Below are 204500 nucleotides of genomic sequence, written 5' to 3' on the forward strand. Positions count from 1 at the left end.
TCCATCCAGTTAATCTTCTGTTGATTAGCTTAAAATAAACTGATTAGTAACCTTAATTGCATCTGCAAAATCCCCTTTGCCATGTGCTAACATAATCACAGTCTTGGGGATTCAGGTGGTAATGGGGGGGTGTTTAGGATTCTGCCTACCATTGGTATATTAATAGAAGGGCAGTAATGAAGGGCTAACCTCAGGCATTGGCAGGAGGGATGGAAGAGAGAAAGGAAGCTAAGTGTGGCAAGGACTTGTTACATGGTAAGCACTGTACCAGGCATTTTCACAAATGTCATCTCCATCCTCACATCAAAGCTATAAAGTAGGTATTGTTATCATTATCCTCATTTTATTAGTGGGAACACTGAGTCTAAAGAGAGAGAGAGAGAGAGAGAGAGAGAGAGAGAGAAAGAGAGAAAAGGCACAGCTACTGAATGGCAGCTCTAATTCCAAAGCTTCCTCTTTCTACTCCACCATCCTGGGAAAGAGGAGGAAGGTGATACGACAGATATTGGGGAGATAGAGTGCACAGCTCTTGGCAATTGATTTGCTGTGGGGACAGGAAAGAGAGGAATCTAAGGTGATCTAAAGCTCTGAGTCTAGAGGAGAGGGAGGATGCTGGTGTCATGAACAGACATAAACCGAAGGGCTAATTCAGCCGTGCATATGGGAAGGACACTGGGTTTCTGTGTGGATTTCAAATATTTGGTATCCCCATGCTCTGTTAATTTATTCATTTATCTTCAGAGAATCTGGTTCTCTCAGCAAGGAGAGGCCAGGGCCCCCAGTCTTGGTGCCTGGTGACTGTTTTAAGGCCTAGGCGTAGCTGAGAACCCTGCAGGTGCTATGTTCAAGCAGAGGGAGGGTGAGGAGGTTGGGCTCATCACTAGTCATTGGCAGTATCAGAGCTGAATACAGAAACCCCTCTTTGCCAAGTGTCTGGGCAGCACTTGGTGTTCAGGCTGCCTTGACATTTTTGGACTCTGATGCCAGAGCGCACAGATGGGTCCTACTGTGACGTTGGTGTGAGGACAGGGAAGTTATGGCGCCTGCCCCTGGTACTCCTCTGAACCACCATTTCTGGTAAAGCAGATCACAGGCAACTCGTATTTCACTGTCCCTGTTCCTCTCCTCATCCTGTTTCCCATGACTACAAAGATGCTTGATGGACAATATGGGATCTCTGTAAGGTCAGACCCCTTTCTGCAGGAGGCTTGGCGGATTAGGTGACGTACGTGTCAGTGTGCGTCAGAGTTGCTTCTTGACCTCAGTTTCTCCGCACTATGGGACTTCACCACTCACAGGAGGAGGGAACTTGTCCGTGGCCTCGTCCTTGCCCTGTTTTCGAAGACTTAATCTCAACGATACTAATACACTCATAGAAATTGTTGTAATTAAGAGTTTCAAAGGAGATATGATTAAATTGGATGTTTTCTCTAAGGGCTATTCCAACTACAATTTTCTGTGCTTTGGGAATTTAGTTGAGAGGGGAGGTAGCACTGACAAGGCTGATGACAGGGAGGAGGGCCTCCTTCCTGGGGCATTAAAGGATGACAGGGTTGAGTTGGTTGACAGGGGAAAGGCAGGCCTTCCGAGCTGTGGGGAGAGCTGAACAGAGTTTTTTTTTTTTTTTTTACCCTCACCCGAGGGCATTTTTCCATTTTTTGTTCTGATAGAGTGGGAGGGAGAGAGGAAGAGAGAGAGAGAAACACTGACGTGAAAGGGATACATCAAGTGGCTGCCACCCGCATGACCAACCAGGGCCGGGGCAAACTGCAACCAACCGAGGTACGTGCCCTTAGAGGGAACCAAACCTGGGTCTCTCTGGACCATAGGCCGATGCTCTAACCGCTGAGCCAAACTGGCCAGGGCAAGACCTGCAGGTTTGAACGCATGTGAACCTAGTGGTCTGAACTGAGGGAGGTAGTGCTACCTTAATCTGAGGAAATGACTCTCTGCCCTCTTCCTTCCCCCTTTAACTAAGAACACTTGGGACTTTTTAGCTTCCGCCTCTGTCCTAGGTGTACAGATGGGTTGATAGGGAGCGCTTCTTTCTGCCCAGTCTCAGGGGCACATCTGTAGAATACTGTTTTCTCTTCAGGTTCACTCCTGCCTCCCAGTCGATATCCTTCCCTTGTCCTACTCTGTTTTCTTTAGAAAGTCCTATTTTAACCAAGGAATTTGTCTCATTTTCATTTTCATTTTTTTCAGACAATTGCATTGAAGTCGAATGCATTTAAATGTCATTATATAGTTTATCTAACATTAGTTTACCTCTCTATGGCAACCACGACTCTATTTCATGTTTTATCATTGTACATTCTAGAGGCACATAGGAAGATGGGGCCGGTTTTTGGTCCTAATGGTGTGGAGATCTTTCCTCTTCAGGCAGGTGGGTAACACTGGACAGGAGATCCCTTTCTGTTCTTTGAATCTGACTACAACAGAAATAAGTAACTCCAGTGATCATATAAATCATGAGGAAATGAGTTTACTCCATTATTAGTTAGGGTTCTGTTATTACACACACAGAAATCAACTGGAGTTAGTTTAAGCCAAAGAGTAGACTTTATTTATTTAAAAAATGTTTTCCTTTATTGATTTTAGAGAGAGAGGGAGAGAGATATAGAAACATCGATGAGAAAGAACATCAATTGGCTGCCTCCTGCATGCCCCCCACTGGGGATTTGGCCCACAACCCGGGCATGTGTCCTGACTGGGAATTGAACCGGTGACCTCTTGGTGCATGGGTCGACGCTCAACCACTGAGCCACACTGATCAGACGAGTAGACTCTATTTAAAAGACTCAGAGATATATCATGAGATCAAAGGACAGGAAAACCTGTGGGACTCAGGAAGGGACATGAATGAGGAGCTGGGTAGCCATGAAGAAGCAGTGTGTAGGCACTGTGCAGGTGTGCTGTGGCAGGTGGGCTGTCCTGCCTCCCGTCCACATGTGAGGCAGAAAAGGCCTATCCCTTTCTAAGGGATTCCGTCCATCTAAGAGACTAGCCAAGACTAAATGAAGATCTGTTATTTCAGATTCCAAATGTGTTCTGGAGAATTGCCTTTAGTCCTATCAACAGAGACCAATGTGGGGTCACAGAACACAAAGCCTGGCTGTTGGAGGCCTGGCCTGAGGGTAGGCTTACTTCATCAGAAGGGGCTTACTCCAGGTGTCCATTTGCTAAAACAGACAGATGGTCAACAACTCATTGTTATTGGGATGATTGTCATGTTTCACAATGAACAAGAGACAGTGGTGGCAATGGAGATTGAGTGATGGGAGGAACTACATAAAAGATCCAAATCTGGCTTGTTTCTGGTCCTCGGTTCTTTTTTTTTTTTTTATCCTCACCCGAGGACATTTTTTGTTCAGATAGAGAGGGAGGGAGAGAGAGAGAGAAACATCGACGTGAAGGGACACATCGAGTGGCTGCCACCCACACGACCAACCAGGGCCGGGGACAAACTGCAACCGAGGTACGTGCCCTTAGCGGGAACCGAACCCGGGTGTCTCGGGACCGCAGGCCGACGCTCTAACCGCTGAGCCAAACCGGCCAGGGCTGGTCCTCGGTTCTTTATGGTTTGTCCAATTTTTCAGTAGAAGCCTTGAAAGATATAGAACTTGGTTAAGAAATCAACTTGGTTAGTGTTGCTCCCTAACCACGTTCTTTTTTTTTTTTTTAATCCTCACCCGAGGATATTTTTCTGTTTATCATCAGATAGAGTGGGAGGGAGGGAGAAGGAAGGAGAGAGAGAGAAACATCGATGTGAGAGAGACACGTCAACAGGTTGCCTCCCGCACGACCCCGACCAAGGCCGAAGATGAACTGCAACCGAGGTACGTGCCCTTGACCGGAATCAAACCTGCAACTCATTGGTCCGAGGGTCGACACTCTAACCGCTGAACCAAACAGGCCAGGGCCACATTCTTTTTTTAAAAAAGTGCTTAACTGAATCATTTGAAAGTTTTTGTTGTAAGGGATGCAGGCTTAAAAAAAAAAAAATTGATTCTTTCAAGGCAATTGGTGAGCTATTGGTAGAGAACTGCTAAGAAATTTTTTTTTTTTCATGGATTTGTTGGAACAGGCTTCTACCTGATGGACTAATACATTTTCATGTTTCTTAAGAACTACTGTGTGTGTGTGTTTGTTTATATATGCATTTTTTGTTGTTGTTGTTAATCTTCAGCCGAGGATATTTTTCCATTGATTTTTAGAAGGGGGGGGAGAGAGAGAGAGAGAGAGAGAGAGAGAGAAAGAGAGATCCATTGGTTACCATTGGTTACCTACCACAGGATCCTGACCAGGGCCAGGGATCCAACCTGCAACTAAGGCTCATGCCCTTGACTGGGAATCGAACCCAGGGCCCTTCAGTCTGTGGGCTGAAACTCCAACTGCTAAGCCAAACCGGCCAGGGTGAGAACTTTTTTTTTTTGTAATAGAAATAGTACTTAATACTGGTCTTAGGGACAGAAGACTGGTTTGGGTGGCTGGGCAAATAATTTAGTATCTCTGAGCCTCAGTTCTGTTTCTGTGAAATGGGATCAGTAACAGGATCTACTTCTTTTTTTTTTTAATCCTCACTCGAGGACACTTTTCCATTTTTTGTTCAGATAGATTGGGAGGGAGAGAGAGGGAGAGAGAGAGAGAGAGAGAGAGAGAGAGAGAGAGAGAGAGAGAGAGAGAAACATCGACATGGAAGGGACACATCGAGTGGTTGCCACCCCCACGACCCATCCAGGGCCAGGGAGATACTGCAACCAAGGTACGTACCCTTAGTGGGAACCGATCCCGGGTCTCTCTGGACCGCAGGTCAACGCTCTAACTGCTGAACCAAACTGGCCAGTGCCAGGATCTACTTCTTAGTATCACTAAGATTACATGAATTAATGCATGTTTTGTGCTTGGTATCTTTCTTTGCATATAAGCATCCAGTAAATGCAATCTTACAAAAATAATTGACTAAGCCTGTTTGCTAATAGTTAAGGTTAATAAGAAAAGAACATATTGTGCTTGTTTATTTTTTTTTAAACATACTTTGTGAATAACACTTTAAAAATATTTGCTAAGTAGCCTATGTTTAGCCTATATTTTATTTATTTATTTATTTATTTATTTATTTATTTATTGTTAATACTCACCCGAGGATATATTTCCATTTATTTTTAAAATTTATTTATTTTTTAAATATGTTTCTATTGATTTTTTACAGAGAGAGAGGAAGGGAGAGAGATAGAAACATTGATGTGGGAAATAAATATCGATTGGCTGCCTCCTGCATGCCTCCTACTGGGGACTGAGCCCACAAGCTGGGCATGTGTCCTGACTGGGAATTGAACCGGGACCTCTCAGTGCATGGGATGATGCTTAATCCACTGAGCCACACTGGCAGGGCTCCACTGATTATTAGATAGGATGAAAGAGAGGGAGGGGGAGGAGAACAAGAGAGATACATCGATGTGAGAGAAACATCAATTGGTTGCCTCCCACATGACCCTGACTGGGGTCGGAGATGGAACCTGCAACTCAGGTACATGCCCTTGACTGGGAATCAAACCCATGACCCTTCAGTCTGAAGGCTGACACTCTATCCACTGAACCACATGGCCAGGGCTATATTTTATTTTTAAAAGTAAGAAAAGTGGGCTTTTTGTATGTCATAAGAAAGGCACCCTTTGCTTAAGGCTTTTGGCATGAGATCTTGTTTTTTTAATTGTAAAATGCATATAACATAAAATTTACCATCTTAAACTTTTTTTTTTTTTGTTAATCCTCACCTGAGAATATTTTTCCATTGATTTTTAGATAGAGTGGAAGGGAGAAAAACATTGATGTCAGAGAGATGCATTAATTGATTGTCTCCTGCACAACCTTGACCGGGGCTGGGGATAGAACCTACAACCCAGGTATGTGCTCTTGACTGGGAATTGAGCCCGAGACCCTTCAGTCCGTGGGCCGAAGCTCTAACCACTGAGCAAACCAGCCAGAGCCCATCTTAAACATATTGAAGTGTGCAGTTCAGTGGTAGAAAATACATTCATAAAATATATTTATCTTTTTGTGACTGGCTTATTTCACTTAGCATAATATCATCAAGGTTCATCCATGTTGTAGCATGTATCAGAATTTCTTTCATTTTTAAGGCTGTATATTACCTGGTATGGATAGACCTTTTTTTTTTTTTTCATTCTGGAATGTAAAGCTCTTTTTTTTTTTTCTTTATTGATTTTAGAGAGAGAAGAAAAGAGAGAGAGAGAGCTGGAAACATTGATGAGAGAGAACATCGATTGGCCATCTCCTGCATGCCCCCAACCAGGGATTAGGCCCACAACCTGGACATGTGCCCTGACCGGGAATTGAACCGGTGACCTCCATGTGGGTCAATGCTCAAACCAGTGAGCTACATGGGCCAGGCTAAAGCTCTTTTTAATTAAAGCATAATTGACATACAATATTATATTGGTTTCAGGTGTATAACAGTGATTTGACATTTATATACCTTACAAAGTAATCACCATAAGAAATCTAGTAACCATCTTGTGATATAACTGATTGTATTCCCTATGCTGTACTTCTCATTCCTGCGTCTTATCTATTTTATAACTGGAAATTTGTACCTCTTAATTCCCTTCACCTTTATGTCCATGCCCCCACCACCCAACCCTCTGGCAACTGTGATTTTGTTTTCTGTATCTATGAGTCTGCTTGTTCATTTGTTTAGTTCTTTGGATTCCACACATAAGTGAAACAATACAGTATTTTCTTTCTCTGACATATTTTATTTACCATAATATCCTCTAGGTCTTGGGCAGACTACCTTTTGTTTATCCATTCATCAGTTAGTGGACACTTGGGTTGCTTTCATCTTTTGGCTGTTGAGAATAATTGTGCTATGAACATAGGTGTGTAAATATCTTTCTGAGACCTGCTTTCAATTCTTTTTTTTTTTTTTTTAATCTTTATTGTTGGATGTAAAATGTATTACAGATGTTCCACATTTTTCCCCCATTGACCCCCTCCTCCCCATCCCGCCCCGCTCCTGCCTTTTCCCACACTATTGTCTGTGTCCATTGGTTATGCATATAAGTTCTTTGGTTTATTTCCCCTCCCCCCCAACCCCTTTCCCTTTGAGGGTTGTCAGTCTAGCAATGAATTTGTACTTCTTAATCTCTTCACCTTTTTCACCCATTCCCCCAACCCCCCTTCCAACTGGCAACCAACAAAATGTTCTCTGTATCTATGAGAATGTTTCTGTTCTACCTGTTCATTTTGTTTGTAGATTCCATTGTCGATAGATATGTATTCATTGCCATTTTGTTTGTTCATATATTTTATCTTTTTCTTCAAAAAGACCCTTCATCATTTCATATAATAACAGTTTGGTGGTGATGAACTCCTTTAACTTTTTCTTGTCTGGGAAAGTCTTTATATGTCCATCGATTCTAAATGACAGCTTTGCAGGATAGAGTAACCTTGGTTGTAGGTTCTTGCTTTTCATCACTCTGAATATTTCTTGCCACTCCCTTCTGGCCTGAAAAGTTTCTTTTGAGAAATGAGCTGACAGCCTTATGGGAACTCCCTTGTAGGTAACTATCTGCCTTTCTCTTGCTGCTTTTAAGATTCTCTCTTTGTCTTGAACCTTTTGCATTTTGATGATGATGTATCTTGGGGTTCATCTTGTTTGGGAGTCTCTGTGCTTCCTGGACTTGTATGTCTGTTTCCTTCACCAAGTTAGGAAAGTTTCCTGCCATTATTGTTTCAAACAGGTTTTCGATTTCTTGTTCTCGCTCTTCTCCTTCTGGCACCCCCAAGATGCGAATGTTGGCACATTGAAGTTGTCCCAGAGGCTCCTTACACTATGCTCATTTTTTTGAATTCTTTTTTCTTTTTTCTGTTCTGATTGGGCATTTTTTGCTTCCTTAGATTCTAAATCGATGATTTGCCCCTTGGATTTACGTACTCTATTATTGAAGCTGTGTAAATTATTCTTTATTTCAGTTAATGCCTCCTTCAATTCTAACTGTGCATCCATGATTTCTGACTGGTCCTTTTTTAAGCTCTTGAGGCCCTCGCTAAGTTCACCGAGGTTCTCACTAAGTTCATTGAGCATCCTTTTTTTTTTTTATCCTCACTCAAGGACATTTTTTTTTTTTTTTTTTTTTTGATATTTTGTTCAGATAGAGTGGAAGGGAGAGAGAGAGAGAGAAACATCGATGTGACAGGGACACATCGAGTGGTTGCCACCCACACAACCCAACCAGGGCCAGGGACAAACTGCAACCGAGGTACATGCCCTTAGCGGGAACCGAACCCGGGTCTCTCAGGACCACAGGCCGATGCTCTAACCGCTGAGCCAAACCGGCCAGGGCTCATTGAGCATCCTTATAAGCAGTATTTTGAACTCAACATCTGTTAGGTTGCTTATCTCCATTTTGCTTAGTTCTTTTCTTGGGGTTTTGTTCTGTTCTTTCATTTGGGACCTGTTTCTTTGTCTCCTCATTTTGGCTGCCTCCCTGTGTTTGTTTCAGTGTATTACTTAAGGAGAGGTATGGGGCTAGCTGAGACCAGATGCTGCTCGTTTGAAAGAATTTAGGAAAAACCTGAAGCAGGATCCAAGACAGGCCAATCCTATGGTTAAGCAAGTGGCAACAGCTTGGGTGGACCTGAAAGTTGGGTGGGGCGGGGTGGGGCCTCAGGGAGTCACCAGGGCGGGGCTACCAGTGTGAGCCAGGTTGCTGGAGTCCCAGATATGGTGGCTGTCTGCCACCCCAGGGAAGGGCTCACCAAAGGAACAAAGGCCTCTTACAGCACGTTTGTCCCAGAGAAAGCCCCCTCTCCAACGCCAAACAGCTCAGTTCTTCCCTGTATGTCTCTGGTGCCCCTCGAGCTGCCTCCCCTCCAAGCTTAGAGGGAGAGTCCGATAAGTTCGCGTGGGCCCTTTAAGGAGCTGCCTGGGGCTCCAGCCGCTTCAGCCTCCCTGAGCCTCAGTTCCTGCTGGTTTTTCCAGCCAGAAGTTATGGGGACTTCTCTTCCTGGCACTGGAACCCTGAGTGGGGCACCTGGTGTGGGACGGGGACCCCTCAGTCCTTAATAAGGACCTTCCCAGCTGAGGTATCCTCCTGATTTTTATCTGCCACACTTGGGTGTGGGACCAACCCGCCCCGATGTGGCTGCTGCTTTAATTCCGTAGTTGTAGGACTTCCATTCAGCTTGATTTCAGTCAGTTTTGAATGATGGTTGTTCTGTAGTTTAGTTGTAACTTTGATGTGGTTGTGGGAGGACGCGATACCGCGTTTACCTATACCGCCATCTCGACCGGAAGTCCTCCTGCTTTCAATTCTTTTGAGTTTATATCCATAAGTGAAATGGCTGATAATTCTATTTTTAAATTTTTGAGGAAGTGCCATACCGTTTTCTGCAATGGCCGCACCATTTTCATTCTTATTAACAATGTACAAGGGCTCCAAGTTCTTCACATCCTCGCCAACACTTTGTTATTTATTTATTTTATAGTAGCCAACCTAACGAGTGTGAGATGATAGCTCATTGTAGTTTTGACTTTCCTTTCCTTGATGATCAGGGACGTTGAACATCTTTTCTTGTGCTTGCTGGCCATTTGTATACGGGTCGTGAGATCCTGATGAAGATATCAATGCCATCTGATGCATGCCATGTACTAGTTGTAGGAAAAGTACCTAAAGGGCTAAACTACAATCTTTTTTTTTTTTTTTAATCCTTACCCAAGACATTTTCCCCATTGATTTCTAGAGAGAGAGTGAAAGGGAAGTAGAGGAGCAGAGAGAAAGAAACATCAATGCAAGAGAGACACATGGATTGGTTGCCTCCCTCACGAACCCTGACTGGGGTTAGGATCAAACTTGCAACCCAGATACGTGCTCTTGCCTGAGAATCAAACCTTCGACCCTTTGGTGCTCAGGTTGACGCTCTACTCACTGAGCCACACAGGCCAGGGCCTATGGAGACAGAAGGTAGATTAGTGGTTGTCTAGGAAAAGAAGGGGGAGGGGGAGGAAGGCGGAGGGGTAGAATGGGGAGTGACTGCTAATGGGTATGGGATTTATTTTTGGGTGTAATGAAATATTCTAAAATTAGATAATGGTGATGGTTTCACAACTCTGAACATACTAGAAACGACTGAATTGTGCAATTGGATGAATCTTATGTTTGTGAAGTATATCTCAATAAAACTGGTTCAAAATTCTGCCTTTTTAAAGAAGAACTAAAATAGTAATAGTGATAATAGCAAATGTTACTACTTACTGGCCAACTCTATTGAGTAGGAGTGAATGTTACAAATTTTTGGTGAATTTACATTTCTGCTCAGAATTTCGGTCACTCTCTCTCTCTCCCTCTGCTTTCCCAAATCAGTTCTTATTCCTCAGTCTGATTCTGTCTCATGTAAGTATATCTTAGGTTCTTCTAACCCAGGAAACCTTTTCATTTCATCTGAAGGGGCAAACGAACCTCCTTTGGCAGAAAAACCATTAGACAGGCCCTGGGTGTCTCTGGGCCTCACCTCCTCTGGATTTGCAGAGGCTGACTGGAGAGAGAATATTATGATTGATGGGTCTCCTCAGGAAGGGTAAGCAACTGCCAAAGCTGTGTTACACAGGGCTTTAAAAGGTGCCCTCCCAATTCCCACACCTAAGTTACTCCCCTTCATTTGATGGCCTGAAGTCACACCATTAGTTCCATAGCCCTGGATGTGTTATCATGGCATGAGGCCAGCCCCTAGATAGCCAGGAAATCCCACCCAGACCAGAGCTTTCTCAGGCTGAGAGCCTTTGAGCGTAAATCACAGATGTGCATGTGTATGAGGAACCTTTCTAAGACTTCGCTCTGCATGTATCCAACTTAGCAGGTTTCTCCTTAGTGAATCTGGAGGGGTGCCCCCTTGCAAGCTTATTGGTCTGGTGAGAAAGGTTAGTGGCTAAGTAAGCTAGAGGAAAGATGGCAAATAGTTTAAGGTTGGAGGTGCTAGAAACATATTTGGATAGAATTTGGTAGAGGGTGGTCAAGCCCTTCTCTTCCAACAATGATACTTCTATAGGCTTTAGATATTACTAAAAAAGAGGGTTACCCCTTCACCCACCTTCTTTTTCAAGATGAGGAAACAGAGCCAGAGAGAGGAAATGACTGGCTCAGGGCTGCATGGCCAATTAGTAGTAGAGCAGAGCTCCCAGTTCTCCAGCTGTGCACATTCCACTCCAGCTTCATACATCCGATCTAGCCAAGCCAACTGCCTCTGGCTGCAGAGCCCCCGATGCAGAGGAGCCAGTACAACGGGAGGACACTGATGCAGCCCTCTCCAGAGGGCTTTCTGAGCTACAAATGTCCACATGTTTCTCCTGTGGCTTTCTGTGGAGTGGACTTCTCTCCTGGTTTGCCTTCTACCTTCTCTGCTGTAGCCCCCTCAGTCTTCAGGCCAGTACCATCTGGAATTGGAATTCTGCTAAGGATCTCCGTAACTCTGCCCACCCCCTCCGCCATGTTCTGCCATGTGGGCCTACACCAATGCAGAATTACCAAGTACAGAGCACTCTTCTTTTATTTATTTCTGATTGCTAGGGAGAAAAATGTTACTTCGCAGACTTTAGGGCCTTAGCACGTTAGTGACAATGAAAAAAAAAAAAAAGATTTGTAAAATCTTCTATTTACTATATTCTCTCATGCTCTTCTTTTCTGATTTGCACCATGGTAATGGTCTGTGGCTTAAATAGGTGAAACATCCAAGCCAGGAGGGGCTATTTCTTTTTTATTAAAAAATTTTTTTTTCTTTATTGATTTTAGAGAGAGAGGAAGGGAGAAGGAGAGATAGAAACATCCATGAGAGAGAACATGGATTGGCCGCCTCCTGTATGACCCCCACTGGGGATCAGGCCCACAATTGGGCAAGTGCCCTGAACGGGAATCCACCTAGTGACCTCTTGGTGCATGGGTCGCTGCTCAACCACTGAGCCACACCAGCCGGGCAGGAGGGGCTATTTCATCCCCTGGCCTTACAGCCTGCTCCTCTGTTGCGACGCACATTTTATTCTCTGAGGTCAGGAGTCCTAGAAAGCTCTCTATGTCTTGGAAAGTCTGGCCTGCACTCCTTGTACAAAGGAAGATGCCTCTTCCTCCTTCTCTCCAACTCTTTCTTCCTTTCCTCTCTTTTACGTCCTTTATCCTGCTTCTTTTCTTTGCCCTCTTCATTTCCAGATTTTCTTGCCCTTGTGACCAAAAGTCAACTAGTTACTACCCATCTCATGCTGTATCAGCAATGTGGATATTTTTAGTGTGCAGATTATGATGATACAGTTGGCTCATTCATTGTTGTTTGTGATCTCAACCATCTGCGAATGAGTCAGGTCAGAACCTAGCTTGAGAGGCCAGGCTGTTTCCAGGGTGGGAATCTCTTCTTCATTATTTAACTCAAGAAGTTAGCCAATTGGAAGGTCTTGTTGCCTCTCGATGCAGGGTGTAGCAGGGAAGCCATGCACCCTGAGGTCTGTGCTTGTTTCCATCTTTGCACCTTGCCCCCAATCCACTCTCAGGCAGAAGTCCTAGATTGGCAGAACTCAGATGCCCCTCTATTGTAATGACTCCCACGATGCATTCTGATTTTTTGTTTGCAAGTTAGTCTATACCCCTAGATTCGAGGGAGCATTTGGAGCATGTGGCTGACTGATCATTGCATCCACTGTGCCATCGCACTGGCGCATAGCATGTGCAAGGTGTAAAGCGGCCTCTGCTATTTGAGCTTTCATGGCATTTATTATGTGTAGCCTGCACAGTATAGCACTTGACGCCTCTCGCCTCCTATTATTAGTTTTTTTTTTTTTCTGCAGGTGCCCTACTATGCCCTGCCCCCCAAATACAACTAAGAAAGAGATCTCCAGCCCTCACACAGGGTCTTACAATCACTGGGTCAGTGGTTCTCAACCTTCCTAATGCCGTGACCCTTTAATACAGTTCCTCATGTTGTATGTGGGCGTATCTGCATGTGGGCGGACTTGCCTGGAGACGGACAGAGGAGCGGTGTCTCGGTTCCTAAGACCATTGGAAATATGTGTTTTCCGATGGTCTTAGGTGACCCCTGTGAAGGGGTCATTCGACCCCCAAAGGGATCGCGACCCGCAGGTTAAGAACTGCTGCACTAGCTGGTCAATAGTGCTGAGCCAAATGAAAACGCTGCCATTTGACTGTTTTAAACCTGCAGAATACTATGTGTCTTTTGACAAAGAGACAACGTATTCATTTCTCAGGTAAGTACTGATGCAATTGATGGCAGAGTCCTCAGGCCTCCTTCCAGTGTGGGAGGTTCTTCCCTTCTCTCTCCCAATATGGTCTCCCTTCAGGTGTAAAAAAACTCCAAACTTAAAAAATCTCAAATCCCATGTCAGTTTATTGATTTTCATCAAAAGATAGCCCTGGCCGGTTTTCGGCTCAGCGGTTAGAGCGTCGGTCTGTGGTTCAGAGACACCCGAGTTCGGTTTCTGCTAAGGGTACGTACCTCGGTTGCAGTTTGTCCCTGGCCCTGGTTGGGGTCATGTGGGTGGCAGCCAGTAGATGTGTCGCTCTCACATCAATGTTTCTTTCTCTCTCTTCCTCCCTCTCTCCCTCTCGCTCTATCTGAAGATGAATGCAAAAATGTCCTCAAGTGAGGACAAAAAAAAAAAAAAAAAAGATAAAACTGTCACCCTGGCCAATTTGGCTCAGCGGTTAGAGTATCAGCCTATGGACTGGAGAGTCCAGGGTTTGGTTCCCACTAAGGGCACGTACCTCGGTTTCAGTTTGTCCCTGGCCCCGGTTGGGGTTGCGTGGGTGGCAACCACTCGATGTCTCTCTCTCACATCGATGTTTCTCTCTCTCTCTTTCTCCCTCTCTCCCTCCTGCTCTATATGAAGATACAAGCAAAAATGTCCTCGGGTGAGGATAAAAAAAAAAAGATAGAACTGTCACACTAACCAGCTATCACCTTCTCTTGCAGCAGGAAGATATCCCCATAAGGACAACTTGGCACCCCAAAGTTGCTTGGTGGGCAGTGGCCTCAGATGATCTCTAGACCGCAGGCCGACGCTCTAACCGCTGAGCCAAACCGGCCAGGGCAACCTCAGATGATCTCAAAGGGAGTGTGCTCAGGGCCTGTGCGGGGATGGCTGGCCTGAAGTAGATGATCCCAGCCCAGCTGAGTGCCATCTCCAGCAAGCCCACTGCAGAAAAGGCAGGTTTTCTCTGCAGGACAGAATGTGCCCTGCGAAGGCAGTGAGAACTGGTCAGAGACCATGCTCAGATAATCATGGGGTCCTGGGGTGATCCTGAGCACAGTTTGATCCCCCTGGGGGAAGACAGTGGGGTTGATTTGGATGATTTCCCACTCCTCAAACAACCCATGATGGCCGTGGCTAAAACAAGGAGGAATCATCTCCCAGAATATAGTTTTTCCTCCCTCCTCCCTTGTCTCCTTCCTTTTCCCTCTTCCGTCCTTCCTAAATTCTTTATATCTTTCTTTATTCTTTTTTTCCTGGGGTCTTTTAAAAATTTATAAATTCTTTTTAATGAAGCGCACATATTTTAAATGTACAGTTCAATAAGATTTGACAAATACGTACATTCATATAACTACCATGTTGATCTCCCCAGAAAGTTCTCTTGTGCCTTTTTCATTTAAGTCCCTCCACAAATGTCCATCAGCTGAAATAATAAATGAATAGATAAACAAAATTTGGTCTATCCATACAACAGAATGTTATCCAGCCACAAAAAGGAATGAAGTACGGACACATGTTACAACATGGATTAAGCTTGAAAACATTATGCTGAGTCAAAGAAGCTGAGCACAAAAGACCACATGTTGTATGGTTCCATTTATATGAAATGTCCAGAACAGGCAAATCTATAGAGACAGAAAACAGGTTAGTGGTTGCCAGGGGCTGGATGGGGACTGAGTGCTAATGGGTATCAAGTTTCTTCGGGAATTAAATAGTGGTGATAGTAGCATAACTCCAAACATACTAAAAATGACCACATTGTACACTTTAAAAAGGTGAACTTTATGGCACATAAAATATATCTCAATAAAGCTGTTATTTACTTTGTAAAGTATATGATTGTCAAACCACTACGCTGTACACCTGAAACTAATACAAAATGATATTGAATGTAAACTCTAATTGAAAAATAAAATAAATAAAAATAAAAAGGCAAAAAAATTAGGAGACTGGCCCACAATAAGAGTTATCAATAGAAATGACTTCTTACCTAACTATATGGCAGGGCAAACTAATAATTATTGAACATGTGCTCTCCTCAAAATTACCTTCTGAATCCCTAAGGTGCATTACCTCATCCCTAGCTCAGAATGTCTTACGTACCTCAGTTTCCCTTTCTGTCTCTGAACCTCTCATGTATGTGACTCTCTGACTCTCTCATGTACCCAGGGTTCCCATACATATGTATGTAATTAAATTCTATCATTTTCTCTTGTTAAAAAACAATCTATTATTAAAAAGAAAAAGTGTTTCACATCTACACAATATTACCTTTTAAAAATTATTTATGTTCTTTTCTCTTTTGCTTTTCTGTTTGCAAAAACTTTTCTCTTTTGCAAGCAAAAGATGGGATGACGATGGTATTGGTAATGGAGATGTGTGGTTGTAAAATAGGATTTATCTTAGAGGAATCATCAAAGAGCTATGCCTAAGTAACAGCCAGCTTCTGGAATATAACAATGTGATTTTTACAGTAGGAAAATAACCTTGAAACTCAGTCTCATGTATTAAAAAGGGAAGCCTAAAATTAGTTTTGTTTAGTTTTTATTCCATCTTTTAATTTATTTTTATTTTTTATCTTTTGTTTTTTAAATTAATTAATTAATTTATTTTTGTTACAGATGTTTCTCCTTTTTCCCCCACTGATACCCCCCTCCTCCACCCTCCCCACCCTGTCCCCAGCTTTGTTGTCCATGTCCATTGTTCATGCATATAAGTTCTGTGGTTTATCTCTCCCCCCACCCCCTCTTCTGGGGATTGTCAGTCTGTACCCCACTTCCACGTCTCTGGGACTAACCCATTCCTCAGACTGTTATGTTCATTATATTCCATAAAAAAGTAAGATCATGTGATATTTGTCTTTCTCTGCTTGGCTTGTTTTGCTTAGGAATACTCTCCAGGTCTCTCCATGTCGTCTCAAAGGATAAGAGATCTTTCTTTCTTACAGCTGCATAGTACTCCATTGTGTATATGTACCACAGCTTTTCTGTCCATTCGTCTCCTGATGGACACTTGGGCTGTTTCCAGATCTTAGCTATTGTAAATAGTGCTGCTATGAACATGGGGGTACATATATTCTTTCTGACTGGTGTTTCAGGCTTCTTAAGGTCTATTCCTAGAAGTGGGATCACTGGGTCAAATGGAAGTTCAATTTTTAACCTTTTGAGGTAACACCATATTGTTTTCCGTAGTGGCTGTACCAGTCTGCATTCCCGCCAGCAGTGTACTAGAATCCCCTTTTCTCCACACCCTCAGCAACACTTGTTTGATGATTTGTTGATGGTGGCCATTCTGACAGGTGTGAGGTGGTAATACCTCATTGTTGTTTTAATTAGCATCCCTCTGATGATTAGTGATGATGAGCATTTCTTCATATGTCTCTTAGCCATTTGTATGTCCTGTTTGGAGAGGTGTCTATTTAGTTCCTCTTCCCATTTTTGTTTGTTTATTTATTTATTTTTTGTATATGCCCCTAGCGGGAACCAAACTCAGGACTCTCTGGTCCGCAGGCTGATGTTTCAACCGCTGAGCCAAACTGGCCAGGGCTAGTTCCTCTGCCCATTTTTTAATCGGGTTCTTTGTTTTCCTTTTGTTGAGTTGTATGAGCACTCTATATATATCGGAAATTAACCCCTTATCTGATGTATCATTGGCAATTATGCTCTCCCATAGAGTGGGTTGCCTTTCCATTTTGGTGGTTGTTTCTTTTGCTGTGCAGAAGCTTTTGAGTTTGATGTAGTCCCATGTGTTCATTTTGTCCTTTGTTTCTGTTGCCTTAGGTGTTGTATCAGTGATAGTTCTGCTGCATATGATGTCTGAGATTTTGTTGCTACATTTTCTTCTAGAATTTTTATGGACTCATGAGTCACATTTAAGTCTTTTATCCATTTTTTTTTTTTTTTTATCATCCTCACCCGAGGACATTTTTCCATTTTTTGTTCAGGTAGAGTGGGAGGGAGAGAGAGGAACAGAGAGAGAGAAACATCGATGTGAAAGGGACACATCGAGTGGTTGCCACCCGCACAACCAACCAGGGCCGGGGACAAACTGCAACCGAGGTACATGCCCTTAGCGGGAACTGAACCCAGGTCTCTCTGGACCGCAGGCTGATGCTCTAACCACTGAGCCAAACCGGCCAGGGCCTTTTATCCATTTTGAGTTTATTCTTGTGTATGGTGTAAGTTGATGGTCTAGTTTCATTTTTGTGCATGTAGCTGTCCAATTTTCACAACACCATTTATTAAAGAGGCTGTCTTTACTCCACTGTATATACTCTTGCCCCCTTTGTCAAATATTAATTGAACATATTGTCTTGGGTCCATTTCTGGGTTCTCTATTCTGTTCCATTGATCTATCTGCCTGTTCTTGTGCCAGTACCAGGCATTTTTTTTATTACAGTGGCTTTGTAGTATAACCTGAAATCTGGTAATGTGATTCCTCCAACTTTGTTCTTCCTTTTCAAGATTGCTGTGGCTATTCGGGGTCTTATAAAATTAGTTTTTAATAATCCACTTTAACATGTCATAGGTCAATCCTGGAGTAATTAGTGCACAGATTTTTCTATAATATACAGAAGATAATGATTGTGCCTATTTACTAATAAATAATTTATTTTGTTATTAAGAGAGAGAGAGAGAGGGAGATAGAGAGAGAGAGAGAGAGAGAGAGAAAGAGAGAGAGAGAGGGAGATAGAGAGAGAGAGAGAGAGAGAGAAAGAGAGAGAGAGAGAGAAGGTAATGGAGCATTCCCATCACCCCAGAAAGTGCCTTCACACCATTTCCCAGTCAATTCCCATCCTACTTACCCTAAAGACAACCACAGTTCTGTTTTTTTCCAACATAGATTATTTGTGCTATCTGTTCTAGAACTTCATATAATTAGAATCATATATTTGATACTCATTTGTGTAAGGCTTCTTTCATTCACTCAGCATAATGTTTTTGAGATTTTTCCATGTTGTGACAGTAGTTTGTGCCTTTTTTTTTTTTTTCTTAAATTTTTGCTGAGTAGAATGACATTTACTACAGTTTCTTTATTTTCTTAAAGATGGCTTTTGGTTATTATGAATAAAACTATGGATTTTTTTCTTTGGATATTCTATACAAGGCTTTTTGTGTACATATGTTTACCTTTCTCTTTGGTAAATACCTAGAAATAGAATTGCTGGGCCATACAGTTTTATTTTTAGTTTTATAAGAAACCGACAGACCTTTCTCCAAAGTGGTTTTACCATTTTACACTCATCAACAATGTATGGAGTTTTGATTGTTCCACATCCTCACCAACATCTAGTGTTTGTCAGTCTTTTTTTTTTTTTTAATCCTCACCCGAGGACATTTTTCCATTTTTTGTTTAGATAGAGTGGGAGGGAGAGAGAGAGAGAGAGAGTGAGAAACATCGACGTAAAAGGGACACATAGAGTGGCTGCCACCTGCACGACCAACTAGGGCTGGGGACAAACTGCAACCGAGGCATGTGCCCTTAGCGGGAACTGAACCTCGGTCTCTCCAGACCGCAGGCCGACGCTCTAACCGCTGAGCCAAACCGGCCAGGGCTTGTCAGTCTTTTTTATTGTAGCCATTCGGATTGGAATGTTGGAAATTTTTAATTTTGATGAATTTCAGTTTATTAATTTTGTTAATGGTTACTGCTTTTTGTATTTTTAAGAAATATTTGCCACCTCAAGGACACAAAGATATTGTCCTATGCTTTCTTTTAGATACTATATGGTTTTAATTTTTCTTTTCTTTTTAAAAAATTTTTCTTTATTGATTTTAGAAAGAGAGAAAAGGAGAGGGAGAGAGACATAGAAACATCGATGAGAGAGAACATCGATTGGCTGCCTCCTGCATGCCCCCGACTAGGGATTTGGCCCACAATCTGGTCATGTGCCCTGACTGGGAATCGAACCTCTTCGTGCATGGGTTGACGCTCAATTACTGAGCCACACTGGCCGGGCTGATTTTAATTTTTCATTTAGGTCTAGGATCTATTTCAATTTAAAAAAATACTTTTTACTTCTATTTTTAATATTGATTATAGTGAGAGGGGAAGAAAGAGGGAGAGAGAAAGAGAAACATTGATGTAGAGAGAACTATTAACCTGTTGCCTCCTGCATGCACCCTGTTTGGGGATCGAACCTGCAACTTGGGAATGTGCCCTGACCAGGAATCCTACCGGCAACCTTTCAGTGCATGGGACAATGCTCAACCAACTGAGAAACATAAACCAGGGCAGATCCCTTTTGATTTATTTTGTTATGATATAAGGAATTGTGGTTCAATTTTTCCTTTTGCATAGACAATTATTCCAGCTCATTTGTTGAAAATAATTTTACCCCATTGAATTATCTTGGTATCTTTGTTGAAAATCAATTGACCATATATATGTAGGTCTATTTGTGGACTCTGTTTTCTATTCCACTGATCTGTTTATGTATGCTAGTGCTAATACCAAACTGTCTTGATTACTGTGGTTTATAGTAAGTCTTAAACAGCTAGGCTAAGTATTCCAACTTTGTTCTTTATTAAGATTATTTTGGGTATTCTAGGTCTTTTCATTTCCACTTAAATTTTAGACCGTGCTTGACAATTAAAAAAAAAAATAATGTCTTCTAGAATTTTTATCGGATTACATTGAATCTATAGATTAATTTGGGGAGAACTGGCATCTTAACAATATTGAGTCTTCCAATCCATGAATATGGCACTTCTCTTCATTTATTTAGGTTTCCTTTAATTTATCTCAATAATGTTTGGTAGTCTTCAGTGTAGAAGTCTTAAATTTATTCCTAAGTAGCATTTTTATTTTAATAGAGGAACTGGGAAGTCACAGAGGGGTGAAGGTAAAGTGGTGGATACTCACATGATGGGCTGACATTTGGGGTTGGGGCCCTATTCGGCACCCCAAATAACCACCAGCAAGAAGCAGCTGGGCATGCAGAAGATTCTCACGGAGTCCTCTCCATGTGGATGTCAGAATCAAGACAGTTCTCTGCCTGGGGACATGATAGCCGAGAAGTCTGTGTTTGATTATTTCCTTCATGCACTGAAATGAACACCCTCTTGGTTCTTCTTCTGGACACTGGGGATACTATGCTGGTCAAGCTCAGGCTGGTCCTGCTTCCTATCCCCTCTTGAGAGAAACTGCAATGCCTTCAACTCTGGATGAGTCTCCTCAAGCTGTTCCCTGCAGCAGTGGCCAGTGACCTTGGCAAGGGCCTGGCTTGAAGAACTGTGCTTTGGTGAGCTGGGAAATGTAGCAGAATCAATCACACACTTGGTAGAGCAAGATTAAAAAAGAGATGAGAAGAGACAGAGTACGAGAGAGGAGCTGAATGACTTCAGTGGCAGAGCACTAATGTAGGGGCCATGAATGCTTGAGGGTTGATCAGATAGCCTGCTTTCCCATGATGCTTTGGATTTCCAGTGGCTTTCTGGTTCCAGTGCCTGGGAGGCATTGCTCTCCTGGGATTTCTGCTCTTTCCACAAGGCTCAGATATTTGACTTTTCAGGGGTCTTTGAGGGCTGGCTCTGTGACTAAGTTTCCTCTGTTTCTTATTTCCACAAGTATCCTAACCGTATTGCCTACCATTTGCATGAATTAATGCCATAAATTGCTGCTTCCTACATCCAGGAGTGCCCAACACATATCTGAGAATCCCTTTGGGTCTATTGTGTTACCTCAGTTTGGAGCCTTTTGTTTTCCCCTTGGTTATGAGGTTATGTAAGTGTGTGCATGTGAACACAAATACCTAGGGCTCTACACTTTATCTTTGCCGTTTTGTCACAGGCAGAGGTCTTATTGATAATCTGGAGTGAGCCCATTGAAGGCATCCTGGATGGGTGGGTAGTCAGAAAGGCATATCACAGGGAAGATTTGAAAGAACTAGTGTTCTCAGGAGATGCTTGGGGACTTGCAAGACTGCCTGGGAGGAGCACATTTGTTCCTCATGCTATGGGCAGGAGAAGAAGCTATAGGGAAAACATTTTGGTTTAATGTAAAGAACTTTATAGGAGCTGTACAACCATGGAACAAGATTCTTTACCTGACTGTGATCCCAATATCCCTGGAATAAACTAGTACATGCTGTCAGAGACTCTTGAGCTGGACAGGATAATGTGACCGTCAAGATCCATTTGGTTCTGTGTCTAACACTTTACCAGGAATTGATTGCTGTTCTCATACCAAGAAGATGTCTCCTGGGAAGAGGAGTCCAAAGAGACATTTTGGAAGGTGAAATCTCGGGGAAGACATCAATGTGGAGAGGTGGTTTTGGCCAGGGACTTGCCATTGCCCCTCATATTAGACTGTAGCTGGTAAACAAGACTAGCCATGATCCATTTCACCACGTGGAAATGCCTTCCCTATCAACATTCTCACCAATTGTTTGTTTGTTGAAAGCCAGCTCTCCCAAACCAGATGGGCTAAGCTTCCAGCTTCCTTGCAGCCTCTATCTGTGAAAAAGTGTGGCACAAGGCTGGAGAAGAGAGTGGAAGATGCTGCTGCAGGAGACACCTAACTCAGGCACTTTAGGGAAGGCACCCTTCTCTCAGCATCAGCTTAGAGCTAACTTTTTTTTCTTTTTATGACTCAGTCATCAATAATTAGAAAAGCGTGCCGAGTTTTCTTCATTTCAGTCAGAAGTCCTGCACATGCTTAAGCTGTTGGTACCCTAGGAATTTACTTCTTTCTCATTTAAGGTCTTATAGGAGACTGTCCTTTCCAGTTGGTCCTCTTTGGAGGGACCCCAACCCCTTTATGGTTTCTTTGAGTGGAGGATAACACCCTTTCCTTCTGCTTTAGGTTCATCCCACCACTGATTTATCTTCTCATGTCTGGAGTCTTAAGTGGGGAAGCAGTGTCAGGACTAGAGATGTGGAATGCATCACTCCCTATCATGGAATGAGAAGCATCACGGGCTAAAAGAGCCTTGAAGTTGGACAAGCCTGAATTTGTTCCCACACTAATTAGCTATGTGGACTTGGGTAGTTTATTACCTCATCTAAGCTACAGTTTCTGCATCTATAAACATGAGGTGATGGCATCTCTAATACTTGATTGTTGTGTGGAAGCACCTAGTGTGGTACTTGGAGTTGAGTAGGAGCTCAATGAATGCAACCTCCCTTTCTCTACTTTTCATCACTCTCTGGATCTCTGATCTTTATTCCATCCAACACCTTCTGAGCAGCCATCCAACAGGCACACTGGTGGTCCCGGGTGCCAAAGAAGCAGTTTTATTGGATGAAAAGTATTGGTGCCTTTTAGAACTTGCAGAGAGATTCATAGACAGAGTAAGTGGCCACTTTATACTATTTCGAGCATGACCTGAGGAGTTGATACCTGACTCCATCTGTTACTTGTTTACTTACTCCCTGAGGCGGCCTGAAATTCCTCTCATTAGTCATTTCCATTTTAAAATTGTTTTCTGGAATCAATAGATTCACATGGAGATATAGTCTATAGACTGGAGTATAGAAAGCCATTTTCAAGGGTGGGAAGGAAGGCCAGGTTTGTTGTCTGTCTCTCATCCAGTAGCACATTGGATCCTTTAAAAATAAATTTAGTTGGCTCACACCTTGAAGTGGAGACTCTGTCATTTACCTTTTAAAAAAATCTGGAGCCTTGAGTGCAGGTCTTATCTACAACAGGAGGTCATCAACATTTTTTGATGATCCAGTGAATGTCTTTTTAAAATTATATGATTCTGACACATGCTACACATGGTTTGACCGTGAGAACATTATAGTAAGTGAAATAAGCCCGTCCCAAAAAGATAAATACTGTATTTTCTGCTTATATGAGGTACCTAGAGTCATCAAGGTCAGAGAGACAGAAAGTAGAAGAGTGGGTGCCAGGTGGTGTGGGAAGGGGAAATAGGAATTTGTTTAATGGGGACAGAGCCTCACTTTGGGAAGATGAAAAAGTTCTGGAGATGGAAGGTGGTGATGGTTGCACAACAATACAAGGGATCTTAACGCCATTGCTCTATATGCATAACATGGCTAAAATGGTAAATTTTGGTTATATATTTTTTAACACATTAAAAAATTATGTGGTCCCAGCTGGTGTGGCTCAGTTAGTTGGAGTATCATCCTGTATACCAAAAAATGGTGGGTTTGATTCCTGGTAATAGCACACACCTAGGTTTCAGGTTCGATCCCTGGTCAGGTACATATGGGAAGCAACTGGTCAATGTTTCTCTCTCACACTGATGTTTCTCTCTCTCTCCTCTCCCTTCCTCTTTCTAAAATCAATTCAAAAAATTGTATGTCTGTGTAATCTAATTGGTGTCCTAAATTTTTATTTTATTTTATTTTTTTGTTTTTATATGAATTTTTATTTATTTTTTTGTTACAGATATTTTAACTTTTTACCCCATTGGCACTCCCCCCCACCCCCACCTCCGCCCCATCCCCGGCTTAGTTGTCCATGTCCATTGGTCATGCATACATGCATATAAGTTCTGTGGTTTATCTTCCCACCCCCCCACCCCCCATCCCCTCTTTTTTTTTTTTTTTTTTTTTTTTATCCTCACCCGAGGATATTTTTTCATTTCTTATACAGATAGAGTGGGAGGGAAAGAGAGGAAGGGAGAGAGAGAGAGAGAAACATCGACGTGAAGGGACACATCGAGTGGCCGCCACCCGCACGACCAACCAGGGCCGGGGACAAACTGCAACCGAAGTACGTGCCCTTAGCGGGAACCGAACCCGGGTCTCTCCGGACCACAGGCCGACGCTCTAACTGCTGAGCCAAACTGGCCAGGGCCCCATCCCCTCTTCTGAGGGATGTCAGTCTGTGCCCTACTTCCATGTGTCTGGGTCTACTGTATTCCTCAGACTGTTATGTTCATTATATTCCGTATATAAGTGAGATCATGTGGTATTTGTCTTTTTCTGCTTGGCTTCTTTCACTTAGGATAATACTTTCCAGGTCCCTCCATGTCGTCTCAAAGGATAAGAGATCTTTCTTTCTTACTGCTGCATAGTACTCCATTGTGTAGATGTACCACAGCTTTTTTATCCATTCGTCTACTGGTGGTGTCCTAAATTTTAAAAATTATTTCTCTCTCTTTTTGTTTTTATGCCCACCCAAGGATATTTTTCCATTTATCTTCAGATAGAGTGGGAGGGAGAGAGAGAGAGAGAAAGAGGGAAAGAAATATCGATGTGAGAGAGACACATTGACTGGTTGCCTCCTGCACGACCCAACCCGGGCTGGGCACGAACTGCAACCGAGGTATGTGCCCTTGACCAGAATTGAACCCAAGATTTATTGGTCAATGGGCTGATGCTCTAACAGAGAGCCAAACCGGCCAGGGCTAATCAATTATTTCTCAAAGATAATGCAATGATTTAGCATTTGTGGGTTATAAAAATATTGCTGAATTTGCTCGCTTATTCAACCAACACTCCTCAGCATCCAGCTTATCCAGGTTCTTGAGTTCAGTGTGAGGATCAAAGACTCAGTCCCAGGCTTGCTCTTCCAGACCTAAGTTTTCAGGGTAAAGCTGAACACCTGGCCCATGAACCCCTAATTCAGCGAGCGAACATTGCACTCTGTCAGAGGAGACTGAGGAAGAACTGATTCATTTACCCGGGTGTTGAATGCAGGTTTGGAGGCTGGGGTGGCAGTGGTTTAGCTGGCGCCTGTTGTGTAAGGAGGGTCTCAGAAAGACGGAAGGGCCCTGTGCTGGTAGGGCACAGACAGAGTTGTGATGTTGCCCGGTGAGCCTGAGAGGTGGCAGGAAGTCCGGTGGGGCTCAAGTGGGGGCCTCAGTGTTTGGTGGAAATGAGATGGAAGGAGCACATCACAGTGATTACAGAGTCCTTAAATCTGGTGCCAGCCTCACTCCAGTCTCCTGTCAGCTGGCGACTTTGGCTGAGATTAAAAAGTCTGTAAATCTCAGTTTTCTCATCAATAAAGTACTACTTCCCAAGTTGACAGAAATGAGAAAAATGTGTGGAGTGTTAACTGAGATATATCTATACCATCTATATCTACATTTATATCTGTATATATCATCTATATATCTGTTTCATCTATGTCTATCACACATACACAAATATAGGTCAGGGTGGGAGGACTCTGAAGGTCTGGACACAAGCCTTGATTATTTATAGGCTTCGCGTCTGCATTTTCAACCAGGGTGTCTCAGCTCTGGGGAGTAATGAGGACATCCTTGGTGTGTCTGGTGCCCTCGGTCTCCCCAGCCCAGTCTCTTTGCCAGAGTATGGCTGAGAGTGTGGGACCCAGGTTGGAAGATCTTGGTGGCGCCTGAGGGTGTCAGCAAGAGTGGTTGTTGAAGTTGTGGGACCCTAAGGCTGGTTATTTTGTTGGCTGCTGCATTGATCAGAAGTCCAGTCCCTTGGTGACCAGTTTGATTTGTTGTAATGGAGACCACACTGTCTTGGCTCAGACCCATCCCTCCTACTCTCTTTTTTTTTTTTTATCCTCACCTGAGGACATTTTTCTATTTTTTGTTTAGGTAGAGTGGGAGGGGGACGGGGGAAGAGAGAGAGAAACATTGATGTGAAAGGGACACATCAAGTGGCTGCCACCCGCACGACCAACCAGGGCTGGGGACAAACTGCAACCGAGGTACATGCCCTTAGCGGGAACTGAACCTGGGTCTCTTGGGACTGCAGGCCGATGCTCTAACCACTGAGCCAAACCGGCCAGGGCATCCCTCCTACTTTCTAAAGAAATAGTTTGTGAGGCAATAAGGTCATTTTCATCAATGAAAAATGATGTCTTCACACACCCACGTGGGAGGCAAGTATGGATGACTTAGTTGTGATACAGCCCTCCAAAATGATTTGTTTAAGAGCAGTGAAGGGAACGGAAAGGAAGGAGCAATATGAGGCTCCATTAGCCATTGATAACTCAGTTTGAGTCAGTTTATCAGATGTTACATAGTCATCTCTTAGGACCATAGAAGGTTAACTAGGGGAAGCCAAATATTGGGACCTTGAGAGGTGGGAGAGGAAGCTAACACAGAGGGCCCGAGAATTCCATACACATTTACTGGCAGTGCAGTAATAATTATAGCTAACATTTATTGAGCACCTACTATATGCCCAAAACTGCACAAAGTATATCCATTTTTATGGGCTTTTCGTTTGATGGGAAAAATTATGTTTTTATTTTTAGTCATTCCTCATAGATATTTAGCATTTCCTTCAGTTGTGAGTCTAGGCAACAGACCACAATATTATTATCAAGACTGTGCCTTTGTTACCTTGGAAATCACAGTATTAAATCAAAGAGGACTGACACTGCAAATCGATGAAAGGATCTAGGCTATTTTCTGGAACCTGGGGGTGTCTCAAGCTATGTGTATGCAGATGGCGCTTCCCTGCCATTGCTTTATGAGCCATGTCAGGATAACCATGTAGGGAAGATAGCTGGAATGCTGCCAAAGAGGAGGCACTATGAGCAAAGTGTTCAGATTGTCATTGGTGGAAGTTTTACCATGTGTCTTCAGGCTAAGAGGTCAGGGTAGGAGGTCAATTTACTGGACTCACATGGAAGACCCTAAGGGCTCTGATTAACTAGTCAGTCTTATTTACTTTTTTGTTTGCTGGTTTAGTCTTTCTCCTCTTCATTCACTCTTGTTTCTGAGATATAATTCACATTTCATGAAATTCACCCTTGTAAAGTGTACAATTCAGTGGTGGTTGGTATATTCACAAGTTATACAATCATCACTACTACCTAATTCCAGAACATTTTCATCACCCCCAAAAGAAACTTCCATCCCCTAGCATTAACTCTCCTACCCCAGTCCCTGGCCTGGTAACCGCTAATCTAATTTCTTGTTTATGATGTTTTGTAATTTTCATGGTAAAAAGCTTACTTCTTTTGTTGTATTCACTTAACAAAAGAAGTATTTGTCAAAGGACCTTTTCAGCGAGGGACATTTAGGCTGACAACCGTCTTTATTTTAATAATAACACTGTGATTTTCATCACTTATGAAATGTATGAAGATTCTCAAATTACTCATAGTTCCCATGATTAACATTTTTCATCCAATTCTCAAACTTCAATTACACTTCAGCAATCTTGTCCAATGCAGCAAAAGCCACATGCCAGGGCCATATCCCATAGCTGTACTCTTTAGGGACCAGAGAGAAGGTAAATTAAGACAGGGTATCAGTCTGGAATGCATAAGGATGCAAGTAATAGAAAGTCGTAATTTAGAGGTTGATGCCAATAAAGAATTTTTCCCCCCATGTAGCAGAAAATCGACAGGTAGACACTCTAGGGCTAGATCATCAGGAACCCAGGCTCTTCCCACTTTTCTGTTCTGTTGTTAGCACAGACCTTCATTCTCAAGCCTCTTGTTTCATGGTTGTAAGATGACTGCTGTACCTCCAGGCCTCACATTTATGTTCCTGGCAGGAAGACAGAAGAAGGGTGAGAGAATGAAGGACTTTCTTCTAGAAATTTTATACCTTCTTATTTAGGAGGAGGAGCCCTCCCCAGGGCTTGGGAAAGCCAACCAACAGTGTCTACTTTATAGTAACTATTTTACTTAATTCTTATTTTAATTGTCCAAGGTAGGTAATCTTTCTGTTTCACAGATGTGGAAACTTAGACTTAAAGACATTATGTAATTTATCCAAGGTCACACTGTCAGTGGCAGAGCTAAGATGAACAATAATAACATATTACATTTTCTTTTTTTTATATTTTATTTTTGTTACAGATGTTTCTCCTTTTTTACCCCATTGACACCCTCCTCCCCACGCCCCCTCCCTGTCCCCAGCTTTGTTATCCATGTCCATTGGTTATGCATACATGCATATAAGTTCTGTGGTTTATCTCTTCCCTTCCCCCTCCACCCCTTCTTCTGGGGATTGTCAGTCTGTACCCGACTTCCAGGTTTCTGGGTCTACCCTATTCCTCAGACTGTTATGTTCATTATATTCCATAAAAAAGTGAGATTATGTGGTATTTGTCTTTTTCTGCTTGGCTTGTTTCACTTAGGATAATACTTTCCAGGTCCCTCCAAGTCGTCTCAAAGGATAAGAGATCTTTCTTTCTTGCAGCTGCATACTACTCCATTGTGTATATGTACCACTGCTTTTTTAGCCATTCGTCTACGGATGGACACTTGGGCTGTTTCCAGATCTTAGCTATTGTAAATAGTGTTGCTATGAACATGGGGGTACATATATTCTTTCTGATTGGTGTTTCAGGCTTCTTGGGGTATGTTCCTAGAAGCGGGATCACTGGGTCAAATGGAAGTTCAATTTTTAATTTTTTGAGGTGACACCATAATGTTTTCCATAGTGGCTGCACCAGTCTGCATTCCCACCAGCAGTGCACTAGAATCCCCTTTTTTCCACACCCTCGCCAACACTTGTTGTTTGATGATTTGTTGATGGTGGCCATTCTGACAGGTGTGAGGTGATACCTCATTGTTGTTTTAATTTGCATCTCTCTGATGATTAGTGATGATGAGCATTTCTTCATATGTCTCTTAGCCATTTGTATGTCCTGTTTGGAGAGGTGTCTATTTAGTTCCTCTGCCCATTTTTAAATTGGGTTCTTTGTCTTCCTTTTGTGGAGTTGTATGAGCACTCTATATATATTGGAAATTAACCCCTTATCTGATATATCATTGGCAATTATGCTGTCCCATACAGTGGGTAGCCTTTCCATTTTGATGGTTGTTTCTTTTGCTGTGTAGAAGCTTTTGAGTTTGATGTAGTCCCATGTGTTCATTTTCTCCTATGTTTCTATTGCCTTAGGTGATATATCAGTGAAAATTCTGCTGCGTATGATGTCTGAAATTTTGTTGTCTACAGTTTCTTCTAGGATTTTTATGGATTCATGAATCACATTTAAGTCTTTTATCCATTTTGAGTTTATTCTTGTGTATTGTGTAAGTTGATGGTCTAGTTTCATTTTTGTGCATGTAGCTGTCCAATTTTCCCAACACCATTTATTAAAGAGGCTGTCTTTACTCCACTGTATGCTCTTGTCACCTTTGTCAAATATTAATTGGGCATATTACCTTGGGTTTGTTTCTGGGTTCTCTATTCTGTTCCACTGGTCTATATGCCTATTCTTGTGCCAGTACCAGGCTGTTTTGATTACAGTCACTTTGTAGTATAACCTGATATCTGGTATTGTGATCCCACCTGCTATTCGGGGTCTTTTTTGGTTCCATATGAACTTTTGAAGTATTTGTTCTAGTTCTGTGAAATATGTCATTGGTATTTTGATGGGGATTGCATTGAATCTATAGATTGCTTTGGTTAATATGGCTATTTTAATGATGTTAATTCTTCCAATCCATGAACAAGGTATGTGCTTCAACTTTTTTATATCTTCCTAAATTTCTTTTTTTCAATGTCCTGTAGTTTTCTGCAAATAGGTCCTTTACTTCTTTGGTTAAGTTTATTCCTAGATATTTTAATTTTTTTGCTTCAATGGTAATGAGAATGTTTTTTCAGTTTCTCTTTCTGTGAGTTCATCATTGGTGTATACGAATGCCGTCGATTTCTTGACGTTAATTTTGTATCCTGCTACTTTGCCAAATTCATTTATTAAGTCTAGTAAATTTGATGGAGTCTTTGGGGTTTTCTATGTATAGTGTCATGTCATCTGCAAATAATGACAGTTTCGCCCTGGCCGGTTAGGCTCAGCGGTTGGAGTGTCAGCCTGCGGTACAAAGAGACCCGGGTTCGGTTCCCGCTAAGGGCACGCACCTCGGTTGCAGTTTGTCCCCGGCCCTGGTTGGTCGTGTGGGTGGCAGCCACTCGATGTGTCCCTTCCACGTCGATGTTTCTCTCTCTCTCTCTTCCTCTCTCTCCCTCCCTCTCTATCTGAACAAAAAATGGAAAAAATGTCCTCAGGTGAGGATAAAAAAAAAAAATAATAATAATAATGACAGTTTCACTTCCTCCTTTCCAATTTGGATCCCTTTTATTTTTTCTTCATGTGTGATTGCTGTGGCTAAGACTTCCAGTATTATGTTAATTAAGAGTGGTGAAAGTGGGCATCCTTGTCTTGTTCCTGTTCTTAAGGGAAATGTTTTTAGTTTCTGCACATTGAGCATGATGTTGGCTGTAGGTCTTTCATATATGGCCTTTATTATGTCGAGATATGATCTCTCTATTCTTACATTGCTCAGTGTTTTAATCAGAAATGGATGCTGTGTTTTGTCGAATGCTTTTTAAGCATCTATTGATGTAATCATGTGGTTTTTATTCTTTATTTTGTTTTTGTGGTGTATCACATTTATTGATTTGCGAATACTGTACCAGCCTTGCGTCCCTGGGATGAATCCCACTTGGTCATGGTGAATAATTTTTTTGATGTATTGCTGGATCTGATTTGCTAGTATTTTGTTCAGGATTTTGGCATCTATGTTCATCAGGGATATTGGCCTGTAGTTTTCTTTCTTTGTAGTGTCTTTTTCTGGTTTTGGAATTAGAATTATGCTGGCCTCATAAAACAAGTTTGGAAGTCTTCTTTCTTCTTGAATTCTTTGAAATAGTTTGAGGAGAATGGGTGTTAGTTCTTTGAATGTTTGGTAAAATTCCCACGTGAAGCCATCTGGGCCTGGGCTTTTGTTTGCTGGGAGAGTCTTGATTACCTCTTCAATTTCCTCAGTTGTTATTCATCTGTTCAAGTTTTCTATCTCTTCCCGGTTCAGTTTTGGGAGACTATGTGTTTCTAGAAATTTGTCCATTTCGCTTACATTGTCGAATTTGTTGTCATATAATTGTTCATAGTAGTTGTTAATGATCTTTTGTGTTTCTGTGGTGTCAGTTATTACTTCTCCTCTTTCATTTCTGATTTTGTGTATTTGGGTTCTCTCTCTTTGTTTCTTGGTGAGTCTAGCTAAGGGTCCATCAATCTTGTTTATCTTTTCAAAAAACCAGCTCTTTGTTTCATTGATCCTTTGAATTGTTGTTTTGGCCTCTATGTCATTTATTTCTGCTCTGATCTTTATTATTTCCTTCCTTCTACTTGCCCTGGGGTTTTCTTTTTGTTTGCTTTCTAATGTTTTAAGTTTGTAGGTTAGATAGTCTATTAGAAATTTTTCTTGTTTCTTGAGGTAGGCCTGTAGTGCTAAGAACTTCCCTCTCAGAACTGCTTTTGCTGCATCTCATAGATTTTGTGTTGTTGTGAGTTCACTTTCATTGGTTTCCAGGAAGTTTTTAATTTCTTCCTTGATCTCCTCGGTAACCCATTCATTGCTTAATAACATGCTATTTAGCCTCCATGTGTTCAAATGTCTTTGCATGTTTTTGTTGCAATTGATTTCTAGTTTCATGCCATTGTGATGTAAGAAGATGCTTGATATGATTTCAATCTTCTTGAACTTGTAGAGATCTAATTTGTGTCCTATCATGTGGTCTATCTTTGAGAATATCCCATGTGCACTTGAGACGAATGTGAATTCTGTAGTTTTGGGGTGTAATTCTCTGTAGATATCTATTAAATCCATTTGGTCTAGTACTTCATTTAGAATCTCTGTTTTCTTGCTAATTTTTTGTCTAGAGGATCTATCCAGTGGTGTCAACAGGGTGTTGAAGTCCCCTGCTATGATTGTATTGCTGTCGATTTCTCCTTGGAAGTCCTCCAGAAGATTTTAAATATATTTTGGTGCTCCTCTATTGGGTGCATATATGTTTATCAAGGTTATATCTTCTTGTTGGATAGATCCTTTCAATATTATGTAGTGGCCTTCTTTGTCTCTAGTTATGGCCTTCATTTTGAAATCTGCTTCATCAGATATGACTATTGCTACCCCAGCTTTTTTTTTGCTTTCTGTTTTTTTCCATCCCTTCACTTTCAACCTATGTGAGTCTTTTGTTGTGAGGTAGGTCTCTTGTAAACAACATATAGATGAGTCATGCTTTCTTATCCAATCAGCTACTCTGTATCTCTTTATCGGAACATTCATTCCATTTACATTTAAGGTGATTATTGATATGTACTTATTTATTGCCATTTTTGTTTAGATTGGTTATATTTTTCTTCCTATTTCTTCTACTAATTACAGCAGTCCTTTTAACATTCTTGCAGTGATGGTTTGGTGCTAATGTATTCCCTTAACCTTTTTATGTCTGGGAAGCTCTTTATTTGACCTTCTATTTTGAATGACAGCCTTGCTGGGTAGAGTAGTCTTGGATTCAGATCCTTGTTCTTCATGACCTTGATTACTTCATGCCATTCCCTTCTGGCCTGTAGTGTTTCTTGTGAGAAGTCAGCTGATAGCCTTATGGGGGTTCCTTTGTAGGTAACCTGTTGCTTATCTCTTGCTTCTTTTAGGATTCAGTCTTTGTCTTTAATTTTTGGCATTTTGATACTATGTGTCTTGGTGTGGGCCTGTTTGGGTTCTTCTTACTTGGGGCTCTCTGTGCTTCTTGAACTTGAATGCCTTCTTCCCTCACCAAATTAGGAAAGTTTTCTGTCACTATTTTTTCGAATATATTCTCTAACCCTTACTCATTTTCTTCTTCTTTGGGGACTCCTATGATGCGAATATTATTACGTTTCCAGTTGTCCCACAGTCCTCTTAAGCTGTCTTCCTGTTTTTTAATCGTTTTTTTCCTTTTGGTTTTCTGATTGGTTGATTTTTTTCTACTGTGTCTTCTAATTCACTGATCTGGTCCTCAGCTTCCTCTACTCTGCTGTTTAGACCTCCCAATGTGTTCTTTATTTCTGATATGTCATTCTTAATTTCTTCTTGGTGGTTTTAAATTTCCAATTGGTTGATTTTCAGCATTTCTATGTCCTTACTCATGGTGTTGAGCTTCCTCAAGATCATGGCTCTGAATTCTAGCTTTGTTAACTTGCCTAACTGCTCCATATTTATCTCATCTTTGGTAGAGGTCTCTTGTTCTTTCATTTGGCTTTTGTTTCTGTGTTTCACCATTTTGGCTATCATAGTGGGCTTTGGAGCCTGCCAAGTTTTTTCTGTGGGTTTTGGTGTTCTTCTGTTTGTAGCTCCCTCTTCTGGGTTTGGATGAGTGAGGGAGGACCCACATTAAACACCACTGTTAAGTCTTACTTTCCTGGTTAGAGTTACTAACCCAGGAATGGTACAGTTATCCTCTAGCTTTTTGCCTGGAGGGTATCAGTAGATTACTTGAAGAGTTTTGGGTTGTTAGTTGATTGAAAAACTCCCTCAGGTGCTCAGTGTAAGGGGATTTCCCGAGGGTGGGGCAGATGCTGGTTGTTAGTGAGCCTCAATTTGCATTTCAATGGCCCTCAGGGTGGGGTTGAATCTCCGAGGGAGGGGCCGCTGCCTCTCCCAGAGCCCTGGGAAGGAACAAGATGGCCACTGTCCTCTGTGGCTGCAACTTAGCAAAAGCTCCCTCCAAATCCCTAGTGTCCCCACACAGTTCCAGTTCAGTCTGCCCTCCCTGTGCCGGAGCCCAAGGTGAGTGGCTGTGGCTATTTTAGCGTCTGTCCTGGCTCTGTGCTGTGGAGCTGTTTGGGAGTTTAACCTGAGGGCGCTGCTCACAGCTAAGGCCGCTGCTGTCTGTGGGCTTTCAATCCCCCTCTCACGCCTCCGCAATCCTACCAGGATTGAGTCAGTGTCCCTGGCTATATGATCCTCGCAAGCTGCTTTTCTATTGCTTTTTCCTGTCGATTTGTCTGTGTTTTAGTTGTAATTCCAGTTTGGTCCTGGGAGATGGTGTGTGTAGTTTCTATTCACTCTGCCGCCATTTTGGAATCAACATATTACATTTTCCTAGCCTATGTTTTATCCTTGTATATGAAGCACCTTCTCATTCTTTTTGTTCTTGTTGTTAATCATCACCGAAGGATATTTTTTCCATTGACTTTTAGAGAGAGTGGAAGGGAGGAAGAGAGGGGGAGAAAGAGAGAGAGAGAGAGAAACATTGATGTGAGAGAGACACATCGATTGGTTGCCTCCACACATGCTCCAACCAGGGCTGGGGATTCAACCTGCAACTTAGGCAGGTGTTGTTGACCAGGAATCATATCCACAACCCTTTGGTGGGTGGGCCCATGCTCTAAACATTGAGCCATACAGGTCAAGGCTTATTCATTTTTTTTTCATTTGGGTTTCTCCAAACTCTTTGAAATGGGCAAGGCAGGTATTAGAATATCCTCATTTTATAGAAGAGGAATTTGATACCCAGAGAGGTAAATAATGACTTACTCAAGGCAACCAATCAACAACTTGCAGAGCTGGGGTTTAATCTCCAGTCTGATGTCCTGTACCCTGGACACACTGGCTGGGTGCAACTGAAAAGGTACAAATTGACTTCATATGCTTCAGTTCTGCTTTGGCCCAGCGTTTTGTGGCTTTTCTGGCCTTTCCCTTGCAGGGGGAGGGTGTGTCTGGGACTGTGAAGTGATGAGCCCACACTTTGTCTTTGAATAAACCACACATTACCTTTCTCTACCAACTGGTTTCACTCCTTTGGTGTATTTCCAGCCTTGCTCCAGACATGTATCTGCTGCCTAAAGTAGAGTTTTCTGGACTTAAAAGTTAGACTTTACCTCAAGTATTATCTTCCTCTCCTTGAACACAGGTAACACACAGGAGTGGATGTTTCTTGACAGCCTAATCTCATTACATGGTAAAGGGAAGAAAAGAAAACCAAGTCCAAGTAAATTTTCTGTTGGCCTTGACAGAATTAAATATAGTTAAAAAACAAAACAAAAACCCCCAGTTCATCCATTTTGTTAAAGCTTGTGTGTATGATGACGAATGTGGCTCTGAGCCCCAACCTCGGTGCCTGGGTCGTGGGTCTTTGAGAAAAATCTGTAAGTGATTTATAGCAGAGCAGACATGAAGCTCTAGCTCTGGCAAATAGATGAGCACAATGGATTTCACGCAGCATTTGGAGATAAGTATGCCCATTTAAAAATGAAATTATGCGCCCTGGCCGGTTTGGCTCAGCGGTTAGAGCGTTGGCCTGCGGTCCAGAGAGACCCGGTTTGGTTTCCGCTAAGGGCGTGTACCTCAGTTGCAGTTTGTCCCCAACCCTGGTCAGTCGTGCGGGTGGCAGCCACTCGATGTGTTCCTTTCACATCGATGTTTCTCTCTCTCTCTCTGTTCCTCTCTCTCCCTCCCACTCTACCTGAACAGGGAATGGAAAAATGTCCTCGGGTGAGGATAAAAAAAAAAAAAGAAAGTATGCTATATTGATGTTGTATTAATAACGTGTTGCTAATCACACAGTAAGCAGATTGGTATCATGATAAGGCCTTAATTTGGTCACAATATCGAGACCCATAGTAGGTATTCAATAAAATAGTCATTGAATAACTCTAGGAGTCAAGTGGACTGAATGAATTAATCACTGGACTTTGACACTACAATCAGATAAACAATTTTTTAAAATTTACTGATTTGAGAGAGAGAGAGAGAGAGAGAGAGAAACATCGATTTGTTGTTCCACTTATTTATGCATTCATTGATTTATTCTTGTTTGTGCCCTGGCAGGGATTGAACCCAAAACCCCTGTGGGTTGGGACGACGTTCTAAACAATCTTAGCTACCTGGCCAGGGCCAGATAAACAATTTAAAAGTGCATATATTCTGCCCTGGCCAGTTTAGCTCAGTGGTTAGCATGTTGGCCCGAGGACCAATGAGTTGTGGATTCGATTCCAATCAAGGCCACATGCCTCGGTTGCAGTTCATCTCCCAGCCCTGGTCGGGTCATGTGGGAGGCAATTGATGTTTCTCTCTCTCTCTCCCTCCCTCTCACTCTATCTGATGATAAAGAGAAAAATATCCTCAGGTGAGGATTAAAAAAAAAAACTGCCTATATTCCGTGGTTATTCCATGACTCAAAATGACCTTTTAAAATCAATCGTTGTCCACTAGTATTGCAAATTAGGGGAGAAAAGCCTGAATTTAAATCTGCTTTCATCAAGGAAACCTATGTAGTAATCATTTCTTTCCCACTTTCCCAAGTGGTGTGAAATGTGAACAGCATTTGCTGCTGACATAAGCAAGCAGGCTGCCTGCTGTGCCCCACTCAGCTTTTGATCAAGGCAAACCAATGGGCTGTCCTGGGAGTTAATTGCACAGACACTCGATGTGGTGTGGCCCGCAGAGCACTGCTGGATGTGAATGGAGAGGGAGAGTTTTTAAGTGTTCCTAGCCACTCACTTTCATGGGTGCAGTGGAAGCAACCAAGATAGACTCCCCCTTTTAGGAATACCTTCTCCACCTTCCCGCATGCCAGTTGGCAGGCCAATAATAACCTTGGAGTCATCTTGACTCCTCTTTTTTTTTTTTATATATTCCTTATTGGATCTATGAGTAAAACCTGTTGGCTCTACTTTGAGCATATATGTATAATCTCACCACTTTGAACTACCTCCACTGGTACTATGCTAGACCAAGCTGCCATCATTTCACACCTGGGCCATTGAAATAGCCTCCTAGCTGGGTGTCCTGCTTTTGCCCTTCCCTTCTTATAAGCTATGCTCAACACAGTAAGCAGAGGGATTCTTTTTGAAAAGTTAACACAAATCATGTAACTCATCTCAAAATTTTCCAGATTCTCATCATGCTTATAGTAAATCCTCAAGTCCTTACAGGGACATATGCCCTCATGGCCTCTCTGAGTTCCTTTGACACTCTCTCCCTGGGTCACTCCACTTCAGTCATACTGGCTTTCTCTGTTCCTGGACCACACCAGGCAGCCTCCCCTCTCCATGGCGGTCCTACTCTGATTCTTTGCTCTGCCTAGAACATTGTTTTCCAGATATCCACATGGTTCTCTCTCTCACATCCTTCGAATCTTTGCCCAAATGTTTCCTTCTCAGTGAGAACTGTCCTGGTAACCCTCTTAAAAACTGTAGCAATTCTCTCATCCCACGATCAGCACTCCTGCTGTACAATTTCAGGGCTGCTATTCCCACAGATTAGGGTGTTAATGGTGTTCCCTGAGTTTGTCCAATTCATGGCCCTATTATTGGTTTTATTTTTCTCCATAGAAGACTACACATTTTTCTTTCTTATTTATTTTGTTTATTGTTTGACTTTTCCCCACCTGTGACATGAATGTAAGTAAGTTCCATAATGGTAAGAATTTTGTCTTTTTTTCCACTACTATGTCACCAGTGTTTAGAACACATAGTAGGTGCTGAATACAGATTTGTGAAAGAATAACTGATAAAGTTGTTTCCACCTTTTCAATCTTGTACCATTTATTTATTTATTTCTTTTTATCCTCACCCGAGGACACTTTTTTTTTGCATTTTTATCTTCAGATAGAGTAGGAGGGAAAGACAGAGGAAGAGAGAAAGAGAAACATCGATGTGAGAGACACATTGAGTGGCTGCCACCTGCGCGACCCAACGGGGGCCGGGGACAAACCGCAACCGAGGTACATGCCCTTAGTGGCAACCGAACCTGGGACTCTCTGGTCCGTGGGCCGACGCTCTAACCACTGAGCAAAACTGACCAGGGCTGTACCTTTTATTTTTATAATTGTATTATTACACTGACTGGGACATCCTGAATAACGTTGACCAGAAGCAGTGAAAGCCATTATCTTTGTCTTTCCTGATTTTCAAGAGACTGTTTTTAACATTTTAGCATTATGTATTAGGTTTGCTATAGGTATTTTTTTTTTTTTTTTTGTACAGATAGAGTGGGAGGGAGAGAGAGGAAGAGAGAGAGAGGGAAACATCGATGTGGAAGGGATACATTGAGTGGCTGCCACCCGCACAACCAACCAGGGCCGGGGACAAACTGCAACCGAGGTACATGCCCTTAGCGGGAACCGAACCCGGGTCTCTCCGGACCGTAGGCGGACGCTCTAACCGCTGAGCCAAACCAGCCAGGGCTGCTATAGGTATTTTTGTGTGTACTTTGTTTGTTAATCCTCACCTGAGTATATTTTTCTACTGATTTTTAGAAAGAGTGGAAGAGGGAGGGAGGGGGAGAGAGAGAGAGAAACATCGATGAGAGAGACACATCGATTGGTTGCTTCCTGCATGCATCCCAACTGGGGCCGGGGATGGAACATGCAACTCAGGTACATGCCCTTGCCTGGGAGTCAAACCCATGACCCTTTGGTGTGCAGGCTGACGATCTAACCACTGAGCCACACTGGCCAGGGCTGTATGTACTTTTTATTAAGTTAAGAAAATTTCTTTCTATTCCTAATTTGCTGAAAGTTTAAAAAATTATTGATATTGGACAGCTACTTGCAAAAAAAAATATAACTAGACCACCAACTTATACCATACACAAGAATAAACTCAAAATGGAAAAAAAGACATCAATGTAACTTGTGAATCCATAAAAATTCTAAAAGAAAATGTGAGCAACAAAATTTCAGATATCATACGCAGCCGAATTTTCACTGATACAACACCTAAGGCAAGAGAAACAAAGGAAAAAATAAACACATAGGACTACATCAAACTAAAATGCTTCTGCACAGCAAAAGAAACAATCATCAAAATGGAAAGGGAACCCACTATATGGGAGACCATACTTGCTAATGATGCATCAGATAAGGGATTAATTTCCAAAATATATAGAATACTCATACAACTCCACAAAAGGAAGACAAAGAACCCAATTAAAAAATGGGCAGAGGAACTAAATAGACACCTCACCAAAAAGGACATACAAATGGCCAAGAGACATATGAAAAAATGCTCAATGTCACTAATCATCAGAGAGATGCAAATTAAAACAACTATGAGGTATCACCTCACACCTGTCAGAATGGCCTCCATCAACAAATCATCAAACAACAAGTGTTGGCGAGGGTGTGGAGAAAAGGGGACTCTGGAACACTGCTGGTGGGAATGCAGACTGGTGCAGCCACTATGGAAAACACTGTGGTGTTACCTCAAAAGGTTAAAAATTGAACTTCCATTTGACCCAGTGATCGCACTTCTAGGAATATACCCTAAGAAGCCTGAAACACCAGTCAGAAAGAATATATGTACCCCCATGTTCATAGCAGCACTATTTACAACAGCTAAGATCTGGAAACAGCCCAAGTGTCCATCAGTAGATGAGTGGATAAAAAAGCAGTGGTACATATACGCAATGGAGTACTATGCAGCTGTAAGAAAGAAAGATCTCGTACTCTTTGAGTTGGCATGGAAGGACCTGGAGAGTATTATGCTAAATGAAACAAGCCAAGCAGAGAAAGACAAATATCACTTATTTGTGGAATAAGTGATATAAGGAACTTAAACTGATGAACAAAATTGACCCAGAGACACAGAGGTAGGGTACAGACTGACAAACCTCAGAAGAGGGGATGTTGGAGGGGAAGAGACAAACCACAGAACTAATATGCATGTATGCATAACCAACGGACATAGACAACAAAGCTGGGGACAGGGAGGGAGGGATGGGGAGGAGGGTGTCAATGGGGGCAAAAGGAGAAACATCTGTAACGAAAACAAATTTAAAAAATAAAAAAATAAAAATTATCAATATTTGTTGAATTTGATTGAATGATTTTTCTGCAACTGTCTACTGAGATTATCATGTGTCTCCTTAATATGTTAATGTGGTTAATCACATTAATAGATTTTCTGATATCAAACCAACCTTACATTTCTAAAGTACCCAAACTGGCCATTGTGGGGAATACAAGCACAGGACGGCAATCTCTCCAAGCTTTGAAAACAAACATAGGCATAGGGAAAGGCTAAAACAATTTGAATTTGCATAGCAGAGACCCAGAGTGTATGATTCTATGTAGAGAAAGAGTTCCAGAAATCTGTTTCCAGAGTTCCAGGGACTGTTACTGAATACTAAACCACAGAAACATAGGGTGAACCTCCACGAGGCTAGTCAAAGGACAACTGGAGAACTATACACTGAACAATTCCTAGAGTTCATATCGATCTGGGAAATATTCGAGTTTCAACCAGCTACAGGAGAGAGTCCTCACTGAATTCATTGAATACAGAGGGCGTTCCATAGAGATGCCAGAAGGATCAGCCTTAGTAGTCAGGCTTAACTATTTCTAGAGTAAAGGCTTTAAAGATCAGTCGAAACAAAATTCAAGAACATACCTTGAGCTTTTTCATCCTCTTCGCTTCTTACCTCTTGCTCTGCCGGCTGCACGCTCTCCACACCTTGTAGCCATGCCTCGCAAAATTGAGGAAATCAAGGACTTTCTGCTTATAGCCAGGCGGAAGGGTGCCAAGTCTGTCAAGATCAAGAAAAATAAGGATAATGTTAAGTTTCAAGTCCGATGCAGCAGATAACTCTATACCTTGGTCATCACAGACAAAGAAAAGGCCGAGAAACGGAAGCAGTCCCTGCACCCAGGTTTGGCCGTGAAGGAGCTGAAATGAACCAGACACACTGATCTGTGTTAAAATGTTAAAAATTAAAAAAACAGCCCTGGCCGGTTTGGCTCAGTGGTTAGAGCATCGGCCTGCAGTCCTGAGAGACCCGGGTTCGGTTCCCGCTAAGGGCGCATACCTCAGTTGCAGTTTGTCCCCGGCCCTGGTCGGTTGTGTGGATGGCAGCTACTCGATGTGTTCCTTTCGCATCGATGTTTCTCTCTCTCTCTCTGTTCCTCTCTCTCCCTCCCATTCTACCTGAACAAAAAATGGAAAAATGTCCTCGGGTGAGGATAAAAAAAAAAAAAAATTAAAATTAAAAAAGCAAAAACAAAAACAAAAAAACACCATACCTTGAAAGAGTTAACTTAATATTAACAAAAACAAATTAAGAACAGGCACTAAAATGTGATCCATAATCTGGAGCAAAATCTGTCAATAAAAACAAACTCAGAAATGACGCAGATAATATGATGAAAAGACAAGGGCTTTAAAACACCTATTGTAAATATGCTCACTGATTTATAAGAAATTGCTTGAGTAATGAGAAGTGGAAGAAAAAAAACCAAATGGGACATCTGTAATACTCTCAACAGTAAAAGTTAAAAAAACAAAAACCAGCCCTGGCCGGTTTGGATTAGTGGTTAGATCGTCATCCCTCAGACCAATGAGTCCTGGTTCAATTCTGGTCAAGAGCACGTACCTCAGTTGTGGTTTGGCCCTGGCCCTGGCCCTGGCCCTGGTCAGGGTCGTGCAGGAGGCAACCAGTGATGTGTCCCTCTCATATCAATGTTTTTCTTTCTCTCCCTCCCCCCCACTCTATCTGAAGATAAACAGAAAAACATCCTCAGGTGAGGATTAGAAATACAAAACAAAAACAAAAACAAAAAAACAAATGGATCTGTAGAGCTGAAAAATTTAATACGTGAAATGAAAATTTTATCAGATGAGATTAATAGCAGATTAGACTTCACAGAAGAACAGGTCAATAAACTTGCAAGCATATTAATGGATACTATCCACACTAAATCACAGAAAGAAAGAAGAAAAAACCCCACAAGATCCTCTCAGACCTGTGGGACAATATTAAGCAGTATGTGTAACTATGTGTATGTATAATAGTATGACTGAAGTCTCAGAAGGGGTAGGGTCAGGAAAGAAATATATTTGAGGAGACACTGGCCAAAGTGCTTTCAAATTTGATGAAAACTATAAACCAAAGATCCAAGATACTCAAAGAATCACAAGCAGAATAAACATGAAGAAAACAAAACCCAGACACATCATCATCAAATTTCTGAAAACCAGTGATAATGAAAAAATTGTTTAAAATTTCAGAAGGCTTGGTGATGCTCCATTTTGCAAGAACCAGTGTGTTATTTACTCACTGACAGGGACATTTGGGTTATTTTCACTGTTTGGCAATTATTGATAAAGCTGCTATAAACATTCTCATACAGGTGAAAAAATTCAGAGAAAAAAGATACATTAAATATAACAGAACAACGATTACTATTACCATAGATTCCTTATCAAAAACAAAATAAGGTAGAAGATATCAGAACATCTTTAAAGACTAAAGAAAAAAAATGCCATCAGTCTACACTTCTGTATCTAGTGAAAATACTCTTTAAAAAAACCAAGCATTTTCAAATACACTTAAGCTGAGAGAATTTGTTTCCTACAGATATGCATCATAAGAAATATTAGAGAATGTTCTTCAGGCAGAAGGAAAATGATACCAGATGGAAACTTGGATGTACACATAGGAATGAAGAACAGTGGAAAGGGGAAACAGAAAATAATTTTTCTTATTTAAAGAATTTTTTAAAAAAGGTAATTGACTAAAAGCAAAATAAACCTTCCTGGCCGGTGTGGTTCAGTGGATTGAGCGTGGTCCCATGGACTGAGAGGTCCCAGTCCAATTCCCGGTCAGGGCATGTGCCTGGGGTTTCCAGCTTGATCCCTTGTCGGGGGCGTGCAGGAGGCAGCTGGTGGATGTTTCTCACATCGATGTTTCTCTCTCTCTCTCTCTCCCTTTCTTTCTTCTAAAAATATCAATAAGAACATATTAAAAAAATAAAAGCAAAATAAACCTTGTATTATGGAGCTTGCAACATATCTAGATGTAAGAAGTAGGACAGCAATAGCATGAACGTTTGGAGAGGAGAAAAAAAAAAACCAACATTTCCTTGACACTTTTTCAGATTGATTGGCTATATGACTGTGTTCCGGGAAAATGTGATTTGAACAGAAGTGGTGTATGCAATTCTCAGGAGACAGAAAGAGAGAAGGCATGTCTTTTTATTTTCTCCTCCCCCCCCCCCCCCCCCCGCCCGCTTCCTGCCTGCAATTCTGGCTGGCGCTCCAGAAACTATCTTGAACCAAAAGGGTGACCTTTGGATATTGGACAGTGATTTTTCCTTACTTGGATAATGAAAGAGCAACAAGATCTAAGGAGCCTGGTTGTCCGACACCATGAATTGCCAGATAAAACCTGGATTGAGCCTTTTGGATATTTTTCAATGAAAAAAATAACTTATCTTGTTAAACTACTATTATTTGGAGGTTTTCTCCAACCCAGAGCTGAAATGTAATTCTAACTAATATGGCTAGTTATTTGAAAAAGTAATGCAGTTGGTAAATCTCTGACAAGATTATCTTTTTTAAAAAAAGAGAAGGTCCTGGCCATGTAGCTCAGTTGGTTAGAGTATCATCCTGATATGCCAAGGTTGCGGGTCAGGGCACATACATGAATCAACCAATGAATGCATAAATAAAGGGAACAACAAATCATTCTCTCTCTCTCTCTCTCTCTCTCTCTCTCTCTCTCTCTCTCTCTCCCTCTCCCTCCCTTCCTCCCTCTAGAATAAAAAAATAAAGCCCTGGTTGGTTTGGCTCAAAGGTTAGAGTGTTGGCCTGAGGACTGAAGGGTCACAAGTTTGATTCCTGGTCAAGGTCACATACTTGGGCTGCAGGTTTGATCCCCAGCCCTGATTGAGGTCTTGTGGGAGGCAACCAATCTATGTTTCTCTCTCTTCCTTCCTCCCTTCCACTCTCTCTAAAAAAAAAAAAAAAAAAAAATCAATGGAAAAATATCTTTGGGTTAGGATTAACAAAACAAAAGAAAATTTAAAAAATTAAGCAAAAAGAAGAGAAGACACATAAATAATATGCAGATTTTAAAAGGGGACATAACCATAAATACAGCAAAAGTTACAAAGATAATAAGAGACTTTGAGAAACCTTATAGCAATAATTTTCACATGCAGAAAAAAAATAAATTCTAGAAAAAAATCACCAAAACTAAGTAAAAAAAAAAAAGCAGGCTCAAGACAAATACTTGTACACAAATGTTCATAATGGCTTTATTCACAATAGTCAAAAAGTTAAAACAATCAGAATGTCCACTGACAAATGAATGTGGTCTATCCATACAATGAAATATTATTCAGCCTTAAAAAGAAATGAAATTCTGACACATGCTAAAACATAGATGTACCTTGAAGGCATTATGCTAAGTGAAATAAGCCAGGCAGAAGGATAAATATTGTATGGTTCCTCTTATATAAGGTACCAAGAATGGTCAAAGTCACAGAGACAGAAAGCAGAATAGAGATAACCAAGGACTGGAGGCAAGGAGGAAACTGGGCATTATTGTTTAATGGACAGTTTCTGTTCGGGAAGATGAAAAAGTTCTAGAGATGGATGGTGATATTGCACAACAGTGTGAATGTATTTAATACCACTGAACTATACACTTAAAAATGGTTACAATGGTAAATTTTGTTATATATATTTTACCAGAATAAAAAAATTTTTTTTTCTTTTTAGGTGTTTTGGAGAAGGAGAAATTTTCATAGTATAGCTAGGCTTCCATGTTGCTGGAAATGGAATGCTGGCTCTGACATTCTTTTTTTAAAATTGATTTTTAGAGAGAAAGGACGAGAGAGAGAGAGAGAGAGAGAGAGAGAGAGAGAGAGAGAGAGAGAGAGAGAAGGGGAGAGGGAGAGAGAGGAAACATTGATGTAAGATCAGCATCCTGCATGGCCCTGTGAGGGATCGGGGATCCACAACCTGGGCATGTGCCCTGACCGGGAATTGAACCGGTGATCTCTCCATGCACGGGACTTCGCCCAACCAACTGAGTCACAGTGGCCAGGGCTGGCTCTGACATTCTAGAACATCTAGGTTGATGATTTCTGCTCTGTTCTTGTTCTATCTTGGCATTTATGTCATGGGAAGAAAGAAAGGCTGCACATATATAATTTTATAACGATCAGCCATTAGGAAGGGCAGGCATAACTTCTGTTCCCAGTAGGAAGCCTGTTAATAAAGAAGAGAGGAGCCCCTGGAACTAAATGACTACACTTTGCCACCAGAAGCAAGCCCTAGCCACTTTCTCACGTGAACTGGCAAGTGTAGTCTGCTCAGGCTTACCAACCAAGTTCAGCTTTCAGAGCTTCTGGTGAGGATGACATTCATTTGGCACCAGGCTGTGAGCAGGGCTCCTGGATGAAACCAGCTCCCACTGTTTGCCTTTCAGAGCCTCTGTCTGCAGAATGCTGTTCTTTCCTGATGGCCCCTGCCTTCAGAATCACCTGAGCCTCAGCAATGCACCAGGAATCCACTTTGCAGCACCGCACATTCCAGATCCCTGTGTAGGGCGGCCGCACCCAGATTCCACACAAAAGCCTCAGCGGACCCAGCTCTTTCCCTACACCCTCCCCACCTTTTTGAGTGTTTGTGTCTCATGACTGAGCCATGTGTCTGCATATGTGTGTGATATCATTGTCCCATATGAGAGGTAGGTTTCTTCTTCTTATTAAAATATTTTTACTTATTGATTTTTAGAGAGAGGGAAAGGGGAAGGAGAGAGGGAGAGAGAGAGAGAAATATCAATTTGTTGTTCCACTCATTTATGCATTCATTGCTTGATTCTTGTTTGTGCCCTGACCAGGGATACAACCCACAATCTTGGGGGTATTGGGACGATACTCTAATCAACTGAGCTACTCTGCCAGGGCTGAAGTAGGTTTCTTCATCCCAAGAACATTTCTGCAACCAGCCTGGTGCCACCTTTGGAAGTAGATACAATGATGGGAGTCTGCCAGTGTGCTCTGTGCACTGTTTCTTCTACAAGAGCAGCTCCAGGCACTCACACTTGACCTCAGGAATCTTCCAAAGGCTTTTGAGCCTCCTCTCCATATGACCCAACCTGCCTGACCTGCTTAATTGCCTCACATTCCCACTGCACTGCAGCCCAGCTGGACTGCTTAACCTCCCCAGCACAGCCCACCTCCTAGGGCCTCTATCTGGGACATTTGTTTTTGTGGGTCCTAGCCACAGCATAATGCCCATCTGTGTTAGAGTTATCCAGAGAAACAGAACTGATAGGATGTGTATATAGCAGATAGTTGGATAGATGGACCTAGATCTATCAATCAATCTATCTATATTTGTCCATCTACAGAGAGATTTATTTTAAAGAATTGGCCCACATTGGGGCTGGTGAGTCTAAAATCTGTAGGACAGGTAGCAGGGTGGAGATCCAGGGAAGAACTGATGTTGAGTTCAAAAGATACCTTTAAATCAAATACAGTTAACTCTTGTTTTTTTAATCCTTACCCGAGGATATTTTTACATTTATCTTCAGAGAGAGTGGGAAGGAGAAAGAGAGAAACATTAATGTGAGAGAGACACATTGATTGGTTGTCACCCGCAGGACTCCAACTGGGGCTGGAGACGAACTGCAACCCAGGTACATGCCCTTGGCCAGAATCGAACCCAGGACTCTTTGGTCCGCAGGCCGACGCTCTAACCACTGAGAAAAACTAGCAAGGGCAATTCTTTTCATTTCTTTATTGATTTTAGAGAGAGAGAAAGGGAGAGGGAGAGAGAGATAGAAACATCAATGAGAGAGAACATGGATTGGCTGCCTCCTGCATGCCCCCTGCTGGGGATTTGGCCCACAACCTGGGCATGTGCCCTGACCGGGAATTGAACCAGCAACCTCTTGGTGCATAAGTTGAGGCTCAACCAGTGAGCCACACCAGCCGGGCTACATTAACTCTTTAAACAGTGCTGGACTCACCCTTTCCTGTCCTTCTTGGGTTGAGGTTCTGTGGCTTTCTCTGACTCTTAAGCCTGTGCCCTTTCTTTGTCCCCATGACTCCCACACAGCCCTCCAGCCCTTTTCTGGACATGCTGATTATTTTTTTCCCCTGATGGCATTCACTTGGACTGATGGGAAAAGTCATGGTTTTGTGAGTCAGGTCCAAGTTCTAATGTAGACTGCTCCTTTCCTTGTTGGTGATATTGAAAAGGTCACTTCAGCTCTCTGAGAATGTCTTCTTGTGAAACGGTGATGTGTGCCCACCTATTTTTTACATTTTTGTTAAATTTATTGGGGTGACATTGGTTAGTAAAATTATATAGATTTCAAGTATATAATTCTATAATGCATCATCTGCATATTGTATTGTATGTTCACCACCCAAAATCAAGTCTCCTTCTGTCATCATTTATTCTCCCTTTACCCTCTTCTAAAAAGTATGAAATGCTTCATGAATTTGCATGTCATCCTTGTGCAGAGGCCATGCTAATCTCTGTATTGTTCTAATTTTAGTGTATGTGCTTTACATGTGCCCCTCTTGTCACATGTCAAGTGCCCAGCACAGATTGGACGCTTCATTTACTTGACTTACTTTTCTCTCCATGACCAGGTGGTACCTCCTCCCCTCACATTGTGAACTTGGATTGGAAGACTCAGTATTGGTGTGTTAATCAGGATTCTCCCGAGAAACAGAACCAATATGATGTGTGCTTATAGAGATGTGTGGGGCCTGGAAAGTCTGAAGTCCACAAGGGAAGCCAGTAGACTGGCAATTCCGGCAAGAGTTGATGCTGCAGTCTGAGGCAGTCTGCGGGAGAGTTCCTTCCTCCTCATGGAACCTCAGTTTTTTCTCTTTGACTTTTTGGATGAGACTCACCGCATTATGGAGGGTGATCTGTTTTACTCAAGTCTACTGACTTAAATATTAACCACATCTAAAAATACCTTCACAGCAACTTCCAGATAGATGCTTGACCAAACAACTGAGTACCATAGCTGGCCAAACTGACATGTAAAATGGAACTTCACACTGTCTTCAAGGTTCACCTTTGATGTTGATGGTGTATAATGGTTGGCATTAGTGAGTATTCACTGCAGACCAGCTATACTGTGCTTAGCACTTTCTTTGGCTTGTTTGATTTAATCCTCATAATAGCCACATAAAGCAGGTTCTATTCTGACTCTCAGTTTATAGAAAAGAGAGCTTAGGTTGAGAGAAGTTAAGTAACTAGCCCAAGGTCGCACAGCAAACTGTGGAGCTCGGGTTTGAAGCCAGGTAGTCCCACTGCAGAGCCTGTTAATTTAGCTTCATACAATCCTGCTGCCTCTTCTAGAATCCTCAAGAGACTCTGCCCCTCCCCTGCACCCTACTGGGACTTGTAGGTCTCTGAGACATTTTCTCTCTTCTGCCCATGTCTTATCCTCATCCCTGCGTGTTGAGAGCAGGTAGAGGGTTTGCTGACTAACTGAAGTCCAGAATTGCATGTGGCCCTGCATCTCTGACTTCCACCTTGAGCCAGTGAGGAAGGAGACTGGCCAGCTCCCTGCCATGTTCTTATCCCACCAGCCAGGGCACTCCTGCCTACATGGATGGCCACCTTTCCTGGCTGGGCACCTCCTGCAAATGGCCCTGTGACCAGAGGCTCAGCTGATAAGGAGCCAGGAGGAAGCCCAACTCTGGGCTCTGGAGTCAAATGAGGTTAGTCCCTTATAGGGCACAATGGCTTGGCTGCAGCAGAGGTGCTTAACACAACTTCCGCCTTCTTGGGATACTTGAGTGGCCCAGGAATGCGATTTTAGGCTGTCCTGGCAACACTGCCTTGGCCCTTTAGGATTAGTGTTCTTTTCCAACCTCCCTGAATCTCAGGAGCCATTGATTTTGTGAGCCTGGCTCAGTGCTGTACTCGCTTGCTGCCTTGGGAACAAGCAGGCTGGGCCCTGATTCCTGGATGACAGGCTGCCCAGCTTTGGCCCCGCCTCCATGCCTGCTCAAGGCCTATCCTGTCCTAAGGTTGTTGCAGGAGCAGCAACCACTGCACCCCTGTCCTCGCTGAAGAACAGGATGATACTGTAGGCCTAAATCTGCCTCCTTCCTATAGTGGGTTGAATAGTGTCCCCTCAAAAGATATTCCAACTCCTGATCCCTAATCTCTGATACCTGTGAATGTGACCTTATGTGGAAAAAGGTCTTTGTAGACATCATTAGCCTAAGGATTTTGAGATGAGATTATTCCGGATTGACTGGGTGGGCCCTAAGTCCAATGGCAGCTGTCCTTATAAGAATTAGGCAGAGGGAGATTAGAGATCCTGAGACAGAGGAGGCCATGTGAGGATGGAGGCAGAAATTGGAGCCATGCAGCTCCCTAGCCAAGGACTGCCAGGAGCCTCCAGAAGCTGGAATAAACAAGGAAAGAGCCTCCCCTAGAGCCTTCAGAGGAAACATGGCCCTGCTGACACCTTGATCTTGGACTTCTGGTCTCCAGAACTGTGAGACAATAAATTTCTGTTGTCTTAAGCCACCAAATTTATAATGATTTTTATAGCAGCAACAGCAAACTAAAACATCCCCTAATTATGGGTGTAGGATCCAGGAAGCAAGACTGGCCCTACCCTGGATTGAGAGCCTGATCCTGGCCAGCCTATGGCCTGGCTGTACAGCCCCTCGTATGTACCAGGAACCCAATGCCACTGAGGGAGGGACTGGGTGGAACAGGAGTAAACTGAATGCAGTTGACTTAAAAGGTGGCATTCAGGGACCCACCATTCAAATCCTCCCTAAAGTATTTGTTAGCTAAACCTTAGTTTCCTCAAGAGACAGAGACCACAGTGGTAGTTATTAGGATCTCGGTAAGAGAATAGCATGCTGGGAAGCCGGAGATTCTGGAGCCCTTCTGCCACAGACTGGCTCTGTGACCTCCAATGCCTGCCTCTATGTGAGGGGGCCAATGTGTCCTGTCCCTGTACTTCACAGCACTGTTGTGAGAATCAGAGGGAGGAGTATAGGTGTAAGCCTCTTGCAAACTGTAAAGTAGTTCATAAACCCCAGATATTTGTATTATGATTTACACAGTGATTATCTGTGTCCCAATGAATTTATATTCTAGGCCATTTGAATGTGCCTTTGTGTAACTCAGCAGGGGGTGGCGGTGGGGAGGTGGTTTCCAAGTTACTTATCTCAAAGGGAGTCATGGTTGTCACCTCCGGTGACTTCTGATAGCCCAGATCCTCACCAATTGATTGATTGATGGTGTGTACCTTCATGTGAGAGAGGGCAAGAAAGAGATGATGAAAACTTTCGAGAGCTTTTGCTGAGTTTGTATGGATACATTCTGACTTGTGCTGTGTCTAGTGGAAGTTCTGCACACATCGCAGATGGAGAAGAAACCCTGTAGATATGGCAGCAGCCTGGGTTGGATGGTTGGAGAAAGTCGTTACATCTGTCTGTATCTGGCACCTTTATGCTTCCTGGGGTGGAGGAGGAGAAGAGACCCAGGATTCTCCAGTGACTCTCCTCCAGGTCTTGGCATTGTGAGAACATAGTTATCTTCCTTTGTAAGACAGTCACCAAGCCCAATTGATTCCATTTCCTCTATCCATCCCTTTCCCATGTCATCTTTCCCAGCTACTATACTCCCTTTAAAGACAGATATGGTGAATGATTGTGCACCCACAGCCTAATGCACAGTGCTAGGAACACTGTCCCTAATCTCAGGAAGTATGGAATGACTCATGCTTTATCCTGGAGATGAAGAAGCCCAACTGCTTCCAGAAAACATAAAGGAGAGAAGGGGGTGTGGTGTATCACTACCTGTGTCTAAAAATCTGGTGACTAATTAATATATAAATGCTAAGTCACCACAAATGACAGGTGGACTGAAATGATTTGGGGAGGGGAAGAAAATCACAGACAGTCCATCTCTCAGATTATTGAGGGAAACCAAAAAGTGGAGTATGCAGGGTTGCATTAAATGGGGGAATATAACCAGTGGGAGCTGTCTCGAAGGTCTTCCTGTCTAGTTCGGTCAGGAAGTAGAAGACTGTGGGTGGGATACATGAAGGACCGCCATGGGGCGTTGAGAGTGTTGTCGCTGGAGCCATCAGATGCGATTTTGAATCTAAACTCCGTTGCTAGCCTTTATGTGACTGGGTATGTCACTCTTCAACCTCCAGTTTCACATCTCTAAAATAGAGACAATAATATCTACCTCAGAGGGTTGTGGTAAGAACCAACTAGATCACAAGTGAAAGTATCTAGTGGTTTCTCGCACTTATAACACATTCAGTCAGTGTAAGCTTACTATATTATCTCACTTACTGGGTTGGGCAATGCACTCTTCTGAACCTCAGTTTCTTCATCAGTAAAGATGGAATACCTGAGGGTGTCTGGCACCCAGCTGATGCTCAATAAAGGTTTGTTTTTATTTTTAACTTTTTAAAACTTTTGAAACAATTTTAGACTTAAAATTGCATAAACAGCCCTGGCCAATTTGGCTCAGTGGTTAAGATAGTCAGCCTGTGGTCCACAGAGACCTCGGTTCGGTTCCTGATAAGGGCACGTACCTCGGTTGCGGTTTGTCCCCAGCCCTGTTTGGGTTGTGTGGGAGGCAGCCACTTGATGTGTCCCTTTCACGTCGATGTTTCTCTCTCTCTTTTCCTCTCTCTCCCTCCTACTCTGTCTGAACAAAAAATGGAAAAACGTCATCATGTGAGGATAAAAAAATTGCATAAACACTGGAGAGTCCTCCTTATACCTTATACCCAAACTTCCCCTAATATTAACATCATACATAATCATAGCACAATGATCAAAATCAGGAAATTAACATTGGCACATATAATGCTGATAACTAAACTGTACATCTTATTCCTTTGTCCTTTTCTGTTCCAGGTTCTAAATCAGGATTCTGTGTTCCATTTAGTTGTATCCCTTAATTTTCTCCAATTTGTGACAGTTCCTCAGTCTTTGTCTTTCATGACCTTGACATTCTTGATGAATACTGGTCAATTACTTGGAAGAAATATTTCTCAATTTTGGTTCACCTGATGTTCTCTTATGATTAGATTGAGGTTATGCACTTTAGGCAGAAATACCACAGCAATGATGTAGTGTTATTTTTTTGTTTTGTTTTTCTCCTTTATTGTGACTAAATAACAAAACTTACCATTTAGACATTTTTATTTTTATTTTATTTAAAAAAAATCCTCACCCAAAGATATTTTTCTATTTATCTTCAGACAGAGTGGGAGAAAGGGAGGGAGAGAGAGAGAGAGAAAACTATGTGAGAGAGACACATTGACTGGTTGCCTCCTGCAGGACTCCTGCCAGGGCAGGGACCAAACTGCAACAGAGGTACATGACCTTGACCAGAATCTAACTGACAACTCTTTGGTCCGCTGGGCCAACGCTGGGCCAACGCTGGGCCGATGCTCTAACCGCTGAGCCAAACCAGCCAGGGCTATTTAGACCATTTAAAAGTGGCAGTTAGTACACTCACTGTATTGTACATCTACCACTTCCATCTAGTTCCAGAACATTTCCATCACCTGCCCCACCCCCCAAAAAAACCCTTACCCATTAGCCATACTCCCATGTCTACCTCCCAGCCCCTGACAATCACTAATCTGCTTTCTGTCTCCAAGGATTTGCCTATTCTGGACATTTCATAGAAATGGAATTATACAATATGTGGTCTTTCCTGACTGGCTGTTTTCACTAAGCATCATGTTTTCAAGGTTCATACGGGTTGCAGCATGAATCAGTACTTTATTCATTTCTATGTATGAATAATATTCTATTATGTGGACAGACCACATTTTACTTTATTTTCTAATTCAACAGTGAAACCTGGGATGGGCTCCGCCTGCGGGGTGAGGGAGAGTGAGGAGACGCCTGCGACTGGTGGGAGTACTGTGAGGTATGGGGAGAAGGGCACACTGGGGAGTACAGGACTGTATTTACACGGTGCAGACAATGCTTATGGAGGCCACTGTAGCGCTGTGGACTGTCGATTGCTTTGAAAGTTTCATTTGTGGAAAAGGACAAACAGTTATTCATGAGGAAGTGGAGATGACCCAAGGATGGGAAGGGAAACTCTCTCTGGGAGTAGAAGAGCTAGTTCTCAGCGGCAACCACGGCCCCGGGAGGCCTGCCCAGAGGCTGGGGCTCAGACTGCGGTGGTCTCCCGGGGAGCATGCTCAGGAAAGGGCTAGTGCTCCGGGGGTCATGTGCTCATTGCTTAAAGAGAAAGGGGCGCCTCCCGTTAGGTAAATATAGTAGTTGCAAACTTCTATTTATAAAAAAGGTGTGCCGAGGGGGAGGGCAAACATTTTCATTTCCTCAACTCCGTACCCCAGCTGTTCCTTAACTAGCAGGCCTCCTAGGTTTCCCCGAGCGGATGTGGGGACCGAACCGCGGGAAGAGGTCATCTCCCAGCCAGCCCCCGCGGCCCGGGACAGCCCCTGCAGCCCCTCAGTGTTCACTGGGGCAGCCGGGGCGCGGCGCTGACCCGGAGGAGGGCGGAGCCGCAGCGTGCGCACGCCCCCGCCCGTAGCCCTGCCAGCCCCGTCCACCCAGCAGCGCGCGCACCGTGCGCGTATTCGAGACTGGCGGTGGCGGCGTGCGCGGGCCGCGCGTGCGCGCTGCGGTGGGGCGAGGGGCGGCGCAGGCGGGAGTCTGTCAGTGACAGCAGGAGGGGGTGGGGGCTGGAGAAGGTGGTGGCGGCGGCTCTTCCGACATGAGGCAGTGGCTCCGTGGGGCTTGGCGGTGGCCGCAGCCAGGGCGGCATCTCTAGCTTGGGAAGCTGCCCGGGGCGGGCGTCCCGAACCGGCATCGCGGGAGCGGGCTCTGCGGCAGTGCTGCGCACGGGCCGCCGGCTGAGGGGCCCGCGCCCTGCCCTCGGTGCCGGGCGTCTCCAGGGCCCTGGGCATCCCCAACCGTTGGGTCGCCCCGGCGGCCAGGAGCCGGTGAGCGGGCGGGCGGGCGGGGCTGGGAGCAGCCCCCTCTACACGGGTCGCGCAGAAGAGGGTGGCTGCAGCGCCCCAGGCTCCACAAACTCGCTGCCCGCCTCCCGTGGGGCCGCCGAGCGCGCGGCGGGACGGAGGGGTCCGGCCGGCGGCCTGACGCAGTGGAGGCGCCGCGCGCAGCGCAGCATGAGGGGCCCGCCGCCGCCACTGGGAGAGCCGCGTTTGCCAGAGCGGCTGGCGGCGTGAGAGTGCTTCGAGCCGGACTCCCCTCCGCCGCTGCGGCGGGCGCAGCAGGCGAGTGTGCGCTAGGGGACACGCCGCGGGCTCGGGCGGCGCCGCGGGCTCGGTGACCACCGACTCGCGGACCCTGGGCACTTTGGGCCCGTCCCGGGTGGCTGGGGTCGGCCTCTAGGTGGGACGGTGGAAGCGCTGATTAGAGATTACCGCAGTTTTATGAGCATATGGTGCTTTTGCAAGCAAACCGCTGGGGCCGCCACTTAGGAATGGATAGAGCTCGTGGCCTTCAGGTGCATGTATCTGGATGGGAATAAACACCAGCCTAACTCTGCTTGTCTCGCTGACAGGTAGCGGTGACCCCAGCCCAGGGTGGCTACGAGCGCGCGGCAACATGGCTTCCCCGCCCCACCAGCAGCTGCTGCAGCACCATAGCACCGAGGTGAGTTGTGACTCCAGCGGAGACAGCAACAGCGTGAGGGTCAAAATCAACCCCAAGCAGCTGTCGTCCAACAATCACCCCAAACACTGCAAGTACAGCATCTCCTCCAGTTGTAGCAGCTCCGGGGACTCAGGCGGCGTCCCACGGAGAGTGGGCGTCGGAGGCCGCCTGCGCAGGCAGAAGAAACTGCCCCAGCTGTTCGAGAGGGCCTCCAGCCGGTGGTGGGACCCCAAGTTCGACTCCGTGAACCTGGAGGAGGCTTGCCTGGAGCGCTGCTTCCCACAAACCCAGCGCCGCTTCCGGTACGCACTCTTCTACATCGGCTTCGCCTGCCTGCTCTGGAGCATCTATTTTGGGGTCCACATGAGATCCAAACTGATTGCCATGGCAGCCCCTGCTCTGTGCTTCCTCGTGGTGTGTTTGGGCTTTTTCCTGTTTACCTTCACCAAGCTGTATGCCCGACATTATGTGTGGACCTCGCTGGTTTTCACCCTCCTGGTTTTCACCCTGACCCTGGCTGCCCAGGTTCAGGTTCTGACGCCCCTCTCAGGACGTGTTGACAGCTCCAATCATACTCCCGCAGCTAAGTCCACAGACATTTGCTTATCTCAAGTGGGGAGCTTTTCCATGTGCATTGAAGTGCTGTTTTTGCTCTACACAGTCATGCACTTACCTTTGTACTTGAGCTTGTTTTTGGGAGTGGCATATTCTGTTCTTTTTGAGACCTTTGGCTATCATTTCCAAGATGAAGACTGCTTCCCCTCACCTGGAGCAGGGCCCCCGCACTGGGAGCTGCTGAGCCGAGCCCTGCTCCATGTCTGCATTCACGCCATTGGGATCCACCTATTCATCATGTCCCAGGTGAGATCCAGGAGTACTTTCCTCAAGGTGGGACAGTCCATTATGCACGGGAAGGATCTGGAAGTGGAAAAAGCTCTGAAAGAGAGGATGATTCATTCTGTGATGCCAAGAATCATAGCTGATGACTTGATGAAACAGGGGGATGAAGAGAGTGAGAATTCTGTGAAAAGGCATGCCACCTCCAGCCCCAAGAACAGGAAGAAAAAGTCTTCCATACAGAAAGCCCCTATAGCATTCCGCCCATTTAAGATGCAGCAGATTGAAGAGGTCAGTATTTTATTTGCAGACATTGTGGGCTTCACCAAGATGAGTGCCAACAAATCTGCTCACGCCCTGGTAGGTCTCCTCAATGATTTATTTGGTCGCTTCGACCGCTTGTGTGAAGAGACTAAGTGTGAGAAAATCAGCACCCTGGGAGACTGCTACTACTGTGTGGCAGGGTGCCCTGAGCCCCGGGCTGACCATGCCTACTGCTGCATCGAAATGGGCTTGGGCATGATACGAGCCATCGAGCACTTTTGCCAGGAGAAGAAAGAAATGGTGAACATGCGTGTTGGAGTTCACACGGGGACTGTCTTGTGTGGTATCTTGGGCATGAGGAGGTTTAAATTCGACGTGTGGTCCAATGACGTGAACTTGGCCAATCTCATGGAGCAGCTGGGAGTGGCTGGCAAGGTTCACATTTCTGAGGCCACTGCAAAATACCTAGATGATCGGTATGAAATGGAGGATGGGAGAGTTACTGAACGCCTTGGCCAGAGCGTTGTTGTTGACCAGTTGAAAGGTATGTGTATTTCTTTGCCTAGTCATCTCACTCCCCACTCCTGTTTGTGTTGAAAAAACAAAACAATCTCTTTCCAGTGACAGTATCTGGACTTGTTGTCTGGGGATACCTTACTGTGGGGACATCTCAGAGCCTGAGGACTTTTTCTCCAATGAGTCAAATATCACAGATCTTTTCACACTGTGACAGTGCTGACCTATATGAGACCTTTAGGAGGAAGGAGAACTTTGAAAATGTATGTCCTTGCCAGTTGGCTGTTAATATTTCTGAAATTCTGGGGGCAGGTCTGATGAATGTCAGGGTACGGAAGCCCTGCAGTCAGAACTTTGAAGCACTTTAAGAAGTTGCCTTTCCATTTCATTTGGTTGCCCTTAAGCCCCATTAAAACGTTTCCCTATGCTCCTTTCCAACAATGTGAAGAAGAAAACCTTTCTCCTCTTTAGGCCTCCCTTTGCTGGGACAAGGAAGTCAGCTCAGCCCTGTAGGACTCTGAGAATTAGATGGAATCATATACCCCGAAGTGCACACTCTTTGCCTAGGTCTCTTTTTTAAAAAAAAAATGTTTACAGTTTCAGCTTTCAACTTCATTTAACGATGCTTTCTTATCATGCTATTTGTAGTATTCATATAGCCTGCAGCATTTTAGAAGGTTGAACTTCTCAGGCTGCCAGGTGATTTGAAAGTGATCAATGCTCACAAAGCAGTGTTTAGACCTCCAGCCCCTCAGATTAGTATCTGGTCCTTGGTCCCAGTCTTAAGCTCCTTACTGCTATTCTTGATGTTTTCACTGGGCTTCTTTAATTTTATTTTCATATAGGACAAAAATCTTTGAGGTGTAGGAAGCGATATTTAAATAAGTGGGGCCAAAAGTAAAGATTCTAAATAACACTTTTTAAAAACAGTCCTTATGTTTTGCTAAAATCTTCCAGATTGAGGGGAACATCTATTTAGGAACTATGTAGAGAAAATCACATTGGTTTTTAAAAGCCTAAATTTGCAAAGCTATATTATATGTTTTATGGTGCCCACATGTTGCATAATCACACAGTGAAAAGCTCTAGGAAAGGGAATCCTCAGAAGGAGAAGTAACAGCTTAAATCAGAGATGGGAGAAGTAATAGTGTAAATCAGACAGTATGTGGTTGAGTTTGAGGGCCTGAATAAGTTCTCAGCCTTGTCACAGTCTTATATGCTCAACTGACATTTTCTTTCTCTGCTTCTGATCAGAGTTCCCCATGTCATTTACTTATTGGTTATCTGGTGAGGGTGCTTTATCCTTCTCCTGATTTTTCTTTATTATATTAATTTTGCTAGTAATTGAATAATATGGATGTAGTTGAAAAATATTTTCACCTGATAATTACCTCTACCTAGAGAGTTTTAAATGCTATATTGATGAGGTCAGAAACTATTCTTTGCAGTTCACTTGAGAGATTCTGCTGTGACAAGTGTCTTTCCCTGTAGGAGAATGGCTCTTGCTCTTGACTCTGAAAGTGCCACTGGAGTGGAGTGCAGATGTAATTACTGCTAAACGTTTTGACATCTTTAGGGTCCAAGTGTTGCAGGCTCTGTTCTCAGAGATAATGGGACAGATTCCAGAGAATGGAGCTGTGCTGTAGTATATAAAATTAAGTATGACAATGATAACAGTTCTGTAAATGGTACTTTGAACAGGGTATTACTTGAATTTAAAAAATAAAAACAGATGTAATCATTAAGTATGTCTGAAAATTGCCAAGTCTTTGACTCTTTGGCAATACCCATCTTTGTTAATTTGTGGGTAATTTTATTTTTGGTTTTCAGATCAAGGGTCTAAAGACACAGGCAAAAAACATGCTAGAATGGCTTGTTGATTTTTTTAACCTCAAATAGTCTAAAATTGGTAAATTCACTTTTTCTCTAAATTGTGTACACTCTATATTTGTAAGGAAAGGTTTTACTACTGGATAAAGGTAGGGAAAGACAAGGCTTAGCTAAACCAGTGACTTCTTTATATGGTATTCCCTCCTTTAACTGTTTCCCTGAGACCATGATTTTTGCCGTATTCAGCTTATTTTGAAAGCCTTTGTGGACAGGACTCTACTAATCGAGGATGTCTACACAACTTCCTGTCCCTTTTTGAAATTGCACAGTTCAATTCTCCAGACATTGTACAAATTTGCTAAATTGAGATGATCACATGGTGTATAGAAGACCCTTTCATACATGGTGTTAAAGTTAAATATGTAAGATTTCTTCATCCTGTCTTTGGGTTTGTGGTAGATATTTTCTCTCTGCAATGTTGGGCATTAGCCTTTCTCTCTCATCCCCTTTTCTGATGATGGGGTTAAAAATACCCAGTAGAGGGCTCTGTAGAAATGAACATGGGTAAACTGGGGATTCCAGAACTAGCCTGGCAGTGTGAAAGGATGCTACTCCTCTAATTTATCCGAATAGGCTTTGTGAAAGGGCAGACTTTCATTATTTATGCACATTCACTCACTCTTTGGAAATCTTTATTGTGCTCTTGCAACATGCCTGCCACCAAGAATGCGCAAATGGAGTCATGACAGTTCCTGACCTCCATGAGCTCACGGTTATAAATGAGCACTTTAGAGAGGTGCATGTACTTGGTTGGAGTGGGTGTTAAGATTAAGTAATGGCTCTCCAGGTAAATGGAAGTAGAACAGTTGGTGCAGTGGGAATAGCATGGGCAAAGGCTTGGGATTGTGTTTCTTGGTGGTTTGGGCAATTATAAGTAGTTCATTAGGATAAGGAATGTTGTGGGTCACATGGGAAGGAATTTGGATTCAATCCTGTAGGTAATGGGGAGCCACTGATAGGCTTTTATGCAGAAGGCTTAAGTGATCTGATTTGAGAAAGTTTACTCTTTCAGTTTTAGGGACTGTGTTAGAAGGGTGTGAGACTGGAAATTAGTGAGCTGTTTCAGTGAATCCCAGGAAGGATTGATGGTAGCCTGAACCAAGGTAGTAACAGTGGCGATGGAGATCATGGGACAGATATGAGAGTAGTAAGATCAACTTGACAGGACTTAGAGCCATATTTAAATAGTCAACTGGGGAGGCAAGGGGCTTGCTGGTTTGAAAGGCAAATGGCATTTCAAGTTTCTAGAATTTACCTGGGGACAATTTAGAATCAGGAGTGGGAGAGAGGCCTTTGAAGCTTCTATGGTATGGATGGAGAATGCAGGATCTACTTGCAGAACATGAGAGGCCAGAAACCCCTGGCTTGTTCACTCATTCATTCAACAAATAATTTATTTTGTGCTGGGCACAGTTCTAGGTTCTGGGGATACAGCAGTGAACAAAACAGACAAATATTCCTGCCTTTTGGTGCTTCCATTCTAATACCATAGTCAGACAGTAAACGAATAAGTAAAATATAAAGTTTGTTTTGTGTTAAGTTCTAAGGAGAAAATATAAATCAGGAAGAAGGATAGGGAATGTGTGTGTGTGTGTGTGTGTGTGTGTGTGTGTGTGTGAAATTTTAGATTGGGTGACCAATCACTGAGAGAGAAAGTAGAAAGAATTTTCAGCATAAGACTAGGATTTTGGAAATGATCCAAAAAGTGAGGGGCAATTATTATTAAACTTATTTTTTTTAATCATCACCCGAGGGTATTTTTCCATTTATTTTCAGATAGAGTGGGAGGGGGGAAGAGAGAGAGAGGGATAAACAGTGATGTGAGAGAGACACATTGACTGGTTGCCTCCCACACGACCCAGACCAGGGCTGGAACCAAACCACAACTGAGGTACGTGCCTTTGACCGGAATCAAACTCAAAACTCTTTGGTCCACAGGCCGACGCTCTAACCGCTGAACCAAACTGGCCAGGGCGAGGGGCAATTATTATTAAAAATAGGGAGAAATAATCTGATTTGAGTGATGGGAAGAAGGGTCCCTCCAGACCATTTGGGATGAATCACTGGACCCTGTTCTCTTCTGCCTTGGGTCACAAGCAAAAAAATGAAGCATTTTGTCTAGAACTGTTGGTTTTTCCTATTATAGGTAGAGAGTCGCAAAGAATGTGAAACTGTCAGAGAATACCTACAGACATCTTATTTTCCTTCTCTTAAATATTACCAGGATAAAACAAAGGTGCTCAGTCACTCCACCCACAATCATGTTTTTATAGAAGAGGTGAGCTCTGCTGAGGTAAGAGAGGCTCATTCCCTTGTAATAGGCTGGAAGGTCAAGCCTCCCTCCCCCAAAAGCTGATGGTGGTGGCAGCAATAGCAAACCAGAGGGTGGAAACTGGGACAGGACAGATTTGAGAAGGTGTTGGAAATCTGGGACTGGGATGATAAGGAATGGCCCTGACCGGCTTATGAGCCTTTTTCCACAAGCCAGTGGTTCTCAAACCTTCTGGTCTCAGAATCCCTTTTTATACTTCTAAAAATTATTATGGAAGCTAAAAAAAACTTGTGTTTATGTAAGTTATCTATTGATATTTACCTTATTAGAAACTGAAACAGACTGAGTTTCAAAAATCTTTCCTTGACTCTTTTAGAAATAATAAGCCCATTGTACCCACTGCATGTTAATATAAGTAACATAATATATGTATAATTTTAATCCTTAACTGAGGATATATATTTATTTTTAATCCTCATCTGAGGATTTTTTTTCCCATTGATTTCTTTTTAAAGATAGAGTAGAAGGAAGGAGGGAGAGAGAGAGAGACATTGATGTGAGAGAGACATGTCGATGGGTTACCTCCTTCATGACCCCGAATGGACCCTGCAACCAAGTACGTGCCCTTCACTAGGAATCGAACCTGCGACTCTTTGGTCCACAGGCCAATGCTCTAACTGGTGAGCCAAATCAGCCAGGGCTTGAGGATATTTTTTCATTGATTTCTTTTTAGAGAGAGTATAAGGGAGGGAGGGGGGGAGTGAGGGAGGATGGCGGAGGGATGGAAGAGGGTGGAGGGAAAGAAGAGGGAGAGAGAGAGAGATCTATTGGTTACCTCCTGTATGCGCCCCGACTGGGGCTGGAAATGGAACCTGCAACCCGTTGGTGCATGGGTTGATGCTCTAACCACTGAGTCATACCGGCCAGGGCTAAATAAGATTTTTATACAAGTAACCACTTAAAAAATATTTTCGTGCCCTGGCCAGTTTGGCTCAGCGGTTAGAACATCGGCCTGCGGTACGGAGAGACCCGGGTTCGGTTCCGCCAAGGGCACGTACTTCGGTTGCAGTTTGTACCCGGCCCTGGTTGGTCGTGCGGGTGGCAGCCACTCGATGTGTCCCTTTCACGTCGATGTTTCTCTCTCTCTCTCTCTCTCCCTCCCACTCTATCTGTACAAAAGGTGGAAAAATGTCCTCAGGTGAGGATAAAAAAAAAAAAAAAAAAATATTTTCGTAAACAAAGAAATTTGGTGAGGAAAGTTGCACTATTTTACTTTTTTTTTTTTTTTAATCCTCACCCGAGGACATTTTTTGACATTTTGTTCAGATAGAGTAGGAGGGAGAGAGAGAGAGAGAAACATCGACGTGAAAGGGACACATCGAGTGGTTGCCACCCACACGACCCAACCAGGGCTGGGGACAAACTGCAACCGAGGTACACGCCCCTAGCGGGAACTGAACCCGGGTCTTTCCAGACCGCAGGCCAATGCTCCAACCGCTGAGCCAAACCGGCCAGGGCCTATTTTACATTTTTGCAAATCTCTTTAATGTCTGGATTAACCAAAGACTGGATTTAAAAAATTGTGGTAAAATACATGTAAAAATTTATCTATCATTTTAGCCATTTTAAAGTGTGTCAACTAGATTTCTTAACTGCTTTGACCTTGTTGCGGGATGTTGAAGAATGTGTAGAAAATTTGGCTTTACTTTGATGTAGAGGTAGTTGGAAAATGGAGGAGCATTTCAATAGCCTTTTTAGATCATTGTGAGTATTTGATACCCAACTAACACTCAACAGACAAGTGATAGTTTTTTAAGCATTACTTGCAGTATGAATCTGAAATCCTATTAATCCGTTTCTGTATATGCTATTAAAAAGTCCATTGAGCCCTGGCCGGTTTGGCTCAGTGGTTAGAGTGTTGGCCTGTGGACCAGAGAGTTCTGGGTTTGGTTCCAGCTAAGGGCATGTACCTCGTTTGCAGTTTGTCCCCGCCCCAGTTGGGGTCATGTGGGTGGCAACCAGTCAATGTGTCTGTCTCACATCGATGTTTCTCTTTTTCCCCCTCTCTCCCTCCTGCTCTATCTGAAGATGAATGCAAAAACTGTCCTCAGGTGAGGATAAAAAACAAGCCAACCATTGGATTATTGCATGCATCTTTACCCAGGTGTGATTTTGTAATGTTATGCATTGGTCATTTGAAAAATGTTGGTGTTTTGAATTATAAGGATGTTCCAAATATTGCCAAAGCAAAGTCTTTAATATTGGGAAGATGTCAACTTCACAGTGGCAGATAAGAATTTTCAAAAATTCTGGTTTTCATTTGAAGTTTGAATTTTATCATCATCAACAAATGCTGTCAGTTGTTTTTCTTGAAGTGGCAGACTCATTTTGTTCATTTTTCAGGAACATTCTGCCAAATACTCAAGTCTAAATAAGTAGAGTTTGTCTGTAGGTCAATAATAAATGCTATTCTATAAAAAAAGCAGCTAATTCAGCTTGTAACCCAAACAATTGCATGGATGCTTTTCTTGACAATCATGATACTTCAGAGTGCAATGAAAGTGCTGTAGGCACATTTTCCCTTTAGTTACATAGAACATGAAAAAGACATGCCCTCAAGGTTGAAATTTAACTATTATTCATTTTTACTGTTTCCTCAAAGGACATTCTTAAATGAAACTGACTTTTTTACCTTCTGCAAGTATGTGGTGGTAAAGAACTTGTTGATGACTAGTACAGTTTGGTGCTACAGCTTTGATTCAGGCATCAACAGTTTTACCCATGATTACTTTTGCACCATCAATGCTGAGTCAACACTGCAAAAGGCAAATAACACCATAGCATTATTATGGAAAAATTTTCGTGCAGACATCTCAGGGATCCCTACTGGTCTGCAGACCACACCTTGAGAACTGCTACCCAAACACATTCTCATGTAGATGAAACAACTCAAACTAGAATTATGACAGACATCACATTTATTGTGAAAGTAACAAGTGACTTTTAGTTCATACATTTACTTTTTCTCAAAAAAGTCCTTTGTGATTCTGTCAAATCTTTGTTACTGCTGTTTAGGGGTCATGATGAAGACCATCAACTTTGTTCTTTTATTTTTGCAAGGCTCACCCTTTGGCAGTATAGTTTGGTGGTTGGGTGTATGGAATTTGGTTTCTGATACATTAGGATTTAATTGTGAATTCTGTGATTTCTGAGCCGTGGAACTTTGGAGCAACTACATAGGGACTCTTCAATTTATAGGAATGACAGAACCTCTGTCAGAGGGTTATTGGGAGAATCAAATAAGATGATGATTCAAGTAAAGTGCTTATTAGCATAGTGACTCGATCACTACAGTTGTTCAGTAAATAATAACCAACTCTTCTAGCTGGTGAATCACATTTTGTACTGCACTCAAGGGTGTTTCTTTTTTCCTACACTCTATTTGTTGCACATCTTGTATAATTTGAGACTGAAACTCAGAACACACCAGGGACTGTGATTGTGTCAGTTTCTCGAATTAAAAAGGGCAAGTGCCCAAAATACAAAACACAGATAGCTTGCCCTGGATAAACTATAGTTGCCAAGTTTGGCAGCTTCTTTATTGAAAATCCCAGGGAGTTCAGGCAGTATTGTTCTTGGGCTATTTCTGGTCCCCAGGGCTTAGAGGTACCTAACATGATGTGGCCCCGGTGATAGTTGAGGAATTATAGGGAAATCTTCAATTTTGAAATTCTAGAAATATTGGCTGAGTTTTTAACTAGAGCAGTTACTCAGCTCTACTGTATTTTACTGTAAATTCATTTATTTATTCAACAAATATCAAAGGAGTTTCTACTATTTGAAAGGCCTGGACTAGGTTGTGCAGATAGAGCCCTCTGGCCTCTTGGAGTTTACAGCCTAGAAGGGGTAAGTAGGCATTAATCAAATAATCACCTAAGAAGAGATTAAGAAGTGCAAATTCATTGCTAGACTGACAAACCTCAAAGGGAAAGGGGTTGGGCGGGGAGAAATAAACCAAAGAACTTATATGCATAACCAATAGACACAGACAACAGTGTGGGAAAAGGCGGGAGGTGGGCGGGAGTGGGAAGGAGGGGGTCAATGGAGGAAAAATGTGGAACATCTGTAATACATTTTACATTCAACAATAAAGATTAAAAAAAAAATCACCTAAACAAATATGTACTAGACTTGCTTATCGTATTACAAATAGGGCTGGGAGTTAAGGATACTTATCTCCATTTTATACACTAGGGAACTGAAGCACAGAGAAATTAAGTAATTTGGGATGGTCACACAGCTAGAAAGAGCTGCTAAGTGGTGGAGCCAGTACAGTAGCCCCCCATTATCTGTGGTTTCGCCTTCCGCGGTTTTAGTTATCTATGGTCAACTGCGGTCCAAAAATATTAAATTGAAAATTTCAGAAATAAACAATCGGTAAGTTTTAAATTGTGCCCTTTTCTGAGTATCGTGTTGAAATCTCGAACCATCCACACCATCCCACTCCATCCCACTGGGGATGTGAATCATCCCTTTGTCCAGCATATTCATGCTATGTAACTATGACCTGTTAGTCACTAAGTAGCTGTATTGGTTAGCAGATTAATTGTTATCGTATTACAGTACTTGTGCTCAAGTAACCCTATTTACTTAATATGGCCCCCAAACTAGTCACATAATTTTTATTACAGTGTATTGTTATAATTATTTATTTTATTATTAGTTATTGTTAATTTTTTACTGTGCCTAATTTATAAATTAAACTTTATCATAGTTTATCATAGAAATTAATGATAAATTCCTTTATCATTAATGTATAGGAATAAACCATATAGTATAGCAGGTCCTCGAGTAATGTATTTTGTTCATTGCCTTTTATGCTGTAGGAACTTAACTTGTTTATATCAGTTAACCTATGGTGAAATTTGTTTCTAAATATGTCATTTCACCAAAATCCCAGAATTTATCTGTGATATTAAGTGAGGACTTACTATATATAGTTGGTCCTTGAATAACTTGGGGATTAGAGGCCTCCCTGCAGTCAAAAATCTGTGAATAGCTACAGTTGGCCTTCTGCTTACTTGGATTCCCAACTGTAAAGCTGACCTTTGGACATGGGTTTGAACTTCAAGGATCAATTGGAAAAAAAAAAAAATCAGCATATAAGTGAACCCATTCAGTACAAACCCTCGTTGTTCAAGGATCAACTGAAGTTTTAGGCATCCTCTGGGGTCTGGAATATACTTTCTGAGGATAAGGGGTGACTACTATATTTAAACCCAGAAGTCTATATTAGAAAACACTATTTCCCACTCATAGAATTGTTGTAAGGATTAAAGGAGAAAATGATGTTAAGTACTTAGAAAAGTACTTGGCACAGAGTCACTCTTGAGATAAGATTCATAAACTAGTGTTATTGAAAGTGGGGACAGTTTTCTTAGCAGCAGCAACAGCAGAAACAAATATCCCTTTGTTTAGCTCTTTCCAGTTCAAAGTGTTTTCATGCACATTGTAATCTCAGCCATTGTGAAATCTTAGAATCATGGGAACTGTGTAGGTTCAAAAGTTTATATTTTATTTGCTTGGTTCTTTCCTTTTATATACCAGTTGTCAGGCTGAGTTGGTTTCTTAACATCCTCTGAAGGGGACCAGTGACTTTTTTCAAGACTCAATATAAACACTTGGATTTTAGTTTTTTGATATATTTCACGCCATTACAGATATCTTTTTTTTTTTTTTTTTTATGATCCAGTTGTTCCATCTTGGGCCTGTGGGAACCCCTGAGTCCTTTTCATACAGCCTAGTAGTCTTTGATAGCTTTCTTACTCATTTAGTGACATTTTTAAGGAGTTAAGAAATTACAGGTGTTAGAATTTTATTAAATCTGTTTGATATATTTATTCAGAGACTGAGCTAAAGTTTACCTTTTCCTTCTTTTGAAAAGAAAATTAATAGTCTATGCATGTTTATATGAAGAATTAGTACCACAGAAGAAGCAGTTTGTGCTTCTTAAGCTCTTTGGCAGGTTTAATTTTTATTCTTAAAATCGATAGTTATAGAACAATGCAGCATTTTCTTCTATGAAATCTTCCCACCAATACTTGTTGAGTGACAAGTACCTCTGAATGTTGGTAACCAGGGATAAAGAATAATAAAATGAAAAAAATCCTAAACCAAAATGTAGTTTACCTGTTTGGAGACTCAGGCCAGCAAGCCCCATCTCCTAGGACAGCTGTGGAAGGTTCCAGAAGGCCTAACTCCAGGAATTTCCTTCATAGGAACCTTTCTCTGAATAAGCTTCCTGGAATGATTGCTCTGCAACTCTTTTTCCTATCTTGCATAACGTGTGTTTGACTTATTGACTCCTCTAGAATGTGTCCTGAGAGCAGGAATTTTTGCACGTTTTGTTTATGGCTGTGTTTCTAGCATGAGGTACATGGCCTAGCATATAGTAGATGTTCCACAATATTTGTGGGATGAATCAATGAATGAATGAATATTATAACTACTTGAGCTCCACATATGGGCACTCCATTGTGTGTGAAACCACACTCTACACAGAACAAACCAGAAGGTAGAGAACAGACAACTGGTTTTCTAGGAATGGTTCAGTGGTTTATTAAATACAGGCTATGGGATGGGCATGAAAGGATCTAGGGAAGGAGACAGAGCTGCAAATGCAGTGTGTAGAAATGTGAAATATAGGCCCATGGGTGAGGGAGAGTGGATAGCCTCAGAACCAAGGGTCCCAAGGGTGCTGCAGTGAAGGCTGTGGGGCAGGGCTGGAACTCAGGTGATTGAAAACCCAAGTGTTTGTTTAGGGCCTAGGAAATACAGTTTGAATGGCTTAGTTTAGGCAATCATTTTTAAGTTTTTTAAAATGGAGATTTTAAGAAGTATATTTATCTTTAATAACACAGTAGAGCCTTATAATTCTTACTTGATTTTCACTTATGCACATGAAAAACCAGCATACCTTTTTTTTTTTTTTTTGTTTTGTGTTTTTTTGGCAAAGCTCCTGGATAGTCCTTGTGCATAATTTCCAGGATTTTAATATAATGCTATTAAATTCTGTTAATTTTTTCCTTCCAAAGAAAAATGTGCTAATGAAAGTAGCTTTTGAATCATTTATATTTGTGTTTGAATTGTTTGGGAAATATTAAATTAATTTGGTTACCATGTAGTTTGTAGAGAGGAATAAAACCCACATGCATGTGATTTATTTTCTTTTATATGGATATTAAATATACCATTAAGGCTTTGACATTTTAAGTAGAAGTCTTGCACATTGATTCAGTTAGTTTTGACCTCTTATGTGGTTAATATTCAAAGTGTGGATTACATTGCATTCTGTAACTTCATAAATGAGTTCTTTTTTCCTTAAGAAAATGATTCTTATGGTTATTAATGTTAATTTTTGTTTTGTGAATGAACTGTCTAAAAACCGGATGGTGTGGTAGTTAGGGGATGTTTCTGAAAGGAAAGCACTTTTATAGAATTATCTTATTATTTGTATAAATGAATTTGTTCAGTAAATTAGCTTTTCATCTAAAGATGTTTTCTTTACTAACTAGTTAAGCACTTTTGGGAAAATAATTTAATTTTTCTGGTTCTCAGTTTCCTCATTTGTAAAATATAAAGTTTGAATTAAATGTGCTTTAAATTCCTCATCATTCTCTAAGAATAACTGAGCTCAGATGATTGGGAAATAGTACACATTCTTAATATGAAGAAGTGGTTTTTTTCTTTGTCCATGTGTTTAAACTATGAACCCTCATTTAGTTAAATTTAGTATGTGGAAACTCAGATTTATAGAACCACTATTGCAGGGTATGTGTGAGATTCTTAACTTGCCTAAGGATTTTTACTTCCTTTAAATATAAATAAATAAAGTGAGTTAAAGAAGTATAATTTACACATGATTTTTGGGGTGATTGCATTTGTTGTATAAAGCAGGGTATCATTAGAGGAACCCCATTTGATTTGGAAAGTTTGAGAAATACTTCTGAAATGGCTTGGAGAAAATGCAAAGTGATTAAATTAAAAAAGGGGGGCCCTCAATTCTTGTTTGAACATTATTTTGGAGAGAGATTGGAAGGTTACTTGCCAACAAAACGAATTTTACTGTGTTGGCAAGTTTTTCAGTAGTAGAACAGAGCAAATATTAGATTAATATGTTCTTACTGATTATTCCATTAATAAAAGACTCACTTGCTCCTGATGGTGCATGGTTGGATCTGCTATTTATTTAGTGTGCCAGGGTCCTATATATATTTACTATATATTTAGTGTGATTCTAGTAGTTCAAAAATTAATGCAGCTGGAAAGTATCTACCTTAGACCTTGTAATTAGACATTAGAGGTCACCAATGATAAACAGAGACCCGTGGATTTAATTATAAAGGATTTATGAAAGATTTGAATGGTTTTCTTATCCTTTCTTACGAATAGCAAAGCAGCTCATGGAAAGTAATATAACATTTGCTGTGATTTGCATGGCTGGTGAAACAAAGTAGAAAAGGAAAAACACTCTACTTTGTCCTGAAAGACAGTGTTGTCATTGGGTACATATGTCATCCAACCCGAGAGAGAATTTCACCTCAACAAAGACCCAACTTGTGAAACTGTAGCTTCCCTTAGAGAAACTGTTATTCACAGTCTGTTGGAGTCATATGTTTTCTAAGGACTAAAGTGCCTGACTCAGTGTGTAAGTAATTGCAGAAGGTTAAAAACTTTTAGAACTACCATGCAAACAAAAAAATTTCAAAGGATGCTTCTTGTCTCTCACACACATTTTAAAGAGAATTTCTCAGATGTAATAAATTAATTCTGTTCTTTCTGGCTCCTGAAAGAAATTGTGATAATGAACACTTTCAGAGCTGGTGATTCTAAGATATCAACTTTGTCCCTCTGCCATTTGAAGTTCAGATGGAAATGTTTGCTTTCATAGCTCTAGTCATGATGTTACTTTATTTAGTAGCTATTAAATTACCAATTCCATATACTCCTCTGGAGGTGTTCCAGTTTGCACTAAGGTTTCTGTTCCTTTCAGCAGCATTGCTTATGGTGTGTGAAACTGTCCTGAACAAGGAATATGAACAAGGTTCTTAGAGTGAATGATTTTAAGCATTTCTTTTATATTTTAATAACAGCTCTTTTTAGATATAATCCACATACCACACAATTCAATCATTCCAAGTCTGCAATTCAGTGATTTTTAGTATATTCGCAGGTATGTGCAACCATCACCAAAATCAATGTTAGAACATTTTTAATCACTCAAAAAAGAATCCTATACTCATTAAGAGTCACTCCCCATTTCTCTCTCCCAGCCCCTGGCAACCAATAATCTACTTTTCCATCTCTATAGATTTGCCTATTCTGTACATTTATTATAAATGGAATCATACAATATGCAGCCTGTTATGACTGGCTTCTTTCACTTAGCATATTGTTTTCAAGATTCATCCACATTGTAGCATGTGTTAGTACCTCATCGCTTTTTATGGTTGCAAAATATCCCATTGTGTGGATAGACCATATTTTATTTATTCACTTATCAATTGATGGAAAAGCAATTCTTTTTCAAATTAACAATCAAGCTGGCTGGTTGAAGATAAGTTGAAGATGGAAAGTCCTCTATTGTTAAATAATATACCTTGACTAAAATTTAGTATTTCATTTTCACCAATGTTTAGAAGTTTTCCTGAAAGTCATGATTAAATGTGATTTAATTCTGACTTGTAATTTAATTCACATAATCAGTTTAGTTATTTTTAAAACAGTTGTCGTTTTTTTCTGAGCTTGGTCCAGGTTGATTAAATATTAAATTCTCTGATCCTTTCTCATTCTCTTAGACAGTACCTTAATAGACAGCTTTAGGGGCAGCATATGGGTGAATATGAAACCAGCCTCATTTGATATGTTGTTAGATATAAATATCAATTATAGTAAGTCTTTCTGGATGGTTAAGTTTTCTGAAAAGGTGAGGATTTTCCTTTTTAGTCAGTCAAGCATTTTCCTGTTTTAACCAGCTTAAACATTTGGTTTTACATTTCTGAAATGTACAAAACACTTTCTTACCTTCATAAAAATGAAATATGCTAAATACAATTTAATTTTCTTGATGACTCATTTATCTTGCCTGTTACTTGGCTTTTACTCAGATAGCAACTACACTGTAAAGAAAGGAATTTTTGCTTTATTTTAAATAAACTGAGACTGCTCTGTTTTTCCAGTACTTATGTTTTAAAAACATTTTTTAAATTTTTGCTTGCTCTCTTGTTATCAGCTTATGTAGCTATTAGTATGCTTTCCTGTAATAACTTTGTTCCTGGTTTTCAATTTATTCCAAAGCAAAACAAACATAAATTAGTTAACTCTGTGAAGGTAATTTGATTAAAAGAACTAAGAATTTGGTCTTTGTGCAGTTTTTGGTTGACAAATATATTCTGAATAAGTGAAGTTGCTTGGCAGTGAGTTCAGGGATGAGTAAGATGTTATTACAGTTACTTTTAGTATATTTTTAAAGGGGAGGAGAAAGGGAAATCTGAATCAAATTTGTGTCTTAGTAAATGGAGCATGTTTTCCAAAAGATCAAAGTAGATTTCTTTTGGTATGTAGAAATAGAAAGTGGGAATTATAGATTAGATTTTATAACTAATGAAGAATTAATTAGAATTAATAATTCTATAACTAGTTATATTATAAAGCTACAGTGTTAATGATAAATTGGGGAAATACTGATTGTTGTTGAAATTTACCAGAATTTTGGGAAAGAACTTTGTAGACTTTCCCAAGAAACATCTGGTAGGAGTAATTGTGTAGAAAGTTTGTGTGTTGTGTGTTCTCTAATATACTGCCAAGGCAGAACCGGCCACATTTCTTCCTCTTTGTAAGTTTAAACTGAAGATGTGAGTGAATTTTCATCTTAGAAATTTGTTAGTTTGGCATTTGGTAGCACTGAAACAGTGCAAGTTGGTGGTGGTGGTGGTGTTTTTTTTTTTGGAAGGTTTATTCTTTCTGGAGGGCCTGGCCAGATGCCAGACTGCCTAGTACATGCTGGGCAGGTTTGCAAGTTACATGATCTTCCCACTGCCCCTCACTCCACAGGTTATGTCTGTATGTCTGCCAATCTACCAAGACATCAGCCTTCCTCTTTGTGAGATTGTTCTCTTCAACTTAAAATTAAAATAGATTCAATTCTTAGGAGTTTGGGTTGTCAGTGTCTTTTTTTTTTTTTTAAATATGTTTTTATTGATTTTTTTTTTTTAGAAAGAGGAAGGGAGAGAGAGAGAGAGAAACATCCATGTGAGAGAGAAACATCAATCAGCTGCCTCCTACTGGGGATCGGAGCCCCAAACCCGGGCGTATGCCTTGACCTGGAATGGAACTGGGACCTCTCAGTTCATGGGAGGATGCTCAATCCACTGAGCCACAACGGCTGGGCTGTCAGTGTCTAAGTCAATGTCTTAATTATCAAAGTGGTCAAAACTGGGGGTCTGAGAATTGGTTTCTCTTTGAGGAAGTGAGTTGCCTAGCCTGAAAGGTTTGGGTTAGAATTAAATGAGATAATGCACAGAAGAACACCTGGCACATGGTGGGTATTTAGAAATATTTTGGTTTTTATCCTACTCCCCTGCCCTCAAAACCTGTTTTCATCAATGTTGAAATCTATGTAATTGATGGTACCGTAGCAGCAACTATAAGGAAAGGGAAGCACAAAGGGAACAGGGAACATGAATTCTATAATGCTGAAACCTTATGCCAGGCACAAGCTAGCAGCAGGGAGCTCAGAAGACCCACACTTAGATTTAAGGAAGGAGTCCGATGCAGGCTTCCCTAATATCCAGACAGAACTTGCCTTTTTGTCATTATTGCTTGCCTGCCCTCTGCACATGCTTCCTCCGGCCCTGATCTCAACCTCTTGGGGCTGTGAGCACCAGGCACCACATGATTGCTGTATGGGAGACCATGAAAAACAGATACACAGAAGATGGACACAGTGTCCTGCAGCCATGGGGCTGTACAGAAAAATAAAGCAGGGTGAGAACACAGATACTGATATCAATGACTTTATATCTGATGGGCGAAAGGTGCATTAATATCTCAGAATAATTGTTGATTAATATTATGGCTGATTTAAGACCATGAATACAGCACTTGAATTCCCACTTCTCCCCTTTTACAGAGAAAGAAAAATATATTTTTGCACATCAAGTGCTCAGTTCATACTTCTCTACAGGGAATCACAGGCCACCCACCAGTGCCTGAACTCAGGGGGTTGACATTTCTTATGATAGTTTTTATAAGACTGTCATGAAAAATCCTTGGATAAGGTCTTAGGATTTATCTAAACCTAACTTGACTTCCAGTCTAACCTCTAGGCCTGGTGGTACTATCCTGATTTCTTTCATAAGCTTTCTCTGAAACTGACCTACCCACTGATGTCAGGTTTCTTGAACCATATCTGTAACTTGTAAGGATTCATATTCTGCCACTTTCCCCCACTTATTGTTATCCTACAGTTTCTTTATTTCTTTTATTAATCTTTATTGTTGAATGTAAAATGTATTACAGATGTTCCACATTTTTCCCCCATTGACCCCCTCCTCCCCACTCCCGCCCCCCTCCCGCCTTTTCCCACACTACTGTCTGTGTCCACTGGTTATGCATATAAGTTCTGTGGTTTATTTCTACCCCCCCCCCCCACCAGCCCCTTTCCCTTTGAAGTTTGTCAGTCTAGCAATGAATTTATACTTCTTAATCTCTTCACCTTTTTCACCTATTCCCCCAACCCCCCTCCCAACTGGCAACCAACAAAATGTTGTCTGTATCCATGAGAATGTTTCTGTTCTGCCTGGTCATTTTGTTTGTAGATTCCATTGTCAATAGATATGTATTCATTGCCATTTTGTTTGTTCATATATTTTATCTTTTTCTTCAAAAAGACCCTTCATCATTTCATATAATAACAGTTTGGTGGTGATGAACTCCTTTAACTTTTTCTTGTCTGGGAAAGTCTTTATATGGCCATCGATTCTAAATGACAGCTTTGCAGGATAGAGTAACCTTGGTTGTAGGTTCTTGCTTTTCATCACTCTGAATATTTCTTGCCACTCCCTTCTGGCCTGCAAAGTTTCTTTTGAGAAATCAGCTGACAGCCTTATGGGAACTCCCTTGTAGGTAACTAACTGTCTTTCTCTTGCTGCTTTTAAGATTCTCTCTTTGTCTTGAACCTTTTGCATTTTGATGATGATGTGTCTTGGTGTGGGCCTCTTGGGGTTCATCTTGTTTGGGACTCTCTGTGCTTCCTGGATTTGTATGTCTGTTTCCTTCACCAAGTTAGGAAAGTTTTCTGCCATTATTGTTTCAAACAGGTTTTCGATTTCTTGTTCTCGCTCTTCTCCTTCTGGCACCCCCAAGATGCGAATGTTGGCACGCTTGAAGTTGTCCCAGAGGCTCCTTACACTATCCTCATTTTTTTGGATTCTTTTTTCTTTTTGCTGTTCTGATTGGGCATTTTTTGCTTCCTTAGATTCCAAATCGATGGTTTGCTCCTTGGATTTACGTTCTCTATTATTGAAGCTGTGTACATTATTCTTTATTTCAGTTAATGCCTCCTTCAATTCTAACTGTGCATCCATGATTTCTGACTGGTCCTTTTTTATGCTCTTGAGGCCCTCACTAAGTTCACCGAGGTTCTCACTAAGTTCATTGAGCATCCTTATAAGCAGTATTTTGAACTCAGCATCTGTTAGGTTGCTTATCTCCATTTCGCTTAGTTCTTTTCCTAGGGTTTTGTTCTGTTCTTTCATTTGGGACCTGTTTCTTTGTCTCCTCATTTTGGCTGCCTCCCTGTGTTTGTTTCAGTGTATTACTTAAGGAGAGGTATGGGGCTAGCTGAGACCAGATGCTGCTCGTTTGAAAGAATTTAGGGAAAACCTGAAGCAGGATCCAAGACAGGCCAATCCTATGGTTAAGCAAGTGGCAACAGCTTGGGTGGGCCTGAAAGTTGGGCGGGGCGGGGCCTCAGGGAGTCACCAGGGCGGGGCTACCAGTGTGAGCCAGGTTGCTGGAGTCCCAGATATGGCTTCTGTCTGCAGCCCCAGGGAAGGGCTCACCAAAGGAACAAAGGCCTCTGACAGCACGTTTGTCCCGCAGAAAGCCCCCTCTCCAGCCCTCGCTCCAGTGCCAAACAGCTCAGTTCTTCCCTGTGTGTCTCTGGTGCCCCTTGAGCTGCCTCCCCTCCAAGCTTAGAGGGAGAGTCCAATAAGTTCGTGCGCGGGCCCTTTAAGGAGCTGCTTGGGGCTCCAGCCGCGTCAGCGTCTCTGAGCCTCAGTTCACGCTGGTTTTTCCAGCCAGAAGTTATGGGGATTCTCTTCCTGGCACTGGGACCCTGAGCGGGGCACCCGGCGTGGGTCGGGGACCCCTCAGTCCTCAGGAAGGACCTTCCCAGCCGAGGTATCCTCCTGATTTTTATCCGCCACACTTGGGTGTGGGACTATCCCGTTGCGCTGCCGCCGCCGCCGCCCCTCCTACCAGTCTGGATGTGGCTGCTGCTTTAATTCCGTAGTTGTAGAACTTCCATTCAGCTTGATTTCAGGCGGTTTTGAGTGATGGTTGTTCTGTAGTTTAGTTGTAACTTTGATGTTGTTGTGGGAGGAAGCGATACCACGTTTACCTACTCGCCATCTTGACCGGAAGTCATCCTACAGTGTCTTGATCCTCTGTTCACTTTTTAAAAGTTACATGAAATTCACATAACAGAATATTAGCCATTTTAAAGTTAATTCAGTGGCATTTAGTTCATTTACAGTGTTGTACAATTGTCACTTCTAACTCTAAAACATTTTTATCACTTCAAAAGAAAACCTCCTACCTATTAGCAGTCACTCACCGTTCCTTCCTCTTCCTAGCTCCTGAAAACCACTAATCTACTTGGTCTCTATGCATTTGCCTATGTTGGATATTTCAGATGAATAAATCAGTATGTGGCCTTTTGTGTCTGTTTTCTCCCACTGAGCATCATGTTTTCAAGGTTCATCCAGGTTGTAGCAGGTGTCAGTGCTTCATTCCTTGTTGTAGCCAAATAACATTTCATTGTTTATTCATCTGTTGAAGGAACCCAAATGTGACTATTGTGAATAATGCTCTTGTGAACATTTGTGTACAAGTTTTTGTTTGAGCACAAGTTTTCAGTCATTTTGGGTATATGCCTGGGATTGGAATTGCTGGGTCATATGCTAACTATGTTTAACTCTTTGATATACCTATGCCACTTTTTAAAATGAGAGACTTGTAAAATGTCACAGCTGGCAGTTAGGTATTTCAGAAAACACCCTGCAAGTTGAGAGTCAAGTTGGTAATAGGTAATGTTATGAATTACATGTCTATGATTAGGAAAAAATTATAATATAGATATGATATGTCTAGAGACCTTTTCTTTTTGATAAACATATGGGTTTTGGCTGTCTCCTCCAGGCTGGCATTGGATTTGGCAACTCTGGAATCGTGTGTTAGATAGTCACTATCTAGGGCAAGCTTTAAAAAAGTACTATTTAAATATTGACAAGGAAAAAAAAAAAACCAAAACAACTCTAGGAACTTTCTTGTTCAAATGAATTCATACTATCTAAATACAGCGGGGTAAAATTAGGCTTTCCCTTAGGTTTCCATGGGGCTTCATGAGCCTATGGGCCTCTTGTGCCTGTCTGGGACACTCTCCTCTTGTTAGCTATCCTTAGAGTGCGGGAATGTGGGATACTGTCCACAGAGAGCAGTGTTCCCACAGTGCTGCCTTAATATAGAATGTTTGTCTAAAAAAACGTTGGCTACTGAAAGAGTTCCACTCCCAAACATGGTCATTGGTTCAGAGTTCATTTTTATTTGTTTTTATGTAGTTAAAGCAAGAAAAAGTATGTAAACTTTCAGTGTTACCAAGTATCAGTATTGCTTAGGGTAGAGGAGCAGAAAACTGAGTTTTCAATTTAAAAAACACTGTTCCTCCTTCAGGGCAAAGGAAGACAGTGGTCCCTCTGTGGCCACATGGGGAAGGTTGGAGGTTGGCCAGGCTCAGGCTGCTGTTTCCTGAGAAGGTGAGTGGGTGGGAAATGTTCACAGGTATGAGGGCCATGCTCCAGGGCCAACCTCAATGCTTCCCTCTGATGAGTGATGACTCCCCAACTTTTCTTTCAATTAAATTTATTGGGGTGACATTGGTTAATAGGATCAACCTAACTTTATTAATCCCCCTGAAAAGTTGCCCTCGTGGGGGAGCTTGGAACGCCACATAGGGCAGCTGGATTACAATGGCCACAAGTGGATGGTCAAAAACTGTTAGGCAGCTCTTGGGCCCATGGAATCCTAGCAGATGTTAGCCTTTTGTTAGGATGTTTTTCAAGCCTGTAGGTTGGTAGGTAAAACTATTCAGGATGAGTGTGGTAGTTTCTCCGGACACGAAAGGAGATATTGTTTATGTTAGGATTCCATCAGGGAGGAAACTGTTCCTTGAAAGTACCCTGTTACTCAGCTGTTGCGCTACATTTTTTTTTAAGTCACCTTTGTTGGCATCCATTTGTTGAACAAAGTTTTTAAGTATATGAAGACATATAAACCATAGTCCTTGTCTCAAAAATCTCCCAGATTACTACCCCATCATGCTGGTGGGAATGTGAACTGGAGCCTTCTCGGGCTGTGGGAAACAGCCTGACCACTTCTCAAAAGGTTAAACACAGCATTACCATATGACCCACCAGTTCCAGTCCTAAATGTATACCCAAAACAATGGAAAACATATATTCACACAAAAACGTGTAGGTGAATGTTCACATCAGTATTATTTGTAATAGTCAAAAAGTGGAAACAGCATTGGCCAGTTTGGCTCAGTGGTTGGAGTATAGGCCCGAGAATCAGAGTCATGGGTTCCATTTTGGTCAAGGGCACATACTTCAGTTGCAGTTCTGTCCCGGGCCTAGGTCGGGATCATGTGGGAGGCAACCAACCGATGTGTCTCTCTCACATCCATGTTTCTCTCTCTCTCTCTCCCTCCTCCTTCCCTTCCTCCCTCTCTCTGAAGATAAAGGGAAGAATGTCCTTGGGTGAGGATTAAAAAAAAAAGTGGAAACAACCCAAATGTTCATCTAATGTGGAACAGATAAAATGTGGTCCATCCATATGATGGAATATATTCGCCATAAAAAGGAATGAAGTACTGATACATGCTACAACTTGGATGAACCTTGAAAACATGCTCAGTGAAAGAAGCTAGTCACAAAGGACCGCATATTAAATGATTACATTTCAAGTGTCCAGAAAAGTTAAATCCATTGAAACAGAAAGTAAATTAGTGGTTGCCTAGGGCTGGGGGAAGTGAAGGGAAATGGAGAGTAACTGCTAATGGGAACGGGGTTTCATTTTGAGGCGATAAAAATGTTCTGAAATTGATTGTGGTGATGGTTGCGCAACTTTGTGAATATACTAAAAATCACTGAATTGTATGGTATGTGAGTTATATCTCAATAACGCTGTTAGAGAAAACAAGTCTCCTAGGTTAACATTAACTAACATTGACAATGAGAGTATATTGTAATAAAAAGTAATAAGATTGGAGATAGAGATTTTGTAGTTCATCTGTATAGAGCAGAGGGCAATGAGATGGACATGTTGTTGTGGCCTCTTGGGAGAGCTAGAAGTCATTGGGTAATCAGTTAGGCTTGGGGATCTTGTTCACAATTTTGGAGATTCAGAATCTTCATTTCCATCATTGTTCAGAATTGTACAAATTTAGGAGGACTGATTCATGCCAACCATGAGACTGATGTATAAACTAGGTGCCAGTGTATTAGTTTACATTGGGGAATATGGTGTGCTTTTCCAGTGGCTAGAGTATTCATATCTACTGCCCAGGATACTTCCTCTGTGATATCAAGATATCTGGGAGGCCTCATTAATAGTGATAAGATTGCTTAAGGACGGTAGTAGTCAAGCAAAGGATCTTAAAGCACATGATGTATTTAACTATGGGGAAATCACAGTGAGTATATCTTACCAGGAAATGGAGTACAGATTGAGCATCTTCCCTGAACTGTGTAAATACCACTGGAGGTTTCCTTCATGGTGTTACAAAACAATCAACTATACAAAATAAAATTTTATCATAAAATAGAAAATTTCCTACTTCATAGGAGATGCAAACATATGTAGAAATGCTTACAGATAAAACCAAGTAATTTCAAATTAATAGTGTGTAAGTTAATGAAGACCTAACTAAAAGTTGCTTTAAAAAAGTAATTTATGCCCTGGCCGGTTTGGCTCAGCAGTTAGAGAGTTGGCCTGCAGTCCAGAGAGACCCAGGTTCAGTTCCTGCTAAGGGCATGTACCTCGGTTACAGTTTGTCCCTGGTCCTGGTTGGTCATGTGGGTGGCAGCCACTCAATGTGTCCCTTTCACGTCGATGTTTCTCTCTCTCTTCTCTCTCCCTCCCACTCTATCTGAACAAAAAAATGGAAAAATGTCCTCTGGTGAGGATAAAAAAAAAAGTAATTTATTACCACACATAACAAGAAGTATGGCATTTCCAGGGTTAAGTCAGAGGTTTGATGACATTTCAAAGGACCCACATGTTTTCTATCTTTGCTTTCTGTCATCCTTGCTCTGTGGGAGATGTCTGTCCTTGTGGCACAAGGTGGCTGCAGCCATTTCAGAAACACGATGACATCCAGTGAAGAAGAGGACCTTTTCCTCTGTGCATATCTTATTTTATTAGCAAGGAAACTTTTCCTAGACAGTTTCTTACACACCTCCCTCAGGTCCCTTTAGCCAGGGTAGGACCATGTGCCATGCCCTCACCAGTCACCGGCAATGGGAGGGAGGCCCCCTTGGCCTAGACTTACTTTGCTTTATCCATTGGGGCAAGGTGGGGTGGGGTGGGGTGGGGGTCTCCTTCCTGAGCAGGTGGAAGGGAGATGCCCCAAAGAGAGGCTTCTGCTATTGAGGTAGATTGGAGGCAGGGACATGAAGAGAGAAAATGGCCCTGAGGGATACAAAGCATTAAGGCTGTGACTTTAGTTAAAACATGCAGTGTTTTTCTTTCTTTTTTTTTTTTTTTTAATCTTCACCCCAGGACATTTTTCCATTGATTTTTAGATAGAGTGGAAGGGAGGAATGGAGGGATGGAGAGAGGGACAAAGGGAGACAAGGAGGGAGGAAGGGAGGGAGAGAGAGACATTGATGTGAGAGATATCGATTGGTTGCCTCCCACATGACACAACCCAAACAAGGCTGGGAATCAAACCTGAAACCCAGGTATGTGCCCTTGATTGAGAATTGAACCCAAGACCTTGCGGTCTGCAGGCCAACCCTCTAACCGCTAAACCAAACTGGCTAGGACTCTTTATTTCTTTATTCTTACCCAAAGATATATTTATTGATTTTTTTCCTTTTTTTTTTTTTTTTTTTTGTAGAGAGAAAGGTAGGGGCGAGGGGAGAGAAACATTGATTGATTGTCTTCCATATGTGCCCTGACCTCAGATCCAACCCGTAACCGAGGTATGTGCTCTGACTGGGCATCGAACCTTCAACCCTTTGGTATATGGCCATTGCTCCAACCAACTGATCCACCTGGCCAGGGCAAAACATGCAGTGTTTTTATTTTATTTTTTTTTTTATTTTTTTTTTTTTATTTTTTTATCCTCACCTGAGGATACTTTTCCATTTTTTGTTCAGGTAGAGTGGGAGGGGGAGAGAGGAAGAGAGAGAGAAACATCGATATGAAAGGGACACATCGAGTGGCTGCCACCCGCACGACCAACCAGGGCCGGGGACACACTGCAACCGAGGTACATGCCCTTAGCGGGAACCGAACCCGGGTCTCTCGGGACCGCAGGCCAACGCTCTAACCGCTGAGCCAAACCGGCCAGGGCTGCAGTGTTTTTAAAATGAAAATTTAGGTACTTGTTCTTAGGAGAAATTTGTGAACTTAGATCATGCAACCAACCCACCCTTTGCATTTCTCTTCTCCATTTCTCCAAGATGGTGGTAGCTTCTTACACCTTTCATAGCTGCTCTTTACACCTAGAACTCACATGCCCACCAGCTGAGTTTGGTCAAAGAGCAATGCCTCTCTGGAGCCCTCTCCTCTCCTTACCCTCCAGAGTGGACAGATTTGCATCTTACCCCTATCCTCCTAGTCCCTTTCATCAGCTGTAGCCCTCCTCCCCCACATCCACTGGACGGGGGCTTACTGCATATGCTCTGATGGTGACTGCGTGGGTGTGTACGCATGAAAGGAAGGCATTTAGACTTAATGTGGGAGGTAAAGCACTCTTAAAGGTTTTTGATTGATGCTATGAATGTCAAGATGAATGTGATTATAATGTGTTTAAGAGATTTATTTCTCAGTAATCACCTGTTAAGTGTCTTAGATTTCACTGCTGTGCATTAAAAAAACTTATTAACAGTTATATTTCTTACAGTTTCATCTGAAGCTCTGAGAAGTATTGGTTGTCTTTCAGGGATGATGAAGTGTCTAGAACATAGCCAGTTCTTCTAGAGTTGGGGAGCACTCCATTCCTAAGGCAGGCAATAGAAGGAGGTGGAGATGGTCTCATGGTCTGGTGTGAGCTATTTATAGCATTTTCTTTAATGTTAAGTGAATAGAGTTCTCAAATACCCGATAATTATTGGTTCTCATTTGTTTTTCATGAGAGAAAATATGTGAAGTGCCAGTGGTTCCTGAAATATAAACATGCGGTGAAAGTATTTTCTCTCCCTAGCTCTCCTGTCCCTGCCCCAGGCAGTTCTATCGACATACATTAGCATGTCTGTCTTCCTTTTCCATAAAGCACAGGCCTATAAATATTTCTCCTTAAAAATAGTGTTTTCTCTACCGCGAGTCAAGGTTCAGTTCTCGTCTATCTAATTTTAGTTCCTTGTTTTTATGAACTTGAAAATGTTTTCCTTAACCAGAAAATAGAAAAAAAGTGCACCCAGACACAGAGGAAACTTCTTGCTATGTTTCCCTGTAGCGTAGACATTTCTTTTTTGTCAAACAGATTATTGAAAAACAAAATTATGAAGATAGGAGTTTAGAGAAGGTACAAGCAGAACAGAGTTCTATCTATTGGCTATTTGTTGCTCTGTGGAATGTTTATGGAGAGTAGTGTTAGATACCCTATAGAATGCTCTAATTTTGAAAGTGTATGTGTGTGTGTGTTTACTGTCTCTATTAAACTAATTTTATATGAAAAATTAATTAAACACTAGAAACAAATAATTATATGAAATCTATTACCATAAATGACCCCTATTTATGATAGACTTGTAACTTTATATTCTTAAATACAAATGGTACTTTTTCTTGGTTAAAATTAATGTCAACCAATTTGTATTTTCATTTTCTGATGCTATTTTATGTAGATTTTCTTTGCATCACATATTTTTATTTGTAAGAAGAATATAATATTCTTTTGCATTAATATCATACAGTTTGTTTAACAGCTTCCTGTCTGAGCTTTTAGATTGCTTCAAGTTTTTTGATATAAGGCTTTTAGGCTTTTTCAATGTAGATATAGTTATCTTTTAACAAAAGTGGTGTCATGTTAAACATACTGTTTTAGAACCTCCTTTTTCACCTAATAGATCATGAACATCCTTCCACTGTTCATCTATATATACATCTATATCATCATTTTAAATGACTATAATATTTTATTACAGGGATGTAGTATAATTTATTTGGGAAATATCCCTTGTTGGAAATTGAGATAGTTTCCAGTTTTGTATGACTATATATCATGATACTAAGATGTACATTTTCCAGACATCCATCTCTTAAATTAGGATACATCATACAATATAATGTATGCCATAGTTTTGTTGCAGCACTTTCTTTCATTTCAGTGATACATCTTAAAATCACTGACATCTTGGTTCTTTTATAATGATGTGGCAAACATACTTACTGGTAGTTGTCTTTGTCCCCATGAATTACTAGTGAGTTCTAACCCTTTTTTTTCATATATGTATTGATTACTCTCTTGTATTTCTTCTTATATGAGTTGCCTGTGAATTGAGATGTTTGCATTTTCCTTATTAACTTGTAAACTCTATTTACACAAGTATTTTGATCTTTGTCTTCCATGTATATTGTAAAATTTTCCCCAGTGTATAATTTGCCTTTTAATCATATTTTTTGACAGGTGGAAATCTAAAATTTATATTGAGCATATCTGTCACAGTTTTCTTTTATAGTGTCTAACTTTGGTGACATGGTTAGAAAAATCTTCCCCACTACATGATTATGTAAAATATAAATTCTCTAATGCTTTTATATTTTTGTTCTTTTCTTTTTTAAAAAATTGATTTTAGCCCTGGCTGGTTTGGCTCAGCAGTTAGAGCATCGGCCCGAGGTCCAGAGAGTCCCGGATTTGGTTCCCGCTAAGGGCACGTACCTCGGTTGCAGTCCCCGGCCCCTGTTGGGATCATGTGGGTGGCAGCCACACGATGTGTCTCTCTCATGTTGATGTTTCTCTCTCTCTCTTCCTCCCTCTCTCCCTCCTGCTCTATCTGAAGATAAATGCAAAAATGTCCTTGGGTGAGGATTAAAAAAAATTGATTTTAGAGAGGGAGGAAGGGGGAGAGAGAGAGAAAGAAACATCAGTGTGAGAGAGATACATCAATTAGTGGCCTTCCATACATGCCCTGACTGGGGATTGAATCCACAACCTAGGTATGTGCCCTGACCAGGACTTGAACCCTCGACCTTCATGTTCATGGAATGATGCTCCAGCCAACCAAGCCACATCAGCCAGGGCTATTTTTCTTTTTTTTATACTGATATCTTTACTCCATCTAACATTTATTTCAGTGTGGGGTATGGGTGGTCCAAGTGATTAGGCAATTATTTTACACCATTTATTGATATATACAGTTTATATATAACATATTGATATATACCATTTATGAATAATATATAGAATTCTGATTTGTATGTGAGTGTGTTCTTGCAAGTCTTTTTGTTTTTCTCTTTTTATACATTTATTCTTCCAGATCAAAGTTAGACTTGTTTCCTTATAAATTCCCTTTGGCATTTTTTGTTGTTGTTAATCCTTACCCAAGGATATTGCTTCATTGATTTTTTTTTTTTTTAGAGAAAATAGAAAAGAGCAAGGGAGGGAGGGAGAGAGAAACATTGATGTGAGAGAGCCACATTGATTGGTTGCCTCCTGAACAACGCCAGCCGGGCCAGTGATTGAACCTGAACCAGGAATTGAACCTGAAACCCATTGGACCAAAGAAAGGGTCTATGCTCTAACTGCTGAGCCAAACCTGCCAGGGCTTCTTTGGCATTTTGATTCAAGCTTTTTCAGGTTACCGATTAATTTGAGGTTTACTATTTTGAGCCTTCTCAACGAGCAAACTGATATATATATATATATATCAGCATGTAAAATCTCTTTATATAAGTGTCTTTAATGTCGCTTAGTACAGTTTTTAGTTTTTTCATTAGGTTGTACATATTTTTAAAATTTACTCTTAAGTTTTACTCTTTTTCATTGCTACTACGAATAGGATCTTTTTTGTTTATATTTTCTAGCTAGTTACTCTGTTGGTATGTAGGAAAGCTGCCAATTTTTATAATTCATCTAACAGTAAAACCCACCCATTTTAAGTGTACAGTTCAGTGAGTTTTAACAAATGTTTGCAGTTGTATAACCATTACCACACTTGATATAGTGCATTTCCATCACCCCTAAAAATTCCCTTGAGCCCCACTGCAGTTAATCCCTCTCCTGTCCCAGTTCATGGTAACCAGTAATATGCTTTCTGTCAGTATAGTTTTGCCTTCTGTTCACACAGTATGTAATCTTTGATGACTAATTTCTTTCAATTAAAATAATGCTTTTGAGATTTATCCATGTTGTTGCATGTGTTAGTAGTTTATTTCTTTTTATTGCTAAATAGTATTCCTTTGTAGGTAGAAGAGGTTAAAGGGGAGATAAATGGTAACAGAAGGATACTTGACTTGGGGTGGTAAACACACAATACAATATACAGATGATGTATTGTAAAATTATATATCTGAAGCCTATATAATTGTATTAACCAATCTCATCCCAACGAATTCCACTAAAAAATAAATATTATTGCCCTGGCTGGTTTGGCTCAGCAGTTGGAGCATTGGCCTGTGGACCAGAGAGTCCTGGGTTCGGTTCCCGCTAGGGGCACGTACCAAAAAAAAAAAAAATATATATATATATATATTTTTTTTTCTTTGTATAGATATACCACAATTTTTACAAATCTACTTTCAGCTGATTGATATTTGGGTTGTTTCCAGTTCTTGTCTATGATGAATAAAGCTGCTATGAACATTCACAAGTTTTTATGGACACGTTTTAATTTCTCTTGGTTAAATACATAGGAGTAGAATTACTGTGTTGTATGTAACTATAAAGCTAAAAATGTTATTTTTCTGTGCAACTAGATAATTAATTGAATGCTTATTTTAAAAAATTAGATAGTCTTAGATTTTCTTGGTAGAAAATCATATCCATTTAAAATCCCTTCCTTTTCAGTCTCTTTTTTTAATCCTCACCCAAGGATATTTTCATCTTTATCCTCAGATAGAGTGGAAGATAGGGGGAGAGAGAGAGAAAGAGGGAGCAAGAGAGAGAGGAACATCGATGTGAGAGAGATATATTGACTGGTCATCACCTACACGACCCTGACCAGGGCCACGGACAAACCTCAACCAAGTTATGTGCCCTTGACAGGAATCAGACCTGTGATTCTTTGGTCCACGGGCCGACGCTCTAACCACTGAGCAAAACCAGCTAGGGTCCTTTTCAATCTTTAAATCTCTTATTTCTTTTTATTGAGCTGAACAGAAGGTAAAGGTCAAAATTTTTCTCTGCTTAGAATTACAGCAACAAATGACTATAGTTTGTGTTTTCACTCCTTAAGAAAAGAAAGGGTGATGTAAAGTACAGGAAATGATCATTTTATAAAGGAAATGCTGGCCTATTTCTTAAGTGCTCATTGTCACTAAAATAGTCATTTAATTCCTGAAGGACTTTGGTAAAGGCTGTTCGATGTCTCTCCACAGCCAAAAAGACCTCATAAGCAGGCCAGAAATAAAAACTGTCCTTCTGGCCCTGGCCAGTTTGGCTCAGCAGTTGGAGTGTTGGCCTCCGGACCAGAGAGTCCCAGGTTTGGTTGCAGTTTGTCCCCAGCCCTAGTTGGGTCGTGTGGGTGACAGCCACTCGATGTGTCCCTTTCACATCGATATTTCTCTCTCTCTCTTTCTCTTTCCCTTCCACTCTATCTGAACAAAAAAATGGAAAAATGTCCTCGGGTGAGGATAAAAAAACAAAACAAAACTGTCCTTCTGAATGTTCTCCCTTGTACTCAGGTGGCACTAGGAATTGGACTCGGTGTAGTTTTTGTACATCAGGATGAGGTTCTGCTACTCCATTTAGTTGTGATCTTGGGCTCTTTCCTGTGTGAATTTTAAACAAAACTATAACTCCCTTGAACAAGTTCCTGGATTTTTGGCCCTATTTTATACCCTATAACCCAATCAATTGAGATAGCTTGTCCACATGTTAGCCATGGAAAGTCTATTAGAAAGGATAGTGATTCTTTTTTATTTTTTATTTTTTTTATTTTATTTTTATCCTCACCCGAGGACATTTTTCCATTTTTTGTACAGATAGAGCGGGAGGGAGAGAGAGGAAGAGAGAGAGAGAAACATCGATGAGAAAGGGACACATCAAGTGGCTGCCACCCGCACGACCATCCAGGGCCGGGGACAAACCGCAACCGAGGTACATGCCCTTAGCGGGAACCGAACCCAGGTCTCTCTGGACCGCAGGTGGACGCTCTAACCGCTGAGCCAAACCGACCAGGGCAGGATAGTGATTCTTAATTATCTCTGTTATTTAGAGCTCTTCAGGATGTTACTAATCGATATTTCCTTAATTTGTCAATGTGCCTTAGATGAAATGCACTGAGGGCCCATGGTACCTGTAGCTGCTGATTGGATGCCCTTCTCATTTTCTTGTAACCATTTCAGGTATATTTTTCTCAAATCCTCAGTGTGCTGTACCTTTTGGCAATGTTCACTAGACCACAGAGGTGAAGCTTGAATATTTCTCATCTGCACAAGTGGATTACTCATCCCTCTGTGTGACTTGACAGATAATATAAACCAGCGATTTTCAACCCGTGTTCCGTGGCATACTGGTGTACCACAAGTTTTTTTTTTTTTATCCTTACCTGAGGACATTTTTTTTTTTTTGCATTTATCTTCAGAAAGAGCAAGAGGGAGAGAGGGTATAGAGAGAGAGAGAGAAACATCGACGTGAGAGAGACACATTGAGTGGTTGCCACCCACACGACCCCAACCAGGGCCGGGGACAAACTGCAATCGAGGTACATGCCCTTAGCGGGCCAATGCTCTAAACACTGAACCAAACTGGCCAGGGCTGTACCACAAGTATTTTTAAAACATGCAATGCCTGACAATTTAGTCAGGGGCAAAATCTTTCCCCTTAGATTGTCAAATAAAAAAAGTGACAGTAGTCAACACAATAGCCGTTTGGTGTGAATGAGTCAAAATTATACCTATATTTTTGTCAGATCAGCAAAAATATATTTTTTGGTGTGCTGCAGAATTTTAGTAATTAATTTATGTGTTCCATGAGATGAAAGAGGTTGAAAATCACTGATATAAACCAATGAAATGGGAGATAGAAAAGTTGGAACTCTTGTCATTTGGACAGAAAAGATGCAAAATCTAAATATTTTGTTCTGTCAAATTTTTTAATGGAAAAGTTTATAGACTTACCACCTTAAATCCTAGATTTGACGTTTGCATTTTTCTTTTTAGCTCTGATTAGCTTTTCCAGAAGAGATGTCATAGATGTACAACTAAACATAAACTCAAGAGACTGGGCTCTAATTCTGTTTTGCTTTAGATTTGTCATCACTTTTCTCTTCTCCTAAAGCAGTGGTTCTCAACCTGTGGGTCGTGACCTCTTTGGGGGTCGAATGACCCTTTCACAGGGGTCGCCTAAGACATAACAGTAGCAAAATTACAATTATGAAGTAGCAATGAAAATAATTTTATGGTTGGGGGTCACCACAACATGAGGAGCTGTATTAAAGGGTTGCGGCATTAGGAATGTTGACAACCACTGTTTAAAGAAATACCAGCAGGGTAAGTTTCTTGTAAATACATCCAGTTTCCCTTCATCACTTTGACGATAAATTAATACTCCTTTGGGGCATAAAGTGTTAATTTAGGCATAAAACAAGGGATTAAAATCAAACATTAACTGTACTCAAAATCTCATTTTTGTTTTCTTTAAATTGCATAAATAATTTAAAAAAAAAGTGACTGTGTTGCATGCTTCTCAACATTGAAGGTGCAAACTTTTGGCTCACTTTGTCAATAGTCTACAAAATGGTTCTTCAAAGTTTAACGGTTTTACTAGGTTTTTGTTACTTTTAAAATAATCTTTTACAAAGAAATATTTAACTTCTCTTTTTTCTCTGTCATTTTTTAGGCTTCCTCTTTGTAGACAGTCTGCTAGTACATTTTCTTCTCATGTCCTTGGGCAAGAGGGAGGGTACAACCACTCCTGGTGGGGAGGGTGCTTCCCTCTGTGTCTGGGAGTTGAGTCCTCCAGCAACTAGGGAACGTCTGATAGCGATCACCCACGTGTGCCTGTGTTAACTGGTCTGTTCCCAATCTCACATCTTATTTGTTCAACTGACAGCTGGGTACCTCATTAGGATGACTGGTATACCAGAGTGTTTGGCAAAGTGCTAATCACACAGACATTTCCAATGCCAGTATCAGGGCAAAGAATTATATAAGACCCCTGCCCTGTTTTAGCAAGAGCTAGCTCTTAAATGCATTTGTGACTCAATTCATAAACTCTTGAAATTCAGAACTGTGTTCTATTTAGTGTAGTGACTAAAAGGATTAACTTTAGGGTTAGATGAATCTGGACTTAAATTGCATCCTAGCTTTACTGCTTATAAACTTTGTGGTCACCAGCAAGGGATACCTGTATTTGTATACATCATGGTCATTTTGCAGTGAGTGAGCAGCCCAGCAGTTTTCAAACATAAAATGATTCTGTATGTATAGTGAAATAAGTATTGGATCTTATACCTCTGTTGTGGGGCCAAAATTAATTTATCAAGATAAAGACTCCTTGGTTACTTTTTCTGTCATTAAAAATAAAAAAAGTCAGAGTCCGCTGGATGGCTCAGTTGGTTGAGCATCATCCTGTACACCAAAGGGTTGTGCGTTTGATTCCCAGTCAGGTCTCATGCCTGGGTTTTGGGTTCAGTCCCTGATTTGGGCATGTATGGAGTCAACTGACCCATGTTTCTCTCTAGAATCCATGTTTCTATCTCTCTCTTTCTCTAAAATCAATTTTTAAAAAAAATTAAAAAAATAGCCCTGGCTGGTTTGGCTCAGCAGTTAGAGAGTTGGCCCATGGACCCAAGAGTCTGGGGTTCGGTTCCTGCTAAGGGCACGTAACCTCGGTTGCAGTTTGTTCCTGGCCCTGGTTGGGGTTGTGTGGGTGGCAACCACTTGATGTGTCTCTTGCACATCGATGTTTCTCTCTCTCTCTTCCTCCCTCTTTCCCTCCCTCTCTATCTGAAGATAAATGCAAACATGTCCTTGGGTAAGGATAAAAATAAATAAAAATAAATAAAAAAGTCAGGTTTAGTGAGGCATAATTTACATACACTAAAACTCAGCCTTTTTAGGTGTATAGTCTGGCTGTTAATAACAGGTATTAAGCCTGACTCTGTGAGTTCTTTGTCCTTTTTTTTTTCTTTTTCTCTCTCATTTTGAATTGAGTATTTTTTATGACTTCATTTTTGTTTCCTCTATTAACCTATTGGTTGCATCTCTTTTTCTAATCTATTTTAATGATTTCCCAAAATTTACAATATAAATCTTTAATGTATGATAGTCTACCTTCTAATATTATACTACTTGATCCATTGTTTAAGAATGTTGTAAGAGCCCTGGCCAGTTTTGCTTAGTGGTTAGAACATCAGCCTTTGGACCAAAGGGTCATGGTCTGGTCAAGGTCATGTACCTGGGTTTCAGGTTCAGTCCCCAGCCCTGGTCTGGGTCGTGCAGGAGGCAGCCAATCCATGTGCCTCTCTTGCGTTGATGTCTCTCTCTCTCTCTCTCTCTCTCTCTCTCTCTCTCTCTCTCTCTCTCTCTTCTCGCCCCCATCCCCTTCCCTCTCTCCCTTCCCCCTTTCCACTCTCTGAAAGAGTCAGTGGAAAAATATCCTTCGGTGAGGATTAACAACAACAACAAAAGGTTGTAAGAATACTTAATGCTATTAGTGTCATAATACTATATTTTACTTATGTTATAAACTCTAAAATACATTGTTGTTATTTTTGTTCTATTTTTTACTTTAAACAAATTTTTTATTGCAGTTGACATACAATATTATATTAGTTTCAGGTGTACAACTGAGTGACTAGACATTATATAACTTAAGTGATCATCTGATTAATCTCATACCCATCTGACACCATACATGGTCACTACATATTATTGACTACATTCCCTATGCTATACTTTGTATCTCCATGACTATTCTATAACTATCAATTTGTACTTCTTAACCCTTTACCTTTTTTCACCCATCCCCGCAACCCTCTCCCATCTGGCGACCATCAAAATGTTCTTTGTATCTATGTGTCTATTTCTGTTCTGCTTGTTTGTTTTTTAGATTCAATTGTTGATAGATAGGTATTTATTGCCATTTTTTCCATATTTTTAATCTTTCTTCTTCTTTCTTCTCACGTTAACATTTCATGTAATATTGGTTTGGTGGTGATGAACTCCTTCAGCTTTTCTTGTCTGGGAAGCTCTTTATATGTCCTTTGATTCTAAATGATAGCTTTGCTGGGTAGAGTTATCTTGGTTGTAGGTCCTAGCTTTTCATCACTTTGAATATTTCGTGCCAGACCCTTCTGGTTGAGAAATCAGCTGACAATCTTATGAGAGCTCCTTTGTAGGTAACTAACTGCCTTTCTCTTGCTGTTTTAAGATTCTGTCTTTGGCCCTGGCCAGTATGGCTCAACAGTTAGAGCGTCGGCCTGCAGACCAATGAGTTGCAGGTTCGATTCTGGTTAAGGGCACATACCTCGGTTGTGGTTCGTCCCTGGTCCTAGAGTTATGCGGGAGGTAACCAGTCTATGTGTGCATTTTAATTATGATGTGCCTTGGTGTGGTCCTCTTTGGGTTCATCTTGTTTGGGACTCTGCTCTTCCTGGACTATTTCCTTCACCAGGTTAGGGAAGTTTTCCATTATTTTTTCACATAGGTTTTCAATTCTTTGCTCTCCCACTTCTTTTTCTGCTACCCCATGATATGAATGTTGGTACACTTGAAGTTGTCCCAGAGGCTCCTGCTACTATCCTTACTTTTTAAAATTATTTTTTCTTTTTGCTGTTCTGATTGGGTGTTTTGTGCTTCCTTCTTTTGCAAATACTGATTTGATTCTCTGCTTCATCTACTCTACTCTTGATTCTCTCTAATGTATTCTTCATTTCAGTTATTGATTTTTAAAAATGTTTTCTATCTCTGTTTTTATGTTTCCTATCTCTTTGTTGAAGTTTTTTCCAAGTTCATCTACTCTTCCCCTAAGTTCATTGAGTATCCTTTTAACCAGTGTTTTGAACTCTGCATCTGGTAGCTTTCTTGTGTCCATTTTATTTACTTCCTTTTTGGAGTTTTGTTCTGTTCTTTCATTTGGGGCACTTTTTTTTTTTGTCTCCTCATTTTGGCTGTCTCCTTGTGTTTGTTTCTGTGTATTAGGTGGAGATTCTGTATATCCTGGACTTAGTAGAGTGGCCTTATATAGTAGGTGCCTGTAGGATCCAGTAGTGCAGCCTCCCCACTCACCCACTTTGGGTGCTTCAGGTATGCCCCTCTACCCCCTGTGTGGGCTGTGTGCACCCTCCTATTGTAGTTGAGCCTTGATTGCTGTTGGCACATCAATGGGAGGTATTTACCTCCAGGTTGATTGTCCTCTGAGTCAGCCCCTTGAGTGTGTTGCATGTGGATAATTGTGTGATGTTCCAGCATGGTCTGAAGCTGTCCATTGGGTGCTCTGACCCTGGAGGTACGGGCCAAGATCAGCAGCCATTGTGCCCTGCTCAGGACACCCAGCATGAGTTACAGAGTGATCTGCAGATCGCTGCTATTTGTGCTGGGCTTGAAGGTGCCTGGGAGAGGCCACATTGTGAACCAAGGTCAGCTGCTACTAGTGCTGGGCCTGGGGTCACTTAGTCATGGGGTACGCCAAAGCCGGATGCTGCTTGTTTGGGGTTTGTGAACCTTTGAGAGATTTTAGGAAAGTTTGCAGCATAAGCCAAGACAGGTCTTTTATATGGAAAAGCCACTGGAAATGGCTTGGGTGGACTTGAAAGTTGAGTGGGGCTCAGGGTCTCAGGGAATCATCATCAGGGTGTGGTTAACAGTGTTAGCTAGGTTGGTGGAAACTCAGATATGGTGCCCACCTACCAGCTCTGAGGAAAGGGCTCAGCAAAGGAACAGTGGCCTCTGCCAGCACATTTGTCCAGGAGAAGCTGACCCTCCAACCCTCTCTCCAAAGTCAGACAATTCAGTTCCTCTTGTATGACCCTAGTGCCTTTTGAGCTGCCACCCCAGCGCTGGAGCTCTTAGTGAGTAAGTTCAAGTAAGCCTTTTAAGAGGAATGCTTGGGCCCTATCCGGTTTGGCTTAGCGGTTAGAGCATTGGCCCACGGACCAGAGTTGCAGGTTCGATTCCAGCCAAGGGCACATACCTCAGTTGCGGTTTGTGCAACTGAGGTAGGGGTCGGCCCTGGTAGGGGTCGTGTGGGAATCAACTGGTGGATGTGTCTCTCTCACATGATGTTTCTCTCTCTGTGTCTCCCCCCCACCCCCCACTCTCTCTGGAGATAAATGGAAAAAATACCCTCAGGTGAGGATTAAAAAAAGAAGAGGAATGCTTGGGATTCCAGTGGCCCTCCATCTTCCTCCGTCATAATCCCTGCTGGTTTTCACAGCCAGAAGTTATGGGGACTTCTCTTCCTGCCACTGGAGCCCTGGCCTGGGGGACCTGTTGTGGGGCTGAGACTCTTTGCTTCTTAGAGGGGACCTCTTTATCTGAGATATCCCTCCCGATTTTTAATCACCACAGGTGGGTGTGGGACCAGCCTGTTCTGCATCTCTGCCCCTTCTTCCAGTCTCAAGGTGGCTTCTTCTTTATATCCTTAGTTATATGACTTATGTTCAGCTAGATTTCAGGTGGTTCTGAATATGGTTGTTCTGTAGTTTAGTTGTAATTTTGATGTGGTTGTGGGAGGATGCCAGTACCTGCATTTACCTAGGCTGCCATCTTAACCGGAAGCTTCTGATAGCTCTTATTTTCCAAATGACAAATAGTAAAAAATATGGGAAATGTATATCCTTATTAGCAGTTTATTTATTTATTTAAAAAAATTTTTTTTTCTTTATTGCTTTTAGAGAGAGGAAGGGAGTAGGAGAGAGAGAGATAGAAACATCAATGAGAGAGACCACTGGTTGGCCACCTCCTGCATGCCCCCTCTGGGGATCAGGCCCGCAACCTGGGCATGTGCCCTGACCAGAAATTGAACTGGTGACCTCTTGGTGCATGGGTTGATGCTCAACCACTGAGCCACACTGGCTGAGCTCCTTATTAGTGTTTTAAAAAGTACAAATGAGAATGCTTTCAAGTATTATTATTTGCTTCTTAACTTAAAAAAAAAAATCATTAAGTTTGATGGATGGGGCATATTGTTGCTAGTATACTTTTTCTTTATTTCCTTTTTTTAATCCTCACTCAAGGATATTCTTCCATTTATCTTCAGACAGAGTAAGTGAGAGAGAGAGAAAAAATTGATGTGAGATAGGCACATTGATTGGTTGCCTCCCACATGACCCACTAACCACAACTGAGGTACGTGCCCTTGAGTGGAATCGAACCTGCAACTCTTTGGTCTGAGGGCTGATGCTCCAACCTCTGAGCCAAACTGGCCAGGGCTAGTTCATGTTTTCTAAATAATAGCCATAGATGATTGTCCTAAAGAAACAAAAGAGCAATTTATTCAAAGATAGTAGTACAATTGATAATAGCAAAAATTGATCAGCGCTCACATTCCCAGCAACAGTGATTGCTGCTGTAACTCTGGTGAGCATACCCAGTAGGTTTTTTCAAATTCACAAACCCTTGTTGAATTTCTACTGTGTGCCAGGTTCTGTGCTAAATGTCCTAGGTGCCTTACCTCATTAGATCTTCACAATTTCCCCTGGAGGTAGATATCACTGTTATCCTCATATCACAAACAAGGAACCAATGTCATGGAGAGATTAATTGCCTTCTCGGTGTCACATAGCTGGTAACATGGAGGGCTAAATGTACAACCTCCCTGATAATCAAAAGAACAGATTAAAATGAGAATGATAAAAAGCGTTTGGTTATAGTTGTTGAGTGGGCAGAGAAATCAGGCACTCTGAAATACTATTGGTATTTTGGAATACAAATTGAGAAAACCTTTTTGGAGGGTTTTTGGCAATATCTGTCCAAAATTTTACATATTGTACCATTTGACCTAGCCATTCTATTCTTAGGAATTTATGTTATGGAAATACTTGCCTAAGTGTGCAAAGATGTATTTAGGAGGCTCATGGTAATCAATTTACTTATAATAAAAGAAAACTGGAAATTGCTTGAATATCTATCAAGTGTAAATTACAGTCGGTCTATCCAAATAGTGAAATACTTGTCAATATTTGAATGAAAGAAGTAGATCCATGTGTACCAACATGGGTAAAATAGCCATCATTTTATTGTTAATTGAACAAAGCAAGTGACTGACTATACCACATATGAAACATGATTTCATTTCCCAGATGTATTTGAGAGTATGTGTATATAGAGATGGTGGTATATGCATTAAAGGATATATACAAATCTTTAAATAGTGGTTGTCATTAGAGTAGGATTAGAGGAAGTTCTTATTTTATATTTAATACTTTTTGTTTCAGTTTTTTCTACAACAGACATGTATTACTCTTTTTAACAACAACAACAAAAAAACTGTTAAAATACTTTAAAAGCCATTATATGAGTTATCCTAATCAGAAATGCATGTTGAAGTCATTGAAATGAGTGAATGCAGAACAAATCCTCGCTGTACACTGGGTACAGGTTGGATGTGGACTTGTCTTGCTGTGAGAGTATCACATTCTATACAGGTTTCATTAATTAAGCTTAAATTATAAATTATAATATTAAGACACGTTGTTTTCCCCACGAATAGAAAAACTCTTATTAAAGACCTTCAAATCCCCAAAGTAAGAGGAAAACAGTATTTCTGCTACTTTTTTCCTTCTAGCCTATTTAAAGAAGGAACCAATTTTTCACCAAAATGCATCTATAGAATTAGTTCAATGGTAGAAAAATGGTTCAGAGTATGATTCTGCTGACCTAGTGAAGATATACAAATTCATAAAGTAAATGTTTGAATATAGTAGCTCACAGTGAGAGAGTATGTCTAGGGAGAGGACATTGTACCTACTGGTGATGGAGAGCCCATCATCTTGGTCAACTCAAGCCCTGACTTAACCTCCTCTGGAGGATCACTTGGAGGCAATGTTGGTCTTGGAACTCCTCAGGGGGTCCATTTCAGTTTAAGACAGACTGTAAAAATACAACTGTCTGGGATGTGCAGGGTTACTCCAGAGCAGGCATTTAGCCTTGAAATTGACTCAGCCGCCGTTGCAGATGACTCAGTTGAGCCAGAACTATCTTAATTTGATAACTATCCTAATTTGAACCAGAACTTGTGGGTTTGACCCAGAACCATCTTGGTCTGCAGTGGAATTGTGGTGTGTATAATGCTGTCAGATTATGTTCATTGTTAGAAGCCTGGGGAAAGGAAGTAACTTTACTTGGCCAACACAAAAATAGCTATAGAACAAGAGGAAGGATTTAAAAATTAGCCTTTTACCATGCTTGTGAAGTAGTGTTGGTTATAAATATTATTTCAATCTGTTTCATAAATCCATTTCTTAAAAAACCTGCACTTTGAGCAGGAATTCATGTTTCTAACTTGGGATTTTTTTTCTTCTTCTCATACTCCCCTGCATCAGTTTATTCTAATGGTTTTTTACAAGTTGTTATTTCAGTTCTTAAAACTCTTTCATAAGAGCTGGGCATCAGCAACAGTTTTCTCTAGTACTGTCTTAGATGATGATTTTCCAGTTTAATTGTATAAATGACAAGGAAATTGCATAGTAAAGTTGCATTTGCTTTGTTGTAATAAAGAATCTTTCCAAAAGTACATCTTTTCTTTGAACTGTATGGAAATAAGAAAGTTGGGATGAACAATTTATGTTTGTTCCTACAAGTGGGAATCATTTAAAGCTAAGTGTTTTGATATGAATTATTTATTTTTCTAAAAAGTATTATTTAGCCCTGGCAGGTTTGACTCAGCAGTTAGAACATTGGCCTGCAGTCCAGAGAGACCCGGGTTCGGTTCCGCCAAGGGCACTTACCTCGGTTGCAGTTTGTCCCCAGCCCTGGTTGGGTCATGTGGGTGGCAACCACTCGATGTGTCCCTTTCACGTTGATGTTTCTCTTTCTCTCTCCTCCCTCCCACTCTATCTGAACAAAATATGGAAAAAAAAGAGTATTATTCAGCTTTTTCATGAGTGTTATGGAAATAGTATTGGACATTTGATCTGTCTCATTAAAAAGTAAAATTACTGCTCTAGACCAGGTAGAGAAGAGAGCACATGAAATAATAGTGAAGGAGTAGAAGGGAGTTTGTAGTAGTAGGTCAAAATGAGAAAACCATGTGTGTTTTTTTCTAGACAAAAGATTTATGGGATATTATGTGTTAGAACTGTTTTAAAAAAACATAAAACCCTGAAGTTTTAAGAAGTATTGACTTTTTTTTTCTTTATTGATTTTAGAGAGAGAGGAAGGGAGAGAGAGGGAGAGAAATAGGAAATATCGATGAGAGAGAACATTGGCTGGCTGCCTCCTACATGCCCCCCACTGGGTATTTGGTCCACAACCTGGGCATGTGCTGTGACCAGGAATTGAACCTCTTGGTGCATGGGTCGATACTCAACCACTAAGCTACACTAGCTGGGCCAAGATTATATGTTTTTATTATATATTTTGGGGGGATTCCATGATGATATGTAGAAGGAACTTCCCAATTGCCCATCACAGACATTTCAGGCAAAGTCTTACCCATTCCTAGAATAGGATCTCTTATCTGTTGCTGGAAGTGTCTCTGTGCCTTGAGAGGCAGTGACAGGAAATGGAAGATACATCCCACTTAAAGTCATGGGCCTGGATGGGAGGCTGCATGTTGCTATGTGACTTTTGACTTCTACCATTATTTCAGATTGAACACCTGTCATACTTATGTCTTGGTGGTGATATAAGGCTCTTAAGAGGAGGTGAATGATGCTTTAAAAATGTAAAGTATTATTCCATTAGGGAGGAAAGGAATAAAACTGGAAAGTACCAAATATTTGGAAGGAAACTAACGTAGGGTTTACTTTTCTTTCCGCCAGGGCTTTATAGTGTGCATTTAGGAATAGAAAGTGAAAGGAATTTGCAGGTGTTCCAGTCTGGATGGGAAGGGGTTGATCAGTGAAGATGGCAACTTTAAAGACCTGTATGATTTGATCTTAGAGTACCACTAATTTGTAATTAGCTCACATCCAAGTAAATTACTATGCACTTGACAGAACAATATAGAGGTGTTTTCTAACAGTACTCTGGTAGCTTCCAGTATGGCAGTGGTTCATTAGAGATTGACATGTGTAGTTGTGGAGTCTGTAAACTGCCAAAATTTTAAGCCTAGTGGTGGATTAGACTACAAGAAAGACTGTGGCTAGTGCTTATGATCTTTCATTTATTCTTCCTTTGTCACCTGTTCAGTAGCTGTGTACACAAGAGTGGACTCTGAGCAAGGATCAATTTATAGGTGAATGATGTAAGTAGAGAAGGAAGAGTGAGGAGTATTAAGGCAGCCCTTGAAATAGTAGCTAATTTTTTTCTTTCATCCTGTTCTTAAAAAAAAAAACAACCTCACTACCCCCCTTACCCCCCAAAACCCTCACTTTATTCTGAATAATTTCAAACATGCAAAAGTGAGGAGAATAATAGAATGAACTTTTGGGTGCCCATAACCCAGCTTCAAATATTTATCTACTCATAGCCATTCTTACCAATTTCTATTACAAAAAAACTTACTGGATTGTGTTGATTCTATAGCTCTATTTGGGGAGAAATACTATCTTAACAATATTGAGTCCTCTAATTCAAGAACATAGTATCTATCGCCTTTTAGTTATTTAGATATTTAATATCTCAACAAGGTTATATATATTTTTGGTACAACCATTTTGTACTTCTTTTGTTAAATTTATTCCTAGTTATTAATTTTGATGCTATGTAAATGGAATTGTTTCTTAGTTTTATTTTTGGATTGTTCATTGCTGATATATAGAAATAAAGTTGATATTCTTTTTTTCTTTACTCCTTATCTGAGGATATTTTTCTACTGATATTCAGACAGAGTGGGAGGGAGGGAGGGAGACAGAGAGGAAGAGAGAGAAACATCGATTGGTTGCCTCCTGAACTACCAAGGCTGGAGATCAAACCGCAACCAAGGTATGTGCCCTTAACCAGAATTGAACCCAAGGTTCTTTGGTCCAAGGGCCGATGCTCTAACCGCTGAGCCAAACCTGCGAGGGCTAAAGTTGATTTTTTGATATTGATCTTTTGTCTTGTGAACTTGACAAACTTGACTAGTTTTTTTTTTTTTTTTTTGTAGACTCAGGATTTTTCTGTATACAGGATCATGTCTTCTGGGAGTAAGGAACGTTTTACTTCTTCATTCCAATCTGTATATTTAAAATTTTCATTTCTTGCCACACTGCACTGACTAGAACTTGCAGTACAGTGTTGACTAGAAGTGGTGTTCAACACACAGACCCAGGGAAAGGCCCTGAGATTGAAGCTACCTCTGTAAGTGAAGGGCATGGAAGGACAGAAGAAAGTGGCTGGCCATTCCAGTTTGGTAATCAATAGAGTTTATTAAAGGAAACTCATATATTTCATGTCTTGGGTGGCTGTAAAACAAAGTGGACATTCTCCGCCCTCCTTGGCAGGCACCAAAGAATTATATAGGGTGAAAGGGAGTTGGGATAGTCACAGGCACTAGTATGTGAATGCTATCAGATACAATAAATTACTTTACATGCTTGACCAGGTCAGGACAATGACCTGTTCCAGGAACCAGCGGGGGGCCGGGAGTTAGAGGAGGGGTGCTGATTTATGTCAGAATGACCATCAGTTAACTATCAGACAGTTTCTAAGTGAGGTTTGTGGGAAGCAATCTCCCCTTTCTGGCCCAGGTTCAGCTCATGGGTCAGATAGCAGTCATATCATGGAACAGTCTTTCCTCCACAGTGGTGAGAATGAACATCTTTGCTTTGATTCTGATCAGAGAATGAATTTTTGGTTTTATTTACTTCCTCTGTTTTTTTCCAATTCATTGATTTCTACTCTGGTATTTATTATTGCCTGCCTTCTGTTTGTTTTGGGTTTTGTTTACTTTTATTTTTCTAGTTTCTTAAGGTAGAAGTTGAGGTTATTATTGACTTGAGACTTTTTTCCCTACAGACTTTTTTAAGTTATAAATTTTCCTCTAAGTACTTTCTATAGCTATATCTCATAATTTTGATCTGCTATGTTTATTTTCATTCAGTTTGAAGTATTTTTTCAACTTCCCTTGTGATATTTACTTTGACTCTTGAATTATTTAGACATGTTTTATAATTACCAAACACTTGGGGATTCCCAAATTATTTACTGTTCTTGATTTTCAATTTAATATCATTGTGGTCGAGAACATACTTTATATGATTTTAATCCTTTAAAATTTATTACACTTGTTTTTGTCTTAGCCTATTGTCTATCCTGGAGAATGTTACACGTGTGTTCACAAAGACTGTGTAGTTGGCTGTTGTTGGCTGGAAGTGTTTTGTAGATGTCAGTTAGTTCAGGTTGGTTGACAGTGTTGTTCAAACCTTGTGTACATTGCTGATTTTCTGTTTAGTTATATTAATTAATGAAAGTGAGATAGTAAATTCTCCAAATATTATTATTATTATTTAAATATGTTTTTATTTACTTATTTATTTTAGATAAAGAGGAAGGGAGAGAGATAGAAACATTGATGTGAGAGACAAACTGATTGGCTGCCTCCCGCATGCCCCCTACTGGGGATTGAACCCACAACCCAGTCATGTGCCCTCACTGGGAATTGAACCAGGACCTCTCAGTCCATGGCACGACACTCAGTCCACTGAGCCATACTGGCTGTGCTTCAAATATTATTTTGAATTATCTGTGTCCCCCTTCAGTTCTGTCAGTTTTTGCTTCATATATTTTGGCGTTCTGTTGTTAAGTACTTATATGTTTAGGTTATATTATTGTTATATCTTCCTGATGAATTGACCCATTTATCATTATAAAAATGTTCTCTTTTTCACAGTAATAATTTTTGTCTTAAAATCTATTTTGCTTGATATTAATATAACTACTGCAGTTTTCTTATGGTTTTGTTTGCACAGTATATATATTTTTCCATCTTTTTACTTTTTTAGTATTTCTAATGAGGCAGATTTGCTAGCAACACATTCTCAGTCTCTGTTTATCTAGGGATGTCTTTATTTTAACTTCATATTTAACATACAGTTTTGTGGGATATAGGGTTCTTGGTTAACAGTTTTTTTTTTTAAGCACTTTGAACATGTCATGTCACTGCCTTCTGGTTTCCATCATTTCTAATGTGAAGTTAGCTGTTAATCTTATTTTGGTTTCCTTTATATGATGAGACAGTTTTCTCTTGATGCAGTCAAGATTTTCTCTTTGTGTTTGGCTTTAAACATTTTGACTATGCTGTGTCATAGTGGCTCTCTTTGTGTTTATCTTTTTTTTTTTATCCTCACCCGAGGATATTTTTCCATTTTTTGTACAGATAGAGTGGGAGGGAGAGAGAGGAAGGGAGAGAGAGTGAGAAACATCGACGTGAAGGGACACATTGAGTGGCTGCCACCCGCACGACCAACCAGGGCCGGGGACAAACTGCAACCGAAGTACGTGCCCTTAGCGGGAACCGAACCCGGGTCTCTCCGGACCGCAGGCCCACGCTCTAACCGCTGAGCCAAACCGGCCAGGGCTCTTTGTGTTTATCTTATTTAGATTTTGTTAAATTTACTTTGAGTTTGTTGAATGTGAAGATTAATTTTTTAAAATCCAATTTGGGAAGTTTGGGCCATAGTTTTTGAAATACTTTTTATGTTCCCTTTTCTCTTTCTTTTCCCTTGGGACTTCCTTTACATGTATGTTAGTATTTTGGTTTTTGTTTTTGCATTTATCTTCAGATAGAGGGGGAGGGAAAGAGGGAGGAAGAGAGAGAGAGAAACATTGATGTGAGAGAGACACATCAAGTGGCTGCCACCCACACAACCCTACCAGGGCTGGGGACAAACTGCAACAGTGGTATGTGCCGTTAGCAGGAACTGAACCCGGAACTCTCTGGTCTTCAGGCCAAAGCTCTAACCGCTGAGCCAAACCGGCTAGGGCTATGTTGGTATTCTTGATGGTATGCTTTGTGTCTCTGAGACTCTGTGCCTTGTTATTCTCATTATTTTTTTTTATTTCTTTATCAGATTGGATAATTTTCAGTTTGCTAATTTTTTCTTCTGCCATCTCAGATCTGCTGTCAAGTTCATCTAATGACTTTTCATTATAGTTATTGTATTTTTGAACTCCAGAATTTCCATTTTTTAATAATTTCTCTCTTTTAATTGACATTTTTCTGATGACTCATTATCACCATACTTTCATTTTATTCTATAAATATGAACATCATCAGTTCTTTAACAATATTTAAAATACCTACCTTGAATCCTTGTTAAATCCAATATCTGGACCCCCCCCTCTTTAGAGTTTTTATTGATGGCTCTCTTTCCTGAGTATAGTTTTGTGGGGATGATTCGCAACACTTTTATTTCTTTCATGTCTCATACTTTATTTTTTAAACTGGATATTTTAGCTCATATATTGTAGCAATTCTGGATTCTGGTTGCTCTTGGCAAAATCCAGTTTTTTTGTTGTTGCTTTTTGTTTATGACTTGCCTGGATTAGTTTTTAGAGTCTGTCTCCTTACCAGTGTGCAGCTGCTGCTGATCCTGCTTTTTTTTTTTCCCTTTTATATTTAAGCCTGGTGTCCCCTGGGTCAGCATAGCTTAGTGGTTAGTGATTGTTTAGAGGTGTGCTTAAACACCTTAACTCTTCATCTTTTTGCAATGGATCTGTGTGTGCGTTGAGAAACACATTAAAGTTGAGGCTATTTACAGGTCTAGCTTGAATTTTACTTTCTGCCAGGCCTTCTTTCTTCTGCTGCCTCTGATAATTTTCTAGGCCTCACTTCAGACAGGAATGAGTAGATAATTTGGGCCTTCTCCAGTCTGTCCTGCATGTGTGCACCCTTCAGGACATCAGGGACATGTAGGAGCTTATCACTATGGCTTTCTTATTCTTTGCATCTGCCTGTCGAATTTTCGACTAGTCTGCTGCTGTGTTGCTTGCCCTAATTAGTATTGCAACCTAAGGCTATCTAAGATGTTGGCCATCTATAATTTTTTATTTGCATTGTTATATATAACAACATTCTTGGAAATGTGCTCTACTACACATCAAGTTAACCCCTCCAGCAGCGGAGCCACCGGTTTCATAGCTTGTCACTGTTGGATCTACCACCATGATTGAGCTGGGGTGAGGGGTGAGAGGACCCCAGGTAAAGTGCTGCAGACTGCCACTGTTCTAACTCGAGGTTTGGTAGTTCTCTTGAATAAATACTTCTCAATTTGTCATATGCCTTTGGTTGATTTCCAGTCCTGAAATGGTTGTTTTTGACAATTTTGTCCCATTTTACCATTGTTTTTTGAGAATTATCTTTGCATTTTTTCACATTCTAAGTAGTATAAGCTTGTTGTAAAAAATTTAGCAGTATGGAAATGTATAAAATGGAAATGAAAAGTACTTATTACTCCCATGCCTTAAAGATAGCCAAGCTAAAAAGTGTTTTCCAGTCTAAAGCCTTACTTTAATTGTTGTACTTTTGGTTGTATCTCCTCACCACACAATTTCTTCACCCTTTACCTAACAATTTCTAATTCAGAGACAACTTTTAGCTCCTTGATTAAAGGAGATAAACACAATTAGCACTAATTAGTTTGACTGACAGGAGACAAGGATAAAATATTAAGACTGGTATGATTTAATATACTTTAAGTAGACTTGGTTCTGCCCAAACCTTTTACAGCATCACTCTTGTCTAGTCTCCTCTACAGTTTTCTTGTTTCCCTGCCCTTTATGCCACTGAAAACTCAACCCTTCCAGCTTCTCTAGGAAAGTGCCTGCTCAGTCATTTCCCTTGTGATGTCATTCTGGCATGGCTGCATTTTAGAGAGTTCTCTGAAGGGAGAGGCATTGTAGTGTAGGGTTAATGGCCTGAGCTTTGATGTCACATTGCTTGGGGTTCAAATTTCAGCTTTACTCCTACACCTTTGTGGCCTTAGTTTCTTAGGGCCTTGGTTTTCTCATCTCTACAGCGGAGCCAATAATAGTCCTTGCTGTATTGGATTGTGATAATGATGTAACGAGACACTCTATGTAGTGTGCATTAGAACAGTGCTTAGTGCATTGGGAGCACACAATAAATACTTTCTCTGTTCCTCCTCCTGTCATCATAGTCATCATCATAATTATTATTATTATTATTATTATTTTATCCTTACCTGAGGACATTTTTGCATTTTATCTTCAGATAGAGTGGGAAGGAGAGAGGGAGGAAGAGAGAGAGAGAAACATCGATGTGGGAAAGTCACATCAACTGGTTGCCACCCACAAGACCCCAACCGGGGCCAAGGACAAACTACAACTGAGGTACGTGCCCTTGGTGGGAACCAAACCCAGATCTCTCTGGTCCATAGGCCGATGCTCTAACCTCTGAGCCAAACTGGCCAGGGCCATCATAATAATTATTAACAAGGATTAATCCCTTAATAATGATGTTTCAGGTAGGAGAGAAAATTTGGAGTGGCACCTCCTCTGCTAACAGAAGCTTTGGTATTAGTTAAACCACCGAGCAGAGTCAAGACTCCCACAGGGTGCGGGTAGTGGTGCTAGCTGGGAGATGGTAGGTTGAGAAGAGAAGCTGATGTTGGGAAGAAAACAGAACAGTACAATGACTGCACAGGCACAGAAGAATACAAGCTGAGATGATAGAGTGATTACTAATGAGTGTGGAGTTTCTTTTCAGGGTGATGAAATGTTCTAAATTGTGCTGATAGTGGCACAACTCTGTGAATATACTAAAAACCACTGAACTGTACATTTTAAATGGTTAAATAGTATAGTATGTGAATTATATCTCAATAAAGCCATTATTAAAAAATGGTGGAAAGGAAATAAATTCAAGAGTAGTCAATCTCTCTTGTTGGAGTTATTGCTCATTTTTATTTTTTCATTACATTATACTTTTGGCTCTTTTAGATATTTCCAGCAAAAAAATATTTGCTGCTTTTAAGATGAGAAAACAAACATAAGTTTTTAAAAAAGGATGTTGTTCTACTTGCCAAAACCCATTATAGATATAAAACAGTAGCTGAATAAGATCGAGGTTGGTTCTGTCAGTGCCGATTGCCTGAAAGAACTGGTTTTAGGCAGACCTCTGTTGGGACCAGCCATGTGTCAGCACCAGCTTGGCCCTTGGAGGAGAGTTTCAGTGATCTGCACTCACCAGATCCCAGGGCCTGCAGTGGGTGGTGTTGCTGTGGAGAAGCAGCTTCAGAAATCACAGCTGTAGAGGATAGGCACGCTGGGTGTGGCCAGCTTGTCAGTGGGAGCTGATAATAAAAATGCACATATAAAACAGCGTATCTCTGGCCTTCGTCATGCTCGACTATAACAACAAAGCATATTTCTTGAGGGCCTAACCTGTGCCAGGCATGATGCTGTGTGCTGTTGATGCAGAGGTGAGTTGGAATATCTGCTGGTCAGCCCCTAAAGGTCCTATGTTGCCTTGCTGGGTTTTTCAGGAGACCGATCTTGAGGTCAGAATTCTGCATTTTGACAGTGAGGGCTGGTTTTGACTCCTGGGAGAATTAATACCACTTTTACATTTGCTTTGAAGCCACAGAATTTTTGTACAGGTATGAAAAATCTGCATGAGTCAGATGTCTCCAAATGTTTGAGTTCTGATAATAAGGAAATTATTATTATTTTTTTCTTAATATATTTTTATTGATTTTTAGAGAGAGAGGAAGGGAGAGGGAGAAAGAGAGCTGGAAACATTGATGAGAGAGACACATCGATCTGCTGCCTCCTGCATGCCCCCAACTGGGGGTCGAGCCCGCAACCCAGGCATGTGCCCTGACCAGGAATCAAACCAGGACCTCTCAGTCCATGGGATAACACTCAGTCCACTGAGCCACCAGCCAGGCAATTATTATTATTTTTTTAATACTCACCCGAGGACATGCTTAGAGAGAGGAAGGGGACAGAAAGAGAGATAGAAACATTGATTGGTTGCCTTCTGTATGTGCCCTGACTAGGAATCTAATTGGCACCCTTGTGGTGCACAGGGTGACACTCAGCCAGCTGAGCCACTCCAGCTGGGCAGGAAATTATTCAAGAATCTAGGATGTCACATATTTTTCTGAAGAATGTCTGAGGGGGGAAAAGAGTCAATAGAGGAACTTAACCTACTCCCTCTTAGTTGCAGACTTTCATATTCTGAATCCCTGGCTGAGAGATCCCAACCTTATGTGTTTCAAATACTGCTTGCCAGTAGGGGTTAAGAAAGTGGCTTCTAAACCATTTCTCAGAGATCCTCAGTAAACCAGTCATCCAGTTATTGTACCTACATGGACTTTATTGCTCACTCAGGCATTTCTTTTCTTTTCTTTTTTGTTACTCTTCATCTGAGGATATTTTTTTCATTGATTTTTTATTTTTTATTTCTTATTTTTAGAGAGAAAGAGTGGGAAGGAGGGAGAGAGAGAGAAATAAAGAGAAAGAGAGCCCTGGCCGGTTTTGCTCAGTGGTTAGAGCATTGGCCTGTGGTCCAGAGAGACCCAGGTTCATTTCCCGCTAAGGGCATGTACCTCAGTTGCAGTTTGTCCCCGGCCCTGGTTGGGTTGTGCGGGTGGCAACCACTTGATGTGTCCCTTTCACATTGATGTTTCTCTCTCTCTCTCTTCCTCTCACTCCCTACCACTCTATCTGAACAAAAAATGAAAAAATGTCCTCGAGTGAGGATAAAAAAAAAAGGGGGTGGGGGGAGGGAAACATCAATGTGAGAGAGAGACATCAATTGGTTATCTCCTGCGTGTGCCCTGACTGGGGCCAGGGATCGAACCAGCAACCCAGATATATGTCTTTTACTGGGAATTGAACCCTCGACCCTGTTCTTGGGCTGACGCTGTAACCCCTGAACCACACTGGCCAGGGCCCAGGCATATTTGATAAGGAGTTACTCACATTTAGGAAGCAACACCTTTATTCTGTCAGTGAATTGTTCCATAAAAGCATTTCTAAGGCTTCTTCACTTGTGAATTCTGCTGAATAGACCCAGCTTTCTGAGCCTGGTTGTCCCTTTGCTGTGTGTAAGAAAGGCTTTGCAGAGTTTACCCAGACAGCCCCTAACCCCATCCCAGCTTGCTCTCCTGCCTCTTGCTGCTCTGTGCCTCCTTCCCTTTTATTGGGGTCCGGCTCTCTGCCACTTTCTGACCTTTCATAATTTCTAAGTGGTGAGAGTATCACTGAATTTTATTTACCTAAAATAATTAGTTAGGTTTTTATGATATACTGATGTAAAACCCTGAAAAAAACACACAAACTAAAATCTCAAGAATTTTTGTACATGTCCAGTATGTTTTTTAGTAACTTGATGATTTTTCATTAGCATAGGTGTTTCCCCCATCTAATCTCCAGCAAGGTTTGTTGGCTAGACAAACAGTGACCAGAAGGGTTTTAGAGATATACTTTGAATTAATATTATTTCAGAATTGAGTCCAGTGAGATCTTAGTCCTTTTATTCTACCACAGTTTGAAAAAGTCAGGTATTTTATTAAGCCCATTTCTATTTTTACATGCCATAAATATGTGAATAAAAGTCAAATCTTTGTGTGTGATGGGGGAACGAGTGACATAATTCTGGAATCTGATACTGGTCATCAGTATTCTCATGTGTTTCCTGAAACCATTGTCTCTGCTGTTTAAATAAAGTAATTCCACAAGCATGTGCTCAGTAAATTCTTTGTGCCAGGCACGAGTCTTGGTTCTGTGATACATCAGTGAACGAAACAGACATAAAGCCTTACTTTTGTGGACCATATATAATAAAGAGGGGGAGTAAAAAATTGACATGTAAATTAGAAAACTATATAGTAAGTATATCCATGGTAAGTGCTTTGAGAAAATTCAACATGAAAGGGTAGAGGTTTGGGGGTGCTGTGGGATGAAGGCAGTGGAGAGGCCTGGTGATGGTGCTTATAATTGCAAATAAGATGGTCAGGGAAATTTTTGTTTTCTTGGATATTCCCTATGTGGGAGACCCTCTGCCAATTTATAAAACATGGTTCTATTACCAGGAAGGAATAGTTTGTGAGCTCTCTGAAGCAAATAACTTTTGAAGTTGGCATTGGCAGGATGTTGTGCAATCAGGCTTGTTGGCTGAGTTTCAGACCCCCACATCTGAAGTGAACCACAAGTTTGCAATCATTCCCCGTGTCATCCAAAAATATTTTGTGACCTTGCTGGTTGGCAGTTTTTTAAATGTTATTTTAAATCTCTCCAAAAGAGAAACATCAAAGTGCAGCCTGTCCATGGCTACTCTTCTCGATACACACAAACAGCTGCACAATACAATCAGCCATTGTAGTGACATGTGCCTAACCATTATAAATAGACACAGGCTTGAACGTGAAATGCTCCAGAGGAAGGGCAAGTGTCTTCTTGATGAATGAGCTCTGCTGTTCCCATTGAAAGCCCTTCTCAGACATCAACATTATTTTATGTTTCACTGACTAAATTAAAAAACAACTGTGCTTTCTGCAGAGGCACTGCATAATTTAACTGTTTCCAATATTCTAATCCAGAAGTATATTCTCTTTTTGCTATTAATCGTATATATATTTCTTGTGCTTATTTATTAATGATTGCCTGATGGCCTACTTCAGTGCATTTAAAAAGTTTATATGGCCCAATTTTAAGTGATAGATTTATATATAACTGTGCTGTGAATGTGGTATGATTTATGGCTAGAAAGGCATGCCTCTTTAATATCATACTCATTTCCATATTTTTAGTCCCTATTCCAATACATTTTTTTTAATCCTTACCTGAGGACATTTTTCCATTTTTTGTTCAGATAGAGTGGGAGGGAGAGAGAGGAAGAGAGAGATAGAGAGGAAAACATCAACATGAAAGGGACATATCAAGTGGCTGCCTCCCGCACGACCCAATCAGGACCAGGGACAAACTGCAACCAAGGTACGTACCCTTAGCGGGAACCAAACCCAGGTCTCTCTGGACCCCAGGCCAACGCTCCAACTGCTAAGCCAAACCGACCAAGGTGCTATTCCAATACATTTTTATTGTAGTTTACTTGTGACATGTCAGAACATCTAAAACTGTCCCATTTATATAGTAGGTTGTCAGTAATTTAAAAATCAGTTTCTCGCCCTGGCTAGTTTGAAATATGAATTTATTTAGCTGAAATATGAATACATTAAAGTGATTTTCCTTAACATGTTAAGTGAGGTTTTCAAGTAATTTTAAATATTCTTTGAGTAGTACATTAATTTCTGGGTCTACTGTAATAAAGCACCACAAACTAGGTGACTTCAAACAATAGGAATTAATTAACTCATAGTTCTGGAGACCGTAAGTCCAAAATCAAGGTGTGGGTAGGGTTGAGTCCTTCTGGGAGCTCTGATTGAGAATCCATCTCGTGCCTCTCTCCCAGCTTCTTGTGGCTGGCTATCACGTTAAGTTTCTGTCTCCATCTTTTACACTGCCTTCTCTGTGTCTCCGTATGTCTTTCTCTGTCTCTTATAAGGACACTGTCATTGGAATTAGGGCCCACCCTAATCCAGTGTGATCTCATCTCTATTCTTAACTAATTACATCTGCAAAGACCCTGTTTCCAAATAAGACCCCATTCTGAGGTTCTGGTGCACATGAATTTTGGGGGGACACTATTCAACCCACTACAAGTGGTTTGCATTCAACATGTATTTATTGAGTACCCTATTTGAGCACTTATAAAGCACTAAATGTGGCGTGGAAGTAGGGATCCAGAGATAAATGACATAGCCTTTCCCTCAAGGAGTTTATGGTATCCTATTCTTCACTTGGCATTGATGATCAAATACCATTTAGTATTTGAAGTAAGAGAGGCACCACCAACATGCCTTTCTGTCTAGTTATCTAGACCAAGCAGATTGTTTTAAGAGCTGTCCCCGGTGGGTGTGATCAGAACTGTGTAGTTGAGGTGTCTGGGGTACCCACTAATCCTGTGCTAACCCTTCACCCAGATTCCCTAAATTGTTAACATTCTACCACATTTGTCTCTGCAATGCACACACACACACACACAAATACACTCTTACATTTTTTTTGAACCATTCGAGAATAGATTATAGACAGCGTCCCTGAATACTTCTGTGTATATTTCTTAAAAACAAGGATATGTTCCTGTGTAGACACCATATACCCACCCAAATCAGAATATTAACACTGTCACCACACATCTAATTCATAGGCCACCTTTACATTTTGCCAGTTGTTCCAGTAATGTCCTTTACAGGCCCAGGATCATACTTTGCATTGATCATCATTGGCTGTTTAGTCTCCTTCAGTCTGTAACAGTTCCTTAGTCTTTGTGTTTCATGACCTTCACATTTTGAAGGTCAGTTACTTTGTAGAATGCCCAGCAGTTTTGGTTTGTCTAATTGTCGTTCCCTCACAATTAGATTTAGGTTATACATTTTTGGCAGGAGGACTGAAGAAGGGGGGCTGTGCCCTTCCAGGTGCACCATAACAGGAAGGCACACAATTTTAATTTGTCCCATTTCCAGAGATGTTAACTTTTATCATTGGTTGAGAAAGTGTCTCTCAGGTCTCTTCCCTATATAGTTAGTTAGCATTTTCTAATTATTAAGTATTTTGACACTGTAAATATCCTGCTTCTCGTTAAACTTTCACCTACTAGTTTTGGCATCCTTTGATGATTTTTACCTGAATTAACTCATAGGATGGTTGCCAGATAGTGGTTTTCTATTGCATCATTTAGTTTACATTTATTAGTTGGTATCCCACTGTAAGGTAGCACTTTCTCTTCCCCCTCTTTCTTCTCTTCCTAGCAATAGACACATAGTTTCCTATTTTATTCATTGGGTTATAATCCATTGCTATCATTCTCTATTTTAATGTTCAGATTATCCCAGATTTGGCCATCAGGAGCCATTTCAAGCTGGTTCTTAATGTCCTTTTGACATGTCTCCGTCATTCTTGGAGCAGTTCCTTACTTTTTGCCATGACATATCCAGGAGTATCTTAAACTTTCCTTGCTCCAGCCCTGGAATCAGTCATTTCTCCAATACGTCCTGGTTCCTTTTAGTGGAGAATGGTTTTTAGAAACCAAAATCTGAGTGCTAAGGTGTGTCCATTATTATTGGGACATCTTGGCTACTAAGCATTCTCAGTGGACATAAATGTATGTATGTATTCTCCTACACACATGTGCACACACACACAAGTATATATGTGTACATATATGCAGGTGTGTACACATGCAATTATATTCTCTATTCACCCAGCGCACTATAAAAGCTGTGATGTGTCCAGTTATAGTCAGATCACATGATTCATCCTAGCTTTCCCCTTTCCCTGATCGTATGTCTCTTCTTCAACAATAAGATTATCACATGGCTCCATCATCTGTGATATTTATTTTGTCAGTTCCCTTGTATATAACCAATCTTCCCACCCACGGGCCCCTCTAGGCCTTGGTACTTTCCCCAGCCTCAGGAGTATTCCCTACCCCTAGTGGTGGGCAGACTCCTATCAGCCTGTGCCAGCGAGCAGTACATATACTTCTGAATCTATACTTTTGTCTTAGAAAGGCATTTAGTTAGTCTATGGATAGTTCTTTATAGCAACAGCCTGAATAGAACAGCATATCCAGGTAGAAAGTGTTCAGTGTTCTGTTAGTGGATAACCTTTGTCTTGGCTTGGGTCTGATGGGGTCTAAGAACGCTGAGGGTGGTGGTGAAAAGGGTTGTGTTCAGCATCAGCAGGGCAGATGTGCCTGGTTGTAGGGGCCAGCTAGACCTTGTCTTCTTTGGACTGTCCTTTCATCACAGGTAAAGCCTGCAACTGTATTTCCCTAGCTTTTCCTATGGCCTCAGGTTAGGTTCTGCTCAGCTGTAGAAGGCAGGGAGAAGTTGCTGTGTTGTCCATGGCATTTGAGGCAAACACATTACAAGTACTCTGCTGTGGCTCTCCTGGAAGTTCCTCTTGTAACACCTTCAGTTGAATGTTCTGAGTTACTTGCTTCAGTCATGGTCTCCTGACCTCTGCTTCCCCAGTTCTTTGCTTCCTTATTTTTAAAACCTTTCTGATCTGGGATTACTATTTCCTTATTAGAGTTATGACTGATACAGGACTCATGGTCATTGCAAGTCTAGATGACCCCAGAAAGTTTCTGGTCACTTGCTTGGGCTTTGAGTCATGATCTGGAGACTAGGGATTTCATTTGATGAGGACATTATCCATTTTTCTTCAGTAAATAGCTAGAGGCCCTGCCTGGGTGACTCCTTGAGAGCCCCAGTTCCTAGTGTTAACTGGAGTGGTCCTGCTAGAGGGTCATCAGTGAGAACACTCAGTAATGTTGACATTACTGAACACCAACTCTGTGCAAGACACTAAGTCAGGCTCTGTGGAAGAGAGAGAGGTGAATAATGACACACGTTCCTAACTTCAACAAACTGCACTTAATTTATAAAGAGCAGAAATGAGCAACCCTTAGGAAAGTAGAGAATTGGAGGTGGTTGTGCTCTCTGTTGTTGCCACTTTGATCTTCCTCTAGAAATGGACTGAGACACCAATCTGAGAGGTTCCTGAGGGTGTACTGATTTTTCTTTTCACCTGACCCATGCCCTTTTCAAATAGCGGAGTTATAGACTCTTGTTATTTTTAGGCAGGCTTTAATGGATCCATTTTCATAATAAACTCCATCTTGACATTGTACTGCCATTTGTTGAACAAAGAAAAGTTATATAAACTGCAGAAGAGAAAACACATGACAAAGCGATGAACTGCTGTGTTTCACAGTAAGTGTGTAACTAATTGAGGATGACTTTTCATTGTCGAACAAAGAAGTAATAAAAATTTGAGCAATATGTAGTCACTTTCTTTTAACTGAGACGTCATCTTAATGTTATTAGTGTTATCCACTTTCAAAATGGCTGTGAAAATACAACTTCAAAATAGTATTTATGGTTAATTAAATCTCGTTTCCATTTGCCTGACAATTTCAGATTATTGGGTGTTTCCTTTTCCCCACAAAATGACAGGGAACAGAAACCAATGAAAAGATCTTTCTTGGCGCCTTTCCCAGCCTAAAACCTGTTTCTGCCTAGGACGAGAGCAGTGGAGAACTGGGTCCTCTCCTGGGACTGAAGGGAGGATGGCATTACAAGTCCAAGTGGTCAGGGTGGGGCCCCAGTGAGAACAGAAGTGCAGCTTGAAAGTCACTACCATCCAGAGGCCTTGTTGCTCCCTGGGTAAGTCAGGTTCAGGGGAGAGCTAGGGGATATCTGCAATTTAAACAATATTAGATACGTCAGGGGATGCGAGGTCATCCAAAAGCAAAGATCATTCCTCTTGTGTTCTTAGAATACACTGCGGTTTTCAGGCACTGTCAGCGAGGTCTGTGGGTAACCTTGGACCGGTCCTACAGCTTACTGTTCAGGAAAACATGCTGTCTGCCTGTCCTTGGACCGGCGGTGTGTGCAGTGTTGGAAGCAAAGAATGAAAGATATCCAAAATTCTATTTATTTAAAAAAGGAGTGTGTGTTGGAGTGGGTAGCACTGTGATCATTTAGCTACCATCACAGTGAAACACTTAAATCAGAAGCAGCTTCCTGGTGGCACATAGGCAGAGTTGGGGTTTTTGGTTGTTGTTTTTTTTTCTTGAAAATTTTATTTATTTGTTTGTTTGTTTATTTATTTATTTATTATTGTTGAGAGTATTACAGATGTTCCCTCCTTTTCCCCATTGACACCCCTCCTTCCCACTCCCTCCCCCCCCCCCCGCCTTCCCCAGCCTAGTGTCTGTGTCGATTGGTTGTGCATATAAGTTCTTTGGTTTATCTCTTCCCTCCCCTCCCACCTCCCATCCCTCTGAGGTTTGTTAGTCTGTTCTCTACTCCCATGATTCTGGATCTCTTTTAGTTGACAGCTTATTTTGTTCATTATGTTCCACAAATAAGTGAGATCATGTGGTACTTGTCTTTCTCTGACTGGCTTATTTTGTTTAGCATAATAGTTTCCAGGTCACTCCATGTTGTCTCAAAGGTTAAGAGACCTATTTTTCTTAACAGCTGCATAGCATTCCATTATGTAAATATACCACAGCTTTTTTATCCACTCATCTACTGATGGGCACTCGGGCTGTTTCCATATCTTAGCTATTGTAAATAGCGCTGCTATGAACATAGGGGTGCATATATTCTTTCTGATTGGTGTATCAGGCTTCTTAGGATATATTCCTAGCAGAGTTTTAAAGACTGTCTTTGTAGGCATCCATGTCTTGTTGCTTTCCATCTAGAGTGAACACCAGCATGTGTCTTAGGGCCTATATATAAGTGAATTGGTTGCAAAGGAAGCCTGTTTGTCAATTCAATAGCCCCCACCCAAAAGAACTGAAGTTTTTTTTTTTAACATAATGACTTTGTAACAAATATATAAATCTCCAGTCATTAACTGGAGAGAAATGTTACCTTGATAAGGGAGAAAGTGTTGATTTAAGATTATCTATATTGAGGTTTCTCTCAAGATGGTGCTGTAAGTAAATGCAGTACTTGGAACCTCCCATAACCTCATCAAAATTACAACTAAAGTCCTGGCTGGCGTGGCTCAGGGGTTAGAGTGTTAGCCATGCACCAGAGGTTCATGGGTTTGTTTCATGGTCAAGGGCATGTACCTGGGTTTTAGGTTTGATCCCCAGCTGGGTGTGGGTGTGTGCAGGAAGCCGCTGATATGTGTCTCTCACATGGATGTCTACCCCACCCCACTTCCACTCTCTCTAAAAAGTCAATAGAAAAAATATTCTTGGGTGACGATTAACAGGAAAAATAATCACAGAACAATCATCATTCACAACCACCTGAAATCTAGCTGAACAGAAGTCCTACAACTAAGGATGTAAAGAAGAATCCAAATTGAGACTGGTAGGAGGGGCAGAATGAATAATGGACTGGTCCCACACCCACATGGGGCAGTTAAAAATTGGGAGGGATATCTCAGCTGTGGAGGTACCCCCTAAAGAATGAGAGGTCCTTGCCCTGGCCGGTTTTGCTCAGTGGTTAGAGCGTCGGCCTGCGGTCCAAAGAAACCCGGGTTTGGTTCCCGCGGGGGCACATACCTTGGTTGCAGTTTGTCCCCAGCCCTGGTTGGGTCATGTGGGTGCCAACCACTTGATGTGTCCCTTTCACATCGATGTTTCTCTCTCTCTCTCTCTCTCCCACTCTATCTGAACAAAATATCAAAAAATGTCCTCAGGAGAGGATTAAAAAAAAAAGAATGAGAGGTTCAAGCCCCATATCAGAAGTCCCAGCCCAGGGTTCCAGTGCCAGGAAGAGAAGTCCCCATAACTTCTGACAGTGAAAACCAATGTGGATTGTGGCTGAGTGAGATGGCGCACTTCTGGAATCCCAAGCATTCTTCTTAAAGAATCATGCACCAGTTTACTCAGATTTACTCGCTCGGAGTTTCAGCACTGGGGTAGCAGATCAAAAGGTGTCAGGGACATAAGGGAAGGGACTGAATTGTCTAGCTTCAGAGCGAAGACTTGAGGGGCAGCTTTCTCTCAGATAGAAGTGTTGGTAGAGGCCATTGTTTCTTTGCTGAGCCCTTCCCCACAGAGCCAGCAGGCAGGAGCCATATCTTTGTCTCCATCAACTTTGCTAACCTGGTGGTTCCCTGAGACCCTGCCCCATTCAATTTGTGGGCCCACCTAAGCTGTTTTCAGTGGCTTTTCCATATAAATGGCCTATCTTTCCTCAGGCTTCAGACTTTCCTAAAATCTCTCAAACAAGCAGAATCTGCCTCTCCATATCTCAGTACTCTGTACCTCTAGCTAATTGGCCCCACGCTCAGCATTTGTGGCAGCTGGCCTTGATTGGCAGCTTGGCCTCTCCTGGCCACCTCCGAGCCCAGCACAAGTAGCAGCCATCTGCAGATTGTTCTGTAGCTCATACTGGGTGGCCCCAGGCAGGGCACAGGCTGTGACTGAACTTGTACCTCATAGGAGGCCCCAGAGTCAGTACATCCAATAGACAGTTGTAGACCATGCTACATTACCACCCTACAGCCTTCATGAGCTACACACTCAAGAGGAAGACTCAACAGGCACCAAAGCCCCACTGAAGCAGGTCCTGTTCTGTAGGGTTGGCCCTGGCACAGCAGCTCCTCCTCTGTAGTTGTAGCCAGTCATCATAGCCAATTGGCCTGGGGGTCAGTCTTTCCCAGTGATGTGCCAACAGCAGTCAAGGCTCAACTACAACAGGAGGGTGTACACAACCCATGCAGGGGATGCACCTGAGTGCCCAGCTCAGGTGACTGGGGAGGCTGTGCCACTGGGCCCTACAGGACACCTATTACCTAAGGCCACTCTACCAAGTCCGGGAGACAAAGCACTCTACCTCATACATAGAAACAAACACAGAGAATCAGCCAAAATGAGATAAAGAAATAGGTCCTAAATGAAAGAACAAGAGAAATCTCAAAAAAAAAAAAAAAAAAAAAGAACTAAATGAAATGGAGGCAAACTACCAGATAGAGTTGAAAACAGTGTTTATATGGATGCTCAAAGAGCTTAGTGAGAACTTCAACAGCATAGAAAAAGGACATGGAAACCATAAAAAAGAACCAGTGAGAAATGAAGGATACACTAACTGAAATGAAGAATAAATTATAGGAACCAACAGTAAAGTAGATGAAGCAGAAAATCAGTGATTTGGAATATAAGGAAGCAGAAAATGCCTCCATTAGAACAGCAAAAAGAAAAAAGAATTTAAAAACATGAGGGTAGATGAAGGAGCTCTGGGACGATTTCAAGTGTACCAACCTTTACATCATGGGGGTGCCAGAAGGAGAAGAGAGAGAGCAAGAACTTGAAAACCTGTGCAAAAAAATAATGACAGAAAACTTCCCTAACCTGGTGAAGGAAATAGACATACAAGCCCAGTAAGTGCAGAGGGTCCCAAACAAGATGAACCCAAAGAGACCCACACCAAGGCACATTATAATTAAAATGCTAGAGGTTAAAGACAAAGAGAGATTTTTAAAATCAGCAAGAGAAAAGTAGTTAGTTACCTACAATGGAGCTCCCATAAGACTGTCAGCTGATTTATCAACAGAAACTTTGCAGGCCAGAAGGAATTGGCAAGTAATATTCAAAGTGATGAAAAACAAGGCCCTACAACCAAGATTACCCAGAAAAGCTATCATTTAGAATTAAAGGACATATAAAAGGTTTCCCAGACAAGAAAAAGCTAAAGGAGTTCATCACCAGCAAACTAGTATTAAAAGAAATGTTAAAGGGTCTTTTTTAAGAGGAAGAAAAAAATGTTTAAAAAAATATGAATAGCCCAGATTGAACATTGCCCCATGGACTGAGAGGTCCCAGTTTGATTCCTGTTCAGGGCATATGCTGGGGTTGCAGGCTCGATCCCCAGTAGGAGGTGTGCAGGAGGCAGCCGATCAACGTTTCTCTCTCACATTGCTGCTTCTCTCTCTCTCTCTCTCCTCCTTTCCCTTCTCTCTCTAAAAAATAATCAATAAAAACATTTTTAAAATATGAATAATAAACAGCCTTAAAAAAACACACAAAATCTTACCTTTTGTAACAGCAGGGATGGACCTAAAGGGTATTATGCTAAGTGAAATGTCAGTCAAAGAAAGAGAAATACCATAGGATTTCACTTGTCTGTGGAATCTAAAGAATTATACAAAGGAACAAACAAAACAGAAACAGACTCATGGATACAGAAACGGACTGATAGTTGGCAGATGGGAGGGGGTTTGGGGGAGAGGTGAAAAGGTGAACAGACTGAGAAGTACAGATTGGTAGTTACAGAACAGTCATGGGATGTAAAGTGCAGCATAGGAAATATAGTCAATAATATTGTAATAACTATGTATGATGTCAGTTGGGTATTGGAAATATCAGGGGGTGAAACACTTTATATGATTGTCTAACCACTGTGCTATACACCTGAAACTAATAAAAATAATATTGAATGTAAACTGTAATTTAAAAAAATTTTAAATAAATAGAGAACCCAGAAATTGACCCAAGACAATATGCTCAATATTTGACAAAGGTGGCAAGAGCATACAGTGGAGTCAAGACAGTCTCTTCAATAAATGGTGTTGGGAAAATTGGACAGCTACTTGCAAAAAAAATGAAGCTAGAACACCAGCTTACACCATACATGAGAATAAACTCAAAATGGATAAAAGACTTAAATGTAACTCGTGAATCCATAAAAATTCTAGAAGAAAATGTAGGCAACAAAATCTCAGACATCATATGCAGCAGAATTTTCACTGATACAGCACCTAAGGCAAGAGAAACAAAGGAAAAAAATGAACACATGGGACTACATCAAACTAAAAAGCATCTGCACAGCAAAAGAAACAACCATCAAAACAGAAAGGGATCCCACTATATGGGAGACCATAATCGCCAATGATATATCAGATAAGGGGTTAATTTCCAAAATATATAGAGTGCTCCTACAACTCAACAAAAGGAAAACAAAGAACCCAATTAAAAAATGGGCAGAGGACTTAATAAATACCTCTCCAAAAAGGACATACAGATGGCCAAGAGACATATGAAGAAATGCTCAACATCACAAATCATCAGAGAGATGCAAATTAAAACAAGTATGAGGTATCACCTCACACCTGTCAGAATGGCCACCATCAACAATCATCAAACAACAAGTGTTGGCGAGGGTGTGGAGAAAAGGGACTCTGGAACACTGCTGCTGGGAATGCAGACTGATGCAGCCACTATGGAAAACACTATGGTGTTACCTCAAAAAGTTAAAAATTGAACTGCCATTTGACCCAGTGATCGCACTTCTAGGAATATACCCTAAGAAACCTGAAATACCAATCAGAAAGAATATATGTACCCCTATGTTCATAGCAGCACCATTTATAATAACTAAGATCTGGAAACAACCCAAGTGCCCATCAGTAGATGAGTGGATAAAAAAGCTATGGTACATGTACACAATGGAATACTATGCAGCTGTAAGAAAGAAAGATCTTTTATCCTTTGAGATGGCATGGAAGGACCTGGAGAGTATTATGCTAAGCAAAACAAGCCAAGCAGAGAAAGACAAATATCACATGATCTCACTTATTTGTGGAATATAATGAACTAAACAAACTGTTGAACAAAATTAACCCAGAGACATAGAGGTGGGGTACAGACTGACAAGCCTCAGAGGAGGAGGAGCTTGGGGGGGGGGTGGATAAACCACAGAAGTTACATGCATGTATGAACATAGGCAACAAAGCTGTGGATGGGGCGGGAGGGAAGGGAGGAGGGTGTCAATGGGGGAAAAATGAGAAACATCTGTAGCAAAAACAAATTAATAAATAAAAAATTAAAAAATTTTAAGTAAAAAAAAAGATAAATTTATTAGCATAGATTTACATCACATTTATATATCTAAATAAAAAATTTACATCTTAAAAAAAAGGTTATCTACATTGATGACAAGCTTAGAATTTAAAAAAAAATTCTCACCCGAGGATATGTTTTTATTGATTTTAGAGAGAGAGAAACATTGATGTGAGAGAGAAACATCAACCATTTCCTTCCCATACACCCCTCAACCGAAGATTGAACCCGCAACCTAGGTATGTGCCCTGACCAGGAGTTGAACCTGCAACCTTTTGATGCATGAGATGACACTCCAGCCAACTGAGCCACCCTGTCAGGGTGATGCCGAGAATTTTTAGAGAATCTTATTTTCTTTAGAACTCTCCTAGAGAGGCACACTTACTAGTTTTAAATGAAAGAACAGTAAAAGAGTTAACCTCAATACTTTTCCTTAAAGTATATGCATTTAACACTGTCTTGAAATATAACTAGTCGCTTACCCATTTAGAATTTATGATTTCTTCCAGGTGAGTGGAAATGTTGGTTTCTCCATCTATATCCTTAGTGCTTAAACACAAATATACGTGCACACAAAAGCAACAAATTTTTCTAGCTGATATACTTTTTTTTTATTTTCAAAGCTAATATTAGAATTGTAGCTGTGCTCACACGTGAATCTGTACAAAATATATTGATTAATATAAATTTGGGGAATGTGGGAAAATGCATGTGCTATGGTTCTAGCTAAGCCCTGCCACTTAATACTGTGGGACTTTGGACAGTTACTTAAAGCTTAGCCCCAGGTTCATCATTAAAATGAATTGCAAATTCATAAGGATTTTTAAGACTATTTATTATCTGAGATCTTTTCTCCCTCATGGATGAAACAAGAACATTGGGAAGCAATGTTTAGCTTCTCCCAATTAAAAGAGATCAAGCTGCTTTTTAAAAAAAATCCTCACCTGAGGATATTTTTCCATTTTTGTTCAGATAGAGTGAAAGAGAGAGAGAAACATCGATGTGAGGGAGACACAGGGATGAACTGCAATTGAGGTACGTGCCCTTGACTGGAATCGAACCCGTGACTCATTGGTCTGTGGGCCGACTCTCTAACCACTGAGCCAAACCGGCCAGAGCCAAACTCCTTTTTTTCTTTTTTTTAACCTGGGCTTTAATTTTTTTCTCTGTAGCTACTTATTTCCATCCTCAGCTTCCCCTCAAACAGGGTCAAAGGCTCTGAATATGTAACCAAGCTCTTCAATTCAGGACTTTATCCAGAATCACTTACAATGCTTTTGTCATTTGTAGTTATGTCCATAAATTAATAAGATTTTATTAATTTATATGAGTTTATTTTAGCAAATATTTATTGCATGCTTGCTTTATGAACAATGCAGAGCCAGCACAGTGTCAGAGAATTTACAGTCAGTTAGGGAAGCTGGGATCTAATCACTGTAATGCCAAGAAGTAGAATGTTTGTCTGGGGAAAGATTTATTGTCCTAGGGGGGCAGTGACAGAAGTGGGATGAAGAGAGTTCATCTGCCTGTCCAGAGTGCTGGAGTGGCCTCTGAGCTGCGTCCTGGAAAATTGGTAGGATTTAGATGCTGGCTCTCAACCTAGAGGCATAATTTATATGCATTAAGGTTCAAAAGTGATAGTCTCTTGCTGTGTTTCTCTTAAAATAGATTATTCTTCTAAATTGGGGTTTATAAATATCCGGAGACAAAACCAATTTACATGAAAAGCAGCTGTACACCTCTATTTTCAAGATTAAATGCAGTATGTTTGTTGATGTTAACCTGTGCTGTCACTCGTGACTAGATTTTGTTGTTGTTGTTGTTGGCCTCTCCTCTTTTGGTGACTATATATTTTTTTGGGGGGGTGGGGTGGATTATAACAAACCTTTTATTCATTTACTTTCGGCTATTTCATAAATACCAGAAGAGAAACTGATCAGTTTGTGATGAAACTTAGAAACATTTCTTTTCCATAAAGCAAACTTATAAATCTTTCCCTTTGGCTTATTTTTCTAATCCTCCTTCACTGTTCAGAAGAGATACTGTGTTCTTCCAGATTTTTGATTAGATGGGTGGTTTCCAAACTAACAGGACTCTCCAAGTAGGTAGTTCCTGCACAGGGTTTTCCGGTCACCGGATCTATGACTTGCCCAACTTTGAAAATGATCTCAGCCAGCTCATGCTTCACATGTTTCGTCCGTGGAACAGGTAAAGCTTTGAGGAGCATAATATCCCCAACTGTGCACTGCTGAAAAGCATCATGATCAAAGTAGGTTTTTTGTTTATTAAAATGCTTTAGTAAATAGGGATCCAGAACAAGCCTGGTTACTCTCACTTTAGCAGTTTTTTGCATTGCTGTTCCAATCACTTTCCCCACGATCCATTTGGCATGGACAGATGAATGAGCTATTGACATTTCAGGTGGCTTTGATCACCTCCCAACTCTCAAGTCCTAGCGCGTGGCCTGCTGGTGACTAGATTTTAAACTATTTGATTGCATAGATTTATGACTAAGAAGTCTAAGTCTCTAAAATATGTCATACTGTCCAGCCAGTGTGGCTCAGTAGATTGAACATCCTCGCATGGACTGAGAGGTCCTAGTTCAATTCTGGTCAGGTCATATGCACAGATTGGGGGCTTGATCCCCAGTAGGGAGCATGCAGGAGGCAGCTGACCGATGTTTCTTTCACACACCAATGTTTCTATCTGTCCCTCTCCCTTCTTCTCTCTCTGAAAAATCAATTAAAAAATATATTTAAATAAATAAATAAATAAAATATACTATTCAGGAACCCCTTTTTAGATTTCCTTTGCCAGGCATTGCTAAACATCTTGGGCAAAATGGATCCATCAAATCACAGAATTTTACTTATTTTATAAATCCTATATTTTAGAATTAATAAAAGGCACTTTGTTATTTAGATGATTTCTAGTTAAATGATCTCATTTTTAAATTTATTGATTTTAGAAAGAAAGGAAGGGAGAGAGAGAAACACTGATTTGTTGTTCCACTTACTTATGCATTTATTGGTTGATTCTTAAATGTGCCCTGACTGGGGATTGAGCCCACAACCTTGGTCTGTCAGGACGTATGTTCTAACCAACTGAGCTACCCAGCCAGGACCCAATCTCATTTTTTAAAACAGAAGAAACTGAGGTATAGGGAACTTGTGTGCCCTACCCAAGGTCACAAAGATATTTAGTGACTTTGTTATTTGAACTCATTAATGTGCTCATAGAAAATTCTAGGCAAAGAATAAAAAACTACACATTATTAGAAAATGAGGGACTTTTCTTTTGATTTTGTTCATCTTAAAATGAAGCTTTATGTTTATATATAAGAAATCAGCCCATAGACCAATGCAGATTCAATTCCAGTCAAGGGCATGTACCTTGGTTGCGGTTTGTCCCCAGTCCTGGTCGGGTCATGCAGGAGACAACCAGTTGATGTGTCTCTCTCTTACGTCAATGTTTCTCTTGCTCTCCATCTATCTGATGATAAATAGAAAAATATCCTCAAGTGATGATTAAAAAAAAAGATAGTATGTCAAGGTGGAATTTATCAATACTTTGTAATTTCAGAGTTATATGCTATTGCAGCAACTTTCAACCTGTGTGCTGCAAGAATTTTTGAAACATTCAGTACCTGATTATTTAGCCAGGAGCACTTACCTCTTTTACCTTAGATTGTAAAAAAAAAAAAAAAAAAAAATGATGATAGCCAACACTACAATAGCTGTCCAGTGTGAATAAATCAAAATTATACCTATTTTTTGTCAGATTGGCCAAATAAACAACATTTTTCGTGTGCTGCAGAATTTTAGTAATTAGTTGATGTGTGCTATGAGATGAATAAGGTTAAAAATCGCTGTGCTATTGCAATCAAATGTTCCTTGAGTTTGGCAATAAATCTAAAAATTTAGAAAGGAGCCTAGCTTTTTAGAGGAAAAAGGCAAGGGTAGAAACACAGAGAATCATGAGTGGGGGGGCAGCTCCTCTACTGAGAGTAAGCTTCTGCCCCAGTATAACTTTGTCTTATGACACTGCTCGTCTTTCATGTTCCATATATGATTTTCCTTTCCGAGCTTTGATTTTTCTGCCTTATCTTGTGTGATCATTTTTATCCTTAAGTTTGGGATGGATATTTACCTCCAACTTAAAACTGAACCTTAAGGTTAAGTGTTGCCCATGCCACTTCCCAGCAACCATCTCTGTTGGAGGCAGAATTATTTCACCTATCTCATTGGAAAATCAAATGAGGTAATGGAAAAGAAAAGTACTATACAAGTACAATTATTAAAGACAGTTCAATTGGTAGGTAAAAAAGACTTGCTTTAATACTTTAACCTGGAATCAATACCTTATTCTCAGTAGACACTCCTTAAATGTTTGTTTAATTGAATGCCATTTTAATGAGCAATTCCTTTTTGAAATAAAGAAGAAATCAGGATATATGATAGTGTTCAACAACTTCACCAAGTGTTTGTCTTAAAGGCAGCAATGTTCAGAACCAAAGAGTTCCAGAGAATATTACTTTGCAACGTCCTTGCTTCTCCAGAAGCTTTCTTAAGTAAAAATGAAAAAGAAAGAGCAAAAGCCTCAACAACACACAACAAACCACCATTGCTTGAGTTAATTGCATAGCTTAAAGTCCTAAAACCCAGATTTTTTGTTCATTTGTTTAAATCCAGATTTTTTTCAAACACTTTCAGTTTCAGGAGCTCTGACTATCTGCCCTGGAGCATAAAAGACCATTTAATTATTAGTAAAATGCTGTGTTCACACAAAGCAAAATTTTAGATGAGCTTAAAGTTGTAATTGGAGTTAATGTATGACAGAACATATTAAGTTCAGTTTCATTTAGTAAAAGTTAAGTTTTAATTTTCAGGCATGAAATTCTGCTCTCAAATTATTTTCAGGTGTAATTGGAACACTTAAAAAGACAAGAATTGGAACATTAGTGAAACACCTAACAAGGCAAGAAGACAGCACAAGGGCATTTAAATGTGAAAATGTGTGGGATGTTTGGGAAGTTGCGCTGAAAGTACATGGAGAAGAGGTGAAGATGGTGGACATGGGAGTTGGGGTTGGAACGGCAATCTGTGTTACGTTGAAGTGTATACTTTATTGTTACCAGTAATTTTTAATAGTACCAATTTCATAGGACTGGTGTGGGTTACAAGTGATAATGTATGTAAAGTGCTTAGTGCAGTATTTTTTTTTTTTTTAATCCTCACCCGAGGACATTTTTCCATTTTTTGTTCAGATAGAGTGGGAGGGAGAGAGAGGAAGAGAGAGAGAGAGAAACATCGACGTGAAAGGGACACATTGAGTGGCTGCCACCCGCACGACCAACCAGGGCCGGGGACAAACTGCAACTGAGGTACGCGCCCTTAGTGGGAACCAAACCTGGGTCTCTCTGGACCACAGGCCAACGCTCTAACTGCTGAACCAAACTGGCCAGGGCTGCTTAGTGCAGTATTGGACACACAATGTGTTCTCTAAATGTTAGGTGTAGTTGTTATTGTTATCATTGTTTTTATAAGAGGACAACTATGAAGGGTTTTAGAACACAATATGTTGGATGACAGTCTAGGGGATGATTTGGAAGAAGAGAGACTGGAAAGCAGTAGGACTGGTTAGGAAGCTATTTGCTAGTATCCAAGAGATATGAAGATTCAGGCAGTGGATGTAGCTAAGGTGATAGATTCAACAAGGAGACTTGATAGGGCTTGATGGTAAGGGAGAAGAAAGAACAAAGTTACATGGGGTCCTCTGGTTTGGATAATTGAGGAATGTCCTAGAGAAAAGCAGCTTTGTGGATAAGACCTAATTATTCTGTTCATGCTTTCCAAAATGATGCAATGGAGACTTCATACTGTAAAAATTGTATAATTACATAGGTTTTTTAAATGAGGAAAAACCTCACACTGATTGTTTCCTTTCCAGTGCCAATTGATAGTCTTGATGTCTATTCTCTTGCATTTTAATACATACCTCTCTTTAATGTTGTGCGATCCCCTGTAGTACAGGTCTCTACTTGAAGACAATTGATAGATGTGGCCTAGGTTAGTTAAAAGCATTATGCACAAAACTTGCAAGGACGTGTGGCATGTTTGTGAGTTCTCAGAGAAGTTGGAGAGGACCAGAGTTTACAACATGATCATGAGAAATATTATCTCCTGGATTGTACTCCAAGGTTGTTTATTCATCAAAGGATGAAAACCAACCTACTGGGAGATGTGGAAGAGACAGGATGCTCATCCTATGTACTGAGAGGAGGTCAAAGCTCTAATCCTGACATCACAGATTATGAGGAGCTAGCTTATATTTGGTGAAGGCAAAGGGGGCTGGAATCCCTTGGGATCTTTCAGGCAAAGACCTGGGAAGTTGGCAATCTAGTGAGGCAATCATGAAATGAAGTAAGAAGAAAGCCAGGAGAAGTGAATCTCCTTAAGAAGGAAGGAAGAAATGAGGATTTCATGAGAGAATGAAGCTGCTTAGTGTTTCTTTTCTTATGCATGTGACTGGCTTCTCATGCACACAGGCTTCGCAGGCTAATACGAGAATGTATGTATGTGTGTTATGTGTTTTTGTGTGTAATGAATGAGTATGGCCAATTTTTGAGCAAGCATGCATAATCAGTTATTATTCAGTATTACACTCATGTCAATTTACTGTTATCAATTTCAGAATAATTACTAATGTATATTTTTAATACCCATACATTATTATATATTAAGTAATTATTAAGACATTATCACCTAACCTGTGGTTCTTTCCCAAGTTCTAGAATACATTACTGAAATATACATACTCAGCAACTGGCAGGATTCTGACATTGGTTCCCTGGAGTGATGGCTGTTATGGTGTGAAAGGCCAAGTGGAAGCTACTAGAACTGCCTCTCCGGAGCTATCAAGATAGCACACCAAAAGCAATATCATATTCCTGGAAGGATGGCAGAGATTAGTGCCACCATCTAGGACTTGAAAGATGCAAGGGTGGTGATTCCTACCACATTCTCATTTAACCCACCTACTAGGCCTGTGTAGAAGATGGATGAATCTTAGAGAATGACAGTGGGTTATCATAAACTTACTTAGGTGATGGCTCCTGCTGCAGCTGCTGTGCCAAATGTGATTTTGTTGCTGGAACAAATCAACATACTTCCTGGCACTTGGTATACTGGGGAATGATTTTGTCTTCTGTGCCTGGCAGGGTCTGCATTATACCTTCACAGTTTCTACCTTTAGGGTCCTTATGGCAGGACACTGATCATACTCTTCATTCCACAGGATAACAAAGCTAGAACAGAAAGGAGCATATAGGGACTTTGGATCCTCTTTTGGTGAGAGGGTTAATATGTTTTTGTTTGTAAGAGGGATAGCTGCATTATATTAGGCAGGAGCCTGATTTATGATTGACTTTGGAAATTAAGGATGGCTAAAAAGAGGTGTATAAATGTGCCGAGTGGACAGGAGTGGACTGTGGCAGATTCATATTGTGTCAGCTTGGCTAAATGGGAACTCTGTCGTTTGAGCCCCAGGAGACAATTGATATAAGATATAGGAGGCAGAAGTGAAGTAGCAACCACATTCTTTTCACACTCACAAAGTCAGTGCAGGGGCATCAGGAACTACTATAGCTTGAGCACATTGTCTCTGGCTTACCTTGTTGGCACGGGGAAGCTGTCAGGCCTGCAGCTTTCCTACACCTTTGCTGCATATGTGACAAACAACTTTTTTATGTCTTCATCTAAATTATTGACCAAATGATGATATTATATTTGAACAGGCCAGAATCATTTATTGAGTGCTTCCTATGTGCCAGGCATTTTTCTTGTATTATTTAATTCTCACAACAATCCTGTAAACTAAGAATTTTCATGCTCCAATTTTACAAATGAATAAACTGAGGTGAAGAGAGTGTTAAATAGTAGCTAGTTTTAAGGTGGTACCTAAAGCCAGACAGCCTGACACTAGAGTCTGTGTTCTTAAGTTCTAGAGTAGTTTGTTTTTCTCTAGAGCTCATTCCTCTCAAGTAGTCTTTGATCCTCGCAACCACATTCTCTGAGTGTGGTTGTTTAGCCAGGTTATTTCCATGTACCACCACTTCCCTCATTTATTTGAATATTGACTTGTAAGAAATACTTATATAATGCTTATATGTGTCCAGCACAGTTCCAAGCACTTTATGAATATTAACTCATGTAATCCTGATAACCCTATAAGTTAGGTGATGTTAGTCATGTCCTTTCAGATTAAGAAACTGAGCCACAAATAGGGTAAGTACTTTTCTTAACGTTACACAGGCTACATGTAGAAGAATTGGTGTCTGAATGCAGGCAATTTGTCTGGAGTCCATGAGCTGACTGTTGTCAGCTTGTCAAGAATGACTTCAGTGAGAGGCTGTCAAGGGTTCATCCATCCTGTATATGCAGAGAATTTGTCCTCAACTTGGAATCTTGCATATTTGGCTCTTCAATAAATGGGACTACTGACCAAGTCCTTTGCAATTAAATTCCAAGCAGCTATAAACAATAAATATTTTGTTTCCATCATCTTTGTAGCAATAGCAAGAGAAAAGAATTAAGGACCAAAACCTATGGGAGTTTTAAATATTTTTTTGGTGAGTGTTTATATGTGACTTATGGGAAAATAACTTCCTGGAAAACAACTTTGTTTCATTAAAAAAAAAACAACAACAATCTTGCAGTGCCTTTAATAAATCAGTCTGCAGTTTAAGTTAGGTGTGTTTTTGTTGCAACCAAATTGTGAGAACATTTGGCAACTAAAAGGCAGCAGCCCTGTCATGATTGTGTAACCACTCCAGGAGCTACGCACTGGGGCTGGCAGAGTGTGGTGGCAAACCTGTGGCAGCCTGGAGCTCAGTGGCTGGGCTGCTTTCTTCCTCCGGCAACACTGCACACGCAACTGTACTTTGCACAGTCTGTTCTTTTGTAAAAATTTTGTAAAAATTGTGAAATATGATACAGATACAGAAGGCCACATAAACAACCTCATAATTGTACAACCTGATAATTCTAAAGTGTACATCCCTGTATCTGCCAGCTAGGTTGAAAAAGAGGACACTGCCAGCCACTCAGATGCCCCCCTTCCTTGGTCTTGCCTTGACCTGGGGTCACATCCTTCTCTTCCATTTTCTTACCCAAGTGTGTTTCTTTAAACACTTGGCTTAGAGATGGTTTGGTATTGCCAGATTTTTGGTTTGCTTTTGCTTTCTTTCCCAACTTTCGATTTTGAAAAATTTCAGACCTATAGAAAAGTTGGAAGCATAGTGTAATAAACACTAATGTGTGTGTGTGTGTGTGTGTGTGTGTGTGTATCTCCTCTTTTTTCTTTCCTGAGCCATTGAACCAGGCATCATGGCCTTGCACCCTTAAATTCTTCGGCATGTTTCTCCTAAGAACAAGGACAGTGTCCTGAATAGACACAATAAATAATCACACTCTAGAAATTTAATGTTAACAAAATACTCTTATCAAATAAATAGTTAATATTCAAATTTTCCCCATTGTTCAATAATATCCTTTAGAGTTTTTCAGGGTTTTTTTTTAAATCCTCACTCAAGGATATTTTTCCATTTATTTTCAGAGTGGGAGAGAGGAAGAGAAACACTGATGTGAGAGAGACACACTGATTGGTTGCCTCCTACACAACCCCCACCTGGGCCAGGGACAAACCACAACCAAGGGTACATGACCGGAATCAAACCTGTGACTCCTTGGTCCGTGGCCGACTCTCTTAACTACTGAGCCAAACTGGCCAGGGCTAGAGCTATTCTTCTTTACATCTAGGCTCTAATCAGGGATTGTTTATTGCATTTAGTTACCACATTTGTGTCGCATTCTTTGATCTAGAACTATTCCCCAGCCTTTTTTATCTTTAATGATGTTGGCAGTTTTAAAGAATTTGGATGCCTGTTTTTAAAAATAAACTTTTTCATTGATATATAATAGACATAAACAAAAATGGATAAATTATAAGTGTATATTTGAAAAATTGTCACAAAATGAACACATCTACACAACCAGGACCCAGATGAAATAGAACATTGCCAGAATTCCAGAAGTTCCCCCTTGTGCACCTCTCAATACTACCCACTGACTCCCTCTCCTACAGGTAGCCACATCCCAACTTCTGGCCCCATCAATGAGTTTTACCTATGTTAGGATTTCATATCAATGGACTCTGCAGTATGTATTTATTTGGGGCTGCTTCTGTTACTCGGTATTGTGCTTGTGAGATTCATCCCTGTTGCTTATAGTTGGAGTTTGTTCATTTTCATTGATGTAACATATTCTCTGTATGACTGTAACAAAATCTGTTTACCCAGCCTGCTGTTGATGGACATGTGGATTGTTCCCATCTTGGCTTCAACAGAATTCTTATGAATATGTATGTACTGTATCCTGGTGCATACTTGCATGCAGTTCTGTTGGGTAAATAAATGGTTAGAGTGGGGATTGTTGGGTCATAGGGTGTATGTATCTTCAACATTAATAGATGATACTCAGCTATTTACCAGTGGCTTTACTAGTTTTTCCTTTTACCAGCAGTGTATGAGTAAGAGTTCTTGTTGCAGTACATCCTCACTAGCACTTGTCAGTCTATCTGATTTTAGCCACTCTGGTGGGTGTGTGGAGATTCTTTTGGTAGCTTTAATTTTTGATTCCCTAGTTTTATTTGCATTTCCCTGGTTGAATGCCTTTTCTTAGTCTATTGGGCTATCTGGATTTGTTCTTTTGTGAAGTGCCTGTTCAAGTTCTTGCACATTTTTCTACTCAGTGGTCTTTTTTTGTCTTGTTTTACTTTCTTACTGATTTTTAGGAGCTCTTTATAATCAGGCTACCATTCCTGTCAGTTATGTGTGAGGCAAATACTTTTTCTGTCTGCTCTTGCCTTTTAACTATGAAATGGCCATATTTGTAGATCAGAATGGGCAAATATTGTCAATTTCATATAGTTCAACCTATTAGCAATAGTCTTTGTTAGGTTAATGTTTTTTTGTATCCTATTGTATCGGCAGTGTATAAATGTTCCCATTGTTCTTCATCCTCATCAGCACTTGATAGTGTGTGTATTTTTTCATTTTAGTCATACTTCTAGGTGTGTAGTGACATCTTGTGGTTTTAATTTGCATTTTATAAATAGCTAATGATGTTGAATATTTTCTCATGTGCATATTTACCAGTCTAGGACCCTTGAGGGTGTCTGTAGCAGAAGCATCAGCTATCCACCCTGACCTGAACACTATTTTTTAAAAGGCCTTCTTTTTCTTATGCTCTGTAGTGTTGCTTTAGTCATAAATTGTGTCCATATGTGTCAGTCTGTTTCTGAACTCTTACTCTTTATTTGTCTGCCCTTTCTTATATCAGTACTCCATTGTACGAGTATTGGAATCTTGTAACACAAGTCTTCCTGCTTATTTTTCTTCAGGATAGTTCATAGAAATGGAATTACACACTATGTGATCTTTTGTGACTGTTTTTCTTTTCATTTAGCTTAAAGGTCAAGGTTTATCCATGTTTTAGAATGAATCAAGACTTCATTTGTTTCCATAGAAACCCCCTTTATTAAATGCCTGATTGCTCACACCATTGTTAAAAAAGAAACAGGTCCCCAATGGAGTCACTTGTGCTAAGCCCACATCACCAAACCAAGACTTAATACCTAACCTAACAGTAGTTTCAACCTCTCCCAGGAATGTAATCTTAACCAGCCTGGAATTATCTGGTCAGCACTAATGAGATAATCTACTTGATAGACAACCCAGCCTTCCTCCAAAGGAAAGTGACCTTGCCTGAAACAATTTACTGTTTGCTAGAATAACTTCCTTGCGCTACCTCATTCTGCCTATAAAAGTCTTTTTATTTTGTACAGCTCTTCAGAGTTCCTTTCTATTTGCTAGATGGGATGCTGCCCAATTAATGAATCACTGAATAAATCTAAATAGGCCTTCAAAAACAACATTTTTAAAAATATATTTTTTATTGATTTTTAAAGAGAGAGGACAGGAGAGAGAGAAATATTGATGTGAGAGCAAAACATCAATCTTTGCCTCCTGCATGTCCCCCACCAGGGATTGAGCCTGCAACCCTGGGCAGGAATTGAACTGGCAACCTTTTGATGAACAGGAAAACACCCAAACAACTGAGCCACACTGACCAGGGCACTTCACTTGTTTTCATGGCTGAATAATATTTCATTGTATGGATAGTCCATCAGTTGATGGACCTTTGGGGTGTTTCCACTTTTTCGTTGTTAAGAATAATGCTGTTAAGAATATCAGTGTAGAAATTTTTGTGTGGACATATGTTTTCATTTCTCTTTGGTATATACCTAGGAATAGAATCATTGGTAACTCATATTGTAACTCTATTCAACATTTTGAAGAATTGCCAGAGTGTTTTCTGCAGTGGCTGCACCATTTTAATTCCCACCAGCAGTGTATGAAGATTACATTTCTCTACATCACTGCTCACACTTGTTATTTTCTGTCTTTTTAATTATAGCCATCTTAGTGGGTGTGAAGTGGTATCTCATTGTGGGTTTGATTTGCATTTCCCTGATGGCTAAGGATGTTAACTATTTTTTTATGTGCTTTATTGCCGTGTGTACATCTCCTTTGGAGAAATGTATACTCACACCCTTTGCCTCTTTAAAAATTGGGTTACTTGATGTTTTATTTTCAACATAAGAGTTCTCTATATACTTCATCTCCAGGCATTCACAGCATATCACATTATTCCACTCTCCTGTCTCCTCTTGCTTTACCTTCGTAATAGGCTTTAATTTGTGAGTTGATAAATTGGTGTGTCAACTCATTTATTCATTTATTCATTCATTCATTCACATATATTTATTCAACAGCTATTTGATTGCCTTAGTTGTATCTTTGCCATTTCTTTGCCTTCTTAGTGCTACTCTGGAAGAGCTAGATCCTGCTGTCATTTGTTTGGCTGGTAGCACCATCCTCTTGAAGACTCTTGATGCTTTCCCTTGAGAGCATCTATACCAGTCTGAACCTCACATCACCTGATATGACACCCTCTCAGTGACAGCCATACCTTAAGAGTCCCATTTTCCTGCCCTCACTCCCACCAAATCAAATGGACTCCCTCCCCCCAAAGTCTACAAATAAGTGTGTCTATTTTTGCTTCTTTACAGAAGTTTGCCTCCTTCTGGTAATGTCCAGTCCTTTTGCTTGAATTACGGGTTTTCTCTTCTCTCTCAAGCAACTTGACTCCTTCAGCTACCTTCCTTTTCCCTCATCTCTTTTATTTTTAATCCTCACCTGAGAATATGTTTTTATTGATTTTAGAGAGAGATGAAGGGAGAGAAGGAGAAACATCAATGTGAGAGAGAAATATCAATAAGTTACCTCCTGTAGGAGCCATGCTGGGGATTAAATTTGAAACCTGGGTATGTGCTCTGACCACGAATAGAACCTGCAACCTTTTGGTGTACGGGATGATGCTCCAACCAACTGAGTCACCCAACCAGGACTTCCTGCATCTTTAATCCCTCACTTATCCTGGACCATTCTGTCACCCCACAACATTCTCTAGCATCTCTGCCCTGCAGAAATCCTCCCAAGTGCCACATTACCCCGTTTCTCTGCCATACTTCATGTCTAGACTTCTCTAAAGGATTGACCACATGTGCTTTCTCGACTTCACTCACATGTCAGCCTGCCCAGGCTGGCCTGTGCCACCACTACCCCAGTGCATCAGTACTTGGCATTGTACTGACAGTCTTCATCCTGTTTGTATGACTGTCATCCAACTCCTCTTGTCCTCGGACTTTTCTGCTGGATCCCCTCCCCCACTGTTTCTTTTTTTTTTTTCCTTTATAAATGTTATTTATTATAATTTTTTGAAAATCTTTATTGTTAAATGTATTACAGATGTTCCTCATTTTCCCCCCATTGACCCCCTCCTCCCTACACCCACCCCCCTCCCACCTTTCCCACACTATTGTCTGTGTCCATTGGTTATGCATATAAGTTCTTTGGTTTATTTCTTCCCACCCCCCCAACCCCTTTCCCTTTGAGGTTTGTCAGTCTAGCAATGAATTTGTACTTCTTAATCCCTTCACCTTTTTCACCCATTCTCTCAAGCCCCCTCCCATCTGGCAACCAACAAAATGTTGTCTGTATCTATGAGAATGTTTCTGTTCTGCCTGTTCATTTTGTTTGTAGATTCTATTGTCAATAGATATGTATTCATTGCCATTTTGTTTGTTCATATATTTTATCTTTTTCTTCAAAAAGACTCTTCATCATTTCATATAATAACGGTTTGGTGGTGATGAACTCCTTTAACTTTTTCTTGTCTGGGAAAGTCTTTATATGGCCATTGATTCTAAATGACAGCTTTGCAGGATAGAGTAATCTTGGTTGTAGGTTCTTGCTTTTCATCACTCTGAATATTTCTTGCCATTCCCTTCTGGCCTGCAAAGTTTCTTTTGAGAAATCAGCTGACAGCGTTATGGGACCTTCCTTGTAGGTAACTAACTGCTTTTCTTTTGCTGCTTTTAAGATTCTCTCTTTGTCTTGAACCTTTTGCATTTTGATGATGATGTGTCTTGGTGTGGACCTCTTGGGGTTCATCTTGTTTGGGAGTCTCTGTGCATCCGGGACTTGTATGTCTGTTTCCTTCACCAAGTTAGGAAAGTTTTCTGCCATTATTGTTTCAAACAGGTTTTCGATTTCTTGTTCTATCTCTTCCCCTTCTGGCACCCCCAAGATGCGAATGTTGGCACGCTTGAAGTTGTCCCAGAGGCTCCTTACACTATGCTCATTTTTTTGGATTCTTTTTTCTTTTTGTTGTTCTGATTGGTTGTTTTTTGCTTCCTTATATTCCAAATCAATGGTTTGCCTCTTGGATTTACGTACTCTATTATTGAATCTGTGTAAATGATTCTTATTTCAGTTAATGCCTCCTTCATTTCTGACCGTGCATCCATCATTTCTGACTGGTCCCTTTTTATGCTCTTGAGGCCCTCACTCAGTTCACTGAGGTTCTCACTAAGTTCATTGAGCATCCTTATAAGCAGTATTTTGAACTCAGCATCTGTGAGGTTGCTTATCTTCATTTTGCTTAGTTCTTTTCTTGGGGTTTTGTTCTGTTCTCTCATTTGGGACCTGTTTCTTTGTCTCCTCATTTTGGCTGCCTCCCTGTGTTTGTTTCTGTGTATTACTTAAGGAGAGGTATGGGGCTATCTGAGACCAGATGCTGCTTGCTTGAAGGAATTTAGGGATCTAAGACAGGCCAATCCTACAGTTAAGCAAGTGGCATCAGCTTGGGTGGGCCTGAAAGTTGGGTGGTGTGGGGCCTCAGGGAATCACCAGGGCAGGGCTACCAGTGTGAGCCAGGTTGCTGGAGTCCCAGATATGGTGGCTGTCTGCCGCCCCAGGGAAGGGCTCACCAAAGGAACAAAGGCCTCTGACAGCACGTTTGTCCTGGGGAATGCCCCCTCTCCAGCCCTCGCTCCAGTGCCAAACAGCTCAGTTCTTCTCTGTATGTCTCTGGTGCCCCTCGAGCTGCCTCCCCTCCAAGCTTAGAGGGAGCAAGTCCATAAGTCTGTGTGGGGGCCCTTTAAGAGGCTCTGATGGGGGCTCCAGCCGCCTCAGCCTCCCTGAGCCTCAGTTCCTGCTGGTTTTTCCAGCCAGAAGTTATAGGGACTTCTCTTTCTGGCACTGGAACCCTGAGTGGGGCGTCTGGTGTGGGACAGGGACCCCTCAGTCCTCAGGGAGGACCTTCCCAGCCGAGGTGTCCTCCTGATTTTTATCCGCCACACGTAGGTGTGGGACCAGCCCGTCTGCCTCTGCCCCTCCTACCAGTCTCAATGCAGCTTCTTCTTTACTTCCGTAGTTGTAGGACTTCCATTCAGCTTGATTTCAGGCGGTTTTGAATGATGGTTGTTCTGTAGTTTAGTTGTAACTTTGATGTGATTGTGGGAGGATGCGATACCGTGTTTACCTACGCCACCATCTTGACCAGAAGTCTATCCCCACTGTTTCTTCAGTTGCTATGGTTTCCGTTTTTTTTCTGTGGTTCGTGCCCCTAGTGGGACCGAACCCAGGACTCTCTGGTCCACAGGTTGACGCTCAACCACTGAGCCAAACTGGCCAGGGCTCCCCACTGTTTCTTGATAGTGAAGGTCCTCAGGCTCTCTTCCATTTTGTCATCCTTTCCATGGGTAGTGGCAGTGACATCCCATCTCTAGCCTAGATCTCTCAGACTGGGATGATGTGGTTGCCTCACTGACATTTTCACTTAAGAATTTCACAGGCATCTCAACTTAAAGGGTCAAAAACTGAGCTTCCCATATTGACCCAAAACCTTTAGCTCCCCCAGTTTTACTCACCCAGTAAATGTATCATCATCCATTCGTTTACTGAATGCAGAATCCTGGGAGTTATCCTTGTTTCCTTGTCTCACCCACACATCCGGTCTCTCAGCATGTCCTGTTAGTTCTGCCCGGATGTTATATCCTGAATCTGTCTGCTTTTATCCCACTGACACCGTAGACAGGGCCACTCTTACCCTTGGCCTGGACTACAACAACAGCCTTGGAATGAGTCCCTGCTACTACTCTTGAAGCCTCCCAAGCCATTTACCACCTACAGCTGAGTGGGTTTAAAAAAAAAAGCCAGCCAGCTATGTGGGACCCTGGGTAGGATCCTAGAACCAAAATCAGACCAAAAAAAAAAAAGATGAAATAAAGCCTATAGTCGAGTTAATAATATTGTACTGGTGCGAATTTCCTGTTCTTGATTTTTTTTTTTTTTGCTTGACATAGTACAGTAAGACATTAACATTGGGGCACATAAGGTAAGGAATATAAAGGAATTCCTTGCACAATACTTGCAAGTTTTCTGTATGTCTAAAATTAGTTCAAATTTAAAAATTCTTAAAACTTAAAATGCAAAAACAGAAAAAGAAAACAGGATTGTGTGTGCTCCCATGCTTAAAACTCTGCTGAGGCCTTCCCAGGCCTAGTACATAACTCAGAATGTTCTTGATGTCGGAACCCTCACTTGGCTTCAGCCAGGTGAAGACATGATGCTCTTTTCCACACACACCAATCCCTCCATCCAGTATTATCCTCTTCAGGCCCACAACCACGATCAGCTCCTTCTCACCACTGAGGTCCCCACTTCAACACCACTTCTTCTTTGAGGCCTTCCCTGGCTCCTGTATCTAAACTAGCCCTCCACTGACTACTGTTCTGTTGCAGAAACCTTTAAATTTCCTTTTCTTTTGTTAACCCTCATCTGAGGATATTTTGTTGTTGTTGTTGATTTTTAGAGAGAGTGGAAGGAAGGGGTTGGGGGAGAGAGAAAAACATGGATGTGAGAGAGACACATCGATTGGTTGCCTCCTGTATCAAACCTGCAACCCAGATATGTGCCCTTGACTGGGAATCAACCCTTCGGTGAGCAGGCCAGCGTTTCATCCACTGAGCCACACCAGCTAGAGTGAAACCTTTAGTTTTCTGTTTTTTTTTTTATCCTCACCCAAGGACATTTTCCCATTTTTTGCCCAGGTAGAGTGGGAGGGAGAGAGAGGAACAGAGAGAGAGAGAGAGAGAGAGAAACATCGATGTGAAAGGAACACATCGAGTGGCTGCCACCTGCACGACCGACCAGGGCCGGGGACAAACTGCAACCGAGGCACATGCCCTTAGCGGGAACTGAACCCGGGTGTCTCTGGACCGCAGGACTACGCTCCAACCGCTGAGCCAAACCGGCCAGGGCGACTTTTAGTTTTCTTTATGGTCCTTATCATAGCTGGTGTTTAGTACAGTTGTTTGTTAGTTTCATGGAGTCAGGGCATGGAATATCATGTTCATAGTTTTATCTTAGAGTCTAGCATGGCATATAGCTGGTGCTCAGATAGAATCAATAAACAGTTCCTTTTTCCTTATTGTATAAGGAAAGTTTACTATATAATTCAGTCTCCAGAGAAGTTCCATTACTTGGAGTGCTTCATTCTGCCCTTCCTTGATTATCAAGCTGTTTGCAAATGTACCACTGCTGCAGAGATGTGACACATGTACTATTCTTTTTTTAAATCCTCACCCCAGGATATTTTCCCATTTATCTTCAGACAAAGTTGGGGTGGGGGGAGACATCAGTGTGAGAGAGACACATTGACTGGTTGCCTCATGCACATCCCCGACCAGGACCACCAAGCCACAACCGAGATATGTGCCCTTGACTGAAATTGAACCCAAGACTCTGGTCCACAGGCTGACGCTCTAACTGTTGAGCAAAACTGTCCAGGGCTACACACATATTTTAATGCCCTTTGTGCTAGGTCTTCATCAGGTACTAGAGGTACTAAGATTAGTAAGACATAGCCAAATATAAGGTATTATTAGCATTTATAATAGGCTTATCCTCAATCTAGGCAGATTTCAGGAGCTCATCTGTTGAAAGAATGAATAGAATAAGTTAAGAAATCTTTTTCTTTTAAATTGCTTCAGATTGCCCTGGCCGGTTGATCGGCCTGAGGACGGAAGAGTATTGGGTTCATTTCCAGTCAAGGAAGGGCACGTGCCTCGGTTGCTCTTGGGTCCCTGGGCCCCTGTCAGGGTGATGTGGGAGGCAACCAATCGATGTGTCTCTCTCACATTGATGTCTCTCTCTCTCCCCCTTACTCTTTCCCACTCTATCTAAAATGTAATGGGCCCTGGCTGGTTTGGCTCAGCGGTTAGAGTGTCGGCCTGCGGTCCGGAGAGACCCGGGTTCGGTTCCCGCTAAGGGCATGTACCTTGGTTGCAGTTTGTCCCCGGCCCTGGTTGGTCGTGCGGGTGGCAGCCACTCGATGTGTCCCTTTCACATCGATGTTTCCCTCTCTCTCTCTTCCTCTCTCTCCCTCCCACTCTGTCTGTACAAAAAATGGAAAAATGTCCTCGGGTGAGGATAAAAAAATAAATAAATAAATAAAATGTAATGGAAAAATATCCTCAGGTGAGGATTTAAAAATAAATAAAAATAAATTGCTGAGATATATACTCACATATTCATATGTTATATATACCATTACATCATAGTCACACACATACAGCATTGTGGAATCTTTAGTCTTTCAGATATCCTTCAAACTGTTTCTCTCTTGGGAAGGAAAAGGATAGGCAGAGGACTGTGGAACTTATGGCTGCTCTTAGAACACGGGGCTCTGCCGCTGCCCCGTCTGTGCCAGGCACCCACGAGAGTATCCTAAGGCAGCTTGATGTAAGGCTACGCAGAGGAGTGGGGAAAGTTTTAGAAGTGTTTTTGATGGTCTCAGTGATTAAAGGTTATACATTTGTCCATGAATTTAATTTTATTCAGATGGTAAAGAGGATATTACAAATTAAGTATGTAAGAAAAATGCAATAAAAAGGAACCACTGGGTCTGATCAGGTTGAGAACTCGTGGTTCACTCTCTGGTTTCCAGAAGGTGTTATTATGGGTCCTCAGGGGACTTAAAGGAATTAAAAAGAACCAACAGGAATGCCTTGATTCATGATGATTCCCCAGGTGAGGCAAAGCTTGCCACTGGGACCTGCCACTTTAGCATGGAGGCAACATCATGCAGTGCCTTGCAGAAACTTTGGGTGTTGGTGATACAAGAATTTCTGGGATATGAGTAGGGGATCAGGTGTTGTTACCTGTATTTATATTAGAAAGGCACAATATGCAAATAAGTCAGCTGCAGGGGTGAATTTCTTGACCACAGGTAGCTTGTAGAGCAGTGGGCAGGGTGTGATTTCACAGTACTCACAAGACTCGAGATCACATGGACTGCTGTGGATATTTAGACAGTAAGTTGGTGGGAGAGAGGGGACCCTGGAGGCAGTGGGATTCTTGAGTGGCAGGCAGAAGGAGAGAAAAGTTGGCCGAAATGACTAGACTGAGTTTACCTGCTTCTCAGATTTGCCGCCTGAGGCTAGCAGAAGGGGCAGTACAGTGAAATTGCTCCTGAAACACCTTCTCCTGCCCTGGTCTCTTCGGTTGGTGCCAAATCCTATTAGCATTGTGGCTGTGAGCCTAATTAAACATTCAAGCCCCAAGGAGTCAGAACCACCCCCCCTCCCCCCGAAATAGTAATTTGTTCAGTCGTGTGTTTTACTGCATGTGTTGCTTTTAATGGGTGTGAAAGATCATAGAGTTTGGTGTTTGGTTTACAAACTGCTTTTAAGTATCATGTAGTAAAATTTAAAGGGTATTAAAAAGTGGAAAATATGGCATATTTTATAAAAATTCATATTAAAAACATTTTTAGGAATAATATATGTCAAGCAAGGTTGATCTTTGTACAGATGGGCTCTGAATTAGATTTTTTGAACCAATTTTTTAAACCCATTTTAAGTATTTTTTGAAAATATTCAATGAGCCCTGGCTAGTTTGGCTCAGCAGTTAGAGTTTTGGCCTGTGGACCAGAGAGACCAGGTTCGGTTCCTGCTAAGGGCATATACCTTGGTTGCAGTTTGTCACTGGCCCCAGTTGGGGTTGTGTGGGTGGCAACCAGTCGATGTCTCTCTCTCTCTCTCTCTCTTCCTCCTTCTCTCCCTCCCTCTCTATCTGAAGATAAATGCAAAAATGTCCTCGGGTGAGGATTAAAAAAAACCCCTCAATGTTTCCAAGCTTTGCTGTTTTTATTTTTCTACCGTAATTAGTAATCTTTTTTTTTTTTTTTAATTACAGTTCACTTTTAATATTATTTTGTATTGGTTTCAGATTACAGCATAATGGTTAAGCAATCAGATGCTTTACAGAGTGTTCCACCTGATATTTTCAGTACTCACCTGACACCATACATAATTGCAATATCGTTGCCTATATTCTCTATGCTATTTTTAATTTCCAATTTGTACTTCTTAATCCCTTCACCTTTTTCACCCAGTCCCCTGGTCCCCCTTCCGTCTGGCAACCACCAGTCTGCTCTCTGTGTCTATGAGTCTGTTTCAGTTTTGTTTGTTGGTTTATTTTGTTCTTTAGATTCCATGTATAAGTGAAATTATATGGTATTTGCCTTTCTCTGACTGACTTATTACCCTCTAGATCCATCCATGCTTTTGCAAATGATAAGATTTCATTCTTTTTTATGGCTTAGTAGTGTTTCATTGTATATATGTACCACAGATTTTTTTTTATCCACTATTGATGGGCATGTGGGTTGCTTCCATATTTTGGCTATTATAAATAACACTGCAATGAACATAGGAGTGCATATGTTCTTTTGAATTCATGTTAGGGTTTCTTTGGATAAATCCCCAGAGGTGGAATCACTGGGTCAAGAGGTAGTTCCATTTTTAACTTTTTTTTTTTTTTTCATTTATCTTCAGATAGAGCAGAAGAGAGAGGGAGGAAGAGAGAGAAACATCGATGTGAGAGAGACAAATTGAATGGTTGCCACCCACAAAACTCCAGCCAGGGCAGGGGACAAACTGCAACTGAGGTACGTGCCTTTAGCGGCAACCAAACCCGGGACTCTCCAGTCCACAGGCCAACGCTCTAGCTGCTGAGCCAAACTGTCCAGGGCTCCATTTTTAACTTTTTGAGGAAAGTCCATCATGTTTTCCACAGTGACTGCACCAATCTGCATTCCTACCAACAGTGCTTTCAGGGGTTTGATGAAAGCCTGTCAGACTTCTCTAAGCCCAGCTGTATATGACTGAAATACTAGGTCTGAGCCATATTGCTGAGTGGGCCGATATCTGCTCCTCACCTGGCCGTGAGTCAGCCTGGTACTGATCTGTTCCTTGGGACCCCTGTCCATATTTTAATTGCATGAAGTGTCAGGCATGTTGGCCTAAACCAACAGCAGTCCTGAGGATTTTCTTAACCAGGGATAATGGAGTTGTCATCTCTCAGCCTTGTTAACTTCTCATTTGAAGATCTCGTTTTATTTTATCCCTTTAATAAAAGGGATATATTTTTTAATATCTTACAATTCTATTTGTCAGTTATACCTCAATAAAGTTGAAAACATTAATTTAAAAAGAAACATATAGAAATACACACACCCATATTGATACATCAAAACCTTAGGACAATAGGATATGGAAAACATTCACTTTTTTTTCTTTTATATTTTTTTTAATATTCTTCTTTATTGATTTTAGAAAGAGAGAGAGAAATAGAAACATCGATGAGAGAAAACATCAATTGGCCGCCTCCTGCATGCCCCCTACTGGGGATTTGGCCCACAACCTAGGCATGTGTCCTGACTGGGAATTGAACCAGTGACCTCTTGGAGCATGGGTCTCGGTACTCAACCACTGAGCCACACCGGCCCGGCAACATTCACTTTCTATACTTCTGCCAAGGACTCGTCCTGGGAAAAGTATGCCTTTTATTTTATTTCTCTATTTTGGTTTTTCTGTTTTAAGGTGATTTTGTGATGCCTGGCTGGCCACCTTCCCTGAGTTTGATTTCTTTGACTTTTTTTTTCAGCAACTTTTCTTTCATCCTTGAGCTCCTTTCCTTATTTTTTTATTTTTATTTATTTATTTTTTTACTGGTTTCTACAAATTCCATTTCTTTCTTAAATTTATATTTATGACATAGTCTTTGAATCAGTGGTATTTTCTGTTAATTATATATTTACCCTATTTATCATATTTCTTTCTTATTTTTAATAGCACACAGAGTTCATAGTTGGTGTTAATTAACCTAATACTTACAGTTTTTCTTTTTTGAATTGTGGTATAATTGTGGAAAACTTAATAGTTTTTAAAATAAATGACTGAATATCATACATATGGATGAATATGGATTAATCTCAAACATATTGCTAGACCAAAAAAAGCAACTTTCAGAAGGATACTTGTAAAATGATGTCATGTATGTAAATTTTAAAAGGCATATTAGTGCTGTATATTGCTTGGCATTATATATATGTAGTGAAAACCTAAAGCAGTGCATGGGGAGGAGCAAAGTGGCAGTGGCATTCAGGATAGTCACCCACTCTGTGGGGGAGAAAGGTTTGCAGTGGGGGAAGGCCCACAGGGAACCTGACCACAGCAGGTAATGTTTTATTTCTTAGGTGGGACCATGGTCTTCAGCCTATTATTTCTTACATGTTTCTATGTCTAACATATTTTGTCATCAATTCAAAAAGTCATGCTTGCCCTGGCCAGTTTGGCTCAGCGGTTAGAGCGTCGGCCTGCGGTCCGGAGAGACCCAGGTTCGGTTTCCGCTAAGGGCACGTACTTCGGTTGCAGTTTGTCCCCAGCCCTGGTTGGTCGTGCGGGTGGCAGCCACTCGATGTGTCCCTTCACGTCGATGTTTCTCTCTCTCCTTCCTCTCTCTCCCTCCCACTCTATCTGTACAAAAAAATGGAAAAATATCCTCGGGTGAGGATAAAAAAAAAATTAAAAAAAAAAAAGTCATGCTTATTTTAAACATAAAGTAAATAAGAATATGTGATATAGAAAATGAAAATAAGTGAGAAAAATTTTCAATATAGAAAGTGAATGTTTTCATAATCCTGTTATCCTGTTAATATTTTAGTGTATTTATTTATTTTAAGTTAATAGTCTTTATTGGGAAAAAAATAAATGAAAAGACTAGTATTTACTACTAGGAATGGACATAAATTGTAATTTCTTGAATAGCAATGTTGATGGTTGTGCTGAAGTCCATAGCCACAGCCTACCTCTGTGGCTCCAAGTCATGGTTCAGAAGGTTTTAAAAACAGAGTCCAAAGATGCTCCCATGGTAAAAATTTCCTTTTAAAAATTTGTGTGAATGGTGACAGCCTGACACCCATTTCGCTCTAGTACAATGCAGACAACAGTAAACCAACACATGTGGCCATACCACCAGGATGTGTCACCACGGGTTGGAGCACTTGGAAGTGCAAGAGGACCATCCTCCTAGTGGGTCTACATCTAGACAGTTTTTCCTTCACCCATTTTTCTGTACATATCCTGAGCTAAACCAATTTTAAATGTGTTTGCTTTCAGGAAACCAATTATGACACTTTATGCTAACAAACTAAACTAGAACCTATTTGAATAGGTTTTTAATTTGGTTTTTCAGTTTTTGTTTTTAATACAAATGTCTGACTGTGCTCAATTGTCAAGCTGCATACATGAAAACCTGGTCAGCCCAAACAGTGTATTAATCATTAGCAAATGGAACTACAAAGAGTCCACTAAGTGCTTCCTTATCATTAAGGTATTGCAAGGATTTATATTGTAAAACTGTTGTGTAGCTTGATCTTTAGGGGACATAACCACCAACCAATCCATGAAGATATTTTTGTATGTGTGGACAGATTGTACTTTTGACATTCAATTTTGCTATATAGAAACAGAATGAGTAAATTTCTTTTTCTTTTTTTTTTTTGCAAGAGATAAGTAAAATATTTGATTCTTCTTCTGAGGAGGAGTTGAAAGTAGGTCTTCATTTTGTGGTCATTATCTGTATGAATATTTCATAGTTGATTTGTCCATCTCCATCAGTATCTCCTTCTCTGATCATTTAATCTACTTCTTCATCTGTTAGTTTTTCTCCTAAGTTTCTCATAACATGACGTAGTTCTGCTGCACTGATGTAACCATTGCCATCCTTATCAAGTTCTCAGAATGCCTCATGGATTTTTTTCTTCACTGTCTGTGTCTTTCCTTTTTCTTGCCGTCATAGTCAAAAATTCTGGGAAGCCAATGACGCCATTACTGTCAGCATCTACTTCATTGATCATATCCTGCAATTTGGCTTCTGTTGGGTTCTGACCCAGTGACCTCATGACAGTGCCAACTTCCTTTGTTTTGATGGTACCATCACCATCCTTGTCAAATAGAGAGAAAGCTTCCTTGAATTCAGCAATCTGTTCTTTGGTCAGCTGACCGGCCATGGTGCCAGGGAAGGAAGAGCAGAGGGATCCAAGATGGCTGCACCAGTGCAGGGACTGGACGGTGGGGGTGCCTCTGCTGCTGCTGCTGCTGCTAAAGCATGGTGTGTGGGGTGCTGAGCACAGTGCCACTGCTACCGCCACCACTGCCTGCGCCTCTGTCCAGCACAGTCGGTGAGATTCCCAGCACAAATGCCCTGGTGTATTTCTGTATGTTCTTTTTTTAATTATTTTTTTCAACTTTATTGAGGTATAATCGACAAAGTGTAACATATTTAAAGTGTACATTGTGATTTGATATACATATCATTATGGAAGGATTCTCCCATCTAATTAGTACTTATGCAAAACAGTCATCAAAAGAGAAAACCTTGATGTGAGTTGAAAACTGATTGCTTGAAAAGTGAGGAAATTCACATCCATCACCTCACATCACACTTCTTTTCTTGTGTGTGAGCACACTTAAGTTCTATTCTCCTAGCAGATTTCAATTATATAATACAGTGTTCAACTATAATCATCATGTTTTACATTAGATCCTCATACCACGTATTTCTGTGTTCTTAATATAGTCTAGTGTTGTTCAGAATAACACTTTATTTCTTTCCCATATGTTAGCTGCTCTTCGTGTCTTCTTTTCTTCAAGTACTCATCTGCCTGGTTTGGGACCAGCACCTCTACTGAGCAGGGATCTGCTTGCTTGAGGGTTTGGAACCTTCCTTCCCAGGGAGTCTGAATGCATGGGGCTTCTGCCCACTTCCATCTGTCCTTAAAGGTCTGTAGCAGAGCCCTACTTTCCAGTCTTAAGACAAGGGAGCTTCTGAGGACTCATCCCCCTTTTTGTGAGAGGCTGTAGACTGCAGCTCCAGGTCACATTTTCGTACAAGTCACACATCTGCATGTTGATGGGAGAGTGAATCACCCAGCCAGGATATTTTTCTGTTTATCTTCAGATAGAGTGGGAAAGAGGGAGAGAGAGAGAGAGGAAGAGAGAGAGAAACATCGATGTGAGAGAGAAACATCAACCAGTTGCCTCCTACATGACCCCGACCAGGGCCAGGGATGAATTGCAACTGAGGTACATGCCCTTGACTGGAATCAAACTGGAATCTCATTGGTCTGCAGGCCAGTGCTCTAATCGCTGAGCCAAACTGGCCAGGGCTTTTTTCACTGATTTTATTAGTGAGTGGAAGTGAGGGAGGGAAGGAGGGGGAGAGATAGAGAAACATTAATGTGGGGGAGACACATTGATTGGCTCCCTCCCCCACATGCCTGACTGGGGCCAGGGATCAAACCTACAACCCAGGTATGTGCCCTTGACTGGAATCAAACCTGTGACCCTGTGGTGCTTGGCTGATGCTCTAACCACTGGGAAACACTGGCCAGGGACCTAGCAACATTTTTAATAAAAACATACCACACAGCCCTGGCCATTTTTGCTCAGTGGTTAGAGTGTTGGCCCGGGGACCAATGAGTTGCAGGTTTGATTCCAGTCAAGGGCATGTACCTCGATTGTGGTTCGTCCCCAGCCCTGATTGGGTCATACAGGAGGCAACTGATCATTGTGTCTCTCTCACATCCGTGTCTCTCTCTCTCTCTTTCTCACTCTCCCTCCCTCTCTCCCACTCTATCTAAAGATAAATAGAAAAATATCCTCAGGTGAGGATTAAAAAAAAGTACCACACAAACAAAACTTTGATTCATCTGAGGAAGGTCTAAAATAGAAAGAATACTTCCAGTGCTGAAGTGAAATTAGAGAAATTGAAGCTATCTAAGAAGATAACTTTCTTTCTTTCTTTCTTTCTTTTTTAAATCCTTACCCAAGGATATCTTTATTGATTTTAGAGAGAGGAAGGAAGAGAGACAGAGAGAAAGATTGATGAGAGAGAAACATCAATCAGTTGCTTCCTGTACATGTCCTGACCAGGTATGGAACCTGTAACCTAAATATGTGCCCTGACTGGGAATCAAATCCCAATGTTTTGGTGTATGGGACGCTGCTTCAACCAACTGAGCCACCTGGCCAGGGCAGAAGATACTGTCTCTTGATCAGAAAATAGAGGTTTCTCAGTTACTTGGCTTGAACAAGTCTGCCATGTGCTCTTTGGGAACAAGAAAATGCAGTTTGGTGAAGTGTTCTGGTCAGTGCTCCAGCCAGTGTGAAAACACTCATCAGAAAAGAGAAGGCCTTAATGTGAATTGAAAATTGGTTGACTTGAAAAGTGAAATTCACAGCAACCATTTGACTGTGCTGCAAATGTGATTTGGGAGCAAGCCAGAAGCCAGGATAAACATTTCCACCAAGTAAGAGGTGGTGAAGGTGCTGATGTGGCTACTCCTAGGGAAAGCCAGTCAGGAATTATAAGAATTGTATATTTTGCTTTGCATAATAAGAAGTTCCCAGGTGAGGGAGGGTGAGGTTGGCTGTTTTGCCTTTCTTTGCAGCTGAAGATGCTCACAGAAAGTGTCAATGTGGTTAGCACTGCCCCTGCAGCAGAAGAAGATGCCTTTGCAAATAAATGTCCTCGTGGATGAAAAGGAAACAGCAGTGTTCAAGGCAGCCAGGGAAAGCCTGGGCCTTCTGCTTTGTGGAAGTAAAGAGGCAGGCGTGGCACCTTGTTATGCTGTGTGGTGAACTCTTGCCATCATGGGGAATCAGGTTGGCAATCTAAGAAGACAGCTTGGGTGTCAGCCCAGCTCTTTTGGACTAGACTGCAGCAGTGAGAGTTGCAAATTTGATGATTCTTGGAGATATCTTGAGAAGGTCAAACTTTTGTTTTGTTTAATTTCTCCAAGACTTCTGAACTCTGGTCGTGTTTAATTTTTAGTTCTTCAAGGTTATTTAGCCTTATTTATTTGTTTTTCCATCCTAGCTCTACCATGTTATCTATTTCCAAGCCTTTATTTTTAATATTTTCTTTTACCTGCCACTGCCCACTCATTTTCCTTGAATTCCCAAGGATAGTGTGTTTCTTACTGGCTTTATATTGTTTCTTCTACTAATCTGAGAACTGTTGTTGCATCTTGTTGAAGTTCTCACATAGCTTTATTCCCCCCCCCCTTTTTTAAAAGAGCAGCTTGATTGAGGTCTAATTCACATATTATATAATTCATCCATTTAAAATATACAATTCAGTGGTTTTTAGTATATTCACACAGTTGTGCAACTATCACCACAATCTAATTTCAGAACATTTTATCACCCCAAAAAGAAACCCTGTACCCATTAACAGTTGCTTCTCATCCCCCTACCTTCCAAACCTCTGGCAACTACTACTCTACTTTCTGTCTCTATGGATTTGCCTTTTCTGGACATTTCATATAAAAAGAATCATATAGTGCCTGGCTGGTGTGGCTCAGTGGTTGAGTGTCAACCCATGCACCAAGAGGTCGCCGGTTTGATTCCCGGTCAGGGCACATGGCCAGGTTTCGGGCCAGTCCTCAGTGGGGGGCATGCAGGAGGCAGCCAGTCAATGTTCTTTCTCATCAATGTTCTTTCTCATCAATGTTTCTATCCCTCCCTTTCCTTTCCTCTCTCTCTCAAATTAATAAAGAAAAATATTTTTTTTTTAAAAAAAGGAATCATATAGTATGTGGCCTTTTGTGACTGACTTTTTTGTGACTTGGCATCATATAACTTTATTGTTTTTATTTTCTTTTTATCCTCACCTGAGGACATTTTTGCATTTATCTTCAGATAGAGCAGGAGGGAGAGAAAGGAAATGAGAGAGAGAGAGAGAGAGAGAGAGAGAGAGAGAGAGAAAAATTATCGATGTGAGAGAGACACATCGAGTGGTTGCCACCCACATGACCCCAACCGGGGCAGGGGTCGAACCACAACTAAGGTACATGCCCTTATGGGAACTGAACCTGGGACTCTCTGGTCCACAGGCCGACGTTCTGACCGCTGAGCCAACTGGCCAGGGCTATTTCTATTTTCAATGTATTCCCTTTGTTGGCTTTATTTCTCAATTATTTAGCTGCCACCTTTCCTCAAATTTTAAATTGAGTCTTTCATTTATCTTTTTTCTAGAATCTATTTTCCATTGTCTGTGTTTTGTACTTAAATCTTTGACTCCTAAAATTAGCTATTATCTCTCAGTTCTCTAGGGAAAAAAATATAGTCTTTGACTCTTGTTGTACCTGCTTCAGATGTAACTTGACATACTCTCTTCTGTCTGATGGCATTCCATGTTACCATTTGATGAATAACAATTTATTCGTTGTTAGTCTGTTTTTGTTCTTAACAGCTTTCCTTCTTGCTCTCTTGTTTTATAGCCTCTTCTGATTATTTAAACTGTTACATTACACTGTTCCAAGAGTTTTCATAGACCTTCACTTTTCTTTTCTAAAACTCACTGTAAAATGCCTTCTGTCACTTTCGAACATCCTGTCAGCACATAGAGTTGAATTCATGTAATTCTCTATTCTTGTAGATGTGTGTCATTACCTACTAATTGTCCTCACATTCACTGCCATCTTCCACTCTCTAATTTAATTTTATGAGCATTACATCATGTCCTTTCTTCATTTACATTGAGTTACTCCTGAGTATTTGAAGATTCTCTAAGGAAAAGCACTGTCTTTCCCTTTTGCATTTCCCTTTTTATGTGCATTAACTCATGCAGTCCTCACAATATCCCTACGAGATGATATTGTTGTTACTAATATTTTCATTTTATAGACGAGGGAACTGAAATCTCTTGTTTAAGTCACAGTTTTCATCTGTACTCAGTTTCTGAAATTAGAGTACTCTTTTTTTGTTTGTTTCTTTCAACACTTAGCCTAGGTTCTAATCCTCAGTAAATACTCAATAAATATTTAATTTGTTGGATAGGTAAATGAGTGAATGAGCAAATGAATAAATGATATACTACTTGGTAGGCTGTTAATGGGTATGCCAAATGTTATCTTTCAAAGATTTTGTTTCTGTAGCCTCTGCGAAGGCCCATGATATTAAATCATAATTCAGGAGTTTTTTAGAGGTGGGAGGAATGGGTCTGTGAAGTTTGTTACCACTGAACTCACAGTGTTACTACTCAGCAACGTAGCATTTAGCAGAGTAGCTTTTATTAATGCTAAGTCTGGAAGGTAAGAAGAAGGCAGTGCACGGGAATATGATCACAGAGTGGTGTCCAGCTACTCATATTTGTCCATGGTGGCAGCATATCTATCCATTACTAAAGAGAGGGAGCCAAGTACAGAAAGCACCTGTTTCAATAGCAGGGTGGAGAGGGAGGGAGTATGTTCTTCTAAAATTTTGTTTTGTGGCCCATTTGGTGTGGCTCAGTGGTTGAGCATCGACCTGTGCACCAAGACGTCGCTGGTTTGATTCCCAGTCAGGGCACATGCCCAGGTGTGGTCCAGATCCCCAGTGGGGGGCATGCAGGAGGTGGCCAACCGATGTTCTCTCTCATCAATGTTTCTCTCTCTCTCTCTCCCTCTCCCTTCCTCTCTCTGTAAAATCAATAAAGGGAAAAAAAGTTTTTTAAAGTTTGTTTTGTGCCCTGGCCAGGTGACTCAGTTGGTTGAACATCATCCCATACACAAAAAAGGTTATGGCCCTGGCCGCTTTGGCTCAGCGGTTAGAGCGTCGGCCTGCAGTCCAGAGAGACCTGGGTTCGGTTCCCACTAAGGGCACTTGCCTCAGTTGCAGTTTGTCCCCGGCCCCGGTTGCGGTTGTGCGGGAGGTGGCCACTTGATGTGTCTCTCTCACATTGATGTTTCTCTCTCTTTTCCTCTTTCTCCCTCCCACTCTATCAGAACAAAAATGGAAGAATGTCCTCGGGTGAGGATAAAAAAAAAAGGTTGTGGGTTTGATTCTGGTCAGGGTACATACCTAGGTTGCGGGTTCAATCCCTGGTGGGGGCACGTATGAGAGGAGGAGGGTAACAGGTAGATGTTTCTCTCTCATATCTATGTTTCTCTCTCCCCCTTCCTCTCTCTAAGAATCAAAAGTTTGTTTTGTTCAGCTAAAGTTTGAGTCAGGATCAGGTTAAATAGGCATGGTACCCACCTTTGTTTCTTTTACCTGTTTCTGTGAATCTCTGTCATATTTTATTGGTTGGGACTTCATTTTTTAGAAAGAGGTTAAGTTTCACCACCAGCCATTTACTGTATAAACTTGTGATTTTTCATCAAGTGTTGGGACAACCAGAATGAATCAGTTCTTGTGATTAGTTGTTTTACATCAGAGTAGAAAGGACTTAGCCCCATCCAGGGAGTTTTAATGTCAGCAAGGTGAGAAAATTTTTTTTTCACCAAAACTTTAGGTCTTCTTAAGCAGGAGCAATAGATAATTATGAAATACTCTATAATTTTATAGGCCTGGGTTATTTGGTAGATTAATATTAAGAGCACTTTTAATCTTTATTTTTCTTCACCTCCTCCATTTATCTTCAGATAGAATTCGGGGGGGGGGGTGGCATGTAGCCCTGGCCGGTTTGGCTCAGCAGTTAGAGCGTCGGCCCATGTACCAGAGAGAGAGAGATGTGAGAGAGACACACCGATTGGTTGCCTCCCACTCAACCCTAACTAGGGCCAGGGACCAAACTGCAACCGAGACACATGCCCCTGACCTGAATTGAACCCATGACTCTGGTCCATGGGCCAACGCTCTAACCACTGAGCCAAACTGACCAGGGCTAATCTTTATTTTTCTCATTGGCTGACTAGATGTTAGTTTATATAATCCTCATGCTACTCAGCCATTACAGACCTAGTATGAGGAAGACTGCAATACAAAATGAAATAATATTTTAGAATGTGTATGATCTAGCCCAATCTGATTGTCTCTCTTTTATGTTTATTGTTGCAAATCACTAGTGAAGCAAGCTTCTAGGCGTTTGCTATGTTATGCTGCTGGTTCTCAAGGCTGTGTCTCCAAACATTATTTTCTTTCTGATTATTTTCCTCTTTATGTTAGCTGACAGTCAGATCCTTGATTCTGTGACTGAGAACATCTCACTCCAAAGTAAGCATCTCACAGAAAAAGCCTATGATACAGAAAGGAGACCAGAGTAGTTTTTCTTTTCCAAACTGGACTATGGCATTCACTCAGATTACATTCAGTTCATCAAAACTAAGCACTAGTTGTGTGTGCAACTAGTCCTGAAAGAATTGATAATATAGTTAAGAAGGCTTAAGAATGTTAACCACGTCACTCTCCTCAAAACAAGCAGGCAGAGACAAGCTCCTCCATCAGACAGGAGCCCAGTAGGAATGGTGCAACCCCACCCCTCAGCCTCTGTAAAATTAAGCAGATAAAATGCATAAATACTGGTGAGGTTTAAAATCAATTACCAGAAGGAATATAAGAAATTTTGTTAAGTATTCTCCTGTTTACATTATACTTAACAAAAATCATTTAACTGCCTTATTTTGAACTTCTCCTAAAGAACCTTCTAATGAACTTGGACCCCAGGATCAACATGTATGGTTACTCATTAAATCCTTATCTCTTATAAGCTCTCTTGACTTAGACTTGACAAAGCTGGAACTCAGTCACTCAGACCTAATACATTTCCTGGGTATTTTACATTGGGCAGCTAAGCTCTGCCTTACTTTATCATGCTATGTCCCTCCAGTTTTGGCAGAAGGTTTCACTTTAAATTGAGCTTTATATCAAAGCATAAATAAAAAGATATTTACTTTGTTCACTAATTTAAAAACATTTTTTTTCTTTATTGATTTTTAGAGAGAAAGAGGAAGGGAGAGGGAGAGAGAGATAGAAACATCAATGAGAGAGAACTGGCAATGTGTCATCACTATGAGTTGGCCATTGGCGGCTTCCTAAAGGAAAATTAAAGTTAGAAACAGATTCAGAGCAATTATTGATTAAGCATTTTGCATGTGTTTTTGTATATAGAAGGAACATGAAAAAGACTCCAGTGATAAGCAGGTCAAACATTCACATTGATAATAATAGCTAATGTCACTGAGTTCTTATTATGTGCCAGACACTCTTGTAAAGCATCCACATGTGTTAATTGCTTAATTCTCACATGAACCGTGTGGGTGAGTCCTGTTCTTAGCCTCGACCTCACAATGAGGAAACCAAGATGCAGAGCGCTAGGGTATCTTCCGGCAGGTCATGCAATGAGGAGGCTGCTCTTACCCCTCTCCAGGGCCTGGTGCAGAAGCATTGTACTGTCACCACCACATTTGGGGGGAGTACATTCCTATTCCCATCATTAACTTCCTGACTCCCATATTCCCTAACTCCTTCTCACCCACCGTGGCTGGCAATTCCACAGCTCCCTGGCTTTTCCTAAGCTTTGTGTCTGCTCTTTCCACCCTCCTCATTGCCCCCAGCATGGAAACTCTTGGAGCTGGTCTACATGGCACCTGCATGGCCCAGGTCATCTGTGGCCATTCCCCCACACTCAGGCTCTGTTCCAGTTACACTAAATTTACTTCCATCCCTCGACTCTGCCTGCCAAAAGCTTCTTTTCTGGAGGGCCTGTTCATAGACTGTTGTAGTAGCACCCACGGCTTGATGACGGCTGCCTCAGACCTTGGCCCTGCTGGCTTTCATTGGGCTGACCTCTCTTAGTCTTTCAGTTCTTAGCTTGGAGGGCACTTCATCCAGAAGGTCTTCCCTAACCTCATAGTCTTTGCAAGGTGCTGCCCTCCTGTGCTTTCCAGAGCACCATCACTTTCTCATCTTGCCTGCTATCTAGATCCCTCTTTAGGTGAGAGCCCCACACAGGTAGGGGTCATGACTGATGTGTTCTAGCTTATTGGTTTTTTGTTTTGTTTTGTTTTTTATCCTCACCCGAGAACATTTTTGCATTTATCTTCAGATAGAGCTGGAGGGAGGGAGAGAGAGAAACATCAACATGAGAGAGACACATCAAGTGGTTGCCACCCACATGACCCAACTGGGGCCGGGGACACACTGCAGCAATCGAGGTATGGGAACCAAACCTGGGACTCTCTGGTCCACAGGACAACACTCTAACCGCTGAGCCAAACCGGCCAGAGCTGTTCTAGCTTGTTTGCTCAGCACTCCTCACAGTGCATGGTAAACAGGAGGTGCTTAATGAGCAATGAATGAGTAGCAACTTGATAGTCACAACTCATAGTAGTAACAACAAACCCCAGGGATGTACACCCCAAGGCAGCATCAGAGCTTACGACTGCAGAGCTGGGTACTATTGCTGTACCCTCCCTGGTGGTGAGCACACTCCTGCTTTGAAGTGCTGGCTTCAGCAACATCAATGTCTTGGTGGGACTCAGGCTGCTGGCCTTCCGTTCGGCTGGCTCAGCCTTTTCTCTTCTTAAGCTGTTACACCTCCAGGAAAGACCTCCTTCACTGGCTCTTGCAGGTCCAGAGCTGCAAAGGAAGGTAATAGGCAGTTACCTGACCAAGGACCCTTTCTGGGTTTGAGGGCTGAGAGCAGGGCCTCTCTGGCTTCCCTCTTGATGACAATCCTTACCCACAGGGAGCAGCAGCTTTGACCAGGGGAGCCCTGAGCCAGCTGCATCTCACAGGGAATACTCTTCTGGAGTCAGGACCAACTATAGACATAATGGAAAACCTTTCCCTTCAGTGGCAGCTTCTCACCCCTTGCAATAAAAAGAGACCTCCTCCTGGTCTCCCAGGTGGCCCTTTGCAGTGGTAGCATGTGCTCCCTTGGGAGTTAGGGGAAAGACCATTAGAGCAGCTCCGGGGACCAGCCCTTTCATACCCTCCTGTGGTGAACTAGGAATAAGCCCTGCCAACCTAGAGACTCTAAGACAGGCCAGAAATAGGACTTTTCTCTGACTAGCCTACAAAGGTTGTGTTTTTCAACACTCCCAAGGTGAAACGACAAAATCAATTTAGTGTTGTCAGTGAAAAGAGCCTGAGAAATTCATATAAAGTTGCTTTTACTCTTGCATTGTTTTCTGGTTCACATTTCTAATTCAAGATTATGCAGGTAATTAGTTACAACTGTGATTGAGCCTATACATAAATGGGGATGTATATTTTTGTTGGAGAAATAAAAAGGAAGTGCAGGACCTTAGTTAATAGTGAGCAATCATGTATCTCCTTTGGGGTCAATTAGCATGTAAATTGTTTATCTAAGTCTTCTGATTCCCACCTGGGATTTGGCTATACTCAAGGATCCGACAGAAAATAGATACTCAATAAATTTGAATCAAGGGAGGTTTTAATTACCCCTGTTGGTCTCATATTATGGTCTCACGTTTCATGGTAGTTTTGCAGTCCCTGACATAGGTAAAATGGTTCGTACTCTAGATCACCCTTACAACTAACTAGACCTACCATTATATGTCAGTGACTGGTATTGAGAGATGAAAGTAAACTCAAGAAATATAGAGCGTCCACTATCAGTTGGCTCTGCTGCTGTTACAGAGAGGTCATGTGACCCTTTCAAGGAGGAATTTTTTTAATGCTCATTTCTGCCCCAAAGGTAAAATGTGCAGCCATCATTTAGGGAAAACATAATGTGAATAAATGGTGTGTCTTAAAGGCAAATGTTCCCCTGAGGCTGCGCATCTCTGAAAAGATAGAAGTCAGTAGTAAAATATGACATATTCACATTTTTACTTTCAACTTTTCAGGAGCAGGTGCTGCAGAGAGCAAGATGGAGCTGCATTTCAACCAATGGTGGTTTCAACCTGTGCTGACTGTAATTTTTATTCATAGGTTTGAAGACATACCTGATAGCGGGTCAGAGAGCGAAGGAGTCTCGTTGCAGCTGTACAGAGGCCTTGCTTTCTGGCTTTGAGGTCATTGACGGCTCACAGGTGTCCTCAGGTCCTAGGGGACAGGGGACAGCATCACCAGGGAGTGTCAGTGACTTGGCGCAGACTGTCAAAACCTTTGATAACCTTAAGGTTAGTTTTTTTTTCCTACTTCTAAAATTGTATGTTAATCTACAGTGCAACAAGTGAAATAATAAACAGCTTTTGGGTCAGTTGCAGATGACTTGGAATGCCGTTCAGTTTGGTTTTGTGATTTTCTCATGTAGTATAAAAGAAGCAGTATTTTGCATTTAAAAAAAAAACACTCAGTTTTTAATTTTTTTTTTCTTTATTGATTTTAGAGAGAGAGGAAGTGAGAGGGAGAGAGAAATAGAAACATCGATGAGAGAGGACATTGATTGGCCGCCTCCTGCATGCCCCTCACTGGGGATTTGGCCCACAACCTGGGCATGTGCCCTGACCGGGAATCGAACCTCTTGGTGCATGGGTTGACGCTCAACCACTGAGCCATCATTTTTATATTCTACACCTCCATTTTCTTTCTACACTGCATAAAAATGCTTGTCACCTTATTTTCTTTTTTGCTGCTATGATACCTTTTGCGATTTCTAAAAGCTAATGATAAATGATAGTAAAGGTAATTCTCCTCACGTTTGCTGGAGAGCTAGTTGGTCTCTTATTTCAGAGACCACTTTCTCAAGTATGTCTATGTCTCCTGAAACACAGTGTTTTATAATTATTTTAAATTGCGTTGGTGTGGGTGAACCTCATAACGTAGCTCAGTGAAGGAGTGCAGGCTTGCCAACATTATAGTATTTCATTATCAGAACAGAGATGTCCTGGTGGCTGTCGAGAGTATCCATTTCTGTCTTCTGTCATAGTGAACTACTAGGAAATTAATGTGATGGACCTGGGCACATGAAATCAGTCTAATTTATGAGCTGGTCCTCAGTTTTCACATTTGATTTATTAGTTCCCTCACTTGTACCTCTTGTGTATTATTACAGTTTAAATATTTGCCATTTCCATTTTTTTTTTTTAAAGAGAGAGATAGTTAAAACATAATATCTATTTCACCGTTTTGTATTCTCAAATATTTACCTCAAAGATGTACTGGTCAGGGTGATGGCCTGTTGTTATAGCTTTAATTCAGTTTATTCCTTCTTATCATTCATTAACAGATTTAAAAACTAGCTATGTTGGTGTTTAAGATTCACAGGTATCATAATGTGACAGTCAGCTGGGGTATCCAGATTATTTCACTGTGTCAGAATCCATAGGACCTAGCACCAGTTACTTTGTGTAATTATTGCATTCAGGTTTATTGACATGTATCATTTCATTGTGTGCTTTGTTAACTTAGTGCAGGGTTACTCAGCCTCGACACTATCAACATTTTGGGCCAGATAATTGTGATGTCCTGTGCACTGTGAGATGTTGAACAGCATCCCTGGTTTCTACCCACTAGAGGCCAGGAGCTTCCCGTCCTCCCATTGTGACAACCAAGACTGTCTCTAGCCATTTCCCAATGTCCCCTGAGGGAGTGGAGGGTAAAATCACCCCAGGTTTAGAACCAGCGAGGTAGGTATTAGATCTTCTCTTCCCCATACTCTCTGGCACATGCATGACATGACAGCTAATGTATCTGAAACTTCCTTGATGCCTGTGCACTTTTGAGACAGCCTCTTTGCCGGGCTGATGTTTTACAGTAGTCAGAAAGGAGCTCTCAGTGCATTGACTGTCACTGAGCATGGCAGGAAAGAATCATGTCAGGGAGGAACACAAAAATGTGGCTTTCCAAGTGTGGTTTCATTATCTGGGGAGAAACCATTTCCTCCAGGCTTCAAACTGAGCTGTATTTAAGTAGAAAAATAGAGCTCAAAGCCAAAAATAAATGATTTGTCGGTTTGCTGCTATTCTAGATTTTGGGTATGTGAGTATCCATTAGGGAGTGCAGTTGCTGACTTCACTTTTTTTTAAAAAATCTGGATGGACAGAAACTATTCAGCATATTCTGTTACCTTGTATAAATTTTCCAAATAATCATTGAAAGTTTTCTGAAAATCTTGTGATCTATTAAGTTGACTGTGTTTACCAAAATGAATTTGAGCAAAAAGATCTTTGTGCCCCTTCCAGAGAGGATAGATGAATTGAATCTTGAAGTATAATTTCTGGGATATTGTGATGGTGTTGGAGGGGCTCTTAGGACGTCTGAGACTAGGGCTGTTCCAGAAAGTTAGAATGACAGTTGGAGTGGAAGGTGCAGGAAGAGATAGAAGACTTGGTCTCCTCTCCAGGCTTCACTTTGGAAAGTCCTTGCCACACTCTTGCCTTCTCTGCTTCTGGTGCCTGTGGTGAGAATCAGGTGAGAGCAGACATCTGTGAGCATTTTATAAATTATAAGCACCAGGTAACTGAGTGAATCGTCATGAGCTATCAGCCTAAACTTGAAAGGCAGAAAACTGAGGTCTGCTTTATAGATTATAATCTAGCATATGAGGTCTTCCCTCAAGTAATAGTTTTTGAACAATGGAAATGTAAAATACCAGTTGCTTGCTCATCCATTTTGGGGGAAGGTTTCCCTCTAAACTTGTCAGTGCCTCATATGTGTGTCATTGCTTGTTGCCTTATGTTGTGTGCACTACAGTTAGCTTTTCTCATTATCTGGAATCAGAAACTAGCTCCTCCTAATCCTTTACCAGGGTCTTGACTCTTCCTATCAACAGGCTTTAATCTCCTTTGTTGCTGCTTTCACCTCATCCAGCCAGAGTTAGCTCCCATGTAGATTGTTACAGACCCCATATTTCTCTCCTACCCTGGTGTAAGGCAGTGTTTCTCACTGTGTTCTCTTGAGCACTACTTCTTTGGATGGAAATAGGTTTCAAGTATAGAAAAGGGATTCTGTGGTCAGGTAAATTTGGGAAGTTCTAGGACAAACAACACAGCAAAGGTTGTATGTGGTTTGCAGCATTCTCAGGACTCTTTGACCACATATTTCTTTTTTCAAGCTGGACTTTTGGGGGGAATTCTTGTCTAGTGGAAGGAGTTTTATGCAAGAACCAAGAAATTAGAGAAAAGGTGTTCAGTAGATATTCATCAAATGAATACATGCATATTTTGGCCTTGCTGCTCCTCTTGCCTGCAGTACTCATTGCTTCCCTTTTCCCTAAACACTCCACTTTTCATCTCACAGTTCACCTTTATTACAATTTCCTATGACTCCTCTACCTAATAATGCTATGACATTATAGCTATAACATATACAATGTTCAATATTTGCCTTATGTTTCTTATTTACCTTCCTGTGAGCTCTTTGAATGCAGGCTTGTTTTTCCCCGTGTCCAGCATAGTGCCTGGCATATAGTAGATATAACTTTCTGTTGCCTTAAATTTTTAATTCTTAAATGACACACAGGAAGATAGAACTCTGCAGAGGTAGCCTAAAAAGGACTGAACTGACAAGCCTGAGCAGCATTAAATAGAACCAAGGTGTGATGTCTAGGAAGCATTTGTTTTCCCTCCTGGCACACGTGTCCTATGTGTCTGTAAGTTGTTTCTCAATTCATAGCTGGAGAATTCTTACCTAATATTTCATAAAATAGTCTGACTGCTATGATGACCTACCAAGAAACTGTAGTTATGTCAAATGACAAAGGCTTTTGTCCTGAGGTCATAGTTCAAAGAGAACCCTCCTACACTCAAGCATTGGCTTCTTGAGTGACTGACAGTGAAAGTTTTTCATCATTTATGACATTGCACAATGGGGAGCTGTGGGGTACACTGCTATCACCATGGCACTCAGCCCTCTGAGCCTGAGCTTCCAAAGATAGTCCTTGGGTTTGGGATAGGGTAAGGAGGAGTCAAGAAGGGAGCCCAGGCCCTGGTCGGAGTGGCTCACTTGGTTGGGCATCATCCCGTGCACTGAAATGTTGCTGGCTCAATTCCTGGTCAGAGTATATGCCCAGGTTACCAGCTCAATTCTCAATGGGGGAGGAGGTGTAGGAGGCAGCCAACTGATATTCACCCTCACATCAGTGTTTCCCTCTCTTTTTTTCTCTCCCCTCTCCCTCTCTGCTCATCTCTCTAAAAAATAAATCAATAAGAATATTAAAAAAAAAAAAAAAAGGGGGAACCCAGGAAGGAGACAAGAGTTCTTCATGTCGCAGTCACAGAAGGTAGCGTTAGTACCATGGGAAGGGCCAGAACTCAAAATTGAGGATTGTCCTCAAAACCTTGACTTTGGGACTGCAAGCAGGTCATTTACCTTCTCTAAATCATAGTGAAATGGTGATGACAAGGCAGTCTCTCAGGGTTGTTGTGAAGATTAACTTAAGTAATGCTCATGAATACTAGGTCTGTAGTAGATAGTCAGTTAACACCAGGACATGCCGTTCATTCACTCTGGGTGGAGATGTGACGACAGTAGGAGTAAAGAAGTATAGGAGGAGATGTAGGTACTGTGTTGCTTTGCCCACAATGAGTCATTGACTTCTTGGGAAGATCTTGCTTTCTCGGCTTGTTCTGACTCAAGGAAGGTTTTTCTGTTATTGCCCTTGGTCATTGCTGTAGGGGATGTAACCACATGACAAATGTATAATTGGAGTATGGGCACATGGTCTGTTTAATGTGACCTCAGCTCTGCAGTAGAGGCTTGCTTCTCACCAGTCATGAAGCTGTGGGTGATAGATGGAAACTATACACGCCAATAACAATAGCTGCTCTAATGTCTTCCTAAAGAACCAAAAAGTGAAAACCAAAGATGTGGGCAGTTTCTTTTTTATCACATCAGTCCTAATCGGTAAACCATGTGAGCTGTGACAGCATCTTAATTCATCTCTGAAAGACCTCACTGGAAATGCACTTGCTTGGCATCATTGTGAGTTTACCTTAATCTAGTATTCAGAACCCCAGGGCTGTGTGCTGATGAGGTGAATGTTTCTACATGTTTACAGTCAATAATGAGGCTGATGGTGTGGATTTGTCCACATAGGGTAATTCAGAGAGGACCTGTCCTATTTTCAAAAGGGTTGTACTTTTCCCAGGGACCATCCTTATGTGACAGTCGCCATGATTTTGTTAATGACTCTAAGTAAATGATCACTTCTTTTATCTCCTTTTTACTTGTCTTATTGTATGTAAAATCATTATGAATAGGCTCAGCTAGCCCAGAATGAATAAGCAGAGGCTTCTACTTTTCATTTTAATTGATTATAGTAGTAGATCTTTCTCTGTACACACACACACACACACACACACACACACACACACAATTTAGAAATTAAATACTTATAAATGGTGATCTGAATTGACAGTGGTGATGACTGGACAATTCTGTGAATATACTTAAAACCATTGAATTATACACTTTAGGTAGGTGAATTGTGTGGAATGTTAACTATATCTCAATAAGGCTGTTATAAAAGTGATTAGTGGTTAGACTGCTGGCTTTGAAGTATGGATGTAAAGTAAGTTTTTTAAAAAAGGACTTTTCAAGTTGTATCTATATTTTTACTTGTTTGTGTGTGTTTCCTTCAATTAGGAGAAAGCACATCACATATAAATTGACAGCTCTTCCTTACAGAAGCACTTTATCTAATATATATAGAAGGAATGAGTGAAAGAGGATTTCCCATTAGAATATCACAGTAATAATTGCTGCAGGCAAGATCCATCAATGAAGTCTAAAATTAGTGAGTATAAGTTTAAGGAGAAATGGGGTATTTGCATAGCTTTGAAGCATCTCTCCCTTCCCTGATATTTATTCATCATAAAGGGAAGAATGGTAACCTGCTGTGGAAAACCTGGGAGGCCTCCACCTGCACCCGATGATGAAGGTAGCATCATGGTTAGTAAGACTAGTGGTATCTTGTATGCCCTGATGTGAGGTGCTGAGAAGGGCACGTGGTCTTTGGGGAGTTCTTCCTCAAATTCTAAACCTCAGTCAACTCTTGTGAAATCATCAGACAAATCCAAATTCAAGGGCAGTCTACAAAATACTTGACCAGAACACTTCAAAAGTGACAAGGTCCATCAATGACAAGGAAAGACTGAGGACCTGCCACAGACCAGAGGAGACTAAGGAGAAAGAAGAAATAAATGCATCATGGGATCCCGGTCAGAAATAGGACATAGGGGGTAGAAACTAAGAACTCTGGATAAAGTCTGTAGTTATTAAATGAAATGGGAAGATAGGTAGTGAGGCATTGGACATAAATGAAATTTCTTAAAATGTGAAATACTTTCTTTTGCTGATGGAATATTTCCACAACATGGTAGCAATATTCTTGCCTCATCAGCCTCAGTTATTAAATGCAGTAGCCACTTAGGACTCAGGAATCTGAGCAGAGTTCTTTGATTCTTCACTCCATGACATTGGGATTCTGTGCCTGATTTGCACCGGTTTTTGTTTTGCTTGTGTTTTTGCCTCCAATATTCTCAGGCTGTATGCTTCTTGTTCTTAAAGGTTCTGGGTTCCCTTTCTTTTTCCGGAACGATCACTGCTTCTATTTTCCTCTGATACTTTGCTTTTATTATTTTTTTTTCTGGTATTTTTTTAGCAGAAATCATCTATGTGCTAGCCACCAGTGGCATGTAGTAGCCAGGGTGACTTCTTTCTACTCACACTGCAGATGGTTCCCATTCACTTGGAGATGTCATATATGCACAGTTGGGGTTGAGGGTGCTGCTACCTGGCCTTAAACTCCTGCTATCATTTTCTAACTGTGTGACTTTGGGCAAGTCCCTTCTCTGCCTCAGTTCCTCCTGTATAAAATGGGGCTAATCATACTATTGACTTAATTGGTGCTCATGAGGACTAAATAAAGTGATACGGGCCTCAGTAAGCTGTATTTGCTATTGTTGTTCCGTGTTCCTGTCTGTCATGTTCAACATAAATTTTGAGGAGAATTGGGGAGAAAGGAGTGCTTTTGGTCACAGGACAACTTGCCAAATAGTCTCATATTCAGCAGACTAAACAGGCAGAGCCAGGGCTTTTCTGATGTTTCTTCCTTGTTTCTCAGAAAAAAAGGCTTCTCTGCTCCCTCTCTTGACAGTTATGAAAAAGGACAGCTGTTAGCTTAAAAATGATTTATCTTGTGAAGAGAAATAGCCTTGAAGAAAAACTATTTTATAGCTCTGTGCCATATACTCTGAACAGAATGTAGGGTGCATGTATAAAAATGTGTTAAAAACAAATGCAAATGCACCCAAGTGTGTTAGAGAAATAGTTATAATCTTTCCTCTGAGCCCACGTCCACATTGGGGGAAGGAACACAGATAATCTGGGAAAATGCAGAGCTTGTTCTTGGCTGTTCTCCAAAGGGATCTTGGGTTTCCCAGGCAATAGCCAGCACACTCTTTGGCCCATGAAGTATACTGGGGACCTTAGCTGCTCTTGAGGAAGCTTTCCTTGGTGCCATTGTACCAATACTGCCACTTAAAATAACCAGGACATGGTTCTAACTGCCTTGGTCACTTCAGGGAATGAGGCAGAGGAGATCAGCGTGCCAGGATTATTCCTGGGTCCTCCTTGTGCCAGGAAAGGAGGCCAAAGAGGCTGCATGGTGGTCAGGGTCCAGAAGTGCTGCAGTCTGGCCCCCGCTGTTGATAAGCCTTTGTGTCCTCAGAGCAATCGCTTTTGCCTCACAGCATTATAAGGATTAATTGAGATCAAGTACACGGGACTGTGGACATCGCCTGGATTAAGGGCCTAATGATCATTCATTGGTGTGCCCTCTGCACATTGGTGTTTCTAAATCATAGCAGCTGCCATCATTACAACAGTGATCTTTATCTAATGTGCTTGCCACCATTGCTTCCCTGTGAGTCAGTTGCTCAGGCATGCCTCTCAAGGCAGCAGGATAAACCAGGTTGTTAGTTCCCTAAGTCTGAAATGCTTCCCAGTGACTGCTTCTGAGGGATGGAGTTACTGGCAGCTGCACAGGAGGAGAGATGGACATTTAATGGGTTGGCAAACATTTCACAGAGGTGTCTATGTGCTTAGCAAAGAGCAGTTTGTGAGATGTTTTAACCCAATTAAAATGAAGCTGTAATATACTTATAGGAAAATGGCATCTTGGGTGGAGAAGGGAAACAAACCCACCTAACCTTTGCATGTTGAGGCCCTCCTCATGCAGAGGGGACTCTTACAACAGAGCAGAAGGGAATGTAAGATATGAGAATGTCTCCATCAGGGCAGATGGATTTCTTGAAGATTTTTTTGTTTCATTTATTTTGAAGTTTTATTTAAAAAATCCACCACCACCCCACAAAGCAAAGTAGCTGAAAAAGAAAGAACAGCATTTTCAAAGCAAGTCCACAACTGGTTCTCCTGCCCCACCCCATGTGCCCACTTTGTGGACAAAGCTGTTGTGGGGATTCAGAGTGAGCAGAGAGCACTGTTCAGGCATTAGCAGTCCCAGTCGCAAGTTACTCTCCACTGCTTCACATGTGACCTCCACAGGCCCCAAACCTCTCTGAGTGTAGAATTCTAAATCATTTATGAAAACTTTGGCTCTGACAGAGTATGTCTGTGCCTTTGCTCCCTGAGGTTCTTTTGTGGGCAGCTGTACGAGACCTTGCCTCTGCATTAGAGCATTTTATCATAGAAGGGTACTGACAGCATAGTTTCTCTTTGTCAAAAGGATGTAATTTTGACTTGCCTATCCATGAAGGCCTGTGTCCCAGGCTCCCCAGAAATTAGATGGTCCCTTTGGGCACTCCCAGTCTCCACTAGCCTTTCAACCTCTTCCCAGCTGAGACCTTCATAGATAGAGGGTAGAATCTGAATGGTGTGGCCTTGGTTCCTATCAAGGAGATCCTTTGTGGAGAATGTGTGCCCTCTGCTGTCCAATAGGTTTGATAGTCACTGTTGTATAAGTGCATAAAACATCTTATATACGTAAAACCAGTGTGTGATGGGAATTCCTAAGAAGCAGATGGCCTGTTTTAAAGTGCATCAGGTGTATTTGAGGAGAGAAAAATACTTAGAAACAACTGATGCCAAGAAATAACTAAAAAAAAAAAAAAAAAAAGCTACACAAGAGCAGTTACCAAGGGTAGCTGTCTTGTCTGTGATCAAGAACATTAAATTATCAGATGAATTATTATTTTTTTAATCCTCACTTGAGGACACTTTTCCATTTTTTGTTCAGATAGAGTGGGAGGGAGAGAGAGGTAGAGAGAGAGGGAGAGAAACATTGATGTGAAAGGGACACATCAAGTGGCTGCCACCTGCACAACCCAGCAAGGGCCGGGGACAAACTGCAACCAAGGTATGCACCCCCAGCGGGAACCGAACCCAGGTCTCTCTGGACTGCAGGCCGATGCTCTAACTGCTGAGCATAATTGTCCAGGGCTCAGATGAACTATTTTTATAACCAGAGAAAATAGTGACCAGAAGTTTTAACATTAAGTGCCAACATTTATTGAATACTTATTAACACTTCAAGCACTGTGCAGAGCCAAGCTGTGATAAATGTGTGTATATCTCCTCTTGTCCATCCCTCACCTGTGGCACACATCACCAGTCAATCACAGTTCTCCTCCTGTTGGGCCAGCATGTGGCCTCATCATCCTCAGTTCACTATTCCAGGAAGTTAGTATCATGGGATTAGCATTGGTGTACAAAACGAAGCTGATTTAAAATACCTCTGACATGCTTTACTTGTATTAACTCATTTGCCCTTACAATAATTCTTCAAGGTAGATACAGTTCCTTTTATTTTTTTTATCCTCACCTGAGGACATTTTTCTATTTTTTGTCCAGGTAGAGTGGGAGGGGGAGAGAGGAAGAGAGAGAGAAACATCAATGTGAAAGGGACACATCGAGTGGCCGCCACCCGCACGACCAACCAGGGCCGGGGACAAACTGCAACCGAGGTACATGCCCTTAGCGGGAACCGAACCCGGGTCTCTCGGGACCGCAGGCCAACGCTCTAACCGCTGAGCCAAACCGGCCAGGGCCAGTTCCTTTTTACTAAGGAGGAAAATGAGACTCAGAGAGTGTCCCTTTTAAGTTGTAGAACCAGGATTCAGTCCATGGCAGTTTGATTTCAAATCCAGTGCCTTTAATCACTGTTACTCTACTTCTCTAGTCTTAGTATTTAAAAAGCTGTCAGAGGAAAGTGTTATCCTAAGTGAAACAAGGCAAACAGAGAAAGACAAATATCATATGATCCCACTTATTTGTGGAATATAATGAACATAACAGTCTGAAGAACAGGGTAGTCCCAGAGACGTGGAAGTAGGGTACAGACTGACAATCCCCAGAAGGAGGGGTGGGGGAGGGAGATAAACCACAGAACTTATATGCATGTATGCATAACCAATGGACATGGACAACAAAGCTGGGGATGGTGGGAAGGGAGGTGGAGGAGGGTGTCAATGGGGGAAAAAGGAGAAACATCTGTAACAAAAATAAATAAATAAATAAATTTTTTTAAAAAAGAATACATAATAAGCACCCCCCCCCCCCCCAAAAAAAAGCTGTCAGAGAAATGCCTGTTTACTCTTTCATCGTGTCTTTATGAGATTGGTGAAAGTCCCTGGACCTTAAGGGTTTGTCTCAGAGTCTCTCAACCTGTTCCCACACTCCAGGCTGTATCACTCCATCCCCAGGCCACTACTTGGTCCCTGAAAAGGCTGGCGGGCCAGTACATCCCTAGAGAAGCAAGCCTACCACCACAGCCATCACCAAATTCATTTTCTTCCATCCCCACTAGGGGGCACCCATAGGACCATGCTGTGCATGTCTTGGGCATATATACTTTATTCCTCCCATGGGGGTTGGGAGGGTCACTCTGTGTGTGTGTGTGTGTGTGAGAAAGAGGGAGAGAGAGAGAGTGGATTTTTTTTTTTAGATTAGTGGCCCCATTGGTAAAATGTTTTGAAGTTTAACTCAATCAATACCAAGACATGCTTTAAAATAATTTTATTGTATGTATTGACATTTTACCCCTGTTAATAATGTCAATTTTTAAAGAGCTATAAGCAGATTTTATCTAGGTGCTACTGTTTGCTCAGGTATGCTAGTTAATGGTTTGGCCAGCTCTCTTGGCATGTATATTTTCATTTTTCGATGAATACGACTGTTCAGACTTAGCTTGTGCATTATATCAGATTCCCAAATTATACACCTCTTTAGAGTCTTCATTTCTTTTATTTAATACAGTGTTGGGCTGAAATCTGACTTGGGATGTGATCTGGGTCATATCCTTGCCTTTAGGTACTAAATTACACTTATTTTAAATTTCTAAAATAATATAGCCCTGGTCAGTATGGCTCAGGGGTTAGAGCGTCGGCCTTCAGTCTGAAGAGAGAGACCCAGGTTCGGTTCCCACTAAGGGCATGTACCTCGGTTGCAGTTTGTCCCCGGCCCTGGTTGGTCGTGTGGGTGGCGGCCACTCGATGTGTCCCTTTCACGTCGATGTTTCTCTCTCTCTCTCTCTTCCTCTCTCTCCCTCCCACTCTATCTGAACAGAAAATGGAAAAATGTCCTCGGGTGAGGATAAAAAATAAAAATAAAAAATAATATCTAGCCTCCTATACTATATTCCAATGTTTAACAATGCTATGCAAGGAGATATATTTTTTGAGCCCTAATAAATCTTTGCTGCTACAGTTTGTCTTCTCCACTGGAAGCAGGTAGTTGCTATCTCAATGACAATTCCTAGTTTAATGAGTCACGTTAATAATAATAGTACAGCCCATGCACTAATAGGTTGCTGGTTTGATTCCTGGTTAGGGCACATGCCCAGATTGTGGGCCCAATCCTACATGCCGCCCTTTCTACTCTACCTTTAAGTCTTGCCTTTTCTTTTCTAGATCAGTATTAAGTCTTGCCTTTTCTTTTCTAGGTCAACTGATTTCTGTAAGCTTCTAAGAATTCCTAGGTCTATAAACAGGTCCCTCTGATTATTCAGCCTGTTTTATAGGAACAGCTCACATAGAGCTGGTAGACCTTGGCTCAGGCCTCTCATGTAGGGAAACAGTGGATTGTTTGTTCAATAGCAGCTTTATTGAGATGTGATTCACATACCAAGAAACTTACCCTTATGAAGTGTACAATTTGGTACTTTTCAATATATTTGCAAAATTGTACAACTATTACTACAGTCAAGTTTAGCACATTTTCATCATCCCCCAAAATAAACCCCATGTCCATTAGGTCACTCCCCATTCCCTAATCCCTCTCCTCCTTGTCAGTACTCAGTCCCTTTTCCATTTCAATGGATTTGCCTTTTCTGGACATTTTATATGGATAGAATCATGCAGTGTGTATCTTTTTGTGTCTGGCTTCTTTCACTGAGTGTAATATTTTCAAGGTTTATCATGTTGTAGCCTGAATCAATACTTCATTCCTTTTGATGGCTGAATAACATTCCATTGTATGGGTAGACCACATTTTATTGATCCATTAATCCGTTAATGGACATTTGAGTTTTTTTATTTTTTTGGCTGTTACGGAACATTCACATACAGGTCTTTGTGTGGACGTGTTTCCATTTTCTCTTTGCCAGTTTGTCTTTAACTCATCCTGGAGTGGTTCAGTAAGCCTTCTGTTTGGTTACACCATACTACATGACAGCAAATTGCAACAATGAGAACCTGTTTGAATTACATATGGTGGTCGTGTTTTCTGGGTGAGTTCCTATGGCCTGTGTTTTTCTCGTAGACCTGCCCTTCGTGCAGAATCACGTTTGCTCCCAACTCGGAAGCTGGCGCAGAAGGAGGAGCAGTGCAAAATGGCTGTCAGGAGGAGCATAAAAACACCACCAAGGTAACGAGCTCCTGGCTGTCATTCCAGTCAGTTCTTCTCCCTGTGTATCCACCTGAGGCGACACTCCTGTCTTGTCACCTTCTCACTTCTAAGAATAACTCCTCTTAGGTGACACCATTCCATACCTTCTAGTCCTTGGGTTTGTTGAGCAGACCTGTAAAGAACAAGATGGAAAGTCAGAACTAATCCCTGAGAAGTAATCACATGCTGAACTAGATGGGATCCCTAAAGGGCAATAAGGGTTTAAGGATGTGGATTAGAGAGTTAGGGAAAGTTTGTGGAGCTGGAAATTGGACTCAACATATGGTGGAATGCGGGTTAGCCAAGTGAAGAGGGGCTTGGGGTTAGGGGCAGCAACAAGAAAGCTGCCAGAGAAACCTCCCCTGGAACCAGAGCCAGGACTGGAGTGGAAAGCAGAATAAAGAGCAAACTTGAGAGCCTTTTAAGAAGCCATGAAGGTTGACCTTCCAAGAAGCCTACATCTGTCACCCTCCACCCTCATGCTGTCTGCCCATGGACTTGTGTGGCACTGGGTCAGTCTGTGCTGCAGGCAGGCAGTGATCCATCCTTAAACTACAGCCCATATGGGTTTTCTTTCTCTGGATCCACCCTTGCACTTCTTCCAAGTCCCCCAAACATCCCCCACCACCACCCGGTTCTGTGGTCAGCAAACTCTGAGAGCCTCAACCTCTCTTGTTGCCTGAATGCCTGGAGGTGCAATTTGACAAACTAGGGGGATGGGGAGAAGCAGACGGGTGGAGAGGTTGAGAGTTTGGATTGGAACAGAGATTTGAAGATACAGCGTACAGTCCAGTGGGACCCCAGCGTAGCAGAGGGGTTTCATGAAATAGCACACTGCACACCCATGGGTCACCTCTATCTGCTTCTCTCTGTCTTGAGGCAGGCTTCTGGAGGACATAATTCCAAAACGCAGAATGGACTGCTGAGCCCTCCCCAAGAGGAGAAGCTCACTAACAGCCAGACCTCCCTATGTGAGATCTTACAGGAAAAGGGAAAGTGGGCAGGAGTCAGTTTGGACCAGTCTGCTCTCCTTCCACTGAGATTCAAGAATATCCGGGAGAAAACAGATGCCCACTTCGTTGATGTTATCAAAGAAGACAGGTAAGAGTGGAGCCATAGGCATTGAAGAAAAGTTTGCAGGTAGAAACCTCTCTCTTTTTCTGAATTACCTTATCAGTCATGTGTTGACAATATATCACTTTACTTTGGAGTAATTGAAACTTACAGAAATATTGCATGAAAAATACAAAGAATTCCCTTTATACTCTTTGCCTGTTATTATTATTATTTTTTTTTATCCTCACCCAAGGACACCTTTCCATTTTTTGTTCAGATAGAGCGGGAGGGAGAGAGAGGAAGAGAACCCGGGTCTCTCTGGACCGCAGACCGACGCTCCTACCGCTGAGCCAAACCGGCCAGGGCTGCCTGTTATTCTTTTATGTGTACTTTTTTGCTCTCTATCTCTCCTCCTTTCTTTCTTTCTCTATGAAATTTTTTTTTTATCCTCTCCCAAGGACATTTTTCCATTTTTGTTCAGATAGAGTGGGAGGGAGAGAGAGGAAGAGAGAGGGAGAGAGAAACATCGACGTGAAAGGGACACATCAAGTGGTGCCACCCACACAACCCAACCAGGGCCGGAGACAAACTGCAACCGAAGTACGTGCCCTTAGCGGGAACCGAACCCGGGTCTCTCTGGACCGCAGGCCGAGACTCTAACTGCTGAGCCAAACTGGCCAGGGCATCTATGAAATTTTTTTTTTTCTAAACCATTTGACAGTAAATTGAATACATCATTCTCTTTACTCCTAAATACTGTATTTTCTAAAAATAAAGATGTTCTTTCACATAATTGTAGTTATTAAATTCAGGAAATTTGCCATTGATGTGATATTTTATCTAATCTGCAGTCCATATTTGAGGTTTTTTGTGTTTTTTTTGGTATGTGTCCCTAGTGGGAACCGAACCCGGGACTCACTAGTCCGCAGGCCAATGCTCCAACCGCTGAGCCAAACCAGCCAGGGCTCCAGGTGTTGTTTTTTTTTGTTTTTTGTTTTTTTTTAATCCTCACCCAAGGATATTTTTTCCATTTTTTTGTACAGATAGAGTGGGAGGGAGAGAGAGGAAGGGAGAGAGAGAGAGGAACATCGACGTGAAGGGACACATCGAGTGGCTGCCTCCCGCACGACCAACCAGGGCCGGGGACAAACTGCAACCGAAGTATGTGCCCTTAGTGGGAACCGAACCCGGGTCTCTCCGGACCGCAGGCTGACGCTCTAACCGCTGAGCCAAACTGGCCAGGGCTCCAGGTGTTGTTTTTAATTCTCACCCAATGATATGTATTTATTGATTTTTTTAGAGAGAGAGGAAAGAGGAGAGAGAGGGGAAAAAAACATCAATGTGAGAGAGAAACATCAATTAGTTGCCTTCTGTACATGCCCCGACCAGGAATGGAACCTGAAACCTAGGTACGGGCCCTGACTGGTAATCAAACCCAGAACCTTTTGATGTATGGGACGACACTCCAACCAACTGAACCACCCAGTCAGGGCTCCAGTTTTGTCAGGTGGTAGAACTTCCTTTCCCTCTCATATAGGATCTAGTCCAGGATCATTGCCTGCATTATGTAGTGTCATGCCTCTTTTGTCTTTTTAAATCTCAGGCAGTTCCTCAGCCATTCTGTGTCTTTTATGATGTTTACTTTTTTGAAAAATACAGGTCTGGTTCTTTTATAAAATATTCCTGAAGTTGGATTTATATGATGTTTCCTCGTGATTACATTCAGGCTGGACAGATACTGTAGAAGGGGTGTGTCTTTCTTAGGTATCCTGTCTAGAGGCTCTCAGTGCCCATTTGTCCTTCATCTGCATAGTAATTTTGATCAACCAGGCAAGTGTGTTGCAGTCTTCTCCAATATATAGTTAAGATTTTTTTCTTGTGACTAATAAGCAGTCTGTGGGAAGATACTTTATGATAATGTAAATATCCCATTCCTCATCAAACTCCCCTAGATTTAATCTCCACAGATGGTTCTTGCCTATAACAACCTTTACTGTGATGGTTTAGAATTGTGATTTTCTTGCTGCAGCACCAACTGCACAGTTATCATTTGGTGTCCAGCATTCCACTGTGAAGGATAGCCCCTCCCCACTTATTCCTTTATCTACCCATATATTACCAATCTGGACACATAGGGTTCTGTTCTACTTAACGGGATATAGTCCATTACTGTCCTTACTCTAGTTTGATGCTGTAGTTATACCAAATCTGTCCCCCTTAGGACTAACTCCTGTATTGTTTTAATATGACTCCATCATTTATTTTGAGCGATTTCTTTTTTTTTCTCCTTTATTGATTTTATTTATTTTTTTTTACTCTCACTCGAGGACATTTTTCCATTTTTTGTTCAGATAGAGTAGGAGGGAGAGAGAGGAAGAGAGAGAGAGAGAAACGTCGACATGAAAGAAACACATCGAGTGGCTGCCACCCACACAACCCAACCAGGGTGGAGGACAAACTGCAACTGAGGTACGTGCCCTTAGCAGGAACTGAACCTGGGTCTTTCTGGACCGCAGGCTGATGCTCTAACCACTTAGCAAAACTGGCCAGGGCTCCTTTATTGATTTTAGAGAGAGGAAGTGAGAGGGAGAGAGAGATAGAAAGATTGATGAGAGAGAACATCGATTGGCCGCCTCCTACATGCCCCCCATTGGGGATCGGGCCCACAACCTGGGCATGTGCCCTGACTGGGAATCAAACCGGCGACCTCTTAGTGCATGGGTCGACACTCAACCACTGAGCCACACTGGTTGGACTTGAGCAATTTCTTTTTTTTTTTTTAATTTCTTTATTAATTTTTTTTTTTTTAATCCTCACCCGAGGATATTTTTCCATTTTTTGCACAGATGGAGGGGGAGGGAGAGAGAGAAACATCGATGTGAAAGGACACATCGAGTGGCTGCCACCCGCACGACCAACCAGGGCCGGGGACAAACTGCAACCGAGGTACGTGCCCTTAGCGGGAACCGAACCCGGGTCTCTCCGGACCGCAGGCCGACGCTCTAACCGCTGAGCCAAACTGGCCAGGGCGGACTTGAGCAATTTCTTGAATTCTATTTAGCACAGCAATTTTCAACCGATGTGCTGTAAGAATTTTTAAAACATGCAATACCTGGCTATTTAGTCAGGGCACTGACCATTTTTGCCCTTAGGTTGTCAAATAAAAAAAGTGGCAACAGCCAACACAACAATAGCCATCTGGTGTGAATGAATCAAAATTATATCTTTTCTTTATTTTTAATCAGATCAGCAAAAAATATATTTTTTGATGTACCGTAGAATTTTAGTAATTAATTTACGTGTGCCATCAGATGAGAACGGTTGAGAATCGATGGTCTAGCACAAGATATTCCAGCCTCATTTTGTATCTTCCCTGCCCCAGCTCAGGAATCATGTGTTTCTCACCAGAGCCCTCACTCCTTTTTGTGAAGAATAGTATTTAGATATGTTAGTTATCAATGCCTAACTTAATGTCATCATGGCCAGAGACATACTCTATGTGATTTTAGTCCTTTTACATTTATTGACACTTATTTTATGGCCTCACTTGTGTCTTTTTTGGTGAACATACCTTTGCACTTGAAAAAAATTATATTCAGCATTTGTAGGATGTGGTGATGGTGGGTCCACATAGGGGATAGAATTTTCTCCTCTTCTGAGCTGAGATTGTAGTCAGGTATTGCATACTTAACACAAAAAGAGAGGGAAAGGAGGAGGCATGTGTATAGTGAACCCTACTGTGTGACAGGCACGTGCTAGGCACTTTACCTATTCCATCCAATTTAATTAGTAGTTATTGTATGAAGAAGAGAGACTACATCCCATGGCTATATTTGCCTTCTGAAACCATGTTAACATTCACTTAAATTGATAGCAATTTTCTTCAGTAGAAAAAGAATATTAATTATTTGTTGGCAATCCATAACAGAATGAGTCATGTACAGCAGGTTTGATTTCTCTGCTATTAAAGTCATTGAGCATTATCATTTTTCAGGCTTCACACACAATCTGCATTTGTAACAGTAGCACCAAAACTACACTAACTGTAAACACAATTTTGTGGTAACAATCTGTTAGCTTTCTTTGATGGTGGTGATTACTGTCAGTACTCTGAATGACAAGAGAGCCGGCTGAATTATGTTTTCATTGGAAGCCTTCAAATCTGCATAAGTGCTCTCAGTACAGGGATCTGCTAGTTCATAGAACAAAAAAGCTGCCTTCTTCTAACTCTGGATATCAGGAAGATGCTTTCAAAAGCGGAGTTCTAATGATGTGTGTTATAATTATGTTGAATGGTCATTCTTTAGTGGAGGGGAAACATAAAATGGGATTATGCTTGGAAACACTTTCCAGAGATATATTCTAAAAGGGGTGGTGGAGCCATGTCTATAACATGGTGACTTTTAGACACAGCTTTTGTGACATGCTTTATGAATGGCATTTTGGTAGCTAATTACGATCCTCTGGTAAAATAAATATGATCATTCTCATGTTGATCGATTGTATTTTTCATCTCTTCTAGCCTGATGAAAGATTACTTTTTTAAGCCACCCATTAATCAGTTCAGCTTGAACTTCCTGGATCAGGAGCTAGAGCAAGCCTATAGGACCAGCTATCAGGAAGAGGTGCGTGGCAAAAAAAAGGGGGGGGGGGCTTCTGTAATACTTTCAACAATAAATAAATACATTTTTAAAAAAGAATAAGAAGAGGTATAGGTTCCTTATAATTTTACTTAAGAAATGTGTTGTTTTTACTGGATAGTTACCAATTAGTTTTGTGCTCTGGAAACCTCTTTTGTTTTCCTGAGTGACAGGAAAATGAAGGCTAATATTGATTTCCCACAATCTGTAAGCCCTAAATTGCATCTTTATGTGAATTTATCTACATGAGGGAGAAAACTCCAAATTTTTCTGCACTCTTGAGTCTAACAACCCAGGTTTCTCATTTCCCAGCTCTTTCCTCTGCAGCTGGTGCATCCTCCATTAGGCTGTGAACTCCCCTCGGGCATTGTTTCATATCTACCCCCAGCACCCTACACAGAGCCAGCCAAGAGCAGGCTCCTGAGTGAAGGCATGATGATCTCTTACTGTCAGTTGACATGCCTGTATATAAAATGGTCATCTGCTGCTGCTTCAGTCTGCTTCTGTCATGAAGCCAGCTTTCACACCCTGAACCTGGGACCCAGCCATTCAGTGGAAGCTTCCAGCAAATGACTTTCATGCTACTGACTTTATAGATGTAGGGTCATTGACTTTGCTAGCCACTAACTCATCTTTCAGGCCCAGAATGTAATACACCTTTGAGAGCTTATTGGTGTGTAATCAGTTGCTTTTTGGGGGGCACATCACCCTGTACAAGGTCGGGGGTAGGCAAGTGCTCAACAAATGTTTGGGTTTTTCCACCTAAACTATGCTCCATGACAACCTGTTGCAGCATCTATTCATGTGCCTCCACCTTTCTTCTACTCCAAACAGGTTATGAAGAATTCTCCCGTGAAGACCTTTGCCAGTGCCACCTTCAGCTCCCTCCTGGATGTATTTCTGTCAACAACAGTGTTTTTGATTCTCTCCATCACCTGCTTCCTGAAGTATGGGGCTGCCACCACACCTCCCCCGCCAGCCACCCTGGTGGTCTTCGGGGTGGCCCTGCTACTGGAGGTGCTGTCTCTCGTGGTCTCTGTCAGGTAAAGGCTCACCTGCAGGGCAGTTCTCCAGTTTTTAGCCTCTGGCTCCCTCTGCTGGCTCAACAGTTTATGACTGAACTGTCTGCGGTACAACTGACCAGCGGTCTGAAGCGGGCTGTCTCTGCAAGCTCATTTCAGGTGATGGGTCCTCTTTCCTTCCCTCCTCCAGCCCTACCTCACAGGTTTCTCCCTTGAAGACCCTGGCCCTCGGCACAGGTGGGCACCCTCTTTACCAGAGGGTCAGTGTCCTCTGCAGCCCCAATGCCGCCAGCTAGTCCCTGGATCTCCTAAATCAGAGACTTTAAAAAAAGAAAAGGTGGGAAGACAGGGAATAAGAAAAGAGAGAGAAAAAGAAAAGAAGTTTACTGGGTGCAAATGATAGGGGACTGCCAGCAGATAAGCAGGTGCCTCTCCTAAATGTAAGAGCAAAACTATAAAACCCTTAGGAGAAATTATAGGTGTAAATCTCTCTGAGCTTGAATCAAGCAGTGGATTCTTAGATATAACACAAAAAGCACAAGCAATCAAAGAAAAAATAGATAGTTGGACTTCATCAAAATTTGTTTTGTTTAATTTTTTGAAATTGATTTTAGAGAAAGAGAGAGGGAGAGAGAGATGGAAACATCGATGAGCGAGAACATTGATTGGCTGCCTCTTGCATGCCCCTCACTGGGGATCTGGCCCACAATCTGGGCATGTGCCCTGACCAGGAATCAAACTGGCGATGTGTTGGTGCATGGATCAGTGTTCAACCACTGAGCCACACTGGCCGGGCTAAAATTAAAAATTTTTAAGTTGAAAGAGCACCATCAAGAAAGTTAAAGAGCCCTGGCCAGTGTGGTTCAGTAGTTAGAGTGCCAGCCCACTCACCGAAGGGTCGCAGGTTTGATTCCCAGTCAATGGGATGTACCTGGGTTGCAGTCAATGGGATGTCCCTGGCCCCAGTCAGGGCATGTGCAGGAGGCAATCAATTGATGTGTCTCCCACATCAATGTTTCTCTCTCTTTCTCTCTCTCCTCCCCCTCCTCCCTCCCACTCTCTAAAAATCAGTGGAAAAAATATCCTTGGGTGAGGATTAGCAAGAAAAAAAGTTAAAGAGAACCTGCAGAATGGGAGAGAATATTTGCAGATCATATCTGTTACCAGGGTCTAATATCTAGAATGTAAGTATGATAATAAAAACATAATCTGTTTAAAAATGGACAGAAGATCTGAATAGACAATAGTGGCCCCTCGGGAAGCTAGGCCCTCACGTCCTGCCCACCTTGACAGCAGGGTTCAGTCTAGCACTGAGGAAGCTCACAGCTGCTGTGTACATTTCTGACTGGATGTGAATGCACAGGGCACTCTGTTCACAAGCACACAAACCACCTGCACCGTCTGCCTCCTGGGCACTCTGACACTGGGTCCTTGCAGCACAACCACCTCCTTTGTTCAGCCTTGTCACTCCCAGTAGGGCAGCCTGTCAACCTAGTAGGGTCCCACTAATAATTGCCCCTCAAAGCTGGGGGTAAAACAGAAACAGGGAGAAGGGCCCGGACCATAAGTTTCTGCTCCTCTTCCCCAACTTCCCAGGACAGGAAGCAATAGCTTCAGGTCTGGCCCTGAGGCTGGATGCCTGTCCCCCTTCCTTCTACACTCACTGTCCCCCAGCTACCTCCTGAGGCCCCTGTGAGGGGGCTCTTTGCTGAGGCTGCCAGAGGCCACACCCTCACCTCCTGTGTCTGGTTGAGATAACTCTGAGGTGCCTCCTTGCTCTCTCTCCAAATTCCCCTCTAGCTGGTAGCTCCTCCATAACACAGCCCTCCCTGTGGGCCTGCCCCTCTGTGTCCTGGTTCTGTACCCCTCATTGAACTGCCTGGAACCCACTTGCAACTCAGCTCTGCTTCTGGGGAACCCAAACTAAGTCATCCTCAGGCCTTAGTTTTTTTTAAATTAGTTTTTTTGTATATAATTCACATGTAATAAATTCAGTCATTTCAGTCTATAACTCAATTATCTTTAGTAAACTTAAAGAGTTGTGCAAACATCACCATATAATTTCAGAACATTTCTATCGCCCCAAAGAAAACACAGTACCCTTTTGCAATTACTCAGCTCTCTTCCCTGCCCCAACTCCAGGTTTCCAGCTGGCAAGGGGCCTACAGCTACATAAGCCTCTTGATCTTTCTGAGGCTAGCATTGTCTCCATACTTAAAAAACAAATACTTTGCCCTGGCTGGTTTGGCTCAGCGGTTAGAGCGTCGACCCACGGACCAGAGAGTCCCGGGTTCAGTTCCCACTAAGGACACCTACCTCGGTTGCAGTTTGTCCCTGGCCCCGGTTGGGGTTGTGTGGGTGCCAACCAGTTGATGTGTCTCTCTCATGTTGATGTTTCTCTCTCTCTCTCTTCCTCCCCCTCTATCTGAAGATAAATGCAAAAATATCCTCGGTGAGGATAAAAAAAAACCCAAAAAACTTTTATACCATTATTCCCTGTTCCTTGGACCCAATTCTACAGAATCTGGGCTAACCGACATTTAGAGACTACAGAGGGCTGGAGGCCAGACAAGACACCAGGCCTGGCTGTGCCTGGATGCTGAGGTGCTGGGCTGGGCAAATGCAGTAGCCACTGTGCTCCTGAAAGACCGCTGGTGTGACTTTAAAAGTTCACTTTACCTGGATAGTCAATGCCTGGGAGAGATTGAGACCCTGAAGGAGTTCCTCTCAGCCCACTGAGGACATATTTGTATTTAGGATCCCAGACTAACAAGGACTTACACTGAGAAATACGTAGGTGCCCCAGGGAAGCTGGTTCTATGGCTGCTTCAGTGGCCGGCCCTGGACCTTGACACCTCATCCAGAGGGCTACCCAATCTCAGCTTGGGCTCTTGTCCTTCCACTCCAGCTATTTGTGCTATGCACTAGACAGGCTGAGAACAGGGGTTGGAATTCTGCAGTCCTGGGGACCTTTGTGGAAGGCCTTCTCCTGGCTGGGACTCAGCTCCCTCTGTCTCCTTGTAGGGCTTATGTGTTCTGCCTTTGAGCATTATTTGTGGTTATTCTTGGAAATATTCCAAGGACTCCATTATCCTTTAAGTATCTGGAGGCCAAAATAGTCCAGGACTTAAAAGGGTCCAATGGGGCCTGGCTCCACCTGGTAAATAGCTGAGATTTGGAGTTTCCTCAAGGAGGCTGAACACAGCTAGAGCAGTCGCTGCATTGCAGATGTTCAGACCTAAGGCTCGGGTGCCTGTGTGTGAGAAACCCTGATGGGGCTCTGTGCCCTGGAAGTTCAGCAGTGACTCCTGGCCCCTTCAGAAGCGAGGGCAGTGGGCTGGTCCCCTTCCACCTGGGCTTCAGAGAGGGACTGTGTGTGTGTGCCTCCCTCCTGAGGCAGACCCTTGATGCCCTCTCTTCCACTTCCCACTGCTGGAGTCCAGGCTGCTCCTGACTCTGGGATCCCTCACTTAGCCAAGTGTAAAGGAGGTTCTTCCTTTAGGACCACAGTTCTCAGCTCCCTTCTTTATGAAAAATATTTTATGATGTTCATGTCACCATCCTGAAATATAGCCCACCTATACACACAGCTTCTAAAAGAATCAGTGAAATGTCATCACTCCAATACAAAGGAGAAAAAACAAGAAAGCCATTTAAAATAAAATATGTGGTGCTTCACTTAGAATATTCTAGGGCACTGCCATCTGGGGTTATAGCGAAGCCATCAGCTGTCTGCCCTCTGCGTACGATTGCTGTAAATGTGACAGCTCCACGCCGTCAGGTGTGCAGGTTGGGTGCACAGGCGCCACGGGCTGAGTTGCAGCTTGTGATTTCTGAAATGCTGAACAACTCTTGGTGATGTCCCAAACAAAACAAAGGGTAATCTTGCTAGGTCCAGAATAAATAGAATTTTATTCCTCGAAAAGTGTATGTTAACAACACACAGAAACTACTTTCTGTTTATAAACAAAATGCAACTGGGCTCTAGGCTGAGGTCATTGTCAGCAGGCTTTTCACGTCCCTGTGTGTCCAGGGGGCATGTAGCAGTCTTGTGGGGCAGGGCAGAGCTTTACTGTAGATTGCAGAGTGCCTCTCTAGATGTCAGTAGCACCTCTCGATCATTGTGGCAACCTAAAAGGCCCCCCAAAATTCCAAAACAGCCCCTGAACCACCCACTAGAGATCTCCTGCCCTAGGAGCAGATGACAGTAAGGTGGCCACCTTTCACAGGGCCTGTTAGTATCTCTACCCAGTTCTTATCTGCTCTGTTACACCCACTGAGGCTTATGCTTGGCTTTTTATAAGCACATCTTATCCGAATGCAGTAAGTGAACTTAAGGTGTGATGAGCTGAGTAAGTCCAGTGTACTTGCCATCTACCAAAAGGGAGGAATGTGGGGGCTGTGCTTGTTCACACCAGTGGCAGCAGCACGGGTGAGAGTGGGGAGTGGCACTGGCTGTGGATTCTCCTTCCATCTTCCCTGGCTGGCTGACCCACCCATAGACATCGCGTTTCTCCTTTCCCTCCGGTACAGGATGGTGTTTTTCCTGGAGGATGTGATGGCTTGTACTAAGCGCCTGCTAGAGTGGATAGCTGGCTGGCTCCCACGCCATTTCATTGGGGCCATCCTGGTGTCACTTCCTGCTCTCGCAGTCTATTCACACATCACTTCTGAATTTGAGACAAACATACACGTAAGTAAAGGCTTAGCGATTTTATTTCTGTGCTCTCTGGATTCCCTCATCACTTTAAAAAAAAATAATAATAAGCCTAATGACTTGGGACACTAATTAATATAGGCCCTTAAAGAAGTACAATCTCTTTGTTTTTCCATGAGCTTGTCTTTTTAAAAGAGGAGCAGGCAGGAAGGTCACTGTGAAGCCTGTCCAGAAGCTCAAGCCTGTCACTGGCCACACTCATGGATGCTGGAGAAGATGCTGCCCTGCCCTGGGGAGAGTCCCCAAAAGACATGTGTTCTGTCCACCAAGGTCCAAATCAGTTTGTTTGGTTTTTTTACCTGTTTTACCACATAAAGAAACGTTGTGAGGAATACAAGATTATGTGCTGATCTGCAGGATTGGCACAGGTAATTGACTCACACCTGAATCGGCTGCTGGTGCTCAGGGAAGGAGCTTCAGAGTTAAACCCCGTCAAGAATGAATTAATGCTGTTGTGGAAAGTTATATTTTGGGTGAAAGTGTCTGTAACATGAACTACCAGGGCAGGCTGACTGCGTTTGATGCTTGAACACCAAATTACATTTCTGTTGACAGGCAGCAGGTACCTGAAGGAAAGGCTTTTTGAAGGTAACTGATTACACCATGCTAGTTCTCAGGTGGTGTGGCCTACCTTCCCTTTCCTCCAAAATGTGATCTTCACACATCTGGAGATTTTTAGGGTTTCTGCGAACTTGTACCCCAAAGCTCTATGTAATTAACCTAATGATTCATGACCTGTCCTTGAAATTGCTGGATATATTATGGTATCTGTGATATTTTTATATGATGCAGAAACACAGATAAATAAGCAAATTATTTGATATGGTGCTCAGGTGGCAGGTGGTGAGTGGGCCCACAAGTTGAGGAGATGGGATGGGTTCCTAACTGAGCTCCTGCCCCTCATTGCAGTTCACCGTGTTCATGGCCTCGGCCGTTCTCATCGCTGTCGTGCACTACTGTAACTTCTGCCAGCTCAGCTCCTGGATGCGGTCCTCCCTGGCCACCGTCGTCGGGGCTGGGCCCCTGCTTCTGCTCTACATCTCCCTGTGCCCAGACAGGTACTGTGCCACCTTTCCCAACATCACGTAGGTCTTTCTCACCTCAGTTTCACATCAGCACTAACACCATCTGCTCTAACAGATAGTCGCTGTCACAACGTAAGATGGCTTTCAGCACACAAATGTCAACAATGTGGTGAAATGCCGAAAGAGTAGTGTGTAAAAGAAAGAACAAGAAAATTTTTAATAACATAACAAGTATTTGCATTTAGACTCTCTTGGGTGACTACCCCCGGGAGACACAATGCAGTAGTCACATACTTGAACTTATATATAATGAAGAAGTTTGAGTTTAGGAAGGTAGGAGCAGAGCTGTTTCATATAAGACGGTCAAGAAAATGAAGGAATAAAGGTATAGGTGGACACAAAAATGAAAAGAAAGAAGCAGGTTCTGACCTTATTGAAGTAGGGCTAATGTGCCAAGACATTGCAGACTGTGGAAGTAGAGGAAATGAAGAAGTATGACCATCTTGCAAGTGACCTGGGCATTATTCATAAATATTGTGTCAGAAGAGCTCCCCATGTTATAACATGAAACATCAGAGTAATAATGGATCAGTGAAAATATATTCTTGATATCTCTCCACATATTGAAGAATACATTCAGTCCCTGGTACTCAAATGACCTTCAAAACCATATCACTGATAAGTGCTAAGGATAGAGTGGGTGGGGTGGGAAAAGAAACAGGTGCTGTGTGAGAGATCCCTGGGGACAGGATCAGTTCGTACAGTAAGGTCCCTTTCATGTGTTCTAGTAATTGAATAATGTTTGGTTCTTAATTTGTTGAAATGAGTCTCAAATTACCTGTTGCATATATGCAACTGGTTTTGTGGCTTTTAATCTTTTTCAACTGGAAATGCAGTGATGCTTTGGCTAGCAGGATGCACGCAGTGAGGTATTTATTCAAAAGTTTCATGAGAAGATCTTCAACCTATTAAGCTTCCGTTTCTTTAACACACTGCTAAAGATTGGATTTTTTGCGTAACTACTTATAAAAACATTTTACTATCAGCATGTACTGAAGAACCACTTATTTATAATTGCACTGGGTTTAGGCTAGAGGTATATTTCAGAGTTACAGGGGACATTTCTTCATTGTGCTTTGTATGTTATCTAACATTCATGGCTCCCTAGATTATTATGATAACCAGAGGGACCCCCCCCCCCAACTTTTCCAAAAACGCCCCCTAGGGATGGTATTACCATTGTGGAGCATTGCTTTAGTAAATTCAAAAGTAGGAAATCCAGTTTGTCGCAATTTCAAATAAAATTGCCATAGTATATCTTTGGGTATAACCAAAATAGTGATTAGTAATGGGCAAAGTAAGTACCCTTCCTTAATTTATTTAATAAAATAATAATAAAGACATGAAGGATATTCAAGTTCTATGCAAACTAAGATTGATAGGGGAATATAAAGTAGAACTGTCATTCAGTATTTGAAAAGAAACTATAATGAGTAGTTAAATTACTTTAAGCAAAACAAAGCCTAATTTTTCTTTTCTGAAGTTGCAGCCATCTAGAATAATGATCATTGTAAAGCTCTTTCTCAAGAGCCTGAAATTCAGCAATCTGCCTTTTAATTTTTTAGATCCATCACAAATACCTCATCAGACATTCACAGTGTCATTCAGTCACTGGCATGCGGCTTTTCCACTTGGGTCTAGAGAGCCATTGTAATGGGGAACCCCTGGTCACCTCTTTGCCCAGAATTCGAATAGTAGGTCCTGGGGTAGGGCTGACAGTTGACTCTCCCCTTGACCCTTTACTCCTCCATACACACAAGATCCTTTGAACCCATTTAGCCCATCACTACTATGTGTATCCAGGGTAGAAAATATATGGGGTGGTGAACAAAAACATAAACTCACCTCCTATAAAGGGGAAGGGACTCAGAACTGTGGCCAGCTCTTCAGGGACACAGACACGTGGATTACAGTGATGTCACAATCATGTCTGTACAGGGTGAGATGAGGACATGAAGTCTTGTAATTCACATCTTGTGATGTAGCTCTTGCTTTTATTCCTCTTCTTTCAAGTCATTTAACACCTTATGTGGTTATGAAAGCCACTCTGGGCCCTCACCTGGCCTTTGCTACCCAGGAGAACTCACAGATGCTCTCCACATCCTCCTTCGCAATGAGCGAGGCTTCCTGGACGGGGAAGTTTGTAGTTGATTGCGGGACTGGCTGGGTTCTGGGTGTAATGCCACTCCAGAAGAAGCTGCCAAGAATGTGGAGAGAATAGGGGCTGCATGCACATACCTTCCCTAACACCAGGAGAGAGTTCTTTAATTATGAATGGTTTCAGTGCCTTAAAATTGGGATGTGATGACCTTGGGCACCACCAGTAGCAAAGCCTGGCTTCTCTGCTAAAATGTAATCTGCAAACACCTCTAGCAGTTCATTGCTGATTAAACATGACTGAAGTTTCTTTTCTATAGGACACCATGATTAAGTCCGAACAGTAAGACATATGCCTTTGAGAGTTTTCCTGTTTTGTTCTTTAGTGATTTGCCTACTTTTCATAGCCAATGTAAAGGCTTTTTAGCTATATCATTGTCTTTACCTTGTGTTATTCTTAATCAATATACAGTATTAAATTATAATAAAAAATTTACTGTTTAACTTAATCTCCACATAAAAAAGAAAAATTGTGTATTTGAGCTCTTCTCAGATTACTTTATACAATGCCTTTTTTGCCTTTTATAATAATATTTTTCTTTATTTTAATTTCAGTTCCATAGTAATTTCACACTTTGGTGCAGTACAGAATTTCAGGTAAGCTTTTAATATGGTGTTTAAATCTGAATCAATGAGAGTAACTATATTATTACTGCATATTCCTAAACGTCCTAAAAAATAATTGTATCTTACATAAAAAGAACCATATCTATATCTATATCTATATGCTTAAAAGATTAAATGGTCCTGGCCAGTGTGGGTCAATGGTTAGAGCATCATCTGGCAACTGAAGGGGCCGTGTGTTCAATTTCTGGTCAAGGGCATGTACCTCGGTTGCAGGTTCGATACCCAGCCCTGGTCTGGTCAAGTGCAGGAGACAACTAATCAACGTGTCTCTCTCACATCAATGTTTTTTTTCTCTCTCTCTGTCCCCCTTTCTCCCTTCCTTCCACTCTCTCTAAAAATCAGTGGAAAATATCTACTCATTGAAATATCAGATTATAGTTGTAATATCGGGAAAGTGAAATGATAATTAAAACATATGTTAGCCCTGGCTGGCTTGGTCAGTTGGTTAGAACATTGTCCTGAGACCCCCAGGTTGTGGGTTCAATCCCCAGTCAGTGCACATACAAGAATCAACCAATGACTACATAAATAAGTGGAACAACAAATTGATGTTTCTCTCTCTCTTTCTCTCTCCCTCTTCCCCCCCCCCCTTTCTTCCTCTCTCTGAAATAAAAAAAAAATTTAAAGACACGTTAGATTTGGTTTAATTTTATGTAAGACTTTAGGTGATTTCACCAATTAAAGAAAAGTACTTACTTTAGTCTCTAAAATATGTTTAAATAACTGACTAGAAATTTGAAATAATAAATGTTAGACCCTTTTTTTACTATACACATCAAACTAAATTCTAAATAAATTGAAGAGTCAATAAAATTATATAAAACTATATAAAAATCTAAGAAAATAAATTAAGTAATTTTCAAGCCTCTAAGACAAGACATAACTTTCCAATCTTACAAATGATAATGGAACCATGTGCAAAAAAAAAAAAAAGACTTATTGACAGATTGTTTGGGGAAGGGCATCAAAACAGACTGGAAAAAAAGTATTTGTGGGAGTATTGTTTTTTAAAAGGAGCTAATTAAGACCTGTTTAGATAAAAGACAGAAAAAACCCAAAACATTCACAAGAGAAAATGTAGGTAGTAGATAAATATGTTACTGCTAAAGTCATTGCACATTTAAATAACTACAGAATTCCTTTCGGTCTTTTAAATTGGACCTTTTAAATTTTACAATAAAAAAAAACCCAGTGCAGGCAAGGGTGTGGCACATTTATAAATTGCTAGTGGTGTTTAATTTTGTGTAGCTACTGGACACTTATAAAATATAAGTTTATTTAATAACCTGACATAGTAGGTGACTTTGTCCCCATTTTCTAGATGAGGAAACTGAAGATCAGAGAAGTTAAAAACCTGTCTGTGGTCACACAGCTGGTCATTGGCAGTGTTTAAACCCTGGCCTCTCTTACAACCAGGCCACGCTCTTTCTGCCGCGCTTCATTACTCCTCAGAATGATACAGTTGTTTTAGAAAGTATTTTAACAATCTATAAAATGTTCATAGCCTTTAAGTACATAATTCTATTTTTTGTTCATTTGCTGAGGACATAATTCAGCATATGGTAAAGTCTACATGCCCCGAAATATCAATCACAATGATTGATAATATTGAAAGTTCATCAGCAACCTCAGTTGTCAATAAAAAGTAAATTAATTAATTATGATACACATACTTAAATTTTGCAACTGTTAACATGCAGCAACATGGAAAACATTTATGATTTTTATTTTCATTTACTTATTTATTTTGTTTCATTAATATCTGTCACTTTATTTAGTGAAGAAAAAAAATCCTCCTGATAAGGAGGGCAGAAAAAAAATCTGTCATTTTCATCTATTATATGAAATTACATATGTTCTGTAGCTACAGTTAGATATTTCATTGTAAATGAAAAATGTAAGATGTAATATTTATGATCTAGTAATGAGTTATGAATGACAATGTTTTTCTGTTTCTGCAATTAAAAAATTAAATATCTGTGCTATTTAGACCATGGAAAGAGAATTAACCATAGAACAAAGGCAGAATGCAAATGTGTTTCTGTGTATGATTACAACTATAGTATTTAAAAGCAAAACACTTACCCAGCCGGTATGGCTCAGTAGTTGAGTGTCAACCCATGTACCAAGAGGTCACTGGTTTGATTCCTGGTCAGGGCACCAGGTTGTGGGCTGGATCCCTGATGGGGGCATGCCGGAGGCCGATGGATGTTCTTTGTCATCGATGTTTCCACCTCTCTTTCCCCCTCTCCCTTCCTCTCTCTCTAAAATCAATAAAGAAAAAAAATTTAAAGCAAAACACTTAGCAGATTTTTTTAAGTTAAATTTTTATTGATGTATAACATATACAAAGAAAAGTACCCAGATCATAAGAATACAGCTCAATGAATTTTTACAAATGAGCATACCCACTTAACTACCACTCAGACCAAGGAAAAGAACATTACCAGGACCCCAGAAACCTGCCTTTTGTCCCCTCCTGGTGACCCCTCCAACCCTGCATCCTAGGCATAGATTTTAAAGGGCACTGAAATACATTGAAATGTTAACAAATCCTGTGTTTAGCTGGTTAAAACCACAAGTGACCATTGTTTTCTATTTTTTAATCCTCCTTCTCCATAATGAATTATACTATATTTTACTTTTTCATTTATGATTTAATGTCCAACTGTTAAGTCATATGTTGACTCTTGCATTTAGTCACATAAAATTCCTTCTTTTGGAACTGGCCTTTGCTACTTGAATTTAGGAATAGGGCCATCACCTTTGTTCAGTCTGTAGTAGAATAAGAAATACGGGTTATAGATCAGAAGTAATTCTCCGTCTGTGTCACAGATCTCTTCTGTTGCAGGGAAGCCCCTTGGGTACTAACTATAAATCTGTGTATTAGGACTCTTCCTTTTAAGCAAAGGAAAAGCAAACGTTGCAGTCTATTCCTCTTTCCCTCCCATGCTGGCCCATGCTTCACTGCTCCCCTTCTCCGTCCAAAGGGAACTGGCCTGTGCCCATCACCAGAGTTAGGCCACACTGCTGGCTTTGGCCACAGCACAGCAAGAAAAGCAACAAAACCAGTAAAACAATTGAGGAAACCTAGACACATCACCCATTTCTACCACAGGGATTTACATGCCTGGTTGTGCTGTTAAAATGACATTAAGCCTTGGTGATATCTACTCATAAAGAGGGCTATTCTTCTGTGTCACCACTTTGGAGAAACAGAAAGAAAGGTCCTAACCTAATTAGATGGGGCTCACACACACACAGAGGTTTACTTTCTCCTCTTTCTACCCTAAAGCCAACCAGAGGTTTGAGGGGCTAGACATAAATCTGTTTTAGTCATCTAAAATAAAGAGTTATTTGGCCCAGCCAGTGTGGCTCAGTGGTTGAGCGTTGACCCATGCACCAAGAGGTCGCAGGTTTGATTTCCAGTCAGGGCACACGCCCAGGTTGTGGGCCCGATCCCCAGTGGGGGACATGCAGGAGGCGGCCAATCGATGTTCTCTCATTGATGTTTCTATCTCTCTCCCTTCCTCTCTCTCTAAAATCAATAAGAAAAAAAAAATTTTTTAAATAAATAAAATAAAATAGTTATTTGCTTAGTACTTGAGATTTATAATATGTATTGCCATTAGTTTAAATGACCATTAGCAAAATAAATAAGTGAAGTGTGGTATGTCTTACCATAGAGGCCCTTTTCGGTTCCTGGTTTACAGGCATTGAATCTGTATCAGGGATCCCCTAAACTACCCAGGCCTGATAATTCACTAGAACAACTCAGGACTCAGCACAAAGTCATACTCATGACTGTGGTTTATTAAAGTGAAAGGACACAAAGCAAAATCAACAGAGAGAAAAGGCACATGAGATAGAGTGGGAGGAAACCAGGCGCCAGCTTTAAAGAGTCCTCTCCCAGTGGAGGTGTACAGGACACGCTTAATTCCTCCAGCAATGAGCTATGACAGTGCACATGAAATGTTGTCCACCAGGGAAGCCTTTTAGAGACTCAATGCCCAGGCTTTCTTTGGAGGCTGGTCACATAGGCACCCTCTGCCTGTCACATACCAAAAGTGCAGGCTTTCTGAAGGAAGGCAGGTGTTTAGCTTAAAGTGAGTTATTTGTACAATCTAGGCCTGGTGACCCCCTCTTATCAAGAAGAGGTGGGCACCTCACCATACCCAAGTTTTCTGATGTCAGCCTCAGACACCTTTGCCAAAAGACCTTTCTGCAGATAGCAGCCTCTGATCTGCTGTGTTCACTTCTTTCTGTACAGAGCCTTAGGCCAGCAGTGACTTAACAATACCCTATCCTTTCTTCAGTTTACACATGAGGAAATTGAGACCTGGAAAGATAGCATGACTTGTCCAAGGGTCTAGGACCCTGCAGAGGTCCTAGTGTCATCATTCTAAAGCCAGGGCTTTTGTGACTATGCTTCAAAGAGGACCGCAGTGTCCATTTTGGTCAGTTTTATTATTTTTTAATATCCTTAAGTTACAGGTAACAGTAAAACGTATTAAACACTTTGAGTAAGGAATTCAGTTTTCTGTGCCATGGAGCTATCTAAACTGAGGACCCATCTGTTTTATATATAATTATATTTATATGGTGACCCAGCCCATTGTTTATAAAATCTAGTAGCCTATTCGATGTACTTTAGAAATACATCAGGTTACAAAATTTATGTGAACAGAACAATCACAGTATTGTAAATAAATAGAAGAAAGATTAGAAGGAATTTCAACAAATGTTAACAGTGATTGCCTCTGGGTGGTACGATGACAGATGAATCTTTTTTTTTTCTTCTTTTTTTATCCTCACCCGAGGACATTTTTCCTTTTTTTTTTTGTTCAGGTAGAGTGGGAGGGAGACAGAGGAACAGAGAGAGAGAGAGAAACATCGATGTGAAAGGAACACATCGAGTGGCTGCCACCCGCACAACTGACCAGAGCCAGGGACAAACTGCAACCGAGGTACGCGCCCTTAGCGGGAACCAAACCCAGGTCTCTCAGGACCACAGGCCGACGCTCTAACCGCTGAGCCAAACCAGCCATGGCTCTTTTTTTTTTTTTTTTTCTTAAATTTATATGATGAGTAGGTAGTATTTTTAAATGGAAAAATATATTTATTTTAAAAATAAACTTCATGCCCTGGCTGGTTTGGCTCAGTGGTTAGAGCGTCAGCCTGTGGTCCAGAGAGACCTGGGTTGGGTTCCCACTAAGGTCGCATACCTCGGTTGCAGTTTGTCCCTGGCCCTGGTTGGTCGTGTGGGTGGCAGCCACTCAATGTGTCCCTTTCACGTCAATGTTTCTCTCTCTCTCTCTTCCTCTCTCTCCCTCCCGCTCTATCTGAACAAAAAATGGAAATATGTCCTCAGGTGAGGATAAAAAAAACAATAAATTAAAAAAAAAAACAAAAAAACTTTATGCCCAGCCGGTGTGGCTCAGTGGATTGAGCATCATTCCATGGACTGAGGGATCCTGGTTCAATTGCCAGTCAGGACACATGCCCAGGTTGCGGGCTCAATCCCCAGTGGGGGGCGTGCAGGAGGCAGCTGATAGATATAGCTCTCTCACATCAATGTTTCTATTTCTCTCTTCCTTCCTCTGTCTCTAAAAAACATGAATAAAGTACATTAAAAAAAATAAAAATAAACTTCACAAGAGGGTGTGCTGGTTGTGTTAATCTTCAGTCCTCCAGTCACAGTTGTCACCCTTCACACTGTGGAACCAGAGAACAGCCCCTGAAAGCAGGGTCAGTTATTGGAGGGAATAGAAATTAGAATAGCAAGTTGGAGATTTTCAGTGGAATTGTAAATGTGTAGTATTTTAAATGACTCAGCAATTTCACTTCCAGGAGTTTATCCCACAGACAGACTAATTCTTATACACAACGATACTGTGCAGGAATATCACTGCAACATTGTTCTCAGTAGTAAAAGAAAGACACACCCTAATGTCCGCAGGAGGGAGTCTGGTTATTTATTGTACATCCATGTATTAGAATAGTGCATTACCTCAAGAAAATGACACTGTTGGTTACCTTGGAGGAAAGACACATATTTTTAATTGTTTGAGATTTCCATAGTGTATTATGTACTCTTAAAAGTACATATTTTATATATATATTTTAATGTTAAAATTGTCTTAAATGACTACCATACAGAACTAACTCAGAGTGGGGGGAATGGTATTTTGCCAAACATTTATACAGAGAGTAGAGAATTTAGAAAAATTCTTTGTAAAATTACAAGTCTTTCAAAACTAGAGTTGGATTAGAAAACTAAAAAGTGACTATATCAGAGAATATTAACTTTCTTGGGTATGATAATGGTGTGGTTACATAGGGCGATGTTCTTATTCGTAGGAGATATATACTGAAATATTCAGGACTGAAGTGTTAATGACTTTATCTTTCAGAATGGTCAGCAACAAGTGTGTGAGTGTGTGTGCATGTGTGTGTGCGTGTTTACAGAGTATAAAAGAAAGTGGTAAAATGTCAACAGCTGTTGAATCCAGAAGAAGGATGTATGAAGTTATGCTAGTCTCTTAACCTTTCTATAAGGTTGACATTTTTGACATTTTTCAAAATAAAAAATTGGGGGAAAAGAAAAGATTTTTTAAAACTAAAGATCTGAAAAACAAAGCAATTACAAAGCACTTATTAAAGAAATCAGTTACAGAAGTCAGTATTTATCCCTGCACATCTTTAGCCATCCAACTAAACAGAAAAGGGTTGCTTTGCAACTGCAGGTTGTCGAAGGTTTGAGCTCCACAAAATTTTATGCAGGATGCTGGTTAGCTGGGCTGTTTCAGAACCTGGAATTGCTGAGAGTAATTTTCTTTAAAAGATGCATTTAAGAAGGGACATCTTTCTCTCCTCTTTCCTCTCCAGTTCTGAGAGGAATCCGTGCAATAGTTCATTGCTGCATGACAGCAGGAGACCAGCCAGCCTGATTGGCCAGGAGGTGATTCTCGTCTCCTTTCTCCTGATCTTGTTGGTCTGGTTCCTGAATCGAGAATTCGAAGTCAGCTACCGCCTTCACTACCACGGGGACGTGGAGGCAGACCTTCACCGCACCAAGATCCAGAGCATGAGGGACCAAGCTGACTGGCTGCTTAGGAACATCATCCCCTACCATGTGGCTGAGCAGCTGAAGGTTTCCCAGACCTACTCCAAGAACCATGACAACGGGGGAGTCATCTTTGCCAGCATTGTCAACTTTAGTGAGTTCTATGAGGAGAACTATGAGGGAGGCAAGGAGTGCTATCGGGTCCTCAACGAGCTGATTGGGGACTTCGACGAACTTCTGAGCAAGCCAGACTACAGCAGCATTGAGAAGATTAAGACCATTGGGGCCACGTACATGGCTGCATCGGGGCTGAATGCTACACAGTGCCAGGATGGCAGCCACCCGCAGGAACACCTGCAGATTCTGTTTGAGTTTGCCAAGGAGATGATGCGTGTGGTGGATGACTTCAACAACAACATGCTGTGGTTCAACTTTAAGCTCAGAGTCGGCTTCAACCACGGACCCCTGACAGCAGGGGTCATTGGCACTACCAAGCTGCTGTATGACATCTGGGGAGACACTGTCAACATTGCCAGCAGGATGGACACCACAGGAGTGGAGTGCCGCATACAGGTGAGTGAAGAAAGCTACCGTGTCCTCAGCAAGATGGGCTATGACTTTGACTACAGGGGCACGGTGAATGTCAAGGGTAAAGGTCAGATGAAGACCTACCTTTACCCAAAGTGCACAGACAATGGGGTAGTGCCGCAGCACCAGCTGTCCATCTCCCCAGACATCCGAGTCCAGGTGGACGGCAGCATCGGACGGTCTCCCACAGACGAGATTGCCAACCTGGTGCCTTCTGTACAGAACATGGACAAGACATCTCTGGGTTCTGAGAACAACACACAGGCCAAGGACCCTCACATGTCTTCTAAGAGACCCTGGAAAGAGCCTGTCAAAGCCGAAGAAAGGTGTCGATTTGGCAAAGCCATAGATAAAAGTGACTGTGAAGATATGGGGATGGAAGAAGCCAATGAACTCACCAAGCTCAATGTCTCAAAGAGGGTGTGACGCAGCACCTGAACGCTGCCCACGGTGCTCTGTTCATCAAAACACAATAACATTTATATTTGGCTGTTGTGCGTTCCAAGCGCCACAGTTTCCATCCCCAGATGTAGTGTCATGTGGTCATTGCAGCCCTAACTTCTGTGTAGATCACAGTTATTCAGGGTTCGTTTTCATCCATTTCTTTCCTTTTCTCCCACTGGAACCCTCTCCCCTTGGTGTAACCATTCGGCAGCGTGGAGAACAAGTGCCTTCAGAGGCTGGCTGTGGCTTTGGAGTCTGGGGAAAGAGGCCACAGGATGGAGGTCATGGCATTAGGTATTGATGGACTTTTGAGTCATGGCATTAGAGATTGTCGGACTTTTAAGACAAAAGCTGTGGTTAAGATATCATTTTTATTGCTTTTTCTCATGAGACACTTTTTTTTTTTTTTTTTTTTTGCTAATACAATGTTTTTGAGGTTTGTTTTTTCTATATACATAATAGTGTTTTCCAGTGACCTGACCTTTCTATGTAAACACATAACACGCACACACACTTGTATTTATGAATCTGAGATCAAGTGCCAGTAACTCACTGAGAGGGGATGTCAAAGGGGGTGGCGTGGGCTGAGAACAGCAGTCAGCCGAATGGCCTGGCGCCCCTCCCTCCCTGCGCCTTCCAGAACACCAGGCCCTGTGGGCTGTGGGTGCCCCATCGCCCACACCTCCACATGCAGGTTGGGATTCCAAATGCTAACCCGTAACAAAGCTTGGGGACCCAGGCCTCAGGTATTTAAAAGCTGTTTTTATTCTTCCCTCGTGCGGAGGGGGTCTTCCAGCTGGGAATGAAGGGGCTTGTCTTTGCAGCTGACTCATTTGAGAGGGAAATGAAAATAAATGTCTGAGGGTTGCATTTATTTATTTATTTATTTATCTATCAGGAAACGTGTTTTCAGGGAGGGGATGCTGGGTCATTCTGCTGAAAGGAAATAGACTCCGGGGATCTGCTGAAGGCATAAAGCAGAGGATGAGAAGTTGTCTGTTAGTATTTTAGCCACTTTGGGCCACCTGCCCCGAGAGTGGGCCAAGCAGGACCCCCGTGGGCATGGCCAGCACTCTAGGTCAGAGAAGCTCTCCATCACTGTTTTTTAAACCAAATACTGCTACTTCTGCCCCGTGTGATGCTGCAGGGATGGAATCAGAACCCGGCTGGGTATGATGCAGGAGTTCTGGGCAGAGTGCAAGGGCGGCAGCATTGCCGGGCACTGTCTTGGCCTTCGGCATTCACACATTCAAGCAGTTTCTCTATTCTTACCATTCTCAGCCTGCGAAGGGCCTGTGGCAGGATTGGGCCTGGTGGATGAAAGCCAGCCCCTTCTAGACGGACTTCTTACACTGTGTGTTGGGACAGAATCGTCTGAATGCAAATGAGGTATTAAACTGGGGACAGTGTGGAAAACCTAGGAAACAATTCTGTGCTTTTTGTTGCCAATCCTCCTCATAATTACATGATGCCACATGGAGTCTCAACTGTTGAACTGAACTCAGGCTATAGTTGCCTTATTTTCAAGGTGACACTGGCATGCAGCTCCTGGGATGATTTGAGGCTAGCTCTTTCTCTGTCTTTTCTGACATGCCCTATGCATTTGCTTTTCACTGGTAAATCTGTGTGTAACTTTCACATCTGCGTTAAGTCCCATTATCACTCCTCCTCCCCACATTCATACAGAATCTGCCATTTCTAGCATCACAAAATATTGATTCTGATCAGCCATCTCCCCAGAGGACATGCGTGGGATGACCACCGGCTGCACAGCCATAGCCAGGGCCGCGATGTCCTGGGGAACTCAAAGCATTCTCAGTAACTAAGGTTTTTCTTCAGGTCTTACTGTCACTTTGTTGTTCTTCCAATGCCGGAGAAAGGATGGTTGTGACAATACCTCTTGCTTCTAAAGAATGTATTCTTATAAAATATTGCAGAATTTTTATTTTTATTTAAAAAAAAAAAAAAAAAAAAAACACTACCTGATGCTCTCCATGTCTGTAAGCATTGTGGCGTGTTCTGGGTTTCTTCCATCAGTATTAAGGCGTGTGTTTGAGTGTGGCTCTGTTCCTTTGCCTTTTCACTCCAGGCTCTGTAGCTTTGGCAGCACCTAAGGGGCTAGGCGGTTGCCTATGAGTTACCAGTGTCTCTGCTGTTCTGCTCAAAACATGCTCTACAAAGTTCATCTCTGCACATACTTCTTCCCTATTAAACTTTTTTTTTCTTCCCCTCCTACAAAGGTGTTTACGATTCCTAACCCTGGGAATTTGAGAGAATGCAAACTGCAGGAAAAGAATCAGACCATCTGGTGGTCTGATTCAGCATTGTGCAAAGTGGAACCTTTGATGGATGGCTTACCCAAAGTTTAAAATTGTCTTTAAAAAACACCCTTAGCCTTCCTAAATAACCAGTTTAGATGTGCTCTCTGGTTCTTCCCAGTTCTTCGCTCTGATGCATACCTCATCGCAGAACCACAGAATCTCTGCAACGGAAATGCCATGCGTCTCACCCAGTTGGCATTGAACAGATAGTTGCTGCAGACAGATGGGTTTCTAAGCAGCAGGTTCAAGCGCTACCGATACGATGGATGCATTCTTCAGAGTGGCAATACCTCTTCTAAACTTAGGGCAGGAAGCAATACTTCAGAATTGAATGTGTGTAAATAGCTGCTTTGAGTTGCAATTGCTATTTTCTTCTTGGCCCCAGGTCAGATCAAATTATATATATGTATAAACAAGCACATAATTTTATCCAATGTAAACAAATGTAGAGTATCAGTTATTAAACCCTTAAGTAGCTTGAAGAGTCGCACAGATTATGCAACACCTGCACACGACTCTATTAACACTGACTTCAATCGTGGAGACACCTGCACATTTGCACATGACATTGAGAGCCAAAGGGCCACGTGCTTCCCATTACGTGGGCTGTAATAATTTGTAGTTTCCAAAGATCCGTCTATGTTTGCACTTCTAGATTTTTGAGGTAAGCATTTTTTGGTTGGTTGTTTTCGAAAATCACATCATGCCTAGAATCTGAAATTAAATTAGCAAGAATCAACTGTTTGCATTTCCATCTTTCCTTTGCTCTACTCTTGGTAAATTGTTAATTTTAATAATTTCAAAATGCATCCACTGAAGAAATGGACATTAAAATATTCTAAAATCTAAATATTTGATGCCTGGTATTTCCTCATTGAAAAGATCAGTATCACTTCAGAGACTGGGGCACCCCTTGTTTCCTGCAATTTGTGGCTGAAATAGGAAGATTTGCTTTTGTTTTGCATTATGACTCTGAAAACAAGGCAACTAAAAAAAAAAAAAAAAAAAGTATGTGTCCTGTGGGTTCTTTTATGGACATATTTAACATAGTTAACATTGGTTGAGAAGTACTTATTTTTACATGGAACTTTAAAAAAATAAAAAGCAGATTGCAGGACTAGTTTTGCTTGTGACAACACCCCTATTTTATTAGGCCTTCTAAATAGTTTTTCCTGAATATATCTAAAGAGAAGGAATTGACTAAGAAAATAAAGTAGGATTTCTGAAAAGATGTGCCCCATAGCCTCTCCCTTGCAGAGTTCCTGGGGATGCCCGTATCACAGGGAAGTCACAAACCCATTTCAGAATCTGTTTGAAATCACAGAGCCTTTTCCCAGAAAAACATACATGCCATTTATACATATCTTGGGGGTTCACAGCACCTCCAAATCTGGAGCTAACTGTGAATCTGCTGAGGTTTAGAGCCTTTTCTCATAAAGGGTTTTTCCTGGTGGGTCCAGTATTTCTGAGCAATCCACACACACGATCTTGTAGACTCAGTGAAGGGAGGTGAAGACACGGGCCTGTTTGTCCTTACTTGTCAGCTGGCAGGGATCAAGCTTCTCTGCTGGGACCTAGTGCCAGTGATGAGGGCATTCTTTCCTCCTCAGACTGTGCTGCAGGCATTCCTAGGAACCTCTCCAGAAGTTGGGGAGTAACGGTCTTGGCTGCATGGAAGGTCTTAGGAGAATGTGGGTCTCTCTACTAGAAAGAGCACCCAGGAACTTAGAGGATTTCTCAAACAGTCCAGAAAGGCAGCCTCTAATTTTTGCATGAAGTCTCAGAACGTAATATATGTGGTTTCTCTTTTGTCTAAAGTCTTTTTCACAAGTGGTTGCTTTGTTCTGCTGTGGAAAGCTGTCATTGTGGCCACCTGGAATAGATCCCAAGTTCCAGGAAAAGGAAGCTAACTGGGGAAAGAGATAAATGAGAGGAAGTGATTAAGAAAAAGTACACACTTGCACACCATATACATGTAGATTTAAAATCTCCCCAAGTGTCTATTTTTATACAGTTCCTTTGTAAAAATTGTTCTGTGTTTTTTTTTTTTTTTAAATAACATGACTCCAAAAAGTTTTTACTGTATATAAGAACTTAAGCTTGGGGAATTCTCATATTCCTGCTGGGACTGAAATTCGGAGGGAGAAGTGAATTAAGCAATCATGTATTGAGCAATCTGAGTGCCTCCTGAAATCTGACATCAACAGCATCTATTCTTAACTTTTTTCTGGCTCACAAAGCCTTTGATAATTTGATGAAAATTGTGGCTCCTTTCTCCAGAAAAGAAAAAAGTGCACATAAAAATAAACCCACTTAATGTTGCATACAATCTCAAGAGTTCCTGGATCCAAATAAAATATCCCTGATTTGCAATAACTAGAAGAATGATGATTTTTAATTATAACTATCTGTGGATCTGGTTTCTCAGCGTTTCTGCACTCTCCATTGGGAACTTGATTCAAAGTGTTAATGCTGCTTATTTATGTATGTTTCCAATCACAATTATATTTTAACATTTTATGTCTGAGTTACCTAAATCTATTTGAAGAGTCACTCAAAGAGCTTTTCAGTTTATAGATATAAAGTTAGTCAAATTCTTTCCAGTAGATAAGTAACATTCAGCCAGTATTTACTGACAGTTTACTATGTGCCAAATAATGCCAAAGCTCCCTTTATGTAGGTTAAGTTTGCTGCAATACTTGAGAATATTTAAGGAACAGCTGTGATTACAAACTGCTTTTCACAATGGCTCTGTCATCATTAATTCCACCAGTAAACTGAAGCGAAGTTCAAGATACCTGGGGTCGCATAGTGACATCCCTTTCCAAATTGACATTTTAAAACAGTGGCTCCTTAGTATCTTCTATAACCTATTAGAGATTTTTGTGTATGGTCTTATGGATTAAACATTTAGTCTCTCTAGAAGGAGCAACAGCCCTGGCCGGTCTTGCTCAGTGGTTAGAGTGTTGGCATGTGGACCAATGAGTCTCAGGTTCTATTCCGGTCAAGGGCACGTACCTCGGTTTCTGTTCATCCCCAGCCCTGGTCGGGCATGCGGAGGCAACCAGTTCATGTGGCTCTATCACACTGATGCTTCTCTCAGTCTCTCTCTCCCTCCCTCCCACTCTATCTAATGATAAATGGAAAAATATCCTTGGGTGAGGAATTTAAAAAAAGGAGCAACAGATGAGAAACATTCAGAAAACAACTACACCAACATTGTGTCAGCCCCTCAACGAGAGAGCGGCCTCTCCATGTGCTACTTGTAAGATCATACATTTTATTTTTATTTTTATTTTTTTTAATTTATTTTTTATTTTTTTATCCTCACCCGAGGATATTTTTCCATTTTTTTGTACAGATAGAGTGGGAGGGAGAGAGAGAGAGAAACATCGACGTGAAGGGACACATCGAGTGGTTGCCACCCGCATGACCAACTAGGGCCGCGGAAAAACTGCAACCGAAGTACGTGCCCTTAGCAGGAACTGAACCCGGATCTCTCCGGACCGCAGGCCGACACTCTAACCACTGAGCCAAACTGGCCAGGGCTATTTTTATTTTTTTTATCCTCACCGAGGACATTTTTTGTTCAGGTAGAGTGGGAGGGAGAGAGAGGAAGAGAGAGAGAGAGAGAGAGAGAGAGAGAGAGAGAGAGAGAGAGAGAGAGAAACATCGATGTGAAAGGGACACATCTAGTGGCCGCCACCCGCACGACCGACCAGGGCCGGGGACAAACTGCAACCAAGGTACATGCCCTTAGCGGGAACCGAACCCAGGTCTCTTGGGACCGCAGGCCGATGTTCCAACCGCTGAGCCAAACTGGCCAGGGCAGATCATACATTTTATTTTTAAAACAATCCTCTCCTGATGACAGTTTGAGTCCCAGCACAGGCTCAGAGCTGGATGGGACAAGGCACTGGCTTTGACTGATTCGGCTGGTGGCAGCCTTTCAGAAATAACCACCCAGTGAAGGGTGTTCCTGCTCTCTGAGTGTGGTGGTTGGGCATCTCTGCCAATCCCATCTTCACCCTGTGCCCAGTGGTGAGACGAGGCAGCCCAGCTTCCAGCATTCTTCTGAAAGGGTTGCTCTTTCTTCTGTCTTCCTCTGACCTTCTTCATCTTCCCAGAAAACAAAAGTGCTGCCTTCTAGGTTGGAAGGGTGAGGAATGGTAACAGAAAAGAGGAGTTATTTGGAAACTTGTCCATGTGATTCTGGGAAAAGGAAGCAGGCTGGGAAAGGAGAGTGCTGTAGACTTGTGTACTGTGCTTGGACTCCCCTAGGCATAGACATCCTGTGCCCAAGGCAAACCCAAGTGGCTCACCATGCCCTTCCTCCTTAGGACCACCATTTCTCATTCTCCCTTTCCAGCTTCCCAGTCTCTGAGGTTTCCAGAACTGGCCTCTGGAAGTCTTCTAACTAGGGACATCATGGATGGCCATTCTCCAAGGACACATGTATCCCCACCCTCATCCCACCATCATCTTTGACCTCACAAGTAGGTTTCAGTGCCATGCCACCCTCATTCCCTAACTTCAGGAATATAGATAAAATCACAGCAACATGATTAGCAGACACTTTATTTATCTAAAGAAAGTAACTGTTTTGCCACTCAATTCAGTTCCCACATATGCAAATAAGCCTCTGTATGTAAAGTAGTCTCTCATTATATGATACATTTTCAACCAAGGAATTCAAAACACCTGGCACCCCTTTGTCCTCATGATGCCTCATCCAAGTAGGTAGGCAGGGGTGTTTTTTCTGTACAAGCAATTGGAAAGCTCAGGTTCATAGCTGCTGAGTGGCTTGCCCAGGTTCAGCTCGTTCTTGTCCATGGTTTCCACCTACACAGCCAAGAAACAAAGCATGCCGCAAATCCAGTGGTCTAACTTCTTGGCCTCCCCTTCCTTTGCCAGGAAAAAACAAAGAATCCAGGCAGTGGAATGGGACATTGTGCATTTAAAGGTGAGTGGGCAGTAGTCAGCAAGGGACCGACGAAGTGCAATACATCTTCCCTTCTCTCCCTCTCCCCTTCTTTTTGTAAGACTAGCTACTTGAATTGTGTGTTGGATATTTAAGTTATTATCTAGTGTATGCTTAGAATAGAGTTTTTAAATTATTCAAGTGTCCATATGAACTTGTGTTCATGTGCTAACAAAGACCATCAGGGAAGAGAAGCCAAGTTTGCAACATGTTGGTGCCTTCAGAAAGCTTAGTGTAAAATACAGATTATGTTGGTGTCCTGTACTACCTTCCAGTGTAACAGCAATAGATCATGCACCTTTAACACCATACTGGTTCTTTTCTGATTATTACACAGTAAATTTTTGTTATATATAATGTTAGGTCATTTAAAAAACGCCCTTATCATATATGTACATCTCCAGTATTTTAGGGATGTATTAGAGAGAGGGAAAGAAAAAACTATCACCTGGCCATTCAACTTGAAATAGCATAAAACATAATTTTCAATTTTCACAGCAATTTGGGGATCTTGGGTTAAAAACGGGCTGTTGACTACTTACAGAGGACTGAGAAAGCCAAGAGTTTACTTTTTAGAAGCAAGTTTTATAATATGGTGCATTGGTAGAACTTTTCTTTGGTAATTTTGGTTTGCCAGAATGGTCTCTATTCTTCCTCAAGAATAAAGACTTCCAATGGTATCACAGCCACGTTTAGAATATTCATTTAGCACAGAAGGATATGGCTGGATATTTCCTTGGTCTCCCGTTTATATTAATTGTATGACAAGTTGTACTTTACAAAAAATCCAGTCAAGGACTTCCATAGACTTCTCAAGATCCTACTCTACCATGACACTGGGAGAAAGTTCAGATTTGTTTGTATGATTTTTAATATTGAAGAATTATTTATATGAACTTTCAGGAAATTAATAAAGCCTAAGAAGATAAGGTAAAACTATTTTTAAAAAGATATTTGAAGCAGTTATCCAGATAATTTAGGGTAAAAGCATCTTTTTTCCTAAAATATTTCAAAGGGGACAGAATTTATTGAATGAATTTATTGCACGAATCACATGGATAGTGATTCAGATTCTTCGGTTCCTTTTTCTTATGTAGCCAATACAGTGGGCTGCTTCAGTCCTTTCAAAATCTTATTTCCAAATGTCCTCATCTCCTCCAACTGTCCATTTTGTTGGCAGAATTGCACTAGGCTCAGACCTGCGTGCTTTGAGAGAAAACTTGGTGTGATCTAGTGAACTAGCCATTCAGTAGTTTCCAGAACTCCCAGAGTTTGTCTGTGATCCTGACAAGTGGTTTCTGTCACCACCACAAACACAGGACCTCCAGCATCTGTGCCCATAGCAACAGCCCCGGGGATGACTTGGAACAGGAGCTCTGCCAGTGCCAAGTGAGTGTCCAGTGTGCGCGGAGACTGTCTGGCAGTGCGGAGGAGACTGGCTCTTCCTCCAGCTCCTCTGAAGGGCGAGAAAGCAGCCTCTGAGCCCCAACAAGGCGCCAACCCTCCTGCTGCCACTCTGGCCTCTTGGTGAACAGTGGTGACCTCAAATACTGGCCCTGCTTAAGATGCTCTAAGCTCCTCATCATAAATTGCCACCAGGTCCTGGGCACCCACCGCCCTTCAGAAAATTGTCTTCGAGCCCCTTCTGGTTTCAGCCCAAACACTGCCAGAGTGGTGAGCGGGGTGTTCTGGGCCTGATTAGGGTTAGAAAGAGGATCTTCGTCCCTCTGTTCCTGGATCAGCAGCAGTGATCCAGACTCTCAGGCGAGCAGGGAACCCATAGAGACCCCAGCCAATCTCACCAATGGTCCTGGGGTCCCCAAGTTGTCTTTGGACTTGGGGGAGGGCAGGAACAGAGCAGAGGACCAGATGGGAATGCCCAGAAAAGTGGGTGTCAAGGAAGTGCGGTTCACCAACATTCAGTGCAGCAGGGCTCGGCTCCCAAGCAGCCCTTAGCCACCTCTGTGCCCCTCAAGTGCCACAACTGCAGGCACACCATAAGCCATCGGATGGGGCCTCTGGGTGCCCCCTCTTCATGCTACAGCATTAAACCGAAGCACCAATAACAACATACAAGATGAGCATCAAGTGAAAAACCCAAAGCCTTAACATCCTTTTGGACATCCTGTGTCAGTTGCATGATTTGTAACAGACGGCATTCTAGGATTTAACTGTCCTTGAGATGATCCAGTTACTAAAAGCGACTTCCACTGTGTCAATCCATGCGGTCATCCTCATACCAAAACTGACTCAGCGAGGCACGCGAGCCGCGGTGTAACATGACACGGCCCCAGCCAGCTTTGTCCTGACAGGTTACCAGAGCAAGTTTTCATTGTTTATGGTGTTGAGTCACTGTGAAGGGGTAATGTGGTTTGTTCAAGCAGCCTTTTGACTTGTGAATGGTTGTATGTTCTAGCCTAAAACTGACATTCTTTCACACACACGGACAGGCTTCCTTTGCATGGGCATTGCACCCTGCTTATCATGAAATGTGGAAAGAAATCACAGAACATTTTAATAATCTCTCCGTTCCAAAGCATGGATAGTTTTCTTTTTTCTTAGGCACTGCTTGTAGTTCTTTCCTCCCCTCCAAACTTCAACTCAACTACACTTTCCCGTCTTCTCTTTTCCGGAAGGTAAACACACTGCTGAGAGAGGAACTTGAAGTTTCTTTTCAGTTAAAGGGAAGGAGCCTCATTGTAAATAAAAAAATAAGAAACTGCTTATGCTCTGTCAACAACCAAACCCAGGAAGAACTGTATCTGTGAAATATATATATTTGTGTATAGATAAAAGCACATTATCTTTCATGACTACCGACATGTAATCTATTGTATATTAAAATGTTTTACTGTATCAGAGAAAACTTTACACTATAGACCGAGCAAAGCTGGGAAATAATTCAAAATACAGTATAATAATTAACTCAAATGTTGTTGTTTATTTATTCTGGGGTTGGCACAATTTCACATAAAAATTGTGCTCAATATAAATTATCAACCAAAACATTAATTTATCTGCAAGACTCCGGAAATCTCATTTTAACACAACACCGATTCATAGAGCCTCCCCGTGTTGTGTGCACTGTGCAGTCCAAGGCGGCCGCAAGCTGGTCGCTGCGTTTTCATCCAGATGCAGGCCCTGCAGCCCTGGATCTCGCCCACCTTCCACTGGGCCACCGTCAGCTCCCCTTAGCTTGCGTAGAAGTGTCCAGAACACACAGTGTAGCTGCAAGTTTTCAGGGCCTTGAATGCCACTATTTGGGATTGGAAGGTTCAGTGGCCTGTTGCCTCAAGCAGGAAAGTATGCAGACGGAAAACTACAGAGAGCAAAGAAGCACCCTCTCCCTGGGGGTCTCTGTCCCAGGGCAGAAAGAGAAAATGAAGCCTCTACGTGAAGGAATGTGGATGGATGCACCACTATATACCAGGTCTCATGCCAGCTTTCACTGTGATTTCACTGGAGTTGGTTCAACACTGAGCTGAGCTCACAGACAGGAGTGAACCAAAACTTGTTTTCTTTGGACTGCTTTGAGCAAAAATAGAAGAAAAGGGGCTCATTTTTTCCGAAGATTTTTTTGAGGGGGATCCAATAGTACAGATCCAAAGTAAGTATTTATTCACTGGCCCAGCTTCCCAATCTTTTAAGATAGAAGTGTGACTGCCAGTTCCCTGGGTTGTGAGAATATGCTGAAACAGAGCCGAAACGCGTAGGCACCAGGAGTCAGAGAACACTCTTCCCACGTGGTGGGTGACATTTCCTGTGTGGACTGTTCCCGGTGTAGCTCTTCACTCTGAGTTTGATGTTTTTAGCTGGTGTTAGGTAAACAGGTGTGCAAAGCTGGTTAGCAAATGATTTGAAGAGAAGCTCTGCTCCTCTTTGGGGGAGATTGGGCTTTTTGGTTTTTAAATTCAGCTCAACTGTCTAGAAAGAAGACATTTTTGCTTTCCTAGCCACTGAGCGATGTGCATGGATGGTGAGGGAAAAGGGCCTTAGAGCAAATGCCCTGATGGCCACGATTCTTTTTTTTTAATCCATGAAGGAAAGCTTGTTCACCATCTTTTCCCAGTTATCAAGCTCATGTGAAAATAAGAAAGCATCTTTTTAAATAGAATCACACCCTGGAAGGGACCCCTTTGTAGCCTGATGGATCTCTTGAGATTGAATAGTCATCCCAGGTGGCTTCTGGACCTACCCTGTGTGGCTGGAGACAAGGCAGTCCTTGTTCATTACCTTCTGGGGAGACTTCCATTGACACAGCCAATTATCACGTTATTTTGAAAAACAAGAGCATATCTTCTGTAACAAACTCTTATAATCAAAGGGATATGTGAGCAAACGTTAAAACTTGGGGATATCATTCTCCATTTTTAAAAGGGTAGTAGTTTTAGTTTTGATTTATCAATTGGTTTTTCTGGAGGGCTTTTTTTTTTTCTCTCAGTTAAATTAGTCACTCTGGTACTGTTGTGAGGCAGTCATTTAATTTCATGGTTTTTCTAAGTGTACAGGAACATAAAAATTTGATGCTAATAAAATTCATTACAATTTTCCATTATCTTGTGGATTTAGTGCCCATCTGTCTTGCATATGTTTCCAGTGGCGGCGTACAATGGTCCTTGCCATCCTTGGCCATATGCCTGTTGGCTGTGCACGGGTAGAAACACGCCTGCATCTAGACCAGCGATTCTCAACCTTTTTCATCTGACGGCACACATAGGCTAATTACTAAAATTCTGCGGCACACCAAAAAATGTGTTTTTTTCTGATCTGACAAAAAGAATAGGTATAATTTTGATTCATTCACACCAATGGCTGCTGTTGTGTTGGCTGTTGTCATTTTTTTTTTTTTTTTAACTTAACAATCTAAGAGAAAAGACGTCCGCCATGGCACACTGCTTGAAAGTCGCTGATCTAGACCCAAGACAGGTGGTGAACTAAGGCCTCTCTGACTTGGATTCTAAACCCCAATGAAGGAAAGTCCCCCAGAAAAGCACAAACATTGGTGTACTCTTGAGAATACATTTAGAAACAGTCCTTCCAGCCTGGCTAATGTCATTTTGTTTCTGTCTGCTCACTCTTTCATTTGCAATAAACCCAACAAAAACTTCCAGAATGAAAATGAGAATGTGCATATTTGAAGGAAATGTTGGCAGGCAGCCACAGACTCAAAGGACGCAAACTAATTTTGCTCTTGCTTTTTTGCCAGTAACTCCTTGGCCGCCTGCACTCCAGAGCCCCAGGGGGGATTCTGGTGGGTCAGCTGCACACAGGCCACTGACAACCCTCAATCCACGGAGAAGGTGATAGGTCATAGCAAAGTGAACTTCTCTGCTCCTGAACACTCTTTAGCCCTATTGTCCCACCTCTCAACCCATAGAGATGAGGCAGGCACACCATCCCGGGGGCAATCAACTCATTCAGCTTGTCTGTTACACAGAGAAAGCGGACCTTATGCATTACACCAATGCAATGAAATCCATTTAAACCTGCTTAACCTGACTTTCCTTCCCAGTTAGAGGGGTCTTTCACTTTACCAAGGAAGGAAGGAAGAGAGAAAGGAAAGGAGAGAGGGAGGGAGGGAAAAAGAAAGGAAAAAGCAAACAGGTAGGCGAAGCCGTTATTTCTTTTTAAAAAAATATGTTTTTATTGATTTTTTTTTTAGAGAGAGAGAGACATCAATGTGAGAGAGTAGCATCTATTGACTGCCTCCTGCATGCTCCCTACTGGGGATCGAGCCCGAAACCTGAGCATGTGCCCTGACTGGGAATTGAACCGGGAACTCTCAGTCCATGGAACAATGCTCAGTCCACTGAGCCACACCGCTGGGCAAGCCTTTACTACTTTTAAAATAGATTTTATGCCCTGGCCTGTTCGGCCTGCAGATCGAAGAGTTGCGGGTTTGATTCTGGTCAAGGGCACATCTTGGTTGTGGTTCAGTCCCCAGCCCTGGTCAGGGTCATTCAGGAGGCAGCCAATCAATGTGTCTTTCTCACATCAGTGTTTCTCATTCTCTCTCTTTCTCTCTCTCTCTCTCTCCCTCCCTCCCTCCCTCCCACTCTATCTGAAGATACAGGGGAAAAAAAATATCCTCGGATGAGGATTTTTTAAAAAAGGATTTCATTTCATTATTTATTGTTAATCCTCACCCAAGGATCTTTTTCCATTGATTTTTAGAGAGAGTGGAAGGGAGAGAGAGAGAAACATTGACGTGAGAGAGACACATCAACTAGTTGCCTCCCGCATGACCCCAACTGGGGCTGGGGCTCAAACCTACAACCCAGGTATGAGTCCTTGACCAGGAGTCAAATCCACAACCCTTTGGTCCAAGGGCTGATGCTCTAACCACTGAGAAAACTGGCCAGGGCTGCATTTTATTTTGTATTTTTATTTTATTTTATTTTCAAACTAATGTTTTTATTGATTTTTTTAGAGAGAGAGACAGGGAGAAGGAGAGCTGGAAACATCGATGTGAGAGAGAAACATCCATTGGCCACCTCCCACATACCCCCTACCAGGGATGGAGCCCAAAACCCAGGCAGGCATGTGCCCTGACCGGGAATCAAACCGGGACCTCTCAGTCCATGGGATGATGTTCAGTCCACTGAGCCACACTGACCAGGCTGCATTTTATTTTTAAATCCATTTCTAGGTTATATTTTCAGAACATGTCTCCTGCAATAAGTACCCTTCCTCTGGCAACACAGAGGAGCGTCCAGTCTCTGGGAGGCCTGCACCAGGCAAAGGAGAAGTGTGATGGACAGAGTCTGACTGGAGGAGAAGGTCCAGAAGATCCTGAGGAGGAGAGGCCAGGGCCACTCTCATGCTTCCCAGGAAGGGACTGAACCCTCCTCCTGAGCCTCTGAGTGGGTGTTACTTCACCCGGGGAGATGGCATGGCAGCTGAGTGCCCAAGACCCTGGGGCCTGGCCTGAGTCTGGTGAGCAATTAGTTCTTTCATCTTGTCCAAAGCCCTTCAGAGCACTGAGGTCACTTCAAGGAGAGTCCTGCAGATGAGCCCCCAGGAATCAGCTCTGCAGGGCAGGCCCCTCATCACAGAAACACATAGCCTAGCAGTGGGACCTGGAATGTTCCAGAAACATAAAAGCTTGTGGTGGGTGGGGAGGAAGGGCT

At 41.6% G+C, this 204500-nt stretch overlaps 2 protein-coding genes, 1 non-coding gene and 2 pseudogenes across 3 annotated transcripts; 2 read left to right on the forward strand and 3 right to left on the reverse strand.

Annotated features, from left to right (window-relative positions):
* Nucleotides 1-40368: 40368 nt before the first annotated feature.
* Nucleotides 40369-40581, forward strand: LOC118642800 (annotated as a pseudogene).
* Nucleotides 40582-47120: 6539 nt separating this feature from the next.
* Nucleotides 47121-47222, reverse strand: LOC118642975. Its single transcript, XR_004961882.1, has one exon. It is a non-coding gene; the product is annotated as a U6 spliceosomal RNA (small nuclear RNA).
* Nucleotides 47223-54238: 7016 nt separating this feature from the next.
* Nucleotides 54239-190443, forward strand: ADCY9 (adenylate cyclase 9). Its single transcript, XM_036279846.1, has 10 exons — nucleotides 54239-55971; nucleotides 153809-153999; nucleotides 166541-166645; nucleotides 167550-167767; nucleotides 172245-172347; nucleotides 173197-173405; nucleotides 177918-178077; nucleotides 179011-179159; nucleotides 181899-181940; nucleotides 188859-190443. The coding sequence occupies exons 1-10, from the start codon at nucleotides 54279-54281 to the stop codon at nucleotides 190048-190050; spliced, it is 4062 nt and encodes a 1353-aa protein (XP_036135739.1). The 5' UTR covers nucleotides 54239-54278; the 3' UTR covers nucleotides 190051-190443.
* Nucleotides 120294-120686, reverse strand: LOC118642222 (28S ribosomal protein S17, mitochondrial-like). The gene has a single exon (XM_036279847.1). It carries the CDS (start codon nucleotides 120684-120686, stop codon nucleotides 120294-120296), a length of 393 nt encoding a protein of 130 aa, XP_036135740.1.
* Nucleotides 142704-143169, reverse strand: LOC118642223 (annotated as a pseudogene).
* Nucleotides 190444-204500: the final 14057 nt, after the last annotated feature.

The sequence above is a fragment of the Molossus molossus genome, unplaced genomic scaffold, assembly GCF_014108415.1.
Source record: "Molossus molossus isolate mMolMol1 unplaced genomic scaffold, mMolMol1.p scaffold_m16_p_3, whole genome shotgun sequence".
NCBI classification, from domain to species: domain Eukaryota; kingdom Metazoa; phylum Chordata; class Mammalia; order Chiroptera; family Molossidae; genus Molossus; species Molossus molossus.

Excerpts from the sequence above, each read along its gene's own strand:
- ADCY9 (XM_036279846.1), top strand. The coding sequence starts at position 54,279 with ATGGCTTCCCCGCCCCACCAGCAGCTGCTGCAGCACCATAGCACCGAG. Across the intron at positions 55,972-153,808 it reads TGTTGTTGACCAGTTGAAAG|GTTTGAAGACATACCTGATA; the intron begins GTATGTGTATTT and ends TTTTATTCATAG. Across the intron at positions 154,000-166,540 it reads AAACCTTTGATAACCTTAAG|ACCTGCCCTTCGTGCAGAAT; the intron begins GTTAGTTTTTTT and ends TTTTTCTCGTAG.
- LOC118642222 (XM_036279847.1), bottom strand. The coding sequence starts at position 120,686 with ATGTCAATAGCTCATTCATCTGTCCATGCCAAATGGATCGTGGGGAAA.